This window comes from Melanotaenia boesemani, chromosome 11 (assembly GCF_017639745.1).
Source record: "Melanotaenia boesemani isolate fMelBoe1 chromosome 11, fMelBoe1.pri, whole genome shotgun sequence".
Classification (NCBI taxonomy): domain Eukaryota; kingdom Metazoa; phylum Chordata; class Actinopteri; order Atheriniformes; family Melanotaeniidae; genus Melanotaenia; species Melanotaenia boesemani.
This window is the reverse complement of record NC_055692.1, coordinates 9,799,753-10,043,545: the sequence shown is the minus strand read 5'-3', so window position 1 is coordinate 10,043,545 and position 243,793 is coordinate 9,799,753. Positions and strand designations below refer to the sequence as shown.

The following is a 243,793-nucleotide window of genomic DNA, read 5'->3' as shown; positions in this document are numbered from 1 at the left end:
CTATCTTTAAGTTCTGAACAGAACTTTAATATTTAACATGACAAAAACAACACTTTTTACTTTGATGTTAATATACTTGTGAAGGCTGCTCACACAATGAGTCACCTTTCTACAGAAAGTGCACTATTGTTGTTTCACTGCCACGCAGGCAGTGCTGTGTTGCTGTTAAACATTAGTGCACTTAGAGTAACTTATGAACAGCTGGTCACTCATTTTTCCTCTGACTGGTAATATAACAGAATTATAATGATTTCTTGTAATTATACCAATGTCACTTGATAGCTAAATAAGAATGTACCTATTTGTCGGTCTTACACCATCACATCATAAAGATGCTGTATTGGATTGAGATTTGGAGACTGTGGAGGCCATTGGAGTTCAGTGAGCTTATTGTCATGTTCAAGAAACCAGTTGGAGACGGTTTGAGCTTTGAGTTACTGTTGCCCTTTTATCACTTCCAACCAGTCTACCCATTCTCTAACCTCTGAGTTAAAAACGGCAACTTTATCAACACAACTGTCGCTCACTGGATATTTTCTTGTTTTTGGATCCTTCTGTAAATCCCAGGAATGTTTGTGTGTGAAAATCCTAAAAGTTTCTGAAATACAGATCAGCTCGAAGTCACTGAAGTCCCCTTTCGTCCCCATTTTGATGCGCTCTTTGAACGTAAGCAAGTCATCGACCATGTAAACTCATTATGTTTCTGCCATGAGATTGACGGATTATCCTTTGTTTTAAGAATCAATTAAAAACCTTTACATTTACCTAATAATGTAGCCATTAAGTGTATTTGGGGGTAGCATTCAAAATTCTTGTAAAAAAGAGAAAAAAAAAAAAAAAAAAAAAAACGATTGGCAGTTGAGAAAGTTAAATTCTCAACATGTTTAAATGCAGAAGTTCGTGTCATGATGTGATCGATCACTTGTTTAGAGTTTGTGGTTACCTGTCTGACTACATTCCAGCGGAAATTTTTCCATCGTTTTGAAAAAAAAGAAAGAAACCGCACGTCCTTACATTATCGTCAATTTAACATGATTTATGATTAATTCAACGCCCATGACGTACGTGCGACGTTCATTTTATCCGTCAATCGTCTCTGAATTTGCCACCTTTGTTAAATAGGACTAAATATGAAATGGCAAGTTCATTTCTGTGACTACTGATCGGCAAAATTCTGAAGCTAACTTGGACAAGTGGAAGAAGAAATCAAGGTGAAGTGGGGCGTCTTGCTTCGTCTACAATCTCTGGCTGCTCTCAGGTGAGCAAGTCGTGACGGCAACAGGCCCCTCCCTTCAGTGGCTCTGTGGACACCTCTCTTCCTCCTTATAACCGATCATACCTGAGTCGTCAGGCGGAACGGTTGCCAGGTGTGAGGAGGTCGTCTTTTGCAATGTAATGACTGTGGAGGGCTCTTTTTTTCTCTCTTTTTTGTTCTTACCTGTGTGTCTAAACATCAGTTAAATGAAGATCACTCAGAAAGCTGATTGACTCCTGATGTGGTGAGTACTCTTTATTTGTGATCAGCAGATTTTATGTTTTCATGCAACAGATATGCCTTGCAAAGCAATTATATAATCCATCATTTTAAAGTTTTTTTTTTCCTGATGGAGTGTTGTGTGTGACTGCAAGTACACAAGTATACACTTTATTTAGTTGTGCAGTGTAATGTAATACCCAGCAACAAGGTAGGGATACTATCCTTGAGTAATTTATAATACCAGGATGTTTAGCCATATATTAATAATCCTGTGCTGCCACATGATGAAAAAGTTTAATTTACAATTATCTTTTTTTTTACTATATTTACCTTTACACGCAACAAAATCTTTTTTGAAAGACCTGAAAAAGAAGAGGTTGGTGTAATGGAGTTTATTTACCTTTTAATAATTTTAATACACAAATTTACTGTTGGTTTATGGAAGGCCTACTGCATGTTCAATCCCAAGATGTTTTGCAGTGATTTATTAAATATAATAACATGGCAACGCTGTTGTTTTGGTGACAATAATCCTGATATATTTTTCTATTTTTGTACAAATCATGAATAAGAGACCTCAGTTTAATTCTCAATGTTATTTTTTTAAAAGTTCATTCAGCTTCGGCCCTCTTTTTCATACTTTATGTAGTAAATGATGATATGCCATAACATTAGCTTGTTTTCTTCTACAGGCAGTTTAATACATTTTCAGCATAAGCTTTGATTATTTTTTACATGCAGTACTGCTCTTCTTGCAGATTCAGAAGTAAGGAAATAAGCCTCATCCAGGTCTTGTCTATCTCTAGCCAGCAATCCTGTTAAAACTTGTCAGAGCAAGTGTTGTAGCATGAAATTGAGTTTGTTGTCACCGTGTTTAATGCACAGCAAAGGGAGCAGAAATACTGAGGTTATGCCTAAATTGCATGTTGTTGGTTGAGGAAGGTGACTAACTGAAACAAGTATTTCAAACTTGTCCCCCACAAAAATTTACTTTAGAGTATAAGTGAATTTTCAGGGTTAGTAAATTTTCTGGCAGTGTAGAAACCCGAGGCACTGTGGGGTTGTCACTTTGACATGAATTTCTAACATGACTGTGGGTACATACATCGTTATCTGTTTGTCTCCTGATCTGAGTTTGTAGGTTCTGATGAAAATAAGCTCCCAGGAATCAGGAAGTACATAAAAATAGTTTAAAATGCATTTGTAAAATAAATAATCATGTAGTGAGATATTGATTCCCAACAATGAGCATGTATGATCGAATTCAGCACAACACTAAAGGCTTATTTCACAGTGATTGTGTGGTTAGATTAAGTAAATCCATTTTTTTTAATGAGAGAAACCACACCTTTAATGTGTTTGTTTACTTACAACCGTTGCAACTTTTGCAACTTGTCAGGTCACAAGTTAATTTTTGGCATTTTATTAATTTGAATACTGTGTTTCAGGTGGCCTGAATATGTCAGTGAAAACACACACAAACAATTTCTGGTTTTGTTTGCTGTTTTTTCCCTCATATCTCCTTGTTTTAGGTTAAAACAAGATATGCAGATGAGTCACAAGTTTATACAAGTTCATTAAACACATGCTGGGGATGTCACTTTGTGGTCTTATGAGTGTGATGGCTGGCGGTGGGATGAAGGGAGGTCTCAGACTGGTGATGCTCTTGCTGCTGTCTGAAGCTGTAAAGTCCAAAAGTAAGTTTAAACCAACAAATAACCAATTTCTGGCTAATAATATGTTTTTAAAGATTCAATCAACTCGTTTTTGGTAATTTTTTAATTTATTTGTTCGGTTTAAGTAATTATTTTTATTCACACATATGTATAATTGAAAAGTTAAAAGGTCCTTAAAAAATACTGTTGGATGTGTCTTGATGTCTGAGAGAAAAGCAGAAATGCTAAAACAATGCTTTAAAAAAGACAGGGAAGGGTGCATTTGCTTTTACAAATTTACAAATAATCTTTAAGTATGTTTAATGGAATAAAATCCAAAGATAATATTCAGCTATTCCCTTAAAGTCACCAAGAAGCAAACATCTGTTTTTGCTTGGTGTGAAATATGGAAATGATGGAGACAAAATCTCTAGCTACAGACATCTAAGTGAGATTGGATGTGAGCCAATGGTTTACTGTATGAAAGAAAATGTTTCAGTTTGAACGGAGCTTCAAGCTTTATGAATGTTACTTAAAGGTTTTATAAGGCGAGATTGAAGGGAGGGTCCTATATACCAATGCACACATGACGTGGTTGGTGTTTTCCATTCATAGCTATATTTTTTTAGGCCTTCTTTAACATTATCCTGCCCTGATTTTAGTAGTTTTTCTGCTCTGTGGAGAAAAATGGAACTGGATCATTACAGTTTTATACTTATATTAGAGTAGTCTGCTGCAGGATGTGGTCAAGCAAGAAAGAATGTACCCTCAACTGTGGCTCTCAGTACAGTTACATTGCCAAAGATAAGTAGAGGATCTGGTTCAGTAGTTTTCTTTTGGCCGTTGATGGGAATTCAGCTGATTTTCTGACTTCAGCTCCGTATGCTTTCACAGCTTTTAATACTGTGACTGCAGCAAAGTTGATTGTAATGTTATGCAGTTACTGATGTACAACGATTTTAGGCTAGTGCAGTGTTGAAATGAAGTATTCTTGGACTTGAAAAGCAACATGTAGTTCAAATAGTACCACTACTGGATATGTCAGTAGCAATATAAACCAAACTGCAGGAGAGGCCAAAGTCCATAGAACCAATGAAAGTTAAATGTATCACATGATGCAAGTGTAGAGGCTTAGCTTTAACTAAGAGTGTGTGAAAATGGGGTCTGTCCAAAACACCAACCGCTCACATGGAACAGGAGGAATGCAGAGCACGCCTATCCTTATTACATAACTGCTTCACAGATTACTCTGAGACTTGGGCTGAAGCATATTGGGAGGGAAGTTAAAAGCATTGAGATGTACCCTAGTCTGCTGTGTTCAAAGAAAGTTTTCACACCTCTTATCCATCATTACTGAAAAACTGTTTATAGCAAACAGTGCAGCTAAAAGAAGGTTGAGTTCTCATTGCTGTTAGCTCAAAGTCATTCAACCCTCAGATGGGCACAGGGATATCTGAAACGCATAATGTGGAAATAAACCAGCCTTTCAATGTGTCCTTTAATCCGCTGTCCTACTGCATTAAATATTTCATTATATGGGTGCTACATTGGGAATTTGAGGCTGATGATTGTCTTTTGTTGCCAGGTACGTCTCCACCGGGAAAACCAGTTTTGATTGGCTGCAGGTCCCCTGAGAAGGAGACATTTACCTGCTGGTGGACACCAGGCTCTGATGGAGGGCTCCCAACCGTGCACCGCCTCTTCTACGAGAGAGACCAGTCAGTCTATTTTCTCTGTTTTAGTTTTTATTAAATTTTATTTTCAATATCTTTAGGGTAGTTTTTCTCAATTCATCAGATCACAGTAGACATAGAGACAGTAGGGCTGGTTTTCAATGTCTACCTGCTCCAACACACCTGATTTAAATTAAATAGATCCAACGGCTTATGAAGTTCTGCACAATGAATTATTAATTTGAGTAAGGTGTGCTGGAGTAGGGAGATATTGGCAACCTACAGTACTGTGACCCTCATAGGATCAAACTGAGTAGCCCTGATATAGAGGCGGGAGAAATAGGAATAATACAACAAATTTGGAGTCAGCTGGACTAGAAATACTGTGTTTGTCTTAGCCAAGAGGCCACCAGATGGCCCATTGAGTTTTAGATAAGTTTATCACCCACAAAGAGAGCTAATGAGTGTAAAACTTGGTTTTTGTTGCTCCAGACAAGCAAGTGGAAAACTACCAGGTCCTTTGTTCAGATCTATGTGCTTAGGGCTGCTGCTACACCTGCACACTTCAAACATATGTGTCAACTGCACCTACCCTGGCTGGAGGGCAAAGTATCAGTACTAGCTGTTTAAGACTTGTAAAAGTCTAAAAATTGACAGACGATCCCTGGAAGGTGAAAAAATAACAACTATGATGCCCTTGTCTTATTTAATCAAGTTTAAGCCCAAAACCCAGCTATTTAGAAAGTTTATCAAGCTTCAGCTAAACTAGGATGCAAAGCATCATTTGCATCATAATATATTATAGTAGTTGTCTGTTACACTACCTTTTGGTTTAGTATTTAAATGTTTTTCAATGGCTAAATGTAATTCTTAAAGTCCCATTCCAGCAATGATTAATACCCCAAAAATTCACGTATTTCTAAGAAATTAAGTTTTTGTCATGTCTGACTTGTCTGTTTTTCATCATCATTGCTTGCCAGCAGGTGACACTTTCTGCCATTTTCCCCCCGAATCTGGTTATCTCCTGTCCTGTTTAACTCTGAGCTAGATTCTCATTTCATGGACTCCTGACAGATATTGCAAAATACCCCACACAGCAAGTTGTCTTGCTGATTAATTTTTCATCAAGACTTCATTTTTCATGAGACTAAATTTGGTGCTCTGTAGATTAAAAGCAGAAATCCGGATTGGTGGCTGATTTTACACAGGATATGTCATTAAAAACCTCTTATGGACATGTTAGCAAGGTTAAAAACCCTACTTTTAGTAGAGAGGAGAGAAAATTGAGAGTCTGTTATAGTGGGTAGAGATGATTTCATAACGTGTAGCTCATGTGCAATTGCCATTTGAAAGGCTTATACATGTTTACAGACTGCTGCACTGTATTTACTGCTCTCTGACCAATTTTGCTTTAAAATGCCAACTTTTTCATGTGTGTCTGTTAGCTAAATGCACTGAGCAGTTTGCACCCATCTCCTTATCAGTATAAGTTTTGTCTTGGCTGTTTACAGATCAAAAGGGATTCATGAGTGTCCGGACTATCGCTCAGCAGGAAGTAACTCCTGCTTCTTTGACAAGAACTTCACCTCCATCTGGGAAGAATATTATCTGACAGTGGTGGCCTACAATGTCCTCGGAAATGCCTCCTCAGATCCCTTGAAGATCGATGTGATGAAAGTTTGTAAGTTGCTACTGTCCAAAGAAAGAAAGACAAATGAATAAAACTTTATGAAATGAAGAAAAAGCAAAAAACAGCCACATTATAATATAGATACCAGAAATTCGGGGGGGGGGGGGGGGGGGGGGGGGGGCAAGTTGTGTAAAAGTCTCGAACAAAACAGGATTTAAGGTAAAAACCAAGTTTGCACAATTCTAATGCTCTTCACAGTCACTATTGGGTATGACCACCTTTATCCTTGAACACAGCCTGAGCCGTCTTGAACCAACTTTTTAAACATTTATATAAGTAGTCTTCTGAATAGTTTTCTAGGCTCCTCAAAGGGCATTTCAAAGTTCTTCTTTGGGTGTTGGCTGCCTTTTGTTCTGCTCTCTGTTAAGATGTTTCCACACAGCTTCAATAATGTTGAAGTCCAGGGTCTGGGCAGGATTCATCACTCCATAAGATCAGTTACCACTGATCGGTTTGGTTCTTGTATCATTTGATCTGTTTCCCTTCCTTAAGAATGGTTTCTTGCAAAAAATAGTGTTTTATGTCTGCCATACTGTCTTATACATCATGTGTCTATTGTTGGAGAAATGGGAACAAATTTCCCCATTTCCGGCATGCTGTAACATAATAACTATATACACTATTTTAACTGGCTCTTTGCTAAGTTGTGGCACTGCGACATCCCTTGATTCAGGTTCTTTAACTTGTTTTATTGTTGAAATATTGACAGATAAAAGTTTAGTGGCTTAACAAACCAAAAGATGCATTGTTCTGAAACTGGCCATAAGGACTGGATTGAGCATGTGTGAAAAAGCAGCAATTTAAAAGGAATAACATCTGAAAGACCTTCAGAAAGCCTGAAGAACTAATGTTCAAGATCATGTTAAATGTTTGGAAGTAAAAGATGAAGATAAGAAAGATGGCTCTGAACTTTTCCAAAGTCTTATATAAATAGATATATTTTTAAAAAGACCAGAAAAGTTATGACTGTAACTCCCGGGCCAATGCCAGGAAGCAAGCTTCTATTTTTTTTAAATATCTGATTATTTTAAGGTAATTTGAGTTATAATTAATAAAATATTGCTTTTGTTACTTTGTTGTTTTACTTTTCTTCATACTATAAAATGATTATAAAAGTACTGACCTGTCTTTGACTGCAGCTCAATGCTATTTTACAACACTGGGCCAAAATGTATTTAATTAGGATTTTCTGGCTTTTGTTAACTGTGACTTTAAACAACTCTAAAAACTGTGTTAGAGCAGTTTAAACTACTGACCTTTTCTCCGTGTGTCCTTTCTTCATAGTGGAAATCGACAGCACAGAGAATTATTTATCTAGATTGAGCTAATGATTGGCTTGGTTTTATTGGTTGCCCTGAAGTCTTGAGCCCAGTGAAGAATGGAAAAGTACTGAGTGACTGGCACGAGGCACAAATGAAAACCTGAACAGAATGAGGTGGAACTGGTTTGAGCTAGGTGCAAAACTTGTCCACAGTTGCAGATCAAATTTCATATCTTTGTTTGGATATGCAGGTGGAAACATATGTGACATTTGTTATGTGTATGCAATGAAAATCCTAACTTATATCCCCCAGGGATATAAACTTAATAGACTAAACATTTAAGATATTAATTAGCTAAATAAAATATCTGTCACTTGCCTGTGAGGACACATTCTTCTACTATATGAAGACCAGTTTACAAGCCTGCATGTTTCTGAAACATGCGGGTTTCCATGCATGACACTAACGGCTGCAAATCCTTCACTTCTACATGTGTTTTAGTTCATGGGAGGGGCTGTGTGCCTTGTGGTTAACTCCTTGAAGACTAATGTGTCTGCTAACTTGTTCTGGAGCTGCTGCCCATGAAAGTTTGTTTGACTGCCATCTGAGAGATTTCAGCTCTGTCCTATTTCTGTTAGACATTTAAAAAAAAAGGCAACATGAAGAAGGTCCCAAAAGATGAGAAAGAAAATCTTATCTTTTAAGGGTAAAACAGACATTTGAATTCACAGTGAATTTTACACCCTTTTCAGAAACTCCTCCCTTACCCTACTTTTAGAAGGTAGACCACATAGACATAAAAAATGGATGCTTCTGGAACTGAAAAGTTAAGCCTGTATTACACCTGTATTCTTATTGATGACCAACAGAGGGCACTCATATGATTGGAAAATGAATGAACAAATGAATGAATGAACAAATGAATGAATTAATGAATGAATGAATGAAAGTCTGTATTGTCATTTTACATGTACAGTGAAATTGGAACACTTTGTAGTACCACAAAAAAGAAGATAAATTTTATTTTATATATATATATATATATATATATATATATATATATATATATATATATATATATATATATATATATATAAGATATATGGTGCTTATAAGCTATACAAGATAAAAGAAAGATAAAATGTATTTACAAGTATCTATGCTCTGTTGGTAGTGCAGTGTACCAAATAAGTAAATGTTACAGTGTGCTGAATTGAAAAGAAACACACTTTCCACAGTTCTTCCATTTATTACCATGTGATAGTTTAAAAATATTACAATGTGGTTTTCTGTTTCTGGGTATCTATTAGGGGACAGAAGACAAGTATCAGATTGTGTTCAACAGGATTTTAAGCAACGTTTATACCATATATTGAAGCAAAAGGTCTTAGAAACTGTATGTGACAAATATGTCACGTCAGTTAGCTTATAACTAATTTTTATTTAATTTATTCACTTTTAAATTAATTTATCTTTACCTTTTACATTATTATTAAACTTTGTATTGTGTTTACTTACTTGTAATGACAAATTTTTATTGATTTTAGCTTTGTTTTTTATTTATTTATTTATTTTCCCACTCTAGTTAATTCCTCACAGGGTTTCTCTGCATTGGGAGGTTTGCCTGCTCTGGCCACGTGGTCGTTGCCATGGGGATTGTACGTGTTGGGGTAGTCAGGGCCCTGCAGCGCTGCCTGATGGTTTTGGTGTGGGCTCAGTCTACCCTGTTCTGGGTCATTCCCATGGTGACAACCTTTGTGGCCATGGGTTATACTGTTTTTTTTTTTTTTGTTTTTTTTTTTGTTGTGTTTTTTTTAGTTAGTTAGAGACAGTTTATTTTAGAGTAAGGTCAAGGGGTGGGGGGTGGGTCTCAATGTCCATTTAGCATGTGTGTGCTTTGATTTGTTTTGTGATAAACTTTGGGTGTGCTTGCGTTTTTCTTATTTAAACAGTTTTATCATGTAAAGCACTTTGTGCTGCTCTTATGCATGAAAAGTGGTTTATAAATGAAGTTTGATTTGATTCTTGCTTTGTTTTTTTGCTTGACAGTGAAGCCCAATGCTCCTGAAAATGTCACGCTGCAGGTGAAGGAGAGCAACCATAATCCATATCTCAATATCAGGTGGCAACATCCCTCCAATATAGACCTCAAATCTGGATGGGTCACCATTAAATATGAACTGAGAGTCAAACAAGAAAACGACAAAGAATGGGAGGTGTGGAAAAAATTGACTTTAAATCACCAATTAAATGATGATTCATATTGCACATCAATACAGTTTCTCACAGTGGCGTTAATTGTATTTATGGCTTTGGTTTTATTTATTTTTTCCAGGTCATAGTTAAATAATTTGTTTTTAAATTATCTTGAAAAGGGTACGTGGTTATTTTTCTCTTCTAATTCATTTACCTAGTTTCACAAGTCGGGGACAGAAACTTATTTCAGCCTGTATAACGTCGAACCTGGTGCTGTGTATATTGTTCAAGTGCATTGTACAATAGACCACAGCCCCTGGAGCGAGTGGAGCAACACCACGTTTGTGAAAATACCAAGCTGTAAGTCTCAGATGCTCATTGCTTCATCTTGGGCTTTAATAGAAGCTGGCAACTTAAAATGAAAATGTTTTTTTTTTCATCTAGATTTTCAGAACGTGAACCACTTTTGGATACTGGTCTCTACCTTCTCTTTAATTCCACTGTTTGCAACAATGTGCATCTTGGTCATAAAAAGGAAATCGTAAGTATCTGCTGCAATGTACAGTACAGTTTATATAGCTATGGGAGGTTATCTGACTTGTAATTCTTTTTATTGTTACTCAGTATGAGGCAATGGCTTCTGCCTCCTGTTCCTGGTCCAAAGATCAGAGGAGTTGATGTTCAACTTCTCAAGGTAACATTACATCTTTGTTTGTTCTAGAACATTCAAAAACTTTCATTTGTTGTTTTACGAATATACTGATTTAATCATTCCAGAGTGGGCAATCTGAAGATGTCACAAATGCCCTGTCTGGCAACCAAAACTTTCCTCCCACAACGGCATGGATGGACCAGGTTGAGGAGTATCTCGTCGTGTCTGATAGTAATGAATGGCTTTTACAAGATCCCTATGTATGTGAAAAGGGGATAAAAAGCTTAAATATTCCTGCTGGTTTCCACTTAGACTCAGAAATTCAATGTAAGCAGTCAACTCTAAGCCAGAGTGACTGTGAAAAGGTAGAGGACAGAGAGAATAAAATGGATCACATGGACAACTTGTCGGAAGTTAAGCCAACACGGCCGACTGCTGAGAAACGGCCGTGTTTAAATGGAGAGGCAGCAGATGAGCATAAAGCAACTTTAGGGGACACTATCCAACCCCCTGCGAACACTGACTATGTGGATATTCACAGACATGATAACATGCAGGAGGGGACACAGATGGACTACAGCAGAGTGTCAGAGGTGAACAGCGAGAATATCCTCATCCTGGAGAAAGTAGACGTCCCTCTCAGCGCTGATATTCAGAGTCAGGAAGAGAGCATGCCAGAGAACTACAGCATAGTTAAAGAGCTGAACGGTGACAACATGGTTTTACTGCAAAAACACAATAACTCTTTATGTAAAAAGGAAATCCACAACACGGACTGGACCCCTCAGAAACCAAACAAACCTCATGTGACTGAATGCAGCAAAATGTGCACAGAAATGATTGGTAATGGATATGTAGACTATTCCTAAGTTTTCCGTGAAGTGATTTGTGTTAAAGGACACCACTGTCATATTAATTTTTGTTTTGTTTTGGGGTTTTTTTGACACTGAATGGATTGATGTTCCATTTGATTTTGTCATCTGTGGATGCAGGGATGTCCCACTTCTGCTCCAGAGTGGGATAACTTATTTAACTACAGTAGTCTGTTGAGTTCCCCTTTCACTTAAATGGTGGAAGTGGAAAAGCTTGATATCTGCTTAATGGTTGTTGAACAAAAGCCTGTCCAGAATTTTACAGTTTCCAAGTGTAATACTCTGTGTGCATAAAGTTGTTTTGTTTTGTTTAAAAAAAGAAAAAAAACAAATAACTTTTGATGAAGAAATTCAAGATACCTAATGAATTAATGGCAATGGCAGGGCCATCATCAGGTAAAAAGTATGTAAGTGTGATAAACTAATAACATTCCTACCACTCTCGCTATAGCTATTAAGTCCTAATTGATGAATGTAAGTGTGCTTCTTCAGCTTTATTCAGATATTGAACCTGATGTTTGGTACACCAACAACAGATCAGCTGTTACGGCATTTAGATCAAATCATGAAACCTTTGTAGAGCCTCACGGAGCTGTTTTTAATCAGCTCTAAAGTTTTGTTGGAGCACAGCCACACATGATAATGCTTTAACTTGATTCAAATCACAGACTGCAGACACAAACATTTGTATGTTTAATTAATTGAATTTTTTATTTTATGGGATACCACATGTTTAAAAATGTTACTGATTTCAAAGAATGGTAATTTAACCCCGCCCCCCAAAAAAGTTTAATTAGTTAAAATATCATGCTTTGTCTTTATTTTATAAAATATAAAATGGTCAAAACCGAGTTGAAAAGCCAACATCTGTGACTGAATGTGAATAGTGAGCTTACATGGCATGAACATCTTGCACCCAGTAGGTTTTGTCATCCATGCATCTTGCTTTGAAAATAACTTGCTGTCCTTATATAGATATTCCCAAACTAATAAACACATGAAATCTTATGTCTAAGATGAACTGGAAAATTATTTTTAGAAGTACAGCAATATGTCAGTGTTCTTAAATGAGGTGATGAAACTGTGTTAAACATCCTTGTCCCAACACATTTTGATGCATTACAGCCATCAAATTTAAAAAGGAAAAATATTTAATAAATATTTATCATTTATTACTGTGATATGCCAAAATTATCATAGTTTTCTGCTTCCTGGTGTTTATTATGGAGAAGGCTAATATTAGATTCTGTTAACAGGATTTTGAGCAAAGCTTTTATCATAAAGTGATGCAAGTTGTCCCAGAAACTGTATGTATCAAATATGTTAAAGTTCATTTTGTATTAAAATGGAAACGTTCAAAAAAAAAAACAAAAAAAAACTTTATGGATATAAGGCTCCCTTTGATACTCAAGAATTATTCTTTATTTCTAAATTTGTTTATTGCTGAATTTATAGTGGCTCATTTTTTTTTTTGTCTATGTTTGTCACACTTAAATCTTTCAGATCAAACAAATTTAAATATTAGTCAAAGACAATACAAGTAAACACAAAATGCAGGTTTTAATTTAAGGTTTTTATTAGAGGAGAAAATAAATCTAAACCAACCTACATGGCCCTATGTGAAAAAGTAATTGCCCTCCCTGTTAAAACATAAGTTAACTGATGTTTATCACACCTGTGTTCAATTTTTCTAGCCACACCCAGGCCTGATTACTGCCACACCTGTGCTCGATCAAGAAATAAATGAAAAAAGAACCTACCTGACAAAGTACCCTGAGTACAGCGACAACTCATCCAAGGGGGTCACAAAAGACCCCACAACATCCAAAGAACTGCAGGCCTCACTTGCCCCATTTAAAGTCAGCATTCATGACGCCACCATAAGGAAAAGACGACGACAAAAACGGTTTGCATGGCAGAGTTATAAGACATAAACCACTACTGAGCAAAAACAACATTAAGGCTCATCTCAATTTAGCCAGAAAACATCTTGATGATCCCCAAGACTTTTGGGAAAATATTCTGTGGACTGACAAGACAAAAGTTGAATTTTTTTGGAGGGTGTGTGTCCCATAACATCTGATGTAAAAGTAATGCTGCATTCCAGAACAAGAACATCATACCAACAGTAAAATATGGTGGTAGTAGAGTGAATGAATGAATGAATGAAAGAAAGAAACTTTGTCATTGCAGTCATGGGGAGGTGTGTCTGTAGTGGTGTACGTGAGTGTGCGTGCATATGCGCGTAGTAAGTATACGTAAGTGAGCCTGTGAACTTTCTCCCAGTTCTTTTCTCCAGTCTCTGCCCCAGATGATAGTGGGGCGACCTTGGGAGCTGATCCAGGAAAGGTCCATGAGTAGTGTGATGGTCTGGGGCCGTCTGTGTTCAGGACCTGGAAGTCTTGCTGTGATAAATGGAACCATGAATTCTACTGTCTACCAAACAGTGCTGAAGGAGAATGTCCGGCCGTCTGTTCTTGACCTCGAGCTAAAACAAACTTGGGTTCCACAGCAGGACAGTGATCCAAAACACACCCTGAATCCTATTGAGGTGCTATGACACGACCCTAAAAAGGCAACTCATGCTCAAAAAAAAAACTCCAATGTGGCTGAATTACAACCATACTGCAAAGATGACTGAGCCAAAATGGGTCAACATGGTTGGACAGAACTTGACAAGCAGTTGAGAAGAGACATTTAATTTGACTAAGGTGTGTTGGAGCAGGAAAACATCTAAAACCTGCAGGACTGCAGCCGTTGATGACCAGAGTTGCCCTTTCCTGTCCTAAAGCCTATGTACTAAAACACAGCTACAGGTAACATGTTTTTCAAATATTCTTTATTCGGACCAAAAACTCATTCTGTCCCACAAACATGAAAAATGACAAAAATACCATATAAACTTTTTCTGTGCATTTCAGCAGATCCATTAATCACTGATCATTTAGCCCCCTCCCTCTATGAAACGTGGTCCACTAAACTTAAAACATACAATTTTATTAATTTTTTAAATTAAATCAGCTCAAAACCCCCAATTTTAGTTTCCCATCCATTTAGTGAAAACAAACAAAAAAAGAAAAAATCGGTACTGTTTACTGATATGCCGTTTTTGGTCATTTGCGTTGCATAAACAGAAATCTGTAAAAGATCTGAATCAAAAATATATCTAAGAAATACAGACCATCTACACTTCTTTCAATGTGCTCAGTGTCAGTTACATATTTAACACACTTTGAAATTGGTTCACAGTCTCTTAGTACCACAGACATCAAACATTCCTATAAAACTTATGACTGCAACATGTGGTTTCCACAACACACGTTATTCACAGAAGTTGCATATTATCAATGTTTCCATTTTGTAGTCATTAAATGTGCCTGTCAGGAGTTGAATGGAACTAATTCTGTAGCTTCCTGCAGCATGTCATGCTGTGTCCCATGAAAACACCATGTAGATCATGCATGCATTAATCCTCCAATAGATACCATTACAACCATCCTGTATGACCCTGATGCTTAATTACCATCTAAAAGACAAGAGAACTGACTTTCATCCTTTTTCTGTTAGGTTTGGATTTTTTTTAAACAAATCACACCTTCCACAAATTAACAACTTGATTTTTTTCATAATTTATGAAGTAAAAGTGTGGTCTAACTTACAGATTTTATAATTCACTGCTTATTCTAACCTGATTGTCATCCAGCACATTAGTTAACTATAATTTGTCCAGTTTTATAACTAAACAAAGTTACACTTTTTTATTACTGATGATAAAGTTACCTATTATTTAAAGGTTCTTCCAGTAAAAAAAAATCTTATTCAAAGAAACAAGTGCATAAATCCAAATTAAACCTAGTTTGTCCTTAATGTTTCCAGCTGCGGTGGTGAATTTTGAGCTTTGGAAGTTTTCTGAAATCCGACGACCTTTGGCTTTGCATAACCATCAGTACATTATAACCAACTAAGTATGAACATGTAGAAAATCTTTGAACTTAGTTAAAAAAATTAAAATATTTATTAATAAAAGTCTATAAAGACAAACCTAAAGTTACACAAACAACGTGTTTGCTGTAGAGATGAAAAGCCATGAACTTGGAACTAAACTCTAACTTTATAAGTGTATTGTTTCGTGAAGTAAAAAATGTTTTCACTATGTTGGTTTCTTGTATACCAACATCAAAAATAAAATACTATTAAAAATATATAAGAACAGAATATGCAGCATTACTGTGAAACATTACTATGGAATTAAGGACACAAATACAGATTTAAAAACAGACTTTTCTTAGCTTTTGTGAACAAATGAAGGATTTTAGTGTGAAGGTGTAACGTTAGTGGGATGAGTAAGCGTGGGAACTTTGAGTGCTGATATTCCCATGATTCTTTCTGAATTTCTTATGCAAGAATGTCACATCTAAAGAAAATAACTTATGACTACATCCTTTCTAAATCATACCTTAATATTCTTCTGCATGTTGTTCCATAGCAGCCCTCCTTTCACAGCCCAGGTCCTAAAGGCCTATTATTTGCTCACTGTTACAAAAATGGCACAAATGGCAGAAAAATATTTTAACCTAAAAATAATTAATATATTAAAAAAAAAAAATCAATATAGTGGCTCAAAATGCAAACTGAAGTCATTGTAGATCATTTGTCTATAACAGGTTAATAATGTGTGTTTGCTGCAGCATCCCTTCCACATCACAGAAAACATGGCTGACCATTCATATTGTGGGATTTCTTCAAGTGACTGGTTCCGCACTGGTTCATCTTAAAAAGAGAATTCAAACTTTACTGCAAATATTAGATAAATTTAATTCTGTGTGGTTGTTTTTGTTTTAGGCACAAAAGGCTTTTCTACTATCAACTTGTTTCCTCTTCAGTGTTTTCTGTACATTCACTGTCCAAGTGCATGGAGTTTAGCTGCTCCTCAAAGTTCAGAAGCGCGTGGTTGCATTCTTTTTCCAACACGGTCTTCCAGATTTTCACTGAGTAGAAAAAGGGCACATGATTATTTTGGTAAAATCATATAAAAGCCCCTCTATTCCTAAATATTGGCAACATAAAAAAGGGGTTTTGTCTTGTTTCACCAATGGAAGGAGCTGGTATTCCCACCAGTGTTAACAAGGAAAACAATATTAACTTACTATACTCTGGTTCCTCTGGGGTGTCGCGACCAGCCTTAGGTTCCTTAGTCAGGTTGTGTATCTGCAGTTCCTTTGTGTTTTCTTCCAGCTCTGTACCCATCTGGTCATCACTTTGCAGGCTTGACACCATCACCTCGTAGGCTCTCCTGGCCTCAGACGACAACTCGATCATCTTGTGATAGTGGTCCTGTAGTATCAAAGGGTTCAGCTCCTTTAATAATGCTGTACTAATTAATCTACAATAATCTGCTTGTCTGTTCGCTGAGCATAACCCTGACCTGTGCACCGTCATAGTTGAAGATGCCCACCAGGCTGACAGGCACAGCCTTGTTGACACATCGTCCCAACGCTTTCCTGGAAAGTGCAAACACAAACGGCACTCCCTGTTCGCGACACGTGTTGATGATTGTGTTGAGAGCTTCATCCAGACCACCTGCAAAGGTAATGTTTTCTGTCAACATACAGCCTTAACAACCTGAGTTTAAGTTGGTACATTTCTGCACAACTATGATGCAGGGCCTTAAAGTTAAGTTCAGCTAGCTGGATCAGATTTCTCAGGCCCTTCACTAGACTGGCAACCTGGCCAGGATGTACCCTGCCTCTTCCCTGCTAATTGCTGGGATAGGACTCCAGCTTCCCCGCAACCCTAAACTGGAATAAGTGGTACAGAAAATGAATGAATGAATGAATGGATCAGATTTCTCTCCATCTCTGCCATGTTTTCACACCAAGCTGAAATATTTACATTAAAATCCACCCATTTCAAAACGTTCTCCAGAGTTGACAATCAAAACATACTGGGCATACACTCAGAGACAGAAAGTATCCAGTTTTTTTTCCCCTTAAGTTAAAATGAAAAGTTTTTATAGTCTGTGCTTCACTTCCCAACATTACTTTTTAACATTATTTTAAAAGGAGAGGATCAGAAACTTTTAGCATGAACAATAGTTAATTTAGCAACTTCACAGTTGTCACAGTTAGCCAGATTCTTTCCTAAAGAATCTGGCTAACTGTGACAGCCATTTTCTCATATCATGCATCGTAGTCTAAACCAGGAATCTGCAACCTTTACAATCCAAAGAGCCATTTTCTCTCAGCCTGGCTAAATAAAACTTGTTTAGAGCTGCAAATGTTATGAGACCTTTTAAAAAAAAAAAAGAGAATTTATAAATTTTGATAAACATCTACTATAGGAAATTTGTTGTCATTTTTGAAGAACCACATTTTTAGTTCTATTTTTAGGTTTTAAAATACAGAAAAACAAAACTTTTGCAAAAGGAGGACAGACTATGGAGTTATTTTTGTGTTTTTATAAAATGCAAAAAAAAAAAGGGATCTGAGAGTGGAAAAATTATCTGAAAGGAAAAAAATATATTTGATATAAATATTTTTCACACTGATAGCAAAAGATAATATTTGAGACTAAAAAAAGTTTTGTGATAAAGTATCTTGTTACAGCACATTTAAAAAATAATTTGACATTTAAAAAAATAATTTCCTAGAAAAGAAAAAAAAACTCTCTCAAAAGCCTTTCTTTACTCTCAAATATATATTTTTTTGCTATCAGAGTGAAAACTTTTACTCTCCCAATTTTTTCTCTCTCTCAAAGCTTTTTTCTTTTCTCTCTCAAAACCGAAGTCTTTGCTATCGTTTCAAGATTTTGCTATCGATGTGAAAATTGTGTCATGGGCGGGTCCATGTTACTATTGGTCATTCTCAACCGAATTGACAGCTGGGTGGCGATCATTTCTCTATACTGATTACGCCTTTCTCATTAATATTCATGACTAACTCCTTCTATTCCTGCGCTGTGATCCACCATTGATTCACTGGGAGGTGCAGACATGCAAAAAAAAAATCGGACCTTATCACGTTCTAACGTGATATGTTTATTGTAAAAACGTGAAACGTATCACGTTATAACGTGATAAGGTCCGATTTTTTTTTTTTATTTGGGTGACAGCTCCACGCTTCCGTACCACGCTTCCGTACTCCGTCGCCAAAAACAACAGATCAATGCATATTCACCATGTCTGCACCTCCCAGTGATCGCCACCCAGCTGTCAATTTCTTGACCCCTGCTCTAAACAACTGATAAAACAATTTGTACATTAAATTGGAGCTGACAATATGCCTCAGTTCTACTTCACTTGCGACACTTCTACCCCACATTAAGAAGGGTTCTAACTCACCAAATCCATCAAGAAGCGAAATTATACTCTGTATTTTTATGATGACGGATCTGTGCAACAGTTAGTTCTGAATAGCAGCATAAAACGACAACAATCCTCAAATAATACTCTTAAAATCCCTAATACACTTAAAATAAAATTATGAAAGTGAGTGTTTTATTTCTTCATACTGCAAACCAGTGGCTCGGTCTTACAGTACCTTTGGACTGGATCCGTTCACAGTTCGGTGAGATGATGACACATTTGACCTTCCTGAGTTTAAGGTGTTTCAGGACCTCCCGAAGGCCCATCACGATCCGCCTCTTCATGCGGGCCTTCATGGGGTCTTTCTGGTACAGACGGTCCTGGAAACGAACCAGCTCCTTTAGCAGAGTTGTCACACACTCATCCACGTCTTTTCTCAGCATCTGGCTGCAGTAGCTGACATACAAACAGAATCAGAGGTGACTTGTGTGAGACAGGTTGTTTTCCAATTTCTCATTTAAGGACAAATCACATGCAGATTTGTGGTCTTACTCTCTGAATTTCCTGCTGTGGATTTTGGGTGCATTGGCTGGATGGGTGATGTGTTGCTGTATGGTCTCATCTTTGTCAGTCACTTCGTCACCCTCTCCAATGACTGGATGTTTATCATTTACCTCCAGCTGATCATCTATTCCCTCTGTAGAACTGCCAACTTCATCTTAATTTTAAAAGCACAAATAAATGATTAGCTATGACTGCAATTATACTTAAATTAATTCCATTATTTCATATGTTTGCTCAGACCTGTGGCATTTGTGTCATACTGCTCCTCTGTAGCATCAGTAGAGAGTTTGGACTCGTCTTCTGGCAGCAATCCTCTCTCCTCTTGTAAACGTCGCTGTTTCCTCTCCTCTCTTTCTTTTAAAATTACCTGAGGATCCAACAGAAAAAAGCTGTAAAGAAAAGGTTGCACTTCTGTAATGTTTGTTCCAAAAAAAGTAGCATGTGTCTTTTTTCAAGAGCGAGTAAAGCCACTAGCCTTTTTGAGAGGAGTAGGTTTCTTGGCTTTGGGAACCTCTCTTTGCTTGCCTTTCTTTACCAAAGGGCTTGTTGAATCTAAGGGATTGTGTGCAATTTTATCCGGCTGCCAGTGCAGCTTCTTCTGAGCTGGTGGTTGCTTCTGGACAACAGGTAGTCCGCCCCCAACTACAGAGAAAAGTGGGTGTTTTTTTATTTTTAATTAGCTTGTTTCAGTGAAAATGAGCATCAAGCTGTGTGAGGAAAGAGGCCAAGAAGCTGAACAAAAGCAACCTGAAAGAATGACCGGCTTGGCATCCTGCTTGGCTTTCTGAGATTGTTGCTTCTTTTCCAGAGCAGCCAACATGTTTCCGATGTCCAGCTGGACAGGAACCTTGCTCTTCTTCCCAGACACTTTCTCAGCTTTCTAGAAATCGGATGACCAAGATCAAAACTGAACATTCAAGAAAAACCAGATTTATTTTGTAGAGTTTTGTATAAGAATTGCAACAAGCACAAACCTGTCCTTTTTTAGCAGCTTCTGTGGGCTGAGTTTTTCCTACAGGTGGTTTTTCCTTGTTCAGGTCTGCAGACTGTTGCTGTCCTCCTTCTCTTTGGTTTTCCTTAAAAATCTAAAATTATCATTTCACAAAAAAGCTCAGTGTCTTTTATGTTTTATCCACAACAGAAATTACACACTGCTGAGATTTACCTTACTGCATAGCTTTGTATTGCTGCTGGTTATTAACCTATCAGTCCCAGTGAAAACAACAGCCAAGCCAGGGAACTCCTTTTCATCCTTAAAGATGACCAAAAAAAAAACAAAACAAACAAAACAAAACAAAACAAAAAAAAAAAAACAGAAATAAGTGAGCAAATCATCTTCCAGTAAGCTGGATCATACAACTATGACCTTAAAATATGAATTACCTCAAATTTTGGAGGCACTTGGGGTATAGGTGGATGTTCTGTTTCTGCACTTTCAACGCCACTTTTAGCCTTCTTCTTTTTCTTCCTTTTTTTCCTTCCAGGGCCTCCCTCTTCCTTCGGTGCAGCCATGTCCTCTATCTGATCAATTATGAATAGAAAAAATGCCATTTAGACAACCCCCCTATATCATTTGAAAATTATTACATTGCCACATTAAAAAAACATTTGTTAAGGTTCAAATAGCCTGCTAAAAGAAAGAAGAAAAAAAAGACTGCCTGCAGCTTATATGAGACAAATTCTTTGATTCTCAATGTTGTATTTGATAATATGACCAATAACTTCTCCAGTACCTGGAGTAACCTCATGCATGCACAGAGAGAACATGCAAACCACTACACACCACTGTACAGTCCCTAAGATAAAATTATAAACAAAGAAAGCTTTCTGGTTGATAATCAAAACAGAAATATTATTTATACCCGCATGGCATCGTGGCTGATTGTCTCGTCTGCGGGAACAGGTTTTTTTGGAGGCTGAGAGGCAATATTGGCCCAAGATGTCACTGCGGGCAGGGCTTTTCTCAAAAAAAAAAAAAAAAAAAAAAGAAAAAAAGAAGACTTGTCAGTGTGGGGAAAAAGTCTTTGCATTGTAGTCATCCGAAGACTCAAATGTCCACCTACCTGCTGGGAAAACAAAAGTGTCTGGCTTTGCATTAGTGGCATTTTGCGGGGGGTCAAGTCGTGTTGGGGATCCTCTCCTGCCAACCTAATCAACAACAACAACAAAAAAAGATACCCTTAGCCACATAAGCATAATTGCCTAAGTCATATTTTGCCTTAACTGTGATATTGGTCTAACTATACTCTCCTAACATTGCTGATATAGTGCATCATTGCCCATAAAACCTTAAAACATGATTTAGGCAATTATGTAAGGAGGCTACCAATTATATATATATATATATATATATATAATTTTAATTAGGTCATTAAAGCATTATAACTGTCTAAATTTCATCTGACATGTAGCTCACCCTCCAGGAAGACCCCAGATTAGGTGTTTGGGGACTTGCAGCTCGAGGATTTGGATCCTCTTTTTGACGTGCAGGACGAGCCGCTTTGTTCAGTGAAACACCAGCTAACTCAGGAAAATCAGCCATCTTCACTTCAAACTCATCCGAGTTTGTCTGCACTGGTGTTGACTTCCTTGCAGAGTTTGGGGCAGACCTAGCACCTCTAAATCCTGAAAGCAATAGATGGCAGACAATAGCAAAAGTGCTGACTTTGCAGATGTTATAAAACTATATTTTGAATTTAAATTTTTATCATTAAGAAAAATAATAGGATTGACTGCTTAAGACAGTGGAAGAACATTCAAGACTAAGTTAAAGAGTACCTTTTTTATGTGCATCCATTGATGTCTTCCCCATGATTCTACCCTTAGAGTCATTGTTGCTTTTTGATGGCTGTAAAAATGATTAAAAGTCAGAGCTATTTCTTTGATTACTTACATTTACTGTTTATTTAATTTAATGGCACCAACCTTTGTTTGAGGATCTTGTATGGACCTGTGTAGGAAATCATCACTGGTCTCTCTCACAAGACAGCTGAAGCCATGACTCCTTGAAGCATCTCCTCCTTTTCTTGCTGGTTTCAGACTCACATCTGACTGGTTCCTTGGAAATTATCAAATATTTGCAAACAGTTTAAGATTACTAACTGGGTCAACAGTCAAATAACTGATTACTTTCACCACAGGAAAATAAAATTACTAAATATCTTCATACCTTCTCAAAGTCTGATCTGACAGATAAGGATTTGGTAACACCAGAGGAGTATTAAAAGCTGTGTGAGCATCAGTGGCTTCTCTTTTCTGTGCCCTCTGATGTTTATGGTCAAAAGCCGGGACAGTAGAAATCAGTTTGCTCTCCTGGGAAAGTATATAGTTACCAAAATGTACTTCTATATGCACTTTAGTCATCATTTAATGGATAAAAACTTGAGCAAAGCCATGTAAACTAGCATTTAACTCAACACATACGACCTTCTCTACTTGTTAATCCCATGCTCCTCACAAACAAAAATAAAGCCTGAGCTCTCAGCCAAGCACAGTGACAAGCTAGCGTGTCACCACTGTAACTTTTGAGTTGCTTGTAAAAAATATTTAAAAATCGATTACTCTTACAGCTTAACTTGGGAATAAGATCAAATCATACATAAACTATTGGCATCTTATTTACAGTTATACGCCGCTTAAAATTTACTAAGCTTCTGCTTAACTACGTGCATTAGCGCAAGCTAGCTTGCTAGTTAGCCTAAAAACAGCCTTAACGTGACTTCCTTCATTACCTTATCCATCTTCAGTTTTTTTTTTCTAGCTGCAATCACATCTTTGCATGTCTACTTGAGCTTCAATGTGTTGTCAAACTCCCCATTGCAATAGTGCAACATTTATCTGTGCCAACACTACGATGGGTAACCAGAATAAGCAACCTGTTTGATAGCATAGCTTGGTAAGCAGCTAGTTGATTGAAACAGCTGTCTGCATTCTGCGAAGCAAGGCAGCCTACAGCGACACCTACTGGCATAACAGTGTCAACGACAAAATAACAAAATCAAGCTTAAAAATCTGGTATTTATAAGAAATCTGATTTTTTAAAAAGTCTCACCTAAAAAAAAAATTATATATATATATATACATATATAACAGACTAAATCAACAGCTGTTTGTTGCATTTTTGTGTATTGCACATCAATGGAAAGCCTTATTAGTCACCTTTAGAACAAGATAAAACTTGCTTCTGTGGAATGAGCAGCACAGCTAAATATGTGGGTAGTGCCCTGCAAAAATATGCCCAAATCCCGTGCAATAATCTCCTGTTGGTATTCACTCTTGTACTGATTTGCTTGGTGAATTGAATTATTGCATGCTCTTACAGTGATAAAGAAGAAGAAGAAACAAAACATATATAGGAGCCATTTTTACATTTACTGATTTTAAACTGTCAGGGAGCTCAGCAGCAACACCAGCTCAGCACCTCATGCTAGATACCACCAAGGTCACATTTTGCTGTGGGAGTACATCCCATTCCTCAACCAAGAGCTGTTGAAGGTCACTGTGGTTGGATCACTCTAGCACATCAGCATGCTGAAGCAGATCCCACAAGTGTTTATTTGGGCAAAGGTCTGGACTCTCGGCAGGTCATTCCATCCTTTCCACTCCTAAGTTCTGGGTATAGCATCACAGATATACACATATATAGCTCAGTTACTCATTCTGCAGAGGCATGGTCCTTGCACAAACCTGCTAAGCATAATATCATACTAACTGATATTAAGAAAGGAGGAAAATAATAGACCAAACAGTAATTTCTTTATTTTATTAACTGTGCAAGGTTATCTAAAAAAAAAAATCAGAAACAGAAATATGTGTATTGGATACAGAATATCTATGAGTATAAAAAAAATACAAAAACAATGTACTAAAGCTGAGTACTCAGTGTAGAAGCTGACTTGAAGAAATCGTCTTCATACAATTTTATTTATCATTGTAGGTAAGAATATTTTTTTCAATAGACAGACGATATGATTGTTCACATTTTAATTAGTAGAAAATAGAAAAATACATCTTTAGAGTGAGCACAAATAAAATGTTGCTTTGCAAAATACTAAATCAGAGTGGGTGTTAAAATACTCTGCTATGAAATGAGGTGTAAGTTTCACAAGTATAACTGGTACTATATTCTATCCTCACCTATTCATTGTGTAATATATATTTAGGTCTACATGTGCAAACAAACATCATAACCTTTCATTGCTCTTGTACACACAACAAATATCCTGTACCAGTTCATACATTACTTTGTGTCAGGTGATAATCTTTGGCCATCAGCACATAAAAAAAAAAACATTTAGTTTTTTTTTTGGTTAATGAAAATGTGATAACCCAGAGCTTCTTCTCACAGATGTAAACAAGACATTAACTTTTAAGAAATACAAAATGAGTCATAAAAAAGAAGAAGAAATCTTTTCAAGTTTAAAGTCCACATGTGACTCACTCCCCTTTTAACTGCCTGGTTTTGCCCAAGAGAGCGAGGGGTATCACAAAAGAGGCTGATGTGATGAGAAAGCAGGTCTGAGCTCCTGCAATCCAGTAAACTGTGAAGCAAAGACAACCATAATTATATAAGAATTTATAAACAATTCAACTAACCTAATAATTTGTTTAGAGAACCTTAAGAATTCAACTAAATGCAGCAGCCATGATGTCTAGAGGATAAAAATGGTCACAGTTTACAACTTTTCTCTTATTATCACAGTCTCCTCACCAGATGATGATATAACTGGTCCGAGTGCTCTGGCCAGGGCACCCAAACTACGCAGAATCCCCATCACGGTGCCCTTCTGATTGGCTGAACCTGAAGGAATATTCACAGTTGATGATCAGCCACATTATGCATGATATAGCAGAATAAAAACAGTGTTATCAGTAAGAATTAAACTGACGCTTACCATGGTCTGACACAACGGTTGACAGGCAGGGCACTACCAGTGCTGCTGCTACAAAACAGAACAGGGAATAAATGAATAGATCATTTAGATGTATATATGTTTCAGGCTTTAAGTATAATTCACATCATATGGTGTCATATTAATCACTATTTAAAAAAAAAACAATTTAAACAATATTTTCAGGCACTTTGAAAGACGCATAAGGCAAAGACACGTAATCTGTTCCCATTTCTTTAGTTGCAACTGAAAAATGTCAAATATAAAACAGTTTGACTGGCATAAAATATTTGCCCCAACAAGATGATTCCCAAAAAAGTTCCTTAGCTGAAAACTTGACACATTAGGAGAAACTGGACAAAAGAAGTGGCAGGCCTGAAAGGTATCAGATGAACTACTCTTGAAAGTGATATCCTTCAGATTTTGGAAAAAAACATCCAGCAACAACCTGACACAGGACCTTAGAGCTGCAGCTAGACTTTTAGTTGATTGGTCTACCTCATCAGAAATGGTTTCCATGATTCCTGCAATATATAAAACCTTACACCTTTGCAAAGCACTATAAAAGTCATTGCTGGTACTAAATGAACAAATAACACACTGGATAATTGAGTTGGTTTGATTTGAAAACTGTCTTTCTTAAAGGGGTTTTTATCAGTTTGAATTCCTGATGCATTTTACGTGCTGTAAATGTCACATATATTCAAGAAGACAATAAATGTTGATTTTGTTTTTTTATCACTCAAATTCATTGAAAGAAAACCATGACTCACCATAGGAGTATAATGCCAAGCCGATATAAAGCATTGTTATGTTCCATGATAACCCAATGAGGATAAATGCTGGGATTAATGTTGCGATTGCCTAAAAATAAGAAACATTTGTCAGTGAAATAGACATTTCTATGGAAGTTTGTTTCATCCTACTAGAATTGGAAACATATAGCAGCATAAGTTCTTATCATGCAAACAAATTTACCATACGAACAGCCTTGATATGTTGTCCAGGCTTGATTCTTCGAGCATAACCCCCCTGGATTAAAGCCATGATAACACCGATGAAGAAGAACATCTTTCCTTGCTGCATACTGTTGAGAAAGAAAAAAATCAAACATTTTCATCCAAGTTTTCTTATTATGACTGATAAAGTTAGCATTTTTAGCTTTGAGCTCATACCTTGTAAACTGGAAGCGCTGATGAGTCAGAAAACTCAAAGTAAACTCCAGACCGGAGAACAGGAAGAGGTAACAGAAATAAACCAGACCTAACACTTGGAGCTTCTGCATTCCTGTAAAAACACAGTCCCACCTCCAATCAATATAATAAAATTCACTCACATTTTATAGATGGGTTAAATAAGGTGAGATCATCTGCCTTACATAGGAATTTAGTACTTACTTTCTTTTGAAGGTGGATCTTTTGTCCGAGTAACAGCTGCAAAATGGAACAACGAAAGTGGGTTGAGGAGGTCCCATGAGTCCCCACACTCTGAAGATGAAGCCTGGAATTAAACAAAATGTTACTGAACAATGATGATAAAAAATAAAATAATAATAAAAATAAATAAATAAATAAAAGAAAAAAAACTTTGCAGTCGCTTGTTTGTGTTCCCCTTGAGTTTATGTAGTTTCTCCTTTTTTTAAGCCGAGTTAACAGATTTCAGCCTGAATGACTAATCTGCCACAAGAATCAAACATTCCTTTAAAAGAAAATCCTGTCCTTCCATACTTGTTTGAATAAATTATGATGTGTTTGAAAGGTTTTGTGCACAAAACTGATTAGCTTATTTGCTCCTCTAAATCTTTATATGGAGATGTCTAAATAAAAATACATATTTAAATGTGTGCAATATTTTGGGCATCAGTCCATCAACTACTCAGTACAGTGGAACATACAGACAAACTGGACCCAAACATGGGTCTTTTCGATGATTTTATGATTTCAAAAACTTAAGAGCATTCTATTCGCTACAACCCAGATTGCATTGGTTATAATTGGGGCTACTTTTGGCTCAGTTATGGCACTGGCAAGTGTTGTATGAACCACATGTGGTCCAGATGTCAGATTTTGACTTGGACGTAGATTACAACAAGTGTTGTGTGGGCCGAAAATTATCTAAACATGAAGAGTATGCCAGGACATAAATTATAGCAAGTGGTCATGTGGCTGATTTTTGGCAGCCACACTTGAGTCAGTGCAGTAAGTCAAAACCAAATAAGGGCCAAACAAAGCTGCAGATGTGGGCCATATTTGGCCCAAACATGTTTGCTATTTAGGGACATATTTTATAACAGTTAATATGTGCTCCTTTTTTACCTTTTGACTCAGTTTGAACATATTGTAAGCCTACAGTGTATGTTTCTGATAACGTTTTAGTGAGCCTTCAACACTCTTCCCTCGTGAACTTGGTGTTTTTGTCCACTGTGGTCTTTAGCCTGTTAGCTTAGCTAGCTAAATGCAGGAAACATGAAGAAAAGAGTTATCCTGGCTTCATTGTCTTTCATGGGGGTTAGCTTGTGTGCTTTCTCAGCACAATCTAACAACTTCCTAGCAGGTAATTTAGTTTATTGTTTGTCCTTGTTTTCGGTCTTAATGTTAAGCTAATAAGACTACTGGCTATAACAATAATAATACTGTGATGAGGTAACTTTGATTTGGGCCATTTTGCAATGTGATTACTTTTAATTGTGTATTAAAAATAAATAAAAAGGTCAGTATTTTATTACATTTCCTATATTTAAAAACATTTAAATATGGAAACTTTTCTTTGGTTGGTCATTTTCAGTGGCCTGATCAGTCACCATTCATAAAACACCTGCTGAAATTTACAGAATTTACAGAAAGCATTTATGCCCTTGAATGCAGGATAAGTCATCAATGTTTTTACATTTCTTTCCAGGAAACTCTGAAATACCATGAAGATTATCTACAAAATAACATTTTGTCATTGTTGGGGAAAATAGTGACACATAGGGGATGTATAGTGCAGACTATCTAAAAACACTGAACTATCAATTTCATTTGCACGTGTACTTAAAGTTAGAGATCTTAATTTCTACTCTGCCACTGATTAAATCACATACACTTGTACAAAAACTGCCTCTGATTAGGTAAACTGTGTATTTCTCACATATGTGCCTCTGTGTTTGTATTTGGCACAGAGGAAGTGATTCAATAAACTAACCTTTACATCCTTTGCTAATGTCTCTGGCAGCATCAACCAAATGAATAGCAGATCGGCCACGCTGAAGGCCAAGGCAAGCAGAGCTGGAGTTTCATAGAGGACATTTCCTGTTGTTCTGGAGCTGATGGCAAAGTAGGCACCCATCAGAGGACCAACAGTGAACCCCAAAGAGAATGCAACGCCAATCATTGCCTGGTTACAAAAAGGTCAGACTGATTTTATTAGTTTTTTTTCACCACTTTTTGACACATTTAGATAAATGTCTGACTTACAACAACAAAGGTATAAATTGGACAACTTTTAAAAATTGAAAATAAACAATCTCGATAATTATATAACAGATATTAGAAAATATTATTGATTTAGTATATTACATTTGGGATGTTTTAGGTATCTAAATTAAAAAAAAAAAAGAAAAAAACAGAAACCTCTGCTTACCATTCCTCTGTTCCGTGCTTTTGGACAAGGCAGGTCAGCTATGATGGCAGTGCACAGGCTGACGTTGCCCTTACAAATGCCCCCAATTACCCGAAACAAAAGGAACATGCTGAAGCTTCGGGAAACAGCCCAGACCCCATAGGAAGACATCAACCCTAACTGAAACACAAGGCACCCAATTAGATCTGAATGAATCTGTGCTGGTGGCATATGACTCATGATAAGTAAACTTCTTTGTGCAAAAACAAGGAAATTTCTTATCAATACAACATTCAGCAATAGTAAGGTTTATGTTGTACGGCTGTACTCACTGTGGTAAGAATGAGCAGGGGTCGTCTGCCATATCGGTCAGACAGAGCCCCTGTTACAGGCGACGACAGGAACTGCAGCAAAGAAAACAGTGACCCAATAAGACCTGAAAGGCAAATTAAGGAAGAATTAAAATAGCAAATTTCATGAGGATTCCATATCTGCTGCATTTGTTGCAAGACCGATCCTACAAACCTCCAAAAAGGACGATGTTGTATTTTTTTTCTAGAGGAATTCCAACCGCCTCCCTAAACCAGTCCACAATGCTCTGCAGAGACTGATAAACAACATCCTGTCCCCAAAAAAACAAGAAACACAAAAACATCACACAGAGGCTGCAGAAACACCAGCAGAGGGTAGGTCAGCATGAGTCAGCATGCTGAGCCCCCACCAACTAATTTAATCACTCATGAACTGGTTTTGGTTTTTATGGAAGAGATTCTTCACACAGAACCCCCTTTGTCCAAGGACACTGCCGTCTGAGCACCGTGTTCAGGGAATCCCACTGAAAACGGCTTTTTAACTGCAGATTTTTTCTACATAATTTGTTGTTTCACACCGAGCTCTCAGAACTAGTCTGATGACAAATACTTAACAGTGGAGCAGTTTAATAAAATTCTGAAACAAATCTACTAACCCCAGTTTGTGCATAATGTTCTAAAATGGATGGCAGCAAAGGCAAAATCAGAGTAAATCCCAGCAGGTCCAGCAACAGGATGATAAACACAAAGCCGATGACCTTTGATGAGAAGGAGCCTCCATCCTCTGCTGATTTGTTCACAGCGGACATTCCTCCAAATGAATAATGTCTCTTCTGTTAACACAAATACAAACACACACTCTTCAGTCCACAAACACACCAGAAGTAATTCACTAACCTTTTACATCACCACTCTTAATCCATTCTGTTATGCTACAGTATCTGCCTGTATTTAATGTATCTAGCTGCATATATGGTATCATACTGTAGAGATATTTGAATGGTTTTATTGGATTCCTTTTATCTTTTATCTTGTTTTTTATTATCTATTTTCTATTATACGTTTATCTTGCACAAAACAGGACAGTCTCAATGTTGCTGCTATAGTAATTGATCTTATGGTTCTTTTAGTTTTTTTGTTTTTTAATCTGAATGGTCATGGGCCTTCTTATTTATCTGACCTGCTTCTGAACCCTCACAACAATTAAGAACCCTTGTGGACCCTGAGGTACTCTAGTACCGGCCTTTTAATCATTCCTAAAGTTAGAATTAATACTAATGGTGAGACCTCGTTCCACTATTACTGTCCTCGTCTGTGGAGCAGCCTACCAGAGAACCTCAGAGTAGCTTACAGCTAAACTTTATTTTATTCATTTATGTACTTTGTTTTATTTAGTATATTTTTTTAACTTCAGTGTTTTCCTCATGGGGATCCTCCAGGTTGGGGGCTATGCCTACTCTGTCTGCAGGTCGTTGCTGTGGAGATCACCCTGGTCGGAAAAGTTGGGGGGCCCTGCACTGCAGCCCTGGCTGTGGTCTGGGCCCCAGCCTGTCTTGATCTGGGTGGTTTCCTGTGGTGACATCCTCTGTGGTTCTTCGTGAGGCAGCTCCTGGTGTGGACGGATCCCCAAGATATTGTTTCCTCACCTCAGCATAAAGCCAGATGTTTATCTTCAGTTGTGTTTTTATATTGATGTTTCAGTTAAAGAGACAGAAACTAGCTGTGTGGGTGTGAGTGGGATGATGTCTGAAAAAGAGAGTATTATAAGGTGTGTGTTATTGAACTTTGATGTTTATACCTGAGTGTGTGACGGTTTTATATATATTCAAAATGTTTTTATTATGTAAAGCACTTTCTGCTGTTTTTGTATGAAAAGTGCTTTATAAATAAAGTTTGATTTGATTTGATTTGCTTTGTATACTTAAAACTTTGCATGTAACAAATAAAGGCTATTGAATCCTACAATGCATGTTTGAAAACAAACAGCATTGCCTGGAAAACCATACCTTAATATCATATTACTAATGTTATTTCTGGGAATTTCAGTAACTGGAAATAAACTTTCTCCATTTTACAGTTATTATCAATTACAAGCTGGTTTCTTGGAAATTGTAGCAAACAATCTACTCCCAAACAAACCCAAACAAAAATGATTAACCTAACCTTAAGCTTACAGGGTCACAGTGTAAATATTTTATTTCTACTTCTGATAAAGTAGTAATAAAATAAAAATCCAGATTAGTAAAAAGTTAAAAAAAAAAAAACTCAGTAACTTTTATTTACAGATTATTACAACAGATTACCTATTGCAGAGTTTAAAAATAATATCTGAGAAATTGTAAAGACGTTAAAAAGACAGATAAAAAACATTTTTGTCATGTTTTTTTTCCCTCATAATTATTTAGCATATATATTACATATTACTTACTATATATATCACTACTTTTTTCTTACCATTACATTTCCATAGGATTTGTATAATTTGAAAACGTATATTTGTTCATTTTTAGACAGATAGAAAATAAATTTATTAACGCATGAATGCTACCAATCAGTGTAAGTACACAAAGAAGTCGGTTGAAAGTTGTTCCTGTGGTGAGTTTCGATTAACAAATTAACACAAATAAAAGTTTATATATGACAACCTTTCCATTCACCTAATCGTCTTCTTTTGAATTATCAGGAAATGGACAAAAAATATAAAGTTGCTCAAGGAAGAAGAAACCAGTTTGTTCAAAGACAGTCCGCCTTCTGCATGAACTCCTCATTCCAGCACAACGACCATCCCATAAGTAAACATTTTGATAATAAAACATCTATTCCAAATGAAATCACATTACCTAAAATAAAGTCTTCCACAAAGTATCGATCAGATCGGTTACCTGACCAATATGAATGAGCATCCCCACTTTGAGGGATTTTCGCCCAAACAGAATCACTAACAGCGACTTTACTTACAGCAATGATACCAGAACAGCAGGTCAAACACAAAGGACTCGATCACTTTTACCTTCTCCTCCTCAGATATTCATTATTATTATGAGTCTGCACCAGGAAGCGGAGTCCTTGCATTTGGATGACAAGAACGTGTCGTAATCGACCACATTACAAACAGCTGCCTTCAGGGACTCTTCTCCAGCTCGTAATTTTGTACTTCAGCCTCGAGAAGTGTGACGATACGCGTTAATCTAGAATTCTTTAAAAGGTCGTGTTTTAACTTTGTCCGACATCATGTTTGAAAATTCCCTTCATCAAAACACGTGATAAAAGCTTAAAATTGACTTACAATACTTTTGAGAAAAGTATTTAGTGGTGAGTTATTCAGCGTGCTCAATTTCTATAGGTATGGGGAAAAAAAGAGTAAACTTTGACTACAAAATCTCTTTTTACGGCAGTTTTAATTATTTTATATTATTTCAGAATAAAAATGAACCATATACACAGGCAGTGTTGCTTAAGCAAATGCAACTAACAGGGACACTTGCAAAAATATATTTAAATGATTTTGTACTTTATTACAGACATCTGAATGCTTTACCATAACTGTGGATGCTGCCATAAGGCGAAAAAAAATAAATGAAATGTTACCAAAATGTAAAATGCAAACAATGTGAAATGCAAACACAAACACCAAATAGAAAACAAATAAACAGAATTTAATTAACCTCCATTAGTAAACCCTTCAAATGTAAATATGAAGGTAAGGTCAAAAGCCCAACTGAATTGATGGAAGGACAAACATTTTTTTCAATCTGGTACTGACCTTCAACAGATTTTTAATGCAACAACGCAGCAGAATAAAAACTAAACTTTTTTTTTTTTAATCAATAACCTCATAAAACCGCTTTTTGAAAGTTTATTAACTGCGTGAATATAGAAAAAAAACAAAACAAAAAGCATATAAAAGTTTTTGATAAGACTAAACTACATATGATTTTATTACAAACTGTCAAATACAATCATCATCTTGCTGTCAAGTTTAATTTCTTGATGTAATCATATGTAGTCTGGTACATAACAAGTGTTCCATAAAAGCTTCTCATTACAAAAGGTTTAAAATCTACTAAATATTAAAAAACATTTATTTGAAACTTGTTATTCAGCAAAAAGGAGGTAAGTGAGAAAGAAAGTAGCTCAAAAAAAAAAAATACACCTTTCCATACAAAACAATGGAAGCTGCCTCAACCATCCACATAACAGAAAATATCACTTTCCATGACGCATGACGTGGCGATTCAGTTCATGGATGTTTGTGAGGTTTCGGCCACAAAATTCACAAGTAAACCGGTTTTCTTCATTCAGGTCTTCAGCAGCTTCATCTGTGGACATTTGCACATCTGTAATACAAGATAAAATAGCCTTAGTTGTCACACGATGTTCCCAAAACTTTACTACAGCTTTAAGCGACATTTATTATAAGATCTTGATTATAAATGTAAAACGTGTGAAAATGTCCCCAAAATTTGTTAAGGGTTAATATGAGTTTTATAATTTTGCACAATATATCAAATAGAAACTGAGAAATGATCAATAAAGCTACAAGCAACTATATTCAAGATGTTTACAAGATTAAATAATCTTATTAAATGATCAAAATCATGTCTTCAGGTTTTCCATCTAGTTTATAAAAGGCAGGTTTTTCCAGAAACAAGGATAATACAACCAACAGGTGTCCAATCCCTGAAACTACAACACTTCAAATCAGATTTTATACAAAGGGCATCACTGGGAGGTAGTCGGGATTTTAATAAATGTAAAGAGAAAATGGGATAACATTACAGTAGAAAATTTGATGGATTGAAATTTATCAGTTTCAGATTAAATTATTAATCCAATCTGATATCTTTTGATATAATAAACATTCTTTTATACAAATATGGTTAAAGGCTACTGTATTCTTTAATCCAGTAAAGCCTCTTCAGATTATCTCTCTCCTTTATTTGTGTACACTATATTGTTATGTTATACATGTTAACTTTCGTTGTAATTTGCATTTATAAAGTCTTCAGTAAAACCTTAAATGTCTTTATTATATTGACCTTTAACTGATCAGTTAATCTTTAAATGGAATTGAATGTTTGCAACAAATTAGAGGGCATTCCCGAAACGTTTGCTCAACACACCACTGACTGCAGTGGAAACAACATCTAATTCATCTGTATTTTGGGGCCACTGCTATAATTGGGTTTGTTAGGAGGAAAATATAGCGCTTTGGATAAAGCGATAGCCTTTGCATTTTAGTAACTACAAAACAAAGGACAAGTATGAATATTTCTGCTTAATATGTTAACATCAAGGTGATCAACCTTGAAGTGAAGCATTAATCTTATGACAACGTGAAACAAGTGTCTATAACTTCAGTAAACATTCCTCATAAATTTATTACTTCCTTACCACATCTTCATTAATTATTTCCCTTACAGGCCATTATATGCCAGTGTTGACAAGCCAAAATCATAAAGCTTCCGTGTCTACGCTATCACCAGGAAGGAAGCATAAAAGTACAGAATAATCACTAGTTCCAGCTCCTCCTCCTGTTTTACTCTGACATTATAAACTGAACATCACTGACTTCCTCAGACAAAAAGATTTTACCCTTTTTGATTTTTTTCTCCAAATAAATAACATAAAATGCAATTAACTTCCAGTTTTTGAGTCTTATCAATTGTTGCACTTGTTTACATAAGTTTCATTTGAACTCAGACTCAGGGCGGCGTGGCTCAGTGGGTAGACTGGCCATCTTGTAGCCAGAGGGTTGCCGGTTCGATCCTCAGCTCATGGGCAAGACACCGAACCCCAAATTGCACCTGATAGGTAGTAGTTAGCGCTTTGCATGGCAGCTTTCGCCATCAGTGTGTGAAAGTGTGATGTATACTGTAAAGCGCTTTGGGTAAAAGCACTATATTAGTACAGACCATTTAGAGATCCCAGTAGAAGAAAAATCAAGTGGAAAACCACCAAAGTTGGATTTCTGATTCTAAAAGTTGGAGGACTCTCACTAGCCCTGGCCTTAAAATCCATCATGGCTGCCGATGTGTTGATGTTTTCTGCCAGTTTGTTATTCATTAAATTAGTCACACACACAGTATCGATACACGATGGACATCATGTATCAGGAAGAACGTGGTTACGCCATAGTTGCATATTAACACAAGACATGAAAAAGTGGTTATCAGCTTTTATTGCCAACAACTGGCCTGATAAGCAAAAAAAAACCAGGAACTTCTACTGGGTTTCCCGCTTCCAACTGGATCCTGGTCAGCTCAAGTGTGATTGTATTCCTTGAACACAGCAATACGGCTACTCTGGCACCATTCTGATGCTTATCCTTTATTCAAATTTTCTCTTTTCATCACATAACTGATTTTTTACCTTTGTTGACATGTGGAGTATCCTGGTCCTTGCAAGAGGTCTCTGTGTTCATGTCATCTGCTCCATCCTGCTTCTGCTCCAGATGATCAGTCTCCTCTTCTTCCAGCACCCAATTTTCAAGATGGTTCAGTCTCTCGAGATATTCATTCTCAAGCACTGGTATCTGTCCACAAGGCTCAGGAGCTTCCTTGCAGTTTTTCAGATTTAGCTTTTGTTCCCGTTTGCAAATTGCAAATGAAGCACCTAAACTGTCCTGATGGCTTAACTTAGCCCGTACATAACTGGGCGACAAAGTCAGCAAATGCCTTTCAACTGTGAAACCTCCCTGAGCCTTGGGGTTATTTCTCTGTGCATTATTTACCTTCGATAAAGCTGAGGTGGAGCTTGTGTCTATTTCATTTTTGGGATTTTGGTCTGCAGGGATGTTGTCTTTCTTACGTAGTGACAGATTAATGGCCTGAGGCTCGGTGTTCTGCTCCTCTTTGCCTGTCCTCATCTGATCTGCCGTCTTATGGATTTTGTACATGCTGCCATCCCTATCCAACTGTAAGATATGGTCCAGGATGTCGTCTTCGACTTTTGCCTCAATGTCCAGGATTCTATGATAAGGGATTTTAAGATGCAGCTTGTGATCCTGAGCATTTTCATCTGCTGCACTCTCTTTATGTTCGGCTTGGTTCTTATTCCTCTGCTCCTCCTTCTCTGGACCACTGCAATCCTCAAATTGGGTTTCTGGATTATTACCTTCTGCAACATTTTGCTCTTTTGTAGTTTGAAGTAAAGCTGCTTGTGTTTGAGGGTCCTTCTCATGCATATTTTGAAGAGTAGTGTTTGGATTTGCATGGTTATACTGAATATCTAAAATGGATTTTTTGGTTGGGTTTTCTTCATTTTTATCCTGTTCAGCCTTCTTATGTGCTTGGGTAGACATTTTCTTATTGGTGTCATTCTCTACCAAGTTTTGTGGAATGTCATCGCAATCTGTAAAATATTCCTCACTTTCTGCATCTTCACTGTCATTATTGTGTTTGTCATGTTTTTCTGAAATATCTGTCCTTGCTTTGAGTTGATCCAGGGACACCTGACCCACGAGCTCATGATTCCTCAAAACCTGCACAAAAGAAAAGGAAATTGGACTCAAGCTTTAAGATCTCAGGAATAATTTCTACTTAAACACAGTCCAGAAAGCATATCGGGACCTCAGAATGTTTTAATGATGAATAATGGCTCTGTATTTATTTCCCTGGATGTAATTCCCCATCACCAAGGAAATAATGGGGATTGTAATACCATAAGCAGAATGTTGCATCAGATTTTTGGTATTAAAAACACATATTGGCATCATTATTGATATAAAAACTGAATTAATGCAACATAAGTGGTTCCAAGTTTCGCTGTCACCATGACTACTGAAATCACAGTTAAAGAGTCTGAAGCTTGGAGCCATTGATGCTTCTGTGCCACTAAAAAATAAGCTGTCCAAAACTCCTCTTGACATTCCAAGAAGATAAATGAATGTTTCCACAGAATTGAATAGATTCCAGTCATGCATAGAAGTCTTTAGAGGCCAAAAGAACCCCTCACCTGATGCTTATCACTCAGGTGTGCTTCCAGGTCGCTCAGCCAAGTGCAGTCGAAGTAACAAAGCCGACACTTGTAAGGCTTGATGTCATCATGCCTCATCATGTGCAAACGTAAGCTTTCAGCATTACCACTTGAAAAGGTGCACTGGTGACAGCGGAAGACGAGGCCTTGTAGGTACCGTGACAGTTTTGGCCGACGCACCTCTATCGGCACGACACGTTCCTCTGAAAGGAGAAGAAGCACAAAGTAATTATAAGATGACAGATAAGGGTTATTAGCAGGTGGGACACTGAATCCTGTCGAGCAGCTGACGCACCGCGATGCAAGACGATGTGATCAATCATGTTATTTTTGTTCTTGGTCTGGTAGAGGCAGAAGGGGCAGCGGAGATCCTTCTGGTGCGTAGGTTCAGACTGGCAGGTGGAGTGGCCTGTCTCCATGTGGACGTCCAGGGTTTTCCTATTGAAGACAAGTAAAAATGTGAAAAATGTGGACTTCCGGGAAGATGGCGGGCGAGGCGGTTGTGTAGTTGAGAGCTCTCTTATATCGGTCAACTAAAATACCCCACAAAATCTCTAACTCGATTAAAAACAGACAATCTCGTGATGAGTGGAGGTGGAACTCGAAAGGGATGTAAAAAAAGCAAAAAAGAAGTGCTGGAGTCTACTGAAGACGTTAGTGAACATGAGGAGAACATGACTGAGACCACTGAGCGGGAGCACTCGGACGGATGGACCGAAGGGCTAGCCAAAATTAGCAAAGAGATATGCGAACTTTCAACCACCCTCCGGTCAGAGCTACTCGCATTCAAAAACGAGTTAAAAACGGATATAAAACAAGAAATAAATACACTTAGACTTGACATGGATAAAAAATTTACAGAAAACGACAAAGACCTGAAAGAACAAAGAGCAAGGCTAACCGAGGCCCAAGCCCGCATTTCCGAGCTGGAAGACATGAACGAGGATGCCAATGAAGCTATACAGAGAATGTTAACACAGACTCGCAATATGCAGGACAAGCTAACGGATCTAGAAGCAAGATCACGAAGAAATAACATCCGTATCTTCGGGTTACCAGAGGACAGTGAAGGGGACTCGGTAGCAGACTATCTGGACAAAATTTTTAAAAAAGAACTGGATATTCCCGAAGAAGAAGAGCTACAAATACAGCGCGCACATAGAACACCACCGCATAAGCCCAAACCAGGTCCGCCTCCGCGAATGATAGTTGTCAACTTTTTAAAGTTTGAAACGAAAGAAATGCTTTTGAGGAAAGCCTGGCAGAAAAAGATACGTATAGCTGACAGCCCAGTCCAGTTTGACCACGACTATCCCACGGAAATAGTTAAGAAACGACGCACATATTTGGGCATTAAGAAGGTGCTTAAAGAGCGAGGCGTGAGATTCCAAACTCCTTTTACCAGAATACGGATCCACTGGAGCGACGGCGTGAAGAGCTACGACAGTGCCACGGACGCAGCACACGAGATGAGAGCAAGGGGATTCACCGTGAGCATGCCAGGAGACGACAACGGTAACAACCAAGGAGCGGCGGGATGGCAACGTGTGAAGGGAGGCTTGAACAGGGAGACAGCGCAGCGTGCACGGGAGAAACTGCGGGAGTACGAGAGGATACCCGATAACCAGACCAATAACATGACTGATAATTAGAGGTATAAATCTTCGAATAAGCAAGTTTACGTCGAGGACAAGTGAGTAAATGACTTAAAGGATAAGTGCTTTAGTTTTCTTTTTTACCATATAATTTGTGATAGCGAGGTTGATTAAACTGTGGGGATATTTCGTTTCTTAAAACATAAATGCCGACTGAGAGACTTGAATGTAAAGGTGTTGGACATTTCTAGACCTATTTTAATACATTTGTAAGAAGTATAGTGTCTAGGGGCAGGCCCTCGCTCCCAGTGAGGACTACCTGTCCACCCACCAACAGGGGAAGGGGGGTGGTATAGAGTTAACCCCCATGTGGAAGTTCTTAGTTATGTGTTCTTGTTGTTCAGTTAAATGTTTTGTTTTTACCTACATTTGCCTGGGAACGCATGTATCTGTGACTACAAACTATTATGTATAGAACTGTAAAAGTTATCTCATTGAATGTGAATGGACTGAGTACACCTAAAAAGAGAGGGAAGATTATAACAAAACTGAAAAAAGAAAAAATACAATTTGCTTTACTACAAGAAACTCATCTAAATAATCAGGAACACGAAAAACTAAAAAAACTAGGATTTAGGAACACATATTATTCTTCACATACACAGGGACGTAAAAGGGGAGTAGCAATACTTGTTTCCAACTCAACAAATTTTATTTTAGACAAAGAGATTAAGGAAAAGGAAGGGCGATATGTAATAGTAAAGGGTAAGCTTGAGAATCAGATAATTACAATTGTAAATGTTTATGCTCCTCCTGAAAGTGACAAGAAATTCTTTAAATCTATGTTCAATGCTATAGCCAGCGAGGCTGAAGGAATATTGATCTGTGGGGGGGATTTTAATGTAATTCTGAATCATAAACTCGATACAACAAGTACATGGAAAAATAAAATACACTTAGCTAAATTCTTAAAGCTATCACTAGAGGAAATAGGAATGATTGATATATGGAGAACTCTTAACCCATCTAAAAGAGTCTATACACATTACTCTGCGAGCCACGATGTACATTCAAGGATAGATTATTTTTTTGTGAACAAATATGATGGGTATAGAGTGCAGGAATGTAGAATAGGATGTGCAGACATATCAGATCATAATGCTTTATATATGCAAATCAATATTAATAGCCGAAAAAGACAGACATTATGGAGGTTAAATGTGGGAATCTTGAATAACGATTCAGTGGTAGAAGATACTAAAAAGGATATTAAACAATACATTGAACAGAACAGCAATGGAGAGGTAGATCCAACGATAGTGTGGGATGCGCTAAAGACGGTTGTTCGGGGGGGGCTAATAGCGAAGTCAGCATGGCTTAAAAAACAAAAAATGCAAAAGTATGAAGATTGCTCTGGAAGGTTAAAGGAACTTGAGCAACAATTTTTGAAAACAAAAAAAAAGGAAATACATAAGCAGATTCAAGAAACTAAGAAAAAAATTAATGATATTTTAGTGGATGATATGGAAAAAAAACATGTGTTTTATAAACAGAGTTACTACGAATTGGGTCCTAGATCCACAAAACTTCTTGCAAAAAGAATTAAAAAACAGCAAGCGTTAAATACAATAGATCGAATTAAAGAACCTGACACTAACAAATTAACCCATAACCCGGAAAATATTGAAAAAGTATTTCAGGACTTTTATAGCAAACTATATACACAACCCCCTTCAGCAAGTGAAGAGGAGATGAGAAGTTTCTTACAACAACTAGATCTACCAACGATTGGATTATACCAAAATGACACATTAACAGCAGACATTACAGAGGATGAGATATTAAAAGTGATAAAGTCGCTAAAAAATAATAAATCACCTGGAAGCGACGGCTTTCCAGCAGAATGGTATAAAATCTTTAAGGAAGAACTTGTACCAGCCCTTCACAAATCACTAAATTGGACTCTTAAGAAAAATAAAATGCCACCTTCCTGGTCAGAAGCAATAATTTCAGTTATTCCAAAACCAGGCAAAGACAAGGAGAGTTGTGCAAATTACAGGCCGATCTCAGTATTAAATTTAGATTATAAAATTTTTACCTCCATCATCTCTAAAAGACTAAATTTATTCTTATCAGAAATAATTGACGAAGATCAAACAGGGTTTATACAAGCAAGGCAAACACATGATAATATTCGGAGAACCCTTCACATAACAGAGAGGGCACAACGAGAAAATAAAAGTACCTTAATATTGAGCATAGATGCTGAAAAAGCGTTTGACTGCGTTAATTGGAAATTTTTATATCTAATACTGGAGAGAATGGGTTTTAATAGCAAATCAGTAGAGATTATTAAAACAATATATAATGAACCCACAGCCAGAATCAAGATAAATGGTAGTTTGACTGGAAAATTTAACTTACAGAGATCGACGAGGCAGGGGTGCTGCCTCTCACCAAGCCTTTTTGCAATTTTCATCGAGCCCCTGGCTCAGGCATTACGACAAAACCAAGAAATTAAAGGAGTGTCAATAAACGGAGTGGAGCATAAAATTGGGCTTTTTGCTGATGATGTTGTGGCCTTCCTTGAACATCCGAATACATCACTTCCTAAACTGATGGAGCTGCTTGAAACGTATGGTTACCTATCAGGATACAAGATAAACATATCTAAAACTCAAATACTTAAATTCAACTATAATCCTTCTAAAGAAATTGAAAAAATATACAAATTTAACTGGAAAATGAAATCTTTGAAATATTTAGGGATAGAAGTGACACATGATTTTTCGGATCTAAATAATAAAAACTATACTAAAGTACAAGAGGAGATACAAAAAGATATAGAAAGATGGAATACTCTTCCATTAGACTTCAGTTCAAGGATTGAGATTGTAAAAATGAACATCTTACCAAGGTTCTTGTTCTTATTCCAAGCACTACCAGTAGAGGTCACTCCAACCCAATTTATAACATGGGACAGGATCATTTCAAGGTTTATTTGGGGGGGGAAGAGACCCAGAGTAAGATATGAAACACTCCAGCTGCCCAAAGAAAAGGGGGGGATGTCATTACCAAAATTAAAAGAATATTATTACGCCTCACAGTTAAAATATGTATATTATTGGTGTAAATCAGACTATTGTGGGAAGTGGAAAGCTATTGAAACAAGAATATTAAAACAGCCTATTCAAAGTGTAATTGGTGATAGGGAAATGTTTGAAAAGAATAAAGTTCATTTAGACCCCATAACCAAACACACACTAACAACATGGTTTAAAATAATCAAGATACATAAAATCTGGAAAAATGCATTAAAATTGAAATGGATAGCATATGATAGCAATTTTAAACCTACTATGCATGATCACAGTTATACTTCTTGGACATCTAAAGGTATTACAGCTTGGTGTGTGTTGGAAAAAAATGGGCAGCTGGAGAGTTTTCAACATTTAGTACAAAAATATGAACTAGGGAAACATGACTTTTTTCGATATCTTCAAATGAGAAACTACTATAGAACAGAAATACAGATGAACCCCTCCGTGGAAGAGAATGGTGTTATCCAAATTATAACTAAAGCTTATGGAGATAGTAATCTTAGAATAATTACAGCATTGTATAAAGCCTTGACAAGCATGAATAACAATACAACAAAAGCTGTAAAAAATAAATGGGAAAAAGAACTAAACATAAATATTGAGGATGAAGAATGGCAAAGTATGTGGAAGCTTCACCATACAACAACCAGTTCTCGGACGTGGAGGGAGTTTGCCTGGAAGAATCTAATTAGATTTTTTATTACACCAAAATTGAAAAGCAAACAGCTAAAGGTACAACAGAAATGTTGGAGAGGTTGTGGAGATATTGATGTGGACCATTCACATATTTTTTGGAATTGTCCAAAAATTCACATATTTTGGAAGATGATCTGTGACGTCTTGTATACTATGCTTGGATATAAAATCCCATTAAGACCGGGGTTACTTTATTTATGTAATTTTTCAGATGGCATTCATGAAAGTGATAGATATTTGGTTAAGGTGTTGTTATTAGCAGCTAAGAAAGCAATAACAAGGAACTGGGGCACGGTGGACACGCCATCAAAGGACCAATGGATCGCAATAATAGAGGACATATACTTAATGGAAAAACTGACGCACAGGTTGAAACTACAAGAAACACTATTGGACAAAAAATGGAAAAAATGGTCAATCTATATGAGCACATGATGTAAAGTGTAAGCTTACCCAGGCGGATGTGTTTTTGTTTTGTTTTTTTTTTTTTTTTTTTGTTTTGTGTTTTTTGTTTGTTCAAATGTACTATATTTTGAAAATCTCAATAAAAATTAAGTGATAAAAAAAAAAAAAAATGTGAAAAATGTTGTTGCAGTTTTCAATGACAACTTAAAGATATAACTATGAACTTTGCCATATTCCTACATATCATCAAATGATTTACACATCAATGCACTGCTCAACTGGCAACCAAAACCTGAAGAAGAAATTTACATCTAAGAATTCACTCTTTACCCGTCCACACACACACATATATGTTTATATATATAAACAACACTTATGGGATCAGCTTGGGCATGCTGTATGTGCTAGAGCTGGGAACTAGGGAATTAAAATAAGGGAATTGCTTTTTGTGCTAAATTATCAAAACAAAAATGATTAGTAATATTGAAAAGCACTTTTTATATTCAAACACATTAATAGGGCACTTATTTAACTACAGTTTCTGAAAGCAAATTGTGAAATTAATAACCAGATCTCAGAGGGGCCTTGGCACTTTCTTGCTTCTGAAGGTACTTCGTTATATGATCGCATGCTGCTTGAACATTAAAATTCCCCTTTTTGTTTAATAGTTATTCTATCTTATTTGTGAGAATGCTCTTCGTGGCTGCAACTTACTGTAAACCAGTGAAAAAGCTGCAGTCTTTACACCTGAGGATCTTCTTTCCGTGGCGGCTGAGGTAATGCCTTCGGACACTTGACAGGTGTTCGCTTTTAAAACTGCAGAACTCACAGTGAAGCAGGTTGCTTTCAGGTAAAGCCGTTTCTTGCACGGTCTCATTAGATTTGGCGCAAGTATGCGCCATCAAGCTGTACTGGTTCAACTGCCGCTGCACATCAGGGGGCTCCAGGTACAGTGATTCTGTCAGCATGCAAGGAGGCACAACCTGTTAGTACTGTATGGCCACTACAACAAAAAAAAAAAAAGTGCTTTGTGTAACATGAGTGGGTTGACTTACGTTCAGTCTCTTCAAGTTCTTCATCAGGTTCAGGTAAAGTAATTATTTTCTCTGAGGTATCACAAAGCTCACTACTGGGCCACTGAGTGATCTCATCTTCATTGTCTGCCTCAACATCACCATTCTGAACGATATCTGTAGATCCAGCAGCAGAATAAACGTGGTTAGCATGAAATCTCTCAAAGCCAGTTCTGTTTCATCTGTGGGATAATCACTGCTCTAGCTACACAATATGGTAAATTCCCATTAGCTCGTATTTACAACATAAAACCATCCCAGTCTGACTATTTGTTGGTTATCAAAGAGCAACACTTTAACTAGACACTGGCTAGTTAAACATAACCCTAATCTAATCCATTACACAGAAAATCATCTAAATGATACAACATGATGAAACATCATATAATTATTGTCTTTAAATCATGAATTAGTAACTTGAATAAAATAACTGAAATCCTCTCCCATAATCTAACAGTCATTCTAATAATCATAAATGATAAAAACACTCTATGGAAGAAATCTCACTACATTCACTGGCTCTAAGAGAAGTAAAGTCTTGGGAGGTGCAGGTAAATCATAAATGGGATTCTGACCTTTATGGGTTTTCATAAAGTGACTCCTCCAAAGGCCCAAAAGATTTGTCCGATAAGCACAGCAGCCACATCGGAAAGGCTTCTGAATCCCAGATTTATGGAGGACATACTTGTAGATGCTAGTGAGATAACAGAGGAAATATATTTAGAAAGACACAATAAAAAGCAGCTGATCAATAAGTGGTTTCTGAAAAAAACGACAAATAGGTACTCCTGAACAAAGTATGTGTTAAAGATAGTTTTTATTGGCACTGTACAGCTTAATAAGCACACACTAAAATAAAAGATTTTGTCTTATTGTAGCCTTCATAAATATTTCTTGTTTTCTCTTTAACTAGACAAATAAATTTGTACTGGAGAGGTACAAACACAAAATATGAACCTATTTTATTAAATCTTCATATCCCAACAGCCCTGACTGATGTGAGGTTAAATTAAGGGCCTCTTACCTCAATTGTGAAGTGGCCAGATTGCCCTTCTTGATGGCTGCCATGGCTGCATGGCTGCGCTCATGTGAACGCAGACCTTTCAGAGACATGAATGTCATCCTGCACTGTTTGCAAGCATATCTTTCTTCTTTATCTTCTACCTGTGGCTCAACATCAGTGGCTTTTGAAGAGGATAACTGAGAACTTGGTGGCAAAGCGAGGCTCTCTACTGATGTTACATTCTGCTGCGCGAGCACTTCATCCTGTCTGATGAGCTGGAATTTAAACAGATTAACAGAGATCAGACTGAAATGAAACCCCATCATATGGAAAAATACCAAAAGTGTACATCAACACTTACTTGGGTGGATTTAGGTTCAGATGCAGCGCTGTCAGCAGATGCCTCTCTCTCTTTACTCTCTGCCAGGCTTAATTTGTGGCGTTCCAAGTGATGCCAAAGAATTTTAGTTCCATTTAATACCGTCTTGCAGTGCGCACATTTGTAAACCCCTGTAGTTTTCCACTTCAATCCAAGTGATATCACTATGAAGTCTGATTTGCAAACCAAGGGATGATGAGCACTGTAATGGTCAATGAGCAGCTGAGATGAGTCAAACATCAAGTTTGGACAGATCTTACATTTGACCTCTGCTCTTTTGTCAGATACGGCACACCGGGGCAGGTAGTTGCATTTCCGCATGTTATACTTCTCCATCAGCCTGTACGTACTACGTGCATCCAGTTTGTGAATATTTCTGTAGTGACAACGCAGGCGTTTTCGATGCAACGCCGTGTAAGTGCAGTTTTGGCATCTATATATTATCTTTTTGTCCTGTACCGACACCGAGCTTGACTGACCCGTCTCAGGACTGCATGAACTGGGGACCGTTTCTGTGACGCCGACTTCTGATGCCTTTTTTTCGAAAGAGCCAGCCTCCAATACCGAGCGCTGCATGCTGTTCACAGGTTGCCTTTGTGTTTCAGTCTGAGCTGGAAGCTTAGAAGCTGTTTTCTTCCTGTGATCCCTCTCGTAGTGGATTTTCAGTCTTGTCAATGATGGATAAATTTGTGTACATTTTTTACACACATAACCCCTTTCATTGGAACTTCTTCCCAATGAACATCCAATCATGTTGGCTACAAGTATTTCCCCTATTTCAAGTGCCTCTGCTCTTACTATAATGGCGGGATGTTTCATTTGGCAGTGAGTGAGCGTTCCATGGTGACTAGTATTCACATACGGACAGCTTGGACATCTGTAAACTACTTTTGTGACTTCTGTTGGATTATTTTCCAGCTTTAATGGGTGGTCCTGAGATGAAGATCTCTTATAAGCCTTCTTTTTGTATACAGAAGCAAAGTATTTCAAGAAGGCCTTCTTTCCATGTGCCTTAGAATAATGTCTTCCAATTCGTATTTTAGTGAAGTAGAATTTGGGACACAGCTCACACTTGTATACAAAATTATTTGAGACTGCCTCCTTGTGCTGAATGTACAAGTGTTGCTTGAGAGCCATTTTTGTGTTGCAACTATAAGAACAGTGGGAACATTTCACTGAGGCTTTCTTAGATAAAAGCGAAGCCTTAGATGCAGACTGCTGAGTCTTGAGGATCTTGCTTCTTTTTGTCGTATTAACAGCTGATGTTTCCGGAGACGTTTTTTTTAGATTGCTTGTTTCAGTGCTTGGTTTCATCTTATTGAGGTGCTGCTCATTGTGCTTTTCCAGTTTATCCAACGTTGCACAGATTTGTGGGCAGGTTTTACACAAGAACCCACTAAACTTCCAAGTGCCACCAGTATCTTTTTTTTGCATGAATTCATCCTGGTTTTGTAGAGTTGTAATATCCACATGAAGGCTGTCCGCCCTGGAGTTCAGGTCGGGATGCTTCATCTGGCAGTGAGTGAGAACTCCCTGATAGGCGGTATTGACGTAGGCGCAATAAGGACACTTGAAGACGTGCAAACGTGTTTGGTTTTGCGATTGTTGTTTCTGTGCTTCTTTTGCATTTACAACCTTGAGGTGTCTCATCCCACAGTGAGTGTTAAGACCATGCTCGGTATTAAAAGTTGCAGGGCAGGAAGAGCACTTGAAGATTGTGGAAGATGAAATTACTTCCTCGGCATCTTCGAGAGGCACTTGGAAGGATTCAAATAAGCCAGGCATTTCATTCAGGTCATCCATCTGGCTTTGTGCACTTGCCCTCTTGTCATTCAGGGGACCCAAGCCATCTTCTTTCGACAACCCAGGATGAGCAGCTTGGTAATGGCGTTCAAGACCCGACTTTGAGTCACTTTTATAAGAACATGCACTGCACAGATGCATCTCTGCTTCATTTTGTCCTGATCTCTGGGTTGCCAAACTGTCATCACCATGATGAGTTTGCTTTATTTTATGCTTCTTCCTTTTAGGAACCAATGAATCTGGACCAACATAAAACCGACTGCTTACATACTCTAAACTTGACTTGCGTTCTGGATGTTGCTCCTTGATGTGTTTTAAGACTGCTGCTGCTGCTTGATGACTGAAGTCACACCACGGACAGTGGTAGCCCGTCTGTATCACCCCTTGTCGAAAGTATGTTCTTAAAAGATCCGTGACTGTGCGATTTGACTGGTGGGATTTCCATAAATGATTCTTTAAAAGAAACATATTTTTAGCACTGTATTGGCATTTATAGCACTGCAGGATCTTCGGGGATTCTGAGTCACTGAACGGTGCTGGAGCTGAACCTGAAGAGGTGTTGACAAGTTTCTTTCTTTTTTTCTTGTTTTTCTCCTTCATCTCCACTAGTTTCACTTCTTGGTTCACAACTGTTTTCAGCGGTGAGGTCCCGACCTGTTTGAGAACTTTAGAGGTGTACTCCTGGATGTTAGCCTTAGCATCAAGAACATTGTGTCTAACAGTGCAATGCCGCATTAATTCGTTAATACTGCCATGTCGATAGTTGCATAAAGGGCAGAAAAACTTATTTTCATCACCTTCGTTAATGAGAGGCAGAGGTAAACGAGCAGAGGATGAGGAGCCATTTGCAAGACATTTTGATTTTTCAATTCCATCACGGATCAAAGCTGTGTGCTTAAGAACAGCAACACTGTTTGCTTTTATATGTTTATGCATTTTGTTCTGATGATTAAGTACGCCTAACACAGATTGATTTCCAAAGTTGCACTCCTGACAGTAAAAGAGTTTTTCAGCATGTAAATAAGCATCATGTCCTGTCACAGAGACGCCTGCAACATCCTTCTCTTCACATTCAGCTTCTGTTTCACTCCGTTCTTTCACTTGTTTCCCAGTTTTAAGATGAGCTTCACTCTTCTTTTTGCGTACCCTAGCACTGTAAAATATGATTTCTTCAATACTTATTGATGTAATCAATGAATGTTTTGCACAATGATGACCAATAACACTTTTAATGCTGGTACTTGTGTAATCGCAAAACTGGCAGTACATCAGGTCTTCTGGTGAACTACATGACAAGCGGCCCATTCCAGCAGTTACTTTCCTTTTGGATTTTATAGAACGTGCCTCTGTTTTGCTTTCATCCTTCACACATTCCACTTTTTTAGTTCCTGGAGATGCTGAATGATTCTTGGAAGCCTCTTGTTTGTGCTCAGACACTGGCAATGAAACCTTCTTTTGCTGCGACAGCTCAGGTTTGTCTTTTGCTTTCTCCGGAGTTTCCATTACAGGGGCTGGCTGTGATGCTGAACGTGATGTGACAAGAGTCAACTGTTTGATTTTAGGTATTGTCATGGCTTCATCTGGGTGGTTTTTTTGGTAGTGAACATGCATAACTACAACTGATTTATGGGCAAATTCACATTTGCTGCATTTATGTAAGGCCACGTCTGATCCACAGGAGGTGGGCTGTTGAGGCGAAGGTGTATTTTTGGCTTCCTTCAGTGGTGAATTAGCTTTATCTGGTGACATTTCTCTTGATCTTTCTGGACTGGGTGTTTTTTCACATGTTTTCAGCTGAGGTGTTTCCACTTGGTATGGAGTTGTTGAATATTTACAGAACAATAAAGAATTGCCTGCGTCAAAAGTTGGATGCTGCGTCTTGTAATGCTGTCTCAAAGCTTTTGAGTCGGTGGGGGTGAATGGACATTCGAAACATTTAAAAACCAAATCAAGCTCACTAGATTTCATTTTAAATATATCTGGGGCCTCTGGATGGTTTTCCACGTAGTGCCACTTGAGGTCAATTGCGCTTTGAAACTCAACTGGACACACAAGGCAGCGAAATGTTGCACTCTTATCATTTGGGTGGTGAATGTAGACAGCTTTACATCTGATGAAAGGGTGGTCGTTCTGATAATGAAAAGACACATGACTAAAGCTCACATTGCTGTAATCACAGTGCTTACAGAAATATGTTTTTTGTTTTCGTGGGGCTCTATTAACGTTGTTTTCCTCTTCTTCGTCACTAACTTCAAATGAAAAATCTGTGCTGTTTGAAGGTTGTTTAGATGGGCTTATGCTTTCTAGAACCTTTGTCTTTTCATCTTCTGATTTAGGTTTTTTAGCAGAAGGACCTTCTGAACTTTCACTCTTGGTCCTCTTTGCAAAGTTATTAGCAATTTCTTCAAGTTGTTCTTTGGGCTTAGGTTCTAGGTCAGCAACCATGAGGTGTTCGTATTGCAAATAAGTATAAGATCCACTTCTGATATCAATCTTGGGAGTAGCAGTGACTTTAAATACACCATTCTTGTTGGGACTGGAGCTTGAGGGAGAGTCCTGTAAAATTAGAGTCCCTTCAGTCTCATCTGTAAACTTTGCATTGGGTTTCTCATTTGATCCAGAGTCTACTGGAAAGTCCTTGGTGATGGTTTGTGACGGCCTCTTGTATGTTTTCAGATCTTTTGGTGAACTAAGTGTGCATTCAGCTTCAGAGAGAGACACGACAGAGACAATCGAAGGCATCCCCTCTTCTTCTTCAGCTTCATTGTGCTGGTTTGCTGAAGTAAAAGTTATTTTGATTTCCGGTTGTTCAGAAAAAACTGACGTTCCGCTAAGATTTAGACCTTCATTTTTTTTGCACTGTTTCTTATGTTCATTTAAAACTTCCACATTACAAGCTTTAAAGCCACAATGCTGGCATTTCATGTGTTTTCCTGAACTTCTGCTGCTGTTCTTGTCAGAACTGGTTTTGTACGTCTCAGCAGATTTCAAACCAGCACTTTGAAGAGCAGCCGCTATATCTAAGCCATGCACCTTGTTAAGATGCTCAAAAAGGTAGACCTTGGACTTGAAGATCAGTATACACTTGCTGCACTGGAAAGACTTGTCCTGAGATTGTTGAGTGACCGTCTCACAGCTGACTTCACTGATGTGTCCAGAGGCAGAAAACTGCATTGAATCTGAGGAGGTATGAAGACATAAAGCTAAATATTTGGCTGGGCACAGAAAATTATATTTACATAAAAACAAAGAAAAATACTTTAGTACAATGCATACCGTTTTGCATCTTGCATCTCTCATTCGACTGCTGCACATATAGAAACACAAGTGGAAAACACCTGAGGGATTGAAGGTACACGACATTACGACACAGTTTCTACTAGCTCCTATTTTATGCACCAACTAATGGGAGAGTCTAAAAATAGAAAATAATCTCTTTGTGTATAAAAAAAAAAAAGCAAAGTTTTAGCACATGGAACAACTTCAGGTTCTATTTTTTAGCCCAGCACGTTCAACTGGAGAAAAGTCTCTCTTCAGTGAAAACACGGGTAAAAACAGCTTAAAAGATTAATAATTTGACAGAAAATAAGGGTGGACACTCTGGCGCAGAAAAATTAGATACTCACGCATGAACACAAACACAGGACAAAGCGTATGAGGAAATGTTTTGACTCGCTGCTGTTTATTACATGGACAGACTGCACATTTCCGCCATTCTTCCCGCGAGTGCAACAACTTCCCCCTTCCTCCCCCCGCTGCGCGGCTTTCTTCTTCGGGGATAAACAACAAGTTTTCATTTCCAATGTTACTATACTGCCCCCACAGTTTTATTTTATCTAAATGTCTATTGCTTTTATACAAGTCTTCCATGCTCGGTTCATGATCTTCTGGGACCCCTGCCGTTCATGTTTTAGATGTTTCTATATTTTAACACACCTTAACTGGCATGAATTGCTCATTAACAGGCTTGCAAAGAACTTGACGACCAGTTCAGTTAATCTGATTACGGTAAGCTGGAGTTAGAAACATCTTTACATGATTACTGAAATTGAGAAACATTGTCCTAACTACAGATAAAATAAAATACAACACATCACCCATCACAATGCTTATGTTTCTATCGTGACAATATTTTCTTTATACTTTTAGGATATATAAAAAAAGTATATCTGAGCATAAGTATTGCATTTATTTTTTACTGCTGAAATATATCATTGTTGTGAAACATGATAAAATCAAGCTATTTTAATGATTATTTACCTCCTGATGAGGCTGGGGAAATTTGGCATGTCACCAAATATCCTCGGAAACTTCTACAACGGCACAACAAGCCCATCCTGCCCATCTGCATCACTGTACATTTATGTACATAGATTATTTACTCAGAGTTTTTTAATCTTATCTTTATATTCTATCTAGTTTTTAAAGGTTTGTTCATTCTTTATTTATAATATTTTATTGCATTCAGTGTGGACAGCAAAGTAAGAATTTCATTGTTCAGGGAAACTTGTTTCCTTACTGTGCAAATGACACTTTGAATCTTGAATCTTATTTATTTATTGGCTGGCTCAGTAACCAAACTTATAATACCTTGGAGCTCAACAAATTTTAAAAGTACTGTTTACACCATTGTGGCCAAGCTTTATCCTTAACAAAGGATTTGTAACAAATCGTTGTAACAAAATTGTAAAGCCTATAAAATCATAACAATCCGTTTACTGACGTTGTTTCCCCCGGAGTAAGAAAGCGGACGTACCACAACAGCAGGCAGGTTTTACAGCAGCGACCTCATACTCATGTGAGGTGAATAGTGTTTATAACAAGTTATTATTTTCCTCTTTATTCACAGGGTTAACCTGTTCGTGGGTAAATATATAAATATATTTACATATATTTAAAAAAAATGCTCGTTTGACAAAAAAGAGACGCGATGTTCTGTGCCAAACTGACCAGCCGGCTAATTCCGAGCGTCTTGAGGACGATTCACCACGGAACCTGTCATCCTTGCCTGTTCACCCTGTCAAACGGCTTCCTCCAAAACGATGTAACAAGGAGTATTGAAGGTTTTCATTCTGCGTCTAGTGGTCGGAGAGGTGTCTGTTGTATCCAGAGTTCAGTCCGTTCATCTATAAGACAACAATTAACACCTCATATTGGAAGAAGGACTTTCAGTCTATCAGCTGCTGCTATTGTGAACTCAGCACCATCCCATGTCCAACCATACCTCCGACTTATGAGGCTGGACAAACCTATTGGTTTGTACATTTATTCTTAAAGACAGTCACATCTTTCGGTGTTAATGACTTTATTTAAAAGTCATTTAGAAAATGTAATAATGTTGATAGCTAGCACTGATGTTCCACTGTTTCCTGTCCATCAAACCGTAAACTAGTCCTGCTTAAACCTTAAACAAGTGGATTTAGTCACTAAACTGGCTCAACACCAGCCTTATTTTCAACAGTATTTTTACTCAGTTTTACCCAATCCTTTTTATTTTATTTTTTTTAAGAGACAGTTGACGAAAATGATCACTTTATGTTTCTTCTTGTAAAGCTGTTAAAGATATAACTTTTGTATTTCTACTTCTTTTGGTTGAAAAATCTTCAAGTTGTGTTTGGCTCCTAAGTTTTACCTGGTTGAACCAATCTTTTTGCATTAAAAGTTCTGAGTAAAAAAAGTCAGGTAAAACTCACGTTTGACTTCACTTTTATATCTCCAACTGGTAGTCACAAAGCCAGGCCTTATTTTGTATTATTGAAAGATGGCTTGGCTGAGTACCGATTTCTCCGTATCATCTCTTTTGTTGTCCTTACACATACATTCTGCATACTTATCCGATATTAAAATTTATTGGATCTGTCTTGCAGGGACATGGCTGCTTTACCTGCCGTGCACATGGAGCATCGCTCTGGCTTCAGAGCCTGGATGCCTCCCAGATCTGGGCATGCTCACCCTGTTTGGAACAGGTGCTCTACTGATGAGGGGAGCCGGCTGCACCATCAACGACATGTGGGATAAAGACTTCGACAAACAAGTATTGTTCATTGATTTATTTTTTTCTGTGTAATCGAATTGTACATGAAATTGTACATGTGTTTACATGCAAAACCATATTCCAATGGCTGACTTTATCTTAAATATGGCTATATTCTGAATATGGTGTTAAATCAGTAAACCATAGATTATTAGATTTTTATTCCCATATACATGTTATGAAACATAGTCCATTTAATGAGTGGTGCTTGTGGCTATCATTACATTTATATCTCAAAACATTAGAGTTTTACTCAGGTGGTTCCCTTAGCTCAAATGTCTCTTTTCCCCTTCTCATTTTCTGTTCTGCACTGACTTTTCAGGAGCCTGGGGTATCCATTCTAAAGCAACCATATTTGTTGTGAAATACTATGAAAACTGCAAGGTTTAATGTCCAGTGTTAAGGTCTATACATGTCTAGATGATGTACCTAAGACCAGCATTACATACATTTAGCCACCATAAAAGACTAAATGTATTGCTGTTTGAAATAAAGAAGTACATACTCCTGTGTCTTCTTTGCAGGTGGCAAGAACGGCCTCACGACCCATTGCATCAGGGGAGATTTCCCGATTGCAGGCACTTGTTTTCCTGGGTGGGCAGCTCTCTCTTGCACTCGGGGTTCTTTTGTGTCTCAACTATTACAGGTAAGCAGAGGCAGTCGTCATATGCCTGGATTCTATATGGAGATTTGTTTAGCTTTGATTTGAGTTTATATGAACAAAGTGCAAACAATTAAGTGTTTCTGATAAGCAGAAACTACAAATTTTGCTTAAAAGTGTTCGTACACTCCTGACAGCATAGCTCTGGGTGCCTCTTCGTTATGTCTCGTTATCACCTACCCGCTGATGAAAAGGATCACTTATTGGCCACAGCTTGTGTTGGGTATGAACTATGCAGAAATTGATTGTATGCATTCTCTAGAGTTAAACATTTCTCTCTGTCAGCACAACTAAAGTTGAATTTGCTCGATTTTTTCTCTTCAGGTCTCACTTTTAACTGGGGCGCTTTGCTCGGCTGGTCTGCTGTGAAGGGTTCCTGTGATTGGTCCGTGTGCCTCCCGCTGTACCTCTCAGGAGTGATGTGGACGATGATATACGACACAATATATGCTCATCAGGTGGTGTAGCAGGCATCTCCTCTGTTTCACATGTTGAATGCTGTTCACAGTTTCAAGCAGTTAGTGATGAGGGATTTATTGAAATAGAAGGTGCGATGCAAGCTCACAGGGAAATCAGTCCAGCCAGTTCTTGTCACATTTCACACTGGTTATTGCATTAGTTGATACACATCACTCACAATGTCACAGATTGATTTTTAAAATGATAAATTGCATGCAGGTAAATCATTGGATATGTATAATTTAGTTTAGTTTCTATAGATAATCCTTCTGGATCAGAGTTTGGCATTTTGTGAAACTTACAGTGAGAACTGCAGAGACCTTGCAGGGCTGCAGTTTGCCCTGTTTCTGGCCTAAATCCCCATTTCTGCCCTTGACACAGGGCTGTGATTCCCTTGAAATTTTGAACAGTTTCCATCCACCCTTTTAGACAGCTGGTAAAGTGAACTTCCCTGTGAACTGTCATCTGTCCCGTCTTTCAGCCCAGCAGCTGTGTCCACACCTCTGTGATATTGCACAGAAACCTGTTGATAGATGAAATAAAAATAAAGAAAGCAGCTTATTTTCAGTGGAACACATTTTAAGTATTAAAATTTTTAACATAATTGTATTAATTATTAATACTTTTATGGCATAATATTGCATGCTTCTGCATTTATCATGAAAATTTGTGTCAACTTGAACATTATTTCACTGTTTTTTTTTTAATCAAATCAAATAGAGGTGGTGATTTTGAAGAAAATCCCGTATAAAAGAGAGAATTTGTTTAACTTCAGCAGAATGAGTTTACTGCTTGAGTTTCTGTCTTGTTTCGGGTTATTGTCTACATTGCTGGTGTGGGGCTCTGTCGTTGGCACCTTCTCTCTACAACCAGTTGAGGCCGTGACGTGGGTCACACCCACTGTGTACTGCTCAGGGCAAAGCAGATAGAGGCTGTTTCAGCCAGTTGCAACCAAGCAAAGTGAGCTCAGCTGTGTCAGCACCAGGTACTTTACCACACATGGTGCGCTGAAGCGTCAGCCATTGTGTCAGCCCACGGCGGGTTAAGACCACAAAGAGTAAAGACCTGCGAGTCTACCTGCATGACTCCACCGAGCAAGGGCACAAGCTTAAACCTCCTCACTACTAAAGCAATGCACAATATGCTTCAAACCCGTCCCTGTCAGACATGGGTACAGACCAAGACGTGTCACCCATAGACACTGCAATCCGCAAAACCTGTCCTTTCCAATGGCATGCACGTCTGCCACATCCTCTCTTACCTTTGGTCTCTGGAATCTGCAGTGAACAAAACAGAATTTACCAGTTCATTGATAAATCTCTCAGACATTCAGGCCCTAGCCCTGACTGAAACCTGGATCTGTCCAGAAAACACAGCTACACCAGCTGCCCTTTCTGTCATTGCAGAATTTACCCAAACACCTCGCTCTGCTGGACGAGGAGGTGGAACGTGCATTCTTATTTCGAAAAAGTGGAACTTTACCTCTCTCCGTCCTATGGCTATCACACAGTAAAGTTCTCTACACTCATCACTGCATACAATCTGGTCATTTACCGCCCTCCGGGTGGCATTATAGATGAGTTTGTCTCTGAAATGGACATGATTCTCTCTGACATTCCTGATGATGGCACACCACTAATTGTTATGGGAGATATGAACATTCACATTGGCAAACCACAGGCAACTGACTTTCTGGCTCTCATCTACTCTTTCAATCTCAAACTGGTACAGACTCCAACACACAAAGCTGGCAATACTCTTGGCTTGGCACTGACCAGAAACTGCTCCACAGCCAACCTGTCCGTCACCCCGCTGCACCTCTCAGACCATTTCCTGGTTAAATTCTCTGTCTTCCTTCCTCATGTCACTCAAGCGGCTCCAAGAATGGTGTCCTACCACAGAAACCTGAGATCCCTCAGACCTACACAGCTGTCTGATGAGGTTTACTCTACCCTCCCTTCACACTTAGACTTCTCCTTACTGTCTGTTAATGAGGCTACAGAAACACTCTGCTCCTCTCTTGCCTCCTCTCTGGACAAACTCTGTCCTCTAGTGTCAAAACCAGCTAGACAAAATCCTCCCAGTCCATGGCTCACAGAGGTTCTAAGGGAGCACAGAGCTGGACTCAGGGCTGCAGAAAGAAAGTGGCGCAAATCAAAAGAGCACACTGATTTGTCTGAGTACCAGCAAAAACGTGAAACTTTCACATCCAGCCTAAAGGCAGCCAAGATAGCCTTTTATCAGAACAAGATCCGCAATGCTCCCAACACACGACAACTTTTCATGGTGTTTAACTCTCTTCTATCTCCACCACCTGCTCAGCCTCCCACTGTGCTGCAGAAATGTTTGCTTCCTACTTCACTGAAAAGGTCTCTACCATCAGTAACCAATTCACTGAGCCTGACCAACTCAGCCTTACCAAACCAGCTACTGGTGCCTCACTCTGCTCTTTCCGCTGTCTAAATGAGGACGAAGTCGCTAAACTTCTAGTCAGCTCAAAACCCACAACCTGTCCTCTTGATCCTGTTCCCTCTGACATTCTGCAGAGCATTTTACCTACAATCAAAACTACAGTACCCCATATTATTAACTCCTCTCTTAAATCCGGTGTCTTTCCTTCTGCCTTCAAGCAAGCTCGGGTTACCCCGCTGCTGAAGAAACCCACACTCAACCCAGCCCAGGTTGAAAACTACCGGCCGGTCTTACTTCTTCCATTCATGTCTAAACTACTAGAGCGTGCCGTTTTCAGTCAGGTCTCACAGTTCCTCCAAGACAACAACCTGTTTGATCCATATCAATCTGGCTATAGGCAAGGCCACTCTACTGAAACTGCTCTCCTGTCAGTTACTGATTCCCTACAGCTTGAAAGATCCGCTGGTCAATCCTCAATCCTTATACTGCTGGACCTGTCTGCTGCCTTTGACACAGTCAACCATCATATACTGTTCTCCAAACTCTTGGAGCTTGGCATCTCAGGATCTGTCTTCTCGTGGTTTATGTCCTACCTCACAGGGAGATCATTCAAAGTATGATTGGCAAGGGGGAATGTCCAGATCACATAGGCTGACAACGGGGGGCTCGGTACTTGGCCTTCTTCTCTTTTCACTATACACCTCCTCACTCGGTGCAGTCATTAGCTCTCATGGTTTCTCCTACCACTGCTATGTAGATGACACTCAGCTTTTCCTTTCTTTCCCACCTGACAACACAACCGTCTCAATGCGAATATCAGCATGCCTTGCTGATATCTCCGCATGGATGAAGGATCACCACCTTCAGCTAAATCTGTCCAAGACCGAGCTTATTGTCTTTCCAGCCAATCCTTTCTTACCGCCACAGATAAGCGTGTAACTTGACTCAATCACACTTGTGTCTACATCTTCCACCAGGAATCTTGGTGTCATGGTAGACAACCAGCTGACCTTTAAGGACCATGTTGCCTCGGTTGCTCGGTCTTGCCGATTTGCTCTCTACAACTTCAGGAGAACCAGACCCTACCTGACTGGCCCAGCTCCTGGTCCAGGCTCTGGTCATTTCACGCATTGACTACTGCAACTCCTTACTGGCTGGCCTGCCTGCATGCTCAGTTAAACCTCTGCAGATGATCCAGAACACAGCAGCACGTCTGGTCTTCAACCAGCCCAAAAGAGCTCATGTCACTCTGCTGCTAATTGCTCTTCACTGGCTTCCAGTTGCAGCACACATGAAATTCAAAGCTCTGCTTCTGGCTTACAAAACAATAACCCAAACGGCTCCTGTCTACCTTCACTCCTTAATCCAGAGCTACACTCCCTCTCAACAGTTATGCTCTGCCAGGGAAAAATGCCTTGTGCTCCCACCACAATGTGGCGCAAAATCAGTAGCTAGACTCTTCTCCTCTGTTGTTCCCCGGTGGTGGAACGATCTACCAAACTCCGTCTGATCCGCAGAGTCCTCATCCACTTTTAAGAGCAAGCTAAAGACTCAGTTGTTTAAGGAGCATTTCCGCACTTAGCTTAACTCTTCTACTCAACAGAATGAGTTGGAAAGATTTGTCCAGCTCTTTGGCTCAACCAAGTACTGAAGAAGCCGTGTGCACTTATGCCCAAGTTGATATTGTTTGATGAAATTGTGATGTTTGTATTTAAACAAAATGACGTACAAAATTTACAAAAAAAAAACTTGAAAGAAAACAAAAAATTGTATGCACTGCCTCTAGCACTACATGACAGCACCTGGGTCCAACTGGACTCAAAGCAGTCTATCAATTATGATGTCCCATCTTGTTTGAATTCATCCTTGTGTTGTTCTTACTCTCAAATGTAAGTCGCTTTGGATAAAAGTGTCTGCTAAATGTCTGTAGAATAGAATAGAATAGAATAAATCTGTATCATTGCTGCTGAAAGCTGAAAATAAGTAGAAGTAAAAGATTTTAGCTTACCAGCCAGGATCAAACCCCTGACAGAATAATGGTTGCCTCTTCTTAATTGTTTTACAGGCCAGTAATTTACTGTTAAATCACATTTATAAAAACTTATGTAATCTATACTAATATATATATATATTTTTTTTGTATTTTTTAACTTAGTAAACGTAAGTTTTCCCTGGACAGTCTTCCAGAGGCTGTGTAATATGCACTTCTTTAAAGCTCATTATCATACAGCATAACTGTAGTGTTATGTTTGAGCTGGTTAAACCATGGAGGGTATTTTCCATGCTTTGATGAATGATGTGAATAAAAGGGTAATTAAGACAGAAATGCACATAATGAGCTTTCAGTTTATATCACAGCTTTCAAGGTGCAGATTATCTCTTTAACCTCTTATGGTTATAATCTTAAGGTTTTGTTTTACACCTTTTGTTACTGTCAGTAACTCTGGAGAGAAACACAGTTTAATGATATCCCATATTTCAGAAGGGTAATCCTGTCTGGACTCTTGTCTTTTTTAATAACCAGGATAAAGAGGATGACATCAAGGTAGGAGTCAAATCCACTGCACTGAAGTTCCAGGAGCAAACCAAACTTTGGCTGAGTGGTTTCACAGTGGCCATGATGTCAGGACTGGTGGTGGCCGGCGTCAATGCTGAACAGACTTTTCCTTACTACTCTGCACTGACAGCTGTGGGCTTTCACCTGGTACACCAGGTAGGACACATGGCGTAATCTGCATGGTCACTGCTAGAGGTCTGATGAGTTCTTTTTTTTTTGGTATTACTGTATGTAAAACAAACAATGTATTATTTTTACATTCGATGCCACATTTGCTTTCCTCTCTCATAGATTTACACAGTGGACATCAGCAAAACGGAAGACTGCTGGAGGACATTTATTTCAAACAGAAACCTGGGACTCTTGTTGTTTTTTGGCATTGTTGCAGGCAATTTATGGAAAAAATCGAGAGAGACTCAGTTGCAAAAAGAAGAAGGATTCAGATAGGTAATACTGCAGTTTGCAGCACATAAAATAAGACATTCGTTGGATTCATGTGGTCCAAAAAAGATATGGCTTATTTATGTATTTAATTTTTTTTTACCACCAGGGAGCGTTATAACTCTGTTGCCACCTTCACGAATGCATCGTCCGCCTCTGGCCTTATTGCTTTGTTTTAGCCTAAAACAATAAATATCTGGGTCTTTCTTCACGAGTCACTGGTTTACTTTAGGTCTCTGTCTTTTCATGCTGAAAGAAAAATGAACATCCACTATGTGCCAGAAAACACTGCCAGTGATTTTTCATGAGATTGGTGAGAGAGGTCACACTTCAGAGCTTCAGCAATGAAGCTGCTGGAGATAAAAGCAGCACAGACCTGTAGATGACACAGCTTTTTCTACTACAGTTTGCAAATTCTCCTTAATTCAAAGATAAAGCAAAATGCAACGTTTTATACATTATTTCCTACAAGACAACCTATTAAATGTTGAATGTTAAAACTTAGAAATATTATAGTATTTTGAATAATATGTGTATTTGATTGCAGCATCGTGTTTCAAAAAAGTTGGAGAAAATCCTTACAAAAGATTGCTAGTGCTAGCCACAAGCATCCCAGATTTTTTTTTATCTCATAGATGCTGAGACTTTCAGAAATAAAGATGAAGAGGTGGTTCACCACTCTGAAAAACTGAAGGCAAATAATCATAATAAAAACAGCAAATAATTTATTTAATCACATGCAACACAACATTGTCATTAAAAAAAAGTCAGATAATTAGCTGAAAGTTGGGCCATCAGGCTGCACTGCATTAAAATCAGACCTGATTCTGCAGTGGAACCGGTGTGGGACAAGTGGTCTTTATTACGTGTCTTCACCACTTTTCCAGATAGCTGATTGAAACCAACTTACCCTTCAATTTTAATTTGAGTTTTCTAAGTTTAAGAGATGCTTGAATTTTCACATCGAGTGTTTGAAACTGCCATGCATTCTTCTTGTAATGAATCATCCGATTTAATAGTTTGCTAATTAGATGAAGAAACATAATAAAACCTGATTGTTTTGCCTCGAGAAACACAGCTAAATCCATGCCAACAGCCAGCAGTGAAGCAGGACATAAATACTACATCTGCAACAGGAATTAAATCCCTGGCATCCCATTCCTATTTTTATTTTTGTTAAATGAAGTTTATTTTCTGCACTGTATTTGCTTATCTTTAATTGGGAATAATAAAAACAAGTATAAGACACCAGCATGCAATATAGGGCAGCAGAGTTCGCTCTCCAGCATAAACACCTGCATCAGCTTTAGGAAGACCACACCCAGTGTACTGGGTGGAGGTATGTGGCTGATTTCCGCAATTGGGGCCATGAATTGGCTGTCGGAGCACAGGGTGTAATTGATGAGAGGGAGAACTGTCACGCAAAGCTTCCTTCTGTATGACAAGCTGCAAGTTAGTGTGTCATGTTCCTCCTGTAGGTCCGTGGGCCGTGAGGTGATTCTCTGAGAAAGAAGCATAACGCTGCTGTCAGGCGCAAACCTCCTATGTCCAAAACGGTCATTTTTCAAAAAATGAAAAAAAAAAAAAGTATGGTTTTATAATAATTGGACATAATGTCATCAAACTTGGTATTGTATTTTACATCATATATCTTTGGTTAAATATTTGTAAAACAACAGACAGACATGAAGGGTGACCAATAGTACTGATCTGAAGGAAAACAAAATTCACAAATTTTGGACATAGGAGGTTTTTGCCCGACAGCAACGATAAGTGAGGACGTGGCCAAGATCAATCTAAAAGTGTGGGAGTGCATTTCAAGCTTTAATACAGAGTTTTAAATCACACGGTTAAAACAAAATGGTTAAATGCTTCCAAACACAACAAAAACCTGTATTTTTTCCTCTATGATGGAAAAAATACTATGTTTGTAGTTCATTTTAATGCCTTTTTTGTGTTAGTGTTACACTGTTAAAAATAAAGCATATTTTCATTAATAATCTGGCCATATATTGTGGCCATATCCAGTTTGGAAGCTGTTAGGTCTGTCTCAACCTGACCTGTGTCTTTCTGCCTTAGAGAAAAGTAAGAAATATCTTTCTTTGTCTTCATTGTTACATCCACTTATACAAAATCTAACTGGTTACAGGCTATATTTCCATATTTACATCAACTTTAAAACAGAGGTGGGACTCAATTAAAAAAAAAATCTAATTAATTACAGGCTCTGTAATGAATTAATCTCAGTTAATCACATTTTAAACGCATAACAACATTTAGCCCAAAAAGCAAAATTTTTTCTTAATTTAAATGGATTTTAGTGGACGTCTGAATTAAACAAAAGACATAGACTTTAATATTGTAAGTAAAAAATTTTTAAATAAAGTCACTAGATGTGTCTGAAAACTCGCTAAATAAAGCGGCAAAGTGGTTAAATTGGCAACACTGATTTAGCTGAACTCTGATGTGTGTTTCAGTTTAATTGGTGTACTGGAAACCGTGCACTGACTTTCATTAACATTCATTAATCGTAAATAACACGTAAAAGTCCCACCCCTACTTTAAAATTTACTAGCAGCCTTGCTAGCCTCCTATTGAAATTAAACTGGATCATGTAAGTAACCTGGATGCTGAGGGTCTCTTTGAGCATCTTTATATTTTATTTTCAGCTTGTGTGAAAATCTTGAGTCGATGTGTAGTCCCCAAGTACTTGCTGAAAACTAAATATGACATAAGTTTCCCACATTATCTTAACTAATGTAATTCTACAGTATAACTAGATAAGCTCTGCTACGTAGCTTCATGCTAACGTTAGGTTAATAGACATACAGAACAATAGTTGTACATGCAGAGGGAAAAAATGTGCAGCCAAATGTCAATATTTTAAAAGGACGACTTTTTTTTAACCACTTTAAAGCTTATTTTAAATTGGTGTAGTGATACTGGTGAACCATTGTCCAGAAAATATTTCCATTCACCTGAGGTTGCACCAGCTCTCTGTCTCAGGCCCTGAGACCTTGCCTGAACTGTATGTACTAAAACTTTTCTAATTTTGTTATGCTTTAGTTTCATTTGCAGAGATAATGTTCATGTATTGTTCCATGATTTAATAAAGACTTAAAGCTACAGATGCATAATTTCTAAGGGATATTCATAGTAATATTGAAAGTTTTTTTTTCTTTAGGTGAGCCTGAAACGTTTTTCATTTGTGCTGTGTCTGAATTTATCCTTCACCAGCAACACATATCATGACATATACACCTCCCTAACAAATCTCACAAGTGTTCTATTTACTATAACCCCAAAATAATAGGCCTTGCTGGTACACAGATTTACTTATTTCATTATGGGTATGACTTCTTTTTCCACAAAGGCTTGAAAACAGGCACAGGGCTTAAAGAGTTCCTTCTGTGTCAAAAGCTATAAAAGATATTAAATTAGTGCCTGATATTGACAGGCTCGTGCAGGTAGTACTCTTTGTATTGTGTAAACAGGTGCCAGAAGGTTTGCCACAACATCTGGATACTAAGCAACTAATGTGTAATACAGGTCCAGAAGGCAAACAAGCAGAGTAAAAATGAAGGTGGGGGTGAAGAGGAGCCCATTGTAATGACTGCAAAACAAATGGGTATCTGTAGATGGAAATTTATGTCGTCTACTAGAGCTGAAATTACTTATTACCCTGTTAAAACATTATTATTATTATTATTAAATAGTAAAAACTGCCTGGTTGCAACATCCAGGTTGAGGATTTGCAGGTTTTGTTTAAATTGTGTTACTGTAAATTTAATGTCCTTTAGCTTAATCTGTATTAGAAACAGATGCCTAATAAAAATGTCAGAAATATTATCTGCATTTTATGGCGTTTTCTGATATTTTCAAACCCTAAACCAAATATTAAAGCAAGACAAGGATTTAGATTAATTACTGAAGAAAAGGACTTTTAGCTCTTCTGTTTCTTTGTTTCTTTCAGTAATTTTAGTGAATTATAAGTATATTTATTAGGAGTGCAGGTTTATTTAAACTTCACAAAATAGCATAAATAAGATTTAGTAAAATAAATATGAATAGTAAAAACTTTATTGATTTATTTGCAATGCTATAGCTGTTGTAAAACATAATAGTTCCAGTGCAGCCTATAATTGGATTTATTTATCTTTTCATTTGAATCCAAACAGAGATCGCCAATATTACAATATAAGTAAGAAAATTACGTAAGGTAACTTTGAAAATTAATATCTAATTACATGTACCTGTATGTTAAGGACAGATGTCCTTGTTTTGCAAGAAAAGAGAATAAGAATGCAAATGGCAGAGAAAAACATGATGCATTAAAAACTGATGTCACTCCCACAACCAGAAAGAACAACAGAGCTGCTGATTGCAGATGTTTGATGCCGATTGTTCCATTAAAGGCTGCTAAAATATTTATTTTACCTGAACTACTTTCTTTGCTTTTCCACCTGCTGTTTGCATTAAAGCCATTCCTTCTGTGTACCTTTTATACTCAGCTCAGATAATGGTTATTTCTTTTGTCTTCCTTTATTAGTGTGTGTTTGTCAGTCCATATCTCTGCAACTGTAGCAGCAAACAGGACAGATTTTTTTTTTTTTTTCATTTTTTTTAATCCATTAGCAACTAAGACAGTTTCCATGTGGTTATTTCACATTCGTTTGTTTTCTTTCTTTGTTTTTTTATAAGTTCATTTTCAAGCTTATTTTATATGTAACATGAAGGTTTTTATTAAGCACAATAAGACAAAATAAGATAATACTTTATTGTCCCCTTGCAATGTAATTTGCACTGCAGGACTGAATCAACAGTCATTACAGACAAGACTGCAGTCATACAAAAACAAAGAGTCTATAAATATCCATTAAAATATCAGCAACATAACTTAAAAAAATATGTAAGCTAACTTTAAAAATTAATATCTAATTACACATACCTGTTTGTTAAGAAGTGTGTGTGAGAAATGAAGCCACTCCTCAGTCACACCTTCAATCACCTGGTCATCCATCCATCCAGTTCTCAGTACGTCGGCTTGGATCACTCAAATCCCCAGACAGAACCCTACACTAAGTCTCCTCCTCCCAGCCTTGAAACATAGACCAATTAACCTTCATCCATACCTTTATTTAAGTTTCTGAATCTAAATGGAGTTTACCATCTGGTGAGTAAATGTTAATTAGTAGCTGTTTCAACGTGCAAGGCAGATCTGACCTGTAACACCATCGCAAGTCCACAAGTAAAGGTTGACCAAGTACATGTACCATGGTTAAGCTGTTTTAACAGGAAACAAGTTACAACGTGTACAAATAGTTTGATCATGTGTCTTGTTGCTTCTTCTCATAAACAAGTTTTGTTCTTGTTCTAAATAATTCAAAGCTGACTCAGGCAGCATTGTGCAATGTGCTCTTACACAATTAAAGCCAATGGAAAAAGACCATTTAGATTTCTGAGGAAATTTTCCTACAGACGAGTTCCAGTTTAATTAAACTAATTTAGAAATTAAAGTTGCAGTACTGAGAGGACAGAGGATGACAACAAACTAACAATTCTGTTTTTTCTCCTTTATCTGTATTTTTCTCTTTTCTTTCCAGCCAAGTTGAGCATCCTTTGAAAACAAAGAGTTAGCCATATGTGACAAACTGCTTTTGGTCCTCCTTTGATCCCTCTCTCCTCCTTTTTTCCATCTATTTACACATTGTTTTCCACAATAGCAAAACACTGCTGTTCTAACAGGGTTATATACTTTTACATTCTAAGGGACATGTCGATATTCAGTTATACAGAGTATAACATGTTAAATGCATTATTTACATTTCTCTCTTTATCAATTCGATAACAGGACACATATGATAGAAGTTTTATGCCCAATTAGATTTCAATGCAATGGTCCTAAAAGCATCCTGGTTGGTGAATTTACACATCAGAATTAACCAGTTAATGACCATTCTACATATAGCTTTTCTTTTAACCAATGGTGAAGACAGAGCATCAGAAATAAAACATAATTTCCTAAAGGTCTGGGCTCTAGAGAGGATTCATCACGCCAACAAGCCTGTGATCCTCAGTCCAGTTCTTGTGGCTTTTGGCATACCTCAGCCTTTTCTCCATGTCTCCATTCCTTAAGAATGGCTTCTTGACAGCCACCCTTCTATGAAGACCATTTCTGATGAAGCTTCAGTGAACTAATCATGGATCCACAAGATCATCTCAGGTCATCTGCAAGGTCTTTGCTGGATTTCCCCTCCTATATTATGGATATCACTTTTCGTCTAAGTACGTTTAATTTAGACCTCACACTTCCTTTATCCTTCACTTGTCTAGCCATCCACTCAACCATGTTTGACATCTTTGACATAGGAACAAATAATGTGTCTTTGTGACAGGCTGCTAGCAATAAAGTGCTTTAAGATCAATTCTACATGGTTTCTTTCCTAAGTTGTTTTGTATAGATAAAGCACTGGTTCATCTCCTGCATTAGCTAGGTTTTTAATGCTTTAATGAATTTTGAGGTCAGTATTAACCGACTCAAAGAAACATGTTCAATGTGGAAATTATAAAATGAGTGAACAAGCAGCCAATGTCTATAATAAGACGTTCAGAAAGCCTATAAAGAAATGAAGGGAAGCTCAAGACTTTTATATGAAAGTGTATATGTTATGTTGGGAAATGGATAACTATTTACTTCATTGGCAGATGAGCTAGGTCTAATTTCTGGGACACTATTTAACCGTGTTGAGTTCACACGTTATCTATGAGTACATCTATGCAGTTGGTTAAAGTCCATTTGCACTTTGGACTTTGAATCAGGCTGCTGAAACATCATTGTAGTGATACATCTCAGTTCTTGCCTTCTTTTGGTCAATGGAAGTTTGGCACGTGAGAAAGTTGAGCAGCTGTTTTACCGGGGCTCGTCACTACGTCACGCAGCACCGCCACGCCGATTGGACCGCTATTGTGCGACGGTGCCATTGTATAAACTCTGCAGTTTTAAGGAGTTGGTAGTATCACCCACACGGACCGCGTTACTCTGAGTGGAGGGGGACAAGAAGGCTTTGCTGGTTTCAACAGACTTTGTCTCGCAAAGTGAATTAAGAGATGCAGAGCTGCGCCAAATCATGGGGGGTCCTCCTGGCCAAGTCGGTGAACCCCAGCGCACCGTGCAGGCATCTGAATGATAAGAGCCGAGCGGTGTGGAAACTTCAGTGCAGGATCCGACGCAGCTCAGCGTCCCTAACAACAGCAGCCCGGGGTCTGAGGACATCGGCTGCCGTCTCCTCCAGGCAGATAGACAGAATATTACCCAGACACGATGATTTTACGGAGAGGCACATTGGTCCAGGTGAGCGGGAGAAGAGAGAGATGCTGGATTTACTGGGAATCGAGGTAAGAATTTACACTCATTTTGGAAGAACGTGGTTGTCACATTAAGTTTCAAGAAATAATTATTTAAACGAAGCAAATAAACAAATAAGGTTTACTGACGCGATTTGCGCGCGTTTATCTGATGCTTTTGTTCACAGACGATCGACCACCTGATCGAAAAAACAGTCCCAGCCTCCATCCGTATTCAGCGGAGTTTGAAGATGGATGATCCAATCTGTAAGTCTTATTTGAATATAGTCATGCATACTGAAATTACCTATTAAATCGTGCTATAAGTACAAAGGTACTCGTTGGGGGGGAACGGCTTTCTGATCAAATGTTAAATTAGTAAATAATGCAAAACCCAATTCAGAACAGGCTTTTATAAGAAAATGTTTTAATCCCACTGAAAAGCCGTTATCCTCCTCATCTAGTAGGCGCAGAATGAAGCCAAGCGAGTGGCTGAAATGTAGGTTGCACCTCTATTGTGCGCCGCGGAGCGCTCTCCCCTGTTAAGTCTTCCTTTGAACATATTTGGAGTTGTTTTTGCGAAACTCGGCGAGCGGCACCAATCTCCTGATGGGAAGCCGATGCTCATAGGATGGCAACTGGAGTGTAAAGTTTAGCCTTGAGCTCCGGTCCCAAGTCCAGTTTAATCTGGTTACAGCGTTCACATTACATCACAGCCGAGGGGGTTCCTAATAAGGTGACTTCAGTGTGTTTTGCATGAGATTGGCCTAGATGTGTGCGTTTCTATTCGCTTTTATCTACTATTCAATATGTGCATGTTTCAGCATCTGAGTCTGTCAATTTCTACGAATTTGTTAGCTTAGTTTCGAGATAAAACATAGACGGTTATCATTGGGCCAGCATAAAATGACAGATTAATCCAACACATAAAGTGAATGACTTCTATATGATGACTGAATGCATAGACATGTGTGTTTTCAAATGCAAATGTGTTCTTTGCATATGACCACACTAGTTTTGCCCACACAACAATGATGTGCACAAGTAAAGGAGAATCAAATCAATGCCTGTCATGTTGTTGCAAGTAAAAATATTTAAAACAAACAATCTGATGCTTCTTTCAATAAATATCTTTCTCTTACTTTCAAATAACCACAATTATTAAGTTTCAGTCTATGTTGTGCACTTCAATTAATCATTACTTATTTAATCAAGAAATTATTTAATCTGTTTATTTATTAACCAGGCTCAGGGTCATTTTATTAACAACGAACAGCGTCTGCCACAAGGTTGTAAAGCCTCATAAAAGTTTACGTCTTCTACCTTTAGTCATGCTTAATTCATGATGGTTGAATGTGGAAATGTAGCACAAATTTCTGTTGAATCATGATTAAATTTTGTGATCAGATCACATTTATCACTTAAAGAATGTCAGTTCAGTTACTTATGACCGCTTTGTCGTGATCAGGTCAGTTAGATTTCAGTAACCGGTTTACTTTGGTTGCGCAATTGTACTTTTATGCTTCCATTTATCAGGAGAATGTTTGTGCCTGATCAGTTGCTTTGTGTTTCTGAGCTCTGCTTTCTGAGAGGCTGAACAAATGCTATAAAGTAATCTTATAAATGGTGAACTGAACATATGAAGTGTTGGTGACTTGATAATTTGTTAGATGTAAAGAAAATTTGCAACAATCAAGGTTAAAATCATAAAATCATGAGGCATTATAAAAAATGATATCCACCCTTGTTATAAAATGTGAACTGATTAATTCTACTTACAGATTTCATCCTGTCAAACAGATACTTTCTTGAAAATTCTGTGTAATGTAATTGTATACTCTAAATAAATACCAAATATAAACTTTTTTGGAAAATCCTAAAAGATTGTGATCATGTGACATAGTTTGTTTCAACACTGAAGTTGGTGAGGAGAATTTAATGATCAGGTACTTTTGTCATTTTTCTCCATGAGCTGGTGGCTGTGGTCCGACCTTGTGTCGGCCCCTCCTCTGACTCTGTCAGGTTTCATAATGCAACAAGCCATGCTGAAGGAATAAACTGGAGGCTGTGCTACTTTTCTGCTTGTTCAGCTTCGAAGGGCTTCAGTTTGCAAAGCCAGCGAGGGATTCTCTCTTTAACAATAGACCTCCTGGATGGTTCTGAATCAGGCTTTTTTTTTCTCTCTGCCCTGCAGAACTCTGGGTCCATGGGAAAGCAGTACTTCTTACTGAAACCAACACATTCACTCAAAAAAAAAAAAAAAAAAAAAAAATCGCAAAGAGAAAAAAAAATATTTGGCAAATTAGCCACATGTGAACAATTTAGTAGAATTAAAAGTGTCTTGTTTTCCTTTTGAATAAGTTGTAAATATCCACTTGTACATTGGCTATAGTCTCACTCAGCACCCAGGACTAGAGGTATCTTTATTTTCTGAACACTTGGTACAGGCGGGCGAATTGTCCATTCCTCAGAGTTGCTAGGCAGCCAGGAAGGCCAGAAGAATCTCAGTGACTGGTTGTGCACTGGCAGAATTGCCATGAAGTGCCAGGAATGAGGCTAAACATCAGGAAACAAGCCATCTGGGTTTGCTCTTTGTGGAAAATGGCTTACTGGATGTAGAGAAATGAGCACAAATCATCCGTACAATGGACGGCTACAATTCAATTGATTTATTTGGTAAATTGTTGCATCTCTAAATCCCCCCCCCCCCCCCTGCTTTCATGCCTCACTGACTGTCTTCATTCTGAGCAGTCGGTGTCTCACATGAGAGACGTGGTGTTGTTCATTAGAACATTTGAGACACATTGTCTAAACCTATTGTAAATTTTACAGATCTAGTTTAAATGTAGAAAACTGTTACTTGGTGTTTGGTTTAAAAACTAAAACTCTTTGATATTCTAGGTGAGAATGAAGTTTTGGAGGCCTTACAGAAGATCGCATCAAAGAACAAAGTTTGGAGGTCTTATATTGGGATGGGTTACTACAACTGCTCGGTCCCGCCACCCATTCAGCGTAACCTCCTGGAGAACGCCGGCTGGTGAGTGCTCCCAGATGTCTGTGTCAATTTGAAAAGTGGTGTGAGTTGGATTCTTGTGATGCGATCACAGATCTAATCACATAACTAATCACATTTATTTGAAAGTTTAGGTTACTCATTTGAAGTTTAATATCTGTGGTGCTGAGTAACTTGCCCTTTTAATTGGACGTCTTGTGACTTTACTCTAAAAGATTTATGTGAGAACTGATGATGTGCCTCTCTCCAGCTTTCTGCTAAACAAGATTTTCTTTCAGCCAAATCCAAATAACCACCCCTGCCCACGTTTTCTCTAAACTCCCAGGACCTGAGGAGACATACAATGCATTCCTCTGTCTCATCCCACTTCCTTGAATAGCATCAACTTTGGGCTATTGTCCTCATGTCCCATCTCGTTCTGTTGATTCATTGTGGGTTTTTTGTCCTCAGGGTGACTCAGTACACGCCTTACCAGCCTGAGGTCTCTCAGGGTCGCCTGGAATCTCTCCTCAACTATCAAACCATGATCTGTGATATCACAGGCATGCCGGTGTCCAATGCCTCACTACTTGATGAGGGAACTGCCGCTGCTGAGGCCATGCAGCTGTGCTACAGGTATTAATTAACATGTTGCTGCTGAATGCAAACAAATGCTGGAAGGTACAGAACAATCTTTGAAACTCAGAATGTGATATGAAAGCTTTGCGCATAAGTGACTCCTCACAGGTTGAAACTAAGAAGCAAAAAATACTTTTTGCATTTTCAGTTCATAGGAAACTAGGTGTTGTGTTTTGCTTGGGTAATAGATTCCTCAGTTATTTGCGTTGTTTGCTTGCAGACAGAACAAAAGACGAACATTCTACATTGACCCACGCTGCCATCCTCAGACCATTGCTGTAGTGCAAACCAGAGCCAAGTATGTATTACAAACACATAATCTGTGCATGAGCTCTTTGAGAAGTTACATCTGTTTACTTACAGTCATACATCTACTACACATCATCATCATCGTTTTGCAGCTACATTGGAGTGAAAACAGTCCTAAAGCTGCCTCATGAGATGGACTTCAGTGGCAAGGATGTGAGCGGTGTTCTTTTTCAGTACCCAGACACTGATGGCAGAGTGGAGGACTTCACGGCTCTTGTAGATCGAGCACACAAGGGAGGGGTAAGAGAGTTTTAAACGGAAAAGAAAAAAAATATATAGGTGGATGCCAGATGAACTTTTTAGACAATTCTGGATGTTGTTACCAAGAGGATAATATTCCAATAGGAAAATATTTTTCGTTTCTAAGCTACACGGGCTGTAAACCATGTCTTTGTTTTTCGAAGAGTAGTTGCAGAGTTTGCCCTAGCACACATTTTGATTAATCTTTTTTTATTTTTGAAAGTAAAGTGTCCATATCTCCAATTGCCATCCATTTGAAAGCTATGTAATGCGTCTTGTCACAGCAGCTTCAAATAAACATGTTTGCAGATGACACTGCTGTATATTTATATTGAGGAAATGACTGTTAGCACACAGTGGCAGTGCTAGAGATTTATAGATGGGATGGCCAGGGGGTGGGCAAGACTTTATCAGGGGGCCATATACTTAGGAAGGAAATGATTATGTTCCTCTCCCTAACACACACATACACTGCTGAGAAAACTGTGGTCACATTAGAGAGATATGAGAAATAAAGACATCTTTACATCAATAAACTGGATCACCAAGTGAAAACATTTGGAAGAAGTTCAAAGCAGGTAAGTTGGTTGTTTTGGGATACTTCATGTGGTAATAGTGGTTACTATCCCCTTCCCCCCAGCAGTTCTGGCTTACTGTCTGGTGGCAATTAGACTGGCTCCTTGTCTGACTACAATGACTTACATGGCTAGCCTCACTTTGGAAGCTGTAAGGCTCCTGACACTGAGGCTGGGATCTGTCTTGACCTGATCTGTGTCCTTCCTTTTTACTAAAGTCAGAGATATATTTATATTTCTCCATGTTTTCAAGCTGCAGCTTACTTTAAAATCATCTAGCAGCGTTTCTAGTCTCTTGTTTAAATTAAACTTTTTCCATGTCATGCTAGCTTAATCAGCGCTAAGTAACTTAGATAATGAGGTACTCTTTAAGCATTGTTATAGTTTTTTTCAGCTCCAATGTGAATATATTGATTAACTGAGATGGTGTGTGGTCCCTAAATACACTCACTAAAAATCAAATATGTCATGGTTTCCCCACATTAATTTAAAATTGAAAATGTATGATCTAGTGCTATCATAGAACTGGTTTAACACTGCTACGTAGCTTCATGTTAGTATTGGGTTAATACAATATGCTGTACAAAATCTCTTCAAGAAATGTAAATAATTTTAAAGGATGACTAATTAGGGAAACCACTTTAAAAATTACTTCAAACTGTTGTAGTAACATGGGTGATCCATGCTTGTTTGGAAATATGTTTCCGCCTCCTCCTGTGACATGTGAATCACCTGAGATTGCAGCTAGGGCGTCCACTTGGATTTCAGGGGTGGCCAGGGTGGCACTGCTCAGCCCCTGTTTGCTTACCAACTAAAGTCAATGAAACAAAAATTTTTCCTTCTCTCTTTCCATCCAGGCCCTGGCTTGCTGTGCTACTGACCTGCTGGCCCTTTGCGTTCTACGTCCTCCTGGAGAATTTGGTGTTGACATCGCTTTGGGGAGCTCCCAGAGGTTTGGGGTTCCCCTTTGCTATGGTGGTCCACATGCTGCCTTCTTTGCAGTCAAAGACAACCTGGTCCGGATGATGCCAGGCAGAATGGTTGGAGTCACCAGGTAAAGAAATTAGGTTCATGGATCAAAATGGGTCATTTTTGTTTTTGTAGTAAAAATTAAATTACATATAGAAAATTAAATATGTTTTTTGAGAAATTCTGAATGAAAAAGAAGATTGTGATATTTCAGGGATGCTGCTGGTAAGGAAGTGTATCGTCTTGCTCTTCAGACCAGAGAGCAGCACATTCGCAGAGACAAGGCGACTAGCAACATTTGCACTGCACAGGTGTGTGTGTGTGTGTGTGTGTGAAATATGGAAACCCCAGTATGTATTCATGGGGTTTATATATTGCAGATAGCTTGGCCTGTCAGCCAGTTTCAGTAGTTGTTCTACAGAGTGTATTCAGCTAACCAAACTTTTTTTTAAAATTCTCCCTAGGCTTTACTGGCCAACATGGCTGCCATGTACACACTGTATCATGGTCCCCAGGGACTTAAACACATTGCCGAGAGGACGCACAATGCTGCTTTGATCCTTGCTGAAGGTAAAATTCAGTCTGAGCTCCTACAAAGACCAATTAAAAGGTATTCATTAAAGAAAAATAATATAGTGACCTATTTGCTTTTAATGGTTAGATTTTGACATTTGTAGCTCCCTTTTCTACATTTCTACTTAAGATATTATTGAATTTCCACTCAAATCCTATAAGCAGAGGAAAAAAGAAATTATTTGTACAGATTTAGGAAAAAATGAACTCTTAGTGAATTGTTTATTAGCTTATTTAGCATTTTAGAGTAAAAATTGAACATGAACATCTCAGATTAGCAACTGATTTAAAAGTAAATTTGCAGTAAAAGGTTTTCATTAAAAAGTATGACAACTGGTTGAGCAGATGCACTGTTTTCTCTGAAGGATGGTATCTATCAAAATTACAATGTTTGTGCAGGTGTGTCATATTACATATAAAGAATAGAGTTGATGGAATTTAGGGTACTAAAGGGAATTTAGGGTACTAAAGGAAATTTAGTAAAAGGAAAAGTCTAAAATTTAACCCCATTAGTTTAGGAAGGAAGAAAAAATATTGCATTCCAACCCAAGAACCATATCCTGTCTCTGAAACACGGTGGTGGTAGTATCATAATTTGAGCCTGTATGACTAAATCTGAATCTTGAGAGGAAATGGGTCACATAGCAAGACGATGACCCCAAACACACAATACCCATGAAATTATTATAGTTTCACCCTCTGAAACGCAGATTAAATTATTCATTCCTGTAATTTGTTTCAGGTCTAAAGAGAGCAGGACACCGGCTGCACAGCGACATGTTCTTTGACACACTAAAAATAAACTGCAGTGTGGCTGCCAAAGACATCTTGGAACGAGCCGTGCAGAGGCAGATAAACCTGAGAGTCTACTCCGAGGGAGTGGTTAGTATGAGCATGATCTCTGAAAACACTACATCGTGGGTTCGGGCAGGTTTAGGCAGCAAGGTGGAACATCAGGCGAGTTTGTTCGAAATTCAGCCTAAAAGGGGGGGGTGACAACAAAGACAGCTTTAAACAATGAAAAAAAAGGAAGAATGACAACTGCATACTTCAGGGGTGGCCAATGTCGGTCCTCGAGAGCCACAATCCTGCAGGTTTTTCATCCATCCCTGCACCGACACACCTGACTTAAACTAATGAGTCATTGTGCAGATCCTTATAAGCTGTTGGATCCATTTAATTTGAGTCAGGTGTGTTCATGCAGGGATGCATGGAAAACCTGCAGGATTGTGGCTCTTGAGGACCGACGTGAGCCACATACTTTTTGGCATACTTTTTGGTTCACAAAATTAACCCCCCCTGCTATTCCCCTTTATGCCACCTAATGTCTGTCTTCATCAACAAATTCGTACACAGTTCCAGCAAAATTAATACCAATGTATAAATAGGTTAGCAGAGCAACAAATGTTAAAGGGATGGTCACGACTGCAATCAATATTCTGTGATTGTGTTAGTTTGGTGGAAAAGACTCGTCTAAAATGTCTAATACTGCTTCTTAACTACCAGCTGGGTGTCTCATTGGACGAGACGGTGACTGAGAGGGACTTGGATGACTTGCTGTGGGTCTTTGGCTGTGAATCTTCAGCTGTACGTTGATGCTCAATTAATTTTTTTTCAATTATTCAACATTTATCAATCACAAAGCATTGTTGCCCTCAGTTTTATAATGGACTGAAATTTGCAGGAGCTAATTGCAGAAAAGATGGGCGAGCGGGTGAAAGGGATCATGGGAAGTCCGTTCAAGAGGACAAGCAAGTTCCTCACACACCAGGTCTTCAATAGGTTAGATCTCAGTTTATTTATAACAGTGTTGTATGTAGTAATAATGTGCTGAAACTTATGCAGGTAATTTGGTGACAAATCTGACTTTTTCTGTTTTTAACAGGCATTATTCACAGCCTCTTTAACCAGATTCTGCTATAGTTGCAAAATGAGCTGTAAAAAGTCAACATCTGTCTCTTTCATTTTAAAAAAATGAACATTTAATCTTTATTAGTGTCAAAGTCTGTCCTGGTATCAGAGTTTCTAATATCCATTTTCTATTGTTTGACATGATCATTGAGGCTTACTTGGGGAAACTTGCTTAGTCAAACAACCTTTTTATAAGGTCTATACCTGGTTTAAATTTAGTGACTTATTGACTATTTGTGTCCCAGAATAAAAGGAAATTAGTTAAAACTTCTGCTTTGTGTTGGGTTAATCTTTTCCTTTAGTTACCACTCTGAGACCAACATTGTTCGGTACATGAAGCGCCTGGAGAACAAGGACATCTCTCTGGTGCACAGCATGATTCCACTGGTTAGTCCAATGTTAATAATTTGATATGCTAATGATTAATAACTCACAAGCTGGAGTATTGTGGTAAAAAATACTTTTTCCCTTCAGGGCTCCTGCACCATGAAGCTCAACAGCTCATCAGAGCTCATGGTGAGTTACTTTCTCATCTTAAGATTAACTTAGGTTTTGTTTCACTTTAAGTGACTTTTAAATTATCTCCATGACAACTGAGGAACATGATGTGGAAAAGTTGTGTTTTAATTCCTGTGTCCTCTTTCAGCCCATTACCTGGAGGGAGTTTGCCAACATCCACCCCTTCGTGCCTCTGGATCAGGCGGAGGGCTACCAGAAACTTTTCAAGCAGCTGGAGAGGGATCTCTGCGAGGTGACGGGCTACGACAAGATCTCCTTTCAGCCAAACAGGTGAGACCAAAAACCCAAATATCCAGAATCTGTCAATAAACAAACTCTTGTTGACAGATTTGTGACACTATAATGCTTGTTGTTTTCTTTTCTTTTCTTTTTTTTTTTTTTTTTTTTTTTTTTATCTGCTGACTGAACAGATGATGCTATGCTAATATAATTGATCTGGGATGGTACATTTTTAAGGTTACTACACCATTTATGTAATATTCATGCTTGGGTGACACTTTTAAATCTGTTTATCTTCTCATAGGATTTTCCAAATCAGGAACAAATCTATTTTGCCTTTCTCCAAACTTTGTTGGTGCCCTATCAATCTGTTTTTGACCATTTAAATGACAGGCTCAGGGTGTGGCATCAACAATGATGGCTTCTTGAAGAGATTAGACTATATAAAACATTAAGTATAATGCCATACATGCATTATACTTATACAAACATTTCCACCTTTTAAAGAGGCTCAAAAGCTGTTATGTTGGTTTTGCTCTTTATCCAACTAATTTTGACATGAGGTTCATACAGTCAATTCAGTTCAGCTTTATTTGTATAGTACTAATACACAACAAAGGCATCTCAAGGCACTTTACTTACATAATCAATTCAAGCCACTTCATTGTGTTCCAACTGAAACAAGTCCACATTAGTCCTGTTTATAAGTGTTCATAAAAACCAGTTAATAAAAATAAATACCCCGAAACTATTTAATTTGTGCAACAAGTGTATCTGTGTTGATCTGATTAGTTGAAGCGAAGCAGTTAAAGATGGTTCACTCTGTTCTAAAAAAAAAGTGGGTTTTTTTTCTTAAAAACAGTATTTAAAGATGTACGTTACCAACTGCTTTGAAATGCAAAGTTAATGTAAAAGTGCCTTAAAGTGCAAATATCACCTTTCTTAAGTGATTTTTTTTTTACCGTTTTGCTGTTCATAAATTTGTAGTGTGAGATCTGCAAAGCATATAAGAAAAGTATCAAGACATTAATTAAGGTCAACTGGTATTGGTTTTAGATATTTAGCTTGGATTCCTTTAGTTAAATGTCATGCTTACTACATGCTTCAGGTTTCATCTGATAATGCACACACCCCCTGTTGCTGTTATCAGCATTGGTCAAGAGTTATCATGAAGTTAGCTTTTCATCCATTCCCTCTCCTCTTTTGGTAGTGTCTGCAGACTGTTCTTTGGACTTTGATGAGATTATGTTTGTGAGAGATGCATGACCATGGTATGCTTGCTTTGTTTTCCAGTGGCGCTCAGGGAGAATATGCTGGCCTGGCAGCCATAAAAGCCTACTTAAACTCGAAGGGGGAGAGCTCAAGAAGTGTAAGTGTGCTCATGAAATAAGAAGACTGCAGTCAGACAAAAATCAGTCTGAATATGTGGAAGCTGATAAAATTTGATAACACCTAAAGCTTTTTATGTGACTAATCCAAATTGGATTAAGTCAATTTGCAATTAGCTGACTCACTGATCCGTTAAAAAAAAGGTTAATATAGGGTATTAGTGTGCAAGCCTCGCTGCATAACTTCTATCAGTGTGAGCTCCTGCAGTCAGTTTGTTTGTTGCGGGTCACTTTGACATGACAGATTAACATGTATTGGGTATTACTGTAGGACATTTCTTCAATATCCTAGCATGCCGATTGGTAATAGTTTGAGGACAGGAGGAGATAAGACATCATTCCTTAGATTAAAGAAAGGCTGACACAACAATTTTTCTCTGGCAGTGTAATGGCCTTTGTTTTTTAATAGCTTTCTCATAACTACATCTTAGATAGTGGGTTGATTCCAGTCAAGGTCCAAACTGTCAGCTGTGCAAACAAAGGGTCTGAAAGCAGTGTGATGTCTGCTGTAGGCTACCTATGTTCAAGATTCCATATTTGGATGTTTTAAGACTTTTGCAGTCAGCACTGGCTAACCTGCAGGTCTAACTGCCCCACATTTCCTGTGTGCTTAAGTTACAAAATGCCTAAAGTATCATCCTAATAAGGGATAAAATCAATTAATGGCCTGCAGGGAAGTTACTCAGTGGCAGAAGTAAGTGGTCAGAACTAAATGAGCTACAGCATTTCCTCATTTGAAGCTCTCAAAATCCCTGCTGTTTTTGTACAAATTAAAAACATTGACGCCTTCTATACAGTTTTACAACATAAATGGCAATACCACTTCTTGCTAACTTAATTTTTTACTTTTATCTGAGTGCATTTTGTTTGTAATGTGTCCATTAATCTTTTTATTTATGCCTGTGTATATAAAACATGACCTATTTGCTCAAGGAGTAATCAGTAACAATCAGCCTCTCAAAATATTTTGGTCTCTCTAGATGTTTTTGTCAGTATTAAAACATTAACTGATTTAACCCAAGGCTAAAACTGTGCAACAGTCTGCTTGTATCCATGATTTTATGTTTGTCTTAACAGTGTTTTTTGTTTTCTTTTTCTTTTTTGCACCAGGTCTGTCTGATCCCCAAGTCTGCCCATGGCACCAACCCAGCAAGTGCTCAGATGGCAGGCATGAAGGTTCAGGTGGTGGAGGTCGACAAAGATGGCAACATCGACTTGGCGCACCTCAAGGCTCTGGTAAGAGCTGAGCTATGAAAACAGCTGGATAATGTTAAAAAAGGATCTTTTCACAGTCACCAGGGTTGTTTTTTTTTTTTTTTTTTTAATAAGAATGTAATATATAATGCTCTGTTATATGTTGGTTTCATTAGTTGGTCAGTTTGTGGGAATAAAAAGAATAAAATCTTAATAATAACATCTTGTAAATCATTTAATTTCTTCCAGGTGGACAAACACAAGGCAAGCCTGGCAGCCATGATGATCACCTACCCTTCTACATTTGGGGTCTTTGAGGAAAATATCAGAGATGTGTGTGATCTGATTCATAACAACGGCGGGCAGGTGTACCTGGATGGAGCAAACATGAACGCCCAGGTGAGAGAAAAATTCTGTTTGTTTTATGAAACCAAAATCTAAGCGTTATTAGTGGAAAGTAGTCGTGAGGATCGAAGGCTGTAGGATAAAGGTTTGTAGATGTTATCAGTCAGTAAATGGATAACCGCTGGGCATTGCAGGATGCAGATTATAGCTTTTGTGCTGTCATCTGCAGTATTTATAGCTAATCCAGTGATTTTTTTTTTCTTTTTTTTCCAAATAAGATTAGAGGATGTTTTTCTCTCTGCCTGTCATGACATGCAGCATTTGTTTATTTTTTGCAAATGTTAAACCATTTTAAATGAGACTTCTTGTCCAGTTTTTCCCTTCTCTATTGACTGATTTTCCTGAAAATCAGGGGAACATCTGTGCTGTGAAAGAAGACTGTGGAGCATGATTTTAAAAAGACAAAAATAGTTAATTTTAAAGCCCTAAAAAAAGAGAGAGATAACATACAGAATATTTAGTAAATAACTGAAATATGCAGAGTAATGAATGTATAGTTCTAAAAGCTATGACTTTCTTCCTTGCTCTGTATCTCAGGTTGGTTTGTGTCGCCCTGGAGATTACGGCTCCGATGTGTCTCACCTGAACCTGCACAAAACCTTCTGCATCCCTCATGGCGGTGGAGGACCCGGCATGGGGCCAATTGGAGTGTAAGTCCCAAAATTACCCACTGAATATGAGATTCAGCAACTAACTATTTGCATCGACTTTAAACATTACTGCTAATCATCAGTTAAACTATCATCTCGTTTTTTTTATTTACCAAAGCACTGAATTTGACTGCACTTTCTCATCAGGAAGGCCCACCTTGCCCCCTTCCTGCCAAGCCACCCGGTGGTTGCCATGCAGTCAGTCAACAGCAGCAGCTCGCTGGGCACCATCAGTGCCGCTCCCTGGGGCTCCAGCGCCATCCTGCCAATCTCGTGGGCTTACATCAAGGTCAGCGCAGATCATTAGTGAAGCTCACGTAACAGAAAGATTCTGTTCTGGCTCCAGTTTGCAGTGATTTAAGGTCACCTGGTTGTCATGTCCTCTTCATGCCAAAGTCAGATAAACTGAAATAATGGAAAAAGGCTGTTTATTAAAAGTAGATTTTAAAGGAGTTAAAGAAACCAGATTTTTTGTAAAACCTCAGTTGCAAGGCTTAACTAATATCAGTCTCCTGTTTGATTTAGATGATGGGATCAAGGGGACTGGTTCATGCTACAGAGGTCGCCATCCTCAATGCCAACTACATGGCCAAGAGGCTGGAAGGTCATTACAAAATCCTCTTCAGAGGCACGAAAGGTAAAGTATTTCTGCAAATAACTTAAAGTAATTAATTTTAGGATGTGTAACATTTTGATAGTAACTTTTTTTTTGTCTGAGCAGGTTTTGTTGCTCACGAGTTCATTCTGGACGTGAGGCCATTCAAGAAGTCGGCTAATATTGAGGCTGTCGATGTGGCGAAGAGGCTTCAGGATTATGGTGGGTGGAGTTGAGCACATTCCGTCTACTATATTTGTTACAGTATATGATGGATTTTGTGTGTTTGCTGGTGTTTAGGTTTCCATGCTCCCACAATGTCGTGGCCAGTGTCTGGCACGCTCATGATTGAGCCCACAGAGTCGGAGGACAAAGCTGAGATGGATCGGTTCTGTGACGCCCTGCTCGCTATCCGCCAGGAGATCGCAGACATCGAGGAGGGGAGGATGGACTCCCGCATCAACCCGCTCAAGGTACACTTTCAGCTTGACTTGCAGGAAGTGAAAAGATGCATTACAGTCACAAAAGTTAAGCTGTGATTTGTGGTCTGTCGGGTTCTGTCTTGTGTCCTCATGCTTCTGTTTCTGTGCATAGATGGCCCCTCACTCTCTGGCATGCATCTCATCCTCAAACTGGGACAGGTCATATTCCAGGGAGTATGCGGCTTTCCCCTTGGTGAGCGTCTCATTCACACACTGATAGTGCAGGAGCAGTCAATCAGGAGTTTTGAGTTTAGTGTCTCATCCACAGACATTTTGGCATAATTAGTAGCCAGGAAAAAAAAAATCAATAATCCGATCTTCCTCCTGAGTCCCAAACTTAAAACTTGATGTTCAGCCTAGTTAAATAAAACTTCTTTGACTCTGTCGCCATCTAGTGTTGAAAATGTAGGACACATGAAACCATCATAGCAATGTAATGTGAAGAACAGTCATTTTATTACAAAAAAGTTGAAAGGTTCAAATTTCACAGCAAATATCTGACAGTATATAATGTTTTTGGCTAAACCTTCTGTAAAACAGTGATTAATTAAAAAAAAAAAAAAAAAAAAGACTCATAATTTTTTTAAAGTTTATTCAGGATGAAAAGGATTTTATTAAAAAAAACAAAAAACAAAAACAAAATCTGTAAACTGCCATTTTGAACATTTACTGTTGATTATACCTCTTCCTGTTTAAGGTAGATTGCTTGTTAATAGGGTTGCATGATAATAGTAAAATATGCAATATCACAGTAATGTTGTAACTTTCTCAATACTTATAGCTATAATATAATACTTCAGTGTAGCTTCGTCTTTGCCCATGCTCCACCTCTCTACCAAGTTACCTGATGACTGTGAAATGCTAAAGTTGAAACTGATCTACAAATGCTTTGCTTTATTAAAAGTACACATTTAGAGTCCAATATATCTGTTTTTATCACTGTAAAGAGAAAAAAATCTTTGGTTTCTAGACTGTTGATTATAAAATCAGAGAACTGAATTTAAGATCTTGAGCTCTGACAAAGACATTTTTCACAAATGTGAAATAATAATTTAAAAAAGATTCCATAATAATGTAAATATTACAGTTGCATAAAGTTAAACTACAACTATTGAAATATATTTTGAGAGATTAAAAAAACTTTTTAAAGCAGTCTTGTTAAAGTGCTCTCTGTACTCACTCTGCAGCCATTCATAAGGCCTGAGACCAAATTCTGGCCAACCATCTCAAGGATTGATGACATCTATGGAGACCAGCATCTTGTGTGCACCTGCCCACCTATGGAGGTCTACGAGTCTCCATATGAAGAGAAAAGAGCATCCTCATAGACACTGTCTGTAGCCCTGTCCCAATGTCCAGCCTGGCCTCCAGACATCAGTGGAGCTCTGAGGCGTCTCTGATGTCCATCATAGCCTGATGGGTGGATGTTGGGACTGGGCTTACCACAACTCAAACTATTCAAACGGACCAAAAGATGCAACTTCCTGCTTACTTAAATAAGAACACCCTCCAGCACAGAGGCAGCTCCATAACACACCCACCCTTTGAGCTGAATGCGGTTCATTTTATAGACTCCCAGTATGGATTAAAAAAAAAAAAGCCCTTTGTGCCTGTTATTTTTTTTTCTGTAAAATAGCCAACTTTAAGTTGTCCCTGAATTCCTGAGAAATATAAGTGTTCTAGTTGTAGGTTTTTGTTAATATGCATTTATTATTTGAAACTCTTTTAATGTATGTTTGTCAACCTAGAAAGCTGTTTTAATTTTAAAAGAACTGTTTTCTAATCCTGTTTCTTCTGTAGGAAAAACAATGTCTGCATTAAACGTGTTTACCTTCAAATGTCTGGTTGAATACAGATGAGAGCAAGAGTAAATAAAGGTGAAGCAACACTGCCACCTACTGGGTTTAGGCAGAACTACATTTATCTTTTTTCCCCCCAATCACCTGGTTTTATTGTTTTATTTTTTTTTTACATATGAACCATTTCTCCAAAAGTTGAGACAATGTAAAATACAAATACTGTACAAAGGAAGCAATCACTAGAGAATCACTTAAACCATAAATTTAACAGAATTCAAGAGAATACAAAGCCAAAATATCAAAAGTTTAAGATGAGGGGTTAGGGATTACATTAGCAGGTACATAAACCCATAAAAAAATTCAGAGTCAATGCAGAGAAAAAGTTTATTTTCAGACTGAATTATAAATAAAAGTTGACTTGATTCAGTCACAGAAAAAAAACTGTTTTTCAAAGCTATATTACTGCAGCAGTACATTTGATCACTTTATTCAGAGGCTGTGGTGCAAAAAAACAAACAATCCTACAGACTTATCAACTTCCAGCATTGCAATATTCACTTTAGAGACAAAAAAAGCTGAAGAAGCCCATCAGGTTTCTGTTTCAAGTTGTCTCCAGACATTTTTTAGGGAACATCTGTTCCTGAGGTGTGTTTATAAGGGAAGAGCTGAGCGTGCCTGGATAACACAATACAATGTGGTGAATTGAGTTACTGTTGGCTTCCAACAAGAGTTAATAGATGGAGATCAATTAGGAAAAAAAAGCACCTAAAGACATAAGTTAATTGTTTTTTTTTTTATACGTTAAGTAATAACTGATTTAAAAAAACATCTGATGCTTTTAAGTGTTTAACCCTTTGTCTATTTCTGCAGAAATATAACAAAGCATCCACAGATTTTCATTCAAGTAGATGGAAAGCATCAAGATAAACACAATTAAGGCAAAAATGAGAAATTATGTTGAGATGGGCACAGTGCAGATTGACTCTTGCAAATCTCACAATCATTAAAGTTTTGGAAGTAAAGCGCATACATACTTTTACATTTGGAGGAAAATAAACGGCTACCATTTCATGGTGGGATGATGCAATGTCATAGTTAAGAGCTGGTTTTGCTGCATCTTGACTTGAAATTACTTGAAATTCTGAATTACATCAGTGAATTAGGTGCTCACCAAAATCTCAGAGCTGAAGTGGGTCTATTAAGGCAAAGGGACCATCCAACATGATGTGACTGACTGTTTAACAGTTTACAGAAAATTAATATTAGAGAAAACGGTAATAAACAAAAGCCAATAAAAGCAAAAGCTCAAATACTTTTATATACTATAAACAAGCCTATAAACTTCTCAAGCGCCACTATAAAACATGCACCCATGTGACCCAAACCTACCCCTCGAGTCAGTGTCAGCCAAATCATCCAGCTCCTGGCATTAAACCAAGCACCGCACTAACAGTCTAACTGGGCCTTTCGTAACTGTCTCATTCGACTTTTCCCGTTTCTCCTTGTTGGTTGAAGGACAGATGAACTTCAGCATCCACCGCTTTCCTCCTTTGAACCAGGCGGTCGACCAGGAGGACAAACACTCCAGATGAAATAAGGCAGAAGCCTGAAAGGTGGAAGGCAGAGCTGTAGTCATTGGTCTTGTCCACCAGCCAACCTGCAGAAAACACAAGAGAACAAGAAAAATATCACACGTGGTGGAAAGAATCACTTGTATATAGATTCAGTCCCATTAGTAACTGTAATAAAAACAGCTGCAATAATGATTCATCTTATTAAAAAATAAAAAAATACAGAACTCTTCTATTAAGTATAAAAAAAATTATTTCTATTTAAGAACACAAACAGAGCTGCATTCATTCAGAGTTGCCAACATCCTCAAAGTTGTGTAAGATTTCCTTTTATCTTTGTCGCGATCCCAAATCTCTCAAATCTAATCTGCTTATTCAAAATAACTTTCCTGGCATGTCAAGTTTTTATTTCAGCTTTTTTAATTACCTCTGACACTTTGCTTCCCATTTACAACATACATCAACAGGTTTCCTACTACTGAGGTAAATTTTTCCCATCAAATACACCACAGCATCTCTTAAGCATTAGCTAAAAGGTTAATCACCCAAATCACTATTAGATTAATCTCTTCTTTGAGGTCATAGTGAGGTGTCCTGTTGAAATGTGTGAGACAGAGGCCAACTAAAGAGACTCATGAGATGTATTTATGCAACCTGTAATGCAGATGTGGGAAAAACAGCAAATCATCAGTGCCAGGTTCCCTTTTCCCAGCGAGTTTATACCAATATGAAAACAAAATGCTATGTTCTTGCAAGATTACCATATCTTGGCATGACACACAATTAGCACGCTCTCTCATACTGGAGAATGAGCTTGAGACCAGCCTTTTCCAAAATGGGGTTCCCCATCCCCACAGTGGTCCCAAGATAATTTCAGGGGGTCACCAGATACTGTATATAAAAAAAAAACTATAAAAAATACATATATAAAATTATATAAAAAAAAATGTTGCCTACATTTAGCAAAAACATTTGTCAAAAATAATGTGCTAATGCAAAGAGATTAATCTGTGAAATTAACAGGTTAGTTGTTTTACGGATTAATGCATAAACAGGAAAGTTAATACTCGTGTCAAGTTAAAAATCCAAACATGACATTATCTGGGCGAGAGAAGCTGATCACGGGGATGTAGGTGCTTTGATGCAGCGGTGAACAGAGTCCAACAAAAACCAGTTTTTCTTCCTTATTTCTCATTTTCCTGAAGCCTTACATTTTGAATTTTTATCACTGGGTGTCCGGAAACAAAATTATTACAGATGCTATTTTAAAAATCCAAACAAGGCATTATCTCGACAAGAGAAGAGGATTTTCGGCACATAGGTAAGGATTCTGATGTTAACTACTCAGCCACTACTAATGGATGTTTTCTTAGGGGTGGTGGTTAAAAAAGTTTGGGAATCACTGCTCTAGACCGCCTGGGACCTAAACAACAGCAAGTCCTTCATTATATGACATCATCTGTTTCTATCATCTGTTTCGGGCTTCTAAAATCCTTCCAAAACTTGACTTTTGACACCAATACGTGAGTCCAAGTGAACCTTAATTAAAAGAAATTCCCTCAAGGTGTTTAAGAAAATGGGAGGGATGAATTAACAACCCAAAATCATAACAATCTAGTCACAGCTGCGGCCGGCATGGAACCATGCAAAATAAAACATGTTCTAAAGTAAAACCAACAATTATTCATTATGCTCTAATCATATCGAGATATATTCCTTTCCTCCTGGCTAGAAATAAGGGCTAAACATCATGTAAGAGATGTAATGAAAAATGTGAACCACTTGTTTTACCTAGTCATGACTTGTTCATATCTCAGGGCTGGTATCAATAAATCAGTGTCAAATTCTTTGTCATCACAGTCAAATGTCACAGTTGTATAAATAAGCTTTTTACATGTCCCACTGGGATTTTAGAGCACTTCTTTTCCTGCAACGATCTCCAGATTTTAGAAGCTTGAAGGCTTTCTTGCCATTCTGGTGTTTGGTTCCCTCCACAGATTATTAAAGACGTTCACATTTGGAATAAATATTATTATCTCCTCTTCATCTTAATGTAGGGTTTAACAGGGTTGGTGTGCAACCATGCTATGAGTTTATGAGGCCAGAAAAAGAGCTCAAACAAAAAATTCCATTCATTCTCCACATACTTGACACCAACAAACCAGACAATTGTACTGGTCTTCAAGTCGTGGAGTCCTCTTTGGACATCATCCATGAAAGGAGTCCTTCAGTTGTTTCTGCTGAAGAGTCTGCTCTGAGATGTTGGTAGCTGAATTACTCTGATTACCTTTAACTGATAAAAGTAATCAACTGATATGGATGTGACCACCTGTTTGTTTTTCTTTTTTTTCTTTTTACAAAAGAAATGTAACTAAGTCTACAGTTTTAATGGTGTGTGATAACTATTTTCCACTTAGTGAAGTTCTGCTTTCATACATGTTCATACAGAGTAATTTTATTTAATGAACACTATAAAAATACACCTAGCATTTGAACTGTTGACTGTGTTGATGGTCAAAAAGGTTAATTAATCTGATAAGCTGAATAATGGTTTCAACATTTTATACACTTTTTACAACTATTTAAAGATTATTTAGTTATTCATTTTTATTTTTATCTTCAGATGATCAAGGCTCAGCACTTGCTGGGGGCAGGAACGGACTGAAAGACAAGGAATGAAGGTGGACTGACTGTGTACAGACAGTGCTCGAGCGCAACAGTCAACCAAACAAACAACTTACATGTGTAAACAACCAGATCTTACATGTACTGACTTTTGGACATCAGGAGGATGCTGAAGAGATCGTAACTATGGAAACATGCACCTTTTTCATTGATAATTTAAATTTATGTTTCACTTTTCTGTGTCTTGACAGATCCTAAACAGCTGTTGTAAAGCCATGAAGTGGCTGGTCAATGAGCAGGTTGGTGGGCTGCAAAACGTTCTGTACATATAAACGTCTCCATCTGAAATATTGGCTGTTGCAGTCCATCAAAGTATTTTCAGCAAACATGATAAAGTTTGCACCAACAAGATAAAATTCAGCAAACCATCTCCTCATGCTGGGTTCTGCTTTTTAAACTTGACTTGTTTTCCCAACATAAAAATATACTTATAAGTATCTTGTAAAGTTATTTTCAACACTTTTTTAAATACAATAGTTAAAATCAGGTCAATTTCCAGTACATGTTATTAATTTGACAGGATGAGCCACCCAGAAAAAGCAGAGCTGTGGAGGAAGTTGTTATAAACTTTAAAAAATGTCTGAGGACTTATTCTAATGATATATACTACTCACAAAAAGTTAAGGATATTCAACCTTTAGGTGTAACATACAGAAAATTTAAAAAGTTAACGCAACAATTATATTATATAGTAAATGCAGGACATTTGAGTAGAATCATGTGATGGTAATTCCTTCATCTTTAACAATTTAAAGACACAAAATCCACCAACAGTGGTGGGTATACCACAACACAAAATAACTAGTCATGTGTTAGTTTGGGCCTTGGTCTGATTATGTAAATGTGAACAGGATGATGAAGAGGACAATGCAATGTTGTCACTGTCATTGAACCAGAACATTATTGGTCCACTCGTGGTTCAGACGGGTGGAACAGATTGTTGTATAATAAATACTTAAACAGTGAACAGTTGTACATGTGAATCTAGAAGTTTAGAAAAGTTCAAACTAAGTTCATCTGTGAAGGTTAGTGGATTTTATGTTCTTGCTGACATAAAAAAAGCTGAGTATCCATAACTTTTAGTGAGCAGTGTAAAGTTACATATAGTAAATATTTTACTTTTTTTTTTATTTTACAAATTTAAATACAAATACCATGAGAGTTTTAAGAAAATGTAGACTTTTTCATTGTGAGGTGTCTTAAATGAAAGATTCTACGTGGTTCTTGCATTTGTCCAGAAGATGAAGCTATTTTTCAGCTAGTTTATCTAAACACGCCCGACAGATGTCAGACTCCACCCACTTCCACAGCAGGTTTCATTAACGTCAACATATTATCTGAGATCTGAACTTTAAGAATATTTAGAACGACTCCACTAAAGGAAACATTATTCATCAGGACATTTATAAAAGTTGAACTTTTTTCTGTCCAGAGTGTTTTTTTTAATCACAGCTTTTAGGTCATTTATAGAAAATTGGTCCGCAATGAAGTTTAAAAATGCAACATGACTTCATTTAGTCATAATCACGTGTCATATTCACGCTGTAACAGAAAGGGTACCTGATAGAGCTATAGGATTCATGAGTCCATGATTCAGCAGAGCTGCTTTAAAGGTTGCTGTGATTTATATTCTGTTTATTAAGCCTGTATGTAAGTTACATGTATGAAACTGAAGATTCAAAACAGACTATTGTCAGTCCACCCATGGATGGATAATGGATCCTTGTGATGTGTAGCTAAATTTGGGGTCTACCCCTCAATTCTTCTGACTCTGATCAATGATAGTTGTTTATCATATCAGCTGATGTGTTCCTGAGATATTTACCTGTGTATCGCCTCTATTAAAAACATCTGTAAAACTGCTAAAGTTCCCTTTATTAGCTTCTACTCCTGCACAGTTCCTCATCAGACATTACTTTACTAATTCCTAGATGAACTGGGCTGCTATCCGCTGGTTTTAATTGAAAGTAATAAGGTTTTCTTTTAGGAGGAGATGACCATTTACATTTTCTTCTGTGTTCCAGGTGAATTTACTCTGACACAGTTACAAATATGTTGATTCTGAGACATCTGGAGTAATCTCACATGTCTCAGCTTTCTCTTACACCAAGATTATACATACAGCCCCTGTAGTTGTAAAGATGCAGTATGTTTAATATATTTTGAGTATGTTATATTGGACAGGAGCAAGTAATTTAAATAGATTTGTTTTGGGATTTTATGCAATGGACCAACACAGATTTACCCAGTATGTGAAGTGAAATGAAAAGGGAGAAAATTTGGGGGGGGGGGGGGGCTACAAATCCCTAAAGGCTTTCCTGCAAAGAGGCTCATGACCTGATTCAGCCAGTGTCAGCATCACATGGTCTCAGTACATGTGCCTGTTGCTAAAGGCCCCAGAGTCTGCAACATCACTAAGAAAGCAGCAGAAAACTGCATCCTGACCAGAACAGTAGAGACTCTCAGCCTGATAACATTATAGTCTCACTCAAGACAAGACAACAGTTAAAAAAAAAAACAAAAAACGTTCCACTCCAACTACTTACCTCCAGCAGGTGGACCAATGAAGCCTCCGATGCTCCGGAACAGCATAAAGAGCCCCAATCCACTGTCGAATCCATCTAGGGTCACAATGTCCACAATGGAAGTGACATGAATGGCCACCACACAGCCAAACAAGAAGCCGTAGAGCGAAGCAAAAACTAGGATGGTCCAGTAGTTGTGGCTGATGGGTAGAAGGAGCAACACAACCCCAAGCAGAGTGGCGACAATGGTGAGGAGCTGCAGGTTCCTCAGAAAGCTCATGTTGGCAAGCCACCCACAGAATAACCTCCCTACCAGGTCAGCTACTGCCATCACAGACAGGATAAAGGCCGGCCAGTACTTATCTATCCCCAAACTGTTAGCAAAGGGCACCAGAAAGAGAGGGGGGATGAAAAACCCTGCTGCTGCAAAGATTGCAAACAGAATATAGAGAAGAAATTCAGGTTTTTTCAGAAGGGAACACTGGAAGATTGTCTTGCTCGTTGATGTGAGCACAGCAGCATCATCCTCTGAGCTGTCTTTACTTTCTTGTGATGGACCGCTGGTCGTCTCCAGGGGTCTCATGAGTGCACCACACACGCAAAGATTAAACTGAAGGCCTGCAATGATGAGCAAAGCACCCTGCCAGCTGTACATCTCAATGAGCCACTGTAAGAGGGGACTGAACATGACAGCAAAGACACACTCCCCTGAGCTGGCAATGGCATACGCGATGGGACGCCACCGTGCAAAGTAGTGGCTCACCATACTCATGGCAGGAATCCACGAAAAGGAAATGCCTGTTCCTGGAAAAAGAAAGTGAAACCAGTCAATATTTTATATATATATATATATATATATATATATATATATATATATATATATATATATATATATATATATATATATATATATATATATATATACACACACACATTATATATAAAATTAGAATGCAGTGATTTGCCAATCTCCGACTCTGACATTTTAGAGCACAGGGAACTTATCAGATGTTGAAAGTGAGAGTCTTTACTATTTTATGAAAGTCGTCTTAAATTTGCTAGAAGCCTCATGTCTCAAAAAATATCTGAAGGAGGTAACAAAAGGCTAGAGAAGTAAGATTTATTTGTATAGTACTTTTCGCAGATAAAATCAAAAGGTAATTTACAATAAAATCCATACAATATAAAAGCAGAGCATAAAATGATTACAAATTAAACTAAATAAAATTTCTATAAAAGGACATACTTCAGCAGCACCATCTTAACAAGTGTGTCTACAGCTAAAAAATGAATGCTGTCTACACTATCTGCTGATCTAATACTGGCTGGGAGAGCATTTCTAAGTGTAGATGCAGTAGAAATAAAAGTTTCATCCCAACAGGGTCGGTGCAGGTGCAGGCAACAGACAGCTGTGAACGGCACAAATAAATAAATAATAAACAAATAACAGTTGGAGGAACATTATGCATCTAATTGGGTTAACTGGCAGCAGGTCAGTAACATAACTGTGCATACAAAAATCCCATCAGATATGAGGAGTCTTTTAGAAATATAGATGGATATCTGCAAAACAAAAAACAAAACAAACAAACAAAAACTGCATCTACTAATTGAGAAGCAATTTCAGAAAAATGTTCCTCCAAGCAAAACTGGGAAGACTTTGATTATTCCTGCACCTACAGTGTATAATATCCTCAAAACAGATAACAAGAGACAGAGCTGAAAACCAATCCTAAATGTCTGTGATCTTCAGGGGCCTCAGTTAATAAAAACTGCCATGATTCTGTCATAAAAATAACATGAGCATACTTCAGCAGGACAACACTAAAACACATATGACATCAGTAATAGCAGCATGGCCTCAGTGTAGACGAGTCCAAGTGCAGGATTGATCAAGACTATTCAGCAACTAAAAACATTTGGTGCATCGTAACAAACAAAATAAAACAAAATCAACCCAGGACTGAAGTAAGTAGAGTTCTGTCAGACAAAAATCAACCCAGCAACTGTTTCCTCAGCTACTAGACATTACAGACCGCAGTTAAAGAAGAGGGGATGCTATGCAGTGGTATACATGACCGTCCCCCAACCTTTCTCAGATGTGTCCCTGCCATTAAAATTTAAATGTGCACATATTTTCAATTACATGGCGCTTCACTTTCAACATTTGATGTTTTCTGTGTTCAGTTTTAAGTAACTATTTGCTTTATAAGATTTTCCCTCTTCTCAGTGACTGAAATTGCTAATCATGTTTAAACAGACCATCTTTTTCTGTTGTCTGAATTCATCTTAAATGGGAATATTTGGCTATACTGGTTAAACCGCTGAGCATCTTTGGATCAGGTTTTTCTAAGATTTGTCTTTGGGGATTGCCAGATTTTATAGCACATCTGAAATGTCAGAAAAAAAATGAACTTATGCTCACAGATATTTAGTTTAAAAATCAATTGCCTGAATCTTTATATCATTGTTTCTATATTAGACATTATTCAAACTGTTATGAACCCAATTTGTCTTGTCTTTGTTTTTGTATTTTTGTTAAATCTGCAGACAAAAGCAGCTGCCTTTGATTATTTAATTAATGGGACTCAAGAAAAAAATTTTTTGTTTCTAAGAAACAATTGCATAATCCTTTCAAATGTATTGCATGTTGCAAAATGCTCCTAATGCCTCATTCAGAGCATATATGAATCATTCACAGTTTAAGAAATAAGTATGTTTACAATCCCATCTAACTCTTTTATGTTTTATTTCATTTTTAACAAACTGAGGAACAGAGTTTCTGCTCCACAGATTAAAATCAAACTTAAATTGAAGTTACAATGGCTTTATTGTTTTCGTAGTAGAATTCAAACTTTAGTAACACAAATATTGAATAATTTGAAAGCCTGCCAGATGTTTGAAACCCTGCTTAGATTGATCTACAAGTATCTCAAAAGTGGTGAATTCCTTATCTTTAAATCTGTTGCAACTAAGAGAAAGATTATGAGTGGAAATGGTTTCTATAGGTTTTTGTATCTACAGTATCTCCAAGTCTTCTACCTTCCAGGATGCCCATTGTGAGGTAAAGCCAAGGCAGACTGAGGTCCAGAGATGCCAACACCATCCCTGTTGTACACAGCAGGCCTCCGATCATGATGACAACTCTCTGAGAAAATTGTAAGGTCAGAGCACTGGCAGCTGGAGCTTTGGAAAAACAAACAAAAAACAAGAAATAAAGCACTGCAAAAACACGCACTGAGTTTAAAACGGATAAGTTCTTTAAAGTTGATCATATTTTTACCTCCAATGTGAAACATGGCAATTGTTGTGGATGTCACCCAAGAGGTAGTGCTGGCCTGGACTCCAAAATGACTTTGGATGTCCAGGAAAAAGTGGCCAAAATTTTTGAGGACAGCAGCTGTAAGGCCCATGATGACAAACGCTGATGCGACCACCACCCAGCCATAACCCCCGTCAGGAGGTCCGGCTCTCCTGGACTTCATCGTCAACTAACTCAGCAGGCTGCTCTCCTGCCTGTACTGAGAAGCTATTATGCAATAACCCACAATGTGGGTAGGACTCGTGAAATTGAAATGCACATATGCACAGCAGCTGGAACAGCCAATGGTGCAAATGTAGTTTTTAGGAAATATGCCCCCATGTTTGTTATTGGGGGATAAAAAAAAATTGCATTGGATTTCCGTTTGTTTTAAGGAGCGGTCTCCATTTAGGCTATGCAGTGACCCTATAATCCAGCAAATCAACCCGGACAAATGAAAAACAGTGAAATTAAACGGTTCAACGCAACATTTCCACTTAGTTCCCAAGAAGAAACAGAGCGAGAGAGAGAGAGAGAAAGAGAGAGAGAGAGGAAATCGGGGAGATATTCCAAGCTCACATCTTTTCCTGTTGCAGTCGGACCAACTCCTGATGCCCTCCTATATTCCGCAAACTCCCTTCTTCTTCCAGCGCTGTTAAATTTGAATGACCATCACTGAAAATGACTGCGCACTGCGTGTTAAGGTCGAAACACCACAAAGCGGCTAGCATTAAGTACAACATATGCCTTAAATTTTCGCATATTTAGTACGTTATTTTAGCAAATACAGGAGTCAATAATTACGAGCAGCTGCGAGTAATTTGTTTCAGAAAGTATTAGCTAAACATCACGGGCTTTGATGAAGCGTAAGCTTATTCGCGCGAGCGCAACTTCCGGATTTTGAAAATCAAGCGTCAACTAGAGATGGGATTTATGGCTCTATGAAGGGAGCCGGATTTTGAGGAGCCGTTCATTTCAAAGAGTCGTTCAAAAGACTGGCTCGTTCTTAATAAAAAAAAAAAAAAAACATAACAAAGCTAAAAAAATATAATAAATATATAAAAAAAAAATAATAATAAAATATATATATATATATATATATATATATATATATATATATATATATAATCGGGTTAACTCATTTTTTTTTATCAAGAAAGCAATCACTGGTAGCATTTACATGGTAAGATCTGGATCAAAATATTTCAAACTTACACACCCCACAATTATTCTGTGAATTATTCTGAAATATTGGTTATAATTTTATTTGGCTCGTGTTTTCATTGTAGCCATTCAATAAGGTGGCTCAGTGCTTTGACAGTGAAATCATTATTTTGGATTTTCTCTCACCAAAAAAACGTTGTGACACAGCAAAATCTAAGCAGGTTATATTTCATTTTTATGCAAAAAAAAAATTTACTTCAATAACAAACATTCTAGTAATGCAAAAATATGTACTTATATGAAATCTACCATACAATACTTTCTTTTTTTAAGTACAGGAAAAATACAGAAATATTGGAAATATATAAATGAAAATAGAATAAACCTGAGGGCATCAGTTCTAATTTTAGTAAATGTTTTGGATATTTCAATGCATTTGTTTTTTTAACAATGTTTTCGGCCCATAGATATATTCACATGAATGGAGCGTATTGGACATCCCATTATGGCACACCTGGGCCAGACTTGGACAAAAAGTCAGACCAGGGGTCATACACACACCAAGGCCACCCTAATTCAAATACTGCACACATATGCTCACATGCAGGTACACATGCACACATGAATTACATGACATGTCACAATACCATTATTATATATAATACATCTATAACCAGTATTCTATCTTTATAGAGGTCACACTTGCTGATGATTATTTAATTGGTCAGGTAGATTTGATAAGCAACACGTGCCTGCTTCTTACCACTTATCCTCTTTAATAAAGGTCTCTTTTGTTTTCCTATACAGTATCTGCATTCTGGCTTGGTTTTTGGAAAATGGGAAAAACTGTAATGCTTTGCAGCCCATCTGAAGCTGCATTAACCTAATTTTAAGACGTTGTGACAAGTGGATTTTTTTAATGTCATATCTAAAATTTTAGAATTTGAAAAAATGTGAACACATTTTTTTCCCTTGTGACTGTAGTACAGCTCAAGGCTACATACATTTATGAATGCATAGAAATGTCAAATCTTTCCAAAGCACTTTCACAAATTGCATTGACAAGTTATTGTGCTCCTGTTAAGAAGAATTTAAGACTCCGTTTACAACATGGGCGTCGCACCCTGAGGATGAGGGTGTTTTAACACACACACTTTACCCGGCGAGACGCAGTGGCGCCACTTGTCAACGGCAAGCCAGGCAAATGTGTGGGCCCCAAGCCAGAAGGAGGCCCCTGAGGGCTGACCAACTTTGAATCACTACAGAGCAGGGACAACGTGGAGAGTTTGCAAGAACAGTGGTCGGCTGGCTCAGAACCTCCTAAAGGGGCCCCACCTCTGGTTCTTAATGCAAACAGCAGTGCATTTTGGGTAAACAAACAGGTGAGAGCGGGTATATCAAAATGAAGAGGAGTTATTTTTTTGGCAGGGGGAAAAGAAAGAACAAAGAACAGGAAGACTAAAAAAGACACCAAGATGGTGGTAAGTCATGCAGATAATACAGAAGCTAATTTAGCTCAGAGCAGCTTGATTGGTCATGCTCCTCTGGGTGTGTGTACCAGGGTATCACAAAGCTGAAAATAAAAACAGATGGAACAATAGTCTCTTTGTTTTTCTAATTAAAGCTGTGTCCAGAAAAGCTAAACTGTCAAACTAAGAATGCTAAGTTACAGAATTTACTGGCAAGAAATCTGGATAATGTACAGTTCATGGATTAAAGTGTGTGCAAGTATGTTTATATTTTATTTTCCGTATGTCGAGTAAGCTTTATGTTTCTGAAAACTGCATGTATTTATGTGCTGTATTATGCTGTTAATGTATTCCTAAAAAAAGAGTCATAATGCAGACTTCAGCACGTGGTTTAATCTTCTGGATTGGAACCATGTTAAATCATATTAGACTAGTAATCAATTATGTAAATAAATAGAATACCAAAAACTGTCAAAGAACATTAAAAAGTTTCACTTGAGTAATTTAATGATCTAACAACAAAACATATTGTTAAAAATATAAAAATTACTGTAAGGGTTAGGGGGGCTCCCTGTGAAATTTTGTCTGGAGCTCCGAGAGTCTGGAATTGCCTCTGGGTTAGAGGGTTCAACACCCGCATTTTAAGTATTAAGTTTAAAAAAGTAATCATGTGTTACACCAAAATCTGTGACCCATCAGAATCTGTGACCACAGGGGGTGACAGTATGTACATTTCTCAGCGTGTGTGTCTTAGAAGATGAGCAAAGTCTTAAAAACACTTGAATTTAAATCTGAGTTCATTATAGTAGAGGTAGAGTAAAGTCCCACATTTTCATAGCTATCAGAAATGGTAACCTAGATCAGTGGTTCTCAACCTGGGGTCCCCCAAAGAGCTCAGGGGTCCCTGAGGCTTTGAACAATAAGAGCCAGTGTGATTAATGTCCACACATTATTCCTATTTTAAGAAAAAAAAAAAAAAATGTAAGGCTTTATGTTAATTTATTTAACTTTGGCTTTATGATTCAGCTAAAATTATTTATTTATAGTGAGAATTTTACTTTTGAAAGCATGAAATCAAGCATGGTTTCAGCACAGGGTGGGGCAGGGGGTCCGTGGCTTTTTAGTATATGCATGGTATATTTAGTATATGCAAAGTCTGCTTATTGGGCTTGTTTTTCTGTGAAGTCGCTTGTAAATATCATCACTCGCAAGGTTGTGGCTTTTTGGGCTTGTTTTCTTGAAAGTGCTTAGGCCTGGTACACACATAAAGATTATCAGGCTGTTTTTGTCCCGATTTTGCTCTTCCCGATCAAGGTCGGCAAACGCCCGATTATCTTGAGTCTTATAAGATCTTCCTGTAAAATGATCATTTGGTTAGAGGTGTGTTAAAAGCGAATTCGTCCCGATAATTTGCTCCGAAACGGGTTGTGGCCAACAATTGGAAATATTAAATATGTTCAATATTTACGACAAAATATCTTCACTCGTGTGTGGAAAGCCAATGACTCCTGAGTTGTGTGTTTGTGGAATGTGACGTCGAACAAAACGTAGCCAATCAGAGAGCGAGCTGACTGGGGAACAAGGAAGGATATAAGGTCGTCTTCACGCCGTCTCCAGTCTGTTATTTTTTTCAGTTCTGGATTTTTCTGTTAACAGTCCAAAGAGCACCATCATTCCCTCATCCTGTATATCCTCTTCCATGCTGGGTGTTGTGTTTTCCGGTTCTTATTGTTGTTTCTTCTTCTACATTTTTGTTAGATCACGTTTGGTCACGCCACATTTCTGGCTCAGAGGACTAGATTGTAGATCGGCTGCAGGACAGCATCGTTATGTGTGTGTTGTTCTGTGATGAGATTATCGGACCACACCACACACAGTATGATCAAAACAGTTACATACCTGATGTTTTTTATCTTCCCATGTGAGGTCTCAAACAGTAAAAAAATCTCATCAGATTAAAAAAAAACTTTGTCTGTACCAGGCCTTACATGGGCTTTATGAAGCTCTCATTTGGTCACTGCTGTCCAGGAAAAGACACTGACCAGGAAAAGGGTGGTACAAAAAAAAGACACCTTTTTTTTTAGGTCTAGATTTAATGAAATATTGAACTGATTATCACAACTTAAATGATGATCTAATATAAAAAAAAAGTGAAGAAAAACTTTACTTTGTGTGACGCTGTATTGTATGACTATCACTGCTGCACAAACGTACACTTCAATGATAAAAGAAAAATTGGTTTTTAACTAGATTAGTTTTATCATTTTAATATAGGCTTTTTAACTTAGTCGTCTTATCTGGTGGTTTTTTGACAGATGACTGTTTGACTGTTGAGACAGATGATGCTGTATGAATGCTGCATTATGCTCTAAAACATGGTAGAGATGATGCAGAACATATAAATTATATGCTGCATTTACTGACCCTTGGACATCTGGCATTTACCCAAGTGAAGAATTGTCTACCCACCACCCGCCAATGGACCACCAAAACCACCCCCCCCCCCCCCCCCCCCCCCCCCCCCCCCCCCCCCCCCCCCCCCCACTTTTGAAAAGCTTACTATGCCACTAGTTTACAAGACAACATTCCTGGATTATGTAAAGACACAAACGCTTCAAAGCTTTAAAGTATTTAGTTTTCAGGTTCTTGTAAATTTTTTTTTTTATTTCAACAGTTTATTTTGTACACTGAAAATTATGATGAAGTCAAAAGCGATGATGCACCACAACAATTAGCTTCACAGATATGTTCTTTAATTTTCACACCACTGTTCACATTTAAAAACGAACAATGACAAATTTTTAAAGTAATCTTTTTGCGTACTTAATTTACAACAACGCTTTGCCGGCGTTTCAAATATAGTTTTTTACCATATTTTAATTTTTATAAAATTATAAAATTTTTCTGAACATATGTACACAAAAATACTGCAGTAATATTGTCCATTTCTCCTCAGGTGACAGCACATGGGGAATGGCAAGAGCTAGCCCAGCTAGCTATTTTTATGGACACACATATTCAAGCACACATGCTCTCTCTATTTCACTCACACACACGCGCACACACACACACACACACACAACTTGTTTACGTCAAGCTTCTCTAGCTTCAGGTCTGGCAACAATCTTACCACAGTCACTACAAACTCTTCAAGTCTTCTTTTAAACTTTGACCAAACATTTGCTCTTACAGCAACACAACCTTCAACAGTTTGACCATCCAGACGTTTCCAATCTGCTCCAGGCCACTAGGCTGCAACAGAAACGTGCCCGCTGAAAGGCACCTCGGCAGTAGGTTTTGAGCAGATCCTCATTCTGAAACGACCACTCTTCCAGCTGTGCTGCTTGGCCACATGCCGGCAACCAGTGGGAGAGGGACCTCGCTTTTCCCTTTGCCACATTCAGGGCAACTACATTTTGAGTGTCTTTGCTGGAGAGGAGCAGGGCACTTCAGGCGATTTTAAAACTCCTTACTGTCCCTGAACAGGTCGATACGCAGGGCCAACTCCTTGAAAGAAGGACGCAAAGTGGAGTCTTTATCCCAGCACTCCTCCATGATTTCTTGTATCTGAGGGGAAGAAAAAGTGTCGTCAGTAAGGAGCTAAAAGAATCGACTCATTAAATGTTGCTGCACAGGGCTGGATTCTGTAGGATCTGGAAACATTTACAGGAACATCTCAGCTTGTGTATGGTAACAAAAGACAGACCTCGTTTGAAGCGGTTATTGGATGATGAATTCTTAAACAGAGCCAACAACAACATTTTTCTCATTCCTGGTGGTTACAAAAGCTTTTAAAATCTGATGTCTAAAACCCGCACAAGCCAGTCAGCTGGGGTACAGCAGCTGAACACCCCAAAAATATCAACTTAGCTGTCAATCACCTACAATCATTAATCTACCCGTTATTTTCCAAACATATTTCATTTAACATTTTGTTGTTAAATTTTGCAAAATGTATTAATTTATTAAGAAAAAAACATCTTAATATCAATTTATAGTGAGTTGACATTTTTGTTGCAGTTTAAGGCGACTTTCAAAAAGAGATGAAACAGATTTCATTTTAAAGTTTTTAAAGCTGCTACGGAAATACACCAAAAACAGAGAATAACATAGAGAGCGTGCACATAAACTACCGCAAAGTAAAACATAAGAAAAAGATGGTAGCTAAAAAGAAGGCATTTGCTGTAAAAGCCAGATCATGCTAAGTAGCTTCTGCAGCACATATGAAACACTGTATTCTCATATTGTTGTAGCTGTTGGCTGAGTTTGTGCATGTGGGTTCAGAGAAAGGTCAGACTACTGCTTCATCAGTTCAGGAAAGATGCAAATGGGTTGCAAACTCAAAAACAAAACGGTGGCAGTTTCAGAGTTCTTCAATTTGGGACCTGGTTACAGAAATTGGCATTTTCAGTCTAACAAAACACCTGTTCCATGTGGGCTAAATGTCCAGAGATAAAAATAAAAAAACAAACTTTAATTCAATTCAGTTTACAGACCTGATCAACTGATGCCAATTCATTGTAATTTAACTAAAACAAATCCACATTGGGCCAATTTATAAGGCAAGGCAGCTGTATTTGTACTGACCATTTCATGTACTAGACAGATGCAGAACTGTCCTAATACAAGCCAATTCATAAAAGACAACTGCCTAGCTTTAGCAGAAACACCCAAACTCCTCTCAGTGTGGATATGGCCAAAAAGCAGCCTTAAGGAAAAGGCAAACACAGGTTTATTTGTATAGCATATTTCATGTACAAGACAATTCAAAGTGCTTTGCACTATTAAACGCATTACAGAAGAGTGCAGAAGAAACACAGTACATTAAAAACAAACTTATAAAAAAATAACTAAAAGAAAAATAAAAAAAAAAGCTAAAAAAAAAAGAGAAAAATTTAAAATGCAAGACATAAAAGTTCCACTCTGAGATATTAACAGTAGTTTTAATAAAACGTTGCAAATCGTTTTAAACCTTGATTTAGAATAGAATAGAATAGAATAGAAATACTTTATTAATCCCTTTGGAGAGTCCTCAGGGAAATTTGGGTACCAGCAGCAATACAACACCAACAGTAAAGCAGGACAAGCACAAGACACAATATATACAGGTACAAAGCAAAATAGAGGCAACAAGGTGCAAGAAAAGCACAAACAGAATGCAATAAATAACAATAAGTTAAATAAAACAATATAAACAAGCATTGCACACAGTAGAGGTGGTACAGATTCCCAGTTCACTATTGCACGTATGAGTTATTGCAACTGTTTGTATGGGTTATTGTGCATGTGTTGTATCAGGTGGACTGCACACCCCCCTCCTTCTCCCCCTTTAAAAGTGCTGAGAGTTTCAGCAGACTTGCAGTTTTCTGGGAATTTGTTCCACGTGTGAGAAGCAACCCAATGAAAAGAAAAAACAAAACAAAACAAACAAAAAAAAAACACATAACCCACAAAACAGGCCAGACAGGTCAATGTTCTTACCTCTGTTGGGCAATCCAGAGGTTGAGGCAGCCTGCTGCCTGATTTGAGGAGCTCGATGAGGTGATAAACAATCAGCTGTCCCTGCTTGTCGTTGCCCATCATAGACATAAAAACCTGAACAGGAGGACAAGAAGAAAAGGTTTTAGTAAAATGAGAAAATATTTATTTTTAAGTCATAACCACACATATGTTTTGTAATATTAATGGCTTCATTAATTTGTCATGACTGGGACATTATGAGAGTCAAATCTCTTTTGAATAAATGTTCTTCACTTCTTTCAGACACCTGCCATGCTGGCAGCAAGAGCCAGAACATACACAGTATTTGGAAATCGTCAAGACTGGACATAATATTAAAGACGTTTACATACATGAAATATGCAACATGAATGGTTTTCTTTATTCTGTTATAATGATGGCATTCACTCATACACACAATGTTCACCTTTCAATTAATGTTTCTCAATTTATTCAGACATGCCAGTGAAAGTGACAGAAACAACCACAGTCCAGACATGTTTGTGCATTGTGTAATACTGTGTGTGTTTCACAGTGTACAGAGGCATAGCTTTCCTTCAACGTCATATCACAGCTACAGCTACTATGAGGATGAGCATAAGGTTGTAGGTGGAAGCAGATGACTATCTCCCTTCTAGATGTTTAAGCTGGTTAGTCAAACGTCGTTGGTCGACACTGCTCCGCAGCAAGGGTTCAGTTCAAGCAAAATGTGATGTTTACATCACCAAACACCGCTTCCACAGTCAGAGTTCTCATAGTTACAATATAGTTCAACACGTTGATTTTTATATATCTAAAAAAAAAAATAAAAAGTGCTGCATTTTGTTTAGTAAAACAGCAATCAAGAGCATCTCAAAACTGTTTTATGGTCAGAGTGAAAGTTACAGCTCAAAAACTTTGATTGGTTTGGATTAGACATAGAAAAACTAAAACAAACTGGAAAGAAACCTTAGTGGTGATGCAGCTTATTATTATACCTAAAAACATGGCAGAGAAAAGTTTAAACATCTGCTCAATCACGTCAGAAAAACCCATCGCACCCGTCACATCTGTCTGTTTATATGACTGATTGGAGCAGTTCAGACATGAGCCATGTTGAGAATGAGGAGCATATGTTTACAGGTCCAACCTATTCACATTCTGATTTTAAAATGTCACAGAAAAAGCACCAACTGGACTAGCTTGACCTCAAAACAATCAAATTAATGAAAAGCAATGCAAGGGGATGAGGGCATGTGGTCAGAGCTTCCTTGCAATGTGCCATGTTGCCATTAAAATTAATAATGGGATAATGCATACTGCAGTTGTACCAAAGACAACAGTAGACACAGTTAAAAATAATACATTTTTGTATGTTTAAGCCCACTGAAGAGAATGTTTGACAAATTATTTTTCAATTCTTATAAAAATTCTTACTTTCCTTAAAAATTATAAATGAATTTTGCATCAGCTCTAAAAACAGATCTAAAAAAAAAATCTCATCTTTAACCTCTTGGGATACGTTTCGACCTCTGAAGAAAAAAAAATCTTTAGGTGCTGAACCACATAATCACGTGGAACCGCTGGCTTTTTTTAAAACATTTATTTATCCAGTTATGCTACCTGACTGAAACATGCTCCCAGTTAAATTCCTTTCCAAGAAGTGAACAGAGTGTACTTTACGACATGTTCAGTTGCTGTCAGGTTAATGGAAAGGAGTGCATGTCTGGAAAGGGCTTATGGTTAGTTGTCGAGTCATACATGATTCAAACTGAAACACAGGTTCAACTGAGTCTTCTCATGCAAATATGCCTGAAATGTGCGGATGAAGTCAGAAACACTGAAGCAATCTACATCATGTGTTCAAGTGAACATCAGGAATTAGGACAGTTCTAGTAAAGGAAGGTGGGGGATGGGGTGGTGGTGGGGTGGGGGTTCCTTCCCTGAGGAAGTCAAACAATCCTGTAACTGCTCTCATGGTTCACGTGTCAGGGCTTGTTTCCCCGCCTTACAGATCATCAATCACTGTAAAGTGACACCAAATACAAATACTGTGTACACTGACAAGTCACTGAGACAAATTTCTGCTTAATGCGTTTGCTCAACTCAAAGGTTTACATGTTTTTTTCATGTCATGAGCTGCTTTAAAGAATCTTACTGAAGACTTGCTCTGTTTCTATAGACTTTTTAAGTTGGTTCACAGTTACATCCATAAATGACTAAATATATTAGTCGAGCAGCAAACAGACAATACTGCTCAAATCACAGCTAGTTGCACATTCATTCATTCATGTTGTATACCGCTTAGTCCAATTCAGGGTTGAAAGGGGCTGGAGTCTATCCCAGCAATTAGCAGGTGTGAGGTACACCCTGGACAGGTTGCCAGTCTATTGCAGGGCCAAAAGAAAAAGACAGAAACAACCAATCACAGCCACACTCGCTCCTAGATGCACGATTTACGTAATTAATGTTGCAACAGTGACTGTCCCATTCATTCTAGGATATAAAGCAACACCGAGGGGATTTGTGAAAGTAAGGGTTAGTTGTAATGTGATTTTAGACTGACTTGTAATTGAAAAACATGCTGCTTCTGAACAGCTGCAGTGTGCATTAATTCTTAGACGCACCAATCACCATCAGCAAATTGGAAATATGCTTGATCCTGAAAAGGAGCTTAGTGCTGAGTCTGCACTTCTTGATGCTTTTTTTTCACCCTTAAAAAGAACCATCAAACATGTAGAAGAAAGCACGTGCAGTAAATGGAAGTTCTTGTAGTCTCCATGTGACATGGCTGTCCGTATGGTAACCCTAATTTGTTGAAAGATTTCAGAAGTAAATCAATTGTGACAGTAACTACAGTCCAAACCCTTGAAAGCTTAGCTGCTTTAGGCTCTGTGTGTACCTATAACACAGATTTATAGAACCCGGTTTGAGGTCATTTGCGGCGTTAACTGTTACTGCTATGGTGCTTTGAAGCCGTTTCTATTTATGAATAGGTTTCTGTTTTGCTGGTATGGAGGCATTACCATTTTGTATACTGACACATTCTGAGACTGACACTCCTGACACTGTCACAATTATTACCTAACTGTCTTACACTTATTTTTTTAGTCCCCTTAATTCACCTCAATAGAAAGGGCTGAGTGAAATAAAACATAAATTCCACATTTCCAAGATTTTTGTGGTGTTTGAAATAGCGGCAGATGGCACCATTTAATGACGCAATCTTTGTGCATCCATCTTCTTCAGCACGAGAAGCTTTATAGTCATCCAGTGTTTATGTAGAGGAGTTTCACTTGCATAAAAGAAAGTGCATCCCAGCAGGCATTTGTGGATATTGATATTAGACTTAATTTCAAAGTCAAATGCCACAGCATCAGTTGGTAAACATTTTGGATTTAAGTCAAATGAAAGAGCTCCTAAATGGGACTTAAGGGGCTCAACTAATCCATCTGCCAGATTTACAGTAAAAAGGTGGTGGTCAGAAGTGCTGATCACAAATAATCTCTGAACCAATCACCAAACCCAATCTGTTACACTTCAAATAAAAGCTGTAGATCTGTCCTGGGAACTGCCAATAAGAGGTCATTATTATTATTACATTATGAGAAGGCTTATTGTTACGTCCCATATCAGGAGTATGAATGGTCACAACACAAAGGTACGTCGTGGACAGGTGTAAAAGGTAAACAGTACACGTTTTATTGAGATGAGCATTAGTCTGCGCTAACCAGCCTCTCTCATCTAAGGTGAGGGGAAGCAGCCTGTGCTGTCCACTTCTCCCTCTCGACTGAACACTGCAGCAGCTCTTTATTTCCGCTTTCCACCAAGCTGCAGTTTGATTGGCCAAGTGTGGAGCCAATTAACGGGGAGGAGACCGGAGTGCATTTGATCCAGCCACTCCGAATGGACGTCAGGGCCAGGGATTTGCATGTAGAACAAGCCCCAGCTGTCTGCAATGAGTGGCACTCATAACACTTATGTTTTCACAGTAACATTTTTTTTTTTTTTTTTTTTTTTAGATAGGGTGGAAGCACGGTCATCGGGGAGGTGCTCAGAGTAGAGTTGTTGCTTCTCCACATGGATAGGAGCCAGATGAGATGGTTTGTGCATCTGGTTAGGATGCTCTCTGGACACCTCCCTGGTGAGGCGTTCCAGGCACGTCCCTCTGAGAGGAGACCCCACAGAAGACCCAGGACAAGCTACTTCTCTAAGGTGGCCTCGGAACGCCTTGGGATCCCCTCGGACGAGCTGGTGAATGTGGCTGGGGAGAGGGCTTTTTTTTTTTTTTTTTTTTAAATTAATTAAATCTGTTACATGCCAGGGATGTGTATAAGTCATTATGGTGAGGTACACTGTCTTACAAGTGCTCCATGTTGTATCGGAGTTATTTGGGCTTGATGTTTTGCTATCACTCCCCACACGTTTACAGATGTTAAACAATGGGGATGCCACACAACGGTAAACATCACTTTGTGGCAACTTCGTTGTGTTGCATTGCTGCCACCAATATTAAAAGGGAGCTAATATTTTACATTAAGTGGCAAAATGTCTGTTTCATCTTTTAACATATTGTTTATATTGAGAATAAAATATGGGTTTATAACATTTCAAAATCATTGCATTCTCTTTTTATTGACATTTTACCCTGGGCCCCAAATTTGTTGGAATTCAGGTTGTAAATTTCAAGTATTTTTCACAGTGTTTTCTACATTTAGTTTTCAAAGCAGTGAAATTCAGTTAAACATTTAAAGCCAGTGCATGCATCCAAGACGGGGGTGTTACTTACTGCAGGAGGACTGCAGTTCTTGTCGCTGTGGGTAAAGAGCTCATAAAGCACCACTGCAAAGCTCCAGACATCTGACGCCACAGAAAACTTGCTTTCGGTCAAGGACTCGGGTGCATACCTACAAAACATGCATCATATGACTGCTGGTAACAGCTCTACTATTCTAGGGTGGTTCTATACTGTCGGTATCACAGTTTAAATTCCAGAGTAATATCATATAAAAAACTAATTTAAAATAAAAGCAGGCTGTCACTGAACAATCATTTTGCTGAGTAATTAATGAATTACATGATAGCTGCATTTAGTGGTAGCCTTAGTGCTAAAATGTTTAAGAGAGCAACAACATTTTTGTTGTCCATCAAATTAAGTGGATCTGCTTAAGTTCTCTTTTTAGTTTAAAATTGCAGCATTTTGTTACTAAAACGAGACTCCAGTGGTGTTGATATTAATATTGTTAATGTTATCGCTGATTACTGAACATAGAAGTTAATATAGTATTTTTAATTTGGAAATTTAATGGAAAAGCTGAACGTTTTTATGAAAAAAAAAACAAAAAAAACAAAACTTATTTAGAGCTTACTTGATTTAAGTCCATAAGAAATAGGATAAAAAAAAATCCCTCCAAGTGTTAATTTGGATAAATAACTATTATTTTATAACAGAATAATTCTTACCAGAATATGGGACTTTCTCCTGGCTCATTGACCATGTAGTACTCTTTGTCCTGAGGCAGAACTTTGGTGAGGCCAAAATCACCAATCTTCACTCTCAACTCGCTCTCAACAAGGATATTACGTGTTGCCAGGTCTCTGTGGATATACCGCTTACTTGACAGGTATTCCATTCCCTTTGAAAATATAAAATATACAAACAAATATTTTAATCAGTGGTCAGGAGCTCCAGATAGCATTTAGTGGGAGTTCAAGCTGCAGTACCTTGCAGATCTGAGAGGCATAATGGACAAGTTTTTTGTGGTCGATCCTCTCCTTGTTTTTCATTAGATAATCCCGCAAGCTTCCAAAGGGAAGATATTCCATGATGAGACGAATATTTCGTCGACCTAAGAGAAACCAAAAAATGTTAAATGCTATATAAATACACAAAATAACAGACATTTAGGACTGTAAGAGTTACTGTTAAAAAACTGACCACGTCAGTGATGGATCAGACTCAGTTCAATGGATGGATATTAAAAAAACAAAGGTTACATTCCACTAAAGCGAAGCAATAGTGAACTTAGATTCGTTGATTATAGCATGTAAAAAAATAGGATGTTTTTTTCGCAAAAAAAAAAAATAAAATAAAATAAAAAGGATTAAAAATATTTTTTTACCATTAAATTTAAACCAAAATAAGAAAAAATGTCCAAGTTTTTACAAAAACTTGGATATTCTCTAAAATTAGTTTATTTACTAGAAAAAACCCCTTCAAAAAACAAAACCTAACCATTAAACATTGGACAAAGAGATATGAGGTTGTATAGACCTCACCACATTTTTTATTGTTTTCTGCTGGATATTAATAATGTATGGGATTTATCAATAAGGAAAAGCTTGTGATTTTAGCTTAGAACTATCATATTGTATGGATTTATATTTTTATTAAAAAAAGAAAGGTGCTATGCCCTTCTGTGTAGTTGTTTCCTATAGTTTTGTGCTGTTGTACAGAGTCCCCTAGTGGCTATCATGCCACAAATTTATCCAGCTTAAACTAAGTGAACTGCCATTCTCTTCCACTTTGTGGAGCCAAGACATTCTCCATTTTATGAATCTCTGATCAGAACTGGTCCTGGCATCCTTTGGGTATTAATTTCTCTCTGGACTCCAGCATTATTATGCTATAGTGCATTTACATGTGACTAATATGAACCACTTGATATTGTCCATGTCACATCCCAATCTTCTTACTAAAATGTTTGATTACAATTTGAGTAATTTTTAACAAGTTAACCTTTATAAACACAATTTAGTATACGCCAATATCTACTGCATTTTCCTTGGAATACTGTGATAAGTGATCATTTTCAATATAATAAAACTGTATAAAATAATGAAGTATAACACTGAAATTTAAGGTTTAACATACTGGAGTTTGGTCCAGTCTCACCATGCAATGCTGACATTGCCTGAATTTGTTCTTACCAGGACTACTGCTGAACATTGAAAGATTTGTTTTAAGTGCATTTTCACAAACAATAGTCATAATAATATTATTGGGTGAAATCAGATAAGCAGGTTTGTGATAGCGTTACTGCTGGGTGATGTTCATGACAGTAGGTATGTTTTTATGTAATGCATCAGCAATGCGGCCCCATAATTTAGAAGGCAAAGAGATTTTCTGCTTGGAGCCCTTGCTAGTCTCAGTGGTCTGATAGTATAAACACTGCAAATGTGTTACTTGTCTGATATGAATTTAACAAAACTTAAAAAAGAAAAAGCTAAACCTAGAAGTGGACACACAGACCAAAAGCTGTACTAGCAGCCAGGTTACTAATTTACAGACATCATACTTCACGATGAAAGAACATAATGCCTGCAGTTGCTACGCAGATGGAGTTTACTGTTAAGGTCCAGAAGGATCAAAGATGTGAACATAGACACCCGCTTTAGCTCAAACGGGAGTTTGCCGGGTGTCAGGTAGCCACTGAATGCAACTACTTGGCTATGTCTCAAACATAAAGACCCATCCTTTGGATCCACCCAGATCTAAACACACCGGCTCTTTGAAATCAAAGTGACAAATGAATTAGAACAGCAGGGAGCTTTTTCCTGGCTTTTCTGAAGAATACTGATGTTAAATACTCAGTTTAGCAATAAATACATTTAGAGCAGAAGAGCAAAAAATCTACTCAGATTGGCAGGATTCAGAAGAAAAACAGTCATCAAAACAACATAGTTAAAATTCCAGTGAGAATGACCTGCACTGTAACAAACACCCTTGTACTTCACGATGTTCTCATGCTGCAGAGATTTTAATATCTCGATCTCCCGCTCAAAGTCTCGTATGTGCTCTGCGGTGCTGTGCTGGAGTTTCTTCACAGCCACGACCTCTCCTGTGTTGTCCTGCAGCGGGTCATAGCGGCACAACTCCACACTGCCAAAGTTTCCCTAAAAGACAAAACCAACCCAAGTGTGCCACCATTGTTAACTCCTAGTTTTATTTCATAATAATTTGGTGCATACACACACAGAGGCAAGTGACATACACAGTAATATGAAGATATTGTTAACATGAAAACTATAAGTTACTGAACCATTTTCTGATGATAATTCACTAAAAAATACTAAAAACCTTTGATGGCTAAATTAAGTTTCCAAACCGTATTTGATACACACTATAAATGTAACTGATCTTTTTATTCACTGAGCTGTGAGGAATGGAAGCAGCTTCATTAAAAATTCTTAATATCCACACTTTGTTTATACCTTTCCCAGGAGTTGTAAGAAAATGAGGTGTCTTTCTTCAAACTGAGCTGGCTCCTGGTTCTCAAACCCTCCAGTTGTCCAGCTAGAGCCCACAGTCCTATTTGGCAGGATGTCGCTGTCAACAATCAACTCATAGTCTGGGAACACAAAGAGAAAAATATTATGTTCATTACAGAGCTCACTGAATGTCTCCAGCAACCCAACATCTAAAGAGCAAACTTCAATCACTTCCGAGCTTGGTTTGACATTTAAAATGAAAAGTGGATCATTCAATTAAGCACTTTTTGTTGATTTTAATACATATCACAATGAAAAACAATTTATATTGACTGAAAAATTAGCTAAATGATGAAAAATAATAATTAGGAATAACAAAAATAACCCAAATTTGATCCCTGTTCTATTGCTCACCACATTTCCATAATTTGTAAATAACCTCCATCTGACTGGGTGTATTTCAAGTAATCTGATATTCCATGTGGGTGTCAAGATTTATGATCTGAAACATATAAATAATCTGATTGGTTAGCGGGAAAAAAACCAACCTGGTGTGAAGAGGCTGTGAAGATCACGGATAACTGCACGAAATGTGGGTCTGAATGTGGGCTCGTAGTCCATGCAGCTGGTAATCAGATTAGCCAGTTCGGTCCACTTTGGTGCAGGAAGATGCTGGCGGTCCTCATAGAACAGGATTTTCTGTGATGTATAAGAGATGACTGACGTAGGTATGTGGATGCAAACTCACATTACACCACCCTGAAGGAAATTATCAATCAAGACTCCAAACAGTGAACTTTTTGTTAAACTTTTCAAATCTGAGCATGTAGAAAAAAATGCTTACATGCTCACTCACGCTAGGGCTCAGCAATCAAAATTTTATTATTTATTATTCAGTTTAATTATATTTCACAGTAAAGAAAACCCACAATTAAAACATTTTGTTTAGACGACAGCATGTATTATATCATTACCAACCAAAGTAGCGTTTACATAAATTTTTCTCTGTGTTCACAAGAAAGGGAAAAAAAAGAATATATCATGTATTTGACTTGATATTTCTGAGATATTACAACATTTAAAGAATCACAACACAATACTTTATATACAACACTGTAATGATAAATTCTGACATTAAAATATATGTGTTATATACACACACACACACACACACATATGTTTCTGGCCATATTACATACCTTAGAGCTGTCCAGTGCTGCTAGAGGTTTTTCTCCACTACTGCAAATTTCCCATAATGTGGTGCCAAAGCTCCACTTGTCTGCTGCCAGGCTCAGTTTGACAGAGTCTTTGATATATTCAGGGGGCACCCAAGGGATCCTCTCAATCAGGACTGAAATGAAATGAAAAATACTTTATTTATCCCAGAGGGAAATTTAAAAAACATTGAAATTATAAAACAACATTACAAACAAAAAACATTTGACATATCACAATTAATTCTTTCATTTTCATTTTTTTTTTTTACCCCAACGTCCTCAAGCACAACACAAACAGTAAAAATAATCCACCTCATCTCATGATGCAGTAAGTGGTAACCTATTGATCCTGGCTGACTAAAGAGGGTTATGGCCTTTTATTAAAGCTTAGACATAAACTCACTTTCTTTTGGCAGGACAGTGATGCTGACACCAGGGTCACTGAGTTTGATAAAAGGGGGATTTCCAGCCCTGCGGTCCTCTTCTCTGATCAGCAGAACATTCTTGGCACATACATTCCCATGAACAAGATGCTTTTCTTCCTGCAAGAATAAAAAAAGGAGATTTAATCCCTTTCCGACACTAAAACCTCATTAGTGTTCCCAATGTTTCCCTTCAGTAATCTTACTCATGAAATTATGTGTACTCAGTTAATTAAAAGTGTTGACTTAAAGAGGTCATTACAAAGACATATGCAATAAAGACACTGATATTGATCAATATTTGACATAATATGAATTTGCACCAGGAAGTTCATGGCCCAGGCCAGCTGCTTTGCCACTTCAAGCTTCCACAGAATGTTAATTGAGTTCTTGTTCTTTTTCAAGTAGGTGTCCAGTGAGCCAAACTTCACATACTCCTGCACCATGATGTCTGGAGAAGGAAAAAAGTCTTTTTCACATTTCAAATAAATAGAAAAATACAACAGAAAGCTTCAAATGCAATAATGTGATATCATTCACATGTTACACTGAATGTCCTTTCTGTTTTTATATCTGCAATTTCTGATTTTTGCAGTTTATTCAAAACTCATCAAAAATTCAAAACGACAAATGCTATTAATTACAAAAAGTAAAAAAGTAGAAGTGATGTGTGCAGGTTAGCCAGGGCAGATGCAGACAGTACAAGCTGCAGCAGAAGTCTCTAGAGAGTGGTACAGGTGAAGGAGACACTGGTGAAGGGTATTGTAATCCTTCTAAGAATAGCCCACTACACTAACAGATTGATCAATGCTTTCAGCTTTGGGTTATAGAGGATGATCAGCATTACAGAAGAGCATGATGAACAGTTAACACCATGAGATCCCAATTACTATAGCACATATTTAATGAATATGAACTGTGCAAGGGCATATAGTATGACACATTGCTGTATGTTTCTCTGAAGCAGACTTACTTTCTTCCCCACAGACACACACGCCGTAGTTGAGAATCAGATGCTTATGAGACAACTGGCTCATCATGCTGGCTGCTTCAAAGAAAGACTGCAGGACAAACAGATGGAAAACCAAAATATTTTAATGTTTACTCAAAAAGAAAAAACAGGACGAAATAACCATGTTTTTTCATGACACACACCTTTATCATCTTTTACCTGAGATGGAATAACTGAATATGCAAAGAACAATGGCACTTGTTGGACAAATACCATAGGCCCCTAACAGAAAAGCTCAAGGACCAGTTCACTGACATGATCTTTTGTACAGCTATTTAACACCATCAGTTGTAAGACGTATTGCATGCGCACAATTTCTTTAAATGGGTTACAATTTCGATCAGACCTGTACACTTATTTCGGGCATGACGTGAGTTAACATACATCATATGTTAGAAGTTAAAAAAATCATTTTGACAAGCGCAGAACAATCAGACTTGAAATAGCTGCAGTTATTTCCCATGTAAGCAAACACAGCTCTGTGTGTGTGTGTGTGTTTAATGCCATCTTACCAATTTCTGTTTCTCCGCCTAAATAATTTTAAGTTCTTTTAAACTCTAAAGCAAGTTATTTGTAGTAAACTTGTATCAAACCATGATACTGCATTGGAATAACTGCCTACAGAAAATGGATGGATGGATGGATGTTTGCTGTTTTTAAATAAACTGAGTAAAATGAAAAGAGCTATAAGTGTAACAAAGTGTGGATTTATGTTAATGTATGGCAAAGGTAAAGCATGCACAGTAAGGATAACTTCTAACTGATTTAGGAATTTGTGTTTTTCTGCATGTAAACAAGGTTATTGTCACAAAAGTAAAGTTACACCATTTATTCAACACTTCAGATACCAATTTTGACATCTCTGCACACCAGTTATTATACTACTCCAGCAACTACTGAAACATCATTCAACATGGAACTGAACTGTGATGTAGTCAGATGTTAGCAGCTGGTGGGTCTTTTTTGACCAGTTTAAAATGGCTTCAGCAACAGTTGATCTGTCTTTTGTTTTTATTAAAGTATGTGGGTAGATCTATGGATTCCCTGTTTGGAAAGTCATTAATAATAAAACATTTGCATACCACTTTCAGTGTGGCATTAAATACAAAATTTGGTACTACAAACCTCAGAATAATTCCTGTGTGCCAGGTCCAAAACTTTCATGACAACTTCTGTTTGGTGCACACAGCCATAGTCTCCGAGTTCCTTTCGGACCCCTCTGAAGATCTTTGTAAATGTCCCTTGTCCAAGACTCTCCGTCTGGCAGAAAGATCACAAGCGCATGAAGTTTACAATAACTTGAAACAATAAAAAAAAAATATATATATACACATATATAGACATCATTGACTTGAACGTGCTAACTAAGCTTACAAATTCCAGATCTTCTTTCCTGATCTTGTGGAACACCATCTGGCTAATGTTGTGCCGTTGTGGGGATGGAGACAGAGGCACTTCTGAGCCCTTGTTACTCCTGCACACGAGGAGGCAGGACTTTTCTGTTGGTAAAAAGGGAATGTTATCAGTTTTAATACATACTGATTCACATTTGTGCTACTAACATAAAAAACAACAACAAAAAAAAAACCTAAGTATCAAATAGAAATAGAAGTTTAAGAGATGATGATGATGAAGAGTTTAGAGAAGTTGTGTGCTTTGATTTCCTCATCAACAACCTAAATATTTTTCTTTTACAGAATACTGGAATTTTAAACTTGGTAGTTGTGCATTTTACATCACCCTGAAAAGGAGTGCGTAACAACTGTAGGGAAGAAGAGTAAAAAAAAAAAAACAAACATTCAAATTTAATATGCAGCCAAGAAAGATTCCCAATTTTCCAGATGAAGAGGAAAGTCAACATTCAAAGGAAGGATGAAAGGGATCGACTTTGAGGAAAAACATGGACTGCATTAGTGAGACTTTACCATGTCACAGCATTACAGCATATCCATGTGTGGGCATTGATTGTTTAATTACAAGTTTCAAACTGAAGGATTAATGCTGCCTTGTCCTACAGCGATGTCAATGACTACTGTAATCTTGAACCACATCTGCGTCATCCTTAAAAGCCTAAAGCATGAACTTGATCAAAAGCCTTATTTCCACCAACAGGTCGAGAGGGGAGGGCATTTCTACAGTCAACCGTAACCTTACCTGAGAGGCGGAGTATCAGTTGGATAGTGATATGCCTTAGCTACGTAATAGCATCTCAACACCTTCCTTAAAGTATAACCAAAATACAAGCAAAATGGCGATCATCCAACAGTTTGTGTTCTTTCTTCTTGGCAGTGCTCCGTAACGCCATTTAAAACAAGAGAATTAATCAACAAAAAAGAAAATGTGTTGCTCTAAACAAGGAGCCAATCCTGCTTTGTTTTATGCCAGGTTGCACATGAAGTGACATTTTTTTTCCTCAACCAATCAACAGATTGCAGTTTGTCAAGCTCCACCTTTCGGGTTGGGTCGGTTAGATTGGTACCCCAAAAGGAAGGGTCCCAACAATGTAAGACGGGTTGGATATTAGGGTACCCTTGTGGAAGTAATTTTAATGCATATGGTAATCAATCATATTTACCCATAACAATCACAAGTGCAATCATTCTTTTATTCATATAATATATTTATTCATTTATTACCCTCAATTACATTTCATAATGTGAATTTTCCTTATATAGAACATTGAAGTTATTACTCTCCTGTTGGGTTCTTGTGTGAGGTCAGGCTGACCTCTTTTCTTCCAGACTCGTGATATGGGGAAAAGCTGAGACTGATGGGCAGCTGCTAGATACAAACAGTTGTTTAGAAAATAGCAGCCTGTTTGGGCAAGAGAGTAAGAGAGCGGGCGCCTTCTAGTCTCCCCTCTCCTTTTTATCAGTTTAGAGACTGGCCTTCAGCTAGGATCAGGTTGAATAAAACTGATTCCTAAAATGCAGCAAGGCAGAGTCCTCTTGTCGACTTCCGGAGTCAGCAAGATAGCTCTCGAACTTGAAAGTATTGCCTGTATTTTATTCTTCTCCTGTAATAAACCTTATATACTTTTACTCATCCCAGACTCTTGGTAGTTACTTCTACAACACCCTTCCCAGTTTTCGCATGTGCAAACAGGGCAAAAGTGGTGTCCAAGCACAGCTTGAACACAGACCAACTTAACCTGATCTGATCCATAAAGAACTTTTACTGTAGAACAGATGTTATATCGCCGGCTACAAGGCCACAAAACAGTAGTGCATCATGACAAAAGATTTTTGGCAGTAGCACAAATATCTGACAACTAGGGCTGCAACGATTAGTCGACATTGTCGACAATAAAAAAATCTACAGAGTGAGACATCGTCTTCTAATCCTATCTCTGCGGACCAGGCAGGAAAACGGCGGGGGAGAACGTTAAAAGTCTGGGATAACTTCACGTTAAACTTACAAAATAAATTAAATACATGTGAGATTTGTAAAGCGGACCTTGTGTACCACGGAAGTACGTCTGCAATGCTCGAACATTTAAAGAGGAGACACGTCGGACTTACTTAACAACCTCATGCAAGATTTCAAAGCTGAAAGTGAAATAAGATCCATATATAATAATCATGAGATACATAATCCGATTGGTCGACTAGTCGTTTTAATAGTCGGTGAATAATCGACCATCGGAATAGTCATTAGTTGCAGCCCTACTGACAACCTCTCACAAAAGACCAGTCAAGGACAAACATCTGTTAATTAGATTCTTACTATCTCTGGCTCAAATGCTTTTTTAGTGGTGGAGCTCTCGTTGGTGGTTCAGAGAAATTATTTTTAAATGACAGACTATGCAATTAAGGTAATTTTTGTGCTGAAATGAAGGTTCAATGTGGACTGAAAAACAAAGACGGAAGCAAACCCTGTAAAGCCTAACAGTGAAAAAAGCAGCAAATTCAGAAATGATGGATTTGAAGAGCATTTTACGGGACGTAACCTCTGGGTTTTAGGGGAAAATAAAATAAACACTGCAGGTGACCACAAATCGTTTGGCCGTACATGACACATGAAATTTCTAATTTCATGTTCTACAATCTGGAATTAAACACTTGATGAAGTAGTAAAAGCCGGTTCTACTGTCTACACTGCAAATGTGTTGCAAACTTGCCATTTAGACAACTGGATCTTTGCAGGTACCAGCTTGATTACTACATCTGAATACTGTAATTACTTTTTACATAGCCCATTTTTAGAGCTGTATCAAAAACCAGTGTACATAGAGTATAAATAGAAATATAAACAACTGAATGAATAAATGGAGATAAAAAAGGGAGCATTTCCCTGCAAGGATCCAGAAGGTATTTATATACTCATTTGTATCATTCACAAACCTAATGTACAAAAAGCTCTTCTGTAATGCCCACTCTGTATCTGCTTTCATCTAATGGTAGCAAACACATGGAGCCCTGGTGCAGTGCCTACTAAATTTGTCTTCTTTTTTTTACCTTTGGACATAGGAGGACAGCATTTGCTGAACTGGAAAATGATGCTGTCAGAGCGAACGGTTTCCTTTTGGTAGCAGCTGAGCAGTTCCTGCAGACTGCTGAAGTTTCTTTTTGTTCCACTGAGATTAAACTCTCCGGCTGCAGACCTGGTAATCTGGCAATGCTTGTAATCTACTGCATCATACACCTAGCAGAGACAAAGAAGTGTTCAGACAGTAGAAATGTAGACTATTAGAGTTCAAATGTGAAAATCTAAAATATCACAATGTCAAGTCTCATTTAAGAGTAAATGAGACAAAAATGTCTACATGTTGAACTATACAAGAAGGCAGTTATGTCTGCAACTAATTAATAAAACCTTGTGAAACAGACCTGCAACAGTTGAATCATTTGTGTTGCTACTTTAACTGTGACAACATTAAATACTTATAAAGATGCAACAGCAGACATGTTTATTTATGCTCCTCTAATATACTAATTAGAAATATATAAAAGGCCAAAAAGCCAGCGGAAGTTGTTCTTTCTTTCAAATGGCATTGATGAAAAAGAAAGGAAAAAAACAAACTTTAGTAAGGTTCGAAATCACTTGGGCCCATGAGGGGCTGTGTTCTCCAATTAGCAACAGCAATGAATTAAAGAAAAATGTGTAGTTTACTGGCGTCATATTGACAGCAATACAGGGGAGAGGCATTAACCCAGCATCCCCAACCGGTCAAGGCAGATGGCCACCCTCCCTGATCCGGGTTCTGACAGAATTATTTTTTTCTTTGTTTAAAAAAAAGGAGTTTTTTTCCTTTCCATTGTCGCCTGCCACCTCATGCATGCTCAGAATGGAAGATTGAGGACAAGGTTCGATGCAATCCACTGGTTCCCTTTGATAAGCTATTTATTAGCTTGTATGGACACAGTTATTATAAAAAGGACCAAAAAGGATTTGTGTTAATTGGATGAATTCCATGAATTGGCTTGACTTGATTATATCTGTAAAGTGTCTTGAAATGACAAAGTTGTGAAAAGGCAAAATAAAGCTGAATTGAGTTGAATTGAATTTAAATGCAGTCAAAGTAGAGTTATAATGATTTTGAAGAAGATACAAGAAGAGAAAGATATTTAGTTTTCAGAAGGTGAAATAACTCCACAGTAGTGAATGATACCCACCTCCACTGGGAAAGTCAAAAAATATTTGTTAAAGTCTTTGGGGCTACATCTTAAAATGTACAACCCCCGCTTGTTGCCACACTTTTGAAGGCGGTTGACAGCAAACTCCACTCTGAAACGAAAAAAGAAAATTATTTTCAGAAGCAATATACTATTACCTGCTAGCAGAGGATATATGTGAAAACCACTACAGCAATACTTTTTTTCTTAGCCTTTATTTATACAGGTAGTCCCAATGAGACATGCAGTCTCTTTTACAAGACAGACCTGTTTACTTACATACCTAACATGCATGTCTTTGGATTTTTTAAACACGGCCAAGCTAACTGTTTTAAAGAATTATTAGTGATATACTCTTAAAAACGACTATATGCTGAAAGCTGTTTTGTGGAACTGCTGTTAAAAGTGCAGGACCGCAGCATAGAAGCATGACCTCAACATTTGTTTCCCTTCCTCTGTAGCAATAAGTAAAATGCTAAACTTTTCAACTTCAATTGCATTCATAGTACCCTTTTTCTGTGGCTACATGGTGAGAGACACAGTTCCCACACATACAGAGATTATACACAAGGCCATCTCAGATCAGACAGTCCACATCAAGGTTGCATTATCACACTATGTTTGAGCTAGCCTGAGACCTGATTTAATTAAGCACCGTTCACTCGGGGTAGTCCGACGTGCCTCGTCTTTAAACGTTCGAGCATTGCAGACGTACTTCCGTGGTATGCAAGGTCCACTTTACAAACCTCACATGTATTTAATTTATTTTGTAAGTCTAACGTGAAGTTATTATAGACTTTTGATGTCCTCTACCGCTGTTCTATTCCCTGGTCGGCCACCATATTTTTCCCCTGGCAGACTTTATTGAGCTTGTGCAACTCTCAGCAGAGATAGGAAAGAACACAGTGTCTCACTCTGTAGTTTTTTGTTTGTTTGTTTTTTTTTTTTGCCAACAATAGTCAACGGGTAAATTAGTTGTCGACTACTTTTATTGTCGGCTATTGTCGACAACGTCAACTAATCGTTGCAGCCCTAATTCTTTGTGTTGAAATAAACGGTAAATTGACTGGACCTATAGAGAGCTTTTACACAGCAAGCCACACATACAGCTTTCAGCACTTTTTTTAATCTATGCAATGTTTGTTCTTATAAACACACTTACACATTGATTAACACATAGGAAGTACTGTGGGGATCTTCTTGCCCAGGGACACTTTGACATGGATTAAACTACTGATCTACTGACTGACAGAATCTATCTACTCTAGTTCCAGCGCTGTGTGACAGAAACCCAGTCTTTTCTCCATCATCTTGATCAGAGAATTTTAACTGTTAAAATCTCAATGATGCCCAACCAGTAAGTGCATCTCCATCACCCTAGCTGTCTCTCACAAAGAACTGTGTTTATCTGCTAAAAACCAATGTTTCTGATGCATAACACACACATTCTGTTCTACTTGTAACCACACAATCTCTCCTTCTATCTTTGGTCTTATTGTTAAAATTTCAAACTATCGCAGTTCCTGTGGTTTTATTCTAGCTCTGTGGCTCAGTGCAATGAAATAGTACATGTAAGATTGATATAAATATCAAACAGACACATTAAAGTATGAGTACTGAAGCTGGCTTAAGACTTGCACAAGCAACTTATTAGTTTACTCTCTGGATTAGTTACCAAAAATTGAAGGTAAGACTTAAGTAACCACGTCAGATTTTTTTTTAAATGACAGAAGAACACATTTTATACCTTGTCACTTAATTCAGCAAACTTATATTAATGTTTTTCTTAAACTTACGAAATGGGGCCATGGCAATGAGAATATAAAGCCTCAACAAGTCTTGGAGGTGCAACTTCTTTACAAAGGTAGTGATGTGCATCTGTGGTCAGTCGATAGTAGCCATCAATCAGGGAAACAAAGGAGAGGGCTTCAGACAGGTTGGGAAACTCAAGTTCCTAAGTATAAAAAAAGAAAGAGCATAACAATTAAAATCTCTAGAATTCTGTCAGACACAACTGAGTGAAACTAATGCTTCAAAGTGATATCTGGAAGATGTTTCTAAGGAAAAATGACCAGATTTTTGCCATCTTGCTTATTGATGGTGACCATCCGGCTTTCTGCAGCATCCTCTTTGCTGGCCTGTTTGATGTTAATGTCAGTGACATCGGGGAAGTCACACAAAGTCTGCAGCTCCTGGCCAAATGACAAAAGATTTTATTATTATTATTGTTATTATTCAATAAAAATCAGTAATGAATAATATAATTTTGGGTATAATTACTTTGGTATGAAAGACTACATTACATATTACATTGTTCTGCATGAAAATCAGCTTAAAATTATATGATATATCCAAAAACTTGCTGGCAGGTACCAACCTGGTCAGAATCTTTCAATTTTTCTCGACACCACTGTATTCCAGTATCTGCTGCAACCAGGATGATGAGCTGTTCGCTGGATGGATCCTTGACCTCGAAGGTTTCTGTGTAGAAGGCTTTCTCCAGCGACTCGATGCTGATGAGGTATTTGAGCTTCAGATCGCGGACTGTGGTCCGACACTGACTGAACTGCTGGATAAAGCGCTTGAAGCGGAAGCGGATTCGTTTACGTGTTAAGAAATTGCAGTCCTGGATCTGAGTTCTCATGTCCTTTGGCAAGAAGGACTTGTAACTGGAAGAAATTAAGCAGATTTTTTTTGTGTCAGCATAAATCCATATGTCTAAAATTCCTGAAATATTTCAGGTTATGGCATTCCTACACCAAGAAGCATAAGTGGAACATGTTTGTTCTCTTGCAGTTCTTTGAGCAAAATCAGAAAACAAAAGATGTTGCTCACTAAAACAAGATTAAAGAATACAGGGCTAATGGTCCCCCACATAAACAACAGAGAATTAATATGATAATTGTGCTCAACATTTAACAATATAATTAATGTAGAGTGTATATTTAGCAGTTTATTTTCTTTTTGTGAGTACCTTATAGTGTGATAAATATCCAGGGGTGACATCTGTCTCTCCTTAGCCGTTCTTGTCATGTCCAGCACAGCCATACCAAGGCACTCTTCTTGAGTCTCATGGGAGTTGGAAATCTTCACCAAACCATTCACAAAGTCATTTCTCCACTGCACATAAAAATGAGAGGAATAAAATGGATTCAAGAAAAAAATACTACACATGTGATCAAAGCAGAGAAGCACCTTTTTGGGGGTTCCGATCTGATATCTGAAATTTGGATATCGGCTGATATCAGTGTTTTCTGATACCAAATCATTTTGCTTGGACAGTTTTGTGATAATAGTCATTTTTGCTGTTGTCATTGTGTAAAGTTTCATTTGGCTGTTGTAAACCACACATCACTTCTTACACATGAGAGCAACTGATAAAAAAAAATTAGTCCAATTTAAATGTTTTCCAAAATAATTTATAAGAAAGAACCTACTAAAATAATGTCTGTAGTTGTTTCATACTCTTAATAAAAAACAAAGGTAGTTATAATTAGATAGCAACAAGACACAAGTCCAAGAGAATGTGTTGAAATGGACCCGAGATGTATCTGAATAATGTGGGAACAGTAGATAGTCTGAGAGCAAAAGAAGACTATGCTAATGTTAAAAATGCTCCACGGTTTAACTTGCATTAGTAAAACCATCACTAACCCGGCGCTGTGAAATTAGCCAATCATGCTTAACAGGCTGCAGCATACGAGTAAAACAGCCCAAGCTGGAGATTCTGACATCTTCCTTTACCTTCATGTGAGTCGCTTTGTCACACTGGATTACAGCATTTTAGAAAGCGGACTTTTCCAGAATTATCATTAACACATAGAGGCTAATTGACCAGAACGCAGAGTTGGAGCAACTTTTCTGTCAGCTAATCCTTCTCATTTCTCTGCTGGAAGTTCACTGCTTTGCTGGAACGCTTCAGCAAGTTTCTGGTGCACCATTTTCACTTCCCTTTTTAGCTGAGCAATGTTTTACCCTGGAAACCCGGAATATTTGGCTGTACACACATTTCAAGTTGCTGTCTTGCTTTTTTATGTTTCCAGACTAAAATATATCCATATATATATATATCCATACACATATATATATATATATATCCATACACACACACACACACACACATATATATATATCCATACACATATATATATATATATATCCATACACACACACACACCCACATATATATATATCCATACACATATATATATATATATATATATATATATATCCATACACACACACACACACACATATATATATATATATATATATATATATATATATATATATATATATATATATTGAATTGAAATATTTCTTTACTTACATAATAATTATAATTTGTAAACAGGGGACCACGCAAGGCCCTTCTGTGGATCGGTGAGGTGGATCAGCCTGATATCCGATCCGTGAATTACATCATTATTGGAGTCCAGTCCTGATGGATCGTATCAGTCCCAACTCCAGATCAAAGTTCAAGGAAATGTCTGCCAGCATTTGTGTTTATCCATGCCTTAACAAAACTTTGCCTGGAATATTGAGCTTCCATGCAAATTATAATAATTTCATTAAAGCGTACATAGATAAGACATCTAGTAGACCAACAATTACAAGATACGTCTGCACCAAAGGTGATTTTGATTCATTTGTAAGCATATAAAATCTTTGATTTGAACCACAACCAGAAAAGGCATCTCATTCGGCTTCCAAGTAAACCAGCATGGCTTTGTTATGGTTACTGCAAAGCAGGTTGGCTGAATGTGTGACACAAGATACAAAAGTTATTTAAATTTATTTAAATTCATTATGCTTATATCTTTATTCACACTTTAATTTGTTTCCTTCTCCAATATGACAGATGCTCATATAAATTCATCATTTTCTCAAGCTTTTTGGAGCCTCAAGTGTGAGTAAATAACAGCTTTAAGTATGTTCAGCATGCCTAGTTTGCAGTCACTGTAACAAACTTCATCTTTTTCTTTCCCTGTAGGTCCAGATATGAATAATGATGCAGGATAGGCGGATAACAAATAGGCAATCAATGAGCTTTTTTTCTTGCAAACATGACGTGCATCTGACGTCAGCTTTGCAACTCTTGTTAGACTTAAATCAGTGTGAACACAAAACACAACCGATTTACAAGGCAACACTGGATCTTTTTTATGTTCCCTTTATTCATTCATTTATACTTTGGTCTTGCTATGAGTGTAAGCACGCAGAAGCAAAAATAACTACAGTGCATTATTTAACTACGTCTTTGTTAGATTACTTGAATAATGGACATTTATGAAGATATGGGGCATAAGTGGTAGCATTCATAAACAAACAAATAAATATGAGCAAATTTGCTATAATTTCTCAGTTAAAATTAAGACTTTCAATTTCCTTTTGCTCATATTGCCTACTCTTCTTAGCAAATGCACAACTAAACTTGCAAGGACCAGTAGCCAGTCTTTATCACATACAGAGGCTCAGTTCCTGATTAAACTGCAAAGAATTCCAACACATCCTTCAAAAAGTAAAAACAACATCTGCCCAGCGTGAATGTTAGCATGTGTACTGCCTCAATATCTGCAAATACAGTGTACTTAAATGACTCCCCCAGCACTGCTTTCCTTCTCGCTTTTAGGCCCAAGCCACTCGTGCAGATTTCCACAGGCATAAATCCCCATAATCCTTTAGTTCAAGAAGAGGTCAACTGCAGTCTTAATTCTGACTTTAGTTACTAGAGTCATGTACACTGCTAACATTTCTATGGCAATGTCATTCCTAGTTTTTGTGTTTTAATTTGTGTCATGCAACGTCTTTATAATTTATTTAAAGCTGGTATCTTTCTTCCCCTTCTTATACTATGCGTTTTTTTTTTAATCACAAGTACTGTGGGGAAACAATTCTAAACTGTACACATTACTTGTGTACTTTGTCCTAAAACACAGGGACAAATACTAAAGAAGTCAGTAAGGAAACACAAAATTTTTAAATCTATTGCCTTTTGGGCTTTCCCCAAGACAGGGCAGACTTCTACAGGCATGCTTTCATATAATCCCCTAGTTCACGAAGGGGTCTTTACTGTCTTGTGTTGCATTATAAATGTATTTTTCTACTGCAAGTTGGCCATTATTAATTTTTGATAGTAAGAGTAGGGAGCTCTGCTTATTCATCTGAGAAGGTTTCAAGTGTTGTTGTCCTTGTCCATGTCATTTGTTTTAACTTTTTAAACCATGTTTACCTGGCAACCCCATGGGCCTGTATGCACCCTACATCTGGGGAATTGACAATAAAAAAAAAAAAAAAAAAAAAAAAGCTTGACTTGAGGAGAAAAAAACCTGCTAAGCTTTTGACATGTTCAGAACTCCACCTAAAATGTTACATCTGTTCAAATTCTACCAAACAATAAAATACTCCTGAGACTTCCCAAAGTCCCAAAGAGAAGCTTCCTGATTTGCCATGTCAGTTACTGAGCCTTACAGGCATCCACAATGGACTATTTTTATATGGTGAAAATCTGTGCTGCAGTTTTGAGCGTCTCAGACAAAGACAGGAACTATGGGCGTTTACAGACAACAGCCGCAAAGAAAAAGTTTCTGAATGTACAAAAGAAAGTGAAGATTTCATTTTCTTTTGCTACCAAATGTTGCACACACAAGTTTTTATTTTTGCATGCAAGAAAAGGCCTCTTTCTTTTCTTCCACAGAATAAGTTTTCTGTATCAAACTAAACTAACTGAAGGTGCCAGCTCTGATTGTATGCATGGGCAACTAGTGAATGGAATGGAGAGAAAAAATAAACCTGGCAGGTGTTACATATCTATTTATCTAACTGTTCTAAATAGCACAAAGTGGTTTTTTAAATAACATCAATAATTTAATCACAGACAAATTTCTGTTATGAAACAAAGTTATCCATCTATGCATAAAATTTGAACCAGCATACCAAATATAATTAAAAAAACGCTGTTGATATTGCATTGGGGTGTGGGACAACTGACTGAGCTCTAGTATGTACATTTTTTTTAACTGACACACATACTAAGAGACAAAATCCTATTATTTTAAATACCATCAAGGGGGTTACGTGTAGGTGCTTACCTGAGAGAAGAGGTACGACATTACAAGGTCATCAAGAACTGGACTTTCTGTCCCCTTTTTGATCCCATATCGATAAGCTCTGGATGCTCCACTACTGTACCAGCCAGGGAAGTAATACCTGCCATTATGGGATTATGGGGAATAAAGAAATTTAGTTACAGGGATATATATATATATATATATATATAAAAACATGTAAGGGGACATGCAGAGGTAAAATAATGTATGCTACCGTATTCTAAAAAACACTTCTTCAGAAGCCGAATCATCAAGCTGGAAGATGTGGTTGGGTGAAAACCACAAGCGATCTCGCTCTCGGAAGAGACCAAAAAGGCTGCAGTACAAAGGTGATATACCTGCATTGTAGGAATGGAAAAAAATTGCACATTATGTTCTAGAAGCTTGTACCAGATATACATATTACAATACAGCAGGACACACATAAGAAAACTGTTTTAAGTACCCACACAGGTGAAAACAAGGTCAATAAATACAGTCTAAAATGTCAGTTGTGCTTTGGTTTATCATCAAACACATAACATGCAGGTGAGTTTAGTCTCACCCCCTTACATGGCCTTGCTGTGGATTACTAGTGTCATATTAGAACTGCTTTAAAAGATCCACCTTTACACAGTTGCATGCACATAAGTACACACAAAAACAAGCAATGCTATTTAAAAAAAAAGATAAAGAGAAAACAAGACAGTAATACATTAACTTTGAATTCACACGTCACAATAAACTATGCAAATAGGGGTGTTTTATGCAAGTTTGCACAGTTTGAGTACTCACTGCATGCCTTGGCTGCATCTATACACAGCTCTTCAGCCACATAATCCCCAGGTGGGTAGCTGAGAAAGCTGCAGTTGGCTGCTCCCTGGTTGCTGTGATAGAAATGAAGCCTCAGAACTACAGTGGCTGGCCTTGTGTCTGGAGCTTCCCGATGGGCGGTGCCATTTTGATGCACCGCAGGGCATGAGTTAGTCATAGTGTCCATGGCTGGCAGGGAAGCCATCAGCAACATGCACCCTTAAGTCAGTTGAAAGCAAAATGTCAGTAGGAATGACAGCAGCTGCTTCATCTTCGTACAAATTTAATATCATGATCAGGGTACATGATATAAACTGTTGCATAGAGTAACAAAGTCTTACATAAAGATGCAGTACAGAAGAACCATTGTCAGGAAAAAGGTTACAAAATCTGTAAATCTAATTCTGCGAGTGACAGTTACGAAACATAGTCAAACGCTTCTTTGTGAATGGAATATAGAGACTTTTATCCCATCATTGTCATTTTGTTATATTTCAACATGCTGTTTTGATTCCTTTTGATGATTATACCTCAAAATAAAAGGTCTGCACATACCATCTTCAGTTAGACTTAATTTATTATACTTTCCTTACTTGGTAGAAGCAAAACAGAATAAATACATACACTCTTTGGGACAGCAGCCTTTTTAGCTCACTGTGTTTCTCTTGTCCCTAAAACAGAGACAGGGTTTCCATCAAGGCTATGGACATTTTAAAATACAAAAAAAGGTTGATGGAAGTAGCACCTTGTTCAGGAAACACTGAACTGTATTGTTTGTTCAGTCCAGACCAGTTAATGTAAACATAACCAATGCACACTTAATTAGAAAGACAATTAAATGAAACCATGCACCAACAGCATTGAGAGCTAAAATATTATTAACTTCTGGGAGTATTTCTTTCCACAACCATAACCCACTATGCAGGTTATGTTGTTACTGGAGTCCTGTCACCACTATTAAATATAACAAAGAAATAGAGCAAATACACTTAGAAGTTATTTTACCCATGAACATTGGGGATTTTCAGGAGAATGTACAAAGGCTTGGTCTGGACTTTTTATATTATTTTTCAGGAGATCTGCTATGGCAGGAAAAACTGAGGGATGCAATATGTACATAAATCTATCTAGACAGGGCACAGAGAATGCAAGGCATAATGCAAAAAGAGACACTTGGGAAATTGCTTTGTTTGTGTACAACATGAAAAGAATGGAGGATGATGCTCCTTGATGGCCGATCTCATGTTTTAAATCAATACAATGCACATTATAATGTATCCACTGCAAAATAGTGTACAAAGCATGAACACTGCACTTGTGATTTTATATGCTACTGCATATAAAAAAAATGTTCAGGACTGTGTGCGAATTCATTTTTCTATAAAACTGCTTAGTCTCTTCCAACTGTTCCCATCTGGCAGGCACCTTAGAACCCTTCAGACCAGGATTAACAGGCATTATACCAGCTTCTTCCCCACTGTAGTCCCTTTCCTGAACAGTTGAACAGCTAACAGTTGCACCTTTCACAATCATCACGATCATGTTTTTTTATGTGGCTCATTTATTGTATATAGTGTATATTTGTATATAGATAAATAGTGTTGTAAATTAAAAGCACCACTATATACCACTCTATTTTATTTTATTACTTTTTCTTATTCTTAGAGATGCACAATATAATCTGCACAATATCTGTATTGGCCGATATCAGTTTCAAAATTAAATACTGTAAATCAGATGTAATCGACAAAATAACAGGTGCTGGGAGAACACAATCCAAGGCTGTTTTAAGTATGATTGGATGCACATATCTTTTTTTTTTTTTTTTTAAACAATAGTCATGACTTAATTTGACATGTTGCACATAATGCAAGTTTAAATATTTGTCTTATTTTGCTCAAGGAGTGAATATAATACCATTCAGTTTTTTCTTTTTTTAAGTATGCATTTGCCAACAGGCCAACAAGACTTCGGCTAAATGACTTGCAAAACATTGGCATATCGGATATCGGCCAAAGATCTAATATCGTGCATCACTACCTACTTATTCCAACACTTTTACTTATATAAGAGACAACACCTGCTTGCAAAAAAATCTGTTCCCATACTTGGTGAATAATACTGTTCTCATACTCAGTGGTCAGTTAACACATCAAATATCTTTATGAATTATCTTTGAGTGAAAAGAAAGCATGTAGTCAGAACTAGCATTGAAATGAAAACTCTTATCCGATTGCATTCTCATGTTGTATGTCACAGAATGACAGTCTAATTGCACTTAAAATTGATCAATCAGGAAAGGGAAATAAAAACATTCTCCAAATATATACCATGGATATAAAGCTTAGCACGACACTGTTGAGAACAACAGCTTAAAAACTGTATAAAAAAACATAAAAATAAAAAAAAGCAAGTAATGGTAAATGGTCTGTACTTATTTAGCGCTTTTACCCAAAGCACTTTACATATATGTCACATTCACACACACATTCAAATACTGACGTTGGGAACTGCCATGCAAGGCGCTCACCATGACCCATCAGGAGCAATTAGGGGTTCGGTGTCTTGCTCAGGGACACCCCGACATGAGCTTGACGGGCCGGGATCAAACCGGCAACCTTCGGGTACCAAGTGATGAACATACTGTATATCAAAGTGTATTTTAATAATCTTGATTATCAGTTGGCTGATGAGCTTATATATGCTGTAAAGGCAAGGAAATTGTTCCTGAAAACAATAGTGTGAACAGTGTTCTGTGAACTGTGAACAGTGAACTGCTGTTCTTCAAAGCTGGTCAAGGGGTGCTAGGCAACATACATGTGTGACTTTAAATCAAATATGTTCCTGAGGCTCCGTTTCAGGAAATGTTTCAGTTTTTCTTCACACTGTAAGGTAAACTTGACTGCATTTTAAAACTTTTCATTTTACTTTAGGAAATGGGACAGTTAAGTTGTTAAAACAGTAAATATTGAATTTCAGATAACTTTATACCTCTACTCCACTGCATTTCATAAGCAACTCCTTACTTTTTTTTCCTTAAAGACAGTTTATTCTGAGGATGAAGATTCTGCATAGCAAATTAAAAATGGGGTTTCTTAACTACAGCACACAGCTTAAATACTGTTTTTAAACCCCTTGATTTTTGACCATTGCGTAGTCAAGTTTTAGATATCACATTTAGATAACACCGAGTATGCTTTTAAAATAAAGGCTCCAATGGTGACATACTGCTCACACATGCTGCATCCATTAGTAATTTGATCAAGTTGTTTCAGATTAAATATCACTCAGAGGGATTGAATAGTACTTTAATTATTCATTAAGATTAAGCTACTTATTCTTTTGTACCTTTATTACAGTAATGTTTTTCATGCTAGATTGCAACTAGTACAAGAGTATTTTTGCCCTGCTGTACTGATAGATCATCTAATGTAAAGGACCAGAATATTTCTTCAATCATTAGTGTATCTTCTGCAAAATATGTGTTTGTGTGACAGGTTTAAAGCTCACTCAGAGGTTTGCCGTATCAAATAACATGCCAAGTAACATGCTCCTAGTTCGACTCTCACATTATAAATATACCAAATGTTTTCAACTCTTCAACAGAACCATCTCATCAAGGCCTTGATCTTATGAGCCATGGTTAGCTGTAGCTTCAATAAATAACTCAACGCTAGCAAACTCACACCCCCACCAACATACGTTTAACGTTAGATGATGTATAGACTGCATACGTAAATACATTAGAAAAACCAAACCATGATTGGACATTTGATTATGCACATGTTTAAGAGTATAGAGGATAAAGGCTCTCAACGAAATATTACTGAGAATAAATACTTACTCTGGTAGATGATCCAGACGTGCAGCTAATAGCCTTCTGCTAACTTCCAAGGCCACCAACCAGCCAGGACCACAGTTTTACAGCTACTGCTTGCGGTTTTAATGACAGACCCTCAAATTGTTGACCGTATGAACTGTGATTTATTTATCTAAATCCTTATGGAAATATTTAACATTTCCATGTCTTAGTCAGCTGGCTAACTGACTAAACTGCTACATAAGCTACCTCTGGTCAGCATAGCATTAGCCATCTCTTTCCGAAGGAACTTCAGCGTTTATCTTGTCAATCGTCTAACTTATGAAAATGCTAGCTAAAACCAATGTTTACAAATAACTAGCATAATAACACATAGTTCATTTTATAAGAAGACATATTCCTAAAGTAGAACACTGGTCATGCTGCCAAAGAGAGCTACACAATTGACAAATTGTTACCTAAACTGTCTGAACTCTGACAGAATGCTAGCTACTTTGCCAGTGACTGCTACAGCGTAGCCGACGCTCCGACTGAGTCAACAAACGAGCCTCTCCCACCATACTAATGCTGTATTTAGAGACTGTCGGAAATGTCACAACTGAATTAGTTTCGTTGCAACTTTTGTAACTCAAACCTTAGTTATTGGGGCTGTAAATAGGCCAAGGGCACATAAATAAAAAAATGTTTGGATGTTTTTCATCATAAATGCCAACTACTGAAAGTCTCTAATTTGTATCAAATTTTTTTTTAACTATTGCTGCTTTTACAGATTAGTTTTATCTAACTGAACAATTGGCTTTTATAGGTTGCACAATAAAAATTCAAATATTAAACAGTAGTCCTTCTAACAAAGTTCAGATGTATGTTTATATTCACACAAAGTAATTGCATTTGTGTAGTTTTATGTAATTTGTAAACTGCAAACTGACATCCGAACTTAAACATAAACAAACAAGCAAACACCAAATTTAATAAACAATATAAAAGGAAAGGGTTCAGATGACTAGTACCTGAATGATAGACAGACATATCTAACTGAGATTGTAGAGCCTGTGGTAATTGTGCAAAACTGGGCTCTTGGACCTAACTTTAACTTCCAGGATGACAATGCTCTCCTCCATGGAACTGGGTTTATCAGACTCCCTCCAGAATTTGGGAACGGAGAAGGTGGAACAGCCTGCTTGAAGTCCAGACCTCAACAACATTGAGCCCTTGTGGGATCAGCTTGGGCATTCTGAACATGCTAGACTGACCACCGCAATCTTTGTTGATCTTTAAGAACTCCTGGTTGAAGAATGGGATGCAATCCCACAGCAGTGTGTGACAAAGCTGGCGAGCATGAGGGGGAGGTGCCAGGGTGTTGTGACTGTGTATGGTTTTTTCACATGTTGCTGATTGAGACAATGTAAAATAGTTTGTTCATTATTACTGAGGTAGAGTGCAATTATCCAATCCACCAAACTACTCAAAACAAAAGCGAATAAAACAGAGGCTGACAGAATGTTGTGAGAACATGCTGAAACAAACAGTCACTGGCAAAACATACAATTATTTTACTACTTGTTACTTCTTGTCACTTCTTTTATTATTACTCCTTATTATCTCCTGTGGAGTGCAGTTGCACATAATTTTCCCTTTAATCAAAAGCACAGTAAATTTCATATACATATGTGAGGCGTCCAGGAAAGCAGTATTTTCACACTGGATGACTTTCCAACATACTTTACTTTTTGCCAGGAAACCAAAAAGCTTACCTATAGCCATTCACTGAATCCATGCTGTACTAGATGAACAAATTACAACACAGCAACGATGTAATGTGGAAAAAATAAAACAATAGATATGATAGACCTATATTAGTTTGAAAGAAATACTGATTTTGTGAAAGCAATATGGAAATTTTGGTCAATACTTAAAATATGTTGTTTCCTGCATTCTGTCAAGTTTCTATTGCTGATTCATTTTACAATTCACAGTGTTTCTGGAATAATCACACTTGCCTTAAAAGATTACTTGAATTTATATGGTACTAATTCATATCAAAAGTTGAGCGAACCTATTTCTTCAAAAAGAGCTGCCTTAATCAAACACTGCTTCATCATTAAGTAACTTCTTTTCATTTTATCAATTTTGTTTTTCTGAATCTGCTCTGAAATTTCCTCCTAAGCCATGAACAACCTAGAAGGATAAATCAGAAGCTCAATCGTTAGAGACATAAACATTTACTGACCTGAAAAATAGCGTTTTGACTTTGCACACCAGCTCACTTTGGTTTACAAAGATAGTTGAGTTTTTATAACTCTACACAAGATGAAACAAAAGTTTCAAGAACTTTTGTTTTATTTTAGTGGATTTGGATGAAAGACCTAATTACATTTACATTTGCATTACAGTACATTACAAAGTTTTAAATAAATTTAAAATCTATTTCAGCAGGTGTTAAAAGTCAAAGTTGTGCTTCTTCCAGGACTAATTGAATCTCCAGGCATCTACAGTTGATAGAAGTCAAACTCATGTTAAGCTGGTGCTCGACAGATAATCGGGATGAATGTCCGTTAAAAAAACAAACTAAAGCAAAAACCAAGACCAGACACAAGTGTCGTCCTGTTGCCCATGAAAAATGCATGCAAACAATTTGCATGTCAATGCCAATTGATAGTTGTTGAGAGTTTTCTTTCTGGCTAAATGACAAGCCACCCATGCAGCTGACATGACTAAATTAAAGAGAAAATCCATCTGTTTAGAACTATAGGTTAGTAACAACTTGAGGACTGTAGTAACAGTAGATGTCTGATTGGACAGAAAGACAGATTCACACACCTTATTGCAAAGCATGCATGCATGTACTTTAGCAAAACCCATTAGCAAGCACATGCACACTTGAATGAACTGGAGACTCCTGGGGTATTGAGGTGTCATACACAAACATTGACACATGCATACACACAAATGTACAAGAACAGGAGATTGTGCTCTGCTTCAACACTTATCCCTGTGGTAGACCTAAAACAGACGGTTTGTCCACGGCAGACAAAGGAGGTGGAGGGAGAAAAATGAGACCGAAAGAGAGTGGGAGGTTGGGAAGGGAGGAAACGAAAGTAAGGGAGGGATAAAGAGGAAGATAAAGAACAAGATGGGGAACTGAAAGATAAAGAAATGGAGAAAACAAGGGTGGGGTGATGGAAGAAAAGGAAGTAAAGAAGATAGGACAAAAAAAAATGATTTCAAGAAGAGTACTACAAAAATGTATTCAGATATCATTTATCTTGATTTTCATTCAACATAGTTGGGTCTTCATTTTTAAAAGTTTGCTCTTGCTACTTTGCTTCTGTTACCCTATTGATCTGTTGCTGGAAGTCTGAAATATAACCTTTGACTTGTTAGCTTCTTATTATTTGGAAAAAAAAGTTTCTACTATTTGACATCTACCAAAATGATGACATTGATTTGTCTCATTTCCGAGTTCATTTTTATAAAGGGCTGCAAGATTATAGTTTTATATTAAAGAATAAAAATAGGAGGTTACAACTCCATCCAAAATTCTAATAATGCTTTTGCATATCTCTATGTGTTTCCATTGAGCAAATAAATTAAAATGAGATATTCAGAGAAGTTTTGGACACACCGGTCACATTAAAAGGCAGAACAAGGCTGAACAAAATTTTAAACCTTGCAAAGACCAAGCTTTACTGTAAACATTGCACAATGTAAACAACTGCTGAAGCAATCATTGGAGACTTTCTTGCCAAGAGTATGACAGGAAGACTAATGCCACTCAGTTTTAGGCAATTATGAATGCACCAAAAGCAGTTAGATTAGTTTAAACAAAAAATTTCAGTACTCAGAAATTGTCATCATGGCTTTTTGTAAATGTTTCTAAATGTTTTACCTGGACCTCCCAAGCTTATTTTTTTCATCCTTTCAAAAAATACATCAAGTTTTAGCCCCTTGACCCGCTCTACTTCCAGTCTTTATACAAAGATTTCAAATGAGTTCATTTTTATTACTTTCAAGTTAAACTGTGAAAGTTTCAAAGATAGTCTGTCATACTTTGTAAATTTTTTCTTCAACTTACAATCAATTGACAGCCAATAAAGAGGCACTATGTAGCTTTCTGACCTCAGAACTCTGTAGTTTCTGGACTCATTTGATGGCACAAAGACATATATTATGTGCATTTCTGGATCTGTTGCTGCGTCCCAAGCAACGTCCCAAGGCCGAAAACATCTCTTCACAACTTTTTCTTCCACTTGATGTTGCAGCTGAGCTATGTTTTACACACCACACTGCACACTGACAAGTGGACATAAACACAGCAACCATTTTGAAAGTGCACCGTGGCTGATTCAGCAAAGAAATGCAAGAAGGCAATATGGGAGGAAGAGAAGGAAAAAAAAAAAAAAGAAAAGGAAGAGGGGGTCAGTGTGAGAGATAAGACGAAAGTCAAGATAAGACTGTCTTTTAGGGTGCATGCACAGCAGGATAGTCTGCTAGACTCGTACAATTGGGGACATGGTTCATTTGAGGGTGGGGTGGGGGGGTGTAACATTCTTCAGGACCGAGTGTGGTTCATGCTGCAACATTCATAAGAACCGGACCTTTAAAATAATGCGTGCCTGTCACAACCAGAGGTGGCACTATCAGAACTTCTACCTAGTTCTTCCACGTATGACTGTGAGGCATTTCTCCCAGCAATGCAGAACTGTCATCTCACACAAGTGAATGTTTTAGTTGTGTTTATCTTAAATGCTGTGCTCCGAACCCACAATGCATTTTGCTTTGTGGCTTCCTGTATGTGCTGCACTTGAAGTGGACTGAGATTTGCATTTCACACTTCTTTGATCTCAATCAGAGTTAGTTTGTGTGTTCACAATTCCCCAAAGGAAGTGAAATTTAGGAGCAAACAGCCTAAGATTTGAATCAAAAGTGCGGTGTTGGCTGAAGAGAGCTAACAATACAGATACGAGATGGATGCTGAATTAGCAGTCAATTAGCCGAGAAAATCTGCAAAAGTTCTGTAGTGGGTCATTAAAAAAGAAAAACAACTGAAGTGTATTTGATATACTTATTTCTTGCAAGAAAGTTCTGACATTCATATAGAAACCAATCCGACAGTTCTGCAGGGTGAGAAACAAAAACTCTCACCCTTTCTCTGTAGTTGTAGGGAGTAATTTGTGCAAACAGATAACACACACATGGATAAGTGAAGAACATGGAAATGATTGAAAATAACTTGGAGTACAAGATTATACACCTTGGAACAAAACAGTGCAATTAATGATCAAACTGAAGGCCAGCATGAGAAAAACAACTTAGAAGTGATGCTTATGATAATTTTCCCATCACAGAAGTGTAATCTAATCTGTAGTTAGTTAATTATTTTGTTTAACTGACTTAACAGACACAATGGCCATCCACTGTCCGCCTTTGTCAGACTGAACAGAAGGCGGATGCATTGATGAATGACGGATTTTCCTCGATCTGATATATTCAGTTTGCATCAGTTGTTGGCTTGACTGTACTAGGTCATTGCAGTACAATACAGCTCTCTACTGGGATGTCCCAGGGACCCAGATGAAGCGGTGGGAGAGAGGAGGATAATGGGTAAGCTCTCATCCATGTAAAGAACAGCCCCTCTTCCCGCCCGACCCCCCTCCCAAACACTGCCCACCCTGCAGAGCTCCTTTCACAACAGACTGCTTCACTAAAAGTGTGAAGGGGTGCTATCTAATTCCCTCCAACAACTGGAAACCAGTCCTGCTCCCTCTACACCACAAATATACTCAATAAAAACAAATATAATATATTATTCATCCATCCATCCGTTTTCTGCTGCTTATCTGGAGTCGAGGCGCAGGGAAACCCAGAATTCCCTCTCCCTGGCCACATTCACCAGCTCATCCGGAGGGATCCCAAGGCATTCCCAGGCCAGCCGAGAGATGTAGTCCATCCAGCGTGGGGCCCGATAGGACTCCTTTTTCAGCTTGACGGCATCCCTTACTGCCGGTGTCCACCAACGAGTTTGGGGGTTACCGCCACATCAGGCACCGACGACCTTATGGCCACAGAGGCCGCCTCGACAATAGAGGCATGGAACACAGCCCATTCGGACTCAATGTCCCCCGCCTCACCCGGGACATGATTGAAGCTCTGCCGGAGATGGGAGCTGAAACTCTTTCTGACAGGGCACTCTGCCAGACGTTCCCAGCAGACCCTCACAACATGCTTGGGCCTGACCGGCATCCTCCCCCACCATCTGAACCAACTCACCACCAGGTGGTGATCAGTTGACAGCTCCGGCCCTCTCTTCACCCGAGTGTCCAGAACATGCGGCCGCAAGTCTGACAACACGGCTACAAAGTCGATCATCGAACTGCGGCCTAGAGTGTCCTGGTGCCAAGCACACATGTGGACACTCTTATGTCTGAACAAGGTGTTTGTTATTGACAGTCCATGACGAGCACAGAAGTCCAATAACAAAACACCACTTGGATTTAGATTAGGGGGGCTGTTCCTCCCAGTCACGCCCCTCCAGGTCTCGCTGTCATTGCCCACGTGAGCATTGAAGTCCCCCAGCAGAATGAGGGAGTCTCCGGAAGGAGTGCTCTCCAACACCTCCTCCAAGGACTCCAAAAAGGGTGGGTACTCTGAATTGCTATTTGGTGCATAAGCACAAACAACAGTCAGGACCCGTCCCCCCACCCGAAGGCGGAAGGAGGCTACCTTTTTGTCCACCGGGGTAAACCCCAACATACAGGCGCCAAGTCGGGGGGCAATGAGCATGCCCACACCTGCTCGGCGCCTCTCTTCCATTCTGTTCCATGGGTCCAGCCCCTCTCAAGGACAGTGGTTCCAGAGCCCAAGCCGTGCGTCGAGGTGAGTCCAACTATATCTAGCCGGAACCGCTCAACCTGGCACACCAGCTCAGGCCTAGAGCTAGCTTTTGCAGCCGAAGATCAGACCGCCAGGGTCCCCGCCTCTGGCAGCCGCCCAGCTCACACTGCACCTGACTCCTATGGCCCCTCATGCAGGTGGTGAGCCCACGGGAGGATAATATATTATTGTACTCACAAAATATTTTTATTATTATTATTTATAATTATTATATATACACAGCAAGAAGATTTATGGGGGAAAACCTGTGTGGCATTTTCACCGTACGAATAGGTTCTCTCCCGGCTTCCTCTCACAGTACAAAGACATGCATGTTAGGTTGAATTGAGTCTCTAAATTCTTGCAAGGACTGAGTGTGAGCCTGAGGGAACGTTTCCCTCTCTGTGCTGGTCCTGCAATGGACCAGAAGCTGCTGGGATAGGCTACAGCCCCCATGTGAACCTGCAATGGAATAATCTTATATCTCAAGAAAACAAAGTTGGTTATCTCAAGATAACAAGATAAAAAAACAAGCGAGCATGACTGCTCTCAACTTCTGTATCTCTATGCTAAGGATGAGACTTTGATCCATCCACAGAACCAATTATGTATGCCTTAATACACTCCAGTCCACTAGTTGGTTGTAATGGGCCTCTAAGCATCAAACTGTCAAATCCATTGGTATTTTATTGTATCTGTGTGAACCAACCTATCAAATCTACCAAAACAGCATTACACTGTATAAACAACATACAGTACAAAGCAGCCTAAACAGACAGATCTAGCTGTAAATGTGCACTTCAGATATACTATTTTGACAGGAAATGTGTCAGAGTCTTGCATTCCCCACACCACGTCAACAGTGTCCTTGGACAGGATACCAAACTCCTCCTTGCCTCTGAGGCGTTCATCACTGTATGCATGTAAAACAAACAAACACAACATGGATAAAAGAAGAGTTGTATGAGTGTGTGTCTAGATGGGTAAATATGGCTTTTAATGTAAAAATGCTTTGAGTTGTCAATAGAAGAGTGTGATATATTTACCATTTTGAATTTACATCATTAACAAATTATCCTTAGCAAAGTCAAGACCGATATATGCAGAAAATAATATATATTTTTCTCAAATGGCAAAAGCAACACCATTTAGTAGGACTGGGCAGAATTATCATGTCTTAATGTAGAAACTTTACACACAGTTGATCAAAGAAACGACTAATTTCGAATGTTAAATTCAATTTCATGCTTGAATTGAGACACGATGCTGTTGTGACACTGCTGTTAAACACCTTGGGTGACACTGATTAGTATACATACTCTCAATGCACTCAAACATCTTATCTTATTAAAACAAGATACAAATCAAATCATAATAACATTATACTTCCATCCATCCACCCACTTATCCAAGGTCGGGTTGTGGGAGGCAGCAGCCTAAGCCGGGAATCCAAGAGTTCACTCACCCTGGGCATTTTCTTCTCATCCAGGGAAATCTTAAGGCATTCCCAGGCCAACCAAAAGCTTGTCCTTGGTTGTCCTAGAACACCTCTTACACTAAACTTCTTTTTAAAAATATATTGTGATATACACTCACAGGCTGCTTTACTACTTTATTAGGTTCACCTAAGCTTTTCAATTTAATCTTAATCAGTCAATCACATGGCAGCAATTCAATGCAATAGACATTAAGTTGAATGGGGAAAATGAGGATTTAAGTGACTTTGAACATGACATGGTTGTTGGCACCAGGTGGGCTGGTCTGAGAATTTCAGAAACTGCTGATCTTCATGGATTTTATGCACAGCTGTCTCTAGGGTTTACAGAGAATGGTCACAAAAGATAAAATATCCAGTGAGCAGCAACTGTCTGGATAAAAATTAGATGGACTGCAGCAGCAAAGTTCACTGAGCTCTGATGGCCTCCACAAACACTTGATCTCAATCTAATAGAGCATTTTTGGGATGTGGTAGAACAGGAGATTCCCATCATGGATGTGTAGCTGACCAATCTGTTGAATTATTCTCTATGACTTTATGTGGGTTAAATGGATTATTTAGCAGAATATGCTATACATTTGAGTTTAACTGTGAAAATAAGCTTTAACATAAATTCAATTTAACATGAGATATGAATGATATAAAACAGAAGCAGGTTCTCTTAAATTACATACAAGTTCTAGAATTCCTTGTTTGTCCAGACACTGATCAGGATGAGACTTCCTGAAAATGTCCAGATTATCCATGTCTGCATAAGTGGTAGCTTTAATCATCACTATTAAAACTATCAAAATGACTGACTCTCACACTTCATTAAATGAAATGGCTTTGTTTATGAACTGCATCAAAATCATAATTTCTTAAGACTACAAAGCCTGTAAAACAAAAAGTACACAAAACATAGAAATAATTTAAAATTATAATTAGAAACATTTTAAGAAATCACATGGTGATTTATAGCAATTTGATAATGATATTGAACTAATGCATTACTATGAATGTGACTGAAAATGATCTTTTACCACTAGATGGAGACAAACGTAAACAATTTGTGCCGAGATGTGAACTGAATGAATGAAGGAGCACAGACCCCAAATAATGTCAAAATATATGTATATATATATATATGATAAAAAACTAACATAGAGTCAAAAAGGGAGTGAAACAGAGCGAAAAGCAGCAAAATAGAAAATAGCAAAAGTAGAAGTAAAAAAATTTCCACTTTCTTGTCCCTGGTGGTTTGACCTCTGAAGGCCTCCCATCCCTCCAGGCCAAACCACATGCGCCTCTTTCTCTTTAAGCCAAACACACACACATAGACGTAGATGTAGACCATTCCTGGTGCCTGAAAGTGCTCAGTGGGGCCAAGCCGGGATACACAATTATCAGTACCTGCTTTCTTGACCTTCTATCTGCCAGCCAATCAAATTGAATGATGATTATCATATGAACGATAAGCTCCTCAAAGCATTTTCCGATATTTTGTCTTTTTCTTGCAACTGTTTCTCTTTTTCATTTCAGTCCTCTAATATCTTTTTAGGCTTTACCTGAATCTCTATCCACTTTTCTTTCTTACAGAGTTTACCTTCATCTTCCCTTTCATCTCCCATTTGCTCTTTCCTTCTTCATTGAAAAAAGGGCATTGAAATATCTACTGCATTTTGGATTTTTACTTGGAAATGTCATATCATGGCTGATATTATTTATCACAGCCCTGCATGCCAGAGTAGCATTTTACCACTTTCTATAATGCCGTTCTACCCATACCGTGCCTTTACCAGCAACCTGGGCACTCCCTGTGAATCTGGGACCATTTTCTGTGTTAAGGCTTTTCAAGGGAGTCAAAGTCAGATCACAATTCAATCTCAAGCATATAAGATGTCCCTTTACCTAACATAATAATGTTACAAATCCTTGTGTACATTAGTTAACTATGCAAACTAAGAGTTTGCTAAACATTTTAAGCTGCTTATTCAGTTTGCTTTGTAATATTAAGATGAAGACAGATTTGATTATTTTTGTGAAGAACCAAGCTGAACCAAGGCACAGTAGATGTTAATGGGTTACAGACCTATCTAGAGTGGAACTTTTTAATACTGAAGGGACAACTTGGCCAACATATATTGAAAACAAAATACACATTAAAAGTAACTGGTCTATGTAACTCAGATTAGTACTGACAATGCAATCTACCTTTAGGGCTGCGAAAGTTACACCATCTTTACATCAAAAGTAATGACTGACTACTTATAGTTCACCAATTTAACATGAACTACAACTTAAAATTGAAATATTTTGCATCAACAATGTCAAATTATGACATAATATACAGTAATTTGTGAAAAACATGCAGTAAATATAGTCTAAATAAACAATGAGAAACAATGAGTAAATATTGCCCCAGCAGGGAAGTACATATAGACTGATGTATTCAAAAATGAGACTGAGGGACCATACAGATTCATGCAGGGGTTGGGAGGTGTTGTCCAGGATTGATGCCAGCTTGACCAGCATTCTCCCCTCTGCTACTGCCTTTACAGAGTCAAGGGGACAGTCCAGGACAGAACAGGTCCCCTGATCAGCTTGTTTCACCTGTTTCTGTCCCTCCCAAAGCTGCCACAGATGTGGCTAACCATTGTGTAAAACACTACAGAAGCCATAACAGTTTCAGATAATGTCATCAGCAGTGTCCTACACAAACCAAAGGACCTAATTATCTTCAGCTGACAAACATTTAAATTGCACGTTACATTTTTGGAAACTTCTGATAAATGTAGTTTCAAAGTGTCTGAATAAATATATATATATCAGATCTACCACTTCCATACAGTGAGGCTTTGTTTGGAATATGCAGGATGCTGAAAGGCTGTATTAAAGCCTTTCTATTTCCGAACTCCATTCTGAATAGCTGCTGTTGCTAAAGCTGACCTTTAAGCTGTGTTTTATAAATCAAAGAGTGGGCAAAAAGAAAGAAAAGATAAAAAAAAAGTCTCCCACTGGACTCAGCAGAGCAGAATATTAGTAAATGTAATTGCATCTGTTATCTAAAGATATTTGTTTTGGATCTTTTTTTCTTTTTTTCTTTTTAAAGAAGATTAGGTGTAATAATAACATGCTAGGTTTATTTGTTATCTACATCATGAATAGGAGTAGAAACCAGAGATATGTAAAGGCTATAATGTTGGCTCATTTTAGGTCAAACAAACTAGTTTTTGAAACTTCCCTTGCTGAATCATCATAATGATGAAGTTATTAGTAAATCTTATTAGAACTCAAAAAATACATTGCGCAATCACAACATTAGGAAATTTTTCTTAAAATCCATCCATGTCCACATTTCTGTTGCTTAAAGACAAAAAACAAAAAAACAAAAAACAAAAAAAAAAACAAACAAAAAACAAACAAACAAAAAAAAACTGTCAATTTGACCCAAAAAAAAAAACAAAGAAAAGAAAAGAAAAAAAAGATACTGATTAAGTCTCACAAAAGAAAAGCCATATGTGTCCTTTGACTGCACAGCTAGTATGGTAATAGTTGTTTATCATCTGGAGTGATCTTCCTATTTTGTTTGGACAGTGCATCTGAAATGAGGCACCCCAGCATGAAAGATCATGTTTAAGCCACTTCATTAGCTTTCAGTGAAGCAAAATGGAAAAATGGTTTGCAAGAGCTGGCACACAACTGAGTAGTCTGTGAGAAAGATGTGATTTCTGGCAGTAGGATGAAATGTTTGTGTGTGTTTGTGTATGTGGGTACAAAGTTTGGTTTATACACTGTGAACTTAACTCCAATGCCAGGTCATAATCTGGTCCATAAAAGATTGTTTCAAAAGCTAAAGTTAGGACCAGGTTAAAGGTTAAATAAATATAGAATCTTTGGAACCTAAGTAAACAACTACTACTATTCAAAGTAATAATGGCCTTTTCAGTAAATTCAGTCTTCCTTTGTGAGTGTTGAGGTCCTGTGTGTTGTGAGTTTTGGCCAGTAGAGTTACTGTGCATGTTAGAGCAAGCAAATTTACACATTACAGATCATGGAGTAAAAAGCCAGTCTTAAAGAGTAAGTAAGACCAGAGTCCATATTGTTCCAGTCTTCCTGTGGATGTAAAATTTATCACAGCTGCTTGAAGAATCCAACTTAAGTTCAATTTTTGGGTTGTTGCTACGTTTCCTTTTGACTAAGACTCTGCAACTCTAGTGTGACCCCCAGCGCCCTTCATCTTAGTTGTAGGGGCAAAAACATACTGATTTTTTAAAAAAAAAAAAAAAAAAAAAAAATTTATTTGAGATCTTTGACTTTAGTTGGTTAAGAATGAATCTTCAGTGAATGTCAGTGCAGTGTGTGTCAAGGCCTCAAACAAAAAGGTTTGCGTACATATATACTGTAATCTTTATGTCTGTGTGCATTTTAATGTGGTACCCATGCTCTTATAGATTATGTGTGAATCAATTTTGCCTGAGTTATTTGAGTTTATTTAAAAGTGTAGTGGAAATGCAGCAAGTAATGTGGAAGTGCTGGTAAAGATGTGGGTTTGGGGGACTGTCAGTAGCCGAGTTCTTTAACTTAACCATTTGTTACCATACTAATGAAATAAAGAAAAGATAACAAAGAATATATTTGCAGAAAGTGTCCTTAAAGTGTGTGCTTTAATGTGGGTATGCATGCAAATTTGATAAGACGTAAACTTGGCTTGACTGGCTTTGAAAAGCGCAGCTTTAACACATGTTTGTGCCTGATTAAAAAAATGAATGAATAAACATATTAAATGCAAGATGCAAAGTTGAATTGATTGCATGTTTTAATTAAAGAGCTATGGGTGTGTTCTAATTGCCCAGTAGTTCCATATGAAACGGTGTATTCAGCCACATTAAGTAAATCATGTACAAGCAGAATCACTCATTTCAAAGGAAACTAAACTGTGAACACAACTCTGAGGTTAGCACTCACAAGATTATATATTTTTTTCATTGTATTAAAGTTAAACAAACAGTTTTATCATTTGCAGATTCTTCTAGACACCTTTTGGCAACCTAAAATGACATAACATATTTTCATTGTTTAAAAAAAGCTAGAGCCATTTTTTTCGTACATTAGCTACAGCCATTGCTATTTCAGTTAATAATTTTGTCATTGATGTGTTTTAAGAGATAAATTATTCACAAAACAATTTAAATGATCAATTCAATAAAATCTAAAACACTCAATTATACCTTTAGAAAGTCAACCTTGCATACATTAACACTAGTCACTTTGCTAGGAAGGCTAACGTTAGCTTAGCTAGCTTACCAGTGGAACCAAATGTTGGTTTTAGTTTTTGGGTGCAAAGATTGCTTGAAGAGAACGATATATTGACCATGTGGTCTGAATAAAAGACTCTGGTCATGGGAATTTCTCTTAGCTGAGATTGTTCCACATAGGAAGCAGATTCAAGCTAATTAAAGTCAACTTCACCCGTATAAACAAGCAGCATATGCTTTTAATAAGTGATGTTCACTGGTTGTAGCAGTTTTCCTAAATTTATGGATTTCAAACAATACAGTATAGCTAAAATTCAAATTGGCCTGTCTGCTTCACCACTGCTGGGAAAGTGAAGGGAGTTCAACCTGCAAAGTAGAGATGTGACTTTCATGAACGAATCGATTCTTTTGAACGGCTCTTTTAAATGAACGATGGGAACCGAGTCACAGCTGTGAGTTGTTCATTTGTGAGCCATTCTTTTTATATGCAAATTTTCCATGCTGCCTTCATTACATTTGTGACATCATAGACGTCTGATGTCTAATACGCTTCATTCATGTGAAGCATCTATGGGCAGAGAGTATTGTTCTATTGTTCTATTCAAAACATTTACTAGAATTTGCACTGACTGCTCAGATTTATCAGGTTTATCCTTTTTTATATTCAATTTTGTATAGTAGATTTTATATAGGTACATATTTTGATTGTTTGTCATTCTTATATATTGTAAAATTTTGTAAGATATTGTAAGAACGAGCCAGTCTTTTGAATGGCTTTTTGAAAGGAACGGCTCCTCAAGATCCGGCTCCCTTCAAAGAGCCATAAATCCCATCGGTACCGCGCAGCTAGTTGCAGCTTCAGCCCAGGCGTAATCATCTCGTCTCCAGTGCCTGTGCTCAGTTTGGAGGTTGAGGCAGGAAAGTTAATAAGCGGTTTCTTTCAGAATTTTTGCTGATTGTGGAGGCCACAGTGTCACGGTATCTAAACCCTCACCCTCAAACCAAATGCGGTGCTTCAGGAGTAAAAAGACCAGAGAGAAAGATAAGGAAAAAATAACTTGTTATGCTGTAGCTGAGCGCTCCTGTAAGTGCGATGTTTAGTCCATTATCTCAAAATTAGCACAGAAAAAGAATTTAAATTACAGTATAGGATGGATGTCAACCATCTCTTCTAGGAGAACTGAAAATAACAATAACTGTGCTGTGTAGCAAAAGATCTCACAAACATCATCTTAAGATTTTTTTCACTGTACTTGATAACAGAAATAACAGAAATGCTCAACTAAGACATAGCAAATATAATTTTTTTATGGTAGAGGTGTAATTAGTCATTTCTGTCTAGATTAAAGCTGCAAAATGATTAAACATCCATACAGGGAAGAATAAAGTTACGGCAGCAGTAAGAGTGAGGATGTCTGAAGGAAACTGATAATTCTGTGACAAGAGGATGGTTGAAGTTTATCACAGTGTGACTCAGACTGACTGAAGGATCTAAAAGGTCTAAATTGGGCACATCAACGCTCACATGTAATTTGAATAAATCAGTCTGCATGGGTGTAAAGCATACTTGTCAATCTTTTATTCATGGAAATGATGGGAGAAAACAGAGGGACATGCTGGCTGATTATTCTTGCCCATACGCCTGTCATGTACATGTTCACACCTAAACCACCCACCCCCACTAAGTCTGCGTCTCATTTGTTCTTTCCTCTAACATGTATGTGCGCTAACTAGTGCACATGCAAATGTGTGTGTACGTAGGCTTGCGTATTGTTCATGTGTGTCCGTGTGCGTGTATGTCTGGCTTGGAAAGTTAATTCTCTCTGCCAGAAAAAGTCCTGCAGCAAGAATCTGGAGTTGAGAAAGTGTCCACGGCTCTGTCGATATGTGACATGGTGCCAAAACTGGCATGCAGCCACTTTCGATTGACATGGTCTAACACTGCCTAATAACAGTTATAGTGCTGCCAGAAACTGGTAGAGAGTGATGAGGGATAACTCCACACTGCCAAAAATAAGTTTAAGATGCTGCGAACATTCCCTTCTCAATGCCAAAAACGTGTCCAAAATTCTGTAAACGTTCAGAAAGTAGTTTATGGAATCGATACAACTCATGGAAGACAGAAAATTCCAGAAAAATTTTGATTTACTATTGGACAGCAGAGAAGTTGATAAGCTGATAAAGCGCCTTGGCCAAAGTGGCAACAACTTAATAATATTACAAACAATTTCTGGTATACATAAGTATTATTATTTATTTCAGCCATAAATGTGCATATTCTGCTGCTCAGAATGAAAATTTTTTGGTTAACAAATCCAAAATTAACTCACTCTCTACTATCTGTGGCTGATCTGATCATTTAAATTTGGCTGCTGAAAAACATTGACAAATGTTGTCAAGCTATTAATACAAATTACTGGTTTTAAAAGATTTAATTTTGGCTGAGAAATCTTAAATCTCAGATTTGAATAAGCCAAATAGATAATTAATCTGAGAAAAACCAAAACCCAATTCAGAATGTTAAGCTCTGAACAGAACAAGTGGATACCCACAATTACAGCAACATAATTTTACCCATTAGGATGTAGTGATGACCTAGATGGCTAAAAAGTAGTGGTATATGTCAGTTTTCATTATTGTAATGCACGTCATTGTTAATACCTTTATATTAGATACCTAACATTAATTACAGCAATTCTGTCATTCAGACAAACCATGTAAGTCACATTCATATGATCACATTCAGACATTTAAACACACATTTGTGTAAAACCAAGTGTATCATGAAACAGCAGGAGGTCAAAATTTTAACACTACATGGCATGTGAACACCTAACTTATTTTTTGTGTAACAACAAATTGAAGTTGTGCAAAATGATAACAGTGACAACCAAACAAAAAACAAACAAATGAAAAAAAAAACAACAAAACTTTTTGTCATTGTCATTGGCTGAAATATTACAGTTATTTTAATGCTGCTGTTATAAAGTCTAAACCAACATTTGCAATTTAGAAGACAGTAAGAGTACAAGTTAATGCAGTTGTAGTGCTAATGCAACATCTGACAACTTTTTATTTTTGTATATAATCCTAGTCATCTCTGGACATTTAGATTGTAGCTTAATTAAAAGGTTTTTATTAGCCAATTTTGGCCTTTAATGCCTTGCTGAAGCTGGTTATGAAATGGTTACAATGAGTTGTGCCTTGAGAAATTGCAAACATAACATGCTTAAAACTGTCGAACAATCTGAGCAAAGAACAATGTGAGAGGTCTAAAAATATTCCTAAAAACTACTTGAAGCAATGACAAGAAAGCTGGATCCCAGGAGGCTCAGGCTGTGTTGAAGAATAAAGATTGTCATAACAAAATATAGACTTTTAAGCTCATTAGGATTATACAAACTTTGTTTTTGTCCTGTATACTCATCTTCTCCTGATTTCCTGGTAATATGTTAAGAAATAATGGATGGTTCAAACGTTTTGTCAGTACTGTAAATTTCTAAAATTCATTTAGGTAAATTCTCTAAACATCTCATATTTTTATTTAGTAATTTTTACTTCCACTATAAACGTGTATATTTAGTTATTTAGGTAATATATCTGAAAAACTGAAATGAAACCAACTGTTTATCAACTTTGTTGATACTTTGTAAGCAGCGTTTCTGTATTTGATCTTCCTTTAAAATTATAATACTGAAATTTGTTATTTTGCTATTTTAAATATTCTGGTATGTTTTTTGTTAGTTCTTAAAGTCTCCATGTAGAAATATATATTTCTATTTAAAGAATGGAAACGAACAACTTCACTGCATCTTTGAATCACGGACATTGTTGTAGCGAGGGGGGGTGCTAAAAGACCAGTCTTGGCGGTTGTAGGAGTACTGGAATGTTAGTGGTTCTAGGAGTTCTTGAATGTTGGCGATTCTAGGAGTTCTGGAATGTTGGCTGTTCTAGAAGTACTGGAATGTTGGCGGTTCTAGGAGTACTGGAATGTTGGCAGTTCTAGGAGTACTAGAATGTTGGCGGTTCTAGGAGTTCTGGAATGTTGGCGGTTCTAGGAGTACTGGAATGTTGGCTGTTCTAGAAGTACTGGAATGTTGGCGGTTCTAGGAGTTCTGGAATGTTGGCGGTTCTAGGAGTACTGGAATGTTGGCTGTTCTAGAAGTACTGGAATGTTGGCGGTTCTAGGAGTACTGGAATGTTGGCGGTTATAGGAGTACTAGAATGTTGGCGGTTCTAGGAGTTCTGGAATGTTGGCGGTTCTAGGAGTACTGGAATGTTGGCTGTTCTAGAAGTACTGGAATGTTGGCTGTTCTAGGAGTTCTGGAATGTTGGTGGTTCTAGGAGTACTGGAATGTAGGCGATTCTAGGAGTTCTGGAATGTTGGCTGTTCTAGAAGTACTGGAATGTTGGCGGTTATAGGAGTACTGGAATGTTGGCTGTTCTAGGAGTACTAGAATGTTGGCGGTTCCAGGAGTTCTGGAATGTTGGCGGTTCTAGAAGTACTGGAATGTTGGCTGTTCTAGAAGTACTGGAATGTTGGCGGTTATAGGAGTTCTGGAATGTTGGCGGTTCTAGGAGTACCAGAATGTTGGCGGCTCTAGGAGTTCTGGAATGTTGGCAGTTCTAGGAGTACTGGAATGTTGGCTGTTCTAGAAGTACTGGAATGTTGGCGGTTCTAGGAGTACTGTAATGTTGGCGGTTCTAGGAGTACTGGAATGTTGGCTGTTCTAGAAGTACTGGAATGTTGGCGGTTGTAGGAGTTCTGGAATGTTGGCGGTTCTAGGAGTACTAGAATGTTGGCAGTTCTAGGAGTTCTGGAATGTTGGCGGTTCTAGGAGTACTGGAATGTTGGCTGTTCTAGAAGTACTGGAATGTTGGCGGTTCTAGGAGTTCTGGAATGTTGGCGGTTCTAGGAGTACTAGAATGTTGGCGGTTCTAGGAGTTCTGGAATGTTGGCGGTTCTAGGAGTACTGGAATGTTGGCGGTTCTAGGAGTTCTGGAATGTTGGCGGTTCTAGGAATACTGGAATGTTGGCTGTTCTAGAAGTACTGGAATGTTGGCGGTTCTAGGAGTTCTGGAATGTTGGCGATTCTAGGAGTTCTGGAATGTTGGCTGTTCTAGAAGTACTGGAATGTTGGCGGTTCTAGGAGTACTGGAATGTTGGCGGTTCTAGGAGTACTAGAATGTTGGCAGTTCTAGGAGTTCTGGAATGTTGGCGGTTCTAGGAGTTCTGGAATGTTGGCTATTCTAGAAGTACTGGAATGTTGGCGGTTCTAGGCGTTCTGGAATGTTGGAGGTTCTAGGAGTACTAGAATGTTGGCGGTTCTAGGAGTTCTGGAATGTTGGCGGTTCTAGGAGTACTGGAATGTTGGCAGTTCTAGGAGTTCTGGAATGTTGGCGGTTCTAGGAGTACTGGAATGTTGGCGGTTCTAGGAGTACTGGAATGTTGGTGGTTCTAGGAGTTCTGGAATGTTGGCGGTTCTAGGAGTACTGGAATGTTGGCTGTTCTAGAAGTACTGGAATGTTGGCGGTTCTAGGAGTTCTGGAATGTTGGCGGTTCTAGGAGCACTAGAATGTTGGCGGTTCTAGGAGTTCTGGAATGTTGGCGGTTCTAGGAGTACTAGAATGTTGGCGGTTCTAGGAGTTGTGGAATGTTGGTGGTTCTAGGAGTACTGGAATGTTGGCTGTTCTAGAAGTACTGGAATGTTGGCTGTTCTAGAAGTACTGGAATGTTGGCGGTTCTAGGAGTACTGGAATGTTGGCTGTTGTAGAAGTACTGGAATGTTGGCGGTTCTAGGAGTTCTGGAATGTTGGCGGTTCTAGGAGTACTAGAATGTTGGCAGTTCTAGGAGTTCTGGAATGTTGGCGGTTCTAGGAGTTCTGGAATGTTGGCTATTCTAGAAGTACTGGAATGTTGGCGGTTCTAGGCGTTCTGGAATGTTGGAGGTTCTAGGAGTACTAGAATGTTGGCGGTTCTAGGAGTTCTGGAATGTTGGCGGTTCTAGGAGTACTGGAATGTTGGCAGTTCTAGGAGTTCTGGAATGTTGGCGGTTCTAGGAGTACTGGAATGTTGGCGGTTCTAGGAGTACTGGAATGTTGGTGGTTCTAGGAGTTCTGGAATGTTGGCGGTTCTAGGAGTACTGGAATGTTGGCTGTTCTAGAAGTACTGGAATGTTGGCGGTTCTAGGAGTTCTGGAATGTTGGCGGTTCTAGGAGCACTAGAATGTTGGCGGTTCTAGGAGTTCTGGAATGTTGGCGGTTCTAGGAGTACTAGAATGTTGGCGGTTCTAGGAGTTGTGGAATGTTGGCGGTTCTAGGAGTACTGGAATGTTGGCTGTTCTAGAAGTACTGGAATGTTGGCTGTTCTAGAAGTACTGGAATGTTGGCGGTTCTAGGAGTACTGGAATGTTGGCTGTTGTAGAAGTACTGGAATGTTGGTGGTTCTAGGAGTTCTGGAATGTAGGCGATTCTAGGAGTTCTGGAATGTTGGCTGTTCTAGAAGTACTGGAATGTTGGCGGTTCTAGGAGTACTGGAATGTTGGCTGTTCTAGGAGTACTAGAATGTTGGCGGTTCCAGGAGTTCTGGAATGTTGGCGGTTCTAGAAGTACTGGAATGTTGGCTGTTCTAGAAGTACTGGAATGTTGGCGGTTATAGGAGTTCTGGAATGTTGGCTGTTCTAGGAGTACTAGAATGTTGGCGGTTCTAGGAGTTCTGGAATGTTGGCGCTTCTAGGAGTACTGGAATGTTGGCGGTTCTAGGAGTTCTGGAATGTTGGCGGTTCTAGGAGTACTGGAATGTTGGCTGTTCTAGAAGTACTGGAATGTTGGCGGTTCTAGGAGTTCTGGAATGTTGGCGATTCTAGGAGTTCTGGAATGTTGGCTGTTCTAGAAGTACTGGAATGTTGGCGGTTCTAGGAGTACTGGAATGTTGGCGGTTCTAGGAGTACTAGAATGTTGGCAGTTCTAGGAGTTCTGGAATGTTGGCGGTTCTAGGAGTACTGGAATGTTGGCGGTTCTAGGAGTACTAGAATGTTGGCGGTTCTAGGAGTTCTGGAATGTTGGCGGTTCTAGGAGTACTGGAATGTTGGCGGTTCTAGGAGTTCTGGAATGTTGGCGGTTCTAGGAGTACTGGAATGTTGGCTATTCTAGAAGTACTGGAATGTTGGCGGTTATAGGAGTTCTGGAATGTTGGCGGTTCTAGGAGTACTGGAATGTTGGCTGTTCTAGAAATACTGGAATGTTGGCTGTTCTAGGAGAGCTAGAATGTTGACGGTTCTAGTGTTCAATGTTTTATTATGTCATTTTGTTCTCTTGGCCCTAGTTAGGGAGTTCTTGCAGCTTGTTCTTGACACATCAGTAGAGCAGAACTTTTTGTGGGGGTCAAGAAGTACTTTTGTGATCGGTTGGACATTTGAGGTGGCCGTGTGTAACTTGGAAAAGTTGTCACTTCTGCATTTCTGCTGATGCGGGGTTGAGCAGATAGTTTTAATAAACAACTGATCAAAATGGTGAGAATGCATACTACACATGTGGAAGATAAAGACACAAACACTGCCACGTGCACAACCCTGCAATGCCACAGATAACAGTTTCTTGTTAAATATGAAATAGTTCAATCAATTGTATGTTGCAAAGATAAAGACACGGCCTGCACTAATGCCCACCTCATTGTGGACAAAGCTTCTTGAGGAGGATGACTTAACCAGACCAAAACAAACTCTTTTCTTGTTCTTGATTCTCATTGGGTATGTAACAAGCATTAGTTTCTAGTCTTGTTACTTTGTTGTATATCTTGTTTTGTATTTTATTTGATAGAGTTCATTCCCCTTATTTCATATTTGCTGTACTTCCTGTTCCCTGCTTCTGCAAATCATTCGTCACACCTGTGTTTCGTTTTTGTAATCAGTCCCTCAGTTCCAGGTTTTCCTTTGTCCTGTCCTGTGCCAGTTCATTGTGTGTTCATCTGTTGACTTTTCTTTTTTCTTTCATTTTATTAAATCATGATTTACTATTAACTGGCATGAACTGGCACAGAAGGTCATTTTCTGAAGGAATTTTATCATAAATGACAAAGTGACTTTATTTTTTTGAAATGGAGAACTTAAAAGTTGAGGTGAATCCTAAGGTTCCAGATCCCAAGATGGCTGCGACTAGTACCACCAATACTCCATTGTTGTCTTTATTTAATTTCTATTTAATGTCTTGTTTTTTTCATTTTCTGTACCGCTTAGTCCATTACGGATTGCGGGTAAGCTGGAGCCTATCCCAGCATTTTAGCAGATGAGAGGCAGAAACACCCTGGACAGCTCACCAGTCCATCACAGGGCCAACACGGTTGAGGAAAAACAACCATTCACACACACACTCACTCCTAGGGAGAATTTAGACTAACCAATTAACCTAACATGTATGTCTTGGGACGGTGGGAGGAAGCCAGAGAACCTAGAGAGAACCCACGCATGCATGGGAAGAACATGCAAACTACACAGAAAAGTCACTGCCCCGCAGGTCTGAACCTCCACCCAGCTGAGGCTCGAACCAGCAACCTTCTTGCTGTGAGACTGCGGTGCTAACCACAACACCACCATGCAGTCCATTAATACGTCTTGTGTCCATTCAATTTGTGGTGTAAATAACAGTGTCTGGTTGTTATGGATAATTACTTTGTAATGGTTGAGTTGTTTGTGAAATGTCCCAAATGTGAGGTTTATCAAACGTTTCAGTTGGCTGGTGTTCTCATGGTACGCGTTTGTTATTTACTAGTTTTTGTATAAATTGTAGATAATTATCTATCTAGGAGGTGTCCATTTTATTATCAGTTTTTGCCTAGTAACTGGATAACTGCTTTATTATCCAGTATGTCACCACCCTCGGTTAGTTGGTCTATAGTCTCTCCAATGCTAATGCCAACATCTCCTTGCTAATAGAGCAGGTGTATCTAATTCAGTAGATCACCAGCCTATAGGGAAGTTATTCATTGGCTTCTCCAAAGCTATTGCCAATACCTTGTTGCTAATGGACGGCAGAGGGTGTATCTAATCCAGTGATCATCCGCCATAGAGAGCAGTTGCACATCCAGAACAACAGATGATTTAATGAGTAGTGGTGTTAGAATCAGGAGGCATAGTTGTTATTTGCTCATGACAAAAAAATTCAATGGAAAAAAAAAGATCAATGCCTAAAGAGAAATTCTAAATGAAATGTTGATATTACAAACTTGCATTATTTAACCCACTTCCACCCAGTTCAATTTTTTCACTGGAGTATTAAGAGAAGTTGAGGTGATAAGTGGTCAGGGCTGCATCTGCTGCCTTGCAGAGTTAATCATCATCAGCTATCAAATTAAACACAGCAAATAAGCATTGATACAATTTTAACTTGCTAACCATGATGTATATTTTAGGCGACTTAAATGCTTTGGCTGCAGGAAACTGTAGTGTATTCTAACAAGAGACAAAATTTGACAAAACAATAACATATGCTTGCATGCTGCAAGTACCAGAAATCTGTGGCAATTTTTCTTGCTCTTTATGTATTCTCAAACCTTTTCCATCCTATGGCTGCTTTCACGTTCTCCCTCCCACACAATCTCTACTCTCTTCCTGTCAGTATTTAGATTTTCCTTCATATACCCATCTCCATCTGTTTCCCTCATATTGGCAGTATTTAGGGCCTGTTAACCTACCATTGCAGCCCCATCTTCTCCATAATCACACTGTCAATACTTGTACATTGTTGCAACTCATGCTCACACATTAAAGCTGTCAGTCCCACTCTTCTTTCTTCTTCCCACTCCTTTATCTGGTCTCTCTTTCCTTACCTCCACATCTCCACCATTTCCCTTCCTCCTCTCCTCCCAAACTCTCATCTTTATGTCTCCTGCTTCCATTTACTCCTATTTCCTCTCTGCTTTCTACCCCCTCTCATTCATTCAGTCCTCTGCATCTTGCCATCTGCTAACACTGAAGGAACGAGACATCTTCAGTCTTTTGATATGATCAGCTGAGCGGGACTGTGGTGAAAAATGTTTATCTTTTCATAGAGCTGCTGTGTGCAGGATCTGCTTATTAATCATCATTAGCTGTAAATCATCTATAATGATACATTCCCATATGCCTCTCACATTGAAATATAAAACCCCTAGGGCCCAATTGGCGATTTAATTTGCCTTCAACATTTATTTGTGATTTGACTGTCAACAGTATTCTAAAACAGGCTACAAAAGTATTCACCCCTTGGCGGTTTTCATGTATTTATTTATTTTTGTGTTATAACTTGTCATTTAAATGTATCTTTGGAGGAACAACATATTTAAAGGAAACACTGCAGTGGACGCTGATGTATCAGTCCACGGGACCACTGTAAAGGCAGATTTATGCTCGTGTGGCATCTGCGTGCAGCCGGTTACGGCGTAGTTGACGCTGGTGAGTTTGCTTTCACACTCGAGCGTAGGGGGTATGCATCATTTTGGTGTCATGTTGCAGTTTCTCCTCCAAATCTGAAGGTGGCAGCAGGGGTGGTATCGGCCGGTAAACTCACCAGGTTGGAGTTCTTTTAATGGTTCACTTCAGTTTGGTAGGCATTTTCTGTGTTAAAACAACAGTGGGTTCCAGTATAGTTCAGTGTCTTTATTAGCTTGTAGAAGAAAACAAAGAAGTAATTCGATCAGTCTCTCATCAACTTGATCCATTGGTTATTGTTTTTAAAAACGGTGGTTACCACATAAATTCAGCAAGATCCACAACATGTGATACCAAACTGACCAATCACAAGGGAGTACTTCCGTGTAACCATCTGCATAGCAGGGGTGCATGTCAGGTCTGGGAGAGATGCGCATCGAGCCTCTGCAGAGCTACGCCGAGCCTACGGACACCACGCGAGCATAAATCCGCCTTAAGCTGTATACTCCACAAATACTCTGCTTTATGGAGGCACTGCTTACAAATGTGTGAAACTCCCCAAAGATCTAGAAGAGCGTCCTCTGGTCAAAAAGGACTAAAATTAAAATTCTTGTCATTTAGAAAATTGCCATGTGGCATTCTGGCCCAAACCCAGCACCTCTCATGCCCACAAGAGCAGCTTCACCAGTGGAGCAAGGTGGTGGCAGCATCATCCTGTGAGGATGTTTTACATCAGCAGGGCTTAAGAAACTGGTTAGAACTGAAGGAATGATATGGTGCTACACACAAAGAAATTTGAGGCAAAAACAACAAGAACTTAAGTTGAACAATGTGGACTTTATTTTTAATATTAATAATATTATTTTTAATATTAAAAACAATCTAGCTGTCTCTCCATCCGCTTCCAACTTGATGTGTACTCGTAGTGGTGGACAGATTTTCTAAAGCTTGCAAACTCATACCCTTTCCCAGTATCCCTACCGCAGCGGACACCGCCAGAGCTTTGTTTGAACATATGTTCAGGAACTTTGGCCTGCCAGAGGATATCGTCTCCGATCGAGGACCCCAATTCATCTGCCGTTTCTGGTATGCGTTTCTCCGTTTATTGGGGGTCTCGATCAGTCTCTCCTCAGGATATCATCCACAAACCAACGGCGAAACGGAGAAGAAGATCCAGGAAGTGAACAGATTCCTACGGACGTTTTGCCACTCACATCCCACTTCCTGGAGCGAGTTTCTACCCTGGGCCGAGTACGCGCAAAACTAGCTCCGACAAGCAGCCATGGGACTCATGCCGTTTGAATGCGTCTTGGGACGACAGCCGCCTCTCTTCCCCTGGAATGGGGAATCATCTAATGTACCTGCAGTGAATGAGTGGTTCCGACGCAGTGAACGGGTCTGGGCACAGGCGCATCAACATCTGCAACGGGTCATCAGACGCAGTGTTCCACAAGCAGACAGACAACGTTTTCAGGAGCCTGCATAAGCTGTTGGGGACATGGTGTGGCTATCTACTTGGGACATCCGTACCCGTGGCTCCTGCCGCAAGTTAAGTACCAGGTTTCATTGGGCCGTTTAAAATCACTGCCCGCATAAATCCCGTGTCTTTCCGCTTGGATCTACCTGCCTCCTATAGAATCCATCCTGTCTTTCATGTGTCTTTCATGTGTCTTTGCTGAAACCTTACCATCCTCCTGTTGTTCTGTCTTCCCCAGGGTCTGGGTGCGGCGAGTGATCCCCCACCGTCGCATCAGACTCTGCAATGGACACACCTGCTACTGCCAATCACCGCCGATCTCCCTCTCCGGAATACTAATGACACACACCTGCAAGCAATCCCAAGCCAGGACTTATAAGCCCCAGTTCTCCAGTCAGTCTCCGTCGGACCTCGTTCAAGTATTCTGAACTCTTCCTTCTCCCCTTCCCGGTCCCGACTGACCAAGCTGAACTACCGGATTATACCAAGCGTTGGACTCGTAAGACACATTCTCCACCAAACCTCTGAGTTGTCAATAAACCTGTTAAACCTGTTCTGTCTCCGAGAGGTCCTTCATAACAGTAATAGAGCATTAAAGGTTTTTTTTTTCCTATTTCTTTCAGGCTTCCAGGCTCTTTATTGTGCCCATCTGACATCCCAAGTTTGGCGTATTCGTCTCTGAATGAAGCTGATGCCTAATGCTGGGCTCACACCAAACGATTTTCACGGTCGCAGACTAAAAACGGAAGTCTTTAGGAAATCTTAGGGGTTTTGCTGGAGTCACAGCATGCTCCCGTCATCTCGGTCATTAGGTGTGAGCTGGTAATCTGCGCTGTTTAATGTCAATCTTTCTCCAGTCTTGGATCTGCGACAATTTCTAACATGTTAGATATTATCGCAAGTCGCAGTGACGAAACACGATCAACAACCAATAGATGAGCTCTGACAAAAGCAGAAAAAGGAATCCTGACATTAAGACCACCAGCAAAAAAGGATGGGGGGGGAAAAAAAAAAAAAAAGAAAAAAAGATGAACAAGAAGCGGTGATGAAACGTCGTCGGTGGACCGTCCAGAAAGAGGAGCGGGTGGTTATTAGAAGTAAATGTCTGCTGTGTTTGTATTACAGTATAATGATCTAACAAATAAGAGAATAAAAACTCATTCATCCCTCCAGATTCTGATGAGTCGGTGTAACACCTGGTGGAGATGCAAAGCCACACTTAATAATGATGATGTGTAATTCCCTCCTGCAAGGAAACTCTCCCCTTGGTTGCTTTACTGTGTGCAGATCAGCCCTGTTCCATATCAACTGTCCAACATGTCACAAAAAAAAGAATCTAGTTGCAGTCTTGTAATATGTGACCCTATAGATTCACAGTCTTTGTCAAATCTCAGTCTGAGACTAGGCTGAGACTTTAGACTCTAAACATTGGTCTTTAGATGTGAGCTGGTAGTCTTTCAGAGTCTTGTGCAAATCTTTCAAAAGTCTTCTGGTATAAGCCCAGTCTTAGTCATATTAAACAAGCAGAAAAGTTCCTGTAATGGAACAGAAGATCATGGGGTACCAGCTCCAAAATTTAAACAAAAGCCATGTAACACTTCCCCAACCCCTTTTTCTATTTATTTATTTTATTTTAATTTAATGAAATGAAATGAAATTAAATAATCAGATTAATCAAATTAATTAATCACGATTAATCACCATATAGAACTATGATGCTTACAAGTTGTTAATGTTAACTGGACTTCCCTTGGGTAGACACCAGATGTCCAAGGGTCCGTGAATGCATCATGTAATATACTTCTATATGTTGTTATGCATCATCTCTTTCTTGTTCTAAATTATAATGCTGAATTCATACAGCATCATCTCACTAACCGTTTCCATGGTGATAATATCTCATAAAACCATCAGATGTGATGACTGAAGTTAAACAGCCATCATTGATGAAGAAACGCTGATAAAACTGATTTGGCTAAAAACACTTTTTTCTTTTTACCATTTAAGCGTAAGTCTTTGTGCAGCAGTGATAAAATTCATAAAATCTAGACCTTAAAAAAGGTCTCATTTAAGCCAGTGCTCCTGCCTGGCCCCCCCATCAAAACTTTCCTAAACCCGCCCCTGCATAGCTTAGTTATAAATCCTTTCTACCACCTGCAAACTACTGTATTTGAGAAAGTCCTGCCAAAAACAATACTCTGAGGTAAATATGTGCCGGTGTGAACCATGTACCGCTAGTTTCCTCTTCCTCACTTGAACATAAATAAATACAACTAGAGAGATGGTACTAGTAACAGAAAAGCCAATCAGTTGACAACTGTCATGATTATTGGAGCAACAGGACATGGAGAGGAAAAGCAGACAAAGAGACAACCAGAGAGCCACTAGATCAGCCACGTTTATGCAAAACAACTAGACACCCAATTGTCCCATCATTGTAATGGAGAACGGATGGATGTATTGGGCTTTTTTTTGCCGTGCATGCGTTGATTGTGCTAAAATATTAACTTAATTATCCATCCATTTTCTACCGTTTGTCTGGGATTGGGTTACGGGGGCAGCTGCCTAAGCAGGGAAGCCCAGACTTCCCTCTCCCCAGCCACATTTGTCAGCTTGCCCAGTGGGATTCCGAGGCTCTCTTTGGCCAGCTGAGAGATTTAGTCCCTCCAGCTTGTCCTGGGTCTTCCCCGGGGTCTCCTCCAGGTGGGACATGCCAGGAACACCTTACCAGGGAAGAGTCTGAACCACCAAATCTGGCTCCTCTGGATACGGAGGAACAGCGACTCTAATATTCTCACCAAGATTCTCACCCTATCTCTCAGGGAGAGCCCGGCCACCCTGCAGAGAAAACTCATTTTCACCGCTTGTATTCGCGATCTCATTCTTTCGATCACTACCCACAGCTTGTGACCATAAGTGAGGGTAGGAGTGATCGAACAGTAAATCGAGGGCTTTGCCTTTTGGCTCAGTTTCTTCTTCACCACAACAGACTGATGCCAAGTCTGTGTCACTGCTTACGCTGCAACAATCCACCTGTTGATCTCCCACTCCATCCTTCCCTCACTTGTGAACAAGACCCCAAGATACTTGAACTCCTCCACTTGAGGCAGGACCTCATTCCCGACCTGGAGAAAACACTCCACCCTTGTCTAGCTGAGGACCATGGCCTCTGATTTTGAAGGTGCTGATTCTCATCCCAGCTGCTTCATGCTTGTCCGCGAATTGCTGCAGCGAAGGCTGAAAATCACAGCAGAACCACATTTTCCGCAAAGAGCAGAAACCCAACCCCTGAGGCCACCAAACTGGATCCCCTCAACGACGCAACTCGATTAATGCAATTAATTGCATTAATTAGTTACCGCTGTGCTTTATTTTTGACAGCCCTAGTTATAAGACAATGATTGTGTTGGACTTAATGTGTTTAACAATGTTCCATGCAATATGTAATAATTCCATGTAATATCTTTAAAAAAAAGTTTATTCATTCATTGTATGAAACTGACTTTTAAAGTTCTGGGTGATAGAATAAAGTGGCAAATTTAGCTATAGCTGTTTTTCCCAATGAAATTCAACACTTTATTGTCTATCAAAAGATTCTTGGAAGTAGTTCATCTAATATTACTGCTTCTTATCTTTACTCAACACATAAACACACATTTCAGTCTTGTTGAATGAAAGAAATTCCAAGAGTTGATCCTTTTAACAAAGAATTAAAAAAAAAAAAAAAAATACAAAAACATAATAAACTAGGTTGATTGTTTTAATGTTCAGTAGATGATTTTACTGGAACCTTGAATTAGTGAATATATAAAATCTGAACCTCCTGACCTCCTCTTTGTCCACCCTGAGCTCAGTGACCACCTGGAGCCAGGGCCAAGCCAACATCATCATCCAAACCATTACCTCCTCAGGTTTCCGGGTAATTCCAGGCATTTTTTGCCATGTAACACTTCCCCAACCCCTTTTTCTGTGTAAAATTTAGAATTCCTGTCTTATAACACAATCATTGTATTATAAGTAGAGCGGTCAAATGATTTTTTTATTTAATGAAATTTTAATCAGATTAATCAAATTAATTAATCATGATTAATCACCTCCATGAGCCGCCACCTTATCGTGGTGGAGGAGTTTGTGTGTCCTGACGATCCTAGCAGCTATGTTGTCGGGGGTGCATGCCCCTGGTAGGGTCACCCATGGCAAACAGGTGTCTAGGGGAGGGACCAGACGAAGCGCGGCTCAGACGACCCTCAGACGACCCTTATGATGATGAGAAAACAAGGACCAAGGTTTCCCTTGCCCGGACGTGGGTCACCGGGGCCCCCCTCTGGAGCCAGGCCTGGAGGTGGGGCACGGAGGCGAGCGCCTGGTGGCCGGGCCTTTGCCCATGGGGCCCGGTCGGGCTCAGCCCGAAAGGGAGACATGGGCCTCTCCTCCCGTGGGCTCACCACCTACAGGAGGGGCCATAGGGGTCAGGTGCATTGTGAGCTGGGCGGCTGCCAGTGGCGGGGACCCTGGCGGTCTGATCCTCGGCTGCAAAAGCTAGCTCTAGGGACGTGGAATGTCACCTCTCTGGCGGGGAAGGAGCCTTAGCTGGTGCGTGAGGATGAGCGGTTTCGGCTAGAGTTGGACTCACCTCGACGCATGGCTTGGGCTCTGGAACAACTGCCCTCGAGAGGGGCTGGACCCTCTTCTATTCTGGAGTTGCTCCCGGTGAGAGGTGCCGAGCAAGTGTAGGCCTGCTCATTGCCCCCCAACTTGGCGCCTGTAAGTTGGGGTTTACCCCGGTGGATGAAAGGGTAGCCTCCCTCTGCCTTCGGGTGGGGGGACGGGTCCTGACTGTTGTTTGTGCCTATGCACCAAATAGCAGTTCAGAGTACCCACCCTTTTTGGAGTCCTTGGGGGGGGGGGGGGGGGGGGGGGAGGGGTGTTGGAGAGCACCCCTTCTGGGGACTCCCTCGTTCTGCTGGGGGACTTCAATGCTCACGTGGGCAATGACAGAGAGACCTGGAGGGGCGTGATTGGGAGGAACAGCCCCCCTAATCTAAATCCGAGTGGTGTTTTGTTGTTGGACTTCTGTGCTTGTCATGGATTGTCCATAACGAACACCTTGTTCAGACATAAGAGTGTCCACATGTGCACTTGGCACCAGGACACTCTAGGCCGCGGTTGGATGATCGACTTTGTAGTCGTGTCGTTGGACTTGCGGCCGCATGTCCTGGACACTCGGGTGAAGAGAGGGCCGGAGCTGTCAACTGATCACCACCTGGTAATCATCAGAAAGAGTTTCAACTCCCATCTCCGGCAGAGCTTCAACCATGTCCCGGGTGAGGCAGGGGACATTGAGTCCGAATGGGCTGTGTTCCGTGCCTCTATTGTCGAGGCGGCCAGCAGCAGCTGTGGCCGTAAGGTCGTCGGTGCCTGTCGTGGCGGTAACCCCCGAACTCGTTGGTGGACACCGGCAGTAAGGGATGCCGACAAGTTGAAGAAGGAGTCCTATCGGGCCTTTTTGGCCTGTGGGACTCCAGAGGGAGCTGATGGGTATCGGTGGGCTAAGCGAAGCGCAGCTTTGGTGGTCGCTAAGTACCTGCTTTGTTTTTTTTTTTTTTTTTTTTTTTATTTTATTCAATAGATATCTGCTGCTCTGGCGTCCACCATCCAGACCATCACAACGCAGACGTTTGTAAATCTTGGCAAAGCTTGTTCAGGCCTGACCACCAGCCGAATAACTTCTGTGTCCCCATCAGTACTGACCTCCTCTTTGTCCACCCTGAGCTCAGTGACCACCTGGAGCCAGGGCCAAGCCAACACCATCATCCAAACCATTACCTCCTCAGGTTTCCAGGTAATGACCATACAGATCAAGTTAGCATGTCTGTCAACCACTTTCAGTGATGTGTGCACTTTAAGATAAATTTTCTTCAATCAGGATTTATATTATGTAAAGTGACCTTGAAGTACTTGCCAGTTTAAAGAGTATTTTATGGATGCAAATGTAATTTACAGATCAACAGTGCATCTGTACTGCAATCCCTCGGCACACTGGTTGTTGGACTTCCTGCTCAGTCCATAGAGAATATTGCAGCTTCTGAACTACTCAGCATCTCTACGAGCACCAGCTTTGTTTCCAACATGCTGGCCATTTGTCCAGCAAACCTTCGTCCAAAAGGTACAATCATAAAGACCAGGCACTGTAGACTGACTGATATGTCTGTGGGTTTTTTTTTAACATCTCTGGCGAAAAAAAAAAAAAAAAAGAAGAAGAAAATGAGGCATTAAGATTTTTTTAATGACTTTTAAGAGTTTTTTTGTTCTGACAACAGTAGTAAATGATGAAATCTTGCAGAGATTTACTTACTTTTCAATTGAAAGGTATGTAACCAGCTACTACATCTTGTGTCAAATTTTACCCTCAATTTGATTTCACTGAATGTAAGTAAATACATACAGCACGATTCGACTGCTTTATCTGTCTTCCTGGCCAACAGTCTTGCGAGTTCATCCATAACATAAATACATTTAACTTCTTGGCAGATTATTTCTGTGGATACAAGTCCAGCTAAGGTGGTGCTGAATGTCCCAGATGCCATGGCAACTCAGACTCCACCATCCCTGTTGCTGTTTTCTGGAACAACTGCAAATATCAATGTGATAAACAAAAAGACATGGACACGAGATCAGGTCAGTATGTGCTTGTGTTATTACAAGATGCAAGATAAGTATAAGGTCGACTGCGTGGAAGATTAATTAGTTTTTTAACTTAGTTGTTTCTTTTTAATTCAAATCTTTTATTCTTTTAAAATTTTATGGTTGAATGTTAAATGTATGTTGCTGCACTGCACTTTGACTCTTGGGCACTCTTAATTTCGTTGTATATGTTACATGTTACAATGACAAATAAACGTCTATTCTATTCTATTCTATTAAAGTGCCAAAATTTAGTATTAAGCCTAATATGATACTTCTACGAGCAGTTATTTCTTGGTATCACTGTGACACCTTGTTTTAACATTTTATTTTTTCTTGCTCTTAGGCCTGGGTGAAACAGCTTTCGAAATTGAGCCGTAAGGGACTATATATCCTGCAGTCATTTGCTATTGGACTGTTTTTGATTTCTTAGAGGCGATCATGTATGTTATATTTATTCTTTTTTGTCCCCAATATATTTTTGAAGTCTATCATACGACATCTATACAACTAATGTAATCTTCATAGGAACAGACCTTTCAAGAAAAGAGGCAGAATAATCCTCTAAGGTCTGCTGAGACAAAGGCAGTCTACCCTTTGTTCTCTAGTTTGGAAAAAAATTGCATTATTTATTTTAAAGCAACGATTGGGTTGACTGTCTGAGTACAGTACCCAATATATTTTTCAAGTCTATCATACGACATCTATACAACTAAGATCAAAGAAGTGACAAAGATTTGACTGCATCTGCATTTTGCCAAAACGTGCTTCACCTGCCTTAAGAGAAATCTCTCCCATACCAGTTGTACCTTGAGGCAAGAGAGGAGGCTCTCGCCAAAGAGTTACCAGGAATTAAAAGGTGTATATTGTGCTATTAATCCAGAAATAGTTGAAAGGATACACAATATTTTTATTATTTTAGCTAGATTTGACTACACGCTCAATAGTTTACTTACAATTAACACAAAAACTTTAATGTGGTTCACTTTGTTTGTTCCATGTGATTGTAGCGTCAGTAGAACTGTGATTGAACCCTCTGATGGACTTTTTAAAAAAAATTTTTTAAACCCTTTGGATGCTAAATTAAAGACTTAGAAAAACTGAAGAACATGCAAGTATGTTTAAGAGAATAGCTCAGTGGCATGGAGACCTGGCTGATGTTCAATAAGCTGTGGGTTCAAATCGTACAGGTGGTAAATTATGCTTCAAAACACCATGAATTTGAAGCTTCTTAATACCTCTAAGAGTCCAGTCTAAAGTAAAGAGTGAAAAGCTTCAATGTAAAACTTCCTCATATGTGGTAGAATAGCTCAGGCTGGTAGGAGAACACTCTGGAGGCAGGGTGGACCTTCGATTTAACCTCTTTATTCAGCGCATCAATTTTCACGTCCAATGGCCAAAATGAAAGGATAAAAACACCACGAGAACAAGTTCAAGTGTGAAGCATCCTCGGTGGCGTGCTGGGGTTGGCAGAGAACCATAAGTCGCCAGTGGAGCAGTGTCTAGTTCGAATCCTGCACTGGGATTGAACCTCTTCATTCAGCACATCAATTTTGACGTCCAATGGCCAAAAGGAAAGGATAAAAGCACCACGAGACCAAGGTCAAACGTGTAGGGTGCTCGGTGGCATAGTCGGGTTGGCAGAGAACCGTAAGTCGCAGTGGGGCAGTGTCTAGTTCGAATCCTTCCTTGGGATTGAGTCTCTTCAATTAGCACGTCCAATGGCCAAAATGAAAGGATACGAGAACAAGTTCAAGTGTGAAGGGTGCTCGGTGGCGTGGTGGGTTTGAGAACCGTAAGTCGCCAGTGATGCAGCGTCTAGTTCGAATCCTGCTCGTTGCCGGTACCTGGATCATAAAACCATCCTGCCCCGGTGGGTTGGGGAGGGGGCCGTGTCCCCTCCCCGTATTCTGGGGAGGATAAAAGCAGGGGGTTATGAATCAGGAAACTAAAAACAGCTGGTATTTTACTGGCACCACCAAAGTGTGGCAAGACTTTTTAAGCAGCATGACATAACATGCTAGCTTAGACATGGCAACAAACTACTCTGGACAGTTACACAACTGGCTTCTGTAAGAAACGCGAGCGACTCATGCAGAGGGCGGCTGTGCAGAGCACAGCTGAGCCTGTATGAGTCGCGAGCTCTTGATACATTTGCAACCATGGTAAGCCCAGTCCCACAGCTTCACAAAACTGATTGTAATCCTGTGTTGATTCAATCTCCATCCTAATTTCCTCCAATTCTAGGCCCCCAACAACAGCAGTCCATCCTTGGCAACAGCTGTCGAGGCTCTGGGAGAAATGAGACTGGCCAACTTCAGCCAAGCACAACTTCAGAGTGAAGATTTCATCAGCATTTGTTTTCAGAAAAAGATCCGTCCTTTCCTGGCTTCTTCATCCACAAACTTCCTAATCTGCCTGAGCAATGACAACTTCAGTTGCTTCACATACCAGATTGTGTAAGTTAATATCCATCCCTCCATTGTGGATAATGTAACGGACAAATCCACAGATGTCTTCATGTCAAAGATCTTTGCTCATCTTTTAGAATCAAGGCATTCAGCAATCAAAAGGTCTTGATGGACAATGACACACAGCGAGCAGTCTTCACCCATTTCAGCAAGCAATTACTGTCAAGAAATGATTCATCAGGTAAAAGCATGTTCTCAGGCTTGATTTGGTTACGTCATTATAACATATTCTTAGGTGTTGATATCTAACCAATGTCTGTTCTTCCTTATCATATGAAGATCCTGGTTGCGTGTCATCTGTCAATGGTAGTCAAACATGGCTACAAGCAAACCTTGGAAGGTTTTCTGTTTTTGCAACCCTAGAGGAATTGCTGGTCCTCAATCCCAACTTCTCAAGTGTGAGTGCCTGCTGCAGTTTTTGAGTTCTTCTTGCAATCAAGCATCTTTTATATTAACTTCTTGCAGTTATTTTGTTTTCATATCATATTGTTGTTTTTGCTGCTGTTCTAGACTGAATTCTTGTCAGAACTGGATCCCGCTCAGATGGCGCAGGAATTACTGAGCTCAGGGACCATAAATGACACGGCTCTAATTGATCGTGTCTTTGAACGACTCGAGGTTGGCAATGCTCTGGAAAATGTGGATCAATTCCTCACACAGTTGACAGCAAATGGACAGTCCGAGTTCCAATCAAACTCTTGTGATTCTTGTATTCACAAGAGTTGTTGAATCAGCGTCTTTGGAAAACCTTGACTCTTTCTTTGCAATACTGGTTAATTGAACTGCAGAGGTAAGTGTTTTTTTTTTTTTTTTTTTTTTATTGATTCTGCATTTTTCTCTGTTTCTGTATTAATACTATGATTCTCTGACAACGGCCTATCATTTCTTTTTAGCAAAATCTGATGATTGTTGTGCGTGACACCTTCCTAAATGTGACACTTACAGCCCTCAGTCCAAATCTACCCATGTTAAATTCTGAAGGCTTCAAGTTATGGTTCCAGGTGTACCTGCCTTTGTTTCTCCCAAGTTTTGACAATAGAATCTTTGAAATTATTCCAAGAAATATCACCTGTGAATCCTACCAAGAGATGTGAGTAAAAATTTAGGTTTACTTCTAGTTTATATATTTAGGTGATGTATTCTAATCCGACCAAAACAAACAAACAAAAAAAAAAGTTTTACTTAATTTGGTTAATTGAAATAAAAATTGACATCTTTTCAGTGTGAAAGGGTTCGACAACATTTTTACTCAACTATCTGAGAGACAAACCCAGCAAGTTTACAGATTCACATTAGATTATCTCAGGTGCTGACCTTCCTCAGGTAAATTGGACTTCAAATTGGTCTAATATACACTCTAATATGCAAAACTGAAAAAAATATTTATAGAGTGTCTCATATAACATTTTTTTTTCTAAGGTCTCTCTTGTGTGGAACCTGATACTGATGACAGACAATGGCTGGAACGCAACTTTGGCCAGTACTTTGTTCAAGCTTCCTTTATGGATCTGGTGTCCTTAAAAAAGAATTTCAGAGGAGTAAGTGATCAATATTAGTACTTCCATGAATTTACACACAATTTACACAAAAATAATTTTCAAAATTGAAAATGAAAAAGGTAGACCCTTCTGACTTTTACTGTAGCAAACCCTTTTATTGCCATTAATAACTTGTATCAAAATAGTTAGCACGAAGACTTGTGGATAGCTGGATTTTATAGTTATACTTTTTTTACCTAAATTCAAGTTCCGACCTCGCTAAGTGAGGATTTCTAAACACCACAAAAATTCCCATATATATATAACATGATGCCAAACAGAGTATCTTCATAATTCAGTATTATAAAGTTCTCAATCTAGTTCTAAATGATCCATTAATTTTAGTCAATACAACACATACCTTTATACATTTAAGGTCAAAGGACTTTGTAATGTGGGAAGTTTGCAGCTGAACAAAACCATATGGTTGCACTTCTTAACAGGTTAAGTTGTTGGTGTTCACTCACTGAACTGGTGTTGGTCACTTCTAGGTGCTCCTGCAATACTCCTGTATGGGCCCCCATCAGAACTTTTCTAGACTCACCCCTGCATTGCTGAAATCCTTTCCACAGCTACTGTCTGTCATCAGCTACTTTGTTAGAGAAGGTCCTGCCAAAACAATACTTTCATTAAGGGGCTAAATATGGGTTAATATGTGACATTGTGAACCACGAACCACTAGTTTCCTTCCCAGATGGACCAAACGCAATAAACGAGAAAAAACGTTCAGCTGAGCTGATAACCGACAGCATTCATAATTGTAGCAACATGAGAGGAGAGGGAAGAAACAGCTTTTGCACAAACGCAGAGACGACCTGAGATCCTCTAGAGCAGAAAAGTGGGATATGGAACCCTCTCATGGGGAAAAGAGTATGTGTTAGTACACCCACATTATCCACGGAGGTGGCATCCATGGGTCACTCCATTAACGCTGTGTTTGTTCTCAAGTGCATCCATAGAGCCAGTCGGCTGATCTTTTACATCGAGCCTCTCCACGTCCCGCCGTCATAACAGAGAAATGACGGATGTATGGGGCTTGTCATGCCGCGCATGTGTTAACTGACTGACAATGTTGTGAAGTACAATTAATTAATTAATTAATTTGTTTAATTTACTGTCTACCTGTAACAATTTTGTCCAGTAATCATCAAGTAGCCTCTTAATCAAAGGTTTACAAAAGTGTGCCTTCTCTGAGGCTTAAAACCAGGAGAATTTTTTAATATTATGGAAATAAGGAAGTTTCGTATTGCAGCTGAATTTTTGAAGCGAGATATGAGCATATATATTATTTCTCAACAGGTACAATCAGCCAACTACACACAGGAAGTGAAATCTGCCTTCCTCCAGGCAGTTTTTGACAGAGGAGGTCTCTCCTCCTCAGCTGTGAGTGACAATGATTTCCTGCTGTGGCTCAAGATGCGACTAAGGCCCTTGTTAGTTGACCTTTCCCCCAAACTGGTGACCAAACTGGAGTTGTAGCAGTAGCCAAGAGATGTAAGTGTCACGATCATGGGCTGTGTGTGGGTCATATTCGTTTTCTAGTTATGGTTTTGGGTTATAGTTCTGGTTTTTGTCATTAGTTTCTGCTTTAAGATCATGGTTTGGGTTTTTGGTTTTGTCATGTTAAGTTAGTTTTTCCCTCGTGTGCCCTGTGGTTTCTGTTTCTGTCTTGTTAGAACACCTGGTCTAATTATTCATCCACTTCACCTGTTTCTCATTACTCCCGTGTATATATGTCCTTGGTTTTCAGTCACTCCTTGTCAGATCCTCGTATGTCCTCTTATGTGGTCATATGCGGTACATATAGTTAGTTTATCCCTGTTGTGATTGGTTCCCTGTCCTGACTTTTGAGAGAATAAACCCTGTTACTTGCACCGAGTTCTGCCTCCTGCCCTGACTGCCTGCAGTTGGGTCCTCACCTCCACTGCAGACCGTGACAGTAAGAATTCAAGCAGCCATATTAACAGTTTGCAAGAAACTGCAAAAAAGTTTGTCTTAGCTGCAATCTGGAAGACACACTTTTGGATTTTGCTCTAAATAAAATAACTGGTGTTTTTTTTATTTATTATTATTTATTTCATTATGATTACATTACTTGACACACTACAGAAATCACTGAGCAACAACACCCAAAAGGAAATCTACGAAAACATTGTCCTGTTCCTCCAAGGTTTGTGATATAACTCGCACTGCATTTGAATGACTAAAAATGCTAACAAGGACCCACAAAATTATTTGCTCCAGTTTTATTCTAAAGCCTTTTTTCCTTATGCGTTATTTGTAACCAAACTGATGTACATTCATTCATAAAACAGGTCCAGTGCCACTGAAATGTTACAGTGGTGGAAGCTTCTACATGTATCTCAGAAGCATTTTCCTCAGTTTTGGCTTTCCAGATTTACCTACATTAATATCACTTCTGCCATCTACACAAAAGTCAGAGGTAAATGAAAAGAAATTAGACATATTCAAAGGGAAATTAAAAAACTTTCAAAAGAATTACAAAGACCCAGGTGGTAGCTTATTGTTTCTTCTTCTTCTTTCCAGCTCATAAGTACCTTCAATACCTCAGAACTGCAACAGTTTCTTAGTCAATCCAGCGTGATTAATAACAACTCGGGCATTTGTGACATTTTCAACAACTTCAACAACACTGCCACCTTCCTTGAAACTGTATGTCCCTCATTTAAATTAATGACCATATTTACATGTTGGAATTAGCATCCCAGTGTGAATCTGTTAATGTTAATGTCATTGAATGTGTAATTGCATGTACTGTAAATGCCACATTTAGGAGGACGTTCCAGATGATTTGAAGGTAGTGATCCTCCCTTGTGTCTGGCCCTTGGCGCTGAGCAGCTACAGCAGAATTGAAGTCAATTTGTGGTTTAACCTGCGGTTGAAAAACTATTTAAGATTCCTCACTAAAAACCTCATCAGCTACACTGAAGTACAGAATACCACAGGTGTCGCCTTCCAGGAACTATAAGTCTTCTCTCAGGCTCAGAACATTCACTGGATGGATGGCATGAAACTCATTTTGTATTACTGTCCTTTAAACAGGGTCAGTTTTATGGGAAACAGCTTCACATACAACATCTGAGAGTTTGGACGGGCTGATGTGTACACATCCATAAACAGCTACTTAAGAGTTGGTAAGCTGCATAAGAGTTTAAGTTGAGTTTTCTTTGTCGTTTTGCAGGCTTCAATAGATATATATATATAAAAAAATATATATATATATATATATTAAATAAGTGTGCACAGGTTTTAACATGAGATATCAGTCAGTTGCATGCAGTTGCAAATATATAGTTGTCTAGATTAAAAGCTTTATTTCGCACCTTAATCTGTGTAAGAGCGATTTATGCTGAACTTTTTTGGTTTAGCTATTTGTCCACCTGGGGGAGTATTGAGCTGGGTGTCTCATCACTTCCCTTGAGTTTAGGTAAAGTTTTTTTTAGGATTCAGGGCTAGACAGTTTCAGGTCTAGAGGGCTACAGTCCTGCAGGGTTTATATGTTCCCCTGTTTCAACACACTTGATTAAAATGAATGAGTAACTGACCAAAACTGGATAAGTTGTTGGATCCATTAACTTTGAATAGGTGTGTTGGAGCAGGGAAACGTTGAAAACCTGCAGAACTGCGGCTGTCTAGGACCAAACTTGCCTACTGCTGGGATCAGAAAATGATGAAGAAGACAGGGCTCTTACCAAAGTCATGAGAAACTCACTGACAAACAGTATTTAATGATCTCAACCAGCAGACACTAGTTTTGTATGAGCTTTGAATTTTCTAATGGGAACAAGACCCAAAGAAAGTAAAAAATTTGGACATTAGAATTTTTGCAATGCTAGAGAACACTTTGCCACCCCCTGTGAGGCCTGCAGAGTAGCTTCTACAATCCTGCATTTCACCATATTTAGAATCAGAATCAGAATCAGAAAGCCTTTATTGTCATTGTAAACCAGAGCATACAATGAGATTATCACGTTAAAAGATTAAATAATTTCAACATTATGTCACTGAGATATTATTTGAATATTTTGCTGACATCTTGAACTTTTACTTTGCTTGCAGGGTCTGGAGCCAGATGCTACAATTCCAAAGACCCAGAACTAAACTCTACCTCCTGGTTTGCCAACTACATCGGCAGCTTTGTGACATTTATTACCCTGGATGATCTCACCACCTTTGTCTCCACCACTCCGGTGTGGCATGATATCACATCTGTGGAATATACTTAAAGCTTCAAAAAAAAAGAAAAAAAAAGAAAAGAAAATATATATATATATATTAATTAGGCTATTTACTGTATCTTAACAGTTTGGAGTCTTTGACACAGTTTTTTTTTCTCCTTTTTTTCCCCCTAGTTGTTATCCTGCTTTCTTCTTTATGTCAGGAAGAAACTGTGTTAATTTACCCAAAGGAAATATATTGGTTGTGTAGTGAAATAAGACTGACTTTAATTAAACTTCTTATGAATGACAATATGTGGACAACTGTGCTGGCTAATAGGTCTTCCTCGCTTGTACACGCTGTCTCTACCTCCCTTGTTTGCTCTGTAGTTCTTTTTCTGTTAGCATCATGCAGCTAATCAGCATGAGTGTGGATGGATAACCAAATGCAATCAGAGGCAATTATGCTTCTTGCTGAGCTTGTGTGAGTATGTGTGGTGTGCATTTGTGTGTACATTTTAGCCCATTAGGAAGTGAAGCACTGATTAACTGTCAGTTCTTATGCCACCCGACTACCAGTCACACAAACAACAAACAAAAATCAACACTCCCTGACACACACTTACACAAACACTCAAGCTCAGACTCTCGTTATGGACTCAGGATACTTGTCACAGTCATGAACAACGGCACAAAATACTGCAGCTAATTCAGTTGGATTAAATAACTGGGAGAGTGAGCATGTGTTTTAGATAAACACCTGTCATCTGCTAAATAAGGACACCATTTCTTATTTCTGTGCAGTTTCTGTGTAACTTTTTAAAGCATGTTCCATCTTTTGATAGGTGAAAAGGCTTAATTCACAACAGGTCAAAAACATCACTGGCATTAAAGTAGCATTTCAGCAGCAAAGCCTCTCAGATGTAAATATAGGAAGAAGATCATTTGCTTCTGTGTCAGACCCCCGTTGCCGTTATTGTAAAAACAACATCAACAACAATAAAAACTGAGCTATAATCATCTACTTTAGCTTTATTTGTCCCATCCGGTTGTGTGACACACCATCTGTCACACTCATTTAACATAATCTAAAAGTAATTGGTGAGACTTAAGATAACAAAAAGAAGAAAAAAAAAAGAGCAAGAAATAACTATATTGAAGTAATGCTTACCTGTGAGAGTTTGCGGATGATCGCCGCAACTGAGTCAATGCCAAGTCACTTTAAAATTTCAGAGCAAAATCTCCTTAAACATTGACATCTGAAGAGCTCCTTAGAGTCAATTTACAGTCTTTTTATTCCAGTTTTGTTCCTATCAGCTCTGTTTCTACATTACAAGTTTATTACAGTTATTTTATCTGTATAATCTCAGCTGGTGTTGTCATCACAGAGTTGAATAAACTGTATCATAACACTGTAGCTTTGTTATACATACTGGGTTGCCTTGTATTTGGATTAGTCTTTGATATTTGGCTGCCCTTACTTATCTAAATAATATTTTTCAAAATACAAAATTTGTGCACATAGGCAGGTTTTTCAAGTTGAGGAATCCTCCTTCAAATAAGGTGATTGACTCACTGGATAACAGAAAGCACCCAGGCTAGTGGACTTTTTCAGCATTTCAGCGGCACATTGAATTCTGCTGCAATCTAAGTAAATCTTGATATACCATGTTTTTTTTCTAACCTAATACTGTGTTTTAGCTGAGGGTGTATATATTGTTGCATGTAAGGTTTTGTAGGTTATTAAACATGATCACAAATTATGCTAATGTGGCACATTAGAAACAGACTGTCAAGAGGATAAGGCATCCTTTTCACCAAAATATCATTCTACCACTGATGAGAAATTAAGTCAAAACAAACTGACTGATATTAAAATTTGTTTGTGTTATTTGGGTAATACACTTTCAATATTTATAGGCGTACATCTCAACTCATATTACTATCAGCGATGGCACTGACATTTGCATCAAATAAGGTCTTTTCTAAAATAGCTTGATATGTAATGAAAAGGCATTGTTTAGTTATTAAAGCAGCCTTGTATGTCACCTTGAAGTCATCTCAGATTATTTGTAATTAAGTCTATACTTTTCCTGCAGGAATTACAGAAGCTGCTGCTCTCATTTCCTCTCCCCTAAAGTGGTACACATGTAGAACATTGTGGTAATGAGAGTTAGCGAGCTCACTAAGCAGCTGTTGAGAGTTATTAGTATTTCATCTTGGAGAGGAGAGTGCTGTGAATACTCACACTTTGATCAGTGCAAGCAGCCCATCATCTGGTGTCCTCTCATTTTTTTCCTCCTCTCTTCATTTATTAGTCTCCTCCTTCTCTTCTCTCTGCCGCCCCCATGTGTTTGCGCTCCCAAAGGAGCAGGATCTGCTTGGATGCTGAAGGAGGATAAACTCCATTCTTTATCCAAACTCTGTCTCTGTTTGTTACTTGCTCTCTTGGGGAGGGTAACTGGTTTTTTTATATTATTACATAATCTGAAAACCAAAGGCTGGCATAATTACCACCCTGTGGAAACTCTAAATCTGTAAAAAACTAAAACAAAAAAAGCATATTTGGCTTTTTTCCCCCCTCATTTCACAGCGATTTATTGGGTTGTTTAGTTCAGGGGATCTGGCAGAAGATCTTATAGTGGAAAACAAAAAAAGTTTTTTTGGAATGAGAGGAAAAAAAGCAAGCATGTTGGAAACAGAGACAAAATAACTAAATAATGGACACTAATGTTTTTTGATATTTCAGAGGCTTGGCTAACATGGGAACCTACAGCTATTTGTACCACAGTATTAATCAGGGGAAGAATGGGCAGGTATCCAAATGCAATCACTAAGAATTATGGCTTGTGCCGTGTGTGTTATCCAATGAGTCAATGCTTATGAGTGTGTGTGTGTGTGTTTGATTAGCCAGTGTCTTGTTGATTAGTCATCAATCCTGATGGTGCCAAGCTGACTGTCAGTCACACAACAAACAGAAATAACTCACATCCTTCTCCAGCTGTGTTTCCATCCAACTATCAAGTCAATATGATGCCAACTTTTGAAATATAGCAAAATGTGCATCCTCAATTCTTCAGTATCCCTTGAAGGCTCTGCAGGTGTTTTGCTAATGTTACCCGAAGGTGCTGCAGACTTTCAAATTCTATACACTTAAATCAAACATTTGCCAGGTTTTTCCTCATGTTGATGATTAGATTATTAATCTTGGACAGAAAAAAAGTGGCTGGTTCCCTTTGATTGAATAATGATAAGTACTGATTAATTCAATACAGAATTAATTAATGTGCAAATATTTCAATGTGGTGCTTATAAATTCCTTCATCATGCCTAATAAATATTTTTCATAGAGTGAAGATTAAGGAGTGAAGAGTTTAAGAAATGCTCGATCCCGCAATTAAAAATAAAGAAAAATGGTGTGAAAGTTTGTGCAACAAAGTGTATTATTTTTGTATTGTACAAGCTCCCATGCCATGGTAAGAAAAACAAAAAAAAGTTCAGGAAGATGCAAGCATTTGAGTTATTGCTCAGCTTGACACTGTGCAGTGTAATTTGCACACCGAGTGAATAATTATGCATCACTGAGCAACGGTTACAGTGATGACTGCATTTCATTAATGGAAATTTTAAAGGTCAAGCATGAATTTAAAAGCTAATCATCATCAAAACCATATTTTGTTTGTATTTTTCCACATAAAAACATCTATTGTTTCCCAGAAGAAGAATATGTTAGCACTTTTATCCAGTAAGCAAACAAAATTCCAATTCTTTTGGCTGATTGCATGAGCAGCATTCGTTAGAAGTAAAATAATTACTCTTCATTGATGTCAAGTAACTTCTCTGTTTGGACCTTATAAGATTTTCACTGCCTTCCTCTCTACCTGCTTCCTTTGCTCTGTTGCCTAGTTCTCTTTGTTTTCTGACAGTTCAGAAGCCATTTGCAGCAATGCAGAATCTTTAATTGTCATGGGAGGTGACCCATTGATTTAATTCCTTTCAACTTCGGCTCCTGTGATGTCTGCCACTGCACAGGGGATCAAGAGATATCACAAGCAGAGTGGATCAAGCTGAGGCAGGTAAAGTAGACAGAAAAGGAATCAGTCAGACAATAGACACAAGGACTGGCAAACAGTCACACTTGACAGGTAATAAGAGGCAATAGAAAATGATAAAAGCGAGTAAAAGTAGCCAAATTCATATTTAAAAAAACTGGCAAACGTACAACCCAGCATCTACTAACTTTTTCTGTTGATCAAAGCAGCTTTTATTGTCTTTCTGAACAAACTAGCTCACGAAAGGGATGGATACAAAGGCAAAAAGAGATTATGAATAGAGAAAGAGTAAGTGATTGAGAACAGAAACGTTATTCACTGGAGATGTTCATCACTTAAAATCTAAGAAGTCCCTGTGGTCATAAGAACTGATGGAGTCTTGGGCAAGACTTTGCTCATCTTAAAAGTGTGACTTTCTGTTTGCTTATCTGTTTGAGCCTCAGAGCAGCTAATAGGTTGCCTTCAATAGAGCACTGACATTTTTGGAAGTTATCTTAGCACCTCAGATTGTCCTCCATTTTACAGAAGAAATAGAAAGTAAATAAAAGACCTCACATTTATATAAAAAGTCATTATAATGTATAACTGACTGTTGCTCATAGAGTAGTGATTGCCAGTGATGTGTAATATAAAGCCTTCAGGTCCATCTAGCTTGTTATTGTCAAGCTCTTTCCGTAGCATCACACAATTAGATCATCCAAATATGTCAAAATGAACTCTCTTTCCCAGTATATCTTCGAATATTGTTGGCGTTTGGTTTGTATTAGTCTATTTTGTATTATTTTCTGAAATCCCTCCTCATTCTGATGCAGTTTGTATAATAAAGGTGCTTTTTACAGCCAAACCGAGACATATATTTCCACACACTTGGCATTGTCTGTCCTTGCTTTGATTGTCAGTAAAGGTGTGTTGTGACAGCACATCTCTCTTAGCTCTCAGGGGCAACATCAGTGTATGCTTCATTATACTGTTACACTTTGGGTGCAGTGGCATGCAGACATGGGATGGAGATTTTCTTGTATATAATATAAATGCTGGAATAATCTGGTTAAATCAAGTTAATGCGGATTCATCTGCAAAACCAAATATTCCTTTTATTTTATATATGTGTAAGTGTTTCTCTTTTAATTATTATGTCATCTGCAATGATTTTAAGATTTTTTTCTGAAGGGTGGTTTATTGTTCTGGTTTCTGTCTTCCCAACCCCCAACCGAAATGATCACTCATTCAGAGTCTGGTTCTTGAAGTCTCTCCTGAATGGAGGATTAAATCAAATTAAAGATTAAATATAATTAATTAACTTTCTTTAGACAAACACAACATAACTTTCCAACTTTAAAACTCTTTGCTTCTGATTTGTTTTGATAGCACACATTTACTATGTACTGTATGTTCCTGGAACTGTTGCCTTGCAGTGCACCAATGCTGAGAAACCACACTTCATATCTTTTTTGTTTCTGTCATGGAGCATAACTTTATGCTCTACTGGACCACGTCACACGCCAGCAAACTGATATCAACACATGGACTTTTTTGAGTGTATACCATGGATGATTCAACAAATAAATGGAGGGCATCATCAGAGAAAGTGCGGAAGTAACAGACTTTTACTGGCTGGAGAGAGCTCAGAGAAGAGATAGGATACAAGACGGAGGCTGAATTAACGTTCATTATGGGCAGATTTAAAGTGCTTTGCTATGACATGTTGTAGGTAGTTGCTATGTAAATAAACTTCATAAATGTATTGATTAAAGGACAGTTTCACACACTGACATGCTACAAGAAAAACTAACTTGGCATTTGAAAAAAATAAACCCCCAAATTTCTATCTTACCACCTAAATTTTAGACATCCTAAATAATTTTTTGTTGAATATTTTAGCATTTTTTTAAATATTTGGGGTTGATAAAATGCATTTCAAAGCAAGTAGCAACTAAGTATTTAAAAATATCTACACAAACAGGATAAAGCCACAGTAAAATGGATCAATAGAAATAATATAAACTTTACATAATCATGTGAGAAGAAATTAAAGGTAAAAAAAACAAAATCAAAGTAGAAAAAAACGATAGTCCACAACATTGAACATATTAAGAGAGGACTTGTCTATGAAGAAAATCTCACCCTTCACTAAAAGGAAGAAGAAGAAAAAACACAACAATATTTGTGTTAATTTTATATCCTTCTGAGACCCGGGAGAAAAAAAAGTTTTTCTTTTTTAATCTTTTTATGACAATTCAAGTTTTGTGGTCACAAGAAACATGTTGCAACATTTTTTTTTCAAAAACAATGTTTATTATGTCTTGCTTAATATGCATTGTTATGGTGCAGTTATAATAGTGTATTATTTTTTGTATGGATTTTTAAAAACATCCTTTCATTTAATGACCACTTAACAAGATTAAGACAGTAAATGAAGAAACATGAAAAACATGAAAATTGAAATTCCCTCCATTTTGAAAAGACACTGCATGTGCTGTGTTGGCCACACCCCCACAACAGGGGCATCAGAAGAGAGTTCAAGATGTTTTCTTAAAGGAAAAGTATTAATCACATACATACTATAAACAATGCTTGACTTAGAGGTCTGAGACTCATGTCCTTCACAGAGGACAAAAATGAATTGTCGGGTCTCAGGAGGATTAGGTTTTCATGAGAAATAGGAGACTATGAAATAGTGTCATAGGGTATCAGAAAATCTGGTTATCATTTGTTTTAAGACAACAGTTAACAGCCAGGTGGAAAAACCGACCAGTCATGTTCCATTCAGGACAAAAAGGTAACATCCAAAAAACAACAGTAAAAAAATCTAAACAAATAGTTTGATTAAAAATTAATTCTGTCTTTCAGTGGGAGACAGTTATGTTTTATTTTAACTGGTAAAGCTAAAAGTTTAGCAGCTGTATTTTTTATTAATTTAAAGCAGGGAGAGGGTGTAACAGGTCAGTCCCATGTAATACAAGGGGAATTACAAGCTGCGTGAGAAGAAATAAAACTTCTTCCTGCTCTTTCTGAGATAAAAGCAGCTATGATGCAGATTGAAGGGAAACTCTGATGGCGAAGATGTCCTGGCAGAAAAGGCTCCTCCTTTCAAACATGACACAATCTAAGTAAAGCAGCAGTAAAGTCTGTGGTATCATGTTGCCAGGCTCTGTATTGAACCTCTAAAAAGGTTATATTTTAACTCAGATGACTTCAGTGGGGCAACATGGAAAGAAGTCTACGGGTTTAAACCTGTTGATCAGCTGAGACTTACATGCCAGGTTACCTGGTTGAAGATGTGACCAGTCATGATATTTATATTTTTGTTCACCTTGTGATGCTTTGGTGACCATTCCAGAGTGTGCCCCTTTATTCATTGTGACTTTGTCTAGGATGAGGTGGATGATATATATATATATATATATATATATATATATATATATATATATATATATATATATATATATATATATATATATATATATATATATATCAACACCCTGCAGTCAAATTACACATTAATCTGAATAGATATACAACATGAAAGACTGCCTGCTGAGACTGGACTTCTTGGGAAAGTTGTACAGTAAATGCACAGTATTTGTAAGGCCTTTTGACCCCATTCAAGCTGGAATTATTTCTTCATAGTACACAAACACCCTGAGGTTGCACAATGACTCACCAGTGCATGCCAAATCAAACCTGAGGCTGCTGAAGTTTCCCGCTAACAATACCTGGAGGGTGTTATAAACAAAGCTGAGCTCTTTTCTCACCTTTCTGCCTTTGTTTCCTCCAGGCGGCTCTGCTGTCCTCTTTTCTTTTCCTTCATCTACTGAGCTCTTCCTTCTTTAATCCTACTTGTGCTTCTATTCCCCCTCTCCTCTCTCCCTCTCCCATCTCCCCCTTGGCTCTCCTGTTGCATTTTAGATCCATCTGTTGGGAGTAAAAGAAATAATAATAAAGCCACAACATGAGGACTGAAGCAGAAACAAACTGCAGGGTTAAATGGCATCCAGGTGTAATGCCTGACTACTTCACCTTCAGGTTTTTACACAACACTGTTAATATGAAATGAACAAGCAAATGAAGCGAGGGGCTTGTTTGGCCTTGTGAACAGCGCCTTTGAGGAACACGCAAAGGTACTTGAATGTGACATTACACAAACAAACACTACAGCTTTTTTTAATTCTTTCTTTTTCCAGCTCCAAAGTTATAGTGATTTTTTTTCTGCCCTACTTTACTTGATAAGATGCTTGGCAGCTTTTAAAAGAAAGCCTCAAGAAGTTGTTTACGAGCTTGAGATATTCTGGAAGTCAGGACACGCTCAGTGTCAGCAGTATCAACACATTGTTTCTAATCTGGTGTGTGGATTGACAGGGGCTTTAGCGATTACTGATAAGGGTCCACTAACAGTTATTAACAGTACATATAATCATTCCTAAAAACACACAACATTTATTATGGGGCACCACTGAGAAATCCTGAAAACTAATAACTAAATATTGGTATCTTGAGGGTCTGTCGGACTGTACATGTCAGTCTGGGACAGATATGACACACAGAGCAGCTAGTGAAGGTTATGAATCTGAGCACTGAGCTTCACAACCAGCAATTATTCCAATACACGTACATAATGATGACAAACAAATTCTTCTTTAAAACAGAAAAACACAAAAAGCTAAACCTGTGCCAAAAAACCCAAACAAAACAAAACAAAACAAACAAACATTTCTAGTTTTGTGCCACAGATAAGGCGGTGTAGAAATTTTGTCACGGTCCAGCCACTGTTGGTCACTTTTTTTGCTGCTTTTAAGTAGATCTTGGAAATGTATTTTGAGGCTGGGTGCATGGTGAAGTGGTGGTTAGCACCGTTGCCCCACAGTAAGGTTTATGATTTCAGTCTCATCTGAGGCATTTCTGTTTGCATGTTCCCTCCATGCTTGTATGGGTTCTCTCTGGTACTCCAGCTTCCTTCCACAATCAAAAGCCAGGTATGTTAGCTCAATTGGTGATTCTAAATTTACCCTAGGAGTAAGTGTGAATGTTTGTTTGTTTCTGCGTTGCCCCTGTAATAGACTTGTGACCTCTCCAGAGTGTACCACGTCTCTTGCCTGAAAGCAAGGATAGTGTCATGTGCCCCTGTGCAACCCTGAATTACAACCCTGGAGTAAATGGGCTTAAAAAAATTGATGGATGTTTTTTGTCATGCTTGTAAAAGAAAATGATAGTACCTTTACCATACATCTCTGTCTTTCAGCCTTCCATCCCAGAGGTAACAATTTCTGTATTACCAGCAAGTGGAATAACTTTAGCTTCTTTAAAAGCCTTGAGGCATATTTTTCTAAATTGAAAGAAAAGCATCTATCTTTTAATAAGCAAATAACACATGCAGTAAGAAAAATTGAGATATGGTAGAGTCAGCTGTCATTTTCTAAAAACCTAATCCACTTAAAAAACAAAACAAAACGTTATTTGTCTTGCAGACAACATGTACAGTCATATATTTTTCTTATCTTATTAATAAAATATTTTACATATTTGCTTCATATTTATCTTTTAACTTTGTGCATGTCCAACGATTGTTTGACTTTTTTCTTTTATGTCACTCTATTTGCTAAGAGTTGGATTTAGGTTTAGAGATTAAATGTGGGTGTGGTTGGGTTAAATGTACAAGGTAGGGTTTAGATGTTATCAAATGGGTTTGTTTGCTAGGTCTTACATGTTTTGATATCTATGCACCGCCAATACAATAATGACAGTAATATGTATTCTACAGATAAATGTGCTTATTACACATTTTCCTCTCAGAATGGGCTGCCTAAGACAACACCGCATTTCTTAGTAGCAAGAGGAAGAAAATACAAGAACTAACCCTTTACGTACCAGAGTTTTTGAAGTTTATAAGGTACGCTGTAAATGATAAAAAATTCAGAGTTCATGATGGCAGTAAAATTACTCATCAAAGTTTGTATTGTGGCATTACTGGCAGCCGTATTGGATTCCATAACTTTCACTATGAACTATGACTGTATCCACCCCCCCACCACATCCACTCCCTTCACTTTCATTTCAGCTGTGATGGAGGAACAGACAGCTTGTGTTTTGTGACTCACAAAACACTTCATTACAATTAAACACAATGTGTGTGTGAGTGTGATCGGCTCAGCAGGTACAGCTGGTGATTTCAGGGGGGAAATCAAAATGGTTCTAAGCAGGACCTGATGTGAGATCCCTGACCTGCAGACACATAAGCACCCCTTGTAATAGCCTTCCAAGACACATTGGACAGTTACCAGTTTCAATTACAGCTATTGTTCTGCAAAACCTTTCCATGACGATAAGGCCTATTGGAAAAAACCTACAAAAGCCTTGTGTGTATTTGTATGTGTGTGTTTGTATTGACTAAATAAGCTGCATTACCTTCAGTTTGATATGTGTTGGTGTCAATGTGGGGATTGAATTACTTTCTGATTATTTGGTGTTACTTGATGCTTTGTGTTTCCTTTGTCTTTTAAATTATTCAGTGTGGAGTTATTTAAATAGTGAGCACATCATATAAGATGCACATTGATATGAAAAACAACAAATACATGTTTTTCTTTTCATTCTGTATACCTTTAATTTCTATGTCATATCACACAAATTCATGCAGAAAACCACACACACATTTATTAATGTAGTACCAGACTGCTCACCCATTTTCATGCCCAAAAATGAAGCTAAAGGGAAACTCTAGTTATATGGACATAAATATTTATGTCTAATAACTAGAGTGCATAACAAATAAACATTGGGCATTAACGAAAGAAACTTGTTGGTTAGTTTTAGGAACTGCCATGAGCTCAGCTGTCTAATTAACACATTAGATTTGCACATTTTATACATGCAGTTTGTGCACACATTGTTAATTTGTTCTGTTATCCATCTTAAAGTCCCAGTTTTGCTACTAATGTTTATAGCTGGTCCAATTAAACAGAGTTTTAAAAACACATCAGATAAATGACATTTGGCTTGTATGCTAACTCTAATGCACCAGATTTACCACACACATCCACAAAATTGCAATTATGAACACATGACAATTGGTTATCTGAGCTGTATTCTTTGTTCTTTATTCGGGTCCCCATTAGCTGCCTTTAGCTTCTTCTCCTGAGGTCCGAATACTGATACATTCTGTGACAAACTTCCAATATTTAGAGGAATTTACCAATCTTATACATGATAGAAAATTAATGCAGGCAGATATCTCTGAGAATGGATGTTGATGTTAACGCGAAACCCAGCCTGAATCTGTATTTACATGTAAAATTTAGGTTAGGTAGGTTTTAGATATGTCCCTGCTCCAACAATCTTGATTCGATTAAATGGATCCAACAGCTTGTTGGCAAGTTCTGCAAAATAACCCATTAATTTAAGTCCACTGTTTTGTAGCAGGAAAACATCTAAAACATGCAGCACAGTGGCCATTGAGGACCCGGGTTTGAGTTCCCTATGTGGACTAAAACCGAATATTTTAGAAAGTGTGACAAGAGACGCTGCAGCAGCTTTTTTTTTTTTAATCCCCATAAGGTGTTAAACATGAACATGTTCTCACAAAGATACTTACATACAAACAAACACACTTCACCTACCTTCTACAGCACATGCACAGACACACACACACGCGCGCACACACACACACGCATACAGCTGTGCAAAACGCTGAATGAAAATCAATAAGGTCTAGTCTAACTGAATGCGTATGTGTGTGTGTCTAAAGTGAATAGATAGAGGTAATTGAATGTTAGAGACTCTCTCTCTCTCTCTTTGTGTGTGTGTGTGTGTGTGTGTGAGAGAGAGCCTTTATAGAGAAGAAATGGAGGTAATCTGTATAAGTGCTGCTACACTCCTAAACCTTTAAAAGCCTTGACTGTCTGAGATTTACCTAAGTGTTTGTGTGTGTGTGTGTGTGTGTCAGCATGTGGGTCTCAATGAGTGAGTTGGCCTTCAGCTCAAATGAGAAGACATTTTCAACTATCTCTGAAGCAACTAAGTCATAGTAAAGTGAAACACATGTACACAAAGTGAATTACATGAGGGTTCAAAAGTGAAGTTGATTTGTCAGTTTTGAAATGATCACATGATCCTTCAACGTTTGTTCTTGACTGACTGCCAAGTGACACAAGTACACTGAATAAATGGAAATAATAAAATATAATTCTGCATCTAAATGGACTGCACCTTTTCAGCTCTTTTCTAGTCACGTTGACCAGTCAAAGCACTTTCACAATCACCCATTCATGCACACACTTGTACAGCACTTCTGTTGTTATCTACAAAGTGCTTGCTCTATCACACACAGTCACACCTCGATGGGCACGTCGGGAGGCAATGTGGGGTTCAGTGTCTTGCCCAAGGACACTTCAGCATGTAGTCAATGGAAGCCTGGAATCGATCCACTGACTTTCAGATTGGCAGAAGACTGCTTCTCCACTTGAGCGAGAGTCGCCCATCAAGGAGTTTCTAGAACCAAAAACAAACACATCTTTTTAATTTGCTGAATCAATCGAGTGTTGTAAATTGACTATAAACAACACAAAGTAAGAAATTTGTGTTTTCCTTTTAAGTGAGGAGCAGAGTTGGGTATGTGGGTTGCATAACTTCTTTTTCCTATTGACTCGTGTGTTGTTGATATTAGATCAAATGATTGCACTCTGAAGAAACAAGACATACAAAAAATGTAATAGTTTATTCTTTTAAGAAATAGGTGCTTCAATATAGTGTGGAAAAACCATATGCAGCCACAACAGCCTGGCAATTCCTCCTCATGCTGGTCACCAGCTGCTTGGGATGACATCCTAGTCTTCTTTTTAAAAACATTCATTCATTCATTCATTCAGTCATTACATCGTATTCTTCAACCAGCATTTCTTGTTAATCAGCCAGTGTCTATCAGCCACCAAAAACCACTTTATCCCACGCTGATGCCACAAGTGTTCAATGGGGATGAGGTCAGGTAGGCCACGCCCAAATTCTGGAGGAGTCTCTGATAAATCTCGCTCTGTAGGGGTAAGCATTATCATCTTGGAAGTCATAGTTCAGTCCCAGACTGTGGGGATATGGGGTTGCCACTGGTTGCAGAACTGCATGTCAGTATATCTCAGGACTTAGATTACCTCCAATGATGACAAGCCTTTTTTCCAGTGAGGGAGATGCTGCCCCACCAAAAGCTTTTACCCTGTTAATAGAACATTCACAGACAGACAGAAGGATGAAGTAACTTAAATTAGCCTATTTCATTATCATAATAAACACTCAGTTTAACAATTCCATTTCCCTTTCTCCCACAGTTTTATAGTAGATTTATACCAGCAGATCTAAGATAAGATAAGAAATGATAAGAAACGATAAGATAAGAGAAGATAAGATAAGAAGAATATATATAATGAATATATATAATATATAATGAAATTATAATGAAATTAGAGTGCACTGTCAGGATGCCGACTCATGCCTGGTATTATAATCCAGTGGTTCTCAAACTGGGGTCATAAGATTATTTCAGGGGGGTTGCCTGGTAATTATAAATATTATATAGCCTATTTTTATCAAATAAATTTGGAATTTTTACCAGGGGTGTCAAAATTAAACCATCATAAATCTTTGAAATTAGCACCCACATTTTTTAACACCTTAACATATAAACTACATAGTTAGTACACATACCATATTATAAATCTGATTGACATAATCGCTACGAGAGAAGTGGATTTTTGGCATGTAGGTGCTTAATTACAACCACCAAAAACCACTTTATCCTCCTTTATTATAAAGATTCTGACAGTTTCCCAGCCTTACATTTAGAGGATGCTGCAGGATGACCCAATTAATACATCACACATTTAATCACTAAGTCATCAGGGTGGGGGTCGCAAAACCAATGTATGTTATCTTGGGGGTTGTGGCTCAAAAAGTTTGAGAACCACTACTAAAGTTGATAAAAATTTACATACAATATATACACATATACGCACACATTTAGACATATATGCTCATGTACACATATACATTCATATTTAAACATCTGTCCACAAAAGCAATATTAATGGATTTAAACACTGTCATTACAGGCTGCTGAAAACAACAACAATAGTAATAATAATCTTCTACACTGAGGGTGCCCAGCTCTGATCCTCGAGGACCGCAGTCCTACAGGTTTTAGACATCCCCTGATCCAACACACCTGATTTAAATTAAATGGCTGTCCTCAACAGCTTGTTGTCAAGTTCTGCCCAATCCATCAATGTGATTCAGGTGTGCTGCAGCAGGACACATCCAGGACCTGCAGAACAGTGGCCTGCGTCCTGGACCGGACCGGCTTTGGACTTTGGACCGACTTGCTGCTCTATGCAGCACAATGATGAAACAACAAATCATGTTCAGTGACAGACTTCATGAAGTCTTGCATGACAGAAATACACAGATCATTCCTGCCAGGAATCAGCATCCTCCAGAACAAGACATTTTCTTTAAAATAATTATTATTGCTTTGCTAAAAAACAAAACAAACAAACAACAAAATCTAACTCTGACTTTGCCATTCCCGGTGGAATTAAAGAAGTTTTTTTTTTCATTTCATTTCATTACACTGTCCTGGACTATTCTTCAAACTTATATCTATTGAATTTTTATTTCAAATTTGTATTTTGCGCTTTCTTTTAAACAGGTAAATGTTTTTAATTTCCTTTGATTTGATAATCAGCATAGCGTTCGCTGCACACTTGATCCAACAGACTGCTGTAGCAGGGTTTATGCTCACAGGTGCTGACAGTCAGGTACCAGTCAGCCACTTGACTGGCCCTCCTGGGGTACCAAAAGCTCAAAACAAGAGTAAGTAGTAGAATATGGTGTTTGGCTTTGGCTGAGAAGATTTGGTAAGTTTTTCATAGCCGCAACTCACATATCCAACTCGGTTGCTCATCCCACAAATGCGTTTTTCTTACAAATTTCTGAAAGGAAACTAAACACATTTTCCATTGGTATAAGATGTATTGCCAAGAAGCATTGTTACAACAATTAAACAATATACCAAACACAATCCTTATTTTATCTGCTAAGTTTATTTAAAAGAACTTTAAGGTAAAACTATAACTCATCTGCAGTCTAACCAAAGAAATGTAAAAAAGAGGCAGATGTCTTTTCAGGTTCTTTTAACATAAATCCTATTAAATGTGAAACACTGTGGAAAAATAGGACAGTTTGGTACTTAATTGTATACATTACACTTGTGCTACCTGCTGTAATTTGACCATCAAAACATATTTGCTGTTGCACTTTAGTTCAGTATGATCATTTTTATTGAATCAAAGGAATTTATCGTGACAGTGAAGTTTATGTCTGGACAATGCAGATTTGAATCTTGATGAAAATTACTGCCCCCAGACTTTATATTAAATAAAGGTAGACATTTCAAACACACATTTGTGAGCATGATTCATCTTTCCAGTGCAAACAGATCAATAGAATAAACAGATCAATGATTCACCGTAGACCCACCTTAATGTTCGGCATTGTGGTAATCACTTTTCTTTTTTTTTTTTTTTGATGTGCATCTGTATATTCAAAAGGAATGCTCTCGTTCTTGTCCTGAGCTCGTGCTTTTGGATAGATAAATCAAGCCGATGAAAACTTTTGATATGTTGGAATATTAGAAACTAAATTATTCAAACCCCGTTGTCTGAAACATCAAACTGATAAATCACCAGAAACCTGCTGTTACTTTTGTTTTGACAAGTGAACACTGTGTTGTCACAGTTTTTTTTCTGTCTCCAGTTTTTGGCTGCATGCATGTGGGAAGGTTCCAACCTGCTCACCAGGCACTACTTTGTGTGTGTGTGTGAGTGTCTGTGTGGGTGTATGTGTGTGTATGATTCAGGTCACAGAGTGTCAACAATGGAAAGAGATGAGTTCCGCATGAACGGTTCAGCACCTCACTGCCCCAGCTCTCTTTTATCACTCCATCCGTTATCTTTTTCTTTCTCTATTCTCACTCTCTACACCTCCTTTCATTCCCTCCGTCACTTCAGCCCAGTTATTTCCTGTTTGAGTTTCATGTTTTGGCCATTATTCTTCCCCTTCTTCGATTTTCTTGCCCACTTAACCTTTCTCCCTTTTTGATTATTATTTTTTGTATCTCTAATCTATTTGTCTCTCTTTGTGATTCAAATAATTTTTTCTATTGCTTTTATAATTTGTCCATAGTTCTTTTTACAATTCACCTCTATGAGCCACAAATTTTTTGAAGGATCTCAAACTTTAGCATCATCTTTGGCCTTGATCTCCTTCCTCATCCCTCATCTTCGCTGTGCCTTCCTGCCCACTCCTCAGAATCTTTTCCTGCATGTTTTAGTTTTTAATCTCTTTAAGTCATGATATTTATAAAAAAAAATCTTGTAAACTTGATTGTAATTAATCAGGTCCAATTAATCTAAAATAATAAGTATAATAATTGTTAATTCCAACACTGGCTGACATTAAGATATTTTTAAAATAAAGCCATAAGGCCAGAAGTGGCATATGAACCATCTTAATCCAGCTCAGATGAGTCAAATCAAACTGAAATAGCCTTTCTGTCATATTAGTAAGGTCTGTGGAGTGCAGTGAGAAGAGAACAACACTCAGGATAATATATATATGTATATATATATATATATATATATATATATATATATATATATATATATATATATATATTTACAAGGCTCTCATTCATCCAAAAATCTGTACACACTGTATATAATGTGCTCATAGTGTGGTCCTTTGTTTACTTTGTAAGTAAGTCTGGTCAGTATGGTGGGATATTGCCTGGCCCTGCTTTAGAATCTCAGATTTTGTAACAACTGGAGTAATAAAACATATTTTTATGTGGCAAACTTTGTTATTGGCATGGAATTCCAAAATAGAAACCTCAAAGTTACAACCCCAAAGTTTGGCAAAGCAAGCATGACAAGATTTTTGGTTAAGTTGAGAATCTCCAAAAGAGCATCACCAGAGACACACTTTGATACCTAAGTTACTGAATAATTGCACCCATTCTTGGTTTGACGGGGAGATTGTAATAGCTGAGGAGAAGCACAACCAATGCTTCATCAGTAAGCATACATGTGTTTGTGAACCTCTTCTCTTTAAACAGCAGCTCTTAAAATGCTGCATCTTTGTGCTACTGTGGTTACTCAGCGGACGCAGTTTGGTATCTGAGGAAGACTTTAGACTTCAGCATCTGTCACTCAAAACAACCCATTTTAGTTGTATCTAAAGTGACCGATGCAGCCCCTTGAATTTTTAGAAAAATTCTGCATGCAGGCTAACTCTGGTGCTTTTTCATTTCTACCCCGTTCCACATCTCGACCACACAGCCGCCTCTCTCTCACAGCGTTTGTATATTTGTTCGTTTTGCTCTGCTGCTCCCTCTCTATCCGCTAATCTCTGGTTTAAATAAGAGGCATGGGCATGCAAATAGCAGACACACACAAACACCTACACACACAAAATCACATTCACTCTAAAACAGCTTCCTCTACCTCTCAGGTAAACCCTGCGCTACCTCCAGTTCTGTGCTTTGCCCACTTGAGGGAAGTAGAGGGCTTTGGCTCAGCGATATTTTGATCTATAATTTGTACACACATGCACAAAAACATGCACGAATACACCAATATGGGAGTCATGCTGGGAGGTGGCAGTGTTATACAGTCAAGTCTCGGCACAGTGCATACACTCATTGTGTGACCAATCACAAGCCTTTTATACGCTCAGGCTACTGTACATGTATATGAAAGGCCATGGCATTGTTTGAGTGTGAAATTTAGTCTCTGAGTCAAAACATGATGCGAAGTGAAGGGATGTGGATTTTTTTTTGTTTAGCTCAGTAGTCTGTTATTCAACTCCATGCTCAAAGAGGCTGACTTTACAGAGGCCTTCCATAACTAAAACGGGTCAATTTCTTTTAAAGATCACAGCTTACGGCAGAGGGTGACAGGAAAGTGGTGAGTGTTGGTCCATAACTTGCGATTCTAAAAGTATACTTCATGCACATTGTGGCACGTACACACACCTTTTAAATCTTGATCAAGACAGAGAGCTCTACTCCTTCCCTGCAGCTTGATCCTACAGCAAACACAGCAGAAACCAGAGTGCTTGATTTACTTTAATCTCACCAGTAATTTGTCTCGTGTCTGTTCCAGTCTGCTGAAGTAAATCAAGTGCCCCCAACTAGTTCAAATATGTGAAGCTGAAGTCAGATTTTAAACGCAAAGATATTCTAGGTCTTTTGAAACAAGCTAAAAATGATCTAATCAACACATAAAGCTCAACCAATTAGTTAACTGAAAGAATCCTTAAAATGCATCAATTTCCAGAGGACAATTTTCAATTGTGACCCCACATTTGGTTTTATTATTCATCACGTCTGTAATCTTTTAACATCCAATCAGAAAACAAATCACAGTCTTTTCTGTTTTAATAACCATCTTGCTTGGACAATAAAGCAAGCATTGCAATGCTGCATACAAAATCAGTGTAAATTCCAGGAGGCCAGCGGGGAGCCGCTACATGGCAGAAATGAGAAATTGTAATGGAGCAAGAGCAAACGACACCAATAGCACGCGGATCTGCGAAGGTTTGTTTATTAAGCCCTTTCAAGGGTACTTCTTAAATTAAATTTAACTTGTAGATTACTCAACCAGCAACAGTAGAAGCAAAACATTCTTTAAAAGAAAACTTAAAACTATAGCTCTTGATATTTTCAAACTCAAATGTTTTGACTCAAACTATATGCAGGATTTAATTAATTTTACAGAGACATGGATGGATTTTATGAAGCATTAACTTCAATTTTCCACTTTACTGATAAATTTACATCATACAGTATGTGTAAGTCTGTGTACGAGCTGAGCTGAAGCTCATGATTATCTTCATCGTTGTTTAATTTAGTGTCAAATCATTCAGTCTATAACAATAACATCTGAAATTAGTAAAAAAAAAAACAAACAAACAAAAAACCCAGACAGAAATCAATTTTCAAGATACAACAGTGTCATGTTTACACGATGTATTTATTGCATCCATTACTAAAGAGATTAACTTATATTACACTGTGCTTTGTAAAGTTTTTTACGTCTGTGATGCTTTTCTTCATGATTCCAGATGTCACACAATGCATTCAAGTGGAGGTAAGAATTTCTCTGGTTGCTGCAATGTGCTAAGCTATACAGCAATTATCTATTATTAAATATGCTCATAAATTAACTTTGTAAGTTGTACAAATAATAAATGCATTAAACTTTCTAAAATATGATGTTTTAACCTAATACAGTGACAAACAACAGCTTGCTCTGCAGATATATGGAGCCATAATTTTCTAAGTCATGCAGCTTCTCTCCCTCTGTCTGCTTCATATTTCATCTTCTTTGTGTCTTGTTTTGAAGTGTATTCGTGCATACACCTCTCTTTTAAAATGTGTGAGCAAAAGTATTTGTTTTCTTTTACTAAATAATGTACCTTTAATACATTATGTGTCAATGAAAGTTGCTTTTTATCTAGGAGTTGTACAGAATGGGCAAGAGTATCATGAGACCTTGCTTTCTGGGCAGTGTTTGCTATTTTGATAGCGACAGTAATGAGCTCTGACAGAGAACAAATAAGTCATGAGGCGAGAAAATCGTTTAGGTTGACTGAAAATGTGTGACAAAGAGAAGATTTGATAAATTGTCAGGGGAAGCCTGGGATCAGTATAAAAAAATTGGAACTTGTAAATAATTTGGATCCATAAGTAACTTCTAACAGAGACTGGACCTGAGTGATCCTGACCCTCTTTCTCTAAACAAGTTCAAATTATTTTCCTGTCTTCTTCTAGGTGTTAATGCCAACTCAGTCCCAGAGTTCAGAAGGTTTATGTTTACTCTTGCTCTGTTGGCTGGATACAGGGGCTAAAAATATGTGTACTGGCAAACTTTGTTCACAGACATTCACACAAATGCATGTTGTACAGCCTGTCTTGGACATGCATTTAGTTAACATGTGAATGTGGGCACATGTTATTTATAAAATCTAAACAGAGCTTTTAATGATTGACACAGCTTTCAGATCAGCGTCTCTGTTAGGCTTTGTGTGAGAAAACACATAAAAGCTGCAATGGGTGACTAATTTCATATCAGTGTGTAGGCTATTCATTAATAAACTCCAGCTAAATATTTTTAACTTTGTACCAACAAGTTACAGACAAAAGCAATCAATAACAAATGCCAGCCACTCCTTTCACGTGGGTTCAAAAGTGAGCAATATTTTACATTCCCTGCATACAAAAGGAGTTATCCTGTTTTGTTCTTTTTGATTGTTTTCTTTAACAGTGATGTAAAGCACATTTGTACTTTGTGAGACAATATGTATAAAAAATAGCACTAATTATGAATAATAACAAAGCTAAGGACAATTCAGTTACATGCGCCAGGCCTAACTGAAACTGTGGATGATAAATTGACAGATATGGCACATTTCACTAATTACATGCTCCTTCCCAGTTTCACCAGTTAGGTTTCAGGTAGCATTTGCACCACTAGTGTGGCACCAAGTGGTCAAGTTACACATTAAAACAGCACAACTTTTGCAGAATTTCATACTTTTTGTGGCCCTGAACACATGCTAATTTGGAATCTGACTTGCATCCTCTCTCTTCTCTGAGCTCCCTCCAGCCAGTAAAATTCAGTCCAACAATGACTCTAATTTTATCTATTTCTCTTCCTTACTTCATCCAGAAACATCCTCTTGCATTTCTTTTGCTTGGCCTCAGACAGATCACGTTTGAAACAGCCAGTGTGTTGATATCCAGGTGCTGGCATGTAAGGCAATGCAATGATGGCTCCAGTGATGTACTTACTAAATGATTGTGTACCATCAAAATTAGTTAGAAGCACAGAGTTTTAAGGCCAGAAATGTATGTGGTCTTGCTTTAAAACTGCTGTCACAGACAGTCCTATGAAAATGTAAAACTAGCATTTTTTCTTAAGCACTACACATATATGTGTACACACCACTTCTGGATTTTGTTTATTCTGTTTCTTTATATCTAGTCCTTCTATTTTTTAATGCATTTATTTTATTGCGGTAAAATGAACATTTACAGAAGACAAAATGTGAAAAACTATATAGACAAACAAAAAGACACAAACGTGACAAAAATAAACAAGGGGTAGGTATATAAATATGCATATCTATTATTTAATAGGGGGAAGTAAAAAATAAATATAAACAAATAAATAAATCAAAAAGACGAATAGAATAAGGATAATGATAATGAAAGTGATAACTATCATTAAAAAAATATTTAGGATTACAGTTATGAAAGATAGTTGCTATAATAATAATAATAATAATAATAATAATAATAATAATAATAATAATAATAATAATAATAATAATAATAATTCACCCTGTATAAAAAAAATAAAAATTAAAATAAAACCACAACAAAAATTAGAGGTAACTATAAACAGGTGTAGAAAATGAATATATATACACATATATTTTGCCAGTCAGTGGTGAAATTAAGCAGGTCCATTGCTGCATTTCATCTCCCTCAGTGGGGTGTGTGTATGAGCACACTGTGGGTGCCTAGCACTAAAGTGCTAATGGACAAAGGTGTGATTAACACCATAACACATGGTCTGATGGTGCTAGCCACACTGCTAACTGTGCTGCTGTGTATGTGAGAGGAAGATAATGCATGCAAGAGGGAGTGTCACAGTTTTGTGAGTGTGTTACTCAAGCTGTCACCGAGCCTCCAGACATCTCTCAGTAAAAACAGACTCCACTGAAAAAAGTCCTTGACCTGGACTACTTCATTTATACCCAAACTTGTAAAGATAAAAATCCAAGAATTCACTTCTCAGGTCCACTCATCCATACGACTGCAGTGTCCTTCCTAAGGTTTTTTTTTTCCTGGTTTTGTTCATTTTTGACTTTGAAAAGTTGACTGTTTTACCTCAAACAGGATTAATGCTGGATCTAAAATGCACATTTGTTTGCAACAGGAGAAAATACATTTAAGGAAAAATGCATTTCTCATGTTTTTAAAAGATATCAGGTTATGTAATGTGCTATTAAGTCTCTATGTTTTATCCAGTTGTTTAAGTATTTGTTAAATTCAGTTCCATGTGAGTGTTTTCTCAATTTGACCACATATTCTGCTTTGCTGTGCTCACAGTGGAGGCCTGATGTGGATGACTTTTCTAATCACTGAAATGTTATTAGTTCATTTGAGTGGAACAGGGCTATTTGACTAAAGTAATAGTAAATCAAGTTGGCCTAAAGGACCAGTTTTAATTTGTTTTCCACCCCCTGCAGTTCCGCAAGTATTTGGACAAACTAACAAATTGAATAAATTTGCACAAATTATAGTTACATATCCACAGAAAAAATGCTGCTGAATAACATTAAAGTCAAAGTAAATAAGTAAATGTTTAACTCATATAGGGTGTGGGTTACTCTATTTAATGCATGCATGTATTGTTAAGCAGCAACCTGCATATGACAGCATTAGTTCAGTCCCTCAATCCACTAAGCACAGAACTAATTCTGAGTTAGTCTTGCCATCCCAAAATCTATAGTACCATGTTTAAATTGATCATCTTATTTTTCCTTTGCAACATGAGGCCAAGAACACTGGTATGTCTAATATGATATTTCCGTCCTTTGTTCCTCCAAAATGTCCAGTGCTTTTCGCAGGAAAAAAATCATTGTGTGCTACTTTCATTCCATCTTCCTGCCCTCTAAAGAATGGGCTGCTCAAAGTTGTCCGACCAGCTAAAGATCCAACAAGATCAGGTCCACAATCAGCTTCTTTATCCTTTGTTTTCTGTAGCAGGATACAACTACGGTATAACTATAACTGTACATGACTGCAGAAACAAGTTGATACCAAGGCTAGCACCAGGCCTATCTTAGCTAACTTGACTATTGCTATGTAAACAAAATGTGCATAGATGCATATTTTAAAGAATAAATAAAGTGATAGATGTGATGCACAATCTGACAGCCTATGCCCAAAAACCTGGTTTTCCAGTCCATACATAAACATTACAGTTGAAGTCAATTAAATATTTTACCCTGGAAGACATTTTCCAAAATGTTACGTTTCAGTGCCCCAAAAAACTGTTTTTGCATGTAAATAATATAATCATAAATAAAAAATTCTGAGGTTATGACAGAGGTCCAAATCACAGCTTCCAGAAAAGATTAAGGGTCCGTCCCCATGATGCCGAATTGCAGTAAAACGGTGAAAGAATTTTAGTAATCCACCCTTTCATGCCTACAAAACCAGGGATTAGCCTCCATGAAACCTCTGATAGGTTTGAAAACTCTACCGTCTGTGCTCCGTGACAACAGCGGAACCGCACAACTGGAGGATATGATGCCAGTTTGGTGAGTATGCACCAAACACAACAACAATAATGGCATCCGTGACCAACTGTGTTGTGGTGCTGCTCCAGACAGTCCAGATTTGTGTACAGCTTTAGCACCAAAATGCACTGCTTTTACAACACAGTATTGCGCTACTGTACCATCAACAGTGGGAGCAAGCAGATATGTTATTATCTGCGCACGGTCTATGTCTTGTTCTAGCTCTGGAGTGTTACTCTTTAATCATCATAGCACCACCCACAGCCTTGTAGTATGTACTACAATGGTTTTATGGGGATGGTGAAGCCTTTCTCCTAGTTTTCACCACCTGAAACGTCTTTGGTGCTGTGTGGACATAGCCTAAGTTCGATGATGAGGGCAGAACAGTAAATTATGTGTTAGATGGCATGGTTGACTAGTTTGATGCTAGTGTATTGTAAATACCAAGGGTGGCGTCGGTTCTCGAGAGCCACAATCCTGCAGGTTTTCCATGTTTCCCTGCTCCAACACACCTGACTTAAACTAATGAGTCATTGTGCAGATCCTTATAGACTATTGGATCCATTTCATTTGAGTCAGGTGTGCTGGAGCAGGGACACTTGGAAAACCTGCAGGATTGTGGCTCTCGAGGACTGACGCTGGCCACCCCTGGTATAGACATTTTAAAATCACTGTTAAATACTTGACATTTTCATTTACAATGGTTGGAATTTGATTTTTTTGCAGACTTTTAACAAAAAGAGAACATAGGCAAAGAAACTATATATAGACTGTCAAAGGGCAAATCTTTCATTGAGGCAAACGTATTATAAAATTTTTTTAAAGGGATTCTTCTTTTCCTCGTTCCTCTTTGCCGGGTTTCATGATATCCAACCTTATATTGCAAACAGACAAACAACAATGAGGGTCTATTAGTTCTACTACAAAAAACAAACAAACAAACAAAAAAAAATCCTACCTTTTATCATCTCTTGCTGTGTGCAAATGTTTGGGCAACAACTTACCTATAGTTGGCTCCTCAATTCTTTAGTTAATTGAAAGAAAAAGTAAACAAACTAGTAATGAGTGGCATCATTTGCAGTGGCTTTCTGCAAACAAAGTTGGTACTTTTCAAAAGAAAAACATGCAATTTACCCAAGGGGTGGCTAAACTTCTGCATACAACAACTAAATATGTCACTGGGAGTAATGACCCCACTGACCATTTCATAAAAACAACAACTTAATTTTCAGAGATTCTACTTCAATGCAGGCCATATCAATCTCAAACATCGAAGACTCCAAACTCATTAAGCCTGCAGAAAGTTCTTCCACTGAGGCAGAAAGATGTGGAGAAGCCATAAAACAGCCGGGTAAACACAACTTGGAATCTCTTTTGCTGCAGAACTGTCAGTTGCCCTCCATCATCATAACTGCTTACTAATTCACCCAATCTTTTTTCACCCACTCCTGTAGCAATATGCAGCTCGCAAGTGATTAGTTCATTTACAACTAATTTCTTTCACAGATGGGGTCATTAGGAGTATTGTGAATGATGTAATGTTGTCTGGTTGCCATTGGATGCTGCAATGTGGTGAATTGCAGCTTGAGGTTGGACATTAAGTGACTTTTGATGACTAGGACTGCTGAAGAGGCAATGATTTGTTTGTCTCTCATTTATTGGTTGCAGCACTTATTTGATTATTAAGCCTATGGGTGATTTGAATAAAAAGACTTGCTTTCTAACTGAAAAACAGTTGTCTTGTTTTAGTTTTTCTATCTTTTCCTATTTTATTTTTTGTCCACCTATCATGGAGTTAATGTCCCACATAATGGCAGCTGAGATCCAAACAGAGGGCCCAATCTGTCAGTCACTGAGCTGCAGCACTATGGTGACAGGTGGGAAAGAGATGAGCTTAGACATGCTGACAAACACATAAACCTCAAATCTACAAGTGTAATTTGAGCTTCAGTGATTCAGTATGAGAGATCATAAGCAGTTTATCATTAAAGAAGCTCAACTTTCATTTCTCATCCTAAATTCAATCACACAGTGCATCCCAAATGTTTACTCTAGTCCATTAACACTAGCTGTCCAAGTTTGCCCAAGTCAAGATGAGATTTATTTTTGCTTATTTCTTTACTTAATTAATTAATTTATTTTATGTTATATGTGTGGTGCAAAACAAGTGCTATGGATTCATGAAATCATAGAGAATGGTCTCTATATTTTAAAACTGGGTGAATAATAAGACTTCTAATGAGGCAAGAAATTAAAATATTCTTAATAGTCTTTAACAATAAAAGGAAACAAAAGGAATTTTGAGAAAAGCATTAAAAATGAACTAAATTTGTTGAACAGAGACAATTGATAAAGTCCTGAGAACTGTGTTTGAGGTTAGGAGAGCGGATTTATTTTTCAATTTAACCTCGATTTTCATGCAGGGATATCCTCAACATTAATATGATGTTTTAAAGGGTTGTTCAGATCACAAATAATATGAGATTTTAGTTTAAAGCTTGATAATGAGCTGTTTTTAGTGCAGAGATGCGATAGTTATAATCTATGTGACTTAAGACATCAACTGGCTAGTATGAAGGAATAAATAGCAAATGTATACAAAAAGCCAGTATCTATAAATTTTCCTTAATGTAATAATGCATGTAAATAAACTGGTTGATGATTCTGAATTAAAATGATTAAAATAAGTTACCTGATTTTAATCCCTAATTTATCCATGGCTAATTCAATCTTTCTCTTTTTGGATTGTGATTTATCTCAAGCAGAAAACTTTCCTCTGACAATGACATGAATAACACGTTTTAGCCAAAAGTTTAAAAGCTAACCACATGCTAGCAAGCATATGGCTTAAAAGTATCATGCAGGCTCATGACAAAGGATGGTCTTTAGCATATAACATGTAAGAGGTGGGATAGACATTACCTTTAGTGAAGCACAATAACTGTACATAAAAAAGGATGAATAAAAGACATACAAATTTGTGGATTGATAAAGGTATTTGAAGCAGAAACACCTGTTAATAGATTGGAACAGATTAGGAGACCAGTTCACAGAGCTAACCCAGTAAAGCCCACCTGAACTCAGCCAGACTACTGGACTCAGATGAAATTAAAGGAGCAAATATTTATTTTTAACTGTGCTGACTTATGATCTGCTGGCTAACAAGAAGTTAATGTAAACAACAAAGGCTGCATTCACACAGCAGGCCTTAATGCTCAAATCTGATTTTTAAAATGAAATCAAATTTTTTGCGTGGGTACACATTATCATCTCAATGCGACCTTTGTCCCACTTAAGTGTGAACGTTATGTGGCACGCATGTGGGATAACACGATGTCACACAGTAGTATTTACTGATATATTGGATGTTTCACGTCTGTTTATCAATTTGGATGTACTTGCCCACTCTGAATTGATAAAATTATGCCCTATACATGAATGATACCAAACCCGACCAATGGATATCTTTCAGTGAAATCTGGACCCGATCTGACGATATAGGATATAAAATGCAACCCAACCTACATGTTAACACATTGTAATTGTAAATACACCTCCATCCCTCCCTTCAATGCATTACTTTGCCTAATTTGCTCATATTTTTAAAGTGATGGTGTTGTTTTTTGTCGTTTTCATTTACAATAAAAAAAGAAAAGACAACACAGTAAATATTGTCAAACAACAGAATTTTGCCGTTTGTCTGACTTATGTGATGTCAAAGTTGGATAAAATGCAACAGGACCGTTCACACTGAGGTCGCTTCCACACAGATGGGATATTGTCAATCTAGGACCACATATGAAAGTGGCTTGGGTCGGATTTAAAAAAATCTGATTTGCACCATTCACTGTCATTAAACAAATCTGATATGAGTCACACATGGGCAAAAAAACGGAATTGGGCTGTAATATGAATGGAGCCTAAAAGTGGATTTATGATCACGCTGCGTCTACGTAACCACCATAGGCGCTGCATAGGTCTGCAGAGGCTCAACGCGCACCTCTTCCAGACCTGACGTGCACCCCTGCTACACAGACGGTTACGTGGAGGTACTCCTTTGTGAGTGGTCAATTTGGGATCACGTGTTGCCAGATAGCTGGATCTTCTCACTAAATTTGTGTGGTAACCACCGTTTTTTAAAACAATAACCAGTGGATGAAGTTAATGAGAGACTGATCAAATTATTTTATCATTTTCTTCCACAAGCTAATAAAGACACTGAACCATACTGGCCTCCATTGTTGTTTTAAAACAGAAAATACCTACCAAACTGAAGTGAACCATCAAAAGAATGCCAACCTGGTGAGTTCACCGGCCGATATCATCCCTGTTGCCATCTTCAGGTTAGGAGGAGAAACTGCAACACAACACCGAAATGACGTGTGAGAGCAAACTCACTAGTGTCAGCTCCACCGTGGCCGATTGCATGCAAACAGCGCACGAGAATAACTCTGCCTTAACAGCTAGGGTTGCGGGCACAGAAACCTTATTCTCCACGTTTACTGAGTAGTACGTCTGTGTTATGCTTGCTAGTGTAGAGAGTGTGAGCCAACCAGTAACAAGCATTTAGCTTTGCATGTTTGTATATGCTCAGACTACCTGTCAACATTTGCCCCTTCATGTATGTATCTGAAATGTGATTTCAGATCATGTACAGTATCTCACAAAAGTGAGTACACCCCTCATATTTCTGCAAATATTTAATTATATCTTTCCATGAGACGGCACTGCAGAAATGACACTTTGATACAATGTAAAGTAGTCTGTGAACAGCTCGTTTAAATGAGTAAATCTACTTTCCCCTCAATATAACTAGGCACACAGCCATTAATGTCTAAACTGCTGGCAACAAAAGTGAGTACACCCTTAAGTGAAAATTTCCAAATGGACCCAATTAGCCATTTACCTCCCCAGTGTCATGTGACTTGTTAGTGTTATAAGTTCTCAGGTGTTAATGGGTAGCAGGAGTGTTAAATTTGGTGGTATCTCTCTCAGACTTTCTCATACTGGTCACTTTCAACATGGCAACTCACGGCAAATAACTCTGAAGATCTGAAAAAAGAATAGTTGCTCTACATAAAGATGGACTGGGCTATAAGAAGATTGCCAGCACCCTGAAACTGAGCTGCAGCACGGTGGCCAAGACCACTCAGAGGTTTAACAGGACAGGCTCCACTTAGAACCAGCCTTGCCATGGTAGACTGAAGACATTGAGTACACATGCTCAGCGTCATATGCAGAGATTCTTTTTGGAAGATAGACGTGTGAGTGCTACCAGCATTGCTGCAGAGTCTGAAGGGGTGGGGGGGGTCAGCCTGTCATTGCTCAGACCATACGCTGCACATTGCATCAAATTGGTCTGCATAGCTGTCGTCCAAGAAGGAATTCTCTTCTAAGGATGATTCACAAGAAAGCCTGAAACAGTTTGCTAAAAACATGCAGACTAAGGACATGGATTACTGGAACCATGTCCTATAGTCTGATGAGACCAAGATAAACCTATTTGTTTCAGATGGTCTCAAGCGTGTGTGGTGGCAACCAGGTGAGCCGTACAAAGACAAATGAGTCTTACCTACATACAGTCAAGCATTGTAGTGGGAATGTCATGGTCTGGGGCTGCATGAGTGCTGCAGGCACTGGGGAGCTACAATTTATTCATTGAACCTTGAATGCCAGCATGCACTGTGACATACTTAAGCAGAGCATGAACCCCTGCCTTCGGAAACTGGCCCGCAGAGCAGTATTCCAACATGATAATGACACCAAACACACCTCCAAGACAGCCACTGCCTTGCTAAAGAAGCTGTGAGTAAAGGTGATGGACTGGCCAAGCATGTCTTCAGACCTGAACCCTATTGAGCATCTGAGGGGCCTCCTCAAACAGAAGGTGGAGGAGCTGACATCCATGATGCCATCATGGAGGAGTGGAAGAGGATTCCAGAGGCAGCCCGTGAAACTCAGGTGAACTTCATACCAAGAGGGTTAAAACAGAGCAGGAAAATAACTGTGGCCACACAAAATATTGACACTTTGGGCCAAATTTTGACATTTTCACTTAGGTGTGTACTCACTTTTGTTGCCAGCAGTTTAGACATTAATGACTGTGTGCTGAGTTATATTGAGGGGAAAGTAGATTTACTCTATTAAACGAGCTGTACACAGACTACTTTACATTGTGTCAAAGTGTAATTTCTGCAGTTCTGTCACATGGAAAGACTTAAATAAATTATTTTGCAGAAATGTGAGGGGTTTACTCACTTTTTTAAAATACTGTATGTAGATGCATTTCAGATACATCTAGACATTCAGATGCATCTAAAAATGACACCATTAAGAACAACAAACCTTGCAGATGCACTGAAATAAACTATTCCCAGGACAGAATTACCAGTGAAAAACTGTGTTTTCTGTTAAGCTACATTGTTTTTAGCATCGTTGTTGCCCTATCAAACTTTGTAGATAAGATTTAACATGATGTATTGCTGTCTGGTTGTCAGCTAGCATCTAAAATGAACTTTTACAGTTAATGCAGACAAATTTAGCTGTGCTACTTTTGTTTGAGCAGTTTTTAACAGTTTACTAATTTTAGGTTTTTATTAGATTGTTAGTGACTGAAAAAAGATCAGACAATGAATGAAAACAAAAGCCGCATTGATTATGCTTGATGGAACATGTTCAGCTAATGTAGAATTCATGCTGTACATAATTCTTCAGAAAACCAGAACGAAAGGGTGCAGATGAGCTAAGATCCCATCAAAATGCATGTGGCTTCCAAATGCCCATCACTCTAACAGTTATGCAGCATCCACTGCAATCATGCACTTTATAAAGGCGACAGAAGTGTGTGTATTTGTTGTGTATGCATGGATGTGTGTAAATGGGAATGTCTGATATGTTTTTTGAGCATGTGTTTGTGTACAAGCTAAAAGGCTTGTTCCTATTCAGTGGTTTGTCATGATGTCAAGACATAGCAACACACACATGTCCAAATCAGTGCTGAAGTCATGACAGTGATTAAAGTTCTGATCCCTCTCCTCCTCTCCTAACAAACATGCCACATTTTCCCTCTCCCTTTACTTTCTCTCAAGCTCTCTCTTTTTCTCTGGGTTAAGATGTGATCCCTCTAGATGTAAACAAAACTTCAAGACAGAATAAGATGCATTATGACATCTTTTACAAAAAAAGTGCATCAGCTTATCTGGCAAATGGGCAATCAGCTCAGCCAGGCAAGGCAAAAGATTCAACATTAAACATCAATCACCATCATCTATGTTCAGCTTGCAGTTTAACACTTCTTTTTGTTGTTGTGCCCTGTTAACATGCTGCAATCAAAGATGCTCCATCACAAAATACATGCAAAATGTCTGTTTATTGGTTTTTGCTGCATTCTTGCTGTTAGTTTGAAGTTGCACTCCTTGTATCAGTGCACTGAACTTCTAAATGCACTCTGCAGCACATGATGCACTCCAAACCTCAGACAGAAATACTGCAGTGTAAGTTGCGTGCCATGTGACAGTTCATTGGGCTGCAGTGTGTGAATGTCTCAATGACACTGTTGTGCATCAAGACATGCAAACTGATGTGCATGATGCACAAGTTTGTAAAAGTGCAATGAGCTGTGCTCACTTCAGTTTGTATTTCAAATTTATCTGTATTTTGAAATATAGTTTATTATTTAAAAAGCACTGCCCCTTTACTAGAATTAAAATCATCCAACACTACCAGCATGACAAAAATCTTATGTAAGATTTCACTGGGGCACAGCTTGTTACCTTGATGGCAACATGTTAATAGGTATACATAATGCATGCTGTGAATCATGGGGTGTCGACCCATTAAAGCAGGAGAAGCAGAGGCAAACATAATGCACATGGTTTCAGTCAGCATGTACTTTTACTTGTTTGGCTGATATGTGTTGCTGACATAAACTATATTGAAAAATACATGGAGATCATTAAATCTAATGGCTCGAGACTATATATTTTAATCATATTGTTTTTTGACTTACATTTATATACATTCCCCCTTTCTGAGTCAGTTGTGTGAATTCATGTGCTCTTTAAAAAATAATCACAGTGAACAATTCATGTCGTATTTTTATTGTCTTTTTAGTTAGATAATTTTTAGATAGCACATTCAAAATAGAGAGACTGTGAAAAGGAATGGCAGTTTAAGACTATGTTCTTCTTTTAACAAACAGTAATATGATTGATATGATTTAAGCTTCCTAATTTTCTTACTCGAGGTTGAATTTTCTGTCAGTGAAAGTACTCTGCTTTACTTAAATGACCATATCAAAACAACACTGTAGATGCTTCACTAGCAATAACAGTCCTGCATATCATATTAGGCTGCAACTTCCAATGACTTGTATTAATCAGTTATTACTTTATAAATTAATGAACTGACTAATTCAGAAATACAGAACATATCTTAGAGTGCAACCCTGTTATGGTAAACCACAAACCTATTGTCCAGCATCATGTTCCCATTAGCTCGGATCATGAAAATGAATTAAATTTTTTATCATAATTATGCTGACGACACTCAGCTCTATATTACTGCCTCACCAGGGGACTCTGGTCCCATTAAAAGTTTAAGTGCATGCCTTGATCAAATTCTAAGATCATCTGGGTCAAGTTAGCCCAACAGTTAAAACTAAACATGGAAAATCAAGGTTTAGTTTTTATTCTGCTAATATCTGGAACAAACTACCAGAAAACCTTAAGTCTGCTCCAAACCTTGGCTCCAGAGCTTCTTTTTTAAAGAGAGATAGGTAAAGAATTTTTCTTTATCCTTTATCTTGCATATGTACTTTAAGGATGATGATGATGATGATTATAATTGCAGTGAAGATGATGATGACGATGATGACAATGATGATGATATATTTCCCATTGATTTCTGTTTTTATTATATGTAACTAAAATATATTCTGTTGTCTGTTTCTCTCTGTTTTAACTTATTTTGTTTCTATTGAATTTCTTAGATAAAATAATAAAATTGTTTTTAGTTTGTTTAATGTTTCTTTCACACCGTACTGTAATGCTTTTTGAAAAGCACTTTGAATGGTCTTGTACATGAACTGTGCTATACAAATGAACCTGCTTTTTTGTGATTGTTTCATGATCTGCTATGAGATCCAGCTACAAAACCTGTAAATATAAAAAATACCAAAAAAGGACCAAATTTAACTTTTTATTAAGGCAATAAAAGTGGATTGGCGGATTTGTCCCTTATGGGGATCAAACTGGCATCTCATGCGATCAGTTGCCGTTTTCATCATAAAACCCATACAGAATGTTTATCTATTGGTGAAAAATGGTGTTTCTTTACACTTAGAGTAGGTTTAAGGGTTATGTAAGCTTACAAGCTTACATATATTGCAAAATTGCAAAATTTCCTAAAAGTACACTTGAATTTTTTTAATGACAAAATAAAATTGAAAATTATTTCTAATGAATTCAATTAAAACTGAGCATTTTTGCCTCTATTTTTATATGTAAAATGTCATATTTATCAAAACGTTACACAACATTTTATAAAGTGCGTACATTTTCTCTCAATATCTTAATTTAAAAAGTAAGCAATAGTTAGTCAACTTTTAACTCTGCTCCCATAGCTAAAGCTGACAGCTAAATGTAATGAAGAAAATTAAGCACAATATCTTTTTTGCAGAAAAGCACAGTAAAGCACATGCTTCTTCATTTTGTACATTCCAGCTGCACTAAACATCCATCCATCCAGTCATATTATCTTTAGCTGTGGCTACTGTAAAACAGTCACATCTGTTTGTGCTTAAAAAGTGAAAATCCTGGCCAATCAGATTAATCAGAAGGTTACCGCCCCCGACTGACAAATATGCCCGCTGAACAGAGAGAGTGAGCAGAGTTTTCCGACGAGTTTTCTGCTCACCAGGATATTTGGTACGCTCATCAAGGTATTTGGCAGCGATGTAACGCCATATGTGCGTACCTGCTGGGGCTTACATACCTGTCAGTCAAACAGAAAAAACTGAAATGCCGTTGAAGCTCCAAAACCAGGATGGATGAGCCAGAACTGCCCACAACACCTAAAATGTACACACAAAACACAATTTATATCTGCTGTTGATCCACAGGATGGAGTATTTGTGTATATGTCCATGAACAAAGAAAAAACACTGCTGCTGAAGCATATATGTTTGAGTTTTTGTAAAATGCATTTCCATCTCAGCATGCTAAAAATATTCTCCAGTCCCAGAAGAACATAGTACAACAAAATAACAGAATAACTCAAGCACCATAGTTAAATTCTTTAAGTGCTTCCTGCTTAAGTATCTCAACTAAAACTATAAATGATTATGATTTAGATGGGGAAACAGCAAAAACAGAGATTACAGACTTTCTCAAAATGAATCCAGACTGTAAATTATAAACAGCAGCTTTGCTGGACAACAACCAGTAGCTGTCCTTGAGCATTTAGAGCCCTCTGTAGTTGGACGAACTTCTTGAGTTGACCATGGAGCTGGCAGTGTGAATCTAACATTAAAATAACTGCATCTGTATTACAATACATTTCAATGTGGGCCCTTGAAAAGGCCCTTAACCCTTCCAACTGCTCCCCAGGTGCTGAAACATGGCAGCCTACTGTGTCATGATAGCTCTTGGCTGTGGTGTTTTGGTTTTGCTCTGAATTCTAGGTGGGGCTGTGCAGATATCCAGGAAGTCCAGGGTGGAGTCTAAAATGCTTCTACAAACAGACCGACAGTTCATCTGCTCTCATTTAGAGCTGGCTTCTTAAGGACCTGGAGGAGCTCAAGTCTTTGCCAGATTGTCTCACTGTTTCTGTGGTAATTAGGCTCCCACCACTACTTTCCTTGTGTTATACAGAAATATTTATTTAAGTGTGCTTCTCCCGTGTTTATAGTTTAACCTTATCAGTCCAGGATTCTGTGCTAAGATTGCTGATTCCACCTTATTATTTGGACAGCTTTCACCAGCTGCTTCCACTCTCTGCTCTCAGTTTCCTGCCTGCTTGTTCCACCAACTCCTCAAATAAATCCTCAACACAACCTACAAATCATTCACTTACCCATCCTTTGTTGGACCTTTTCTGGAACACAGTAAGCGCTCATGAACTCATTACATCTGCCTAAGGTGGTGATGGTTGTTTTGAAGCCTTAATGTTTTTGCCTGCCAGTCAAGCTGGCACACTGACGCATATTAATTATATTAATAATGAACCAGAGGATAAATGTTAACGTATATAGAAAGATACTTCTAGGTTATCCTATTTACAGCCAGCCTAAAACTTAATTTTATTTGTTGATCCAAAACCCAGGTTAGACATGTTCAAAGCGTTTACTTGAACAACACGCTTGCAGCCACATCATTACCTCAACATTTCCTGATTTTTGCATTAGATAAACTAGGAGCACTCAGCAGGCATTATCCATCTCTCTTGCTTTGTAATGCCACCTTTTTAAAAAGTTTTTTCTTTTTTTTGTGATTGAAAATTTTTATTCCTTTTTGCAACCAAAAACAAAAAACAAAAACACAAACATAAACAATACAACCAACACCAAAACAATTTTGTAGCATATATATATGCATCCATCTATACATACGTTACTCAATCCCACCCGCTCCATTCACCCACAACATAAACTGTACATCATCTATATCCACTTACTCCCTTACCACACATCCCAGTTCAACTTACATTGATAATTCTGGTTGTCCTACACAATTATAATCATAAATACTGCCCTATGCGAACACCCATACAAATTTAAATGCATTTTTGTATATATCTGATACACTTAATAAATATAATATACCAAAACATAACACGTATTTGTCATATTAATAAATATGCCAAACAATAATACATTATTGTCAACTGGGTCAAATAAATTATAAAAATAAGAGTCCCCCCATCCAACAATCTCAAAAAGTAATTAAATATAAATAGAAAGTAAATAAATAGAAAAATAAAAATAAAAAAAAAGAATTAATTCTTCATGATTCCTGTTATTGGCTGATATAACTATAATATATCCTCCATTTTTCCTCATAGTCATTCCATCGATCATTCATCTTATAGAAGAGTTGTTCATATGAAGCAACCTTTCCTAATTCACAAAACCATTCATTGTAGGGTGGTGTTCTGGGGTTCTTCCACTCCCTTAGCAAGACCTGTCTACCTATCATTATTGCTGTTTGGATGAACTGTATATTTTGGCAGTTTTCTACTATGGCTGGATCCCCGAGTACATACAACCTAGGGGAGAGCTCAAAGTTGTCACCTGTTATTTTCTCAATAGAGGAGTGAATTCTATTCCAGTATTCTAGAATTTTAGGACATTGCCATAATGCATGGAGCATAGTACCATCTGAACTATGACATTTCCAACAATTTGGAGTATTCTTAAGGCCCAATCTGTATAATCTCATCGGTGTCCAATAGTAGCGATTAACAATTTTGAACTGTATCAGTCTAACCCTGACATCTCTCGACAGTTTTCTAAAGTTTTGTCCAATTTTATTCCATTCTGATTCAGTAAATGACATCTTTAGGTCTTTCTCCCAGATTTTCTTTAGTATTATTGGCAATATACAGTTCTGTTGAATAAGTTTAGAATAATATTTGGAAACCGAATGATTTATTTGTCCCATTTTAACTAAATCTTTAATTAGCAACGATTCATTCAGTGCAGTTATTGAAGAACTGAAGACCGATTTCAATAGATGTCTTAACTGTAGATATTGCCAAAAACATTCCTGAGGTAGATGAAATTCCTGTTTCAAATCTTCAAAAGATTTTAATATATCCTTATTATATAAATCACCTAAAGTTGTAATACCACACTTTAACCATATTTGCCACATAAAAGGTGCCTTATTAATACGGAGAGCAGGGTTTTGCCATATACTTGCCTCTAAGTTAAGATACACGTTTTCTTTAAATATTTTAGCTATTGTTTTCCATATGTCCTGCAAATGAGTAAAGACTGGGTGGGTTCTCAGCTTCAGAGATAGACAGGTGGTCATGCAGGTTATGGGATTAAGAGTCCCACTTATTTCAATTTCTATTTCTAACCACGGAGGTGCTCTCTCTGGTGGCAGAGCCCAATAAACTAAATGTTTAAAATTAAATGCATAATAATAGTAAATAAGTTTAGGAAAGCCCATACCCCCCCGATCAACTGGCACTTGTAATTTTTCGAGTCGTAGGCGTGGACGTTTTCCTCCCCAAAGGAATTTTTTACATATTCTATCAAACATTTTAAAGTATTTAATTGGTATGTGCATTGGGATAGATTGAAAAAGATAATTAAATTTAGGGATACATGTCATTTTCAGAACATTCACTTTTCCCCATAGAGATAAATTAAGTATTGACCATCTGTCGACATCTAAAGTAAATTTTTTCATCAATGGGTCCATGTTACATTCCATAATTTCCTCTAGCTTAGGAGGGAACAAAATTCCCAAATATTTAATACCTTCCTCTGGCCACCGAAACTGTGCGGGTTGAAATAATAATCTAGGACAACATGAAGTGAGAGGTAGTGCCTCAGATTTATTCCAGTTGACTTTATACCCTGAAATCTTGGAGAAGGTATTAATAATATCCAGAAGCACAGGTATAGCTATGGTTGGATTAGTGACAAAGCACAAAATGTCATCTGCATATAATATCAGTTTGTGTGCTGTGTTACCAATTTTTATACCTGGAAATGAAGAGCTCTTGCGAATCGCCTGGGCTAAGGGCTCCAATGCCAAATTAAACAAGGCTGGAGACAAGCTTGATCCCTGTCTAGTCCCTCTTCCAAGATTAAAAAAAGGTGAGATCATTCCATTTGTTTGTACTGCTGCTACCGGATTTTTATATAATATCTTAACCCATCTAATAAAGCCTTTTCCAAGTCCAAACATATTTAGAACCCGAAACATATATTGCCACTCGACACGATCGAAAGCTTTTTCTGCATCAAGCGAGATGGCAGCTGCTGGTATATTTAAGTCACGCACAGCCCACATAATATTTATCAATCTTCTAATATTGTCAGAGGAGTTACGTTTTCCAATGAAACCTACCTGATCAATATGTACAAGACTGTCCATAACTTTATCAATTCTTCCTGCCAAAATTTTTGAAAGAATCTTACAGTCAGTTTGGATCAGACTTATGGGACGATAATTTTTACATTCTGTTGATACCTTACCCGGTTTGAGTATCAATGTCACAATTGCTTGCTCAAAGGATGGTGCTAGATTTCCCTCTTTATACATCTCTGTAAACAAGTCACATAAGAATGGTGATAACTCTACAGAGTAACATTTAAAAAATTCAGCTGTAAATCCATCTGGTCCTGGACTTTTCCCAAGTGGAAGGTTTTGGATTGTTTTTTGTATTTCTTTTATGGTAATCGGACAATTCAAAGCCTCTTTATATTTATCATCAAGCTTGGGTAATTCCAGGTCTTGCAGAAATGCTTCAATTTCCTCATCAGTTGTACAACATTCTGAGCTATATAAGTCCTTATAGTATTCTGTAAATACTTGATTAATTTCTGTTAATCCTGTCACTAAGCTCCCTTCCTCTGTATTTATTGCTGTAATTCTTGTATTTGATTGCTTTTGCTTTATATAATTACTTAATAACTTTCCTGCTTTTTCTCCTGATTCAAAATATTTTTGTCTAGCTCTGTGTAACAAAAATTCTATCTTTTTTGATACCATCTCATTATATTCCATTTTAAGTTTAGTTAATTTTTTTAATCCAGAAAAGGACATTGTTTTCTTTAATATTTGCTCTTCTTTTTCTATTGTCTTTTCTAAGTTTAATATAAGACTGTTATTTTGTTTCTTTTTATGAGAAGCATACTGAATGATAATTCCTCTGAGATAAGCCTTCATTGCATCCCAAGCTATTCCAAGAGAGGACGCTGATGGGATATTAACTTCTTTATAAAATATTATTTCTGACCTCAATTTTTCTTTAAATTCTTGATCTTGAAGAAGGGAGTTGTTAAATCTCCATCTATTTCTCCCACGATATTCATCCTGAGTAAAAATTTCTAGTGTTACATTTGCATGGTCGGAAATTATAATATTGCCGATCTTACATGTAATTATAGACGAGACCAATGATTTGGAAATCAAATACAAATCAATTCTGGAATAGACCTTATGCACCATTGAAAAGAAGGTATAGTCCCGTTTACTAGGATTCAAGAGCCTCCATATATCAGTTAGTGCTAAAGTAGAACATAAATCCTTGACCACTTGACTTGATCTTGTTGACCGACTATATGTCATTCCACTCCTGTCTAATACATTATCCATTGTGACATTTAGATCCCCTGCCATAATAATGGGGAAGTCTCCTACCTCTTGTATCATTCTTTTAAGTTTAATGAAAAAATTTGGGTTGTCTCCGTTAGGAGCATAAATATTTATTAGCATTAAGTCCTGTCCCCGTATTTCTGCCAGGGTAATAAGAATTCTTCCGTCTTCATCTGTAATCTTTTTAATAAGTCTAAACTGAAGATGCTTATTTATTAATGTTATTACCCCTCTACTATTCTTAGATCCTTCACTAGAATACGATTGTCCCACCCAGTCTTTACAAAGATGGCCAGCCTCCTCATTTTTTAAATGGGTCTCCTGCAGGAATACAATGTCATAATGTTTAGATTTCAGAAAGGTGAGTATTTTCTTTCTTTTAATCACATTTCCAAGTCCTTTAACATTCCACGTAGACAGGTTTAATTTATTTTGATTAGAAATTACCATTTGACCCCTTGTAGATATTATAAGGATCCTCATATCCATCTGAGATATTGTTGGTAAATAAATTTGTATGACATTGCAAAACACTAACCTGACGGCAAGTAACAAATATCAAAATTGCATATGGATCAGACAACCAGAAGATATAATCGTAACATATATAATTCCACTCACACCCACACACCCTCTCATACATCCTACCAAAACTAAAAAAAAAATATAAACAATGAAAACAAAAAAAGTGAAAACAAATAACGGGAATATTTAAAATTATCCAGACAATATTATTAATATCACATGTTATGTTCCCATGAACAACCCACATGACCAATATTCCCAAAATCACTGTCCATAACCCTAACGCCAAGTGGCTTCCCCCTCTGATTATACACCACTCATGAGGACCAAAGCTGTCCACCGTACTCTTCATTTAAGGAAGATAATCTAAATACATTTACAAAATCTAGTTTATAGTAATTCTTCTAATTAACTCGGGATTTAAATATCACTCTCTTCCTGGCAATGAATTTACCTGCTTTAAGACAGCATATTTTAAGCACATCCTAATGTTCCCTTAGGCTGCTTGTAACTGTCGATGGGAGGGTCACAGTCTCTGGATGTAGTCCATCGCCCGCTGCGGATCCTTAAAAGTTTGAGATGGCCCATCTCCCACGTAGATTGTCAGTATAGCTGGATAAAACAGGCGAAACTTTATTCCAAGCTCATGCAGAGTTCTCTTAGATTGCCTAAAGGCGTCACGTTTTTCCTGAGTTTCTCGTGAGTAGTCAGGGAAAATCATTATTTGCTTCCCTTCCCAAACGATCCGTTGTTTCTCCCTCGCGGTCCGCAAGATTGTTTGGCTGTCCTCGTACCTTAAGAAGGCAGCAATGATGGTCCTCGGTCTCTCGCTGGAGACAGGTCTCCTTGCTTGGATTCGGTGCGCCCTCTCAATCTCAAATCCCTCTTGTGTTGTAGCAGCGAGACCCAGCGCAGTTGTTATGAATCGCTTCAGGAAGCCAACTGTATCCTTTTGCTCGAGTCCTTCACTGAAGCCCACAAATCTCAAATTATTACGTCTAGATCTATCTTCCAGTGAGGCAATTTTATCTTGTAGAAAACGCCATTCATCTTTAGTGATCGCGGGATTTTGTCTCTGTTTGGCAAACGTATCTTCAATTCCACTTACCCTGGTCTCAACTTCGATAATTCGGTTCACTATACCAGATAGTTTCTCTTCCATTGACGTCATGGTCTTCTTAATTGCCTTTAAGTCCTCCATATCTACAGACATTTTCTGAAGCATATCGAATAGATTTTTATTGGTAATGTTCTTTTCTTTTACCTTTATCGTTTGTTCCGATCCGGAAACATCACTGTCTTCCTGATTGGACATCTCGGCCAGGTGTGTAGTAGCACGCTTCTTTGTTTTACTGTGCGTCTCTTGGTCTTTACTCTTAGAGTTTTTCGAGCTTCTTGGCATGTCTATTCATCCAGATTTAACCCGATGGAGGTTATCAAGAACAGAGCTTGGTAGACAAATAAATTAGGATAATTCCACAAGTGGCGTTCTTGCTAGAGGTCTAAGCAGCCATCTTTGTCGCCAGGTCACGTGACCAGTTGGGTCTTAAAAAGTTTTTTTTAAACTAAAGTTGCTTCTTAGTCTTTGCAAATTTCCTTCCTCACATGGCAGGTGTTGAGACCCTTGCATCTCTTCAGATGCAGACACTTCTGGGCAAATTCCTCAATAACTTGAGGTGTCTCAGTTTTACTTGGATGTGGATTTCTCAAATTTTTTTCTTAGTGGAACAAAGCTCCCTGCTGTGCTTGGTAATTACATTGACTTGGCAGCAGCACAGGCAAAGAGTTCTTTGTTTAAACTACAGCTAATGTGCAGTTACTGTAGTTGCAGAACAAATGGGAAGAAATTACACCAAGGGAACAAAGCAACAAAGAAATTCAGTACATAAAGAGACCATAATGCAGTCTCTTTACATGTGGTTCAGCCACTTTAAGGTTGTTTATTGACTGTAAATCACAACTGACTCTGGATTTATGTTTAACACACAAGGTGAACCATATTCCTGCTGTAGAGAGCAATGATTGTTTCAGCACACGGTGTTCTGCAGAGTGATGGTGGGCTACACACAGACTTCTCTAACTGGAGTAAAATCTAAGCTACATTAGTGAATCAGAGATTATGATGTCTAATCACCATTTGTACATGCATTCAACAACAGAGGTGATAATGATGGAACGTATCTTAATATTACTTTCTCTCCAGACCTGAACATTTTTTTAATGATTTACATGACTAAGCTAAAAAACAGAGTGACCTTATAACAAATTAACACACAAATGGAGCACAGAAACCTGAATCTGCCCTTATATTCCGCATAGCCTTTATTTATTGCAATGAGAATGACTTAAATTTCCCTAAAAAGGTTTTGTTCAATTTGCTAAAAAATTTAATATGATGCAATGCTATACAATGCGATACGATATGACACGATGCATTATGTTGTTAGCTTTCTTTGGAAAATTACATGACATTTGTTGTGCTTCATATTTGATTTTTTTTTTTTCTTTTTTTAAAATGAGGCTATAAATTTGACATTTTCATTTTCAAAACAGTTTTACAGGTAATTGTTAAAAAGGAGCCTAAGCTACAAAAGCCTGACTTCTCCTTTTAAAATAACAGTTTTTGAAATGAATAGTTGAAGTGTGTCTCTGTTTGTACAGACAGGCAGTTGCTTGTAAAAGTATATGTGCTTTTTATAAAAAGTCATTGCTTCATGAAAAGCAGGAAGGAAAAGTGAGAGAAGGCAGAGGCTGGTTTGAAAGGGGTGGTTGAATAAAAGTGATGAGACCTTTTGTATAAAATCTGCTACCAAAAGTACAACAGACGCACTGTCTCATTCTGTCCTCACTGCATTTAGATTGCCTAATTTACACATGAAATGAAGAAGCATCTTATGCCTGTGTAAGTACTGTGTATGTCACACTGATAAATGACTTTATACTGCAACATGTTGAGTCATTACTTGCTGATAATTGTATATACCTTGTAAAGTAAGTGATTTTGCTTTAGAGCTTGCTGCATTCTGTTTTATGGTTTATTTGTTTAATTAAGTACTTTAACAGTAAATTTTCTTTAAGCACACCATACTTTATTTATTTATTCTAAATAAACAAATAAATAAATAAACCTATTCCTGTGCATATATAATACAGACCCCAATACAACATTTACATGTATTTACATTTTATCAGTACACTCAAAGACTGGAACAATAAACAGCTGATTTTAAAGTAACTGCTTGTTTAGAGTCACCCAGTCAAAAAGAACCAATAAATTTCCTCCCATCCTGGCCTGTTATTGATTCCAATCACTGACCCTTTCTTCAGATATCTCCATGGTAACCCATCAAGCAGGCAGTCTAAGTCCCACACCTCTTCAACAGTGGTGTGGCTTGACAATAATTGGCAGCATGTGTAAGTAAATGCTAACGTTTTACATTAAGCTCCACCTTAATGAGCACAACGAAAGGAAATGGTTCATTTTAAGAGCTCTGCTGGGGGAACCAGAGTAGCCAGTAATTGAACTACTGACCTTTTTAAGTGTTGCCTTTGTTTTTTCTTTTTCTATCTTTTTTTTCTTTCTCTACAAGCCCAATGACTCAGGACTGAGAGCATTCATTGCACTGCTCCAGAACAAAATCAATATGGAGTTCAGACAGTGGGTCAGTTGACGCGGGATGCTTTGAAGGGCATCTCTGTGGAATTAAAAACCACTGAGAGGACTACAGCATGAAACTGACGCTGAATGAACAGCTAACAGGTTAACCATGTTCTCTTCCCTTTTTGTAAAACCTGAGTGAAATACCACCCCACGCATTAGTATTGGTTCAGTGCATTACATCTTACATCATCTCACCATGTTCTTGGGCAACAAAAATCTTTCTGTAAAAGCTGGAAAACTTTACATTTTCATGACTTGCAAATCTTTGCATTTTTTCTTTTATTCCACAAAAAAACAAAACAAAAAAAACAAACAAAAAAGAAAAAAAACAAAGTGTAAAAAAAAAAAAGAAAACTAAGGAAGAAGAATACAGAAGTTAATATGACTACGTTAAAAAACCTGCTCAATTTTTACAGCTCATGTCCTTCGACCTTTAATTATATCCACTTCACCATCCAGTGAAGACTGAGAGTACGCCCACACACACCCTAGAGATGGGCCTCCTCCTTGAACAATGACAAAACTACCGTCTCATGAGACACACTCTGAAAGGTAATGCCTGATTTTAATATTTTCATTATAAATAAACATGCATTCATTCATTGATTTTTAAAATATTGTTTAGTCTAATTCAGGTCTGCAGAGGGCTGGAGCCTATCCCAGCCATTAGCAAGCAAGAGGCAGGGTACACCTTGGACAGTTCGCCAGTCTACCACAGGGCCAACACAGAGAGACAAACAACCATTCACACTCGTATACACTCATAAATGAAGAAACAAATAACACAAAAACACAAACAAACACTGTTAGATGTGTGCCCCTAATTCACCCTCCTACTCAAAAGGTTTACATGAAGCTGAGGAGAAACAATGCTTCTTAACAACTGAAACATCTAAGGGATTAGGAGTCTCTCCATTGTAGTTTTACAAACTAGGGGCCCCCGAAGACCATCTTGAATAGAGTCCCCACAAAGCTAAAAACAGGCCTGCATCTTTGGTATAATGAAAAGCAGTTGATTGTTAACAGAGGGGCTGAGCCGTTTTTAACCTCAAGTTACAAAGAATTTGGGTTTCCATAATCAGGAGTGCAAAATAAAAACAATGCATACATAGTCTGTATGCAATGTCCAAACACAAAAACAAAAAAGTATCTGATCTTTAGGCCCTCAGGTGGCCCTGCACTAAAATAGACGGATGAGAAATCACTGCATGGACTCAGGAATCTTCTGATAATTATTTGTCAGTAACAAAGTTTGTTGCTGCATCCACAAACTGAAGTTAAGACAGTTTCCTTCAAACAAACAAATAACTACACATAATCAATTTCTGGAAAACACTGATGTTTTCTCAGATCATCAGCTAATTTGAGATATATCAAAAGGAAGTGAAAAACTTTCCCCTGGTCTGAACAACCAAAATTTGAATCTGTTTTGGAAATTTTGGATTTTATATCATCCAGCCTGAACAGAAGCAACATCCAAAAGCTATTACTACCTTTGAATGTTAATGCACATGATTTTCAGAACTTACATACATCCACAATGTCTTAGGAAAGGAAGTGCTGAGCCTCATAAGAACTCAGTGGAAAATATAACTGAAAGAAAAACACTGAGGAAGTGCTCTGCCCGAAACATCTGGGCTGTAATAAAGTAAAATTAAGTGATCAGAGTACTGTCCGTTTAAATTGTACAATGAATCTGCTTTACAGATTTGCAAACTATGCTAAATTACAGAGAGATTCAGACTTTCTCCACAAAAGTTTTATTTGAGTTGCAGAAGAACTTCATCACAGCTCAGGTTTTATTTATTCTAGACATTTATATCCAATAAGTCAGTCTCCTAAAAAAAAAAAAAAAAAAAATTAATTTATACTGAAAATTGTTCACTCATGGTATTTTAAAAAATACAATCAATACCTGAATTATATTTAAAATGAAGCCATCTGGTTGGAGTCAGGCGAGATTAGTGGTTTACTTAAAGACGCACTTTGAAACTTTGGTGTGTGGTTGGAACATTGGGGAGGGTCCTTGACCTGCTGGGGCCCCGTGACCTCGGGGGGCTCTGGCTGCCAGTGCCAGTGGGACCAGGGTCGTCTTCGATGTGGGGTGGCTTGGGTTTGTGCTCCAGGATTGCTGCTGAAGACCCGGGTCTCTGGACTGCCCTAGTCTGCCTCTAGCCTCTGTGGAGGCGAGGTCACGTTTGCACAATCTCACTCACCACTCCTTATCACGATCACTCCTCATTCCTCATGCTCTGCATGCTGACACAGTCACTGAGTTGTCCAGTGGGTCTATACATTAAGAGATATTTTTGTTTTTTTTCAGAGTGTGTATCTGGTGGTTGCTTTTGTGATACGTTTGTGATATGTTTTTTTTTTGGTTATTTAGGATCTCTTGTTCATTAGCAGCTCTGTTTTTCTGTAAAAGCTGTAGGAAATTGCCTGGTGTGTTTCTGTACAAATGTAGCAGTTTGTTGTCTGGTGATAGTTTGAATTGAAGGTTCGTTGCCTTCTGTTTGTTGTGTTTGTGTTTGTCTCCTCTTCCTTCTTTTTGCTTTCCCTTTTGCTTCTTTTTGCTGTCTTCCTTCTTTTTCTGTCTCCTCCGGTCAGGTCCAGCAAGATTACATATCAAGAGGCGCCTTATATCCACAAACCCTTCCCTTCGCAAAGCAAATTTGTTCGGTTACATGGAAGTTATCAGACTATCATTTGGCTTGCTAAGATGTTGGACAGGACAGGTTAAAAAAAACAAAACAAAACAAAAAAACAAACTATGGAACTTTCTCAGATTTTCTCAGAGATCTGTATCGTAGCGATGGCTATTTGGCATCCATCTCGCCTTCTACCTATACTCTGAGCTCTTCTCCAGGCAGTAAAAGTCAGTCCTATGTTGACTCTTATCTCTTTCTCTGTCTCTTCTTTTTTTCTCTTCTTCTGATAATGTCCTCTTGTGCTTATTTGCTTAATCAGCCACTGTACACATTAAAAACGGCTGGTATGATGATACCTGCTGGTTAGCATGTGATGCAGTGCGTAAAGCGAAACTCAGCTGCAACGCCACATAGTGTCTCGAAAGCAAAAGTTATGAAGTGCAGTGTTTTTAGCCTCAGGGCACTGCTGGGCAGCAACAATGTGCATAAAAAATGCCATTGCGCCATCAAACGAGTCAGGAATGCAAAGTTTTAAGGTTACACAGCGCATCTTTAAAAGTAAACAAATGCCTACTCTCAATCGGATGATGTTATATTCCACCATTTTGTCATGACCACTGGTATCATAAATCAAAGCAGAAGGTGGGTCTTTGGTGTCAGCTTTCAACTCATCTTAATCAGTCAACTGTGCCACATAAAACAAACCGAACAGGCAGTGAATTAAAGAAAGAAAGTGCATAAACTGCAGTCACCTGCCCTGCTCACATGGCGTATGTGCATACATAAAGATCCATCCGTCCATTTTCTATATCGAATGAATTGAGCCCATCCCAGAAGCTACAAGGAGCAGAGAAACTGCATGTGCCAGGTAAAAAAAAAACAAAACAACAAACTTCCACAGCAGTCACTGTTGCACTGTATAGAAAATCTAAACCTAGTCACATGACGACAGCCTATAGTCAACTAGGAAATGTCAAAGTTTCATTGTAACCATGGCAACCTGCCTGTGATGATAATGGTCAAACTATAAGAATAATTTATTTTAAATAAAAACCTTCTCATTTTTTAATTCTACCAAAGTAATATTTTTGTCTAAAGCAAACCAGGAAGTGTCTTGGAAAAGTGGTGTCATGCTACTAACGAAAAGCATGTTGGTTTCATTTCACATCTCATAGAGGCCCCATGGTGAAAAATGCTGCACTTTAGCTACTCTTTCTAACTACCCCTCCTTCCTCAGTATGAGGATTTTGTGTCTTGTTTCTCCAATGGAGAAATGATGCATGTTTCCTTTATTCTGCTTGCAAAGCTGTACTTTACACTCTGGAGTTGTATTTTAAGGTATGAGCAAACAATAGATCTGACCATTTTATTAAAAAATAGTGTTTTTAGCCCAAGTCTCATGTTTATGGATCCTATGATTTTTGTCTTCCCAGTACAATTTGAGGAGCTTGACACTTGTTTCTACATACAAACTCCAAAATTACTTTTACAGGGTCAATTGCTGTGTGTCATGGTCTCTTTAAAACACAGCTGCTATTGCAAATGAATTGTATAGGAACATGCAAACCAGTATTTACAAGACTCTAGAAATGATTTCCGTTATTATTACTTTCTCTACGTGCAGAAAATTACACCAGTATCTCAGTATGCAGGCAGTCCTGACTGGAATAATGTCTTCATCTTTATGATAGACCCATAAAACACATTCGAAAGTGAAGACAGCCAGCGGTGTTTCTGTTCCAATTTATGCTCTTTTGAACTGTATTGCTGGGAGCCAGAGAGGTAAACAGAGCCAATGTAAACAACAAGAAAACCAGTCAACTGTGTCGGTAAACACCACAGATCTATATAAAAATTGCGAATGACAAAAAGAAAAAAATCTTCTCACAGCCACACAGCAAAAGGGCAGACATGCAAATCAAGAAGAACTCTACAAACACATTCTTGTAGAATAAATAAACAAAATTTGTCAGTGGGTTATTAAAACAAAATATTGACCTGCAGAATGTATAAATTACACACGTGGTTGTCTAATTCACCCCACAGTCCCCTCTGTGTATCTCTGCATGCACTCTCTGTGTGTGCACCACTTCCACAGTGTGATTATATTAAAGAACACACATTTTCTGTCTCACACATAAATATTTTAGAAATAATACCTGCTGGGGTTGTTTATTTTGCCAGCAAATAAAGAATATTGGCCACAAACTAACAAACTATGATCACACATCTGAACAAACTCCCATGCCAATGCCTCCCTTGATGTCCTCTGCGTTTCCCTGCATGTCACCATCAACCGCTGAGGTGTGTCTCACTGTAATTTAAGTGCAGCACGCACACACCCTGTTACATATCTCCCTGTTTGACTTTCTCTCTCAGTGTGACAGTATTAGCAGTCTAGGACACCCACTGCTAATGTTATGAGACCAACTCGTACAACCCAACATGCCTCTGAGAGGAGGCGCCCTCTTAAACCCTTTTACCCTCAGAGAGCTTGATACGCATGGCACTCATGACTAGCCTCTTCATGGCACTTAAAACAATGACAGGAAAGATAGAAGAGGCCAGTGAAGGTGCAAACGGGAGTAGATAATATCAAGTTCATACAGAAGACATCAACTGTCTTTCTTAAAGTGGGATCTGATTCAGGATGCCTTGAAGAAACTCCCAGGGGTCCTTAGAATATTAGATAGGTTTTCTAAATAAAGACCTTGCTTAGTTTAAGATAAAGGATAAGCCAACTTGTGCTACTGTAAACCAAATATGAAGAAAATATGATAGAGATTCAAGATTTTCTAATTATTTCTGTGTATCAAAAGGGAGAAGCAGAAAGGATGTCATCTTCATAAAGCTGTCATAAAGGTTATATTGTGAGGTAGCTTGGGCAAAATGAGCTTTTGTTAATACATTTTAAAATGAAACCTCTTTTCAAAATAGATATAAACCAGTGACTCTCAGCATTACATGGAAAGAGACAGAGAGAACATAAAAATAGGGCTCAGACTATGACAAAGAGAAGCACATGTCCAGTGTAGAGCAGAACATAATTGTTTCTTCTCTGGTGATCATAAAAGAACTCTCTGACCTGATTCTGTGAAAGCCGGTGAAATGAAATGATCAGACTGAATCCTTAATGTGACTTGTTTAATTATGACTTAAGTGTGATGTGAGAATAAATGTTTTCTGGGTAAATATATTCAGATGCCTCTTGACTTTAAAAACAGTCCCTCTTTGCTTGACTTTATTCCAAGTAATCATTTTGCCAGAGAGGATGCAAGACTTCATACCACACAATTTCCTTTTAGAGTGAAACACAACATTGTTTTCTGTACAATTCTAGAGAAATGAGAAGGAAAAATGGTTCATAGGTAAAAACAGATTTTGCTGAAATGAGCCGCTCATTACTAAAAAGAGGATGATGACGTAGTCAGCATGATGGTGAGTAACAAAACCAGAACCAGCAACGCTGACTAACAGCAGGCCTTCAACAGGTTGGTGACTGGCAAATCGTTTTCCATTTCAACCAGTTTACAAAGCCTTTGCTATAAAAGTAATCTAAGCTCGGATCACATAGCAAGGTTTTATAGTCTTGCATCTGTTGTGGAGTGCAAGAACTTATAGTTAGATTACACAAACTATAGTTGCTCACAGAGAGATATGTATTTCATTAACAACAGGCTAATCACCGCTGATACATGCCATTTATCAACTTTTCCACAAAACTATTCCACAAAAAAATGTAATGTTAAAAAATAAAAGTAGAAAACCAACTTTACTGACCAGAATGTTGCAAACTTAGTATAAATTTATACAGTATCTAAGTGAGTACACCCCTCACATTTTTGCAAATATTTTAGTATATCTTTCCATGGGACAACACTACAGAAATGAAACTTTGATGTACAGAAAATCCAACTATAGAAACTAAACTTTGATATACAGTATGTAGTATGTAGTTTGTTTGCTATGGTGTTGTCCCATGAAAAGATATACTAAAATATTTGCAAAAATGTGAGGAGTGCACTCACTTCTGTGAGATACTGTATATATACTATATATAAGCTAAAATATCTATCTATATAAGCTCAACTTGACTTTCCTTACTATGCTCTGATGCTGCCTTATGGCCAGTTTCCACCTTGTCCGTGTGCACTGCGGCCTCTGAGCTATTCGTTGCCATTTAGTCAATGATTTGGCTCACTTGGGGCGAGGCGCAGAACGTGTCAGAAGTGTCTCATCACGGCGTTCCGCTAAACATACACATCATGTCTATTTTTGGTTGAGCATGCTTCAAGCTAAGCAGTTCTGATGGGGCCAGACAGGAAATCAGACACGGGAACAGTGTAAAGCATCTGGTAAATTTCTAAAGAAAAACCCCGTGCAGATTTGCTATAACATTATGTCATTACCAGTGACACCAGGTTAGAAGTCAGTGGTCTCAGTGGTTTTTTGTCATTATGGACGAAGAGACGTTTATCTTTGAAGTGAAGAATCACAAGATTCTTCTTCTGTAATTTATGATCTTGCGAATCCAGCAACATGGACTGCACTTACGGGCTCTCCGTGTCTGATATGCTCCTGGTGTTAGTTGACGCTCCGCTAAGGTCAGAACGAAACTGCGCCGCACACACAGACCTGGTGGAAATTGGCCATTACTTTCTCCATCTGTACCTAGCTCCCACTGTCTATCTCTTACATTATGTCATCTTAAATTCTTCTCTCCATCTTCTCTGAAAATATCAATGCCATCTGGTGGATGCTCCATTCCAGAGTGAGTCATGGTGCTGTAGCGTAAGAGCACTGAGCCTTGGCATGAGTGTACCCAGCAGGAGTTAAAGGCTCTGGTCCTGACAATGTTTGCTCATTATGTGCTCATTATGTGGCTCACTGAGGTCCTCTGGTTATTGATGTCACTATCCACTGGTGCATGAACAGGAAGACCACCTCAATAGTATTTTTTGTTTGTTTTGTTTTATTTTCTATTTTAATAAAAGCTCTCAGTTTCCTTTTATTTATTTACTTCTGATAAATTTCTACAGCCTTACTTAAGGTGGTGTATTACTCTGGGACTGTGAGGAACAAAAAGACACCAAGAAATAGAAGATTTAATAAAAAACAGCAGTAATCAAGCTTAATCCAGAAGTCAGTGTTGTAGTTCTGGAGACCTGTCTCGACTTTAATTGTCCCATCTCCTTTTATTATCAACCACATTTAACTAGGCCTTGTCTCAGTTGACATTTATTATCAGTTGTTGCCCTGCAGCATTCCAAGACAGAGAAACAGCATGTAAGAGATAAGACAAGAAACAAATTTTAGACAGATTTTTACTGGCTTGGGAGAGCTCAGAGAAGAGCTAGGAAGCAAGATGAATACTGGATTAGCCTTCATTAGGGGTGTAAAAATGAGCCAAAGTCTAGTATTACAGCTATATTAAGATGTAAATGGATTCAGCCCACTGCTCCTTTCATGTAGACTCTACTGCTTGTTGAAAAGTTCTGCTTTGCTTCTTCTTTTTCTTTTTTTTTTTTTTTTTTTCAACAAATGCTTTTTCCAGGTTAGTGTTTGAAGAAAATACAAACAACACAAAGAAAATTTCACTTAAAATGTATTAATCCTACAATAACATTTTCTTATGTGAATTTCTTTGTTAATTAAATTATAATTTCTTATTTTAGTTCATTTTAAAGAAGAAAAAAAATCAATATAAAATCATTTAAATCAATTCTGCAGTTAAAAAAAAGAAAAAAAAAATCAAAACATCATATCTTCTCTTATCTTATGGAGCATGTCCATTATGCAATTTGGTTTCCACCTAAAATTCTGTTTCAAGTACCCTGTGTTTTAAACTAGTATTGTGATAAAATTGGTCACACGCTTAACAATTTTAAGGCACATTCACACTGGTACTGATTTGTCTGCTTTGAACAAACCCAGGTTCGCAATTATACAGATAAGTTAAAGTCATATTAGGAAAGTTCTAACTAAATGAAAGAAATGTAAGAAAATCTTCCCTGAGCTTATAGTAAGAAAATTCTCAAATGGTCACATGTCAACTCCTGTATGGTCTTATATTCCCTCAGCTATGAGCAATTTCTTTGCAATTGTGTGAACATGCATTTGCACTCTGACACCAAAGTAGCGAAGTTTGTTCTGCTTAAAAACCAGATCTTGGTTCACTTGCATGTGAACCCTGGTGAGGTTTGCTTGCAGTGTGAAGTAAAATCAGAAACCCCCAAACTGAATAAATTTATTGTTGCTTCATAGTTTACTTACAGTAAAGGAAACTTTTTTGGTCCTGGTCAATCAATGAGCCAGATTTTCTTCTTCTTTCTTCTTGGTCAGTGGTCATTTCAGGGAATACCGCTCATAGCGAGCAGTTGTTGGAACTGTGTGACATTGTTCAGGTGGTTTGATCCATTAACATAAAATGCAGTGTGAAATTTTCTTGGAATTCCCCATCCTAGAGTCCCTCAGACTTTCCACTCACAAAACATTACTGAACATTCTCTTTGGTTGCAAATATGCTGCACTGACTGGCTTTTCCGGTTTGAACAGTGAATTAATCAGTGATTATATCTTTTTGTTTGTTAGCATTTAATGTCTGCAGAGTTTAAATTCAAGACTGGTGTACATGGTTGAAAAGTTGTAATGCTTAAATGTTTTATGTAAAGCACTTTGAATTGTCTTGTACATGAAAAGTGCTAAACAAATAAATGTGCCTTGCCTTAAAAACCCCTTTATCTTCTCACTGCATGCTTGTTAAACTACTGCAACACTGTGTTCAATCACAAGTAAATCATTATGATGAATTATATGCTCTCACTTCGGAGGTCAGGCAATTCAACAAGCAATTTGTTGCTTTTATCTTTCATTGAGAATTCCAATTTTGCACTGCTGAGTAAAAGTCAAGAAAGAACTTTCTGCTGCAGTCGGGTTGGACAGATATGATAAATGTTTCTGGGTGGACTTCAGTAACGGCCACTTTCAAGCAACCATCAGTTAAGTAATCTCACATGTCTCCAAGCTCTGTTCATTCTTAACAATTTAATTAGAGCACACATTAAATTGCTGAGAAATACAGCATTTCTTATCCCTTTGTGACAAGAACGGGGACACAGAGCTCCTCATATGTAAGAAACTGGGGAAAAATGTGCTGAAATACACATCAGATAAATCAGTCATCTTGCAGGTTTGTCTATATGGCTCCTGCAAGTTTTAATGAATTAACTTTTTAATTGGGCTTTGTTTTCTCAACCTCACTTTCCATCCAAGCAGATGCAATTGTTCGTGTCGCTTGTAGCTCTGACTGGTACATCGATGGCCTTACAGACTTCTGAAAAGCTATTTAATCAGCCCACTCAATTAAATTCAGACCTACACAAAAACGCTTTAATTAGCCCTGTTTTTCCTTAATCTGAAAGCCTTTTGACAAAGTCAAGAGCGAGATTGGGACAGATAGGAAAGCTGATGATTTGGTCCTGCCCTCCGCTTCCTTTTCCTCCCCGTCTCGCACGTGTTTCAATGAGTCATCATCATGTGACTGCCAGATTCTAATCAGCTCTCTGCACCTGCTGCTGGCTTGTACAGAGTTACACTGACAAACACCAAACATAATCAAGGTTGAAAGGTAGACGATGACTCGTGCCGTCCAAAATAACAGCAACTGTGCCCAGTCCCGTGGTGCATTTTTGGTAATGAAATGTAGCCCTAGTTAATTATCCACTTATTTGGAAGAGCTATAACAGCTCTGTGGCTCCTTATCTATCAGTTGCTTTGACTTTTACAAGAGCTTATTCCATTATATCTAAAATGTATTATTATTATTATTATTATTATTGTTTTTTAGAAAAAAAGATTTAAAAACATTTAAAGGGAGGAGAAATCTTCATAAAGTAAGTGATTTTAAATGGCAACTAGAATCAAAACATGCTAAATTATTTAATTTCTGACTTTAAATATCAAACTCTTTAATATATTAACATAAAAATCCAGTAAACTGTATAGTGGAGCCCCTGAAAAGGAACATTAACTAAATAGAAAATAAATAAATAAATAAATAAATAAAAATATTCATATTTCTTTTGTTATTATTTCTATTAATTGTTTTAGCAGAAGGTGTTTGAGTAGAAGTAGTAAATATTGATGTTGTAGTAGTTATAAATAAAAATAATTCCTTTTTAACCTTTTTGTGGAACTAAACCTTTACTCATAGATGCAAAAAATATTGCATTTGCAGGCTAATGTATTTGTCTTGAAGGTAAAGCAGAACAATGGTGTTAATGTGTAAAAGCATGTATGTATATGTGTTTCTGTGCATATGTTTGAAAATGCAATATTTTGTGCCTGCTAATATTTGCAAGTGTAAATGTTTCTATCTTCTTTTAAGATAAATTGAAATTTGAGAAATAATTTTGAAAGCAGTTGTACTGGAGCTGATACATCAGAGTTCATCACACTGACAAAAGAAACAACTGAAGGAAGAAGGAAGTTCAGTTTTTAAGGTGATTGAAACCACAAAAATGCCGTCACCAAACCAAAAGACTGAACGAGATGAAGAATGTACTTGTCTGCAGTGCAGTGGATTATTAAACTGGGATTTGTATGAAGTTGTAAGTTAAAGAAGAGGTTAAATTATCTGTGTTACCTGGGAAAATAAGTGAAACTATTGATCATTAAAAAAGGCAATTTCTGATTAAAGTTTTGAATAATTTGAATAACAGCATGAAACAATCTGTAAAAAAGTGAAAGATTAAAACATTGATTGTATTGGACGGCTGTTTTCTACCCATGCTTGGATAATGTTTCATCAGACAGCAGAAGAGAGAAGAATGATTTCACACTTTCAGTCACTTTTTTACTTTGACATTTAAAAAGTTCATAAAAAGACAACCTGATGGCAATTGTAAATGTACAGTTTTATACCTTCATATATCCTTTATTCTTCCTTTTCTCCACCTTTATGCTTCTATTTGTCTCTTTGCAAAGAAACTGCTAATAGCAGAGGGAATATAAGACCACACAGGAGTTGGCATGTGACCATCTGAGAATTTTCTAACTAAAAGTTCTGAGAATATTTTTTTTTTTTACTTTTCTTTCATTTAGCCAGAACTTTCCTAATATGACTTTAACTTATCTGTATAATAATTTTTTTTATGATTTTTCCACAGGTTAATACACCGATTGGAGTAGTTCAGAGTGAAATGGAACCAAAGCCAATATTTCAGTAACATTATAAAAAATATGATTTCTCTCTCTTTTTTTTTTTTTTTCTTTTTTTTTTTTTTTTTGATGATGATGAGCAGGTCTTATCACAGAAGCTCCAAGTTCATTTTAATTCAACATTCAGCACAAAGAGAAACCTTCAACAAACGAGGACCAGCTCTCATTCGGACCGAGAGCGAGAGTTGTAATTGGAAAGCCTAATTGGGGAGATGGCATCTTGTTAATTAAATTAGCAGCAAAAAAAAAAAAAAAAAGCACGAAGTCGGGACAATGTCACAGTGTAACACAGAAACTGAAAGGATGGGGAATGAAGTGGGAGAAGCTGTAATATGAGGAAAGACAAGCAATGACAATCATAAGTGTCAGCAGCATCTGAAGAGACGAGGTAGAAAAGAAAACCTTTCAATGAGAGAATGACTTCTTTTTAGAGCTGAGGGGAGCCAGAAAAGAGATGTGAGGCACTCAGTTAAGACAAAGCTGGCAGAACAGTGGCAGGAGAAGTGGTACTGCTTTTGAACATGCATGTAAAATAAATAAATAAATAAATAGAAAAATAGTACCTAGGTATACATGTAGTATGTACATTGCAAGTAAACTGCGGACACACTTGGGGTATGATGTGCATATCAAGAGAGAAAAGCTGAAGGCTGATCACTGTCAGCCATCTAAATGGCTTATTAACTATTTGTGTTAACAAGCAATTGAACATGTGCATCTTATAAAGTGGCTGATGAGTGTATTTTAAAAATTGAACTGAAAATATATGTATTCAGCTAAGGAATATGATGTAAACTCTGCTTACTGCAGCAAATCTGAATTGCTGCAGCTAAATTCAGACATTTGAAGTTTGGGTCTTGTGTGAATTTGAGCATATTCTGCCTGGAAATTCTCATTCTCAATTTTATGCCAAATGCTTGCTAGATGTTAGCTGCATCAACAACCAATTTAAGCGCTATATCAAGTGGAATCTTCTGACCAGCCTTGGGGAACGTCTGCTGGTGACTTATGATAGCAAGAACTCATTACCAAGGGGCAGGAGCATGAACTGGAAAGTGCAAAGAGATGAGTTACATTTGTACACTGACCAGTTTTGAGCCGGAATACTTTGCAACACATTAATTGGTCTTTAAACAGTAGTTTTCATTTATTTCGGTAAGCTGAAATTACTGGGAGCTGCAAGGATGACAGGAGGAGGTACTACAGATTAAGAATATCACAGATATTCATTTGATATAAAGTAATCTAAAAGTCTTGAATACAGTACTTTGACATCATAAACAGATTTATGCTCCTTCACAGCCTGTTAGACACAACAATAATAAACTGCATGTTCATGTTACAGGTAAAATCTTCCCTTTTATTTGTTCCAAAAGTCTGTCTGTATGGTTTCCCTTTCAGTTTTAATTATGTCCTCTAAAAGACTGATTCGTCTTTTGTGCAGTTTAAAATGGTGTATACATTTTTAAGAAAGCAACTGAGGATTTGATGAGTAGAAAACATAGAAGTAGATGTGTGCTTTGCATGAACTTCATCTTTATCTCTTTAGGCATAATTTATTTAATAATTTCAGCCTCCTTTCATATTAACAAACTCTTGGCAAACAGAGGAACAAGAAAACCACAGTTAGTACAATAAAGGCAACAAAAAGAGAAAAGATGAAGGCTAACACTTCATCTAGTTAAACTCTGCCCCCCTGTGGTGATAATTTGTGCAGGAAAATGCACCTTTAAAACAAACATGATTGTTTAAAGCTACTAAGTCCCTGCAAATTAGTATTGGAGGATGAGTGGAAATGTTATATATTGTTTAAAACATCTCATTACACTAAGGATAATTAGAACATTTTTAGAATAGAGGTTGGTTGTTGGGAGGTTATTGTGCTCTGTGTATTCAGTTTTTTCAGAGACAATGAAAACTCATACATAAGCATGTCCATGATGGTTATACTGACACGAGTTTAATAAATGGTTTGGTCTTTAGTGTTTTTTTGTCATTGTCATTCATCTCTGACCCTTCTGCATTTTCTTTTCTCATCATTTTCTTTACTCCTCTCTCACCCCCATTTGTCCTTTAGCTATTTATATATGTTCCTCTCTTTTCTTCTTCTGCCCTATAGTTCTCTTCTGCCCCCAAAAAAAAAAAAAAAAAAAAAAAAAAAACTTTTTGGCATGTTTCTTTCAGTACATTATGCTACCAGCCCATTATAACTTGGGAGACTGGTTCTGCAGATATTGTCCTTTGAGTCTTTAATTTAAACTGAGTGGTGCAAAAACAGTGATGCACATAGATAAATATATATGAGCTGATCAACACAGGCGGTTGTGTTTCTTCGTGTGCGAAAGGGAAATTAGAAATTATGCAAAAGAAGACAGGAGGGAGTAGGACTTGGGAAAAAGTGAATGAAGAGGAAGAGTTTGTGAAATTGAAGATGGGTGGTATGATGACAATATTTGTCCTATGAAAGGCTCCAAGGCAATCAACTAAATCACATCAATGCCAGAAGGAAATATGTGATATTAAAAATGAAGAGAAGAAGAAAAATAAGAAAAAAAGACTTTTTAAAGACACTTCCTGTCTTAAGGATACCACACAGATGTACAACTTGCTCTCAGTCACTCCAGGTTGTGCCTCTACTCTTCACATCCTCTTCACCTTCAGCTAAAGTACTTCTCTCTTTTCACTCTCTACTTGTCCTACTTCTTTTTTTCTCCTCCCTCTTTCTTGATGCTATTTAGCTTGAATCTTCCTCTTCACCTTTGCAAAACTCCTCTTTACCTTCCTGTCTCACTCTCTCCTTCCTAAAGTTCTCCTCATCTTCCTCTCTTTATAATTCTTCAGGAATCATCCATGAAGTGTGTGTGTTTGTGTAAAGCATGCCTGCAAGCATGCCTTTAAGTGTGTGTTTGGGTGTGACAGCAGAGATGGATTGGTCTGTATTTAGAGTAGCAGAATATCAATAAACACAAAAGGGGAAATCGTGCTTGTACTTTTTGTGTCACCCTCTTCCACACACACACAAACACTCATGCAGTTTTTTTCCTGAGGTGCTGGGTGGCTGGTGGAGGGGTTATTCAGTATCACGGTGGGTTGCCTTCCACTGTGTAGCGCCACAGGTTGCTAAACAAGGAGGTGAGAAATGGGCTGCTCTTGAGCAGGCGAGGATTGATCGGCCAAACACCTCTTTTATCTTCTCCACTCCTTTCAGTCTTCCCTCTTGTCTTGTATTTTCATTCTCTCTATGTCTTTCTTTTCCTCTATTCATTGTCTGCTTTCACATTCTTGTATTATTCACCCTAACCACCTCACGTTTCCTTTATTTTTCTTTTGTGTGTTCTCAAGCAAACTTTACCATCTTTTCCCCCCATTGTTTTCCATTGATCCCTCCATTTATCTCCTAATCCCTTGACTCCTCCTTCATTCCTTTCGCTTCCTCTGCTCTAGTTTATTTACCTCCTCCCCTCCTCTGTTCCTCCTCACCAATCTCTTTTCTTCATGTTTCTAGTTCAATTTAATGTCTCCTCACCTCTTATCCCCTTTGTCCTGCTTCCTCTGCTCTTCCATCCCCTCTCTTCTCCTTTCCTCCATTCCTTGAAGTCTACTCTCTTCCCAGTCCTGACAGCAATAGAGGCTGTCCAATAAAAGAGGCATAAAAACCCAATCCCTGTCTGGGTTCAATTTTCACAAACACGCACACACACATACACACCCAAACACACTGAATGGCTACATAAATCAGACATAAGAAGCCAATCCCTGTCTGCAGTCAATTTCCATAAAGATACAAGGGGGATGCTCCAGGAAGAGATGAAATTGAATGCATGTAATGTGTGATGTAAAATGTGCACACACATGTGTGTATGTCTGTTTTTGTTTACCTATATTGTACATGAGGTGACTGTAGATTATTTTCCAGGTGCACATTTTTCTGCATAATTTCCTTGTGAGTGTGTGTGTTTCAGCTCACAGGTGGTGTAGACACAGTGTGAATCCTAGTGGTTGTCGCTATGTTAATGATCCCTGTTTACATCACACATCACACCACAGGCTTCATCACATTATACCCTGTGGGACTAGATGCACACGCGCACCCCCCACCCCCCAACACACACACACACACACACACACACACACACACTCCCCACATATAAATTCTTGCTGACAGTGGCTCGTTCACACACATACACTTATGCACTTTAGTGATCAGGTGTAGACACACATTTGTTTTTTGTACATGCATACTGCAGGATTTTGACACATAAAAACAAACACAAATATATATCTTGTTATTCAGGCTGTCAAACATAGGTCTGCACATGTGTACACAAACATACACACACACACACACACTGAGGTTACCTCTCCTAATGAGGCAGACATGTTTGCGGTGCTGTCAAAAGCCGCACAGTTTGATCAGTTTCTAACACCAGAATTAGGCTTCTCTTTTCTGTGTGTGTGTGTGTGTGTGTGTGTATGTATGGCTTAAAAAATATTTCTGTCGCAACGTAATTAAATACAAATGCAGAAAATCTATCCCTCTTGCAGATATGCAGCAACATACACAGGGTATGCGCATGAGTAAAAGATTAATACACATGATGCATTTATTTCCATCAGTTATTGACTTCACTTACCAGTGTGAACAGGTAATATTGTTTTTTTAGAGACCCTGCAATAATGAAGAATTGCTTGGCTATCTTGAGAAGATTCTGCTCATTTATTTTTTTCTTTTTTAAGTTTGTCAAATCTTGAAGACAACAGTCTAATAAATCTAAGAAATCTACACCAGCATCTAATTAGCCCCCAAAATGTGTCTGTATTCCTTTGTATTTTTACACTTTCAAGTTTTTGCCATTGAAAAAACAGTTCCTACAATCTTCTGCAATCCATCCATCTATTGTCTTGCAGCTTATCCAAGGTTGGGACGTGGGGGCACCAGGGGAGGAGGCATCCTAACCAGATGCCCGAGCCACCTCATCTGGCTCCTCTCGAAGCTAATATTCTAATTTGACCCCATTCGCCAAAAAAGATAAAAAAAAACAAAAAAAAAAAAACAACCCTATACGACTTATCTTTGTTATATAAATAAAAATAAACAGAAAGAGAGCTTCAGGACTTATTTTCAGATAGTTCTGTCTTGTTTGATCTGTTATGCTGATCTGTATTGTCTGTGTTTACTCTTCAGAGGTAGAAACAGCCGATTGCTTATGTGAATGACAAATTTCCTGTAAAAATGTTTTAATCTCCTCTTAATCACTATAATCCTTATGAAAATGGCAACAAATACCTCAAGCAAAAAAGTTTTTAAAAAACTGGACTTTTTCAATTTTTACATCTTTGAGAAGAGCAAGATGAAGTGGCTTGCACATCTGCTCATGATCCTCCTACATCCCACCGGGAGAAGGCTCCAGGGAAGACCCAGGATGTGCTGGAGGGTCTATGTATCTCAGTTGGCTTTGAAAGTCTCAGGATCCCCCTAAGCTGGAAGGAGTGGCTGGAGAAAGGGAAGTCTGAGCTGCTTGGGTTACTGCCCGATCTTCCATTACCAGAATGAATGAATGAATGAATGAATGAACGAATGAATCAATGAATGGAATTTTGCATCAATTTTATCTAAAGTGCAAATTCAAAATATGAATAAAAATGACTATCATACCTAGCTTAAGGGTAGCCCTGAAAAACAAACTTTTGCATGTGGAAAATCTAAATCTCCTCATGCATGTAAGACCACAGACTTGCTGGCAGAGCTACTCACACTTCCACAAGGACATCATGTGTGATGTGGCCAGCACACAGACTGCAGGGACACATACATGAACAAACACATGTTTCTGTCTCTTCCTGTCTTCCACAAACACACACACTCACACACATCATGTCATAGAGGACAGTGTGACCTGTGCAAGTTCAGCACTACACACCACTTTCCTGTAATAACTAGTGCAACATCTAATCCTGTTTCCATTAGGCGTATGTGCCAGAACAGTGTGTGTATGTGTGTGTGTGTGTGTGTGTGTGTGTGTGTGTGTGTGTGTGTGTGTGTGTGTGTGTGTGTGTAGTTTCTGGTTGCTTAAAAATATTGTGTGCAGGTTTTACAATGATATGTGTCAAAGAATAAGTGTCCATGCAAGTGTGCATGCTTCAGGAAAATATGCACATATATTGTGTGATATGTGTGTGTATGTGTGTGCATGCACATGTGGATGTGTCCAGTCCTTAAATCTCTCTGTGCCGTGAAGTGCTGAATCATCTCAGTGCTGATAGATGTGCTCAGTCCTGGCTGGTTCGTTAACTTGGTAACAGTACAAACACTGGCATAATGGAATGCTGAGTCACTCAAAAAGAAAAACACACTTTCCCAAAGATAATCAAGCTAAAAATGTAATATAGTCTTGAAAACATGTCTGTAATTAAAACTTTTTCATGGATATTGAATAGTACCGCTAATACACACACTGAGACAAAAACACTTTTTTATGCGTGTCTCTTGATCCAAAGTCAAGTTCCCTGTGTGATCTACTAATAAGAGTCAAGATTAGAAGTTTCCATCAGAAATTTGCAATTCAAATCTTTTGAAACAATATAGCTGAAGCAATGACAGGTCTAGGGTACTCAAAGAAAATGACCAAATTCTTGAGGTACAGAGGCTCATTTTTAGATCAGCAGAGAATTAAAATGTGACCCTGTTGTTCAAAGCATGAGCTTTAACAGTGTGAGCACTGAAAATAATTAATGTGGCTCCAAAAAACAGCTCCTGCTGAGGAAAAAGTATTTACCTGGGGAAACTTTGCTTTTTTTTTTTTTTTTTTTTTTAATTTATTTTTTATTTTATTTTAATAATCAGCCTGGTCTTAAACTTGACATTCGGTTTAGTGAGACCCTATTTTCTTATGGTCTTTGATGGCATCAAACATCAAAGATCTTTCAGTCCAATAGATAATCTTTAATTGTTCTACTTTAGTTAATTACAGTCTACTCAAAGCACTGTGAGCTTCTTTTAATTACTATGCATGGTAATGGCCCAACCCATTCTCATTGCCCACCCCAACCCAATTCCAATTAAAATGGTTTCTGATGTGAGATAACGTTTTATTTTTCTCTGATTTTTGTACTCATATACTGTTTGGTATAGAGACCATTAGCATTGTAATAATAGTGGCAACACCTGTCACACCTTCTTACATGACAGTAGGTTGCAAATAATGTGGTTTTGTCAAAGCCGAAGGAATCTTTGAGATACACACAAAGTATATTTTGGTGGATGCTAGATGGAAACACCACTAAACAAAACAGAACAAAACAAAAACTCTTAACTGCAGGAGTTGTGATTTGGCCATTTTTAGGCTAAAGTGTTATCTTTTTCAACTTCCTTTGTTTTTACTGAGTTTCACCTTGAATTCTCCAAAATCCTCATACAAAACTTCTTAAATCTCTTAAGCTGTTTCTTAGCAAAACTACATCAGGTACACAAATTTTGCAGGCTACAGGCTGCAAGATTGTTCCTATGCTCCACGTAGGTGGGAATCTGTTTCAAAACATACAGCAGTCTCATAAATAAAGTTCAAAATGAAATTTCTGTGGGGGAAAAAAAATCTCATACTTTACTGTTCTTCTGACCTCAAGAGGCTTCTTTTCTTACACTCAGCTCTCCTTTTTTTCACATCACTGGAGCAACGTTAGTGAGGTCCAGTCATCCAATTATCCAATCAGTACACTCACTGTTGGGTATATCACTCACCACACACCTCTTCACTTCGCTCAATCACCTACAGTCAATTTACCACACATGCCTTTCATTTCCGTTTGCCTTCCCACATTTCTCCCAAGTCACATCCAATATAACCTCTTTATTCTCCTCCATAGTATCAAGTACAAGGCTGGGCCTGTGTTGCTCCAAAGCACTCAGATTAATTTCACATCTCATTCCCACTTGTACCACTTATTACGAACTTGAAGACAGTTAAAATCATGATTATATTTCCTGCAAACCATCCCACCTCTCTGTCCCTAACTGTTCCATTTTCATCTGCAAACTTTAAACCACAATGCAAAAAACAATGAAAGTAAATATATTTGTATATCAGTTGCTAAAAATCCATATATTTACAATAAAAACACAGCTGTAGACAAAATGATGACTTGAATGAGTTATGTGTTGTTGCTTTCCTGACTACATAACCTCAGAGATGTGAATTTTCTTCTGGGAAGACTGGGAATTGACAATTGCTAATATAGATGACAATATTTTACTGATGAACATGACCAAACAGAGGAGAAACATCAGGAGAGCAAACGATCAGTTTACAGAAATTACAGAAAGAGGAAGACAGAAAATCCTGCTGAAGAAAGCTGTAGATAACAAAGAATGTTTTTTTTATTATCCGATGCTAATTAAAAATACCATGTAATCTGCCTCACATCTTCACACCACAAATAGAGATGAGAACAAGAATACACTAACACAGAGGTGTTTGTAACAGTGAGATATTAAGCAAGATGCAAAAAACAAAAACAGAAATCTGTGTTTTTTGGTTGTTTTAACAAAGTTGTAACTTTTAATTTCCTGACTGCCTGGAAAAGGAAAAATACCCTTGTAGCCATGTAATTAATTATTAGGGGACAAGTGACAAGGTGTCACTGCTTTGCCATGAACACGTAACAAGACACTAATAGGAATGATGATAAGATGATAATGATAATTATATTAAAATACCTCTTGCTAAAATATGACAGTGGTGACAGAGTGATGGCCCCACATATGGATATGTAAGAGTCAACAAAGCAACCAACAACTAAGGTTGATTGTCATCTATTCAAAATGTAAGACATCCATCCATCCATCCATCCATCCATCCATCCATCCATCCATCCATCCATCCATCCATCCATCCATGCACCCAGCACTCTAAGTCTCTATGGGAGAGGGATATATAAACCCTCCTACATGCCCTGTGTATCCCCTGGGGTCTTGTCTCAGTTGGGCATGCTTGAAAGACCACCAAATGGAGGTTACCAGGATGTATTCTGGTTACCAGATAGGTTTACCACCCCCTCAGCTCACTCTTTTGGAACAGAAACTCTACTTCCAATTCTCCTTGGATGCTCGACCTCCTTACCATTTACCTAAGTCTGAGTCCCATTTCAGCTGTTTGTGTCTAGAATATTATCTTTTTGGTCACTACCAAATCATGACCATAGATGACGGTAGTAATCACAGTTGAATGTTAACATTGGAAAAAAACGGAATCGGAACATTACTAGTTGGAATTAAAAATGAACCAATGAATTGAAAGTCTCACTCCCTCTTTACAACACTGGACTGGCACAATGCCATTATTGATGCTGATGAAGCACTAGTTCTCCTGCCAGTGTCTCTTTCCAGTTGCCATCACTTGTGAACAAAACCCCAAGGTTCTTATAACTGTCAAGGAAGGGGCTCATCCCTGACCTGGAGGTAGCGCTCCAGCCATGAGAATCATAGTCTTAGACTAAGACAATATTACTAAAAATGGACACTGTTCAGCTTTTCTGCAGTGACTGAAAGGCTGCATATGGTACAAACATGACTCCTCCAGTTCTTTTACATTTCCTACACTGATCACCCACCCAATGTGTGTATCAATCAATCTGTTGTTGCAGAGGAGGGACAACCTACACTTTGTAGTTCCTTTTGGTGGCTCAAACCACTTTGATCCAGTTTTAAAAAGACTAGAAGGAAAAAGATAATCCATAGGCACTTAAGTTTGGCTCAGCAATGCATCTTTATCCTTATTTATTTTCATACAGAGAGTGTAAGTGTATATGTGCATGCACACTTTTAAATCAACATCAATAGTTAGGAAGCACCTTGCGTGCACCTACTATCTGTTGTGTGTGTCTCTTCAGCCATAATTTGATGTCTAAATAAATGGTTCCTGCCCCCAGGGGTTTCCCTGCAATACATCACCGCGACAACAATGGAACTGCTGTTGTCATCCTCCCTGGGGAGCAGCCGCTTTCCCGTTCATGCATAGCCTTGTGGGAAATGTGGACCTGTGAACAATACACAGACGCTAAATGATGTGCACACTGAATGCTCACTTTCTGATACAATGTGCACTCAAACAGAACTCCCAATCTGCTCATTTTTTTTATCTTCTATATGTTTACCTCCGTATGCCCACTCTTTCTTTATAGATTGCTTCTTCTCATGGCCACATTTGTCTCATTTAAAAGTGACATGTTTAAAAACATATTTAAGTAATTTTGTTTCGCGACATGCTTACCACACAATACACAGACAATTCTGAAAAGACCAATTAATGAGGGGAGAGACAGAAGACCTTGATACACATCACAGCTTGAACGGTCTTCAGGTATCATGATATAATTTGATGCACAGTTATGCAGCCAGTTTATCAAAAATGGTTGAAAATAGGCATTTAATGATTTAAAACCAACTTTTAAACTTTGAAAATAGTTTCACAATAAAATGTTTACAAGTGCTAAAAAGCATAGCACTGTAGATAGAAGAACAAAGTACTAATGAGAGGGAAAAAAAAACATTGATTTGAAGTCAATTACAGACAAAAGCTGTTTACTTATGACTACCCTGAGCAAAGTACATACGGTATAATGTTATTGGCTAACAGCATTAAATTACCAGATACTTTTAACAGTACCTAAAACCTTTTATTAATCCAGAGAAGAAAGAGACTTCTCAGTTGTAGCTTTAAAACTGTGGGAGGATCCTTTTCTTCCTGTTTTAAAAACTCAATAACAAAAAACCTACTTTTATCCCCTGACCTGATTTATTAGATTTATTTTTTCTATATATGCTTTCATGGTACATTTTTATTTTTCTCATGTGTTGATATACATCTATATTTACTCTCCATTTTTGCTGTTTTAGGTTAGATTTTTTCTCTTCCTTTTATTATACAGTGCTTCCATAAAAATGGAATGGTATGGTCAGAAAAAAAGGTAGATGTTGAGCTTTTTTTCTCTAAATGCAGAAATTAAGTTAGGTGTACTCTGATTTATTATCTTTATATATTATAATTATATATTAAATATGTTTCCAGTCAATCAGTAATTAAAGCTCAAGTATTTCTGACTTGTTGATATTTTTCCCTGTTTGGTAAGTGAGTCTTGAATAATGGAAACACAAACATTAAACATGTAAATCTCTAACTAAAAATCTCAACACTGTTTAAAATTTGGGTAAATATGTTTGATAAACATGCTAAAGAGGTTTATTCCTGCAAGTGAAAAGTATAATTAGTCCTAACCAGGGGTCGGGCTCTCATTCTTAATTACCTGTCTGTCTAAGATGTCATTCTTTCTTTGTCTCTTTGGTTGTTGCTAAACTCTCAGTAAAATCATTTCAATTTATCTTCCAAAACAAATCTCCCTCTAGCCTTGCAATCAATTAGCTCACTGGGAAATCAATTAAGCCCATTGCTAAACAAGCTATTAATAGAAAGCTGACAAACAATAGGGAACTATATCATGACGAGAACAGTGGATGTTTTTAATTAGCATTATTTAGCATCTTTAATTATGAGGGCCTAATGAAGAGATATGACTGAGAAGTAACTGTCCATGGTTGAGTTTCTTGAAGATGTGCCAGCTATATATTATAATTTATTCATACATTCTGTAAATAAAAAGCATTTCTAATTATTCTACAATATTTCCATCATTGTCTCTTGTTGCACTTATTATATGAATTTAGTTATCCAGATGCCAGACATTTTATCCTTCTGACTTCTGTATTTTAGGTCAGAGGGAACTATTTATATTATTGTTTTTCTCAGCAGTAAAAGGTTTGAAAATGGGTGACCACTTTAAACCTTATCGTTGACTTAATCACACCTTACAGTGTGTTGATAATGAATTGCTAACAGTGACGTCAGTGATGTGCAGTGAGGTTCATGGCTCAATGGCAGGAACGGACTCCTTTAGAGTCAGATTTACAATTGTAAGAACTCAATATCTAGTCAAATGGCAGCATATTGGCCACTGGAAATGTTTCATATCTCATCACCATTCCTCTTGCTGTTGTGCTTTTGTTTTTTTTTTGAAAGGCCTTACGTGAGCCATTTTGGTTTTTGAACTGTGTGAATTGTTATACTCATGAAAAGCCTTAGTTGGGCCCACGGGTTTGTGATTTCTGAAATTACTGTGTTCACAGGAGGTAGTATGAGTGTGTCTTTTGTATATTTTAAGATTTGGTTTTCTCTTGTCTTCAGTTTTCCGATTTTTAAACTTTGATTGGGTTTTAGTCTTTTTTTTGCCAGTTAATAAATTACCATACCTTTAAACAATTATTTTGGGTCTTTAATGTTGCCACCTCCTTCTTTGATTCAGGTTTTGTAACAACGGCTTTTAAGTTGTCACTTATCCCTTATTGTAACTCTAGCGCCTATCAAACAAAGCTGGTACTGTAGTTTTAAAGCTCAGTGGGTTCTCAATTCACACAGAGAGTTGTTTGTCTATTCAGAATACTGTAGCACAGACATAGCAGCTGCTACATATGTGGACCCACAGCAAGCTTATACAAATGGGTCATTTGAAAGGCTCATTTACACTCCCTTATGTGCCTAAAAAGCAATGTCCGTTTCAGACGATGCTGCACGTCGCCATCTGCCTGTTTTGCATTCCCATGGTTAAATAAATTTCTCCACTAGCGGGCAGTGCTAAGTTCAGAGTTCGCTCCCGTGAGCCAACATCAGTTTCAGACACCGTTTGGCAGTGATAATGCATCACTGTAATGTTAATTCCAACCATCCAACAAGCCCTAAACACTCGCACATAGTCTTTTTTCAAAAGCTTGCACAATTTCTAGAGTTTGTGTCTCATCTTCATTCTTCTTCATCTCCGTTTGTTTCCTTCCTGATCCTCTTCTTCTTCTCTGTTTGTTTTTCTTTCCCTGGTCACATGTCAGCTATTCTCCTCAGCACTGCTCCTGCGATATCTGGCAGTACTGGTCCGTCTTCTGTGTCAAGCAACAGATAGCTAAGCTCCCAAAAACGGACCAAATTATGTGCGTGACCAACGCAGAAGATGGACGAAACTGTTTTAGTAAAGTGATTATATCCCAAAAGAAACATGATTTTTAATGATATATTAAAATTTTTCTTACACTGACCTTTTATTTTGTTACACTCAGTACCTTTAACTTTAACAGACATAAGAAAAGCTAGTAGTGAATCAAAATTACATTTAAACATTGCTTGAAGTGGTGTACTATTTATGTCATGGCTTCATATTAAATTATGTGCAGCCCAAGACAACAAAGAAGTACTAGAAAATACACCAACATGGCAACACTACCATAACAATAAGCATGTAAAAGGAATACAGCGTAAAACTGAAGACTAATAAACACAATTAAAGAAAATTAAAACCAAGAACAAAGACTACAACAAAAACTATTAAAAAAATATATATAGTATATATCCAGGTAGATCAAACAAAGGGTCATCAAGCCAAACATTTGCAACCTGGATGACAACTTGATATTCTTCATTTCCAGGGGTAAAACCCCAAAATGGGTGGAAACCATGAATACAATTTAGCTGGATGCAAAATGAAAATAAAATTATATTTAATTTCTATGCTAAAGAAAATGTAACACTTTAAAATATTTAACTGGACGTTTCAAGGTTGAATATGCCGACAAACACATTTGTCCTTATCAAAATTATGCATTTCTAATGCAGCCTCACAGTTTATATGTTGCAATGTGTGAGTGATTGAGGGAGGGAGTGGCTGGTAGAGATGGAGCAGCAAAGCAAAACAACAAAAAAAAAAAAAAAAAAGAGGAAAGACACAGAGATGGTGGTTATAGCGGTGTAAATATGTCAGTGTGGATGAGCCAGGAAGAAGTGGAGTTGACCTTGGTCATAGTTTAAGACCTGTCTTTTATCCAGCTTTCGAGCAGCACTGAAAGCCATTTGTCTGCTCACTGCCATTTTGTTCTCCCTCTTTCTCCTCAACCATCATTTCTTTCTTCTTGGTCCGCTTTTTATCTATCTAATTCCTCTGACTCCTTTTATCAATCAAAATTCAATTCAAAACCTTTGTTATCATTTTGAAAGCTTTGCATGGTCAAGGTTCCTTTTACATTACAGAGTTTCTACAGCCCAGGGCGTGTTGGCTGTACTTTGCTCAAGACTTAAAATCAAAGGCATTCAGCTTCATGCTTTTGAAGTCAACGCTTTCAAACTTAAAAAAAAAATATGCCTCCTGAAAATTATACCTGTGGACTCAAGAACCACTTCTTGCTTGGATTATTACATTTTTGTGACATTTTGATTTTAATTTGTTTCTAAAGAGCATCAGAAAAATGCCTTTGTAAGGGTTTCATACCCTTAATCTTCTTTTGTTGACATCAGGTCTAAAGCAACTACAAAATGCATGCATTCAATGTAAAAGCAGCACTGTGATCTCCGGAGGAGCCCAGCAAAACTTTGGACAGAAGCACATGACCTGTCTTAAAATTAATTTCAGTTTATATAATCCACATACTTCATGTGTGTTGGAGTTGGCCACTTGACTTGGGCATGAATGTTTCCTTGCTTTGTAGCGCATGCATGGTGTGATTGATGACCTGTAACTGAGGATGAATTTGCTGAATGAATGACAAAATTAACAGCAATGCTACTTAAACAGTTCTCCATACTGTGTGTGTAAATGTTTACATTAGTAGATATCTCTTATGACAGAATGGAAGGCCTAAATACTGAATGAAAAAAAAGATGAAATATTTAAATTAAAACAAAAAGGTAAATTGAATATAACTTCTGGTGATCAGATAAAGGCATTGGTTAAATAGAAGTGTTTGATTATTTTGCTGTAATAATAACAATTTCATTTGAAGCCGTGGTTGTAAAGTATGTTTTCTCTTTGTTTTTATTCATTTGAACAGATATATGGAAAGAAACTGCAAAGGCATTACATTTAAATCAGAGGCATGTGGTTATCCTATGGGCAGATATATCTGGTACGCAGTAACATATTAAAAAGATTATTCAGAATAAATGCACTATTAAATAAATTAAAATACTGCAAAATGTTTCCTGTGTGTCACTGTTATTGTACAATAAAATTCATCAGGTTAAAGATAATGTATAATAAATAGTTTACTTTATAGAGATGCCAGCTTTTTGTTGCTTGATCTTACTTTATGTTGTAGGGTCAACATAATGTAAGATACTTTGAAAAAGACAATGGCCAGATAAAACTATAATTTGTTGAGGAGTTGATAACAAACAGAACTGTTTCATTCCACCTGCAGAGCTGCTCAGCAAAAAACACAAAGTACCATAAGGTTGAAGAGGGAATGGATCTTTCCAAGTCTGTCATCAGAAGTAAAGCTGTGGCCAGGCATGTGTAATTTGAAAGCATGCGAGTTTGTATGTTTTAGTAAATACACACACACTTATATACAGTATATATATTTATTTATTATCATTGTATGGTTGTACAACTGTGCATGTGAAAGAGGAGGCGGGATTAATGGCTTCCTGTCATAAGACTCCAGATAATGAAATGGACAAAGTGAAAATCAGAATAAAAAAGAGGAAAAATGGATCAAAATAAGTTTAATAATATGAAGAGGACATTTTATTCTTTTGAAGTAATTTTCTTTTTCCTCACATGCGAACAAGAAAAGAAATTCAAATCTCACCTTTTTGACCAACCATTAACTATGAAATAAATTGCATCTTTATTTGCATTTCAGGCAATTTTCCATTCATTAATGAATGCCCTGAAGGAGAGTCGATGGAATTTGAAAATTACAAAGATCCTAAGTGACCAAATTCAAAAATGCGTAACATAGTTTCAGGCAAATATGAAAAACTATTAAAACTGCATCAGTAAAGTGATGAATGCAATAAAGTAACTTTCAAAAGAGGAGAAAAAACAAAGAGTTAAAGATGTGGAAATAAATTATCAAATATCAAATGATGGCATGCCACAGATAGAGGTTCAGTCAGGTTATAGGAATTGGAAGGAATTCTTATAAGCAAATGGTTTGCAATTTCATTTGAAATCCTTTTGAAAGTGTTTTATGGCAGGGGATGCAAATGGACACAAACTCATGAATTTGCAAGTTGAACATTTATGTAAGAAAAATACTAGTGGTGAAATTCTTCCAATGTCACCTTGAGCAAGAATAGCTCATGCTATGTTGATCAGCTAATGGACCAACTTAGCATGAGCTGTTCATTATGTGACTGCTGTCTGTTCTGCATGTCTGCTCAGTGAAAGATGCCATTTTCACACTCAGGTAGCGGTCCACCAGGACTGTGGTAGTCCTGGAGGGACATATGTCCTTCTCAAAAACTCAAGTTAATATTCACAAAAGTACTGTTGCAGGTTCTTAACTCTGCCCTCAGCATTTGCTCTGGAACAACAAATTTTATGACTTCCCTGCCATGTAGATCCAAAACGCATATGTACCAGGTAGACACATCCTTTCCCATGGTTAAACACACAACAACTAGTGGAAATTATAACAGTTTGCTGTGTTGAAGATGCTGCCAGGGGGTTAAATTAATGCTGATGCTCAATCAAAGCTGTCAGTTGCTATACTGCTGGGGCAAAACTAATCAAAAACATTTTGCGTAATATCTAAGTATGCTCACTTTCATTAAGTCAGTTACATATTTGTTATTTTTAGATCTTTATTTTATGTGACATACAAAGTAGCTCATTGTTGGTGGAAATAATTGTGGCAACGCAATGTTATTTGCAGTGGTAACCATCGAACCAGAGATTAACATTCATGCTACAAAATGCTTTGAAAAACTCCAGTGGGTAAATTTTTGTGACTAAGAAAAGGCAAAGTATGGATAGTCTCTTCTGCGCATCACATGGTTTCAGTAGGACTATGTATGGCTTTATTGTCCCAAAAATGAGAACCAACAATTCCTCTAACCAAAATGACCAAATAGGATGTGTGCTTATTATTTGCTTATAATAAGTCAAACTAGCCAAAAATGGCAACGGATGGATGTGAAACCATGTTATTCAAGAAAGTTTCAAGTTTTTAATTTTAGAAAATAACTAATCCCCAATATCTCAAACTATCTGGTGCTTCATACAAGCTTTCATTCAGCAAAGCAGATGAAAGAATGGAAAAGCTTGAAAGGCTATAATGTTTTTGTGTGTGGATGGGTGAAATCACCTTTAGTGCCTATTTTTCCGCTGTTTGTACTAATCCATTTTTTTTTTTATGTTTTTATAATATCATTGCTTCTTGTGTTTAATTTAAACAAACTGTGACCAGCTGTTTCACCACACTATGACCTCGATCAGGGATGGATAATTCTGGTCCTCGATGGCCACAGTTTTTGAGATTTTTAGATGTTTCCCTGCTCCCAATCCCATTTTTGCCTCAGTCCAGCTAAATAAAACTTGTTTAGAGCTGCAAATGTTACAAGATCTTTTGAAAAAGACAAATTATAATTTTTGATAAATATCTACTAGGGGATTCTTTTTAGTTCTATTTTTAGGTTTTATGGTGTAAAAATAGCCTATACTTTCCAACCTAATGACAAGAAAAAATATTACTGGTAGGCTACTTTTAGTGTCATTATGTTGTGGAAATTCAATGCAATTATTTAATGAATTAAGGGGTGTGTTTAAAGATGAACATATAACATCAGTGTGCTTCTGAGTTATGTTCAGTCAGTAACATGACTTTTCTAAATCCATCCAAGAAGCCGCTTTTGTCACTCCCTGCCTGGGATTAGGGAATAACATTGCTTTATTTAGGTTTTAAAACAAAAGTAGTTAGGGCTAATGCCTTTCATTTACTAAACCAATGTGAAACACCAGCGAGTTCAGCGGCTCCCTTGCTGAGTCTCTGTGATTAGGATTTGAATTACCAAAATTATGATTAGGAGTAATGATTTACCAGTGGCCTATAGTTCTCCATGCAGTATTGCCACATTGCTGTTAAAGTGGTGCTTTTTTAGTGAAATAAAAATGAATAATAATGAAAAAAGAAATGTGGCTGGACAGCAGCTTTCTGTCTTTACAGGTGAATATGTTTATTTGTATTTATTTTCTATGTAAAACAGAAAGAGTGTACGCTCTCTTACTGACAGCAGCAACAGTGATTCTATAAGTGGAATAAAAAAAAAAAAAAAAAAACCTGGAGGAAGTAGAGTATGACATTTGAGACTCGGCACAGACACTGAAAATAAAAGAGACAAATATGATTGATGCTCCAGAAGAGCCTGATGACCAGTTGGCAGCTTATTGTATAAAGTCCCTGAAATGCATTGTTTTTATAATGCAACCATTGCCTAAATGGATGCAATTTTTTCTGGTTGGCTTAGTTACGCATAAACAAAACAACATATTACAACAAAACCTTGTCACTTCCTGGTGGGATTTAGGCAAAAACATCTCTTGGGTAGGGTTAAAAAAAACATGATTAGGAGTAAAATACATTCTTTTTACTATGACAGTCACCATTTTCACTCATAACATGCAATTTCTCTTACGACCAGTAGTGGTTGCAGCTTCTTTGAACACGGTTATAGATCATTTTGGCCTGCATGAACAAGTGATGGAGTCATATATAAGAGGGAAATGTCTGAGGATCTGTGAGATAACACATTGCTGGAAATTCACATAGGACAAAAAACATGAAATACCTTGTCTGATTTTCACTCTTGGAGGAATCAAAGTTTGAGCAGAACTTAAACTTCAAGATCACTGACCATAAGAATTGCTTCATATATAATTATTAAAATAATTATTGAACTTAACCCTTGCAAGATTTTAGTGTTCTGTTTAAAAGAGAGTGGGACGTGAAAAACACAGACATGGCAAAGAAACTATCCACTGTGAGATGTCACAGAGGTGGTCTAAAGGTTTAATTCACTGCTGGATAATGAGAGGAAAGTGTAAATTGGAGTCTGCAATCATGCCTGGGTAAATGAACATGTGTGTGTGTGAAAGAGAGAGGGAAAAGGATTCCACTATTACAGGAAGTGTATCATCAGTACAGCTGGTGAACCTCTGGGTTGCCAGCGGAAACTCCAATCAGACCAGCTCAAGCCATCTTACTTCCTGATGTGAGTCCAGATTAACGCCCCAGGAGTGACCTCAGCTGTCATTGATATGAACACACACATAACACACATCTATCTATGTACATACACATGCATTTTTGCATCACCCACAAAAACCAGGATGCCATTTACATTCCACATCAAAGTGACAAACACACACAGTTGAGTTTCCATCATTTTAAAGGACTATGTTGATTTTTTTTTAAAGATAGTCTGTTACCTTAGCTGTTACTTCTACTTACTCAACCCTTAGTTCAACTCATGCATAATCTTATACTAGAAAACTTAGTGAGTTACAGTAAGTATTTAGGAATTACTTTTGTCCCTAAATGAAGGAAATCCCTGAAATGTGACTTTGCAAAAGATTTATGTCCCTGCAAAAAAGGTAACACACACACACACACACACACACACCCACACACACACACACACACACACTCACACACAAGGTGTTAATTAAACAATGTGACAGGTGATGTCACTTTCCTGTGCCAACTCTGACTGAATACCCATCCTGATGCCCACTGTGTCAACCAGCTGCCATGTCTGCTCCACAAAGACACACA

The 243,793-nt window shown here is 37.9% G+C and overlaps 8 protein-coding genes and 2 long non-coding RNA genes across 22 annotated transcripts; 5 read left to right on the top strand and 5 right to left on the bottom strand.

Moving 5' to 3' along the window:
• The first annotated feature begins 1,336 nt into the window (after positions 1-1,336).
• On the top strand, positions 1,337-11,784 carry prlrb (prolactin receptor b). Of its 3 annotated transcripts, none has more exons than XM_042000478.1 (9): positions 1,337-1,499; positions 3,086-3,174; positions 4,718-4,850; positions 6,317-6,486; positions 9,807-9,973; positions 10,172-10,313; positions 10,398-10,494; positions 10,578-10,647; positions 10,731-11,784. In XM_042000478.1, the coding sequence occupies exons 1-9, from the start codon at positions 1,495-1,497 to the stop codon at positions 11,472-11,474; spliced, it is 1,617 nt and encodes a 538-aa protein (XP_041856412.1). In that variant the 5' UTR covers positions 1,337-1,494; the 3' UTR covers positions 11,475-11,784. The 3 variants fall into 3 exon arrangements, with proteins under 3 accessions (XP_041856412.1, XP_041856413.1, XP_041856411.1); XM_042000479.1 differs by having other exon boundaries at positions 1,338-1,499; positions 3,095-3,174; XM_042000477.1 differs by having other exon boundaries at positions 1,338-1,499; positions 3,010-3,174.
• A 2,515-nt stretch (positions 11,785-14,299) lies between these two features.
• Positions 14,300-23,255, bottom strand: LOC121649300 (selenocysteine insertion sequence-binding protein 2-like). Of its 3 annotated transcripts, none has more exons than XM_042000013.1 (18): positions 23,076-23,255; positions 22,514-22,656; positions 22,270-22,402; positions 22,123-22,192; positions 21,761-21,969; positions 21,408-21,492; positions 21,207-21,301; positions 20,728-20,865; positions 20,510-20,596; positions 20,319-20,420; positions 20,092-20,224; positions 19,820-19,986; positions 19,585-19,711; positions 19,333-19,498; positions 19,016-19,236; positions 16,903-17,057; positions 16,625-16,811; positions 14,300-16,465 (listed from the first exon to the last, which is right to left on the bottom strand). In XM_042000013.1, the coding sequence occupies exons 1-18, from the start codon at positions 23,082-23,084 to the stop codon at positions 16,341-16,343; spliced, it is 2,352 nt and encodes a 783-aa protein (XP_041855947.1). In that variant the 5' UTR covers positions 23,085-23,255; the 3' UTR covers positions 14,300-16,340. The 3 variants fall into 3 exon arrangements, with proteins under 3 accessions (XP_041855947.1, XP_041855946.1, XP_041855948.1); XM_042000012.1 differs by having other exon boundaries at positions 20,319-20,429; positions 23,076-23,254; XM_042000014.1 differs by lacking the exons at positions 21,207-21,301; positions 21,408-21,492 and having other exon boundaries at positions 20,319-20,429; positions 23,076-23,254.
• Positions 23,256-24,312: 1,057 nt separating this feature from the next.
• mfsd10 (major facilitator superfamily domain containing 10) lies at positions 24,313-32,239 on the bottom strand. Of its 3 annotated transcripts, none has more exons than XM_041998378.1 (13): positions 32,157-32,239; positions 29,803-29,979; positions 29,361-29,457; positions 29,168-29,271; positions 28,857-29,015; positions 28,419-28,610; positions 26,633-26,735; positions 26,411-26,522; positions 26,214-26,322; positions 26,009-26,099; positions 25,239-25,286; positions 25,055-25,144; positions 24,313-24,884 (listed from the first exon to the last, which is right to left on the bottom strand). In XM_041998378.1, the coding sequence occupies exons 2-13, from the start codon at positions 29,953-29,955 to the stop codon at positions 24,781-24,783; spliced, it is 1,362 nt and encodes a 453-aa protein (XP_041854312.1). In that variant the 5' UTR covers positions 29,956-29,979; positions 32,157-32,239; the 3' UTR covers positions 24,313-24,780. The 3 variants fall into 3 exon arrangements, with proteins under 3 accessions (XP_041854312.1, XP_041854311.1, XP_041854313.1); XM_041998377.1 differs by having other exon boundaries at positions 32,105-32,233; XM_041998379.1 differs by lacking the exon at positions 32,157-32,239 and adding an exon at positions 31,987-32,096.
• A 290-nt stretch (positions 32,240-32,529) lies between these two features.
• Positions 32,530-50,981, bottom strand: LOC121648934 (zinc finger protein 462-like). 2 transcript variants are annotated; one of them, XM_041999431.1, is made up of 11 exons: positions 50,805-50,981; positions 50,455-50,485; positions 45,358-50,357; positions 45,018-45,271; positions 44,569-44,687; positions 43,976-44,110; positions 43,635-43,878; positions 37,419-37,561; positions 37,103-37,326; positions 35,519-36,629; positions 32,530-33,483 (listed from the first exon to the last, which is right to left on the bottom strand). In XM_041999431.1, the coding sequence occupies exons 1-11, from the start codon at positions 50,973-50,975 to the stop codon at positions 33,353-33,355; spliced, it is 7,563 nt and encodes a 2,520-aa protein (XP_041855365.1). In that variant the 5' UTR covers positions 50,976-50,981; the 3' UTR covers positions 32,530-33,352. The 2 variants fall into 2 exon arrangements, with proteins under 2 accessions (XP_041855365.1, XP_041855366.1); XM_041999432.1 differs by having other exon boundaries at positions 50,455-50,516; positions 50,805-50,890.
• Positions 50,982-51,933: 952 nt separating this feature from the next.
• coq2 (coenzyme Q2 4-hydroxybenzoate polyprenyltransferase) lies at positions 51,934-59,948 on the top strand. The gene is made up of 8 exons (XM_042000413.1): positions 51,934-52,433; positions 53,046-53,212; positions 53,737-53,858; positions 54,011-54,096; positions 54,198-54,331; positions 59,269-59,457; positions 59,593-59,748; positions 59,852-59,948. The coding sequence occupies exons 1-7, from the start codon at positions 52,109-52,111 to the stop codon at positions 59,746-59,748; spliced, it is 1,179 nt and encodes a 392-aa protein (XP_041856347.1). The 5' UTR covers positions 51,934-52,108; the 3' UTR covers positions 59,852-59,948.
• Positions 59,949-66,708: 6,760 nt separating this feature from the next.
• gldc (glycine dehydrogenase (decarboxylating)) lies at positions 66,709-82,580 on the top strand. Its single transcript, XM_041999832.1, has 25 exons — positions 66,709-67,137; positions 67,275-67,353; positions 69,988-70,123; positions 70,550-70,714; positions 70,938-71,015; positions 71,119-71,266; positions 72,699-72,895; positions 73,025-73,121; positions 73,275-73,380; positions 74,126-74,265; positions 74,890-74,970; positions 75,068-75,165; positions 75,597-75,681; positions 75,769-75,810; positions 75,941-76,083; positions 77,326-77,401; positions 78,531-78,656; positions 78,864-79,013; positions 79,557-79,669; positions 79,817-79,958; positions 80,195-80,306; positions 80,391-80,486; positions 80,565-80,737; positions 80,859-80,939; positions 81,934-82,580. The coding sequence occupies exons 1-25, from the start codon at positions 66,850-66,852 to the stop codon at positions 82,072-82,074; spliced, it is 3,093 nt and encodes a 1,030-aa protein (XP_041855766.1). The 5' UTR covers positions 66,709-66,849; the 3' UTR covers positions 82,075-82,580.
• Positions 82,581-83,327: 747 nt separating this feature from the next.
• Positions 83,328-93,528, bottom strand: zgc:114041 (uncharacterized protein LOC574425 homolog). Of its 2 annotated transcripts, XM_041999834.1 has the most exons (5): positions 92,610-93,528; positions 92,369-92,512; positions 89,348-90,130; positions 83,996-84,202; positions 83,328-83,867 (listed from the first exon to the last, which is right to left on the bottom strand). In XM_041999834.1, the coding sequence occupies exons 1-4, from the start codon at positions 92,809-92,811 to the stop codon at positions 84,024-84,026; spliced, it is 1,308 nt and encodes a 435-aa protein (XP_041855768.1). In that variant the 5' UTR covers positions 92,812-93,528; the 3' UTR covers positions 83,328-83,867; positions 83,996-84,023. The 2 variants fall into 2 exon arrangements, with proteins under 2 accessions (XP_041855768.1, XP_041855767.1); XM_041999833.1 differs by having other exon boundaries at positions 83,328-84,202.
• A 4,463-nt stretch (positions 93,529-97,991) lies between these two features.
• jak2b (Janus kinase 2b) lies at positions 97,992-129,452 on the bottom strand. 5 transcript variants are annotated; one of them, XM_041999829.1, is made up of 26 exons: positions 129,395-129,412; positions 128,961-129,046; positions 125,741-125,787; positions 125,099-125,335; positions 124,539-124,662; positions 124,307-124,424; positions 120,190-120,335; positions 119,593-119,884; positions 119,288-119,407; positions 119,012-119,169; positions 117,216-117,327; positions 116,058-116,244; positions 112,975-113,099; positions 112,726-112,860; positions 111,562-111,649; positions 110,912-111,039; positions 110,570-110,708; positions 110,149-110,300; positions 109,498-109,648; positions 108,953-109,089; positions 108,445-108,634; positions 106,463-106,587; positions 106,202-106,374; positions 105,528-105,645; positions 100,742-100,855; positions 97,992-98,827 (listed from the first exon to the last, which is right to left on the bottom strand). In XM_041999829.1, the coding sequence occupies exons 4-26, from the start codon at positions 125,328-125,330 to the stop codon at positions 98,720-98,722; spliced, it is 3,372 nt and encodes a 1,123-aa protein (XP_041855763.1). In that variant the 5' UTR covers positions 125,331-125,335; positions 125,741-125,787; positions 128,961-129,046; positions 129,395-129,412; the 3' UTR covers positions 97,992-98,719. The 5 variants fall into 5 exon arrangements, with proteins under 5 accessions (XP_041855763.1, XP_041855761.1, XP_041855764.1 ...); XM_041999827.1 differs by having other exon boundaries at positions 128,961-129,452; XM_041999830.1 differs by lacking the exon at positions 128,961-129,046 and having other exon boundaries at positions 129,395-129,443.
• A 34,280-nt stretch (positions 129,453-163,732) lies between these two features.
• LOC121648480 lies at positions 163,733-164,118 on the top strand. Its single transcript, XR_006011986.1, has 3 exons — positions 163,733-163,760; positions 163,859-163,977; positions 164,090-164,118. It is a non-coding gene; the product is annotated as an uncharacterized LOC121648480 (long non-coding RNA).
• Positions 164,119-167,460: 3,342 nt separating this feature from the next.
• On the top strand, positions 167,461-169,322 carry LOC121649470. The gene is made up of 4 exons (XR_006012126.1): positions 167,461-167,560; positions 167,665-167,790; positions 167,912-168,272; positions 169,198-169,322. It is a non-coding gene; the product is annotated as an uncharacterized LOC121649470 (long non-coding RNA).
• Positions 169,323-243,793: the final 74,471 nt, after the last annotated feature.

What these genes read in the sequence shown, in the direction of transcription:
- LOC121648934 (XM_041999431.1), bottom strand. Translation starts at nt 50,975, where the DNA reads ATGAAAACTTGTTGTTTATCCCCGAAGAAGAAAGCCGCGCAGCGGGGG. An exon ending in TCCTGTGTTTGTGTTCATGC is followed by an intron (nt 50,486 to 50,804) that starts GTGAGTATCTAA and finishes CTATATGTGCAG; the next exon opens with CAGTCGAATGAGAGATGCAA. An exon ending in TACTCCACATGTCAACAAAG is followed by an intron (nt 33,484 to 35,518) that starts GTAAAAAATCAG and finishes CTTGTATTACAG; the next exon opens with ATGTGCAAATGTCCACAGAT.
- coq2 (XM_042000413.1), top strand. Translation starts at nt 52,109, where the DNA reads ATGTTCTGTGCCAAACTGACCAGCCGGCTAATTCCGAGCGTCTTGAGG. An exon ending in GAGGCTGGACAAACCTATTG is followed by an intron (nt 52,434 to 53,045) that starts GTTTGTACATTT and finishes TCTGTCTTGCAG; the next exon opens with GGACATGGCTGCTTTACCTG. An exon ending in ACACAATATATGCTCATCAG is followed by an intron (nt 54,332 to 59,268) that starts GTGGTGTAGCAG and finishes TTTAATAACCAG; the next exon opens with GATAAAGAGGATGACATCAA.
- mfsd10 (XM_041998378.1), bottom strand. Translation starts at nt 29,955, where the DNA reads ATGTCCGCTGTGAACAAATCAGCAGAGGATGGAGGCTCCTTCTCATCA. An exon ending in AACATTATGCACAAACTGGG is followed by an intron (nt 29,458 to 29,802) that starts GTTAGTAGATTT and finishes TTTTGGGGACAG; the next exon opens with GATGTTGTTTATCAGTCTCT. An exon ending in AACCGTTGTGTCAGACCATG is followed by an intron (nt 25,145 to 25,238) that starts GTAAGCGTCAGT and finishes ATATTCCTTCAG; the next exon opens with GTTCAGCCAATCAGAAGGGC.
- jak2b (XM_041999827.1), bottom strand. Translation starts at nt 125,330, where the DNA reads ATGTTGCTGATGGCTTCCCTGCCAGCCATGGACACTATGACTAACTCA. An exon ending in AGCAAGATGGCAAAAATCTG is followed by an intron (nt 119,170 to 119,287) that starts GTCATTTTTCCT and finishes TTTTATACTTAG; the next exon opens with GAACTTGAGTTTCCCAACCT. An exon ending in CCTGGGCCATGAACTTCCTG is followed by an intron (nt 110,709 to 110,911) that starts GTGCAAATTCAT and finishes TTATTCTTGCAG; the next exon opens with GAAGAAAAGCATCTTGTTCA.
- zgc:114041 (XM_041999833.1), bottom strand. Translation starts at nt 92,811, where the DNA reads ATGAAGTCCAGGAGAGCCGGACCTCCTGACGGGGGTTATGGCTGGGTG. An exon ending in TGCCATGTTTCACATTGGAG is followed by an intron (nt 92,513 to 92,609) that starts GTAAAAATATGA and finishes GTTTTTCCAAAG; the next exon opens with CTCCAGCTGCCAGTGCTCTG. An exon ending in CATTGGTCCACCTGCTGGAG is followed by an intron (nt 84,203 to 89,347) that starts GTAAGTAGTTGG and finishes TGTTTTCTGCAG; the next exon opens with GTTGGCTGGTGGACAAGACC.
- prlrb (XM_042000477.1), top strand. Translation starts at nt 3,063, where the DNA reads ATGCTGGGGATGTCACTTTGTGGTCTTATGAGTGTGATGGCTGGCGGT. An exon ending in GTTTGTGAAAATACCAAGCT is followed by an intron (nt 10,314 to 10,397) that starts GTAAGTCTCAGA and finishes TTTTTCATCTAG; the next exon opens with ATTTTCAGAACGTGAACCAC. An exon ending in TTGGTCATAAAAAGGAAATC is followed by an intron (nt 10,495 to 10,577) that starts GTAAGTATCTGC and finishes ATTGTTACTCAG; the next exon opens with TATGAGGCAATGGCTTCTGC.
- LOC121649300 (XM_042000012.1), bottom strand. An exon ending in CACTTTTGTTTTCCCAGCAG is followed by an intron (nt 21,302 to 21,407) that starts GTAGGTGGACAT and finishes TTTTGAGAAAAG; the next exon opens with CCCTGCCCGCAGTGACATCT. An exon ending in AAGTGCCTCCAAAATTTGAG is followed by an intron (nt 20,597 to 20,727) that starts GTAATTCATATT and finishes GTCATCTTTAAG; the next exon opens with GATGAAAAGGAGTTCCCTGG.
- gldc (XM_041999832.1), top strand. Translation starts at nt 66,850, where the DNA reads ATGCAGAGCTGCGCCAAATCATGGGGGGTCCTCCTGGCCAAGTCGGTG. An exon ending in AGAATGGTTGGAGTCACCAG is followed by an intron (nt 72,896 to 73,024) that starts GTAAAGAAATTA and finishes GTGATATTTCAG; the next exon opens with GGATGCTGCTGGTAAGGAAG. An exon ending in GAGTCTACTCCGAGGGAGTG is followed by an intron (nt 74,266 to 74,889) that starts GTTAGTATGAGC and finishes CTTAACTACCAG; the next exon opens with CTGGGTGTCTCATTGGACGA.